Below are 215439 nucleotides of genomic sequence, written 5' to 3'. Positions count from 1 at the left end.
AATAGTGTACCACAACTCCAGTGTCTGCCAGATCTTTCTGGAGGGATCGTGCAGTCAAACGTGGGTTTTGAATTGTTTTTCTCACAATCCTGCGAGCTGTTCTGTCTGATATTTTTCTTGGTCTTCCAGATCTTGCTTTAACTTCCACAGTTCCTGATGACTGCCATTTCTTAATTACATTCCGAACAGAGGATATTGACATCTGAAAACGCTTTGCTATCTTCTTGTAGCCTTCTCCAGCTTTGTGAGCGTCAACTATTTTTAGTTTCAGTTTTCTAGACAACTGCTTAGAAGAACCCATGGTGCTGATTGTTGGGGCAAGGTCAGATGAGTCTGGGCATTTAAAACCTTTGAGATTGATATAACCTGGTCTTCCCAGACGATGATTGAGAACAATCCATGACACTGGCAGGTCTCAGCTTGGCAAAGGGGGCAGTGCATGCTATAAATTCTGCAGGGTGCCCAAACTTTTGCAGATGCCATTTTTTTGTTTTCTGTTATTTTGAAAGTGTAAATGATGGAAATAAAATCTAACTTTTGTTGACATATTATAAGAATGTCTAATCTGTAATTTGATGCCTTTTGGAGATTTTTCCATCTTTCCTTGGCTTCTTTATGCACATTAATACAAATTTTTAGCTGGGGTGCCCAAACTTTCGATCCCCACTGTATATACATATATTGTACATTCACATCAGTCCCTAACCTTTAAGGGGTGTACAATCTAAGGTCCCTAACTCACATTCATACACACACATACTAGGGCCAATTAACCTAACAGCATATCTTTGGATATTCGTTGTTCCGAATCGATTTGTATTTTCAGAAAGTTTTGTTATGCTTTTATTATCTCAGAGGATTGACCATCTAATGATTTGTTATTTCGGGAAATTACATATACACTCTGAGTCATCCCTGCTAGTCTACCACACAAAGAAAAATGGAATGAGGTGATTGGACAAAATTGACTGGAGTCACATGCATCCGAAAGTAACAAATGGAACAAAATTAATTTCAGATTCATTCATTTTGTTATGATTCAGAGATTCTGATGGATCTACCTCCATCCACCCCAAACAAGTAGGAAACATCTTATTTCACTTTTATACCTTACTGTATTTATTACAATGCAAAGAGAATCTGCTGATTATTAGAATATTTACACTACTTTCACTAGAATAAAAACGAATGGCTCTGAATCAGGTCAGATCATTTGTTATGTCGAACATCATTTCAGATGCTTTAAACATTAAAGTGTTACTAAACCCACAACAGTAAAATCAGTCTGTATATGCAGTAAAGCATGCTTGTTATACTCATTTAAGGGGTTGATGTTTTATCCTGATTTCTCTGATCTGATCCTCCCCTTCTTTCAGTGTCCTCCTCTTATCTCCTGATAAGACATGTGTAGAGTCACGCTCAGTTTGGTGTGTATTGCTAGAGGTTTTTTTTTTTCTTTGGAGAGTGCATGTGATCAGCACAGGGCCAATCAGCACTGTCCTGACAGAGGTCAGGGGTTCTGCATTCTCCTAGAGCAGAAAGAAACTCCTCCTACAAGCTTTAACCAGTGATCTGCTGAGCACTGATAGAAGTCACAAGACTGCTCTAACTGCTGATGAGAAAAGGTATTTAGCAGTTTATATTTATTAAAATAATTGCAATTCTATGTTCTGTATACTATGGGAGACCAGATATAGTGAATGCAGGGTCCTGGGTTTAGTAACACTTTAAAGTACTATAGGCCTGGTCATCAGAACTAGTGTCCCCATTGGAAGATTTCCTCTCTTTTACTTTTCTGGGGACAGCCCAAACTTATTTATTTTTAAGTTTCACTTTCGATAATAATGGTAAACAGGACAAATAGAGAGGTTGAATCTCCCTAGCGGAGGTACGAACTACTATAAATAACAGGTGTTGTAATCCATCTCCACTCTATCTAAAACAAAAAAAAAAAACGAATGATACATCCGAGTCTCCTAATCATGAGAATTTAGACCGTATTTCAATTCGGAACAAAACTAACACATATCTATTCATTTCTGTTGTGCTTAGAAAAGCTGTTATATGACTAATAGTGATGGTCTGCATGGTCGAGTCGAATGTAGGTTCAAGTCGAACATTGGTCGTTCGTGTGTTCAGTGAACAGACGAATGGTAAGGTCGTTCAGCGGCTTGTTCACCTGCCATGCCTCACAATGCTTTCACAATGCATTGTGACTGGCAAAGCAAAGCACCTGACCATGCTTTGGCCAATCACAGCACAACTGGGCAGAGCTAGTGGTGACGTCACTGCTTGCTCTGTCCAATTGTTTACATCTGACCTGCAAATGTCAGATTGCAGTGGGTGCAGACGGGTCGTGGTGAACTGACATTGTCGTGACAATGCTGAATGTCATGATTGATGATATATTACAACAATGGAACCATTTTTTTTTTGTATTTTTTTTTAAATCAAGGACTTATCAAAAACTTTTTTTTTGTTCAATAAAGGATTTTTTCAAAAGCTTGGTCTCTTTGTTTTTTTACTACATTTAACCCTTTAGTGAATAATTAGTACCCCTTACTCGTTCACAAGGGGGGGCAGCATCAGGGTACCACTTTATTTAAAGGTGTACCCTGATACTAATGAGCTCCTCTGCCCGCAGACCCCCACAACCACCAGGTCAGGGTTGTAAGGAAGAGGAAGACACTGTCCCAATGCTGAGGGCACATGGCCTGGTAAGGCTGAGGGAAGGGGGGGGGGAGTGTTCGTTCATCACCCCCCTTTCCTGTTCTGCCAGGCCTGTTCTCGGATCAAGGGTCTGGTAGGAATTTAGGGGGGACCCCACTCTTTTTTATCTCATTTTTTGGGGGGGGTGTTCCCTTTAAAAGACCTACCAGGCCTAATGGGCCTGGTATGGCTTTTAGGGGGAACACCACGCACTTTTAAAAAAACATTTTTTACTGTGGGGTCCCTCCGACCTTCCTAGGGGGGGTACCCCATGGTGTTTTTTTTTTGTTTTTTTAATAATGTCATCTTTTAAAAAAAAATTCAGTTCTGCTGCAGCAGGTTCTATACATTGTACAGATGTGTAACTTTGCAGGTAGTCTAAGGGGACCCCTCGAGCCATGATATTTAAAGGAATTTTTCTTTTTTTTTGTACTTTTAGCAATGAAAAATGACTGCCCCTTTAAAAACTGTACTTTTTGAAAACATTTTTTCACTGATTCGTGTCCCTCATAGCAGTACTTGAGTCCTCATACCCCTTTTATGGTCAATAACTTGCATATAAGCCTTCAAAATGGGCACTTTTGAATTTACATTAGACTTGCATTGAGTTCGAATGTTCAACCATGAACCGAGGAGGGGGTGTTCGGCCCATCACTAATGACTAAGTGGTGCTCCTTTTACCTTTGTAGATGAACGTATGTGGTATTCTTTTTGGATATGAAGCCTACTTCCTGACCCTCATCAAGGCCCTCTCCTCCAATCCTCGCCGACTCTTCTCCACCTTCAACTCTCTACTCTCTCCACCCCCACCTCCACCCAGCACCTCACTCACCGCCCTTGAGATTGCCAATCACTTCAAAAACAAGATTGACACAATTCGCAAGGACATCGCCGCAACTCACACGCCTTCTCAACCCGTCCCCGCTCACAGAGCTACCCCCTCATCCCCCCTCCCCCTCGACATAACCCACAGGGACTTCGTCACTGCTCAAACTCCCTCCAACCCCGTTCCCCCTCACTCAGCTACCCCCTCATCACCCCTCTCCCACGGCCCCACCACTGCTCTGACCTCCACTCCCACCCCACCCTACATTCCTCATACTGAAGCTCCCCCAACACTCCACACCTTTGACCTTACTACCATCGAGGAAGTCTCCAAGATCCTCTCTGATGCCCGACTCACCACCTGCCCCCTCGACCCTATCCCCTCACAATTCCTACGACCTCCCTCCCCCTCCATCCTACGCTACCTCACCCACATCTTTAATCTCTTCCTCTCCTCCGGCACTTTCCCCTCCCCACTGAAGCATGCACACATCACCCCCATACTTAAAAAGCCCTCCCTGGACCCCAATGACCCGAACAACCTCAGACCCATCTCCCTGCTCCCACTTACATCTAAACTCCTCGAGCACCTCGTCTACACCCGCCTATGCTCTCACCTCAACGACAACAACCTCCTCGATCCCCTACAGTCTGGCTTCCGCCCCCTACACTCCACCGAAACCGCCTTACTCAAACTCTCCAACGACCTTCTAACCGCCAAAGCTAATGGCCACTATTCAGTGCTCCTACTCCTTGACCTCTCTGCGGCCTTCGACACAGTTGACCACCCCCTCCTCCTCAAAATACTACACTCCCTCGGCCTCAGAGATTCTGCTCTCTCCTGGCTCTCATCCTACCTGTCACAACGCTCTTTCAGCGTTACCTATAATGCTACCACCTCCCCCTCACTCCCCCTCTCTGTTGGGGTCCCTCAAGGCTCTGTCCTTGGGCCCCTTCTCTTCTCCATCTACACCTCCTCCCTTGGCCAACTCATACACTCTCACGGCTTCAACTACCACCTCTATGCCGACGACACACAAATCTATCTCTCAACCCCCCACCTCACCCCCTCGGTCTCTGCCCAAATCACACACCTACTGAGCGACATATCAGATTGGATATCGCTCCACTTCCTTAAACTGAATCTCTCCAAATCCGAGCTCCTTGTCTTCCCCCCAGCCCGAACCCCACCCCCCATTGACTTCTACATCACATCCAACAACGCCAATATCAAACCCGCTCTGCAGGCCAGAGTACTTGGTGTCATTCTGGACTCCAACCTATCCTTCCAGCCCCAAGTCCAATCTTTAACAAACTCGTGCAGACTCCACCTCCGCAACATCGCCAAAATCCGCACGTTCCTAACCCCAGAAACCACTAAACAGCTCATCCACTCCCTCATCATATCACGACTCAACTACTGCAACTCCCTCCTCACTGGCCTGCCTCGCCGCTGGCTATCCCCGCTTCAGTCGATCCTGAATACGGCTGCCAGACTCATTCACCTTTCCAACCGCTCCATTTCCGCCACCCCCCTCTGCCAATCCCTCCACTGGCTTCCGATTGCGCAACGGATCAAATTCAAAATCCTAACAATGACATACAAAGCTGTCCACCATACTGCCCTGAACTACATCACTGACCTAATATCCAAGTACCGCCCAGCACGCACACTCCGCTCCTCACAAGACCTCCTTCTCTCTAGTTCCCTGGTCTCCTCCTCCCATGCCCGCCTCCAGGACTTCTCCAGGGTGTCACCCATCCTCTGGAACTCCCTGCCCCAACCCATCAGATTATCACCTACTCTCCCCTCCTTTAGGCGCACCCTGAAAACCCATCTCTTCAGGGAAGCCTACCTCACCCCCTGCTAACTTGCTGACCTCCTCCACTCTTCCTACCACTCAATCCCCCACAGCTATCTCCTCCTGTACCACTATCCCATCCCTTCTAGATTGTAAGCTCGAAAGAGCAGGGCCCTCGATCCCCTCATGTTTTGCATTGTATTGGTATTGTTCTGTCACATGTTCTGTCCCCCTTTGTAATGTACAGCGCTGAGTGAACTATTGGCGCTTTATAAATACTGTATAATAATAATAATAATAATAATAATATAGATTTGAATTAACAATGTAGCAAAAACGTTTGCTGTATTATGTATGCTTGATGTGAATTGACATACTTTGATATCTGTACCTATTGTGTAATTGTGCTTATACTCTGAATACAACTTTATTGCAAAATCATTCTTGCTATGTATGCTTATTCTGTATATGTATTTTTTTATTTATATATATATATATATATATATATATTTATTTATTTTTTTACATTTTCGCAGTGCCAGGAATGTCATCAATCAGCAGTGATGTGTAGGGAACAGAGTCACATGCAGTAGAACATCATGAATGATAAGGCTTATCATCATGAACAATCGCTGGACATCATGATTGTCTCTGAATTACAATGGGGGACATTATTGTTTTTATTTTTTTCCTCTTAACTAAAGGGCTTTCAAAAATGTCTATTTCTTTACACTGAACATCTTATTTTAAAGATTAATAAGGGGTACTTATGTACCCTGTACTCATTTCCCTAGGTGTATGGAGATATCAGTGCTCTTGTTCTGAAAAGGGTTGTCAGATCTCATCTGCAAGACCTCACATCCTTTTCTGGCTACAGGATGCGGGGATAAGGTCCTTTTTTTTTTCTTCCACCTAGGGACAAGGTGCCTATCACTCCTTGCAAGCCCCCACTCCCAGTGTTGACAGACATATGTCCTGTTTTTTCACAGGAGGGGGTGCACACTCACTACTCTCTGATTTATGGCCACCCAGGCTGAATGCATGTATACGTGCCTGGCTATAATTTTAAAGGAACACACATCTTTTGAGAAAATAATTTAAAAAAATGCCCCATCACCTCCACACAGTTGTAGAGGGTCTTGCTGTGCATTTGAAGGATAAGGGCAATATAAAGCAGAAATATAAACAATCTTGCCCGCTTATATAATTTAACAATGGACACCCACACAAAATGTAATACACTGTAAAGAAATAGTTAATATATATGTGTGAACAGTCCAAATAAATTCACTGGCTCTGCATAGGTCTGCAGAGTATAACAATTTAGAAAGCATATGGTATGCTTTTTGTTTTAGAAACCAAGTATTAAAAGTACAGGTATATACATTATTCATGTCAAAATAAAATAAATACAAACACCGTATAAGCATTTTATTAATTACAACGTAGGGGAAATTAAGATTAAAAGTATGTTGTTAGATCCCAAAAAGATTCCTGGAAAACTGTTGGGAGTTGAATAGTGTACCTAACCTTTCCAATATTTGAAACCTAAAAAGATAACAGTACAAATACTCTAACTATAACACTTTTAACTAAACCAACAAAATAGTTAAAAATACAATTCATCTTGTTTTGTATCTTAACATTAAATAATGCTCTTGAAGCAAAATTATAATCCATAAATACATTGTCAATAGTATTGTAACTTCAGCTTATAATTTTCAATAAGAAATTGCAAGTGAGAGGAGCAAAAACAATTGAATACTATTGTGACACTTTCTTTTGTTTGCATTACTGTTCAAATTTTAGGGTCAAACTTTTAAGGTGTAAACTCTTTTAAGGGTCACCAGTACCCATTACAAAGCTTTAGCAAATTGTTAAGTAGGACTGGTGAAAAACACACACACACACAGCAATGGTGATTAAACCATGATAGTTGGTGAGATAAGGAAAGGAGTGGGCTACAGAATGGGAGGAGGGGAGACTATCACAGATGTGAGAGTTGTCAGAAAACTGTTGGATAGTCATTAGAGCTGGGTATACACACTGAGTTTTTTTTTTTTTGTTCAATCAGCAGGTTGAACATAAAAAAAAAATTACAGATCCCTGCATCAACGCAAGCAATGTTGATGCAGGGATCTCTCCCACTGTGTCTTTGTATTCTGATGGTGAGGGAGGGACTTCCATTGGCTGCAAGTCCTTATTGAATGCCAGTTTTCCAGCATGACTGTTCGACAGAAGGTATTCATTAGACCGGCTTCTGTTTAACAGACAGCAGTGTACCCATATGAAAGTTGGCCGGTTCCTGCTGAACTGGCCGACTTTCTGCACATGTATATCTAGTTTTAGAAAATAGAGGGTCACATTTAGTCCATTATCTTTTATGTGAAATAGAATTGACCTTAGTTCAAATGTTTTCCTTCCCTGAGCAGTTTTAACATTCCCTTGAAGAACTAAAGCATTCATGTCTTCCGTGCAGTGGTCTGGTTGTGAGAGATGATGTCCCACAGGTGAGTAGTAATCATATTGCTTATCCTGTTTTGTAGTGTGTCTGCTTAAATTAATTCTTTCTTTGTCATTTCTGTCCTGCTTCGGCAATATAAGATCCTCATTCGTGGTCTTTTTGCATTGAATTACTGGAGGTACAGATGCATGATCCTCTAATATTGAAGATTCCTTTTGTGTGGGTGACACTTTTGAATAGATTTCCTGAATAAGCTCCACAATATACAGCAATCTATCTAGCAACATTTCTCAAAAGGATTGGAGTGTTGAATTATACAGATTCTTATCTTCCTCACCAAACCACAAAGAAAATGCTGAGAATTTTACAAGGCTCATTGAATTCATTTTAACACATAGCTTTTTCACTTAGGACATTAATCTTCAATGTATGGGTACTGCTATGGGAAGTAAAATGGCACCCCAATATGCAAACTTATTGATAGCAGATCTGGAGGACAAGTTCCTTAACAGTATACATGGATAAAAACTGAAGAAAATCTAAAAATAAATAATTAATTGCTTAATATGTTCCATCCATCAAACAGCTAAAATTAAATATCTAAGCACATATCTAAACTTTCTAGACACCACAGTATCTATTAGGGATGACAAAATGCACACCTAAAAATATAGGAAACCCACTGATAGATGCAACTGTCTCCATAGTGCCAGCTTCCACCTTCAACACACAAGCAATCATAGAAAAACAGACCACTAGATACCATCACATATGCTCTGACCCAGATGACAGAAAAAAAAATAGCAGAAGCCTTCCATAAGAAAGATTACAAAACCATAAGTACAAGCAAAAACACTGCCTTGAAAACCCAAAGATAAAATCTTCTACAGTATAGAAAGAAAAAAAAAAAACAAACTTAACTCTAGTAACCACATACAGTCCAGAAGTAGAAAGGATAAGAAAGATAATCAAACCCACAATCCCAACAACCCTCTAACAACACCAAATGCTGACCTACAAGCAACCACTCAAGCTTAGACTTAAAATTATTCAGTAGAAAACTTAATTCTGATTACTGAGACACAAATAAAGGAATCAAACCTTGCAGAAATAAACTCTGTAAACTGTACAGTAAACTGCACAAAAGGGACCTTCAGTATTATGTGATCATTGTTTTGTTAGGGTTTTGGTAGTATTCGATGTGTGCGAAGTATTCGAAGAGAGATCACACAAATATTATAAGTTTAACATTTATTACAAGTAATGACAGATTAAGATAAAGAAAATATAACAAGAATACTTAACTAAAGATGCTGTTTCAGCCACAGGTCCCTCCATTATATGGAGGGGCCAATGATCAGAACAGACTCATGCTTAACGCAAGCTCTGGGTCGAGACAAGTATTTCCAGTCTAGCTGTGTGTTATATACTAGAGTTGTGTGTCAGCAATCTGACAACCCACCCCCATGCAAACAAAAAGGAGAGTGGTCTGGCTTGGCTTGTCCAAATAGTCACATTCCTTTGTTATTTAAGGTAATCAGACCTTGTCTTTGTATAGCCCTTTAACCAAGGCTTGGATGCATTCTTAAACATTTGTGAGGCCAACATTAATAAGGAAGGAAATATAAAATATACAATTTTCCCATCAGTCATACAGCTGTATCTCCAGTAATCCAACCAAAGATCATATATTGCCGAAACAGGACAGAAATCACATAAAAGAATGCATTTATACAAACTTCATAAAAGACCATAAGCAAGACAAGTACTGCACTCCTGTGGGACATCATTTTTGACAACCAGACCACTGTATGGAAGACATGCATAGAATCCTATTGGTCAGTACAGTCAAATGGCTGTGCTGGCCAATAACCACTCCCCATTGCAAGCATTATGATGCTTACAGGCTCCGGGGCTCCTAGTACAGTGTATGGTGTATGGACTGTCTTCTCTAAAAGTAATTTAAACCTTTAAAAAGATTGAAAACAACTTTTGAAATTAAAAGAATATGTTGAAGTTTACATGAGATTTCTTCAGCTGGGTTTACTTCTGCTTTAAGAGTGAGAATCATCATAGGTTGTTTGACAACAAAGAAAGCCTTGGTGTAGATTTAGGGTTTGAGAGATGAATGAAGGAATTCAGTTTCTCTAATGACCTTCTAAAACACCAAGAACGATGGACAGTTTCCAGAAGCAAGTATTGTTTTTCTTCTCCATTATAGGAAAACACAACATTGAAGTGCATATGACCATGCAATTCAAATATAATGTTAGATGTTTATTTTGTTTTTGACATTTTATTTTTTTTAACATTTAATAAAACTAAACAAAACCTAATTTTTCTTTTGGAAAGTGTGAGATTATAGCAAATTGTGTGTAAACGTATTGCTTTGCTTTGCAGTCTAAATAAGATCCAATTCACTTAAGTTCCTCTATCCAAGAGCTAAGCCTAGGTTAAACAAAGTGAAGAGCAAAAAATGTATTTGTTAACCACATCACTTCAAAAAAGAGTCTTTATCCGTCTCCCTATTATCAATTATATTTTATATGACATTTAGAAAAGCTGCCTTGTCCAGGAAACTCATCCCAAAGCTCCCCTATCCTTGTTTCATTATTAAGTCTCTTGCTACCTGCATGATGCACTATTGATTATGATCCAAGTGGGACTGACTTACTATGCTGTAGTAAATCCGTCAGTGGCAAACTAACTAGCAAACACCAAAATAGATGTTGCCTGGGATTTTTGAAACTGTGGAAGACTGTCTCTAAACCACCAGAGAAGGTCGGAGTTGAACCACAAAATTCACAATGGCATGTGCCTGAAGTTTAGAAAGAACAAACAACTATGTAGTGGTAAGCTAAGGTTTAAAATTAATTTGTTTAAATACTGCTCCCAAGTACTGATAAATTTGCATATGTTATCTAATTCCTTTATCTTCAGAGAGTGTCATTTGAAGAGTATTCACTTTTTGGATATAAATAAATCTTTGGTTAGTACCTGTGTTTTTTTATTTTAAGTATATACTGTATTTTTAAAATGTCTTAATAGTTGTAGTTCAGTGCAATACTTGCCTCGAGGTTGTTTTTCATGGTACTTTTTGGAAGTTGAGTTGCTGTCATATCTTTATGCAGATTTCTAGGCTACGTGTTGACATTGCTTGTCTATATTCCTTGGTTTGTGCCCTTCAGCCTGAGATCAGGGGGCTGTCCAAGCCAATTTGTTCATGTGACGAAGCGTAGGCAGGACAGAACACACAGAGAAGATGACGAACACTCAAAGCTTTATTGAATTATGACAATCACTCAATTTGGGTCTGAGGGTAGCGTCCAAGTCTCTGGAGCAGGGGAGGAGCAGGGAAGGGCCAAGGTAATTGTAATCCAGGCAGGGAAGATTAAGGGGGGAAAGTTCACGGACAGTCTGTACAGAGGGAAAACAGGGGAAAATGACACTCACAGTTCTGGCAGGGGTTTTTCCTGGCTTACAGCAGCTGACAGCAGGTAGCGATACTTCTCAGCACACAGCAGAGGATCCACACAGCGGGTATTTCTAGCACACAGCAGCACGGGCAATCCTGGCCCCACAGTATTAGGCAGGGTAGCAGAGGGTACTCCTCCTGAGCCCCGAGTATTAGCAGCCTAAGCACACAGCAGCACGGGCAATCCTGGCCCCAAAGTATTAGGCAGGGTAGCAGAGGGTACTCCTCCTGAGCCCCGAGTATTAGCAGCCTAAGCACACAGCAGCACGGGAAATCCTGGCCCCACAGTATCCAGCAGTGTAGCAGCGGGTCAGGTCGGTCAAGGGTTGGGCCACGGAGCTGAAATTGGGGACAAATTTGCGGCAGTAACTGGCAGTACCAAGGAACGACATCACTTGTTTCTTAGTCTGGGGGGTTGGCCAGTCATGGATAATGCCAAGCGGGTAGTATTCCTACAATCTCCCAGAGTATTATGCAGAGTGCTCAGCGGGGTTGGCTATGGGAGTCTGGCCTCAGCGCAGACCTCCCAGCAGCTTCGGCAGCTGACAAACAACCCGGAGAGTCCTGCGCCAGCCTTCTTAAAGCCGGGCAGGATGCTTCCTGGTTGCCTTGGCAACGTCCGGCCCCTTGACACGGGCTGCGCTCTCGAGTGCGCGGCTTTTGTCTTCGGCGGGTGCAGGGCGCGGGAAGCCTCGTGCCCGTGCTGCTGAAATGTTTTGCAAAAAGCCACCTCTTCCTCAAAGACTGTGCAGGAAAAGGATAGTGTGGATAACTGTTGGGTATGGAAGAGTGAGTACTGTGGACCATAAACATGTAGCTGATGCTGCATAACCCTATAGTGTTCTTTCTGAGCTAGAATATGATACAAAGGTTGCAAACATAGCTGTTTGGAAGGATGACAGCCCTTCTTCTGTGCATAGGAAGGAGGTATCTGATGTTGCAAACCAGGCACGTGCTGTAGATAAGGCTCTTAAAAGAAGATGTCATCTTCTTGTTGGTGTTTCAATTGTAGGAGGTGTTTCTGTAGTAACTTATGTGGAAATGTCAAATGAAGTTAGGTGTTTACCTGGTGCTACTGTCAGAAGAGACAAAAGGCATATTTTAAATATTGTCAAGAAAGCTAGTGAAGAGTGTAATACTGATGTTGTTGTGCACCTTGACACCAGTGATTTGTCCCAGAATGATGTGTGTTCTGTAAGGACTTTCAGAATTTGGGTCAGGATCATGGGTGTAGCAATAGGGTCCGCAGGGGTCACAATGGCAACCCCGCCCATGCTCTGCTCCAGGGGGCCCATGAGGTCCCCTGTCACACCTGGACAGGAGGTTAGGCGGGGAAAGCATTTACTAGACCCGATCAGCTGTATTTTCCTTCAGCATCTGAAAGCCTACTTCTCCTCCTCCCCTGAACCCCCCCCCCCCTGCACTGGCATTCAGCTGCAGAAGAATGCAGCTGTTCAAGGCTAGTAAATGCTACCTCTCCTGTCCTTGTTCCTCTTGCTGCCTAGACCCCCTTCCCCCTGCAGTGCTGTGACTGCTCTTCTGCCGGCTGTTTCAGGATGGAGAGTGATGGAAGGTAAATATGTCATTTACCGGCCCCTTCGTTTTCTAAATGAACACAGTGAATCACTCATTGCGTCCATTCATACTGACACATAATAAACTGTGTTTACTATGCTTCCGTTTGTAAAAGAACAGGAAGCCCCTTGCACAGGGCACTTCCCATTCATTCACTGTCCAGTGCAGCTGAGGCTGCAGAGAAAGGGACTGAGGAATCTCTGTCTTCAGTCCCTTTCTCTGTTTCAAAAGTGAGAACTCAGAGGTCTATTTAGACCCCTGATATTTCACCAACCCCTCCCCCCCCCCAAACGGGCCTCCTAGGAAATTGTAAACAATAATATAAAAAAATTAAATTGCAAAAAAATAATAATAATAATGAAAAAAAACATTGACCTTGTTCACTGCCCTACTGACACCAACATTTGTTCTACTGACCCTGTCCTCTGCCCTATTAACAAAGTCCACTGCCCTACTGACCCTGTAGTCTGCCCTACTGACATGTCTATTACTCTACTGACAACACCACTCCATTACTGGCACCACACACTCCTCTACTGACACCGCCCATTGCCCTACTGACACCTTCCACTGCTCTACTGACACCATCCACTTCAATACTGACCAGTGGCAGAACTACCAGGGTCACAGAAGTCACACTTGCATCCAGGCCCTGGAATTCCGCCACTGTGGGGGGGCCCGCTGCCCGCCCGGAGTCTGCCACTGTGGGGGGGTCCAGCTCTAGTGGGAGTCAGGATTACACTGTGGCTGAGCAGTGTGAGCACTCAATGTCACTTCCATACCCATACAGCAAACCACCCACCCCCCAATGCTGCAGGCACATGCCATGTTGGATCAGGAGGTGGAACTGCAGGAGAAAGTTAGTTGACCAGCTGACGGACAATAGCATGAAGTGGAGGAGCTCTCTGCTGTGCGAGGAGACCCCATGTTGGGAGATGTATTACTGGAGACATGTGAAGACAGGCAGAGACTCAGAGATACAGATACACTGAGCAAGGAGGGGGAATTGACTGAGTCTGACACACTGAGAGCAAGTGAGTGCTATTGTCCCTGATCTCATTCCCCCCCCCATGTCAGAGCAGAGGGCCTCTGCTGGGGGTCAGGGGGGCCCTTCATAGTTTTTTGCACTGGGGCTCTGAATGTTCTAGTTACGCTTCTGCTACTTACACTATCCTCTGCTTTACTGACACCTTTGACTGCTCTACTGATACCATCCACTACCCTACTAACACCACCCTCTGCCCTACTGACACTGGCCACACACCATCCGCTGCCCTACTGACACTGTCCACTGCTCTACTTACTGACACTGTCCACTTTTATGGTAAGCTAAGTTCATATTTTTACAGTGACATTTGTTTTATTATATTTTTCTAAATTTTCCTTACTGTTTAGTTAGGTCTTGCTAGTTAAATTCTTTAAAAAAAAGTGTGCTGAACCCTGGAAATCTTTGATCTTTTTCATGTTCTTGTAGCTCTCCACCTCTCAAAGGTTGCCTATCCCTGTTTTATACTTTTGGACATGTATTTAAACTGAGAAAAGGGGGCAGATATTTAATTGACAAGGAGCATTCTGCCCCCAGCAGGTTAAAACAAATAAGAGAGTATGGGTTGCTAAGGACTTGACCGATAGGCAAGTTAATCCATGGTTCAAGGAAAGAAAATCGCATCATCTATGCTTGCCTAAGGTTAAGGATGGCAGTATTTTCAATAGGAAGTCAAGATCAAGGACACGGGGACTTGACCTCAAACTAGCAGGGGAAAAGGTCAAAACTAATCTTAGAAAGTATTATTTCATTGAATGATGCTTTGAATAGACTTCCAGCAAAGGTAGCGAGTCAGTCAACAGTAAAGGGATTCAAACATGCTTGGGCAAACATAGATATATACTCGGACAAAAAAGTTTCAAAAAATAAATATAAAAAAAACAAAACAATGAGGCAGATTCAATGGACCACTTAGTCCTTTTTATTTTATCACTCTTCTATGGTTCTATGTTTCGCTCTGTCTTGTTGCTTGGCATAAATGATTGTATCACATTAGTGTGTCAATATGACATCCTCAGAGGAAAAATAATCTGGACTGCTTCAGATTTCTCTGTCAGTATCGTGAATAGAAAATGGTGCCACGCTGATCACCTGTGGAATGTTCCCTAATCAATTTTAACATCAACAAATAATGATTGATTGTACATTATTATATTATTATTATACAGTATTTAAAAAAGCGCCAATGGTTCGCTCAGCGCTGTACATTACAAAGGGGGACAGAACATGTGACAGAACAATACCAATACAATGCGATACACGAGGGGATCGAGGGCCCTGCTCTTTCGAGCTTACAATCTAGGAGGGAGGCGATGGTGGCACAGGAGGAGATAGCTGTGGGGGATGGAGTGGTAGGAAGAGTGGAGGAGGTCGGCAGGTTAGCAGGGGGTGGGGTAGGCTTCCCTGAAGAGATGGGTTTTCAGGGTGCGCCTAAGGGAGAAGAGAGTAGGTGATAGTCTGATGCATTGGGGTAGGGAGTTCCAGAGGATGAGTGACACCCTGGAGAAGTCCTGGAGGCGGGCATGGGAGGAGGAGACCAGGGAACTAGAGAGAAGGAGGTCTTGTGAGGAGCGGAGTGTGCGTGTTGGGCAGTACTTGGATATTAGGTCAGTGATGTAGTTCGGGGCAGTATGGTGGACGGCTTTGTACGTCAGTGTTAGGATTTTGAATTTGATCCGTTGTGCAATCGGAAGCCAGTGGAGGGATTGGCAGAGGGGGGTGGCAGAGATGGAGCGGTTGGAAAGATGAATGAGTCTGGCAGCCGTATTCAGGATCAACTGAAGCGGGGATAGCCAGCGGCGAGGCAGGCCAGTGAGGAGGGAGTTGTAGTAGTCGAGTCGTGATATGATGAGGGAGTGGATGAGCTGTTTAGTGGTTTCTGGAGTTAGGAACGTGCGGATTTTGGTGATGTTGCGGAGGTGGAGTCTGCACGAGTTTGTTAAAGATTGGACTTGGGGCTGGAAGGATAGGTTGGAATCCAGAATGACACCAAGTACTCTGGCCTGCGGGGCGGGTTTGATGGTGGCGTTGTTGGATGTGATGGAGAAGTCAATGGGGGGTGGTGTCCGGGCTGGGGGGAAGACAAGAAACTCGGTTTTGGAGAGGTTCAGTTTAAGGAAGTGAAGCGACATCCAGTCTGATATGTCGCTCAGTAGGTGTGTGATTCGGGCGGAGACTGAGGGGGTGAGGTGGGGGGTTGAGAGATGGATTTGTGTGTCGTCGGCATAGAGATGGTAGTTGAAGCCGTGAGAGTGTATGAGTTGGCCAAGGGAGGAGGTGTAGATGTACTCTTCAGTGCCAAAAATAAACTAACACAGTGTACACTTGTAATTGGAATAAGGAGTGGGTACCTTTACCAACAATCCAAAATAATCACGCCTATATTGAAATCCAATAAATGGTGAAAAATGGCCCTCCTGTAGATCTCCACAAGGCCTATACAACCTCCATGGCACTACCTGGATTCATCAGCCATAGTACTCAATGTGTCCCCATACACCTTGCTCCATCCAGATATACATACGTGAATACCACCAAGATAAATGAAATAAGCTTTAATCAAACTGCTCACATTATTCCAGCCTTTAAAACCGCTTTGTATACAGAATAAATAACCTTTCTGCCATCCAGGAAACGTCCAGGCTCTAACAGGTGATCCTTTCCCTTTTCCAAAATGGCCGCCGGTCAACTTCCGGTTCTTGTGTGCATCTGACGTCACTTTCCTTTTTAGTTTGTGCTACATTACATTTAAATGGATGTCTAGCTACTGTATATCCATCTTTATTCGATTGATATAAACTTTGCATTCTAAAATGTACAAAACATATTTAATCGTCTGGTTTGTTTAATCAAGCAATTAAAGTGGAGTAGAATATATTGAAACACAAAATGCAACCAGGGGCGGACTGACCATTTGAAAACTCGGGCACTGCCCGAGGGCCCGGGGTCAGTAGGGGGCCCCATGAGATGCCCTTGCTACCTTTTTCATAGGCTTTTTTTAGTTTGGGCAAGGACACAGGGGCCCCATGATCCCCTATTGCCCGGGGGCCCCATGAGTTGTCAGTCGGCCCCTGAATGCAACCAATCAGTTTTCACCAGTGGGTCACTGAAAGACCTGGGCAGACTGATTGTGTGTAACTGCTTTTTACCATCTTCCTTTCTATTACAGTTGCTTTCTATGCTGACTCTGAGAGCAACTGTTACAATAATCTAGTCATTCCTCAGATCTCTACATGGGCCTCTTCACCATAAGCTAAACTTTCCCAGAGACTCGTTCCCTTGGGTTGGGGCTTGGACCAGTGCTTCTGCAAAGTGCACGCATCAGTGAAAGAAAACTTTTGTGCAGGCTTGTGTGACCCCCATTCTGTTTCCACAAGCAGCCTAAGACTCCATTCACACTTGTGCGACTCTAAAAGTCATGAGATAACCATTGCGACTTTGATTCAACTGTGGTGCAACTGAGATACAACTTCGGATGGGTGAGTCTTGGATGTAACTTTGGCTGTTAACTTTGGCTTTGACTGTTGCAAAACTGTTGCATTGATAACATTAAGATGCGACTTTCATGCAACTTTTCAGAGTTTGCTTTGCAGTCTATGGCACTCAAGTCGCATCAAAGTAGTGCAGGAACCTTTTTAAAGTTGCTGCAACTTTAAGTCGCATATATTTGAACGGCTTTCATTGGAATACATGGGCTGCAACTTGTTATGTGACTTTGTGTCCAAAGTTGCATGATAAGTCACACAAGTGTGAATGGAGCCTAATAGTTGATACCGTACAAGGAAAAAGATTAGAATGAAATATCAGCTTTTCTTTGAAATTTTAAATTTCTTGGAAATAACAAATGTATAGATAAAGTTCCATGACTTTCTTTGTGTTTCTATGGTTTTTTTTTAATCGTTAAAATGCTCTGTGCTACTCTATAGAACTCTGTTGGAGATGGTAGTGCTTCCCAAACCTATAGTAATTATTATAATAAAGAGTAGAAATGGGATTTTTAAACCTAGCAGGGAAGCTTTATACACAGCAGTATTTATCAAGCCTGGGTAACATCTATGTTAATGGAGGGTGTTGGAGGAATATGAGTGTTGTTTCCAAAGCTAATGCCATAGTTGATAGATAGGCAGCAGTGATATCTGTCCACCTGGTAAAACTAGTCAATCAAATTAAAATACAGCAATGAAGGTAACAGGAGGTAAATAAATTACAGAGCTACAAAAATCGTATTTATTCAGCATAAATGAAATAGACCATAAAGGATAATAACGTTTCAAAAACAGCTATCATCAGAGATTGCATTTTGGAGCTTAACATCTGTTTAAATACTTTCTCGCAGCACGCTAGAACCACAGGATGTTCCATTTAAAGTCCTCCCACTTTCCAATTATGTGTCAGGTCTTTGCAGGTGTCTTTATCTATTGCTGGCAGAATCTGACTTTTTTAAAACAAAAGCGTTATGTTAACCTTTTTAGTGCTGGAGGTTTTTGAAATTCAGTGGTTTTAGTTCTGTTTCCTTTAGTACTTTGCGCCAAAATTCTGTATTTTTTATTCATTCACTGTGACAAGGATAAAAAGCTGTTTAGCATAGGCATATAAAGCAGCCACATTGGTTATTTCTGTTTCCAAAACACACATTGCAAAATATCTTACTGTAAACTTTAGTAATTAGTGCCCTTTTCTATCTAAACCAGGGTTAGGCAACCCTGAAGAGGTGGAGATCTTTCTGAATAGAAGAGAGTTGCAGAGGTCAGTGGTACATAACGCACAGTGCAGAGGTTAGTGGTACATAACGCACAGTGCAGAGGTCAGTGGTACATAACGCACAGTGCAGAGGTCAGTGGTACATAACGCACAGTGCAGAGGTCAGTGGTACATAATGCACAGTGCAGAGGTCAGTGGTACATAACGCACAGTGCAGAGGTTAGTGGTACATAACGCACAGTGCAGAGGTCAGTGGTACATAACGCACAGTGCAGAGGTCAGTGGTACATAACGCACAGTGCAGAGGTTAGTGGTACATAACGCACAGTGCAGAGGTTAGTGGTACATAACGCACAGTGCAGAGGTTAGTGGTACATAACGCACAGTGCAGAGGTCAGTGGTACATAACGCACAGTGCAGAGGTCAGTGGTACATAACGCACAGTGCAGAGGTTAGTGGTACATAACGCACAGTGCAGAGGTCGGTGGTACATAACGCACAGTGCAGAGGTTAGTGGTACATAACGCACAGTGCAGAGGTCAGTGGTACATAACGCACAGTGCAGAGGTCAGTGGTACATAACGCACAGTGCAGAGGTCAGTGGTACATAACGCACAGTGCAGAGGTCAGTGGTACATAACGCACAGTGCAGAGGTCAGTGGTACATAACGCACAGTGCAGAGGTCAGTGGTACATAACGCACAGTGCAGAGGTCAGTGGTACATAACGCACAGTGCAGAGGTACATAACGCACAGTACAGAGGTCAGTGGTACATAACGCACAGTGCAGAGGTTAGTGGTACATAACGCACAGTGCAGAGGTCAGTGGTACATAACGCACAGTGCAGAGGTCAGTGGTACATAACGCACAGTGCAGAGGTCGGTGGTACATAACGCACAGTGCAGAGGTTAGTGGTACCTAACGCACAGTGCAGAGGTCGGTGGTACATAACGCACAGTGCAGAGGATAGTGGTACATAACGCACAGTGCAGAGGTCAGTGGTACATAACGCACAGTACAGAGGTCAGTGGTACATAACGCACAGTGCAGAGGTTAGTGGTACATAACGCACAGTGCAGAGGTTAGTGGTACATAACGCACAGTGCAGAGGTCAGTGGTACATAACGCACAGTGCAGAGGTTAGTGGTACATAACGCACAGTGCAGAGGTCAGTGGTACATAACGTACAGTGCAGAGGATAGTGGTACATAACGCACAGTGCAGAGGTCGGTGGTACATAACGCACAGTGCAGAGGATAGTGGTACATAACGCACAGTGCAGAGGTCGGTGGTACATAACGCACAGTGCAGAGGTCGGTGGTACATAACGCACAGTGCAGAGGTCAGTGGTACATAATGCACAGTGCAGAGGTCAGTGGTACATAACGCACAGTGCAGAGGTCAGTGGTACATAACGCACAGTGCAGAGGTCAGTGGTACATAACGCACAGTGCAGAGGTTAGTGGTACATAATGCACAGTGCAGAGGTTGCCCACAGCACAAATTCCCCTCCTCCCATTGTATAATTGACTCACCAGACCTAAGATGCGGTTGCACCTGGAAAAACGAGGGAAATCCTCCCAGGTCTCCCCCCAGTCATGCCATATGACACGTGATAGCCAAGAAGGAATCAAGGACTTCCCTTGGGTTTGCTTTAAAATGAGAGGAGGTGACCACTTCTGACAGAGAGGTGGCTATCTACTCGTTATATGGCCAAAATCGATGGGTAGACCTGTTGCCAAACCCCAATCTAAACCCACATTCCACTTTCAGTATCAACTCAACATTGGAGAGCACAGAGATTATATATTTCTTTGTGTGTCAAGTGGTAAAGCAGAGAAACATGAGACTATAACTCAAAACAGAGATATGCCTTCACTCTCATGGTTCCCAGGGGGTACATCATAGCAGGTTCAATCTCCTTTCGATGTGCACTTTGTTGTACATGTGCTTTGGAGGCTATGTTCATGGTGGAAACCTTGATAAGAACTGTATAGTAGTAACCCCTGACTCTGGGTCAAGCTGGAAAGTTCATGCACAACTATTTTCTCTGAGAATTTTGTTATTCAGCAATTTTTCTAGAACATTTTTTTCTTTTTCTAAGCTTCATCTTAAAAAAACACAACATATTGAAACAAATACACAAGTGTAAGTACATTGTGACAAGTACACAAGTGTAAGCTGCCATTGATGACCCCTTGTGAAAATGGTAGATGCCTAGCTCTTATGCTGATTCTTTGGTTTTACAGTCTTGTTGCTGCCAGTGCTGTAATTGGAGGGAACATAGTAGGTGTCAGGAGGGAGAGAGAGCAGGAGATCGGAAAACATCTGTTCACTGATCTCCTCTGTGAAGCTCAGCTTCTTTCACCTCAAAAATCAGAGCTGTCATACACCAGTGGCTTTGACTGTGCTTGATCAGCTTCAGCAGAGTGCAAAGGTGACATTGTGGATCTCATAAATCCCTGATGTCTCATTAAAGAGAACTGGTCACCTGCACTAAGCCATCAAATAGGGGCTTAAATAAAAAAAAAAAACCTTAAAAAATGTAAGTTTAACAAAATAAATAGGAAAAAATTGCAAAAAATATTTTAAAAACCCCTTTCGCCCATGTACATGCACATTTAATTGTGTGCATCTGGTGCACACCCATATGAAAACAATGATTGCGCCCCAATAATTATAGTGCAATCATTCATAGTTAACTTGATATTGATGGGCTGTAAAAGCTTTTAAAGAGTTGACCACAGATCATTTTGGGCACTGTAGTTTTCCACCACTTTGTGAGAGCAAAACATTTTAAGGCTTTAGGTTCATACACATGGGCCATGTCTTTAAGCAGTTGGAGCCGCAGCTCATTCATGTCTATGGGAATACAGAGGCTGCGTGGACACTGCCGCTATTCTCAATTTGACAGTCATGTGAATGTGGGTGAGCAGCCCTAAAAGTAGATAGTGTGAGCTCAAGGCCATACACCCACATGCCTGTCAATTTGGGATGAGCGGCTGTGTTCATGCAGCTGTTGCATTTCCATAGACAGGAATGGCCTGCTTACATGCAGCTCCAGCTGCCTAAAGAGATGGCCCATTCACAAACTATGGGTGTAAGCGCCCGGGTGATTGAGGTACACATGTTTGGTATATATTTACTCAACACAACTTCATTTTTTATATTTTTCCTAAAAAATTGGGAATTAATGTCTTTGCATGTACTAAAATTGATATGTATTTTTTTGCTGAAAATATAATTTTGATTAACAGTAGCACAAATATCATACCTTATTTTAAAGAGTCTCTGCTTTCAGAAAATATATATTTTGGTGATTAAGGTGCATTTTAAGGTAAAAAAAATGTGCATTTTAGTCTGCGTACACAACATTTAAAAACATGGCTTTAGCAGCAAAAAAGGTTAATACTCTAGGACTCACTAATTTAGAGCAAGTATGGATAGTTTTGATTTCACTGGCCGCATGCTTGCTCTAGGTCTGTGACAAAAGTATTGAGGCCAGAAACTGTCGAGCAACATGTATATTTAAAAAGAACTTCCCTCATATATACTTTTATTGTTGCTTAATGCTTCTTATTTAGAATCATCCAGATGTTATGTCAGAGGGTAGAAAATGTTTCCTTTTTTACAAGATTTGTCTTTCTTTTATAGCTTTTCTTTACTGAAGAGGAACTTCACTTGTTTTCTTAAAGTAGAACTATAGGCAAAACTTTTTTTCTTTTTTGCATACAGTGAGGGAGGGTTGTAACCATATTGGGACCAGGTATATATGCACAATATCACTTGTTTTTCACGTTTATAGATCCTTGAAGGATCCATCACATATTTATGTTTTATATGTTTTAACCGCTTGCCGCCCTGCCACTGTGTATATACGTGTGCAGGGCGGCAGTGGAGCGCAAAAGCACGTTTTAAAACGTGCTCCGCGCTCCCGACACATTCGCGGGTAGGGGGCGCGCGCGCGCGCTCCCGCCGACCCGCGGGTGATACGATTCGATCCAGGAGGGATCGATCATTAGATTTCAGCCAGTGATTCTGGCTGAAATCACATGATAGGTCCCTGTCCTATCCTGTCCTGTGTTGATATTTACACAGGGCAGGATATTATGTCATTCTTCTCTGCCTGGACACATTCCGTTCCAGACAGAAGAAGACATCCAAAAAGTGAGTACACAAGCAGTACACTACAGTTAGAACACTCTAGGACACATTTAACCCCCTGATCGCCCCCCCCCCAGTTAACCCCTTCACGGCCCTGTCACCAGTGTCACTGATCAGTGAAGCGATTTTTACTGATCAGTGTCGCTGGCGACTTCCGATAGAGTTAGCGCCCCTCCCAGATAGCGCCAGTTTGCCTGCTAATACACCAGTAGTCCCGTCTAACCCCTTGATCGCCCCCCCCCCCAGTTAACCCCTTCACTGCCCTGTCACCAGTGTCACTGATCAGTGAACCAATTTTTACTGATCACTGTATCAGTGTCGCTGGCGACTTCCGATAGTGTTAGCGCCCCTCCCAGATAGCGCCAGATTGCCCGCCAGTACACCAGTAATCCCGTTTAACCCCTTGATCGCCCCCCCAGTTAACCCCTTCACTGCCCTGTCACCAGTGTCACTGATCAGTGAACCAATTTTTACTGATCACTGTATCAGTGTCGCTGGCGACTTCCGATAGTGTTAGCGCCCCTCCCAGATAGCGCCAGATTGCCCGCCAGTACACCAGTAATCCTGTTTAACCCCTTGATTGCCTCCCCCCCCAGTTAACCCCTTCACTGCCCTGTCACCAGTGTCACTGATCAGTGAACTGATTTTTACTGATCACTGTATCAGTGTCGCTGGCGACTTCCGATAGTGTTAGCGCCCCTCCCAGATAGCGCCAGATTGCCCGCTAGTACACCAGTAATCCCATTTAACCCCTTAATCTCCCCCCCCCCACCAGTTAACCCCTTCACTGCCCTGTCAGCAGTGTCACTGATCAGTGAAGCGATTTTTACTGATCACTGTATCAGTGTCGCTGGCGACTTCCGATAGTGTTAGCGCCCCTCCCAGATAGCGCCAGATTGCCCGCCAGTACACCAGTAATCCCGTTTAACCCCTTGATCGCCCCCCCAGTTAACCCCTACACTGCCCTGTCAGCAGTGTCACTGATCAGTGAAGCGATTTTTACCGATCACTGTATCAGTGTCGCTGACGACTTCCGATAGTGTTAGCGCCCCTCCCAGATAGCGCCAGATTGCCCGCCAGTACACCAGTAATCCTGTTTAACCCCTTGATTGCCTCCCCCCCCAGTTAACCCCTTCACTGCCCTGTCACCAGTGTCACTGATCAGTGAACTGATTTTTACTGATCACTGTATCAGTGTCGCTGGCGACTTCCGATAGTGTTAGCGCCCCTCCCAGATAGCGCCAGATTGCCCGCTAATACACCAATAATCCCGTCTAACCCCTTGATCGCCCCCCCCCCCGAGTTGACCCCTTCACTGCCCTGTCACCAGTGTCATTGATCAGTGAACAGATTTTTACTGATCACTGTATCAGTGTCGCTGGCGACTTCCGATAGTGTTAGCGCCCCTCCCAGATAGTGCCAGTTTGCCCGCTAGTGCACCAGAAATCCCATTTAACCCCTTGATCGCCCCCCTCCCCCCCCAGTTAACCCCTTCACTGCCCTGTCACCAGTGTCATTGATTACAGTGAACAGATTTTTACTGATCACTGTATTAGTGTCACTGGTGACTTCCGATAGTGTTAGCGCCCCTCCTAGATAGCACCAGTTTGCCCGCTAATGCACGGGATTTTTTTTACCAAAAATATGCAGCAGAATACATTTTGGCTTAAATTTATGACTAACTTTGAGTTTACGATATATTTTTTATAGCTGAAAGTAGAAAATATTGTTTTTTTTCATAATTTTCGTGTTTTTTTTGATTAAGCGCAAAAAATAAAAAGCGCACAGGTGATCAAATACCACCAAAAGAAAGCTCTATTTGTGTGGAAAAAAAGGACGTAAATTTCGTTTGGGTACAGCATTGCATGACTGTGCAATTATCATTTGAGTTAGTGCAGCGCCAAACAGCAAAAAAAGGCATAAATTACAGTATCTATACCATAGTTTGTAGACGCTATAACTTTCACACAAAGCAATCAATTTACACTTATTGGGATTTTTTTTACCAAAAACATGTATCAGAATACATTTTGGCCTAAATTTATGACTAGCTTTGAGTTTATGATATATTTTTTATAGCTGAAAGTAGAAAATATAGTTTTTTTTTCAAAATTTTTGTGGTTTTTTTGTTTATAGCGCAAAAAATAAAAAGCGCACAGGTGATCAAATACCACCAAAAGAAAGCTCTATTTGTGTGAAAAAAAGGACGTAAATTTCGTTTAGGTACAGCATTGCATGACCGCGCAATTATCATTTGAATTAGTGTAGCGCTGTATAGCAAAAAAAGGCATAAATTACAGTATCTGTACCATAGTTTGTAGACGCTATAACTTTCATACAAAGCAATCAATATACACTTATTGGGATTTTATTTACCAAAAACATGTAGCAGAATACATTTTGGCTTAAATTTATGACTAACTTTGAGTTTACGATATATTTTTCATAGCTGAAAGTAGAAAATATTGTTTTTTTTCAAAAGTTTCATGTTTTTTTTGTTTATAGCGCAAAAAATAAAAAGCGCACAGGTGATAAAATACCACCAAAAGAGAGCTCTATTTGTGTGAAAAAAAGGACGTAAATTTCGTTTGGGTACAGCATTGCATGACTGCGCAATTATCATTTGAATTAGTGCAGCACCAAACAGCAAAAAAAGGCCTGGTCATTAAGGGGGGTAAATCCTCTGGGGCTCAAGTGGTTATTATATATTTATTATTTACTTTGTATAGCGCTACACCAATATTATTTAATATTTATTGCACCTTTGGTATAGGATAGGGTGTTAGTTGCTTGACATTTATTCATATTACTCTTGCTTAGCGCAGGGGGATTTCTTTCTTTACATACAAAACATAATACATTTCTTTAGGTGACAGTCAGTACATATGTCTTTTTTTCAAAAACGTGGAATTTCACCCACATTTTTTTTCTACATTTTGATAGAATGAGCAAGGGTTTTGAGGCTGCCGAAGTGTGTTAAAAGATAAATCAAGGTAGGTTCAAGCAACTCTTGGTTACTGTATTTAATTCATGGGGTCAGTTTAGTTACTTTTAATATAATTCAGTTCAGTGAAAAACTCCACTCTGCTATCTATTTTTTTTGTTTTATTTTTATTTGTTTTTTATTATAGTACAAGTAATTTAAAAATTGCCAGGAATGCTTTTCTAAAAGTGCAAAACAAAAAAATAAAATTGTTGCTTCCTTACAACTATGTAAACTGAGTGCCTTTAACAAACTGTATATATAGCTTTCTGCTGTTATTTTTTGTTATTACAAAACAGATTAAGTGCTTAAACTGAAAATATACACTTCAACCATGCAGTTAGTTTCATAAAAATGCTGGCAATGCTTATTTCAAGATTTTAAGAACATAAAATGTAAATTAGTGTATACAAAAAATATCTTCAAATGAACCATCTCTACAATCTAGCCTGTCAAGCATGACATGCTAGGGACTGGGCCGACAATACTTCTTTCTCTACTACTATGGCCTTTTGAGTCTTAGGTGGTGAACACTTATTATACCCAAGTCACACTTTCTGCAATATGCACAACTCAAAGGTTTCCTTAAAGTGGTATTAAACCCAAAAATGTAATATATTGCAGATTACCAGTCATTAGATGTGGTGGCTGCATTAGTTTTCTTTTTTTTTAGGCTTTTTTGCCCTGTTTTCATCTGGTGATTCGGCCAACAACACACCTCCTGTATTAGTGTGCCCCCATTTTGGATGAAGGAGCAGCACAAACAGCAGCAGTGTTGTTAATCTGGGGGAAGAGAGTTTTAGGTGTACTAGCAAATTTAGATGGACTTGGCTAACAAATTGAAGCCAAACTCAAGCTAACATTTTTATAAGCAGTTACAGCAGTTTTTTTCCTTTTGGGAAAAATGTTTACTTAAATAAAAATAAAATAAATCATAATAAATATAACTGACCATTGTAAGCATCCCTGTCAGCAGTAAATAGTTTGTGTGTTGAAAATCAACAGACTTACTGGCCATATCACCAGGTGAAAAGAAATCCTACATATAACAAAAACTGCAGCCACTACATCCAAGAATTGGTAAGCTGCAGTAAAATAAATGTTTGCTTTTGGGTTTAATACCACTTTAACTCTTATCTGAAAGCTGCATTTACATTGACACTATACAGGGGCCTGAAATACAATTACTGTAGAAACCTTCTGAAAAATGTAACTTGTCCTGATTTTATCAAACCTGACATCAGGGATCCTATTCAGATTCTACACTACCAACAAGTTTAATGGACAAAAATGGGACCCTTTAAAATCTGCTGCCAGAAGAAATCTGGCTGCACATCCAGCATGACTGTGTACAAATTCTATCAAAGTGATCTTGTGTGAAAATTAGAGGAAGATCCAATTTAAAGTAATTCACTGAGATCTCCGGGAATTATTATCACCCCTAAATCCCCCATGCATACATGGTTATCTTCATGCCAAAAATGCCATAGAGAATAACAGAATCTTTTTATTCCTCCCATCAATTCTTCCCTCACAGTTATTACCTTGTGTTCCACCAGCCCCTCCCTATTAGATTGTAAGCTCCTAGGAGCAGGGCCCTTTTAACCCTCTCCTATTGAATTTATTGTTGCCATATTGTCTCCCTTTATATTGTAAAGTGCTGAGCAAACTGTTGGCGCTATAAAAGTGCTATATAATAATAATAATATAGAAGGGCCCAATCTCACTCAACTGTGGTGATATCTGGTGTTCATCTATATCCACCTTTCTACTATATTACATCCCAAAGTGTTACTAAACCCACAACAGTAAAATCAGTCTGTATATGCAGTACAGCGTGCTTGTCATACTCATGGTGGAACCTAAGGGGTTAATCCTCTGCATTGTGTAAAAAGGATGTTTGATCCTGTCTTCTCTGATCCTCCCCTTCTACTGTCCCAAATCCATCTGCTTATGGAACAGAGCCTTGGGGGTAGTCTGAATGCTCAGTTTGGTGTGTATTGCTAGAGAGTTTTTTGTTTCTTGGGAGAGTGCATGTAATCAGCAAAGGACCAATCAGCACTGTCCAGACAGGGGGTCAGGGGTTATGCAGCCTCATAGGACAGTCAGAGGAGAATGAAAACTCCTCCTCCAAGCTTTAACCAGTGCACTTCTGGACACTGATGCTCTAACTGCTGATGAAAAAAGGTATTTAGCAGTTTATATTTACTAAAATAATTGCTTTTCCATGTTCTGCGTACTGTAGGAGACAAGATATAGTGAATGCAGGGTCATAGGTTTAGTAACACTTTAAATGGTGAGCAGGTAAAAAATGTGCATTTATTATTATATATTTTTTTTATTGGGTGCCTGTAAAGCATTGCATCTGCGATCAGCAGATGGGTGCAATACAAGGCTCCTTAGTTGTAGTTCTCCCATTCACAGAACTTTGTGAATGAATGACGCAGTTGGGTGGGCGGTGCCCTGCACAACTTTTTTTTTTTAAATTGTGATAGTGGGTACATGGAGAGGATCCCCGGCCTGCTGCCATGATGAGGGATAAGGGGGGGGGGGGGGTGTGGGGGCTGCTGCATCAGTAACATGTTACACTGTAAATACGGTTGGAACATGTAACATGTTACAAAAGGTGAACTTATCTTTTAAGCTTTGACATTAAAAAATAGAAGCTGGTTGGTTACTATGCACAGCTGCATCGGATTCAGTGTGCACCAGAATGAGTATACAGTATTTCCCCCATTTTTGGTGATTGCAAAATGAGTCCATATTCTGCCTAGTGAGACACTTACCCCCCCAATGGTTTGTCTGTCTAACGCATTAGGTAGGAAAATGTGCTGCCCATCGGTGATGGTTCTGTTAAGTTATATTTTTCGAAGGATGTTTTATTCACAGCAGCATATGACATCCGTAACGTACTGTGTTCTTAGGCTCTATTGTCAACATTCATTTCTACTACAACTAGGCAACAAAGTTTTATAGTTATACTGTTCTCACGAACTGAGACAAACTGCCTAGTGATGACAGACAGAGATAATGGCATTGTATTATGGTTCAGGTCTTTTTTACTTTTCTTTCGGCTATTGTTGACTCATCTCACTGTTATTTAAGGTAATACTCTGCAATTACACTATATGTAACAGTTATTTTTAATGTCATGTAAGCAGTCTCACTCATAAGTACATTTACAAAATTAAAATTGCTCTGTTGTGTAATTGCTCGACAAAATTAAAAAAAAAAATCTTCCAATGTACATGTGACGGCACGCCTGTCACCCCAATTGAGTGACTCCGTCTGAGAACCACTTCCTCGCCACTGGGACACAGAACCAAGGTATTATAGCCAGGCATTGCACCCAAGACTAGACGAGACTAGCTTAGATGCCAAACTGGAACTCTTTATTGAACAGGAAGCACAGGTTTTATTACAATCCAGAAATAGGGGTAGTGCCCCCACAAGAATAATAAAACAGACAGCTAATCAACAGCCAGGCATTCAGACAATGCTTTGATAAATCAGGGAGCCCACTTCAGACAGCCCAGCAACAACCCCAACCCTGAATATTGAAAAGTCCATTACACATGCTGTCTTTCAGATGTTTGGTTTCACTTGTATAATCTGTCCATCATAAGACAAAACTCATACAATATTCCAACAGTCTGAAAAGTGGAATTAGTTTACCTTCATAGATTTCTTGAGGGAGATTGTTGATAAATATTTCTGTCCCAAATAAAGGGACCCAGTCCTCATGAGGGGTACCATACTTCCTCTGACCAATAATCTGTACAAGATAAATATTACATCTTTCCATCCACTCCAGAAGGGAATATTTATTGTCTTTACGCACAGAATTAAACCAAGCCTCGCTCTCAGCGTTCATCATGTTGTTGTCCATCATTAGAAAATGATCTGCTCTCTCCAAGGGCCTTAATCAGTGGGCAGAAGGCTAGCCCCTAATCCCCTCCAAAAGCCCCTGTCCTGGTTGGGTCTGTCACAGTACATATACAGTATAACCTGGAGAAGATTTTTTTTTCCGTAACAAAACCGGAGCTTCCCTTTAACTATCTACTTGAACGGTTGACCTGTTCAAATAACATGTCTGTTTCTCTAGAGTGAATTGATATGCTGACTGCTTCCATACTAGTCAAAGTCAATCTTGAAATTTAAACATCTCCCAGATTATTTAGATTCAGGTGAGACAAGAGCACTGTTTTGTCAGGTACACAGCCAGCTGGGATTTAATGTTTTTGGTTTTTAGTACCTTCATTGTTACCATGATTTACATAAAAAGCAGATTAGATACAGATGTCCACCTATTTTTTTTTTTAGTTTTTTTTTTAAATATATATTCTCTTTGACAACTGAATGGAGTTATAGTTAAAAACACAAAAGGGACTATATCAACCTCATGCTGTGCTCAAATTGTAATATTTGAATACATGGTTTGCGCAAATGTACATGTGCAAACATCTACAGCAACCTTGTACATTCTGCTTCTGTATGGGAGGGTATCTATATAATGGGAATCAGTAAATATTGTTCTAGGTGAGAAAATCTGACTAAAATTACAGCTGATTCTGTAGATTGGCTACATTTATCCTACTCATAATTACATCTCACCGGACATTTACCACAGATGACAATAATTATTCATGTTTGGTGCGTCATTCAGGATCTATGTTTCTAGTTTGAATTAAACAGTGTGGTAGCAATTGCTGACTTTCTTTTCCTATGGCTGGAATTAAATTAGCTTTAACTAGCTGATTTTCTAGCTGAGAATGTGCGATTCAGACGGCAGGACTCATGTGAATTGGCATAATCTTTCTATTTGTCCCAGTAAGAATGTAATGGACTGCATGTCAGTTTAACTCATTGTGAAGTGGGGGGTCTTTCCTCTTCTCTTCCCCTACTCTTCATTTTAGACATTTAGCCACATTTTCCAAGGAACATTGTTATACTGTCATAAGTCATGCTGGTCCACCAGCACACTAAGGTCTGACAGCTATAATGGAAGATGATAAAATGAAATCTAGGAGAAAGAGTTCTGAAAGTAAAGTGGAAATTTGAAAAGGGATGTCACGAGTCCTTGTTATGATGGCTATAGTTTTGAGTGAAAGGTTTTGTATATTTTTAATATATATCTTAATTACCAGTTTTCTATGTACACATTTTTTGTAATGTACGTAGGTCAGTGCAGGTAACCAAAATTATAAATTAAGCGGTAGGGAATTCAGACAGTGCATACTGTTCTTGATACATTGGAAAAATAAAAAACATAGGAATCCATTCAGCTGTTTAAACTGAATCTGTCATAGAAAATAAGTTGATTAGTACCAGTGTGTATGGTGTAAGTATGGGAGAAATAAAAACTGACATATACTGTATGATGCAGCCTACCAATAACTGTCAATATAACGGTGACAGATAAACACAGGCAGAAATCCCTTAAACACACTTTGGCACTTCGATTACCTCTCTCTAAGCCATACGTTTGAAGCTGTCCTTTACAATTGTTGGAGGATGTAGACAAAAGTGGAACTCGCTCTGCTGATCCCTGCTGAAGAGTGAGTTTTTATGTCATGAACTGTGTATATTGTGCTAAAGTGCCACGGAAATTAAGAATTGGGAAAAAAGTTTATATGAGTAATATAAAGGGACAGTGTACGGTTTTGCAGAATCTGTAAAACTTCTTTCAATATTGCTGGGAAACCCAGTGTCCACCTTGATCCTGCTGACAGCAGATTAGGTTGCTTGAAAGTGCAACCGTTGTAAGCTATACCACTACAGGCAGTCCCCGGGTTATGAACACGATAGGGTCTGTAGGTTTGTTCTTACGTTGAATTTGTATGTAAATTGTATACCCAAAGGTGTGTTCCCCAACAGTTTGAACTGGGATGTTAAGGGCAACCCAAAACAGACAATAGATAATAATTAAATAGATCATTTATTCCAAAACTGTAAACGGAAATCATAATTTAACATATAACATACATGTTAAGAACCTACATACAGCATAGGAAATAAACTGTATATATTACTTGCTAAGAGCTGAGACGTAGTGTTGCACCTTCTCCTACAACTCAGAAGGCAGTGAAAGGTGAATGATCTTCAGTGGAAAATCTGACACATTTCAGAACATAAGTCTTTCCTCAGGGGTATGCTGAAGAGAAAGATGGCCAGAAAGACATTCTACAAATGTAGTGAATATGAATCAGAATCCACAGTAGCATAACAATAAAAGTACAATCAAGAACATATAAACATTTACAACCTACATACCATCTACTTTTCTTCTGAAATAACATAGTTGTGCAGAGAAAGGCATGAAGCAATCTTATTCTGATATGCTCACCGGTGGCACCATGTTGCGCCAAGGGCTACATGGTGAAACGGAACTTACAAGGAAGATGGAAGGAAAATAACCAATCCCCAAGGGGGGGCGATCCTCTCACACAGGGATCTCCTGGAAAGACAGTGGACTATTGTAATGTGGAAGCCAAAGTTCAAACACAAGCCTATAGAAAATACAATATAACACCATTACTTTGCTGTCGGTCCTATAGTGGCAGCAAAAAGGGAAAAATTGATAGGTAATACCCACACTGTCACAATAAATGTATAGAGTTGGTCTGCTAAAGACCAAAAGCCTATGACTATAGGAAGATATATGTATCACAATACTGTATATGTGCCATAATATCCTGGAACTGTCTCCAATACACCTTGAGCAGACCTTCAAGGTCCTCATGGGGGGCTATTAAGAATATTGAATGGACTTCCTGTTCTATGATATATATATATATATATATATATATATATATATATATATATATACATATATATATTATATACACTTGCGGTAAAGAGAGGCAAAACCTCCATTAGTGAATGCAAATATGCAGCACACTGGCTGCAGGTTTCCTACAATAGATATCACATCAATAGTGTGGATTCAATAAGGGTCCATGCAATTTAACTAAGGAGGTTAAATGTCACCTAACAGGTAGCCAACAAAATTAATAAAAAACAAAAAACACTCCCTGTTATTCAAAATCTCCCCTAAGGGTCAATAGTGCAGAGAATTATAGAGCCAACAAGAAATGAGTAAATAGTTCAGGTTTACCTGAATTCCCCAATGTTTTTCAGCACGTGAGCACCTCCAGTGCATGATAATGTGGCATGCAGAAGATCTCACATAAATTACATAGTGTGGAGTTTGTATATGGCATCTAAATGCAGGCATATGCACAGTACCAGCTAAGAACCGCGCATGTGCAAATCTGCCATCATGGCAAGCCCCTGGGGCGCCTGCGTACAGCACCGCCCCGCCTGTCGGGATGATGTCACACACGCTCTTGGCGCACTAGTCCAGCGACTGGCATGCCAGTAGCAGGGCGGGGTGGAACAAGCCCAAGTAAGGGGAAGAGTGGGCCGGAGGCCCTACAATGACCCTCTACACTGCTGGACTTAAGAACCAGGGCTAAAATGGATAAAACTGTCCGGCCCTGGTGCGCCAGGTGGAGAGGAAAGACCACATACAAGGGAGATATCTCCCCCCTTAGCCATGTCAAGGCATGCATAGTGAGTAGAGTAATCCCTGGATCGCACCAACGCGCCATCTATTGGGGAAAACCCAGTGTCCACCTTGATCCTGCTGACAGCAGATTGGGTTGCTTGAAAGTGCAACCACTGTGACCTATACCACTAAAGGCAGTCCCGGGGTTATGAACACGATAGGGTCTGTAGGTTTGTTCTTACGTTGAATTTGTATGTAAGTTGGAACAGGTGTAGCTCCAGCCCAAAAAAGTATTTTTAGATGTTTTTGGATACCGTAGAGAAGGGTTAACACCCCTGTAATGTTTGTTTTGCTGTCTGTGCCCCTGTTCAGAAGATTTCACCTCGCTTTCTATCCCTGTCACAATTGGATTTGGAAAATTTTGGGTTGTCCTGGAAACAAGGATTGGTAATAAACCTTCAGTGTAGACACCTTTTTTCCATGATAACTCTTACAGGAGTGAATTTCCCTTCCTAGGTATAAATCTCCTCTCACTCGAAACTCATGTAAGTTGTTCCAAACATCTTGGAGAACTAACCACAGATCTTCGGCTGCCTCAAATCATTTTGTCTCTTCATGTAATCCCAGACAAACTCCATGATGTTGAGATCAGGGCTCTGTGGGGGCCAAACCATCACTTCCAGGACTCCTTGTTCTTCTTTACACTGAAGATAGTTCTTAATGACATTGGCTGTATGTTTGGAGTTGTTGTCCTGCTGCAGAATAAATTTGGGGCCATCGAATGCCTCCCTGATGGTATGGCATGATGGATAAGTATCTTTAAGTATTTCTCAACATTGAGGACACCATTGAACCATACCAAATCTCCAACTCCATTTGCAGAAATGCAGCCCAAAACTTGCAAGGAACCTCCACCATGCTTCACTGTTGCCTACAGACACTCATTATTGTACCGCTCTCCAGCCCTTTGGCGAACACACTGCCTCCTGCTACAGCCAAATATTTCAAATTTTGGGACATCAGTCCAGAGCACCTACTGTAATTTTTATGCACCCCAGTTCCTCTATTTTCATGCATAGGACATAGAAACAAGGCTGAGCAACTCAACTCTGCACAAAAACATAGGAACTGGGGTGCAGGGAAATTGCAGCAGGTGCTCTGGACTGATGAGTCAAAAATCTGAAATATTTGGCTGTAGCAGGAGGCAGTTTGTTTGCCACTGTGCCACGTGTCTTTAGAACCTTTTGCATTTTCTTGCTCATTAAACTGCCTTGCCACTGTTAAATTTTTACACTACTTTATCATCTGCGTTCTCTTATTTCTTGGTGAGAGTTAATAGAAATTGGGCAGAGCAGGACAGTTTTGAATCAATGAGAACAGTTTCACTGAACCACCTGCCATCTTCTATCTGCAAGCCAACGCAGGTCACTTGATGACAAATAACTTGTCAGTGCTAAAACTATTTGAAAACAGGGTTTTTTTTAGTCGCTGTTGCTGTGTGGAAGCCAAGAAAAAAAACTTCCATAGCCAAATATGCGCTACCTGTCACTGAGGCTGTTTGTAAACAATCATACTGTTCTATAACACCATGTACAACTTTAACTACTTGCCCTCCAGAGGATTTACCCCCTTCCTGACAAAGCCATTTTTTGAGATACAACGCTGTGTTACATTAACTGACAATTGCGTGGTCATGAAATATTGTACATAAATGAAATGTATGTTCTTTTTTTCACACAAATAGAGCTTTCTTTCGGTGGTATTTGATGTCCTGTGCAGTTTTTATTTTTTGTGCTATAAACAAAAAAAGACCGACAATTTTGAAAAAAAAAACCCCAATATTTTTGACTTTTTGATATAAAACATATCCAGAAAAAATTAAAAAAATCAAATTTTTTCATAAATTTAGGCCAAAATGTATTCTGCTACATGTCTGCTAAAAAAAATCCAAATATGTGTAAATTAATTGGTTTATGTGAAAGTTATAGCGTCTACAAATGGCAGTATATATACTGGAATTTTTATTTATTTTTTTACTAGCAATGGCAGCGATCAGCGACTTATTGCGGGACTGCGGCGGGCATTCTGACACTGGGTGGGAACTGACTAACTGCCACTGACATCCCCAGTGACACTAATACCGTGATAACTGCTAATAAAAAGCACTGACACTGTACTAATGGCACTGGGCAGAAAGGGGTTAACATCTGGGGTGATCAAAGGGTTAACTGTGTGCTGTGTGTTTTACTATGTAGACAAGCTGCTTAATATTGTTCTGCTGAGCAGAGCAATACAAAGCAGCCTGTTCGTGCTGACAGGGGAGAGATCTGTGTTTACACACAGATCTCTACCTTGTCAGCTCCACCGACGATCACCAAGTCCCAGCCGAGATTCGGCGGCCGAAACCTGGTGATTGACGTGCCAAGGAGTCAATAGCGGCACACACCCCCTACACGGAAATGTAATTCACTTATATACAAGTGATTTTGCTCATCCCGGCCGCCCTGTAGCAGTACGTCTGCTATAGGGTGGTCAGGAAGCAGTTAAAGTGATTGTAAACCCTTTCCTTTATAAAACAACCGATTCAGTTTAATATACAAATTAAAGACATTATGGAGTTGATTTACTGAAACCGGAGAAAACTGCATAGAAACCAATCAGCTTACAGGTTTTTTTTTTTATCAAAGCTTATTTGAACAAGCTAAAGATAGATGCTGATTGGCTACCATACACAGCTGTACCAGATTTAGCAATGTCCTGTTTTACTAAATCACTCATATACAGGTGAAACTCGAAAAATTAGAATATCGTGCAAAAGTTCATTTATTTCAGTAATGCAACTTAAAAGGTGAAACTAATATATGAGATAGACTCATTACATGCAAAGCAAGATAGTTCAAGCCGTGATTTGTCATAATTGTGATGATTATGGCTTACAGCTCATGAAAACCCCAAATCCACAATCTCAGAAAATTTGAATATTACATGCAATCAATAAAACAAGGATTGTACATAGAACAATATCGGACCTCTGAAAAGTATAAGCATGCATATGTACTCGGTACTTGGTTTGGGCCCCTTTTGCAGCAATTACTGCCTCAATGCGGCGTGGCATGGAAGCTATCAGCCTGTGGCACTGCTGAGGTGTTATGGAAGACCAGGATGCTTCAATAGCGGTCTTCAGCTCTTCTGCATTGTTCGGTCTCATGTCTCTCATCTTTCTCTTGGCAATGCCCCATAGATTCTCTATGGGGTTCAGGTCAGGCGAGTTTGCTGGCCAATCAAGCACAGTAATCACACAGTCATTGAACCAGGTTTTGGTGCTTTTGGCAGTGTGGGCAGGTGCCAAGTCCTGCTGGAAAATGAAGTCAGCATCTCCATAAAGCTCGTCTGCGGAAGGAAGCATGAAGTGCTCCAAAATCTCCTGGTAGACGGCTGCGTTGACCCTGGACTTAATGAAGCACAGTGGACCAACACCAGCAGATGACATGGCTCCCCAAATCAACACAGACTGTGAAAACTTCACACTGGACTTCAAGCATCTTGCAGTGTGTGCCTCTCCATTCTTCCTCCATACTCTGGGTCCTTGGTTTCCAAATGAGATGCAAAAGTTGCTCTCATCAGAAAAGAGGACTTTGGACCACTGAGCAACAGACCAGGTCTGTTTTTCTTTAGCCCAGGTAAGACGCTTCTGACGTTGTTAGTTGTTCAGGAGCGGCTTGAAAAGAGGAATATGACATTTGAAGCCCATGTCCAGGATCCGTCTGTGTGTAGTGGCTCTTGATGCACTGACTCCAGCCTCAGTCCACTCCTTGCGAAAGTCCCCAACACTTTTGAATGGCCTTTTCCTGACAATCCTCTCCAGGCTGCAGTCATCCCTGCTGCTTGTGCACCTTCTTCTTCCACACTTTTCCCTTCCACATAACTTTCTATTAATGTACTTTGATACAGCACTTTGGGAACATCCAATGTCTTTTGCAATTACCTTTTGAGGCTTTCCCTCCTTATGGAGGGTGTCAATGATGGTTTTCTGCACAACTGTCAGGTCAGCAGTCTTTCCCATGATTGTGATTCCTACTGAACCAGACTGAGAGACCATTTAAAGGCTCAGGAACCCTTTGCAGGTATTATGGCTTAATTAGCTGATTAGAGTGGGACACTTTGAGCCGAGAATATTGCACCTTTTCACAATATTCTCATTTTCTGAGATTGTGGATTTGGGGTTTTCATGAGCTGTAAGCCATAATCATCACAAGTATGACAAATCACGGCTTGAACTATCTTGCTTTGCATGTAATGAGTCTATCTCATATATTAGTTTCACCTTTTAGGTTGCATTACTGAAATAAATGAACTTTTGCACGATATTCTAATTTTTCGAGTTTCACCTGTATATGTACTTTTTCCCCTTCTTTTTGTAAGTGATACATTCCCTTTGTTTTTAGCTGCATAAGAGCTAGGGGAGAAGAAACATCAGCACACCTCAACTTCAGTGGAAGGTTGTGCAGGGGGAAGGTTCTTAGCACAGCTAGAGAACTGACCATGCTGTGCTCTCCTGCCTAGTGTGGTCAGTCTTTAATATGAAAACAGAGGGACTGTCAGGAACACCAGTGATTTCAAACAGAGGAAGCAATACAAAGAGAACAGAATATTTTTTATACAAGTGCATGGTATCCCAGGCACATATCAGGAATATGAAGTGTTGGGTTTACATATTCTTTAATAAGGAATACCCTGAGCCTGTAATTGGATTTGTGTTTTTTTCAATGTTGCCTTTAAGCTGTATGAAAAAGGCCCTCCTCCCAATGTAGGTTTTTTTTTTCTTTAATTTGACATTAGAACATGTGCCCAATGGCTTTGGCAGCGTCTCTTGGCTTTTTTGGGGTTTTTTTTACAATAGCTTACTTATTAACCCTGAAAATGGTCAGAATATACTAACAGGATTCACCCCCATAGACTTAAATGTGATTTGCTACTAAAATGGAATTCACAAAATCCATTGAAAATTGAACCCTGCTGACCACTAATCCATGTATGCTTGATGCATGTTTAGACATGAATAGCCTCTTCAAACAATACTTCTGTCCAATGGTGAATCTGTTGCCCCTCCATAAATAGAGGAGCCATCCTAAAACAGTGCACTGGCCAGATCCTTATGTGACAATAAAGAAACAAAATGCTTAAAAAAAGAAAATTCAATCAGCCACTAGTTAACTGGAATATATTACATTTTTCTTTTTTTTTTTGGTTTAATACTGCTTTACGTAAGTATGAACAACTGCACTGGAATATTTCATATTATCATTTCCAGCCAGTATTGTTCTAGGCTCTTTTATATGCATTTGTTATAAAGCAAGAGAAACTGTAAGTAGAAAAGTTTAATTTCAGACACACATATGTTGCTGTCTGCAGCCTTGAATACATCACTTTCTGTCCTAGCTATAAAAAATGTTCTGACGCAATACAAATCACACATATTCTAAACTTGGCCATACACTAGTAAAATATTGTTCAAAAATGTTTGTTTCCGTAAAAGTCATTCGATTTTTTAATCATTACCATTTGAACGCCAGAAGATTTTAACCCCTTCATGACCAGGCCATTTAGTACTATTTATCACTTACATAGTTACATAGTTAGTCTGGCTGAAAAAAGACAAAAGTCCATCCAGTTCAACCATAGAAAAAAAAAAAGCATTGCGCTACTTTAACTGGTGATTACGCAGTCATGCAACTCTGTACCCAAACTAAATATGTATAATTTATTTCACACAAATAGAGATTTCATTTGGTTATATTTGATCACCACTGGGTTTTTTATTTTCTGATAAACAAAAAAAAGACCAAAAATTTTGAAAAAAAAAAAAAACATTTTTACTTTCTGCTACAGAACATATCAAATAAAAAAAATTGAAAACAAAATCAAATTTCTTTATAGATTTTGGCCAAAATGTATTCTGCTACAAGTCTTTGATTTAAAAAAAATCACAATAAGCATATATTGATTGGTTTGCATGAAAGTTATAGCCCATACAAACTATGGTATATATCCTGTAATTTCTTTTATACTACTAATGATGGTGATCAGTGACTTATAATGGGACTACGATCGTGCAGCAGGCAATCTGACACTAACCGATGCTGGAGGGAACTGACTATCTGCCACCGACATCACCAGTGACATTAACACAGTGATCAGTGATAATACTATACACTGTCCCTGTACTAATGACACTGGCTGGGAAGAGGTTAACATCTAGGGAGATCAAGGGGTTAAATGTGTGCTTAACAATGTGTAAAATGTGCACTGCTTTTTACTAATGACCTCATAGTTTTTTTATCCATGCAAAACAAGAAATGGAGAGACCGTTCCTTCTGTACAGAGCTCTGTTTTGATTGTCAACAAAGGGCTCTGGGCTGTGATTGGACACAGCCGATCAGCAGGTCCCGGCCATGAATCATAGGCCGGGACTTTCTAACAGGCAGCCGCTGTGTACCATGCACTAGCCCTAAACCCGGAAGCAAGCAGCAACATATAGGAATGTCACTTTGCTTGTGCGGGCCGCCCATCCGCAGTACATTGAGGGGGGGCGGTCTGCAACTGGTTAAATTGTTACAAAACCCACAACAGTAAAAACAGTCTGTATATGCAGTAAAACATGCTGGTTATACACACTGTGGAACCTAAGAAGGTAATCCTCCGCATTGTGTAAAACAGGCTGTTTGATCCTGTCTTCTCTGATCCTCCCCTTCTTCTACTGTCCCCAATCCATCTCCTGATAGTATAAAGCCTTGGTGGCAAGCTGCACATGCTCAGTTTGTTATGTATTGCTAAAGAGGTTGTTTTTTCAGCACAGGGCCAATCAGCACTGTCCAGACAGAGGGTTAAGGGTTTTGCAGCCTCATAGGACAATCAGGGGAGAATGAAAACTCCTTCTACATGCTTTATCCAGTGCTCTGATAGAATTCACAAGACTGCTATATCCTGCTGATGAGAAAAGGTATTTGGTAGTTTATAATTACTAAAATAATTGCATTTATATGTTCTGTGTACTGTGGGAGACCGGATATAGTGAATGCAGGGTCCTGGGTTTAGTAACACTTTAACGGGGTCAGATCATGTGAACGAACAGAATAGACAGTTTTTCCCAAACAAACACATTTCTAATAGGGAATTTGGTCTTCCTTCAGGACATCACATTCATTCCAAAATTGGTAGTTGAATGCAAACAAAATTTTGAAGTACTTCTGAATGACACTCATCAAATCTATCTGTAGGCATTATTGAATGTACTGACAAAAGATTTTTCATAGGAGTGTTTGTAAACAAAAAAAAACCTACCGGTGTATGGCCGGCTTAACGATTCTGATTTCTATATTGTGCATGGGTGATCACATCATAAGCAGTGACATGTTCCTGCTGGTGAACACTAGGAATCATGCCGCTCTGGTTGGGTTGCCCATCTACCAGGGGCGGACTGACCATTTGGAAACTCAGGCACTGCCCGAGGGCCCGGGGTCAGTAGGGGGCCCCATGAGATGCCCCTGGTACCTTTTTCATAGGCTTTTTTGAGTTTGGGCAAGGACACAGGGGCAGTCAGTCCCCCCCGCCATCTACCAATATGCATATAAAATAATTAAGAAGGGACTGGAGCGGGCTCAGATACAGTGAATGATCATGTGAAATGTTGTATGCTACAAGACATCACACTTATTATTAACAGGGTGATTGCATAAATGTAATGGTAAAGTAGAACACACTAGAATACAACAAACCTGTACTGACTACAAAATCACAAAGTAAAGGTAGAAATGCAGGAAAGATGCCAAAAAAAGATACTTCAACTTACCTTTCCTTTACCCCTTTACTAATATGGAGGGATGTGTGTGACGTCTTCAACAAGGCAGTGCTTGCGTGATCCCTGTGCAGCCAGTTACAAGGCTCTTGCACTGTCAGGTGGAGGAGAGAGGGATGGAGTGGTGTGTGTCTATGGACATACCAATTATCAGAAAGTCCACATTTGTATAGCATTTTCAGGCATTGCAGTGCTCCACTCTGCTTGAATCATTTAACAAAGTAAAGATAAGTTGAGATGCCTGTATTCTTATTCAGTTGACTTAAAGTGATTCTAAAGATCAACTATAAAAAAACACAAAAAAAACCCAAAATATGTTATACTTACCTTGCAACAGTTTTGCACAGAGCAGCCCCGATCCTCTTGTTTTTGGGTCCCCCACTGGTGGTCCTGGCTCCTCCCCCACCACGTGCCTCCAATAGCAAACCTCTTGCTATGAGGGCACTCTAGCAGGCTTACTCCCGAGCTGTACTCTTGTAAATGGACATAAAAGCAACCATTTCAGTTGTAAATGGTTTGACTTAAACCCAGTGGCGTCCGGAGCCAGGTGCGGGGGGGGGTGCGGCCCGCCCCGGGTGACACCGGACCCGCTCCACAAAAAGGTAAGTTGTAAAGCAAGCCGACGATCCCCGCAGGATGGATCTGATCCATCCTGCGTGGATCGTCCGCTTTCTTTGCAACTTACCTTTTCGTGGAGCGGGTCTGGTGTCACCCCATATAGGTTGCATGCCGACAATCCCTGCAGGATGAATCAGATCTGCGGATTGGAGAGCATAATGGATCAGATTCCGATCAATTATGCTCAATTCATCATTGGGGGAAAGAGGCGGCCGGCCGGCTTCCTGATGTGACAGGGAGCCGTTGGTCCACTGTTGCAAGCACCCCCTGGCTGACTGTCTGATCCTGGGTCAGGGAGACCCATGAATATCAAGAGATCCATCCTGCTTCCCTAGGACGAATCAAAATGAAATAAAGTACTGGAAACCCAGAGGAATCCCCCCTCCAGGACTGTGCAGCAGTGAAGGCCCTCCACATAAGCCTGGAGCCACAAACCTGGAGCCACCGACCTGGGAAGGGTGAGCGAGTGCTGCTGGGGGCTTATTGTGTTGTGGACCCTTGAGAGACACAGGAGACCAAGGGGTGAAAGAGGAGAGGGGAGGATTCCCAGGGGTTGGAAGAGAAGAAGAGAGGAGGCCCAGGTGTTTTAGGAGAGTAAAAACACATAGGAAAAACAGCAAGCCTGTCTGGTCCATAAATCATAAAGAAGCGGTAAAATCCCATCTTGAGAATATGAAGAATAAAGGTTCCAAGGGAGCAGGGCTCAAAGGGTCCCAAACAGGAACAATAAAGAAATTTACATCATATGGAAATATTACGCCAGAAAGGGCCCAAGGCGCAAGCGCAAAAGGGGAAATGGACATTAGTCTAGGAAGCAGTCCTAGATTATCATTGGGCATGAATAGCAGTTGTAGCCAACAAATAGTAGATGGCTCGGGAAAAAAAGAATCTGATGGTGAACTACAAGTACCAAATAAGAAGGAGATGATAGAAATGTTTCAAAATTTGGAAAAAATTATAAAACATGAATTGACAGCTATATGAAAGGATTTAGGGCATCTGCTAACAAGAATGGAAGAATCAGAGGAGAATGTCAAAATCCAGGCCCAAAACATAGATAATCTAAGTAAAAAAATAACCCATTTGGTAACCTCTCAGAAAAAATTGACCTATAGGATGGAAGCTCAAGAAAATAAAGAAAGAAGGTGTAATCTTAGAGTACGAGGAATCCCAGAGACTGCAAAAGGCGAAACGCTATATGATCTAGTTAAAAGAATTCTGAACTCCATAAGAGACAGACCTGATACAGATGGGATCAAGTTAGACGGAGTGTTCAGAATAGGAAAGTTCAAACAGGCTACTGAGAAGGACAGGCCGAGAGACATAATTGTCCAGTTCCAAAAAATTGGGGCCAAAGATGAGATTTGGAAGAAAACTAAGGGAAGATCATCAACTAAGTATGGAGATTGGACTATCCAAATTTATGCGGACTTAACAGCAGAGACCCTAAGGAGAAGGAGATCCCTGAGACCCCTGCTGGAGCAAATGAGAAAACAGAATGTGCAGTATAGATGGGGTACCTCAGTAACTCTAATTGGCTGGAAAAACGGGGTCACAGCTTATTTGAGATTCCCGGAGGAACTAAGGGATTTTTGTGATAGACTGGACTTGCAAAGAATGGAGATTGCTGGGTGGGAAGAAGAGGATAAAGGAGATACTGAGAACACAAGAAAAGAGGACTGGCAGCGGGTCAGGGGAAGGGGGGGGGGGGGGAGGCTCTGGGGCCGGGGAGGGAAGGGAGGGAGAATTAAGTAGAAAATATGTTTTGTTTTGTTTTTTTTTTTTTTCTCTCTCTCTCGCCCCTGGTCCCTCCCCCCCGAAAGTTGAGGTCCTCCGGGAAGCTCCGGTTAGAAGAGAAGTAATGATACTTCCTGAGCCTGGCTGATAGAGAGAGGGGACCTGGGGGGGTCGGAGGAGAGGTGAGCCGTACATGGGCGGAGCTTACGCCCTATATTTTAAATCAAAAGGTGGAATCAGATCCACAAATGATTTGTAGGCAGTTTATAAGCCTAAAAATGGGTAGGGGAAAAAGAAGAGAGGGTGGGGGGTGGGAGATGGGGGTTGGGCGGGAGGGAGCCGAGGGAGGGGAGGTTGGGTTGATATGCTGCAAGATAGTAGGGGGGCCTAATAGGAAGAGACGAATCAGAAGAGAGATAGACAGAATCAAGAAGGATGGAAGAAATACAGTTTATAACATATAATGTGAATGGGTTGAACTGTCCTGGGAAAAGATTTAAGTTGTTTAAAGAGTTACACCACAGGGCAACGTCTGTGGTATTTTTACAGGAGACACATTTTGAGATAGAATCAAATGTGAAATTAAAATCCAAATATTATCCAACATGGTATTATGCTGACTCTCCAATTAAAAGAGCAAAGGGGGTGGCAATAGGATTGGCAAAGAATATGAGATTTGAGTTGGAAGATAGAAAGACTGACCCGGAGGGGAGATTCCTGTTCTTGAAATGTAAACTACAGGGAATTGAGTGTACACTAGCCAATATATATTGCCCCAACAAGAAACCGGAGATCTTTTTGAAGGGTTTGTTGAAAAAATTGATAGATTTTAAAAAAGGGCGTTTGATAATAGCAGGAGATTTTAATTTTTGTATGGACCCACAAAAGGATGCAACCTCCCTTGTGCGGAGAGAGGGGGGTAGGTCTCTGAGAGCTTTGAAGAAGGTGATCCATGAGTACCAACTGGTGGACACCTGGAGAATGATGCATATGAAAGACAGAGACTATACCTTCTTCTCTAATGCACATGAGATATACTCGAGACTGGATTACATTCTAATAGATCATCAGCTCATTGAAATGCTGGTTAAAATAGAAATAGAGACAAGAACTTTCTCGGATCATGCCCCTGTCATAATGAAAATAGGATGGGGAAAAAGGTGGACGGGAGGTTTAGGATGGAGGTTAAACGAGGCTCTTCTCTTGGATGAAGATATTGTGCAGAAGATCAGGGAAGAGATTAAGGTATTTTTCAAGGAGAATGAGACAGAGGAAGTAACGACAGCTACAGTATGGGAAAGTCATAAGGTATATATAAGAGGAATTTTGATTGCGATGGGAGCAAGGAAGAAAAAAGAAAGAAGAGAGAGGGTTAGTGGACTCTTAAAGGAAATCCTGGATTTGGAGCAGATATATAAGAAGAAAATAACAATAGAAACAAGACAGAAGTTAATGGATAAAAAAGACGAATTAGAGAGATTGATGGAAGAGGAGAGGAGAAGGGTATATAACAAAGTATTAAGTGAAAGATATAGATGGGGAGATAGACCAGGAAAATATTTAATGAGAGCCCTGAATAAAAAGAAAAACAGGAATTATATAGAAAAGATAAGAAGCTCTAAGGGGGAGTTGGTCCACTCAACTAAAGAAATCATTAAAGTATTCATGGAGTATTATAGAAAGTTGTATAACATCAGTCATCAAGGTTCACCAAAAGAAACTAGAGAAGGTATTAACGAAAAAAGGAAGATATATTTAAAAAATGCTGGATTGCTAAAGCTTAGTGAAGCACAATTGAATTCCTTAGATGCGGAAATTTCCCAGGAAGAAATAGAAGTAGCATTAAGAAGTACAGGGGGAGGGAAAAGCCCAGGCCCGGATGGTTATACAGTTAAGTACTATAAAAAATTTTGTGAAGTACTGATACCAAAGTTAAAGAAGTATATGAATGACTTGGGAGGGGGGATGGAGGGGAGGAGGGAATCCCTTCAGGCCCATGTCGTTCTCATTCATAAGGAGGGAAAAGATCCCTCTCAGTGCTCTAGTTATAGACCAATTTCATTATTAAACACTGATACCAAGTTGTACGCAAAGGTCTTGGCAAACAGGCTAAAAGATCTAATGCCCGAATGGATCCATGGAGATCAGGTGGGGTTCGTCCCGGGGAGAGAGGGTAGAGACAATGGGTTGAGAACTTTGATGCTTATCCAGAAAAGTAGAAAAGGAAAAGCCCCGGTGGTGCTCTTGTCAATTGATGCCGAAAAGGCGTTTGATAGAGTGGACCGGGGCTTTATGATGGACAACTTGGAAGTGTTGGGGATTGGAGAGAGAATGCGTGAGTGGATAGGTAAATTATATAGGGAGCCCACTGCAATCATCACGGTAAATGGGGAGAGGTCGGAATCCATTGGGATGTCCAATGGAACAAGACAAGGCTGTCCATTGTCCCCCTTGCTGTACGTTTTGACATTGGAACCCCTGTTATCAATAATAAGGAATAGCGGAGAGGTAAAGGGAATCCAGATAGAAAATATAGAACATAAAGTAGCGGCCTTTGCGGACGATCTATTGTTTTATGTAGGCAACCCCCGAATAACACTACCAAGTATAATGAAGACCCTGAAGGAATATGGTGAACTATCAAATCTAAAAATTAACCCAACAAAAACAGAGATTTTGAACATCAATATACCAAAGAGCGAAAAAGAAAAGCTACAAAAAGAATTCCCCTTTATATGGAGAGAAAAAGATATAAAATACCTAGGAATAAAACTTGCTACCTCATATAAACAACTATATAGATTAAACTATATTTCCCTGATAAATGAGATTAAGGACGAACTAAAATGATTAGAAGGAGGAAATCCATCATGGTTAGGACGTATAAATCTAGTTAAAATGGTAATTATACCTAAAATACTCTATAGATTTCAAATGATTCCAATAAAACTCCCAGAGGCATTTTTTAAGATAATGAGAAGAATGATAACAAGATATATATGGAGGAATAAAAAACCAAGAATATCATATGAAACACTGAGTAGGACTAAAGAGAAAGGGGGGATGGGACTACCTGATGTCAAGAGATATTACAAAGCAGTAATTTTAGCAAGAATCTATGATTGGACTTTTAACCACAAGGGGAAAGGTTGGGTAAAAATAGAAAATGAACTGAGTGGAATTAATTTGAGTAAGATGATATGGGTTCCAGCACATTTTAGAAGAATTAAAGAAAGCACAAGCACCTTCACTTTAAACGTTTTAAGGACATGGGATAATTTACACAAACACATGAAATGGGAATTCAACTCTATATTAATGCCTCTTGCAAACACGGAGTTCTTCCCTCCAGGAAAAGATGAGATATCAGGGAGATGGTTTAAAAAGGAAGATATCCAACTGAGAGACGTATTGGTAGAGGGGGAATTGAGAACATTTAAAGAATTAAAAGAGAGGGGAGGAGATATGTTTACTAAAATAGATGAGTGGAAATATCACCAATTAAAATGTTTTATTGGAAATCTCCCAAAGCCCTTGAGATTAAAAAAGGAGTGGAATATGTTTGAAAGGCTATTAGAAACACGTAGAGATGGGAAACATGGTGTTACAAAAATTTATAGAATACTCACAGAATTAGACACAGACACAAAGTTAATTTTTATAACAAATTGGGAAAGAGATATGGAGGTGGTGATAGATGAAGATCAACAGAATAAGATATTTAGATTGGTTCATGAGAGTGTTAGTATGAGAGACGTTGAGATTAATTATAAATGTCTGACACGATGGCATATTACACCGAGCACTGAGCACAGGATGAGGGGGGAGAATTCAAAAATGTGTTGGAGAGGATGTGGGGAGGAGGGCACGGCGTTTCATATATGGTGGCAATGTCCAAAAATTCAGGTTTTCTAGAAGATAATAGTTAAATCAATAGAAATAATAACTGGAAATGACATAGGGCTTGACCCAACCATGTGTCTCCTACATAATGTTGAGACAACCGTAAATAAATATAAAGAATCAGGCGTATAGTACTACTTAAGTGCTGCAAAAGGGTTGATTCCCAAGTTTTGGTGGAAGACGGAGGTGCCGACGGAGGAGGATTGGATCAATAGGGTAAACCAGATTAGTAGAATGGAAAAATCTTATTATATTCAGGAAGACAGGTTGGATCTATACTATTCGCAATGGGAAAAATGGGAAAAATCAGGATTGAAAGAGAAATTTAGAAAACTTTAAACTAGGAAGTTATTTAAAGTTATTGGGCCTTGAGAGATTGGAGATCTTGCAGAGGGGAGGGAGGGGGGAAGGGGGGTAAAGGTGGGCTGGGAGGGTAGGGAAAGAAAAGAGGTAAAATAGAAGGGGCAAAGTAGAAATGTATGGATTATTTATATGTATTGTGTCTCTTCTTGTGGAATTTTTGTAATAACATGAAAAATTAATAAATATTTAAATTTAAAAAAAAATGGATCAGAGTCCGATCCATTATGCTCAATCCACAGATCCAATCCATTCTGCGGGGATCGTCGGAGGGGGTGTCACCAAGTGTTACCGTACCGGGTGACACCAACCCTAGGAACACCCGTGCTTAACTCTCTTAACTGATACATTTGCAGGAGAGCTGGTTCTGTTGAAAACACAACAGATCTACTTGCCAGGACACTAGGTGAAAATATAAGAGAGAAAGCCTAAAATGAAAATGAATGCAGCCATCATATCTAAGAATTGGTAAGCTGCAATTTAATAAATGTTTGCTTTTTGGGTTAATACTGCTTTAAAGGATAAGTTCACCTTTGGGAACACGTTACATGTTCCACCCAGTTTTGGGGTGGAACATTTAACCTGTTCCCACTGCTGCAGCGCCTCCTTATCTCGCCTTCTGTAGTGACAGTGAGTCGGGGATTTTCTTCCCTGATCTTGCTTTCACAATCTTTTAAAAAATGTGGCTGTGTGGGGCTCTGCCATCCCAGCTGTGTCATTCATTCACAGAGATCTGTGAATGGGAGAACTGCAAGTACCAACAGCCTTTGCAGCTGTTGGCTTGTAGTTCACAATGAACTACCATGGCGCTGTTGAGTGCTCCAGGTAGTTCATCGATGCTTCCAATCACTGTATTATTATTATACAGGATTTATATAGTGCCAACAGTTTGCTCAGCACTTTACAATATAATGGGAGACAATACAGCAACAATACAGTTCAATACAAGAGGGTTAGGAGGACCCTGCTCCTTGGAGCTTACAATCTAGGATAACTGCGTGCCTGTTCGAGGTATGAGCAGACAGCTTACACTGGCAGTCTGCAACAGCCCTGGATTGCACCTGTGATCTGCTGATTGTGGGTGCAATGCTTTAGGGCTCATGTACACTGCAGTTGATAAACTCACGTTCAGGAGCTTTTCTGCGTTTTTTTTCAGCGGCCCCTGAACTCTCCCTAATGTTTTCCTATGTGTCCATGTACACTATGTCGTTTACAGGTAGTTGAGTTTACAGTCATTTTGAATGCATTAAACTTGCGTTCAGGAGTAGATTTTACCGGCGTTTTCCACAGGATGGAGGGTGTGGGTCCTCGGGCCTGCCCTGAAGTCTAGGGGGAGGATGTGTGGCCTTTTGGTTCCTTCCTCCCCTGATCCCTAGGGGGTTTTCTCTTCGGGAGAGCCCCCTGACCAAGTACTGGGTGTCCGGCTTCGGCTGGACACAAGGAACGGTGGTCCACCAGGCCTTTTGGCCAGGAGGACCAAATGGGAACCTTGTCCCTGTCAGGAGCTTCGTGCCCCGGGGGATCAGGGTAGCGGTCCAGCCCCTTTAGGGGTAGGACAAAAGCACACCCCTAAGTGCACTTTTTCATGTGGTGATTTGCACTTGCACTTTTTTTGTGAACACTTACGGGTTTTTTCGTATAGTTGCACGTTTGCGGACTTAAAAAAAAAAAGTAGATTTTTCCGGCATTTCAAACGCCAAACGCGTGTAAACGTGGTTAACCGTGTTTTTTAAGCGTTTGTGTTTAGAAGCGTTTAACTGTTCCATGTCCAGAGCCTTTTTTCATCATCAGAAATGCATTCAAAGCGTTTTCCAGGTACTCAAATGGACCGAATACACCAGCGCAGTCAGTTTCAGGTTTTGCCTGAAGGAAAAAATGGTAGAACGTGCTGCTGCATTATGCTCATGATGGGATCCATAGTGAATACAACCAGAAAAGACAGGTCATCTCAACACATTTATTTATTTCAGATACTTATATAGCACTGTCAATTTACACAGCGCTTTACATATATATTGTACATTCACATCAGTCCCTAACCCTCAAGGGGCGTACAATCTAAAGTCCCTAACTCACATTCATACATATACTAGGATCAATTTATACAGGATCCAATTAACCTACCAGCATGTCTTTGGAGTGTGGGAGGAAACCAGAGTACCCAGAGGGAACACATGCAGGCACAGGGAGAACATGCAAACTCCAGGCAGGTGGTGCCGTGGCTGGGATTCAAACCAATGACTATAGCGCTGCCATTTAGCCACTGTGTTGCCCCATACACACATACTGCTCTACCTGCTTCTGCTCTCTCTATTTCTCTCAAAATGTCTTAAATAGTAAATTTTTTACTGTTTTTCAGTGCATTCTGGGTATTTGGGAAAGTCTCCTAAGGTTATCTTTTAAAAATGCTTCTAAACAGATGCTCATAAATGCACATGAACGCAGTGTGTAAACGCGGCTAAACTGACATTTTTTAACCTACGTTTTCCAGCAGTCAGTTTCCATTGTTCAGAAGAGTTTTCCAAATGCCCCGTGTACATGAGCCCTTAGAGGCTCCTTGAAAAAAAATAAATCAATGTACAATTTTTTTTTACCTGCAAAAAGAAGTGCATTTATTAATCCTCCCGCGCTGCTAATATAATAATAATTGTAAACCTGCTATCTAAGCTGCCAGCACTCCTCTGTGATTCACACACCCTTGATACAAGCACTTTCCTAATGAGTGCAGCGCTAATGTTAACTATATACACACATAACATACTAATACATATCTGGTGCAACAATACAAAGTGTTAATGTGCTACTAAAATACTAACATATACTGCGTAATGCATAATAAAGTGCTATAATGCTTGAAATGTAGGCAAATAATCACTCCATCCAAAGTGCTATAATGCAGTCAGTGGGAAAGCACACTGTAGCACTGTATAATTTACCAAATGAAAAATATATTTAAATTTTTGTTTTGCCATATAATCAGATCCAGAGAACATTTGGAGAAGGAAAATGTTATCTCTCAAATGATAATTTATTTAATTGTCTTGGAAATGATTCCTCAGAGAAAAAGTTAAATCATTAGCGTTAATATTTGTATGTCTGCTGCAATATTTTATTAAGCATTCAACTCTTTTTATCTTTTTTTGCAGCTGAAGTCTTGTGGAACATTCTGTAACAGTTTTGGAATAAACCTGAACTACAGACAAACCGGTAAATCCTCAGTGTAGATGTATACAGTATACAGTATGTGAACTGTTTTACCCTCCAAAGGACTTATTTTTCTATTTCATATCTGGCACCATTCTAGAAACATATCAATACAGTTTTTGGAAAGCTTAGCAAGTGCAGTCTGCACCATGAAAGTGTCACAGAGCATGCTCATCAATTCTCCAGCTTTTGTTAAAGTGTATGTAAATCCTAACACTTAAAAACGAACTCCACTTTTGGACAATGTTACAAGTTACACCCATATTAAGGGTACAGCATGATGCAAATTGGACAATTCCACTCCAAAACCACCTTGCCCCGTGATATTGTGCAGAGGTTCTTCTTACTATCACTTTGAAAATTTGCAGAGATCTATGAATGAATGCACTACAAGCCCCACCTGCCACTGTGGCAGCTGGACTGTAGCTCTCAATGGAACACAAGTGTTTTGATTACTGTACTCAGAATCCATTGACACTTCCTTCAGCTCTTTTTAAGTGATTTGCTGTGTGGTCACATCCATCACTTGTCACATTCAGCATATCCCCTATATACAGGGGTAATTGGATATATTTTAGGTATTCATATGAGTGATTTCACATATTTCGTTAGTATATTTTCACTTATATATTCTATTATTATATTTCACTGTTAATAGGGCACAAGGGTGACCATTGGTCACTTTTGTCTGGGCACTTGAAGCACTTTTATATATATATGTTTATTCAGTGTATTGGTCATTTTTATGATTTTGATGTTTATTTAGGTTAAGCGCTGCACTACTTTTAAGAGATTATTTACACTGTTGAGGTATCAGTTTTAAGTGTTGGCTGCTATCTTCTAGGCTACTTCCTTAAGTGCAGGAGGATTTTGTATATATCTATGATTTTCATTGTTGTATGCAATATATGCTAGTGTCGGTTCTGACACTTCAATGTGAGTGGATTTTAAGCTTTTTTATTGAATAAAATGCCTGGATGGTTTTACGCTATGTGGATTCCTCTTTCTCTATTTCTGATCCAATTTTGAGTGCATGAAGAGTCAATTGTCATTTCAAGGAGTTGCAACTAGCCAGCGTGTGCCTCTGCAGATCGTTTCTCCCAGAGCTAAAGCACTTGTAGCTGGTTTATAATTTTACCAGCATGGAGCTCTGGTAAGTGTATTTAATTAATTTGGTAGTGGATTCTCATGGTGGTGGTTCTCTTGGGGGCCATTCAATGGTATCAGTTCCTTTATCTTTTGGGAACTGCCTGCATGCTATTGTCTAGCCTGTAGAAGTCTGTGTGTCCCTCCATGGATATGCATCCTCAGACCATCACTGACCCACCATCAAAACGGTCATGCTGAATGATGTTACAGGCAGCATAACATTCTCCACGGCTTCTCCAGACCCTTTCACGTCTGTCACATGTGCTCAGCGTGAACCTGCTCTCCTAGAGTAACTGCCTGTCTCTTGGAATCTCCTCCATGCTCTTGAGACTGTGCTAGGAGACACAGCAAATCTTCTGGCAATGGCATGTATTGATGTGCCATTCTGGAAGAGTTGGACTGCCTGTGTTACCTCTTTAGGGTCCAGGTATTGCCTCATTCTACCAGTAGTGACACTGACTCTAGCCAAATGAAAAGCTAGTGAAAAACAGTCAGAAAAGATGAGTAGGGAAAAAAATGTCAGTGGCCTCCACCTGTAAAACCATTCCTGTTTTGGGGCCCGTCTCATTGTTGCCCATATAGTGCACCTGTTGTTAATTTAATTAACACGAAAGCAGCTGAAACTGATTAACAACCCCCTCTGCTACTTAACTGACCAGATCAATATCCCAGGAGTTTAATTGACTTGATGCTATACTCTGATTGAAAAGTGTTCCTTTAATTTTTTTAAGCAGTGTATGTTTCTGTATTTGCAGGTCATTTAAATGGATAAAACATGGGGAAATGTGCATTTATTGCAGAGATGTACTGCTCTTGTTTCTTGTTGCCCTGATACATGCTTTAAAGTCTGGAATTAAATTAATTTGTTCTGTACTTTGTGTTGTCACAGAATGATGAGCAGATGGGTACACCCTCTAGTGGCCAGAAATCTTTATACTATCATGAAAAACACTGAAATGTGCAAAAGTTAAAGCTGTATCATAATCTAGACTTACATGGACCTAATATTTAAAAAGTTTTTAGTTCGAATAAAAATGTATTACATTTCAAAGAAAATACAATATAGGAGGGAGAATTGAAGATAGTAATTGACAAATCCATATTAACAAAGGTGTACAGCAATACAATCATGCAAAAATAGGCATAGAATGTATACATACGCAAGGATCATGGAAAGGTGTAGTTAGGTCCCGGGGACCATGATCATGCAACAGGCAGGAGAAGACTGGCAAACAATAATTAACATTGGGTCCACGAGGGGCCTATCAGGGAGTCGAAGGGTAGCATAGCAAATCAAAAAGAAAAGGCTAAAAGAGAGGACTAAGAGAAAAAAAAATAAAAGAAAGAGAAAAACAGGCAAAGGGAATTTGACTGTTAACCAATGATCCATACAACAGCAAGCATCATCAAGGAAAATCAAAAAGGAGAATAAGTGATTAGAAGTGCCAAGATGGGCCCTCTCGGAAACAGCAGAGGGCCCTGAGCTATCAAAAATGGTGTCCATAATGCGGTGTCCTACTCTCAACACCAGGAATAGCTGGAGGAGGAGGGCCAGACACTAGCGGGCCCCGGGAAGATCACCGGGGAAGTATGTTTTTGAGCTTATCAGATGTGGAATAATGCATCCATATATGCAACAATAATGGTACATTTGTTCCATGAGTCTGTTTCCCGTGCCTGCATCTCAACCTAATGTTTATTTAACATATTTCATTTTTTTTAAATATTTATTTGTGAATGCTCACTGCAGAGATGTGGTCAGCATCCCTACTTTTATATGGAACCAAAATCTGGAATGTGAGCATCGTGTGCCAGTCCTTCAATGATGAGTACTTCATACCTCTTAACTTTTTGAAATGATAAAGAGGGACACCTTTTAGCACACAGTATGTAGGCAAAGGACACGTCTCTGCCACAGCCCCAGTTACACGGACCACAAAAATCTAATATGCAGAAAATGATTGCCTAAAACACACAAGTTCTTTTGGAACTCTAATTTTCTTTTATAATGGCTTGTCAAAATTACAAATGCAGATACTAGAAAAAATGTTTAGTGCAGTTCTCTTTTGATAGTAAAAATAGTACATTTTGTATTGAGGTGTACATATGAGACCAAAAAGAGGGAAAGCTGAGGCTGCACAAGGGACAGAGGGATCTGGCCTTGTACAGGACGCCAGGGATAGGTCCTGAATTGCAGGTAGCAGGTATATTTGGGTTGTAGTCCCTTTAAGGGGGACGGTTTGAAGGTAAGGTGGAGTACTTAGGGGTTTTCACCCATGCAGGGTGAGGGGTTCCGGGGTAGTCGGGTTGGAGAGGAGAGGACTGGCTTTCAGTAAAACTGTCTTACTTTGAAGTGACAGGCACTAGATCCCCTGCTTAGGGATTCACTCAAATCGGCTGAATTAAGAGAATCTAGGGTCTGAGGTGGTACAATCGGAGACATTGGCTAGCTCACCACGAAGAGGATTTTGCTGTAAAAAATTTGGATATGGTTCCAGGAAGTTGTCTTCGGTTTTACAGTTCCATTGGGCATCCTGTACACCCCTAACCCCATCCAAGTTCTAATTTACCTTAAAAAAAAAAAAAAAAAACAAATCTCAAGGACTGGTGACTGTCTCCTGGATGCAAGTTATTGGGGAAATGTGTATTGCCTGCCTCTGCAGGACTATAGGGGGATCCAAAACTTCAGCAACTCCTAAGGGGGTAGTGCTACACCACTAAAGACTGTCACTTTTACAAGTGGCTGGCGGCGATCCTGAGCTCCCATATAACAATCTCAAAAGAGGGACAGACCCTCCAAATTAGGGACAGTTGGTAGCTAGGGTAAGAAAACATCCATATTGCCCTTATCTTTGAGTTTTGTTTGTATTTAATGCTAGTGTTTAACAAGAAAGCTGGAAAACTTGAGCATGCTCAGTGACCATTTTATATTTAAAGTGATTCTAAAGGTGAAACATTATTCATCTTAATGCATTCCACATGCATTTTTGCAGCTACTTTTAGGGGCATCAGATATTTTCTTTTATACTGCTTGTAAACGCCCTTCCATGTTATCCTATTTGTCCATGCACTCATAGACTTTTAGAAGCATTTAGTGGCAGGGACATTTAGAGGCAGGAAAAAAACCCAGGGCCAGTGCATCTAGAATCAGCAACATTTTTGGCAAAAAAAAAGCTTGTTGTGTGCAACGTGTCTAAACACACATTAACGCTACGCCATTTAGCGCTTGAGCGTTAATTCATTTCAATGGCCAGAGTGGTCAGGCATTTTTTCTGCCAAAATGCTGCTGCCAAGAAATGGAGCATTTTTTAAAATGTCCTGTGTGCATGAGGGCTTAAGATAAAAAAAATGTTCTACTAGCTTTTCTGCCCACCAATCCACTTGCCCCATAACACTTACCTGCCTCCTCTCATGATCCAGTGCTTTCCCAGTCGGCAGCACTGCTCCACTGACTTCTTAGTCTCAAAGGAGAAACATACAGCAGTGGGAGCCATGAACTTCTCCTGCTATCTGTTAAATCCTATAAGTAGAAGTGGGGGTGTGGCTGAGCCATTCTGTGTATGTCTATGGATACACACAGGCCAGCTCAGGAGCACATCTAAATAAGTGTCTTTATAGCACGCAGCTTACTATGGTGGCACCTGCAGGAAAAAGAAGAAGACAGCACCAGTGGGGGACTGCCAAAGAAGAGGTAAGGGGCCAGCTCTGTGCAATATTGTTGCACAGAGCAGGTAAGGATAACCTATTTTTTATTTTAATAATTAAAAAAAAACTTTTGCCTTTAGAATCACTTTAAATGTTGTAGTCTTTCCATAGCTGCTGGTATATTTTAGCTTTTGGAGTTTGCAGTTTTATGATAGTACCAGAAGGATTAAAGGAAAGCTACGACCCCTCTCTCTTCTCATTGGCTGTGATTAAGAGCAGTGGGAGCCAATGGTTCCTGCTTCTGTCTCAGCCAATGAGAAGAAGGAGTCCTGGGATAGCTGAGTCTCCAGTGCACATAGCTGGATAGAGAAGGGGCTTAGGTGAGTATTAGGGGGGCTGGAGGTGATGCTGCACACAGAAGGTTTTTTCCCATTATGCATAGAATGCATGAAGATAAAAAACCTTGAGTCTTTAGCACCACTGTAAAAAAGGAAGCCATTCAACAAAAGACCAAGTTCATCAACTTTGCTCTCTCCCATTCATCTTTTCACTTTTGTTTGTCTTTTTTCGTTTCTGTATCGTCGCTCTATATTTTCTCAGCTTTTTCTTTTATTCTGACTTCTTACTTCTTCTGGCTTATTAAATGAATTGGAAATGTCAGTAGCAGTTATGAGAATAAACATGCTAGAAAACTGAAGGATGTCAAATTAACTGAAGTAGTACTGAGTAGTGAGGATCCTCTCAAGCCTTGCATGCAAGAACGAAAGTCTATTGAAGGCACAGCAAAGCACAACTCACTGCAAGTGGTGTACAAAGTAGAAATCAATATATAAACAAGCCTAACAAAAGTACAAGCAATATACGAAATTGTAGTCAGTGACTTTGGTGAAAGATATAGGAATGTTGTTCTGCTTTACATGCTTATTAGCAATCACATTAACCACTTCCTGTCCGGACACTTTTACCCCCTTCCTGTCCAGGGCAATTTTAAGCTTTCAGCGCTATCACACTTTGAATGACAATTGCGCGGTCATGCAATACTGTACCCATATGAATTTTTTACCATTTTTTTGAGACAGATAAAGCTTTATTTTGGTGGTATTTATTCACCGCTGGGATTTTAATTTTTTTTGCTATGTAAATGACAGTCCAAAAATTTTGAAAAAAAGTTTTTTTTTATAAAATTTTGCAAATAAATAATATTTCATCATAAATCTTGGCCAAAATTTATTCCGTTATTTTTTTAGTAAAAAAAAAAAATCCAAATTAGTTTATAACCAAAAATTATAATTTAAAAAAATTTTTTTTTACATTTTTATTTTATTTTTTTAAATATTTATTTTTTATTTTTTACTTACTGTCACCCTAGCAGTACAGTGTCACCATGGTGACACTGTACTACGTGTGGGGGGTGATGAAGATTTTTTTTTTACACTGATTGCTTTTACACCCATATAGGATGTAAAAGCAATCATTTCTCTTTCTCTCTGTCTGCATTCTTGCAGTCGTTGAGAAGTACTGAGTGAGCTGTGATTCGTCACAGCTTGTCACATGGTACAAGGCTGTTGTGAATAGCCTTGTACCATGTGACCTCTGTGATTATTCACAGATTTCACAGGTAGTAAGCAATGATGTCACAAGTGACATCTTGCTTACTACTTTGCATGTGATCACTGATTAACCAATCAGTGATCACATGATCGGGACCTCGTACAGAGGTCCCGTCCAACGATCGGTGTTTCACTGTGTTCGGAGGACACAGCGGGCACCGGATCGCGGTGCTGGGCGCTTCCAGGGAGCGCACACAGCTAGAAAAGGCGGGTGCCGTTTATGAACGGCAACCTGCCCCTGGACTGCCACCTCCCTGCTGTTTATAAACAGCAGGCGGACAGCAAGTGGTTAAAAAATGTTAGATAAATGGTGACATGTCTACTACCCTTGTCCATTTAAAAATGGTGTAGACCTTAAAGGACTTATATGGATGGATAAAAAAACCATTACACTGAGCAAGATAGGTAAAGCCCAATTCCAGCATGGACCAAACACATCAAAATGGAACCTGCAGCAGCTCATAAATATATGACCCCCCCCCCCTCCCTCCCCAGATTCAGAGATTTAGCGGCGCTGTACCTCTTCTTGCCTGAATGACACCCAGAAAAATGCTATAGAGCAGGAGTCTCCAAAACTTCAAAACAAAGAGCCAGTTTACTTCCCTTCAAACTTTAGGGGGACCGGACTGTGGCCAGAGGGAGTAAAAAATGCCCTGACACCGGTGGGTGTAAACAATGCCTTGGAGGTCAATGGGAGTAAAAAAAATGACATCATTGGTATTAGTGGGAGGAATAGTACCCCATAATTGGTGTCAGTGGGAGAATTAGTTCCCCATCTTTGATGTCAGTTGAAGGTATAGTGTCCCATCATTGGTGTCAGTGAGAGGAATACTGCCTCATGTCAGTGGAAGGAATAGTGCCCCAATGGCCAGCAAAGGACCACATCTGACCAATGGGCTGCAGTTTGGAGACCCCTGCTATAAAGAGTCATTGTGTTTTGTATGTCTCTTTCACAACAACAATAAGTATATGCAATGCTTTTTTTCTCAGAGAATAGGTGCAGAAACTCTCTTTTATGGGTTGCCCCTTATCTCCGCCCCCTACCCACCTGCAAGCACCATCCCTTGGTTCAACCCCCTGTCCACCTCCCAATAAGGCCTCTTTTAAAGAACACAAAACCAAGTATCATTTTTTGGTGCTAAGTAATTTGTATGGAATTTGTTTTTAATGATAAGGTGTAAAATTGATTCCCTGCAGCCAGTAACATTACACCCCACTTTCAACAATACATCACCCCCAGCATCAATAAACCCCATCCTGCAACAATTGAATACAAGCAATAACTTGCACCTCCAAGTAACAATAGATCCACCACATCAACAATAGACCCTCCAGCAGCCAACAACAATTGATCCCTACCTCAACAGTAGATCCCTTCCAGCACCAATTGACCTCTCCAGCACAACTCAGCACCCCTTGCAATTACATACATTCAGTGCTGGGGGTGCCAGAACTGCGTTCCCTCGTGTTCCCGCTGCAAAAAAGCCCTGATTATATGTGTATATGCTCCCTATGTATACTTCCAGGGAATTGATAGGATTGTAAATCAGTAATGCAGTGTGCATAACAGGCCACGGTGAACAGTGGGCTGAATTGCATTAATAGTGGATCAGCTTTAAGGGGCATGATTAAATAAAACAACAACCTTTTTGTATCCTTAAAATAGGCTATGATTTCTGTACCGCAAGCAGGAGTCTCACAGATGTGTAAACCTCAGAACAATTGAAAAAAAAAAAAACAGACTATATGACTGTGCACAGAGAGTTAACACTTTGTCTGAGGCTAACTTAAAGAAGAACTTCATTAAAATAGTCAATGACTTCTTAGCAACCAGCAAATGTTGAGGCAATAAGCACTTTGGTCAGAAGTAATATATACAGTGGGGCAAAAAAGTATTTAGTCAGCCACCAATTGTGCAAGTTCTCCCACTTAAAAAGATGAGAGAGGCCTGTAATTGGCATCATAGGTAGACCTCAACTATGAGAGACAAAATGAGAAAGAAAATCCAGACAAACACATTGGCTGATTTGGAAAGAATTTATTTGCAAATTATAGTGGAAAATAAGTATTTGGTCAATATCAAAAGTTCATCTCAATACTTTGTTATATATCCTTTGTTGGCAATGACAGAGGTCATACGGTTCCTGTAAGTCTTCACAAGGTTGGCACACACTGTTGCTGGTATGTTGGCCCATTCCCCCATGCAGATCTCCTCTAGAGCAGTGATGGTTTGGGGCTGTCGCTGGGTAACACGGACTTACAACTCCCTCCAAAGGTTTTAAATGGGGTTGAGATCTGGAGACTGGCTAGGCCACTCCAGGACCTTGAAATGCTTCTTATGAAGCCACTCCTTCATTGCCCGGGCGGTATGTTTGGGATCATTGTCATGTTGGAAGACCCAGCCATGTTTCATCTTCAATGCCCTTGCTGATGGAAGGAGGTTTGCACTCCAAATCTCACGATACATGGCCCCATTCATTCTGTCCTGTACATGGATCAGTCGTCCTGGTCCCTTTGTGGAGAAACAGCCCCAAAGCATGATGTTGCCACCCCCATGCTTCACAGTAGGTATGGTGTTCTTTGGATGCAACTCAGCATTCTCTCTCCTCCAAACACGATGAGTTGTGTTTCTACCAAACAGTTCTATTTTGGTTTCATCTGACCATATGACATTCTCCCAATCCTCTTCTGAATCATCCAAATGCTCTCTAGCAAACTTCAGACGGGCCCGGACATGTACTGGCTTAAGCAGGGGGACACGTCTGGCACTGCAGGATCTGAGTCCCTGGCGGCATAGTGTGTTACTGATGGTAGCCTTTGTTACGTTGGTCCCAGCTCTCTGCAGGTCATTCACTAGGCCCCCCGTGTGGTCCTGGGATTTTTGCTCACCGTTCTTGTGATCATTTTGACCCCACAGAGTGAGATCTTGCGTGGAGCCCCAGATCGAGGGAGATTATCAGTGGTCTTGTATGTCTTCCATTTTCTAATTATTGCTCCCACAATTGATTTGTTCACACCAAGCTGCTTGCCTATTGCAGATTCAGTCTTCCCAGCCTGGTGCAGGTCTACAATTTTGTTTCTGGTGTCCTTCGACAGCTCTTGATCTTCACCATAGTGGAGTTTGGAGTGTGACTGTTTGAGGTTGTGGACAGGTGTCTTTTATACTGATAACAAGTTCAAACAGGTGCCATTGATACAGGTAATGAGTGCAGGACAGAGGAACCTCTTAAAGAAGAAAGTACAGGTCTGTGAGAGCCAGAAATCTTACTTGTTTGTAGGTGACCAAATACTTATTTTCCACCATAATTTGCAAATAAATTCTTTCCAAATCAGCCAATGTGATTGTCTGGATTTGTTTTTTCATTTTGTCTCTCATAGTTGAGGTCTACCTATGATGCCAATTACAGGCCTCTCTCATCTTTTTAAGTGGGAGAACTTGCACAATTGGTGGCTGACTAAATACTTTTTTGCCCCACTGTATAATGTACAATATAGTGTATGTAGTCAGGGGCGTATCTGCTGCGAGGCAAACAAGGCACTTGCCTTGGGTGGCATTTTTCAGGGGGGCGGCATCACCACCAGGCAGAAGGGACCAGTGCCATCTCATGTGTGCTCGGGCAGAGGGGCGGGCTCGGCTGTGTTTGGGAAGGGGGTGTGGGCTGGGCTTGGATGTGCTCAGGCGGGGGGGGGGGGTGACTCGGTTGAGCTTGGACAGGGGGGGCGTTCTCATGTGTGCTCAGGCAGGGGGGGGGGCGTTCTTGGCTGTGCTCAGGCGGGGGGGGCGGCTCGGCTGTGCTCGGGAAGGCATGGCTGTGTTTGGGAGGGGGGGCAGACTTGTTTGTGCTCGGACTGGGTGGCATTCTCGTGTGTGTTCAGGCGGGGGGTGGCTTGCCACGCCACTGCCATGTGTTGTCACTGTCAGCTCCAATGGGGGCGTGGAAAGCACATGATTGGTTGCTAGGATATTGGCAGTCCTAACAACCAATCAGGTGCTTGCCCTGCCCCCAGGCCATGACATTAAGAGGAGGAGGAGGGCGGCAAGGACAGAACTTCTTCCAGCTCGTGTAGCTGCCTGGAGGAATGAATGGAATGGACCCTGAGATAAGGGGGGTTGGGGGGATACTGACCTTTTGGGATCCTAATGTAAGGAGGGAGGACTCTGGGAAACTTAATTTAAGGAGGGGGGCTGTGGGGGACCCTGATATAAGGGGATGGGCTATGGGGACTCTGTAGACCATGATGCACATAAAGTGGGGGGACTCTGGAGACCATGATTTTAAGGGGGATTCTGATTTATTGGGGGGGGGCTATTTGGACCCTAATGTTGAGGGGGGACTCCGGGGACTCTGATTTAAGGAGGGGGAACTTGCGGGCCCTGATGCAAGGGGAGGGGTTGTGGGGACCCTCTCCTGTATCCTGTCTGTAGTCTCTGACCTTCTCCTGGGGTGGAGCTCTAATAGGAAGAGGTGGTGCCTAAAGTGGAAGGGGTGGAGTTCACAGATGAAGGGGTGGGCCCTAAACAGGAAGGGGTGGGACAAATTTAGATGGGGGGTGTGATTTTAGTCTTGCCTAGGGCAGCACAAAACCAAAATACGCTACTATATGTAGTGCTGGAGCCTGTTAAGTTGGACATATACATTTTTTTTCAGCCAACAGATTGTCAGGAGTCTGTGGCCGAGATGACCAGATCTGTGTGCTACACAAGGATACTGGGACCAAATAATGTATAACAAAGTACCGTATTTTCCGGCGTATAAGACGACTTTTCAACACAAGAAAAACTTCTGAAAAGTCGGGGGTCGTCTTATACGCCGGTATACGGCGAGCCGGTGTCAGGGCGGCACTTTTTCGAGGGGCGGGGCGGCGCGGCGCTGCCCCCCCCTTCTCCTTCAACGGACACTAAGTACAGGGGTGGGCAGAGGGGCTGCTGTACCTTACCTGGCTCCAGTCCCGGTCCCACGACGATCCGGTCCAGGAAGCGCAGCTACTCCTTCTTTCAGTTCGGCTGCTCGATGGTCGCGCGGCCGCTCGGCTCCGCCTCCTCACCGGTGATTGGGCGCCAGCACTGGAAAGGCACACAGGCGACCAATCACCGGCCAGGAGGCGGAGCCGAGCGGCCCTCGTGAAAATCTGAAAGAAGGAGCAGCCGCTGCTCTCCCCCACTGACACTAACGATGGGGCACTATTCCTCCTCCACACTGACACCAACGATGAGGCACTGTTCCTCCCCCACTGACACCAACGATGGGGCACTATTCCTCCTCCCCACTGACACCAATGATGGGGCACTATTCCTCCTCCTCACTGACACCAACGATGGGGCACTATTCCTCCTCCCCACTGACACCAACGATGGGGCACTATTCCTCCTCCCCACTGACACCAATGATGGGGCACTATTCCTCCTCCCCACTGACACCAACGATGGGGCACTATTCCTCCTCCCCACTGACACCAACGATGGGGCACTATTCCTCCTCCCCACTGACACCAATGATGGGGCACTATTCTCCCCACTGATACCAATGCTGGGGCACTATTCCTTCCACTGATACCAATGATGGGGCACTATTCTCCCCACTGATACCAATGCTGGGGCACTATTCCTCCCACTGACACCAATGATGGGGCGCAATTCCTGTCACTGATACCAATGCTGGGGCACTATTCCTTCCACTGATACCAATGATGGGGTGCTATTCCTCCCACTGACACCAATGATGGGACACTATTCCTCCCACTGACACCAATGATGGGGCACTATTCCTCCCACTGACACCAATGATGGGACACTATTCCTCCCACTGACACCAATGATGGGGTGCTATTCCTCCCACTGATACCAATGATGGAGCACTATTCCTCCCACTGACACTAATGGGGCACTATTCCTCCCACTGACACCAATGATGGGGCACGATTCTTCCCGCTGACATCAATGATGGGGCACTATTCCTCCCGCTGACACCAATGATGGGGCACTATTCTTCCCACTGACTAATGATGGGGCACTATTCCTCCCACTGACACTAATGATGGGACACTATTCCTCACACACTGACACTAATGATGGGGCACCATCATTGGTGTCAGTGGGAGGAATAGTGCCCCATCATTAGTCAGTGGGAGGAATAGTGCCCCATCATTGGTGTCAGTGGATGAAATAGTGCCCCATCATTGGTGTCAGTAGGAGGAGTAGTGCCTCATCATTGGTATCAGTGGGAGGAATAGTGCCCCATCATTGGTATCAGTGGGAGGAATAGTGTCCCATCATTGGAATACCATACTGAAATAGCATACCATATTGAAATCAAATCTGATGTTTCTTCATTTTTATTTGGTGTGTGTTGGAAGAGGGGTAGTCTTATACGGCAAGTATAGCTCAAACCCTATATTTTAACAGGAAAAGTAGGGGGTCGTCTTATACGCCCAGTCGTCTTATACGCCGGAAAATACGGTAAATTAAATAACAGCAAAGCAAAAAGAGATGCACACACCAGCAAATAGGGAACATAAACAACAAGTGACCCATAACCAAAAATGCCTAAGTAACTGAAAACTAACAAACTAAATATGTACAAAATATATACAATATGGGAAGCAAGGGTAACAGGAGCAATGCAAGAAAAGGGGGGAATCGGGACTTGGTACAGGCACAAGGCAAGCAGCATTAGTGAATTAGTAGAGAGAGGTTTAAGTAGCCTTCCAGCAGCTGGGGGCAGGTGGAGCTGATTACAGGAACCTGTTGGCTGCTGGGAGACACCGCCTGGTGGACACTAAAATTACAGCTTTCTGCCCAGAGAACCACAGGGCCACCAACAGGTGAATCAGGTTCTGATACAGATTCTTCGATCCATACAAATGAGGTGGCTAAAGGAACACCAATTTCCCCCGGTACATTTTTTGTAACAGTGGCACTAGATACTATCAGTATATACTAATTAGTGATTGCAGCTGATTGGCTGCAGCCACTGATTAATGAACATTTTTTCCATCATCTCGACCAAACAATTGACTTCCTCTCTTCCCCCAAATCCCCCCAGCATTAATTCTCTTTCCCCCATATCCCTCTCCTCCTAGCACAAATTATCCCTCTCTCAAATCCCTTCAACCAAGACTTAAGTCATTTTGGAACAGGAAGTTGCCATCCCCAAACTGTTCCCACAAAGTTGGGAGCATGAAATTTTCCAAAATGTCTTGGTATGCTGACGCCTTAAGAGTTCCCTTCACTGGAACTAAGGGGCCAAGCCCAACCCCTGAAAAGCAACCCCACACCATAATCCCCCCTCCACCAAACTTTACACTTGGCACAATGCAGTCAGGCAAGTATCGATCTCCTTTCAAACCGCAAAACACAGACACGTCCATTGGATTGCCAGATAGAGAAGCGTGATTCGTCACTCCAGAGAACACGTCTCCACTGCTCTAGAGTCCAGTAGCGGCATGCTTTACACCACTGCATCTGATGCTTTGCATTGCACTTGGTGATGTAAGGCTTGGATGCAGCTGCTCGGCCATGGAAACCATGAATACCATGAAGCTCTCTGCGCACTGTTGTGCTAATCTGAAGGCCACACAAAGTTTGGAGGTCTTTAGCCATTGACTCTGCAGACAGTTGGTGACTTCTGCGCACTGTGTGCTTCAGCATGTGCTAACCCCTCTTTGTCATTTTATGTTGCTTACCACTTCATGGCTGAGTTGCTTCCACTTTGTTATAATACCACTAACAGTTGACTGTGGAATATTTAGTAGCAAGGAAATGTCATGGATGGACTTATTGCACAGGTGACAACCTATCACGGTACCACACTTGAATTCACTGAGCTCCTGAGAGCGACCCATTCTTTCACAAATGTTTGTAGAAGCAGTCTGCATGCATAGGTGCTTGATTTTATACACCTGTGGCCATGGAGGTGATTGGAACACCTGAATCCAATGATTAGGAGGGGTGTCCCAATACTTTTGGCAATATAGTGTATAACATACCTCTTTAAAGGGACCTGGTCCCCAGACCTAAGATTTAATCTTTTTCTCTTTACCATTTCCAGTGTTTAAAGTGTACATACATTTGACCAATTTGCTTTGTTACCACATTTATCAGTATACCACTGTAGTGAACACTTATTGAACCCACACTTCAATTTTTTATTGCAGTTTTTACCCTCAAGTAATTTTTAACCATGTGAATACCGTGCTATATCTGAAAGATGGCTACAGCGTGGTTGTGTAGTTCTGGGAGGGCATCCATGGACGTCCTCCCAGAAGCCCATCTTCTGCATGGCCCCGAGGCACACATCGGGCATTCTCTGTGACCATTGTGTCCTTTAGACACTGCTGATCACAGACTGAGGTAAAGGGCCAATCACAGTGGCCCTTTACCATGTCATCAGCTGTGTCCAGCAGTGTGGGGTTGAACAAAGCACTCCAAAACAATACAATATAAAGTTGCTTACATGTAAAGCTGCTGCCAACCCTGGATCTCGCAGCAACATGTAAGAAACTTTATATTGTATTGTTTCAGGGTGCTTTTAGCCTTAATATTAACCGCTTGAGCCCCAGCCACTGCATGAAAACGTTTGCAGGGCGGCACGGCTGCGCAAAACCACGTTTTAAAACGTAGTTTTGCAAAACAGGTAGGGGGCGCGCTCGAGGGTCGTGCCCGCCCTACCTGTCCCGCGGGTGTCAGCAGCGTGTCTCAGCCGCCGGGTCACGGCCGGTCATTACCGGCCATTTCCCCGCGATTAGCGGTAATCGCTGACAGAGAGCAGGGCTGCATTGTTTACACACAGCCCTGCTCTCTGTCAGTTGCCTGTCAGCTCCTGACAAGCTGAAGAGGGAGAGAAGAGTTTCCCTCTCTCGATCAGCCTGTCCCTGCCCAGCACACACCCCCGCCCCCTAGTAAAACACTCCCCTCACACAGTTAACCCTTTCAGTGAAAAAAAAAAAAATGTTAACCCCTTCCTCCCCAGTGCCATTAGTACAGTGTCTGTGGTTTTTTTTTTTCACTGATCACTGTATTGGTGTCACTGGGGATGTCAGTGACCCCAAGTCAGTTCCCCCCCAGAGTCAAAATGTCCGCCGCAGTCCCGCAGTCCTGCCATAAGTCGCTGATCGGCGGCATAAGTTGCTAATCGCCGCCATATGTCGCTGATCGCCGCCATTATTAGTATAAAAAAAATTAAAAATCCCAGTATCTTTCCCGCCATTTGTAAACGCTATAACTTTCATGTAAACCAATTAATTTACACGTATTGGGTTTTTTTTTAGCAGAGACATGTCACAGAATGCATTTTGGATGAAATTTGTGACAAAATTAGATTTTTTTTACTGGACATGTTTTATAGCAAAAAGTCCAAAATATTGTTTTTTTTTTTCTCAAAATTGTCAGTCTTTTTTTATAGCGCAAAAAATTAAAAAACGCACAGGCCATCAAATACCACCGAAAGAAAGCTCAATTTGTGAGAAAAAAAGGATGTAAATTTAATTTAGGTGCAGTGTTGCATGACCGCGCAATTGTCAGTTAAATTAACGCAGTGCCGTAACACAAACCTCTTCTGTAACCGCTTCCTGACCACCCTACAGCAGAAATACTGGTACAGGGCGGCATGGGTACGCAAAATCACATATATATATATATATATATATATATATATGTGATTCGCGCTCCCGTGGTTTTCACACCCCTCCCAAATAGCGTCAGATTGCCTGTCAGTACACCAGTCATCACATTTAACCCCTTGATTGCCAGGAGCATGCTCATGTACAATAAACCTCCATTGCTAGTATAGTGTCTGAACGGGTCAATATCTTTGATCAGGTCAGCACTATACTAGCGTTCACATTAGTAGAGCATCCCCAAAAACGCAGCGTTAGCGGGATCAGCCCCGGCACCTGCCAACACCTGTGTTTAGCCCCTACGCTTACCCCCCCTTCTCCCCCAGCAAGTGCAGTGTAAGTAGGTCACTGTCACTTGATACATTGCACACAAAACCGCAGTGTTCGCAGAATTAGGCCTGATCTGTTAGCACTTGCAGGTAAATTTTGATGACTCTCATATGCAGCAGAGTGCCAGTACTAGTGCCCCTCTACCTTTTGGTGAACTGGCGAGTACCAGCGGTCTAGTACATCCTGGTCTTTCACATACCTCCTTGATTTTTGGAGCTGTTTTTCACGGAATATCTGTATGCGTTGATTGTGGATCAAAGCAGTCTATATGCACAACAATTTATCGCCGCCAACTCAATTTTCAAACCTTGCCAGACCATTCGCATGGAAACTCATTACGGTTTTCAAATTTACATTTTTTTTGGGCCTAACCCTTAACATGGGCATTACTAAAAGAAATGAATTGCGGTTGTATTGGTCCGCAGACCCGATTCATCATGTGCCGTGTTCTCTGCTGCCATGGCCAGGCATAGATATGAGAGTATAATGTGTTTTATGCATTTCAGTGACAATACACTCTGTCATCCTCGGGGTAACCCTGAATTTGACTGGCTCCACAAAATTCAGCCCCTCGCAAATCACCTTAACCTAAAATTTGCAGATGTCTATACTCCCCAGCAAAACATCTGCGTTGAGGAGTCCCTTATTAAATTTTCTGGCCGCCTTGCAGTCAAACAATTTCTCCCCTGCAAGCGTGCCAGAGATGGGGTCAAGAAGTAGAAGACCTGCCGGGAGACAGGAGAGAGCTGGAGTCGGAGGAGGAGTGGGGCTGCCAGGGAGACACCAGTGAGTCGAATGAGACAGGGGAGAAGCGCCGACACGTGGGCAAAAGTGGAGGAGCTCTGGGAGATCCGGCTGTGGGAGAGATTGCCTGGCGTCTGAACAGGTGGAAGAGGCGGAGAAGGTAAAACAGCATGCTGTTTTTACATTCCAACATCTCCATACCATCTTCCTGAGCCCTCAATTCTCCCTACCTCCATACCATACCTGCATCAACCACCTCCTACAGCTTTACAGCCTTACACCACTGCTACAACACAGCTAATCCCCCAACATATATACCTCTCCCAATCTCTAATCTCCATCTACCAGCATACCACATACAATTTAGGAGCATTTGATGGGAAGACAAGTGACCTGAGTTATATGAGACCTATAGGAATCCCCTTAAGAGGATACAACGATAAAAGAGGACTGCTTCTGGAGTGATATGCCAATGTGAAGGGTGAGTGATTACCGTGGGTTTACCCTGCTGTTCTTCTTCTACACTCTTTATATTTTGGACCTGTATATTGGAGCTATATACATATTGAATCCTTGTATTAGATCTCCAGATATTTGTAGCAAGACATTGTATTAAATACTCAACCGGAGAATAAAAGAAATAGGGGATTCCTAGGGCGGGTCTGAAGATTGGGAGGAGTAAGAGTCCAGGAGTTCTGGAAATAAGAGTAATCATGAAAGGTAAAAATACCAAAGGGAGCGGGACTAAGACCTCCCAAACTGGTACGATTAAGAAGTATGTGTCACAAGGAAATGTTACCCCAGAAAGAACTCAGGGAATAACTGAAAAAAGTGAATTGGATTTAAGTTTGGACAATAGCCCGAGACTCTCCCTGGGCCCGGTATATAATAGTCAACAATTAACGGATGGCACTGACCCGAGAGATTTTGAAAGAGATATGCAAATACCAAATAAAAAAGATATGGCGGAGATGTTTAAAGGCCTGGAAAAATCAATGAAGCATGAAACGGGGATGATTCGGGAAGAACTGGGACGATTGTTAACTAGGGTGGAAGAAATGGAGGAAAAAGTTCAAATTTATACCCAAACCATCCCAAAACTAGAAAAATGGATATTAGAAGATAGAAAAGAACAAAAGAGATTGTGTTATATGATGGAAGATCAAAGAAATAGAGAAAGGAGAAATAATCTCAGAGTAAAAGGAGTCCCGGAACTGTTACAGGGGGGAGACTTAAAAGATTTAAAAGAATTAACTGGCAAAATTTTGAACTCCATAATGGATAAATCGGACGAGGAGATGTTTAAATTGGACGGAGTTTATAGGATTGGGAAGTATCAACAAGAAAAAGGGATGGAAAAACCAAGAGATATAATTGTTAAATTCCATAATTATGGAGATAGAGAAGATATATGGAAAAAGATTAAAGGAAAAACAAATATTACATATGGAGGAAAAAATATTCAAATTTTTGCAGACTTAACACCAGAGACTCTGAGAAGGAAGAGATCACTGAAACCCCTACTAGAAGTGATGAAAAAACAGAATGTGAAATATAGATGGGGCCGTGATATAAGTTTGATCGGGTGGAGAGATGGTATTACAGCGATCTTAAGATTTCCGGAAGATATGGAAGATTTCTGTGACAAACTTGGATTGCAGAGACAAATGATACCGGGTTGGGAAGTGGAGGAGGCGGAGTCGAACCCCTATAGAGGGATCAAAAGGTGGAATATGATCCAAAGGCAAAGGAGGCCTGGGGGGTGGGGGGAGTTGGGAGGGTGGGGGGAGAGGAGGGGTCAGGGGGGGAGGGTTAGGGAGGGATGGGTTTTGGGGTGGGAGAGGCAGATTTGGTGGGAGGGAGCGCGGGGTGGGAGGAGGTATTGGGTCAATACTCTGCATGACAGAAGGGATAAAGTGGAAGAGGCAATTTGGAAGAGAGATGGAGTTGATTGGGAAAGATGGAAGAAATACAGTTTATAACCTATAATGTGAACGGGCTGAGTAGTCCAGGGAAGAGATTTAGGTTGTTCAATGAGTTACATCATAGGGCTACGTCAGTGGTATTTTTACAGGAGACGCATTTTGTGATAGAGGCAAACGTGAAATTGAAATCCAAATACTACCCAACATGGTATTATGCAGATTCTCCAACTAAAAGAGCAAAAGGGGTTGCAATAGGTCTGGCAAAGAATATGAGATTTGAGCTGGAGGATAGAAGAACCGACCCGGAGGGGAGGTTTTTATTCTTAAAAGGTAGACTTCAGGGGATTGAGTGTACTTTAGCCAATATATACTGCCCTAATAAAAACCCGGAGATGTATATGAAGGGTCTGTTGAAAAAATTAATGGAATTTAAAAAAGTGCGCTTGATAGTAGCAGGAGATTTAAATTTCTGTATGGACCCACAAAAGGATAATACCTCTTCCGTGCAAAGAGAGGGGAGTAGGTCTCTGAGAGCTTTGAAAAAAGTGATGCATGAATATCAACTAGTGGACATTTGGAGAATAATGCATATGAAAAACAGAGACTATACCTTCTTCTCTAATGCACATGAGATATATTCGAGATTAGATTATATCTTAATAGACCATCAACTTATAGACCATCTGGTTAAAATTGACATAGAGACAAGGACGTTCTCGGATCACGCCCCGGTCATAATGAAAATGGGATGGGGAAGAAGGTGGACTGGAGGATTAGGGTGGAGGTTAAATGAGGCTCTTCTTCAGGATAGGGATTTAGCTCAGAAAATCGAGAAAGAGATTAAGGTATACTTTAAGGAGAACGAAACAGAGGAGGTATCGATAGCTACAGTCTGGGAAAGCCATAAGGTATTCATAAGAGGAATCTTGATTGCGGCAGGAGCAAGGAAGAAAATGGAAAGGAGAGAGAGGGTCAGTGGGCTTTTAAAAGAAATATTGGACTTGGAGCAGATCCATAAGAAGAAAATAACAAAAGACACGAGACAGAAGTTATGGGATAAAAAAGATGAGCTAGAGAGGTTGATGGATGAGGAGAAGAGAAGAGTATACAACAGGGTTTTGAACGAGAGATATAGATGGGGAGACAGACCAGGAAGATATCTAATGAGAGCTTTGAACAAAAAGAAAAATAGGAACTATATAGAAAAGATAAAAATTTCAAAGGGGGAGTTGGTCCACTCAACTAAAGAGATTGTTAAAGTGTTTACGGAGTATTACAAAAAGTTATATAATATTAGTCCCCAAGGTCCTTTAAAAGAAGCTCAAGAGGGAAGTAATGAAAAAAAGATGATATACTTAAAAAATGCGGGATTACCTAAACTAAGTGAAGCACAGTTGAACTCCTTAGACGCAGATATTTCCCAGGAAGAAATTAAAACAGCATTAACAAGCACGGGGGGGGGGGGGGAAAGCCCAGGCCCGGATGGTTATACAGCTAAGTATTATAAGAAATTTAGTGAAGTACTGTTACCCAAGTTGGAGAAATATATGAATGCTATGGGAGGTGGGATGGAAGTGAGGAGAGAATCCCTACAGGCCCATGTAGTACTTATTCACAAGGAGGGAAAAGATCGATCTCAGTGCTCCAGCTATAGACCTATTTCTTTATTGAACACAGATACTAAACTGTATGCAAAGGTGTTAGCAAACAGGTTAAAAGATCTAATGCCTGAATGGATCCATGGAGACCAGGTGGGCTTTGTTCCAGGGAGAGAAGGTAGAGATAACGGCTTGAGAACCCTGATGCTTATTCAGAAAAGTAGAAAAGGGAAAGCCCCGGTGGTGCTCTTGTCAATTGATGCAGAGAAGGCATTTGATAGAGTGGACTGGGGCTTTATGATGGACAACCCAAAGGTGCTGGGAATAGGTGATAGAATGCAAGAGTGGATAGGTAAATTATATAGGCAGCCTACTGCAATCATCACGGTAAATGGGGAGAGATCAGAACCCATTGGAATGTCTAATGGTACAAGACAGGGCTGCCCACTGCCCCCTTTACTATATGTGTTGTCACTCGAACCTCTGTTGTCAATAATAAGGAACAGTGGATCGGTAAAGGGAATTCAGATAGGAACCATAGAACATAGAGTAACGGCCTTTGCGGACGACTTATTGTTCTATATGGGGAACCCCCGAATAACCCTCCCAAATATAATGAAGATTCTGAAGGAGTACGGTGAACTATCAAATTTAAAAATTAATCCAACGAAAACAGAAATCCTGAATATTAATATATCAAAGAACGAAAAAGAAAAACTACAAAAAGAATTTCCCTTTATATGGAGAGAAGAAGAGATAAAATACCTAGGAATAAAACTCACTGCCTCATCTAAGCATTTGTATAGATTAAACTACATCTCTTTGATAAATGAGATCAGGGAAGATTTAAAAAGACTAGAAGGAGGAAACCTATCCTGGATAGGACGTATAAACCTAGTCAAAATGGTAATTATGCCTAAAATACTGTATAGATTTTAAATGGTACCAATTAAAATTCCAGAGGCCTTCTTTAAGATAATGAAAAAAATGTTAACAAGATACATATGGAAGAATAAAAAACCTAGAATAGCATATGAAACATTGAGTAGGGCTAAAGAGAAAGGGGGATTGGGTCTACCAGATGTCAAGAGATATTATAAAGCAGTGATCTTAGCAAGAATATATGACTGGACATTTAACCATGGGGCAAAAAGCTGGGTGACAATTGAAAACGATCTTAGTGGTATTAGACTGAGTCAGATGATATGGGTTCCACCACAGTTTAGAGGAATTAAAGAAAGCACAAGTATCTACACTTTGAATGTGTTAAGGGTATGGGACAATTTACACAAAAACATGAAATGGGAATTTAATTCTATATTAATGCCTCTCACAAACACTGAGTACTTTCCTCCGGGAAAGAATAAGATATCAGGGAGATGGTTTAGAAAGGAGGATACCCAACTGAGAGATGTTTTGGTGGAGGGGGAATTGAGATCACTTAAAGATTTAATAGAGAAGAAGGGAGATATTTTTATTAGAATAGATGAGTGGAAATATCATCAATTGAAATGTTTTATTGGAAATCTTCCGAAACCCCTGAGATTAAAACAAGAGTGGAATATGTTTGAAAGGTTGTTAGAAACAAGAAGGGATGGGAAGCACGGTATTTCAAAGGTGTATAGAATACTCACAGAATTAGACACAAACACAAAGTTAATTTTTGTAACAAAATGGGAAAGGGATATGGGAGTTGGGTTTGATGAGGATAAACAGAGAAAGATGTTTAGATTGATACACGATAATGTTAGTATGAGAGAGGTAGAGATTAATTACAAGTGTGTGACACGATGGCACATTACACCGAGTGTAGAGCACAAGATGAATGGGGAAAACTCAAATATGTGTTGGAGAGGATGTGGAGAGATAGGCACGGTGTTTCACGTTTGGTGGGAATGTCCAAAAATCCAGGGTTTCTGGAAGATAATAGTCAAATTGATTGAGGAAATAACTGAAATTGACATAGGGTTAGACCCAACGATGTGTCTCCTACACAATGTAGAGACATCTGTAAACAAATATAAAGACTCAGGTATATGGTACTTATTGAATGCGGCGAAGGGGTTGATACCCAAGTTTTGGCGGAGATCTGAGGTGCTGAAGGTGGAAGACTGGATCAATAGAGTAAACCAGATAGGCGGAATGGAAAGATCATACCATATGCAGGAAGATAGGATGAGAGTTTATTATAGGAGATGGGAATAGTGGGAAAGAGCTGGATTGAAAGAGAAATATAGGAAAATTATGAACTAGGATGTTAGCAAAAAATTAATAAGCCTTGAGAGATTAGAATGGACTAGAGTCTGCAGAGGGGGAGGAGGGGGGATGAGGGGCGGGAAGGGGGGGTTGTGGGATGGGAAAGAAAAGTGTTTTTAGTAGGGGAAAGATAGAAATATTATAAATGTCTATTTTTATGCAAATTATTCCCCTTTTTGGGTTTTTGTATTAACATGAAAAATTTAATAAATATTTAAATTAAAAAAAAAAAAAAGAAGTAGAAGACCTGTGAGAGGACAACAGGCTATACTTATAAGTTTCAGATTTACGAGGGAAAAGATAGTCACGGGGAGCCCGCCCGGATGCCCAGACTACATGGGGAGCAGTGGCAAGATAGTTTGGGACTTGGTGTCATCATTTCTCTATATGGGGTACCACTTATACGTGGACAATTTTTATTCAAGCGTGCCACTATTTAGACATTTATTCAATCTTGGAACTGGCACTTGTGGCAAAGTGTGACCTAATGTGTGCCCACCATTAGAAGTGGGTGGATGCAGGGCGGTATATTCTAATGGTGGGCATACCACACACTTTTTCTGGCAGAGATTTCTTTTCATTTTTTCATTCAGTCCACTGGCTGCATACAAAAAAAAAAAAGAAGATAGCATATACACCCAACAAGGACCAGCGATGGATGATGTACAAGGACTGGTACATCACTGGATTTGAATGGTTATACCAGGATGATGCCTACAGCTGCAGGCATCATCCTGGTATCGTTTTTTACAGCGGGTGATCGGCTTTCATGTAAAAGCAATCCTAGTGGCTATCTAGCTGCAAGATTGCTTTTACAAGCAGTGGGAGATGATGTCCCCCCTCCCCTGCTGCCTTCCACGGCCTTCTCGGGCAGTCCCGTGCCATCAGGGGAACCTGAGAATGCAGCCGGTGTTTCTGCCAGCTGACCATAGAGCTGATTGGAGACCAGAATGGTGCCAATCATCTCTATAGTCTAAGAATTCGGAAGCTACAAGCATTTCATCACTTCAGTTTCGCAGGATATAAACAGCGCCATTTGTAAATTGGGAAAGCATCTGATCACACCGATTTTGGTTTGATTAGATAATGTAAGGGCAGAGGAGATATCTAGAGTCTGATAGACCCCAGATTTCTCAAAAAAGAATATGACAATGCCCATTGAAGTTATAGGGGTTATTTGCATTCCCTGTTATAGCATTAAAAGTGATAAAAAAAAAAAAATGAAAAGTACAATGTAAAAATAATTTTAAAAAAATCAAAATAACTAAAAAAAAAAAAAAAAAATTGCCCCTCCCATGCGCGCACACCTGTGTGCACAAGCCTTGACCCTGTGCCGTTATGTATGTGAGGTATTGCCATGAATGTCAGATCAAGGGCAGTAATTCTAACACTAGACCTCCTCTGTAAATCTAAAATGGTGGCTTTTAAAGGCTTTTAAAGCGCTGCCTATGGATATTAAAAATGTTTGCAGTTTGTCGCCATTGCACGGGGCATGCGCAGTTTTAAAGCATGTCATGTTTGGTATCTATTTACTTGGCATACTGTTATCTTTTATATTTTACCAAACAATTGGCCAATATATTGTCTTTTTGTGCATTAAAAGTAAAAAAGTGTATTTTTTTTTTACAAAAATTGCTTTTGAAAAATCGCTGCGCGAGTATTATGTGCCATAAAAAATTGTAGTACCCACCATTTTATTCACTAGGGTGTCTGCTTTAAAAAAATATATAATGTTTGGGGGTTTAAATTAATTTCCTAGCAAAAAATACAGATTTTTTTCATGTGAACAAAAAGGCTTGGTCTTCAGGTGGTTAGAAGAATGAATAATGTGTGGCATAAACTTTTAATGCTGGGCATAAAACGCCCCCACCCCCCAAAACGACCCCTTTTCGGAAAGTAGTCACCCCAAACTATTTGCTATTTTGCTACTTCTCCCGAGTATGGGGGTACCACATGTGAGAGACTTTTCGGCAGTCTAGCCAAGTACAGGGCCCCATAATCCAATAAGCACCTTCAGGCTTTTAAAGGGCTTTATTTCCTCATTACACTTCCAGACTACCTATCACAGTTTCGAAGGCCCTGAAATACCAGGATAGCACCTAACCTAATTACCCCTTTTTGGAAAGTAGACGCCCCAAGGAATTTGATAAAAAAGCACGGTAAGTATTTTGCAGATCTCATTTGTTGCCACAAGTTTTTGGAAAATGAAGAAAAAAAACAAAAACATATTTTTTCTATTTTTTTTATATTTCAAAACCTTGTGAGAAAAAATGAGATCTGCAAAATACTCACCATGCCTCTTTTTAAATTCCTTGGGGTGTCTACTTTCCAGAAAGGGGTCATTTGGGGGGGTTTGGGGCTATCCTGGCATGTCAGGGCCTTCAAAACTGTGATAGGTAGTGAGGAAGTGTAATGAGGAAGTTACGCACCTTCAGGCTTTCAAAGTGGTCATTGGATTTCAGGCTCCTGTATGTGGCTAGGCTCCCAAAAAGTCTCACACATGTGGTATCCCCATACTCAGTAGAAGTAGCAGAATGTATTTTGAGGTGTAATTCCACATATACCCATGGCTTGTGCGAGAAATAAATCATTTATTTGACAACTTCATGTAAAAAAAAAAAGTTTTTGTCATTTTCCAGAAACTTGTGGAAAAAAAAATAAATCTTCCATGGACTCAATATGCCTCTCAGCAGATAGCTTAGGGTGTCTAATTTCCGAAAAGGGGTCATTTGAGGGTGTTTGTACTATCCTGGAATTTTAGCACCTCAAGAAATGTGATGGGCAGTCAGAAAGTAAAAGCTGTGTAAATTCCATTATCTATACCATAGTTTGTAGATGCTATAACTTTCACAAAAAGCAATCAATATAACTTATTGGGATTTTTTTTAACCAAAAACATGTAGAAGAATACATTTTGGCCTAAATGTATGACGAAATTTTAGTTTTTTTAGATATTTTTTATGATCAAAATGAGAAAATATTGTTTTTTTCAAAAAAAAATTTTTTCTTTAAAATTTTTTCTGGTTATAGCGCCAAAAATAAAAAGTGCACAGGTGATCAAATACCACCAAAAGAATGCTCTATTTTTGTTAAAAAAAGGACATAAATTTCATTTATCTACCGTATTGCATGACCGCGCAATTGTCCGTTAAACTAGCGCAGCACTGTATAGCAAAAAAATGTCGTAAATTACAGTCTCTATACCATAGTTTGTAGACGCTATAACTTTCACACAAAGCAATCAATATACACTTATTGGGATTTTTTTTTTACCAAAAACGTAGCAGAATACATTTTGGCCTAAATTTATAACTAACTTTGAGTTTACTATATATTTTTTATAGCTGAAAGTAAAAAATATTGTTTTTCTTCAAAATATTCGGTCTTTTTTTGTTTATAGCGTGAAAAATAAAAAGTGCACAGGTGATCAAATTACACCGAAAGAAAGCTCTATTTGTGTGAAAAAAAGGATGTAAATTTCGTTTGGGTACAGCATTGCATGACTGCACAATTATCAGTTGAATTAGTGCAGCGCCGAGTAGCAAAAAGAGGCCTGGTCATTAAGGGGGGTAAATCCTCAGGAGCTCAAGTGGTTAATAAATACTACACCGTGGGTGATTCCTTTGCTCCTGGTGAGCCCTATTTTGTCACAGCCCATTCTTAATAAGAGGCACTTGAGGACACAGTTTCTGGGCAGCATTGTATACACATTGGTGGCTTTTGCTATGACATATGGGCGTTTATGCTGTTGTAATGGCAGCCATCGATTCCGGTGAGTGTTGAATTCACAGGGAGGTGGTGGTGGACATCTGAACACTTTTATGAAGAAAAATTACACGTGTTATGGTGGTAGATTGATTTCTTCAAGTTTCTTATTTGGACTTTATTGTATGTGGACTGTGCTACTTACTCCATTTTGTTTTATTTTTGGAAAAAAAATTTTTGGATAACATCTCTGTTCATGTTTAATTATTTCAGTGGCACTGCACTTTTTGATTCTTGTACTATTTAATTCATTCGTAATATTCAAAGCAAACTTCCTCACCCATCCACGTCTTCATGCTTGCTGAGAAATTTTTGCTGAGAAATTTCTGGCTGTGGGTATCTTGAGAAAGGGCAGATGATTCATTTAGCATTTATTTCCTGGAATCCATCTGCCCTTAGCTTGGGCATGCATGCCAGAGGGTGTGCTTGGCTGAGAAAACCCCTCCTGCCTTCCTGAGAACTCCTGGGATGTATGACCTCATTTGCCTAGGCCTGGAAACCAGAAAGTAATTGAAGAAAGGTTAAAAGATTAAAACAAGAAAAAATGCTATAATTTGCTATCTATTGACTAATACAAGCAGCACAAGGATTAAAGATATTCAATGTTGATTGAGAGAGTGAAGTTCTGCTTTAAATTTAACTTTTTTAAATCCACATGAATGCACTTTTCCAAGACAGAGGAAAACAAAACTGGATTGTATGCTACAAGACAGATATCAATCAAATAAATAATTATATATCAATTAAAAAAAAAACTATATCGAATGTGCAGTTTAGGCTATATAATTATATATATATTTTATATTATTTTGGCAGACAACAGTGTGCCGTGACTCATATCTGTCACCACCTACTTTGAATTGTGTTTGTCTGTACAAAATGCCAAAACACTGTGTACTAAGTAGCATTCAAACATTAATCAGCTTCTCCCTTAATTCAAACCCTGTGCTGAGCTGATGGAACAGAATATACAGCAGTAATAAAGACTCCTATTTCTGTGAGTGCTGATGGGATGCAGCCTTGTAATGGAAACATTGCGGTGTGCAGCAGTGACTGTCAAAATAGTACTCAGGAATCCCATGGTACGGTTCCCAGGATTTCTGCTGTATCTTCTCCAGCCTGCAAATTCACGAACCCCTGGGATCCATGCCTCCAAACATGCTGCAAACACACATGGGTACAATGCTGGAATATGCCAGTGATGCCAAAACTGTAATAAAAACCTAACATAGGTGTAGGCCCTTTCCCTTTTCTATCTCAAAATTTAAAAAAAATGCTGGAGTTGAGTTTTAACACATCTCCATGACATAAACTGCATGGTGGATTAGTGGAATTGGATTAAGTATATTGCAGGTGGATTGTTTTACTCCTATCTGAATATACTTTTCTTAAGTATTCCACATTGCACATCTATTTAAAAAACGTGACTGCCAAAAATTATATAATGATCAATGTAAGCTAATCTTGTCTGTGACACCAAACAACTACAAACACAGCTGTCCTGATCAATGTGCCTATTTTTTTTTTACCCGTATTCTGCTGTTTCTGTATTGCTGTTTTGCTGTATTCTGATTTGCTGGTTCTCCTTAGTATACAAACAATGGCTGCTTATAAATTTTCTACCATGCTGATAAAAAAAACGACTTTCGTCTATATTCTGAACAGTTTTGTACAAAATAAAATCACACTTTTTGATTTTATTCATATAAACTGTACACGCATCTAATCAAAATACCAATATTAAGTGTATCCCTCTTTTGGGGGTGTCACGGTATAGGGGCCCGGCCAATTATCAATTCCTGCTTACTGATCCGGAGTGTCACGATATGAGTTCTCTGCCAGCCCATTTATTAATCCCCAGGTATTAATTCCTTGTTCCTAATCTCTCCTGGCAATAGGAAGAGCATCCTCCAATTAGTATTCACTCCTGTGTGCCAAATGCCCCTAGCTGTAATTAACTCGCCCCTCCACAAAAGGTCCCAAATTCAGTTAGTGTATACATCACTAATTAGTGCCTTACTTTTGTATTAATGTATTTCCCCCACTGTTACACTGTTTACAGCTGCAAATTCAATTATCCTGTTTCAGTGTCCAGCCTGTCCAGCCAGTCTTTTCTGTTTACAGCTACAAATTAAATTACTGTAGTTCCATTCCTGTCCATTCTCCATTGTCATCCAAAATGTCCCTAAACTCAGTTAAGCCAGTCCCTCCATTGCCATCCTGCTAATGACCCCCCTCCACCTCTCATCCTGCTCAGGGGGTTTAAGAGGTCAGTGCTGGTCTCTCCTGGGAGCCATTCTGCTGGGGTGCAACCACTGAGGGGTGCAGCTGGACTCTAGTGGCCCCCTGGCTCTGCCTGAGCCCCATTGGAGGAAGGGGCTACATCAGCCCTGCCTGAAACGCTATCAGCTCTGCCTGAGACCACCGCATCAGCTTTGCATGAGTGTATGCTTCCCTTATGCTATATGACTGCTTATGAACTGCCTCTTGGATTACAAATTGCTGTAGAGACTTTAACTTTGCCCACCGGGGCTGGATTACAAGTATTTTGGACTCTCTCTCCCTGCACTACTCCCCATTGAGTGACTGTTGTCTGTTTTAATAAAGCTTTAAGTGTTTGCCGTCTGCCTTGTGTGTTCTGTCCCGCTTACCCTCCGTCACAGGGGGGTTATGAGAAATGACTGTAGCCAAACGGGATACTGTGCTAAACCTGTTGGTAAATAAGAGATCCAGAACCTTCACTAAGAGTGGGGTCAATAATAAAATTGGCAGTGCCTCCACCCAGAACAGGACCTCTGTGAACAGAGGAGATCCCCTGCCTGGGAAATTAACCCATAATCTAATCAAAGCAATTGGGAGTAGAAGAACTACTGCAACCAGTGCACAACATTAACCATAACTATATGCAGTACATGTACATTATAGAAATTATACAAGTTTTGTAGAAGAAAAGATTAATAATAGAACATGCATTCAACGTAACAATAGATATTTTCAGCTAAGGGCCCAACAAGAGTTCTGATGCAGTTGTGCACATATACTTTGGTATATATAGTTAATAGAGATACCGCCAGATGAATGTTACAGCAAAATCCAATTGCAGGGGCCCCCGAGGATGATCGTGATGCAGCATTCACCTTGGTGTTAGAAACCTGAAGACAAGATCTGCAGTGATGGGTAGACCCTCCAGTTGTTGTCCAACCAGGAATGTAGTCTCACGCGCAGAAACTGTGATGTGCCAATGGAACTCAGAATCAGCCTATACATTCTGTATTTTAATCCCTACCGTTTTCCAGTCTGACATGCAACCAGACCCCTAACTACTATAAGTTGCAGTTAGATGCCTAACCTGGCTCTAGCCTCTGCTGGTTATTGAGCTTTAAGTTAAAACTAGCTATAGAATCTCAGACCAAAAGGGACAGGGTTAACTAAAATAACAGGAGCTACATATAAACTCCATTGCACTAAACAGGTTCACCTACTAATATACTGGAAGGTGACCACTGCATACATACAGTAGCTATCTGGGACTGTGCATGTGTCTGTTACTAATAGTCTCTGGTTCTGGTCTGGGTGAAAATACAGCCATGAGACTCAGTTCTGTATCTCTGTCTCTCCACTCCCTCCTTCTGTGGTTTCTGATTCAGAACCACAGAGACAGGAGGTAATGTACGTACATAATCTCTGTGAACATTAAGCAGCAAAGCCACTTACAGACAGTAGAAAGCAGCAGACTCCTACATAAGCATACGCTAATAGGCCAATTGTGCTTGTTCTATGCCCTATGTAATTAATTTTTTTCTATTCTTAGCTGGCTATATTGAAAATAGACATGGTCCTCTGCTCCTATGTACTCTGTGTTCAGAGATATTCTTCTGCACACCACAATTGTAAGTTTTTTGAGTAGTTCTGGGCTACCTGTCAGCTTAAACAGGTATGATCATCCTTGTCTAATGCCTCTGATCAACAAGGTGTTGCGACAATAAACAATAAAATACCAAGAACGCCTTCAACAGTTGCGCCATTATCTGTCTTCAGTCTCCAGATGGGATACCCCCACTAAACTTGGAATCGCCTTTTAGCCTCATACAAACTCCTGATTCAACTGGCAGACAATGTCACACTCCCATTCTTGCTTAAATGGGAGAAAGATCTTGGGACTACCTTCTGCCCTGACCAAAGGGATGATATCCTATTCTTCGCACAATAATCCTCAAACAGAATGCCAGGAATTGACTTATAAGGTTCTGACCAGATGGTATAAAGTCCTGACCTCTGTAAAATGCTCCCCAAGCTGCTGGCGCTGCAGAAAAGATGTGGGAATGTTTCTTCAAATATTCTGGACATGTGACAAACTCCAAGGCTTTTGGTCCCATGTGTGGACAATCATTAAACAACAGACAGACTTTGACCTGGGGGCTGATCCAGCAAAATACTTATTACATTCCTCACACTTACCTAGATACAAAGATAAGAAAACAATGCCAATTCATCTTGGGAATTGAGCTAATACACACATCCCTGCCCTCTGGAAACAGATGACCTCCCCATCATGTTGTGGTTCTCTAAGATCACCAAATTCACCACATGAAGAAAATCACTGCGACCCTTAAAAGAAAGGAAGTTCAGGTGCACATGGTTCTACTGGACGTAGCGTGCTGGCTACGAATAGCACAATTGGGCATACCTCTGTACAATCAAAACTGCAAAACAGTGATGCAACATGGGATATTTCTTCAACCCCTCCCCTCTTCCTTCTTGTTTCTCCTACCTCCTCTAACTCTTCTCTGTTCTTATCTTCCCACATGGAAGAAAAATATATTTGAAATATATTTTAAAATTATTCTTCCCAAATATATTGCCATATATTTGAAATGCTACAATTTTGGCCATATTCAATATATTTATACACACACACACAGCATGTTAAAATGCATTTTTATTACAAAATATGAAAAATATTTTTAAAAATACATTTCAAATATACTGTATTTCTTTAAAAATACAAATATATATTTTTACATATATTTGTAAATGCATTCCAAAAATGCAGGTTAAAATTACTTTTTTATATGTTAAAAAAATCTGAAGAATATATTTTAAAGAAATATATTTTTTAATATATATTTTTTAAAATATATTCTTCAAATTTTTTTTTTAACATATAAAAAAAGTCATTTTAACATATATTTTTACATATATTAAGCTCCAAGGAGCAGGGCCCTCCTAATCCTCTTGTATAAGAATTGTATTGTTGCGGCATTGTCTCCCATTATATTGTAAAGCGCTGAGCAAACTGTTGGCACTATATAAATCCTGTATAATAATAATAATATATTTGTAAATTCCAAAAATGTAGATATACTTTTAAACACATACAGTATATTTGAAATGTATTTTTAAAGATATTTTTCATAAATTTTGTAATAAAAAAGCATTTCAACATGCAATATATGTGTGTGTGTATGTGTGTGTGTGTGTGTGTGTGTATATATATATATATTTTTTTTATATATATATTGAATATGGCCAAGATTGTAGGATTTAAAATATATGGCAATGTTTATATGTATATATATATATATATATATATATATATATACACATATACACACACCTCACACAGTATATATATATATATATATATATTTTTTTTTTTTATTTTATTTTATTTTTTTTTAATATATTGAATATGACCAAAATTGTAGGATTTCAAAGATATGGCAATATATTTGGGGAAAATATTTTTAAAATATATTTTTCTTCCATATGGGTTACACTTCCTACATGCCTGTGATGCCCCCTTTTTTTAGTCCCCCTTTCTATGCTACTTTTGCACTGGGTGGGAGTCTAATCACCAACGTGCTGATTTGAGTTTGATGTTGAGGAACACTGGGATTGATATCTTGTGCCCTTAAACTGTGTGGCCTACACAAAATTTGTATATGCACTTGTAATTTGTTGGCGATTCTGGATTTTCCATTTTGTCATGTCGAAAAACTTTAAAAGAATACAGAAGTTAGAAGGTCCTGAAATGCTGCAACCACCACATATGACAAACAATTCCACAATTAAAGTTGCTTAAATTATACATGTTTACGATTGTAATGATTGGTTGAGTAACAGTTGAATTTCCTCAATAATGCATGCTTTGTGTATTAAATTGTTGCCAAAAGTTTGGCTTTTTGGGTTAAGATGCAGATTTATCAAATAATGTGGCCACTGAGGCTGCATATACAGCAAAACACTTTGGGGGTGATTTACTAAAACTGAAGTGTACAGAATCTGGTGCAGGTGTGCATAAAGCCAGTCAGCTTCCAGTTTATTTTCTCAAAGCTTAAGGCTAGGTTCACACTATTTCAGCTTTACGGGCCACGTTTGCGTGGGCACAGCAGCCCATTCATTTGATTGGCTGCTGTGCCTGCATTTCACGCAGGAGAAAAGGTTATTGTAGCATTTTAAAAATGCCGCAGCCAGAAAGTTGCACGGTGCTTTAGCACCATGTGATTTCCCTGTGGTTCCCGCACCCACGAATGTACTGTGTTTGTAGATCCATGGAGGTATTAGAATGAATGGCAGCCATGCATATTTTTAAAAAGCAGCATGTTTTGGCTGTGGGTGGTGGATGTTGCGGGAACAGGTGTGATCCCCGCAACCTCCCGCAATAGTGTGAACCTAGCCTAATTGAACAAGCTGAAGTTAGAAGCTGATTGGCTACCATGAGTGTGCTCCAGTTTTAGTAAATCAACCCTTTTGCCTCATCACAATGAAACCACAGGCAAAAAAACAATAAATGACTATATATTGTCCAACCTGCCCAATAAATAGAAGGGAGCATGTGCTTGTGTGGCAGTGGATTCTGACATTGAGGAAAAGCTGATGTTGATTAGACTGATGAGAAAAACAGCCATAAATTTACTTCCGAAGTCTAGCTGCATAAAAACTGCAAAAATACTATAAAAACGGAACAACTATCACAGAGAAAACCTCTTGTTTACATTTTTCCAAGGGAATATATTTCAAAACAGATTTCACAACCACTTATGTGCACACTCACTAAATTAAGGATTTGTAAAGGAATGTTACTTAGAGAACTAATTTTTTTTGCTGTATATAGTATCTTGTATACAGTGAATAAAGCTGTAGATTATGAAACAATAACAGACCCATAATGTTACAGAAAACAGCCACTGAATACATAAAATTTAAAGGTATGTTCATATTGTTACCAAGCTAGGGGTTTAATTTAACATCCGAAACATGCTTAAAAAGTCAATCGTGGAATTCATAAATAAAAGAACAATATCAGCGTATCCATCCCCACCTGGAGAGGAAGTATAAAGTAGAGCTTTTACTGTAACAACAGTGAGCATTGCATAAATAACTTAGCAGAACATTTATCGTTTATTATATACTACAAAAAAAAACTGTGTACATCAGTTAAAATAATGTTTTTACAGAAAACCATGTCATATACACTATATTGCCAAAAGTATTGGAACACCCCTCCTAATCATTGGATTCAGGTGTTCCAATCACCTCCATGGCCACAGATGTATACAATCAAGTACCTAGGAATGCAGACTGCTTCTACAAACATTTGTGAAAAAAATGGGTCACTCTCAGGAGCTCAGTGAATTCAGTCGTGGTACCGTGATAGGTTGCCACCTGTGCAATAAGTCCATCTGTGAAATTTCCTTGCTACTAAATATTCCACGGTCAACTGCTAGTGGTTACAGCAACTCAGCCACCAAGTGGGAGGCCATGTAAAATGACAGAGCGGGGTCAGCGCATGCTGAAGCACACAGTGAGCAGAAGTCACCAACTGTCTGCAGAGTCAATAGCTAAAGACCCCCAAACGTCATATGATCTTCAGATTAGCACAACAACAGTGCATAGAGAGCTTCATGGAATGGATTTCCATGGCCGAGCAGCTGCATCCAAAGCCTTACATCTCCAAGTGCAATGCAAAACGTCGGATGCATGGTGTAAAGCACGCCGCCACTGGACTCTAGAGTAGTAGAGATGTGTCCTCTGGAGTGATGAATCACGCTTATCTGGCAAACCAGTGGATGCGTCTGGGTTTGGCAGTTGCCAGGAGAGCGGTACTTGCCTGACTGCATTGTGAAAGATATAAAGTCAGTGAAGGAGAGATTATGGCGTGGGACTGTTTTTCAGGGATTTGGCTTGGCCCCTTAGTTCCAGTGAAGAGAACTCTTAAGGCATCAACATACCAAGACATTTTGGACAATTTCATGCTCCCAACTTTGTGGGAACAGTTTCGGGATGGCCCCTTCCTTTTCCAACATGACTGCGCACCAGTGCACAAAGCAAGAACCATAATGACATGGATGAGCGAGTTTGGAGTGGAAGAACTTGATTGCTCCTGACCTTAACCCTATAGAACACCTTGGGGATGAATTAGAGCGGAGACTGTGAGCCAGGCCTTCTCATCCAACATTGGGGCCTGACCTCACAAATGTGCTTCTGGAAGAATGGTCAGACATTCCCATAGACACACTCCTGGGAAGGCTGTTTAGAAGAGTTGTTATAGCTGCAAAGAGTGGGCCAATTCAATATTGAACCCTACGGACTAAGACTGTGATGCCATTAACATTCATGTGTGTGTAAAGGCCAGCATGCCAATACTTTTGGCAATATAATGTACATCCAGTTAAATTCAGGATCCAGAATCACATTCTTGATAACAGCAGACATTGACACGTTTCGTATTTCCACAACTGCTTCTTCAGGATAATTGCTGAGGTATGGATTAATGACAATATTTCAACCTATGAGTGAAAATACCAAAACATACAGAGGAAAATGTTTTTTTTAAATATCAAAAGTTTATACATACTAAAATTACATTTACATGCAAGAAACTGTGCAAATATGTGGATATGAAGAAAGATAAAACAAAAAAAACAAAATAGACAATGCACCAAGGCCACTGCCAGATGAGTCTACCCGACCTGTGGGGGGAGCCTAGGTACAAACAGCAGACAACTCACACATTGAAAAGTTTATTAAGTTGTATTTTATCTAACACTCTATGACATTTTTGAGAATTTTAACTTGCTTCCACATTACAATTTTTGATGCGGGCGATACATCCTTGTACCTGTTTCCATACTGAGAATGGAATGTAAATACAGAGCTCCCTACAGCCTCCTGCAGTTACACAGACAGTGGAGCAACCAAGGAATTTTAAAGCTAGGCAGGTGGGACATGACAGGAATTCACAGACACTGGATTTCCATCAGGTCCACTACCCTTGTGATTGACAGTGGGCAGATCCATACACTGCAGACAGCCTGCATTTGGGTATAGAATGCACCCCCCCCCCTCCACTGCCAGATGTCAACCACAAGGAGAGAGTGGACTTTAATGGGAACTAGTGCCTCACCTCAGGGTCTACCCACTGTCAGCATTGCTGGTTCCTAGGAGACTGTCAGCTGTAAAGCCAACAACATCCTTAACAACCAGTGATCGGTGGGGAGGGGAGGGGGCAGCAGCTGCAAATATGCTGTTCTTTTACACAGCATACAGAGACAGGCTCCCTGTGTCAGGACCTGGATCTGAACCTGGGACCTCTGCTGTGTCTGGCAGTAACTCTTCTTGCTGAGCCACCTGAGATGCTGGAAAGCTCCCTTTCAGATCTGTTAGACAATCTTGCTTTGTACCTTGTTTTTTTTGTGAACTTTGAACTCTTTGTTCCTTCCATGAACTTCTTGATTTAAAGTGTTACTAAACCCAGGACCCTGCATTCACTATATCTGGTCTCCCACAGTACACAGAACGTGGAAATCCAATTATTTTAGTAATTATAAACTGCTCAATACCCTTTTTCATCAGCAGTGCATAGCAGTCTCATGACTTCTATCAGTGTCCAGCTGAGCACTGGTTAATCTTCTAGGAGGCGTTTTCATTCTGTTCTGACTGTCCTTTGAGACTGCATGACCCTGAACCTCTGTCTGGACAGTGCTGATTTGTTCTGTGCTAATCACATGCACTCTCCCAAAGAGCAAAAAAACTCTCTAGCAATACACTCTAAACTGAGCATGTGCAGCTTGCCCTCAAGGCTCTGTACTATCAGCAGATGGATTGGGGACAGTAGAAGAAGGGGAGGATCAGAGAAGACAGGATCAAACAGCCTTTTTACACAATGCAGAGGATTAACCCCTTAGGTCCCACAGTGAGTATAACAAGCATGCTTTAATGAATATACAGACTGATTTTACTGTTGTGGGTTTAGTAACTTTAAGCCATGTCTCTGCACTTGCTGTTTGCCAGATTACTGTGCTCTCCTCAGCCAATATCTCGTTCGTATCACTCCTGCTTCCATCCGTATCTTCACTACAACTTATTACCAACAGTTGGCTTGTTCTTTGACTACGCTTCTGCATGATACCAACCTGCAACCACTTGTTACCGACCTTTGGCTTGTTTACTGACTACGCTTCTGCCAAATCCCGACCTGCCATATCTGCTACTGGACCCCGACTTGCTCACTTCCTGGTGGGGGCGATCCTGAGGACCGTGACATCTCCACCATCTGGAGCTCTGCTGATTACCGGTTATTATGTAGATCCCACACATCGGGTGAGCTCACGTCACCTGCCAGGGTGAGCTGCTTGTTTACCTGTCCTGCTGGTCAGTGGGAGCCTCTCTACTACTATAACCACTATAACTACTGGACTTCAAGCCTGACCCCAGACCATGACACTGTGCCCGTCTCTGTACGCCAAGTTAGAGTTGGTCTTAATTACTTCTTCCAGTCTCATTATTTATGAACTGGAAGTAATCATTTTGAATGGGGTGCACTCAGTAAAAGTGGCACTATTAAGAACTGTCTGAATCTTCTGCATGTATTGCTAAAACTACCAAAATGGCAGGCAGAGAGTTTTTATTCTGGCGAAGGGCCATACCCCCACAAAAGTGTCTCTAGAACTTTCTGAAGCATATATAAAGACATAGCTGGCAATACGATCACTTCTTCATAAACAGTCTTTATTAGTACTGTATATCACGGACATAATATGATCCATAAAACGAATGCGTTTCGGCTAAAACCTTCCTCAAAGCATACAGAAAACAAATAAAGTCCAAGTATACATAACAGCCTCCGAATATAGTGGGCGGTATCATCTTAACCACTTGCCCTCCGGAGGATTTACCCCCCTTCCTGACCAGGCCATTTTTTGCATTGCAGCGCTATGGTATTTTAACTGACAATTGTGCGGTCATGCAACGCTGCACCCAAATGAAATTTATGTCCTTTTTTCCCACGCATAGAGCTTTCTTTTGGTGGTATTTGATCACCTGTGTGTTTTTTATTTTTTGCACTATTAAAAAAAAAGACTGACAATTTTAAGAAAAAAACAATATTTTTTGCTATTAAACATGTCCAGTAAAAAATGTAAAGAATCTAATTTTGTCATAAATTTAGGCCAAAATGTATTCTGCAACATGTCTTTGCTAAAAAAAAATCCCAATACGTGTAAAATTAATTGGTTTACGTGAAAGTTATAGCATTTACAAATGGCGGTATATATACTGGAATTTATTTTTTATTTTTACTAGTAATGGCGGCGATCAGGGACTTATAGTGGGACTGCGGCAGCCATTCTGGCTGGAACTGACTTGGTGTCACTGACATCCCCAGTGACACCAATACAGTGATCAGTGCTAAAACAAAAGCACTGACACTGTGCTAATGGCACTGAGCAGGAAGGGTTTAACATGAGGGGCGATCAAAGGGTTAACTGTGTGCTGGGTGTGTTTTACTAGGGGGCAGTGTGTTAGTGCTTCACTGTAATCACACTGCTTTGCATGGTTGTGCTGTGCACAGCCATGCAAAGCAGTGTGCACGAGCTGACAGGGAGGAGAACTGTTTTATTTACAAACAGTTCTTCTCCCCGTCGGAGATGCTCAGCAATCAAAGGGTGCCATCGAATAATCACAGGCTGGGACCCGGTGATTGACAGCCGTGGCCGCAAATGTGTTGCGTGTGCCCCCTACCCGGAAATGCAAAATAACGTATATATACGTGATATCTGCTATAGGGCGGTTGGGAAGTGGTTAATTAAAAACATTCATTGGTTAATTAGTATCAGATGGAGATGAAACCAAAGAAAACCAAACAGGAATAGAAATCAATCTCACTAATACAGGAAGCAAATATTTAGAGTTATATAGAGTGTAGGCAGATATTTTAAATAAGGACAACTGAGATTTTGTTACACCTACCATGATCAAAAGGGAAAGTATAAGAAGCTCAGTTATCAACAAGGCATATGATTCTTCTCAAAAAATACATATTTATTTCAGAAAAAGATTGACGTCCATCCTGTTATTTAAGCAAGGTCGCTAGAACTTTATTGAATTCCCCTGAATATGATAAAGTTGAACTCTAGGCAGATAAAATCCCCAAATAATTCCTTGGCAAATAATTACATTTAATATATCTACTGTAAGTACCTGAATTTAACTTGATATCAGCTTCTGGTAGCCCCTGTAGAGGAAAACAACCTGTGAGAGGTGGTGACAGCAGTAGGGCTAATCATGTTCTGATCATGCGCTGATAGGAAACAAGCTGAGAAGGAGAAAGCAGAGTGATGAACTTGTGCATCTGCTGTCTCTCCTTCAGCCCGGGTTCACACACATGCGGTGTGGTAAATCGCATGTGATCCGCACAGGAACCGCATCGCATTTCTGTGCAAATCACATGCGATTGTGTGTGGTGCGATTGGAGCCATACATTTTGAATGGCTCTAATCGCACCGCACCCACACCAAAAATGTGCAGGACCCTTTTTTGGGTCCGCACTAGAATCAGATCGCATCGCAACGCGTTTTGCTGACTGCTTTCGGGTGTTGTTAACTTAACATACACACCCGCATCTGTTCACATGAATGGGGTGCGATTCTGATGTGGTGCGGATATTGCACTGAAAACGCTGAGAATTCTGCATCGCATCAGTGTAAACCAGGGCTCAATTTGAAATCATGGCCTGTGGAACAGAGGGGTGACCAAGCCCTATTTCTTTACTGTAGTAGTGGAAGGTCAGGTCATCAATATGGCCGTGCTCTGTGACAGGGCTGTGTAAGTTTCAGGAATGGCTGGAGAGAAATACAAATACTTTGGCTGAGAAACTCTGTATAATTCAGCTGTGTAGTGAGCTGTTTGCCTGGAGTTCAGCTAATTTTTGGCACAGGCATATATTAAGTTGATTAATTATTCACATATTTATTATTGTAAAACCTTTTAAATGACAGTACAAATAGAGCACATATTTGAGGAGGCCATTTAAAACTAATTCAGCCATAGGAAAGGTTAGAAAAATTGGATTTTCACCAGTTTACAGTGTTTGTTACTATTTTGTAGAATTAAATTGGATGTAAACCCTAATAATAAACTGAACTTATTTGGTTCCTTTTGGTCTATTAAAGTGTTACTAAACCCACAACAGTAATATCAGTCTGTATATGCAGTAAAGCGTGCTTGTTATACTCACTGTGGTATCTAAGGGATTAATCCTCTGATCCTTCTCTTCTTCCTGTGTTCCCCTCATCTCTTGATAAGATAAGACATATCAGGTGCAGTCACTCTGCACATGCTCAGTTTGGTGTGCATTGCTAGAGAGGTTTTTTTTTCTTGGGAGAGTGCATGTGATCAGCACAGGGCCAATCAGCACTGTCCAGACAGAAGTCAGGGGTTCTGCATTCTCCTAGAGCAAAATGAAAACTCCTTTAACCAGTGCTCGGCTGGACACTGATAGAAGACACAAGACTGCTCTAACTGCTGATAATAAAAGGTATTTAGCAGTTTATATTTACAAAAATAATTGCACTTCCATGTTCTGTGTACCGAGGGAGATCAGATGTAGTGAATGCAGGGTCCTGGGTTTAGTAGCACTTTAAGTATACCCTCAAAAGTGTTTTGTTATACATGTCATGCCAGAAATTGAGAGCTGTCTTGTGCACACTTCCTGTGTTATCTCAAGGAATCTAATTAGCTCTCCTAGTTCATGTCTTGGGCTACAGAGAGATTAGTGTTGTAGAGATGAGGAATGTGGGAGGATTTGACTAGTTTAGCAAAAGACAGCCAGGCAGTCCTGACACTGCAAAAATACTGTGCGTCATTAGCCCACAGCAGGATTAAGAGCTGAGTGCATTTCAAGCAGATTGACAGGTAATGTAATGTACTTGCAGGGCTTTAGGGATAGAGAGATAGCACATGGGGAAATGTACACATATTTTAGAGATGTCTTGCATATTAATTTTTTTTATTTTGCTTTAACGCACTTTAAGAAACAAAGAGTCATTTAAATTTATCTAGCTGGGAATTTTCACTGGTGTCCAATAAATAATATGAGGTTTAATGTTGATAAATGTAAGGTGATGCACTTGGGGGCTAAGAATATGCATGCATCATATATACTAGGGGGAGTACAACTGGGGGAATCAATGGTGGAGAAGGATCTGGGAGTTCTGGTAGATCACAAGCTTAATAATGGCATGCAATGCCAAGCTGCAGTTTCTAAAGCGAGCAAAATCCTCTCTGGTATTAAAAGAGGTATAGACTCCAGAGAGAGAGATATCATATTACCCCGGTACAAATCATTAGTAAGACCTCGTCTGGAATATGCAGTTCAGTTTTGGGCACCAATTCACAAAAAGAACATTGGGGAACTGGAGAAAGTACAGAGAAGGGCAACCAAACTGATACGAGGCATGGAGGAGATCAGCTATGAGGAAAGATTAGAGGAACTGAATTTATTCTCTCTTGAGAAGAGGAGATTAAGGGGGGATATGATCAACATGTATAAATACATCAGTGGTTCATATAGTGAACTCGGTGTAGAGTTATTCACCCTGAGGTCATCACAGAGGACAAGGGGGCACTCTTTACGTCTGGAAGAAAAGAAATTGAATCTCCAAACACGGAAAGGCTTCTTCACAGTGAAAGCTGTGAAAATGTGGAAATAGACTCCCTCAAGAGTTGGTTCTGGCCAGCTCAGAACCAACACAGAATATAACTGGATATTAACATTTATAGGTAAAGTTGATCCAGGAAACATCTGATTGCCCCTCGGGGGATCAGGAAGAAATTTTTCTCCCTGCAGGAGCAAATTGGATCATGCTTTGCTGGGTTTTTTTTGCCTTCCTCTGGATCAACTGTGGGTATAGGATTATAACTTTTTTTTTTTTTTTTTTAATGGCTGAACTGGATTGGACTTTTGTCTTTTTTCAGCCTGACTAACTATGTAACAAAAAAAATCATTATCTGGTGTAGCTGGTATATCAGCTAGTATTAACTTAATATATGTAATATTGTGGTCATCCAATATTTATAGCTAGATCTATCTAAGATGATGGCCAGTTTGACTGGTTAAGATATTAACACCCATGGCACATATCTGGATCATGCATCACATGGTTCTTTAATTTTGCCCATTTGGTTGACAGATCTCTTGACCTCAAATGTTGTAGGGAAACTATATATGGGTTGATTATTCCCAGACTTCCTAAAACAATTCTCTGTATGTAATCAATGACATAATGATATGATATAAGGAATAGCAGAGCATCAGACTATCACTGATGGTGTCTCCAAGGACATGTTTTCACCATCTAACAGAAAGGTGAACAGAAGAAGTATCAAATCATAATACGTAGACTTAGTTGGGTACAAGCCAGAGACGGGGAAGGTGACAGACATGAATAGTCACGTAGCAAACAAAAGGTCAGAATAAGCAGCAGGCAGACAGCAGTAAACAGGATCTATGCCAAGTCATGACCAGGAAAAAACAGAGGCAGATATCAGAAAAAAAACAAGAAATGCTATTGATAATATGTAAGGTAAGTCATACATTTTAAGGCAATAGTCTAAACAAAATGTATTCACTTAAGAAAAATAGTAGAAAGAACATTCAAATATCACCAGACAAGTATGTCAGTAGAGTTTACAGTGTTCTGTATACACTCACTGGCCACTTTATTAGATACACCTTGCTAGTGCCAAAAAATATCCCCCACACCAATACACCACCACGACCAGCCTGAACCATTGATACAAGGCAGGATGGATCCATGCTTTCATGTTTACACCAAATTTTGATCCTACCATCTGAATAGCATCAGCCAGTCTGCCCATTCTCCTCTGACCTCTGACATCAACAAGGCATTTTCATCCACACAACTGCCACTCACTGGATATTTTTTCGTTTTCCGACCATTCTCTGTAAACCATAGAGATGGTTGTGCATGAAAATCCCAGTAAATCAACAGTGTTTGAAATACTCAGACCAGCCCGTCTGGCACCACCAACCATGCCACGTTCAAAGTCACTTAAATTTCCTTTTTTCCACCATTCTGATGCTTGCTTTGAACTTCAGGAAGTCGCCTTCACCATGTCTAGATGCCTAAATGCATTGAGTTGCTGCCATGTGATTTGCTGATTAGTAATTTGTGTTACCAAGCAATTGAAAAGGAGTACCTAATAAAGTGGACGGTGAGTGTATATTGTTTTTATTATATTTAGGACGTAAAACAAATGTTTTTGGTAAGGTAAATATTAAATACTACAAATAAATATTTCATCCAATTTGAAGGTGAAGTGCTTGTCTTCATTTCACAAATTTACAAGGCAATTTACCAAGCAAATCTCAACGAGTACTGTTTTCAGTGCTGAAAAAGAGATTTCACATACTGTACAGCATAATGTGTCCAAGGAGTGACTTATCCCCCCTCCTTTTCCCAACACTTTTTTGTTTCATAAATATCTGTCCAGAGTTTCAATGTAGAAGAGACAGTCTGAAACAAAACTACTTCTGTTGTGCTCTCTTTTTATGAAACATGTAATGCTCTGTAAAAGCAGTGTCATGGATGTACTGTATTACATATCTATTTTATAATAATTGTAAAAAAGACATTAAGTAATTTGAAATATACACACATGCACATGCAGTATATATACTGTATGTATATACACACATATATATATATATATATATATATATATAAACTGGCAGAGACCTTAGCGATATTCCCCAACAATAAAGTGCCAGACAAGGATGGTTTTACTGTTGAAGTGATTAAATGTTATGCTGATATTTTGCTATGAGTGAGGAAATTGTTTTGTTACAACTGAAGGAGAGGAAAGACCCACCAGATCCAGTCTCCTCTCACTAGTGATACAAAAAGTCCTGTCTAACCATTTTTTTAAGCTAATTAGGGCTAACTCATGATGGCCAGGCTAGTTGTATGTAGAATAAATCAACTGACATGAATCTAAACTGGCTCTATCCTAAAATGCAAACTCCAGTTGATATCCCAGTGGAATAGGCCTTGCAGTTTGATGTAGAGTGGTCATATCTTTGGGAGGTATTACAATGCTTCGGTTTACTGCCTGGTTGTAGGTGCTCTATTCTTGTCCTTGGGCTAAAATTAAAGAGGGGGTTTGCTCTCAGACAGCTTGCGCATAGGGGGACTAGGCAGGGGTGCCTTTTGTCACTCCTTCTATTTACTTAGCTATCGAGCCCTTTTGCAGCCTTTATCAGGGGTGATCCAGCTATTACCAATTTTCGAAATGGCAACATTCACAAAAAAGATAATGTTCTATATAGATGACATACTATTGTTTTTAAATGACACTTTTCAGCAGTCTTGGATGCTCTTAAATTATTTGGATCGCACTCAAAACTGACTATAAACTGGACTAAGTCTGCCTTACTGCTCTTTAAGAGTTCCCCCACTCAGACTTAATTACCAGTCTGTGATATACCTGTTGAAGAAACCTTCAAATATTTGAGAATACGTGTTATTATGCACCTTAATATAGTACCATTGATTCAAAGATTCAGGGTTAAAGTTGAGACATGGAGTCAAAATCAAAATTATTAACATGATTATGATGCCACAACCTCTTTGCCTCCTTCACAATTTCCAGATTACATTACTTTTTGAACTTGTTAAAAAAATTAACACAATATTTGAAGAGCTACCCTGGAAAAAGAAGTGCCCTGGAGCACCAAAAAAGAGGGGGGAATTAAGCCACCAAATCCTTGGGTGTACTGCCTTTTGGCCCAGCTCCAGCATATTATAGACTTAGAGATAAAACAAAGTGAAACAATTTCACCTATACCCGCAAATTATAATTCACCAAACATAGTTAACTAATCTTTATGAGGACTTGGAGGTGAATAGCTATCCTCTTAACACTTTATCCTACCTATGCCCCCAAGCATAGAATTTGATGGAAGACCCACTGTAAAAAAAGGTAACTGTATATCATGTCTATTTGGAAGAACCCTAATTTTGTTAAACTTAATAAATTGATGATTGGGGATACAAACAAAACACTAAGAGAGCTCAAGTCCTTTGACCTGTATCAGCAGCAATATTAGGCACCACCAATTGGTCACTTTCAGACACACACTTTTAATATGGTGCAGAGTACAATTCTACCCAAGCCTTTATCTCAAACTGCTACTGGATATTGCTCAGAGGGAATTTGTGCTACTATCGCTGCAAGGCTTGATCTAAAGCTGGGTATACACTAGTAGAATTTCGTTCAACATTTTTTGATAGGGCAAACTCCAAAAACTGGAGGTAGACCCACTGCTTTTGTTATCCTAACATTTTAAACATGACTAGAGATCACATTTTTTTACTTCTAACTACAAGTATATGCATTACTATCTGTGTTTATATATATTTTCGATTTAAGGTGTCTAAATGTAGGACCAGCACTAACTGCTATCCTTCTATCTTTCTACTCCTCACCTCACCCCCTCAGTCTCCTCTCGCATTACTAACGTACTAAGTGACATATCGGCATGGATGTCACTCCACTTTCTCAAACTCAATCTTTCCAAAACTGAGCTCTTAGTATTCCCTCCAGCCCGTGCCGCCTCCCCTGACTTCTACATCAAGATCAATAACACAACCATCAGTCCCTCCCCTCATGCCAGGGAGCTAGGTGTAATCCTAGACTCCCATCTGTTCTTTCAGCCCCAAATCCAATCACTATCCAAATCTTGTAGCCTTCACCTCCACAACATCTCCAAGATACGCCCGTTCTTAACCTCGGAAACCACTAAGCAACTTATTCACTCCCTTGTTATCTCTCGCCTTGACTATTGTAACTCTCTCATCAATGGGCTACCTAATCGCAGGCTATCCCCTCTTCAGTCTATCATGAATGCTGCTGCCAGACTCATCCACCTTACTAACCGTTCCATATCTGCCTTCCCTCTCTGCCAATCCTTTCACTGGCTTCCCATTGCCAAACGAATAAAATTCAAAACATTAACAATAACATATAAAGCCATTTATATCTCTGCCTCAAATTACATCACCAATCTTGTCTCCAAATATCACCCAAACCGTCCTCTCTGCTCCTCGCACGACCTCCTGCTCTCTAGCTCCCTTGTCTCCTACTCCCATGCTAGTCTCCAGGACTTCTCCAGAGCCTCTCCCATCCTCTGGAACTCTCTATCCAAATCTATCCGACTATCGCCTACTCTGCTCACTTTTAGGCGCTCTCTGAAAATCTCTCTTCAGGGAAGCCTATGCCGCCTTCAGCTAATAACGGAATCTTCTATTCCTTTTATCAGTTCATCCCCCACAATTATTACCATTTGTACCACCAGCCCCTCCCTCTTAGATTGTAAGCTCCAAGGAACAGGGCCCTCCTAACCCTCTTGTATTGCACTGCATTGTTGCTGTATTGTCTCCCTTTATATTGTAAAGTGCTGAGCAAACTGTTGGCGCTATATAAATCCTGTATAATAATAATACAGTGATTGGAATAACTACTGATTTGTGCAAAAAGATAAATATAATATGTACAGTGAAACAGGCCTATTGCTAATTACATTGGTATTTGTTTCAGTTTATATGCAGAAAACCTGTACTGACAGATGTGTATGTTGCCATTCCAGACCTCTCCCGCTGAAAATTTGCTGGTAGTCATGCTGATCCACTTTTTTCAGTACTCTGGGTTACTGACCCAAAACAAATATCAAAATCATTAACTTCACTTCCTGCATATGTGTTCTAGGTCGAAGACTCTTAAGGTCATGCGGAATTGAATTCACATTCTTGTATGTGTTGTCACGGTTTAGCCTGCAGTTTCTTGATAGAAAAATTCTTACCTCTTTGCTGCAGTGGTTCTGCTAAACCTTTGATTCCATTCACATTACCTGCTCTCCTGTGGATATATATACACCTTTTCCTTCTATCACTTCCTGGCCTGTCTTCCAGTCTGTTTCCCTATCTAAGGCATGCTCAGTGCAGCCTGCGTTGCCTGAGCTACTTCCTAGTTTCTCTGTGCTCCTGGTCTGCCTTACATAATTACATAGTTACTGTACATATACATAGTTACATAGTTAGTCTGGCTAAAAAAACACAAAAGTCCATCTAGTTCAACCATATATATAAAAAAAAAAGTTATAATCCTATACCTATAGTTGATCCAGAGGAAGGCCAAAAAAACCAGCAAAGCATGATTTGCTCCTGCAGGGGAAAAAGTTTCTTCCTGATCCCCCAAGAGGCAATCGATATTCCCTGGATCAACTTTACCTATAAATGTTAGTATCCAGTTATATTCTGTGTATCCAAGAAGAAAGAATCCAGGACTTTTTTAAAGCAATCTACTAGGCAGAACCAACTCTAGAAGGAGACTATTCCACATTTTCGCGGCTCTCACTGTGAAGAAACCTTTCCATATTTGGAGATTAAATCTTTTTTTCTTTAGATGTAAACAGTGCTCCCTTGTCCTCTGTGATGACCTCAAGGTCAATAATGCTACACCGAGTTCACTATATGAACCACTGATGTATTCATACATATTGACCATATCCCCCCTTAATCTCCTCTTCTCAAGAGAGAATAAATTCAGTTCCTCTAATCTTTCCTCATAGCTGAGCTCCTCCATGCCTCTTATCAGTTTGGTTGCCCTTCTCTGCACTTTCTCCAGTTCCCCAATGTTCTTTTTGTGAATTGGTGCCCAAAACTGAACTGCATATTCCAGATGAGGTGTTACTAATGATTTGTACCGGGGTAATATGATATCTCTCTCTCTGGAGTCTATACCTCTTTTAATACAAGAGAGGATTTTGCTCGCTTTAGAAACTGCAGCTTGGCAAATGTATATATAAAACATTCATATATATTATTACTATTTATTAATAACAATAAAGTATGAATAAATGTGTTTTTTAAACCTGAACAAAAACATAGATGGAAACATTATACATTTCCTTATCTGATCTGAGGGTGCACAAGCAAATGTGACCAACATATCGGGGGGTGGAGGGATAAGTGAGATATTACTCCCCCTGACTGATTGCTTCCCCTTCCCAAGAAGTCATGTGGCGTTAAGGCAATCAAATCAATACAAGATTGCCACCTGATGCTGTCAAAATTAGTTGGATTGTAGAACTGCTTTATAATTAGTATGAGCAGATTTAACCCTATCAGAATAAATATATCTAACCCAATAAGCAAAAGTTAAAACTTTCAAGTAGAACTAAAGTATAAATTCTTTATTTCATTTTGAATAGATTAAAAGATAGTCATGGGCAGCACAGTGGCTAAATGATTAGCACTTCTGCCTGGCAGTACTAGGGTCGTTGGTTCAAATCCCAACCACAGCACCACCTGCATGGAGTTTGCATGTTCTGCCTGTGCCTGCGTGGGTTTCCTCCGGGTACTCCGGTTTCCTTCCACACTCCAAAGACATGCTGGTAGGTTAATTGGCTCCTGTCTAAATTGGCCCTAGTGTATGTATGAATGTAAGTTAGGGACCTTAGAGTGTACGCTCATTGAGGGTTAGGGACTGATGTGTATGTACAATATGTAAAGCACTGCGTAAATTGACGGCGCTATATAAGTACCTGTAATAAATAATAACCCGTCAGTTTTTTTTTTTTTATGTACCATTGGTGATATTTCCCTTTTCCTGTCATGTAGCCACAACAGGGGGAGAAAGGAAATCCCTGGTTATCAACAAGGTCACCAGAACAAGTATCTCCATTGAAACATTTCCTCTTTATTCTTGTTCTGGCGATAACTCAAAATTTGCGATTTTCTTTCTCTTTTAATCTAGGTGATAACAGTCAGTCAACACCACAAATAAAGAGGGTAACTCTCCCTATGGAGGCACAGACAGCAATAAAAACCTGACAAGTATTCTAATCCCTCTCCACTCTGTCTAAAACCTAAAACAAAAGGTTTGCCTTTAGCTAGTTGCCGACCACAGATAGCCGAATGATAGCTGCACTGCGGCCGGCCAGTTCTGGGTGGACGTCATATGACGTCCTCCCAGAACGCGCTCTCCTGTGCGCCCCAGGGGGCGCGCACCCGGCGATCTCCGTGATCGCTGTGTCCTATGGACACAGCTGATCACGTGATGTGGTAAAAGGCCAATCACAGCGACCTTTTACCACGTGATCAGCGGTGTCCAATGACACGCTGATCACAGGGAAATGCAAGTGCCGGTTCTCGGCTGCACTTTCCTCACGCTGTCAGATCGTGAGGAAAGTACTGCCGAGAACCGGCAGTTGTCAGAGCGAGGATCGGCACCGATCATCAGGGCACTGATGATCAGTGCCCTGATGATCGGTGCCCAGCAGTGCCACCCACAAGTTCCGCCCACCTGTGCCCAGCAGTGCGCCCACTAGCACCGCCCACCGGTGCCCAGCAGATCACCCACCTATGCCCAGCAGTGCACCCACCTGTGCCCAGCAGTGCCACCCACCTGTGCCCAGCAGTGCCACCCACCTGTGCCACTCTGCAGTGTCACACACCTGTGCCCAGAAGTGCCACCTACCTGTGCCCAGCAGTGCCACCCACCGGTGCCCACCCACCTGTGCCCACCAGTGCCACCCACCTGTGCCCACCCACCAGTGCTGCCCACCAGTGCCACCCACCAGTGCAGCCCAGCAGTGCTGCCAGTCAGTGCCACCAGTCAGTGCCCAGCGGTTGTGCCAGTCAGTGCTGCCAGTCAGTGCCCAACAGTGATGCCAGTCAGTGCCGTCTATCAGTACCCATCATCAGTGTCACCTATCAGTGCTGCCTATCAGTGCTGCATATTAGTGCTGCCTATCCGTGACACCTCATTAGTGCTGTCTATCAGTGCCGCCTATCCGTGCCACCTCAGTACTGCCTATCAGTGCCCTTTAGTGCCGCCCATCAGTGCCGCCTATCAGTGCCCATCAGTGCCGCCTATCAGTGCCCATCAGTGCTGCCTCATCAACGCACATCAGTAAAGGAGAAAAATTACCTGTTTGAAAAATTTTATAATGGAAACAAACTTTTTTTTTTTTTTTTAATTTTTTGCATTTTTTTATTTATAGCGCAAAAAGTAAAGCACCCAGTGGCGATTAAATACCACCAAAAGAAAGCTCTATTTGTGAGAAAAAAATGATCAAAATTTCATATGGGTACAATGTTGCATGACCGCGCAATTGTCAATCAAAGTGCGGCAGCGCTGAAAGCTGAAAATTGGCCTGGTAAATAAGGGGGTATAAGTGCCTGGTAGACAAGTGGTTAGTTATACTTTAAGTCTCAATGTTCATATAATATGCTTTCCCCAAGAATCCATAAAAGTTACGTCAAATCTAACTGGCTACTAATAATCCATTTTTAAAACTGTCTTTTTGAATCACTTTATTGATATTTACATTATATATATATTTTTTTTACTTTTACGCAAATTTGTATGCCTACTGAAACTGATAAATGCAATTGTTTACAAGGTAATGAGAGTTATTTTGAAGTTCAAATGCAAATGATGAAGCTTTTTTCTTCAGAACTTCCTGTTTCTTGTGTTTGAACCACAATACCACCACAACCATAACTGTAGAATGTTAAATATAGATCCAACCCAACTGCAATTAAAGTGGAATTAGAGTGGAGGAAATGCGTATTAGGCTACCTATGGGAATATGTCATGTTAAGCATAGCTGTATTTAAAATCGCGCGCTTTGTTTAAGATTTCAATGCATTTTCTGAAGATTTGTTTGCCAACGATTTCTTGCATTTTCCATTGTGTTTTGCAGTGCAATTTCTATTGTAGTCTATATATGTGAAATGGCAACAAACTGCAGAAAAAGTAATACAAGAACTACTTTTGAAATCACACTGCAGCAAATTGCGTATGTTAAGACACTCACATTCACATTCATCCGATTTCTGGTACGATTTAAATTCCCAAATCGCACCTGAAATCTTGGCGGTGTGAACCAGAGCTAAGCCACATCGGCTGCGATTTGGCATGCCATGCGACTTGCAAATTATATGCCAAGTCGCACCCTATTGTCCACAATTACAGCGGTCAAATCTGACTTGGTCGGAGCAGCACCAATTTCTAAAGAAGTACATGACTACTTTTCGTACAATTTGCATAGACATCTCTGTCAAATGTCTTGCAAATCGCACTTGAAATCAGCACGTTTCCCGACTTTGAATTCATGCGACTTCACTGAAGTTGCACGATTTCAAAGTCGGACTTGATGTGACCAGGGTGTTAGGCTTGTTTCACACTGGATGCAATTTAAAATCGCGCGTTTTGTTTGCAATTTCACCACATTCTCTGAAGATTTGTTTGCAACGTGTAAAGATTTCCCAATGATTTCTTGCATGTTCCATTGCGTTTTCTGGCGATTTCTTGCAATTTACATGTCCTGCTACTTGTCAGAGGGGACATCAGAGGAGATGTGGGGTGGGGCTGTACTAGTCACACGTAGGAACAATGTGAGAGTCAGGCATGAACAGGCAGAGGCAGCAGGAAAAAACTAGGAAAGGGTTAATAAAAATGATCACAAATTGCACATATTTAGACACACTTGTGTTTTGCAAATTCAATTTCTATTGTAGTCTGTGTATTTCAAATCACAACAAACTGCAGACAAAGTAATACAAGAACTACTTTTGAAATCGAGGCGCAGCAAATCGCGTATGTTAAGGCAATCACATTCACATTCATTAGATCTGATTTCAGGTACGATTTTAAATTCCCAACCTGAAATCGCAGCGGTGTGAACCAGGGCTAAAAATACTGTGAAATACAACCTTGTCTTCAGGTATCTAGATGTCATGACTCCCATCACAAATACAAAAATTAGCAAACGAGGAGTCATTTTAATGAAAACAATCCAGGATCTGTGCAAGTTTTGTAATTCTTGGGTGAAAGTATTTATTAGTAAACCCCTTAGTGTGGGTCACATAACATAAAGCACTCATTGACTTGGTCATATGTATACATATTACAGGCGTACATCGGTTGACGAATGCCTCAGTCAACGTCATTTTCGGTTTACAAATGAAAATCTATTGAAAATAATGCCACAGTTTACAATTTTTTTTTTGCAATACGAAGCGTTTATAGCGTTGGCTCTGTGCCTTTAAAGTGCACTTTATAAAGAGTTTTGAACAGATAAAACTTTTTTTTACTTTTTTCTGATTTTCTGACCTACGGAACGGATTAATTGATTTTCAATGCATTTACAAATTTTTTTTAATCATGTTTCTGTACAGTATTTATGCCTTTAAAGTGCACTTTATAAAGAGTTTTGAACAGATAAGACTTTTTTTTACTTTTTTCTGACCTCCAGAATGGATTAATTGGTTTTCAATGCATTTACGAATGTTTTTTTTAATCATGTCACTGTACAGTATTTATGCCTTTAAAGTGCACTTTATGAAGAGTTTGAAAGACTTTTTTTTTTACTTTTTTCTGACCTTGGGAACAAATTAATTGGTTTTCAATGCATTCCTATGGGAAACCGAATTTTGGTTTACGAATTTTTCACAATACAAATATCCCACAGAACACATTCAATTCATAAACTGAGGTACACCTGTATTGGTACACTCAGATTACATAGAAGTGCTGTTTACAAAGTTGTGTGTGAATTGAAGAAATTACCGAATTTCCCTATAGCTATCCATACATTGCTAAATTTCTCTTATTCAGCCTGCAAACTGAACAAGAGAAATATAATAGATTTCTGCTACATGCACCCGCCACATTCTTAGTGATGTCACACAGCCCCAGTAATTTACCCAAAATGCCCAACCATGTAAACAAAGGGGCAGGGATAGCGCTGATATCACTGATCACACTATTTGAGCATTAGCATTGTCCAAATACAGTTATTGCCATCACCCTACTCCTGGGTTTACAGTTAACAGTGGGGCCCAGAAAATGTATTCGGTGTGAGTGAGAGGTGGAAGTGCATAGTTTTCAGCAGGAATTTTTCTTTTGGCAGATCAAGAGGTGTGATTTATCATGATTGACAAGATTAATGATAGGTTTACATTGTGGGACATTTTTTTTTTTTTTTTTTTTTAAAAAAAGCTTGTCAAAAAGTGTGGTGTCAGCATTTACTGTTTTTCTGTGAATGAGTATGGGTACTATGTCCCACCCATTCACATGGGGGTAGTATCTTTGGTCCCGCGTATCATAGAGGTACTTCCAGATTCCGATACGCCCCCTTCCAGACTAGGGTTGCGGGGAAGAGCCTCCTCTCTGCATCAACATGGGAACAAGGTGCTTTTCCATGTTAAAATGTTACTAAACCTACAACAGTAAAATCAGTCTGTATATGCAGCAAAGCATGCTTGTTATACTCACAGTGGAACCTAAGGGGTTAATCCTCTGCATTGTGTAAAAAGGCTGTTTGATCCCCTCCTCTTGTTCAAATGTCCACCTGATAAGACAGACTGAACCCATAGCTCTTCTGCACATGCTCAGTGTAGTGTGTATTGCTAGAGAGGGTTTTTTTGATTGGGAGAGTGCATGTGATCAGCACAGGGCCAATCAGCACTGTCTAAACAGAGGTTAGCGGTTTTGCATCCTTTTAGAGCAGAAAGAAAACTCTTCCTACAAGCTTTAACCAGTGCTCTGCTGAAGTCACAAGACTGCTCTAACTGCTGATGAGAAAAGGTATTTAGCAGTTTATATTTACTAATTGCATTTTCATGTTCTATGTACTGTGTGAGACCAGATATAGTGAATGCAGGGTGCTGGGTTTAGTGGCTTTAAGGGCTTGTGATCTGGTATCTGTTTCAGGAGGGGGGATGCATGTTTGTCCCTCTCCTCCTCCTTATTTTCATCAAGAATAAGGGTCTGGTAAGTATTTTTGGGAGGTCACCTTTAACATTATACCAGACCCTCATCTAGGATAAATGCCTGATATAGACAAAGGGAATTCCTAGCTGCTTTGTATACAAACAGAAGTAAGTAACTGAAGCTGTTATTTACCTACAATTCAAAGGGTATATCTCTTCTTTGCATATGGCAGATTTTCTACAGTAGGTTGTATGCATTTTGTTTAAACGGATTTTGCAATTGTATTGTTTCTCTTTTTGTTTTCCCATGCAGTGGGGCAGTGCCTGCACTGCGTGGGTTAACTGCTCGTTTTGTCCAGGGGCACAAGGAAAAGCTATACTTACTTGATCCTTCGATCCTTTGGAAAAAAGCACTCCCCCATGTCCAGCGGTGGACTGTTCGTGCTGCCCTCACGTCCAGAGCTAGTTTATGGGCGTCATGATGTCTGGATGTCCATTTACAAAACTAATAATGTGCTGTTGGGGGTGTGGCAGGAGCGACAGGGACCTGGACTCGGAGGATTGGAGTATTAGGTAAGTATATCTCCACTCTGCAGCCCCCTTAACAAAAACAAGCAGTTCACCTATGCAGTGTGGACACTGCCCCACTGTATAGGAAAATACAATTTTTCATAAGTATTATTAAAATTACCGCTCCCCGGTAAATTACATTTTTAAAACATTTTTTTCTTTGGTATCTGTTGTCCAGGGCAGCTCTCCTTAGCCATTTGTTGTACAATCCCTTGCCTATTAGCCTAGAAAATGGCCATTATTGGTTTTTAACATTCAGCTCCCATTGACTAGAATGTGGACTATATGTGGTCATTAATATCCCTGACAGCTCTGTGTACATTACTACATCAGCTAAAGAACTGACCATATTTTATCAATTATGTCACCTAGCATCCCTGACTACTCTGTTTACATTACAGCAGTAGCTAAGGAGCTGTCATTTAGCAATGGGAGTGTGGTGGGGCATCATCTTTGTGGGAGGTCATCCTGCTGGCTGCTCGTCAGGCATCATTCATCATATACAACAAATGATGCTGGATCTTACCAATCTATATATATGGTGGCTGCATTTGTTTTTAATTTTTTAACTGTTATTTTGTCTGGCCATCTTGGTCTGTTAAAGTAATTTGAAAATAACAGACTTACTGGATGAATCACCAGGTGAAACTAAAGGAAAAAGCCTTTACAATATGCAGCCATCACATAGTTACATAGTTAGTCTGGCTGAAAAAAAGACAAAAGTCCATCCAGTTCAACCATTAAAGAAAAAAGTTATAATCCTATACCCACAGTTGATCCAGAGGAAGGCAGAAAACCCCAGCAAAACATGATCCAATTTGCTCCTGCAGGGAACAAAATTCCTCCCTGATCCCCCGAGAGGCAATCGGATATTCCCTGGATCAACTTTACCTATAATTGTTAGTATCCAGTTATATTCTGTGTATCTAAAAAAGAACCCAGGCTTTTATTTAAAGCAATCCACTGAGCTGGCCAGAGTCTATTCTACATTTTCACAGCTCTTACTGTGAAGAAACCTTTCCATGTTTGAAGATTAAATTTCTTTTCCTCCAGACGTAAAGAGTGCCCCCTTGTCCTCTGTGATGACTTCAGGGTGAAAATCTAAGACATCTAAGGCTCCATGTACAAGGGACACTTCTGAACGATGGAAACAGACTGCTGGAAAACATACAGGTGAAACTCGAAAAATTAGAATATTGTGCAAAAGTTCATTTATTTCAGTAATGCAACTTAAAAGGTGAAACTAATATATGAGATAGACTCATTACATGCAAAGCAAGATAGTTCAAGCCGTGATTTGTCATAACTGTGATGCTTATGGCTTACAGCTCATGAATACCCCAAATCCACAATCTCAGAAAATTAGAATATTACATGCAATCAATAAAACAAGGATTGTACATAGAACAATATCGGACCTCTGAAAAGTATAAGCATGCATATGAACTCAGTACTTGGTTTGGGACCCTTTTGCAGCAATTACTGCCTCAATGCGGTGTGGCATGGAAGCTATCAGCCTGTGGCACTGCTGAGGTGTTATGGAAGACCAGGATGCTTCAATAGCGGCCTTCAGCTATTCTGCATTGTTCGGTCTCATGTCTCTCATCTTTCTCTTGGCAATGCCCCATAGATTATCTATGGGGTTCAGGTCAGGCAAGTTTGCTGGCCAATCAAGCACAGTAATCCCACGGTCATTGAACCAGGTTTTGGTGCTTTTGGCAGTGTGGGCAGGTGCCAAGTCCTGCTGGAAAATGAAGTCAGCATCCCCATAAAGCTCGTCTGCGGAAGGAAGCATGAAGTGCTCCAAAATCTTCTGGTAGACGGCTGCGTTGACCCTGGACTTAGTGAAGCACAGTGGACCAACACCAGCAGATGACATGGCTCCCCAAATCAACACAGACTGTGGAAACTTCACACTGGACTTCAATCATCTTGCAGTGTGTGCCTCTCCATTCTTCCTCCATACTCTGGGTCCTTGGTTTCCAAATGAGATGCAAAAGTTGCTCTCATCAGAAAAGAGGACTTTAGACCACTGAGCAACAGACCAGGTCTGTTTTTCTGTAGCCCAGGTAAGACGCTTCTGACATTGTTTGTTGTTCAGGAGCGGCTTGACAAGAGGAATATGACATTTGGAGCCCATGTCCAGGATCCGTCTGTGTGTGGTGGCTCTTGATGCACTGACTCCAGCCTCAGTCCACTCCTTGTGAAAGTCCCCAACACTTTTGAATGGCCTTTTCCTGACAATCCTCTCCAGGCTGCGGTCATCCCTGCTGCTTGTGCACCTTTTTCTTTCACACTTTTCCCTTCGACATAACTTTCTATTAATGTGCTTTGATACAGCACTTTGGGAACATCCAACTTCTTTTGCAATTACCTTTTGAGGCTTTCACTCCTTATGGAGGGTGTCAGTGATGGTTTTTTGCACAACTGTCAGGTCAGCAGTCTTTCCCATGATTGTGATTCCTACTGAACCAGACTGAGAGACCATTTAAAGGCTCAGGAACCCTTTGCAGGTGTTATGGCTTAATTAGCTGATTAGAGTGGGACACTTTGAGCCGAGAATATTGCAGCTTTTCACAATATTCTCATTTTCTGAGATTGTGGATTTGGGGATTTCATGAGCTGTAAGCCATAATCATCACAATTCTGACAAATCACAGCTTGAACTATCTTGCTTTGCATGTAATGAGTCTATCTCATATATTAGTTTCACCTTTTAAGTTGCATTACTGAAATGAATGAACTTTTGCACGATATTCTAATTTTTCGAGTTTCACCTGTAGGTTAAAAAACATCTGTTTAGCAGCGTTTGCATACTGTGTCTATGTGCGTTTATGAATGTTTACATTTAGAAGCGTTTTTTAAAGATAAACTCAGGAAACCTTCCAAAATGCCCAGAATGCACTGAAAAACAGTAAAAAATTAACTAATTCAGATATTTTGAGAGAAATAGAGCAGAAGCAGAGAGAGCAGTATTTGTTAAGATTAGCTGTCTTTTTTTGTGGTGTTTGGATGTGTTCTATTATTATTATTATTATTATTATACAGTATTTATAAAGCGCCAATAGTTCGCTCAGCGCTGTACATTACAAAGGGGACAGAACATGTGACAGAACAATACCAATACAATGCAAAACATGAGGGGATCGAGGGCCCTGCTCTTTCAAGCTTACAATCTAGGAAGAGTTTCTAGCTCATTTCTGTGCAGAAATTATTGCAGCAGTGTCTAATATATTTTCTTTTATCCGAAACCTCAAAGTATAGTGTACTAGGTCCATTTGAGTACCGGGAAAACGCTTTGCATGCATTTGTCATGATGAACAAAGACTCTGGACAGCATCTGGAAATGGAAGAGTTAAAAAATTTGAAAAGCTGATAAAATCTACTCCTGAACGCAAGTTTGGTGTGTTCAAAAAAACGACTGTAAACTCAACTGCCTGTAAATGACATAGTGTATATGGACACATAAGAAAACATTAGGGAAAGTTCAGGGGCTGCTGAAAAAAACGCAGAAAAACTCCTGAACGTGCGTTTATCAGCTGCAGTGTACATGGAGCGTAAGGCTCCATGCACACTGGGTGTTTTAATAACACTGGTAATGTTTGCTGTGTAAAGTCACGTTAAAAACTTGAGTTTTACAGCATTTTTAGCATTTTTGCATTAGCGTTTAGTGGCGTTTTGCCGTTTTTTTTGCGTTTTTTAGCGTTTTTTGACCCCAAAAATATTTTTTTGTAAAGAAAAAGTCCAAAAATGTCGGTTTGCCGCAATTTACCATGGGTTACAGCGTTTTGCAGCATTAGATCGTTTTTTACAGCTAAACTCCTCTAGAAACCCAGTAGTCCTGGGTTTTTTTCCAGCCAAAAAACGCCCCTGCCAAAAAATGTTGATTACAGTCTATGCGTGCATGAACACATAGGATAGATTGTAAGCTCCAAGGAGCAGGGCCCTCCTAACCCTCTTGTATTGAACTGTATTGTTGCTGTATTGTCTCCTGTTATATTGTAAAGCGCTGAGCAAACTGTTGGCGCTATATAAATCCTGTATAATAATAATAATAATAATAACATGCTGGGGGTTTACTGGCTGTAGACAAACGTCAAAGCCAAAAACAGCCACTGTAAAAACGTCCAGTGTGCATGAAGACTAAGAACTAGAGAGCTGCAATTCAATACAGTCTTGTTTTTACAAATCGTAACTTGGTATGATAAAATACCACTTTACGATTTGTTTAACCCCTTTACGCCGGCCGCACACAAATATACGGCCTCCCGGTGTCTGGGCCTAGACGCCGAGCGGCTGCACATTTGCGTTCATGTAACAAAAAACATATGTGCTGAGAGCACGCGCCCTGCACGCTCCCAGCACACATGTGCGGTACTCACGGAAAGGTCCTGGTCTGCTCTTTTGATTGGGACCTTTCCCGATCATGTGACCGCCATGACAACGCGTCACGGCGGTCACATGATCCCTAAACCACACCCCACCCGCCCTGCCTCCCGGCATCTGAAACTCTTTAAGGGCTGGGAGGCGCCGGCGGGAAGGGGTTAAACTTCATCATGAAGGGGTTAAAGAATAGTAGGATTTATTTTTCAAAACCACATGCTGCAGAGCAGCAGTGTTCTCCAGACACAGTTATACCTGAGATACTATTTGTAAAATTTAGTAACTTACAGTATTTTTTAAATTAGGTTCTAAAATGTCTGTTCGATGACCAGAACTTGATCTTGAAGTTTTTTTGAAGACAACATACCTAGGTCAAGAATACTTCAGCTGAGTTTTATGTACTGGCTCATTTCACAAAGTGCATGTTTTTTTCTGCCAGTAGCCACAAAACAGCCTTTGTAGTTTGAATAAACAGTAAGTTGGTGTCCCTTGAGGGTCCCATAAGTGAAGTGGTAATCTCCTGAGCATTGTGTTCTGTTTCCTGCTCTTGTTACGTACTCCGAGCTTGAGTCACACATTGTACTTGGAACTGTGAATCATTATTGTGTTCATTTTGGAAAATTTGCATGATGCCCCAGAATTCTGAAAATAATAATGCAATAACAGTTTAGGTATTTCACTTGTTTTCTGCTAGGTCAACAAACAAGAGAGGTTTGGCTGTACATCTGTAGGTCTGAGCAGCTTAGGAAGTCTTCATAATATTGTTTTCACTGATCCGGTGGGCTACACAGTCTGGAGAATGGGTCACATTACTCAAGAGAAGTTCATCTACAATTATGGAGAACGTCTAGAAACCTTTACCTTTTTGATTACATGTGATTTGCACCAGATAATGTATAGGGGTAGCTAGTTTTTGATAATAAATTGATATATCCGATAGTTTGCTAAAAGTTGTTGGAATTTGCATATTGATTTTTTTACATTCAATCAGAACTAAAGGTAGAACTTTTTTTCATTTCGGATAAGGTGAGGGGGTTATAATTCCTGTCAAGCTTTTTTTTTTTTGCTATCTGTGTCCCAATGAGAGATCTTCCTTCATGTCCTGAAAAAGGAAGTGAGAGGAAGTCCCTCCAAAGTGAACAAATCCCCGGTTGTCACCAGAGTCCTCATTGGTGGAAGATTTGCTCTCTATTCTTGTTCTGGTGACAATCCAAAATTTGAGATTTTCTTTTGCTTTCTCTCATTGATAGCAGAGAAGAGTTCTACAGAACTAGATCTAGCAGCCTGCATATTGAAGGGTATACTTCCTTTTGGGTAATTAATTAAAGCTGTGGAGAAAAATTGTTTGTTTGTTTTTTTTAAATAAACTTCAGCTTTAACCACTTCAAGTCCAGACACTATTAACCCCTTCCTGTCCAGGCCAATTTTCAGCTTTCAGTGCTATCACACTTTGAATGACAATTGAGCGGTCATGCAACACTGTACCCATATGAATTTTTCAGCATTTTTTGAGATAGATGGTGGTATTTATTCACCTCTTGGATTTTATTTTTTTGCTATAACAATAAAAGTCCAAACATTTTGAAAAAAAATGTTTTTCTTATAAAATTTGCAAATAAATATTTCTTCATAAATCTTGGCCAAAATGTATTCAGCTATCTTTTTATTACAAAAAAAAAAAAAAAAAAACCAAATTAGTTTATAACCAAAAATTATAATTTTTAAAAACTTTTTTTACATTTTTATAAAAAAATGTTATATTATTTATGGGTTTTTTTTTTAACATACTGTCACCCTAGCAGTACAGTGTCACCATACTTGTGGGGGGTGATGAAGATTTTATTTTTTTTTCTACACTAATTGCTTTTACACCCATATAGAATGTAGAAGCAATCAGTTCTCCTCTCTGGCTGCATTCTTGTATCCATTGAGAAATACTGTGCGAGCTGTGATTGGTCACAGCTTGTCACATGGCACGAGGCTGTTGTGAATAGCCTTGTACCATGTGATCATTCACAGATTTCACAAGTAGTAAGCAATGATGTCAGGAAGTGACATCTTGTTTACTGCTATTCATGTGATCACTGATTGGCCAATCAGTGATCACATGATCGGGACCTCACACAGAGGTCCCGTACAGCGATTGGTGTTCCCAGGGAGTGCGCACAGGCAGGGAAGCGGGAGGATGTTTATAAACGGCCACCCGCTCCTGCACTGCTGCCGTTTATGTACATGGGCCTGACGGGAAGTGGTTAAAGCATATGTGAACACACTGCAACAAAAACATATTTTAACCACTTTAATTCTGGGCATTTTTAACCCCTTCCTTCCCAGGCCAATTTTCAGCTTTCAGTACTCTTACAGACAATTGTGCAGTAACTCAACACTGTATTTGAACACAATTTTTATCATTTTGTTTTCTTTTGTTGGTATTTAACCACTAGCCTACAGGGCACTTATACCCCCTTCCTGCCCAGGCCAATTTCCAGCTTTCAGCACTGTCGCACTTTGAATGACAATTGCGTGGTCAAACAACACTGTACCCATATGAAATTTTTATAATTTTTTTGAGAAAGATAGAGCTTTATTTTGGTGGTATTTAATCACCTCTGGGTTTTTTATTTTTTCTTAAAGAAACCAAAAACCACTGAAAATTTTGAAAAAAAAGTTTTTTCTTAGTTTTTGTTATAAAATTTTGTAAATAAGTGATTTTTCTCCTTCACTGATGTGCACTAATGAGGCTGCACTGATGGGCACTGATAGACTGCACTGATGGACACTGATAGGTGACACTGATGGGCACTGATGAGGAGGCACTGGTAGGTGGCACTGATGGGCATTGACAGGCATCACTGATGGGCACTGAAAGGCAGCACTGATACATGGCACTGATAGGCAGCACTGATAGGCGGCACTGACTGGCACTGTTAGGCGGCACTGACTGGCACTGTTAGGCGGCACTGATAGGCGCACTGATGCGCGCTGATAGGCAGCACTGACTGGCACTGATAGGCGGCACTGACTGGCACTGATATGTGGCACTGGTTGGCAGCACTGATAGGTGGCACTGATTGGCATTAATATGTGGCACTGACTGACACTGATGGGTGACACTGAAAGGCAGCTCAGATGGGCACTGATATGTGGCATTGATGTGCACTGGTAGGCACTGATATGTGGCACTGATGTGGCACTGATGGGCACTGACGTAAGGCACTGATGTACACTGACATGTGGCACTGCTGGGACTACACAGATCATCAGGGCACACTGATCATCAGTGCCCTGATGATCAGTGTACATGTCCCCTCTGCGGAAAGCCGATTACCGGCTCTCCTCTCGAGCTGTCAGCGTGACAGCTCGAGAGGAGAGAAATGATGATAACTGGCATTTCTCTGTTTACATGTGATCAGCTGATGTGATTGGACACAGCTGATCACATGACCGAGCCGACATCTTCGGCTCTTTCCGTGATCGGTGATCCGCTGTGTCCGAGGGACACAGCGCACCGCCCGATCGCCGCACTGCGCGCTCCCTGAGCCACGCATGCGCAGTGAGAGTGGGAGGACGTCATATGACATATGGACGTCATTGTTTCTGTTATAAAATGTTGGAAATAAATAATTGTTCTTCATATATTTAGGCCAGAATGTACACTGCTACATTTCTTTGGTGAAAATAACCAAAAGCAATGTTTATTAATTAGGAAAGGTTAAAGTAGGAAAGTTATAGAGTCCACAAGCTATGGTATATATCTGAAAATCGATCAATCCTGATGTGCTGAAGGCCTATCTCATTTCTTGAGGCCCAAAAATGTCAGGACAGTACAGATATTCCCCTAACTTACTCCTTTTTGGAAAGTAGACAGTCTGCGGTATTTAGTAAGAGGCATGGCAAGGTTTTTTTTTTTTTTTTAAAAATGAAGAAATTAAAAGATACAATGTCACCATTTTTTTTCACGTACTGTCATCAGTGCAGTGCAGCATCATATAACTGGTGTGGTGGTGATCAGGGACACTGACTAGTGACCATGTGGGAAGAAAAATATATATATATATATTTAACATTTTTTTAAATTTGTATTACTTTTTTAAGTTTTTTTATTATTTTTTTTTAAATAAAACACTGTCACCAGAGTAATATAATGTTACCATAGTAACATTGAACTACGGGCAGCACAGTGAATAAATGGTTAGCACTGCCATGTGACAGTACTAAGGTTGTTGGTTTGAATCCCAACCACCGCACCACCTGCCTGGAGTTTGCATGTTCTCCCTGTGCCTGCATGGGTTTCCTACAGCTACTCCATTCTCCTCCCACACTCTAAAGACATGCTGGTAGGTTAATTGGATCCTGTCTAAATTGGCCCTAGTATGTGTATGTATGAATGTGAGTTAGGGGCTTTAGTTTGTACGCCCCTTGAGGGTTAGGAACTAATGTGAATGTACAATATATATGTAAAGCGCTGTGTAAATTGATGGTACCTGTAATAAAAACTCTAGGGAAGTGATCAGCATTTTTTTTTTTTTTTTTAGACATTATGATTGCCTGAAATTCACTGCTATAGGCAAGCATTTAAATGAATGAAATAGATTAATTCAGTGTTTTTTGTTGTGATTATCTGTGATTGGCCACAGCCAATGATTGGGCAGTGATTGGCCCAATCTGTACCATGTGAGTACTGTGACCAATCACAGCTATCAACACAATTGTATACAATGGATGACATGAAAGGGAAGCCATCCATTGTTTACAATTGTCACGTGATCTACTGTGATTGGTCACAGCAGTCATATGGTACCAGCAATGGGACGGTACACAGATCGGTTATCATATGAGGCCCACCCGGATTGACAAAAGTCCTGCTTGGCTGTCATTACGTTATTGGCCGGGCAGGAACTGGTTAATACAGGAAGTATTTATTAGCCATAATCACATTTTGATTTGTGAAAAATACGTTTAATACCCTTCTGTGATGTTTGATTCTGCAGGCACGTAACTGAAAGGCTTTCCTTGGCATCCCTTTCCCTAATAGTGGGGGCTTGACCAGTGGTGTAGTGTGGAGGGGGGGGCAGCCGGTGCTGTTGCCCCAGGTGCAACATTTAGAGGGGGCGTACGGCATAGAAATTAGCACAACATCCCGAATGTGCTGGGTGACCAGGTTTCAGTCCTCCTGAAACCTGGACATAAATATCATCATTCCAACCATCCTGGCCCAGTGCTGAAGCAAATGCCGGGTGGTCTGCTCTCAGTGCACCTCAGCACCAGTGTGAATTTCAATCCTGTGTGGGTCCTGCTTGTGCTATCTTTGCATTCTCCCTGACTCCCCTGCCTCTTCCCCTGCACAGTGGGAGGAAAATAATGTTACAGTAGAGCTGCTGCACCTCCCAGCTCCACCCCCAAACCCCGGTTCCCACACTTCCTGGGTTGCAGGCAGGCTAATTGGGGCAAGGGGCACTGATACAAGGGGACTCAACCTAATTGTTTCTGTAAGTGGGATCTAATGGAGGTCTCTAAGGAGGGGGGGTGCTGACTGCTGATCTAATGGTTGGTGACCAACCATTAAATCAGCAGTCAGCACCCCCCCCCCCCCCCCCCCCGAGAGCCCCCATTAGATCAGAGTCCCTTTATAGTAGCACTCCTCCTTGGAGATCCCCCCCATTAGATCATAGTCCCCTTATATCAGCACCCCCCAATTCCCTTAGAGACCCCGTAAGAAGTACAGGGCTGCTATAAGGGGACTCTGATCTAATGTTACATAGTTAGTCTGGCTGAAAAAAGACAAAAGTCCATCCAGTTCAACCATCTTCTAGACTAGTGATATTTGGCTATAGTCCAGAAGTCCACAAAAAATCTAATTAGACCTCCTAGGAGAATTATAGATAACCACTTCAATACTGGGCACTTTTACCCCCTTCCTGCCCAGGCCAATTTTCAGCTTTCAGTGTTGTTGTACTTTGAATGACAAATGTGCTGTCATGCAACACTGTACCCATATGAATTTTTTAGCATTTTTGAGATAGATAGTGGTATTTATTCACCTCTGGGATTTTTATTTTTTTGCTATAACAATGAAAGTCCAAACATTTTGAAAAAAAATGTTTTTCTTATAAAATTTTCATTTTAGCATTTTTTTCACACAAATAGAGCTTTCTTTTGGTGGTATTAAATCACCACTGAGTTTTTTATTTTTTTGCTAAATAAACAAAAAAAAGCTGAAACTTTTGAAAAAAAGTCGTTTTTCTTCGTTTTTGTTATACAATTTTGCAAATAAATAACATTTCTTCATACATTTAGGTCAAAATGTATTCTCCTACATTTCTTTGGTGAAAATACCCCAAATTAGTATATATTACTTAGTCTGTAGGAAAGTTATAGAGTCCACAAACCATGGTATATATATCTGACAATTGATCAATCAATGCACTGACAGCCAATCTAATTTCTTGAGGCCCTAAAATGCCAGCATAATACAAATACCCCCCAAATTACCCATTTTTGGAAAATAGACAGTCCAAGGTATTTAGTAAGAGGCATGGTGAGTTTTTTGGAGGTGTAAGTTTTTGTTACAATTTTTTGGAAAATATAGACATTAAAAAATTTATTTTTTTTTTTATACATATTGTCTGTCACCAGTTCAGTACAGCGTGATTATATAACTGGTGTGGCAGTGATCAGGGGCACTGACTTGTGGGAGTATGCAGAAAAAAATAAAAATGATAATTTAATATTTGTTTTTTTTTAATTTTTCTATTTTTTTATTACATTATTTTTTCTTTTTTTACTGCTATTTATTTATTTATTATTTTTTCTTTTTTTTTTCAACACACATTTTTTTTTTTACACATTATGATTTCTACTACCAATGTATGTCATCGATATTTGCAATCATTGTTACTGAATGAAACTGATTCATTCAGTCTTTTGTTGTTATTAGCTGTGATTGGGCAAAGCTTACACATGATACAGATGGGCTGTGATTGGCCCTGTCTGTACCATGTGACTGCTTTGCTCAATCACAGCTAACAACACAATTGTATACAATGGATGGCATGACAGGAAGCCATTAATTGTATACAATCTACATATGATCTGCTGTGATTGGTCACAGCGGTCACACGACACTAGCAATGGGCCGGTGTAGTGATATGTCATCGGCTGTGTCCCATGGATAATAAAACCTGAAAGCTGATTGGATTCTGTGCAGAGTTACACCAGATTTTGCATTCTCCAGCTTTAGTAAATAACCTTCACAATCTGATTCTGATTGATCTGACAGACTGTGGATTGTGAAGCATTGTTCTATGGAAATATGGACTTACGTAGGATAAATAGCATTATAAAACAGTCCTGCACGCCAAAACTCAAAAAATCTAAACTTTTTGATTGGGTGCGGAATCTGCATTGCTTGTCCAGGGAACAAGAAAAGGTAGCTGAACAAGCAGCTGGAAGCTCTTGATTTACCAACAGGAACCATTAAGAATGCGAAGTCACTTTATTAAGGCCAATAACACTTCCTACATTGAGCTGGTCTTAATCCTCAAGTAATCACAACTGTGCCTGTGCACCGTCTCAAGACAACACTTTTCTTTTAGTTTTAGGCAGAGATATTAGAACACCTGTCAGGATTTTGTTAATGTGTGTATGCCTCTGTTAGGGAAATTCACCCTATTTGTCATGTTTACAATTACCACCGAAAGTGAAAGTCATAGGAAATCAAAAATTTTGGGTTGGCCCAGAATAGAAGTAGACAGGAAATCTTCAGTGAGGACACTAATTCTGGGGACCATGGTGACAACCAAGTATTCCTGGCACTTTAGAGGGATTTCCTCTAACCTCTTGTTATGGCTATAGGACAGCAAGTGAAGGGAAATCTCTGCAATGGGGCAAGGATGACAAAAAGAAAACCTGACAGCAGTTTTAACCTTCCCTTACTCTGTCCAAAATGAGAAAAAAAAGTTTTGCCTTTGGTTCTGCTTTAAGTATTTTAAACGTTTTGTTTGTACTGTTTCTTATGTCTGTTTTGTGGTACCCTTTCTACTATTTTATTTTTTCACCTTTTTTTTTTCTTTCCATTAAAACAATATTTAAAGAAGAATTCCAGATTCTGATTTAGGTATAGTTTTTGCATAGTTACATTGGTTCAGCTTGGACCAATGTAAATATGTGTATACAGGGCTTTTTTCTCAGAGAAAAGGTGCAGAAACTCAACCATGCCCTAAAGCGCCCTCCCCCCCAAAAACACACACACACACACACAATGGCAAAACCACATCAATTGGTAGGTGAGGCCAAATTCCACTAACAGTGTGTGCTAGACGCAGAGTTCAGGGGTTTGCTATGTACAGAGTGCAGAGTCCATGAGTGCACTACACACAGAGTGATGAGTTCATCTGCATCTCCCATCCATATCTAACTTTTAATCCTCTTCAGCTCTGACCTCTGCACACAACCGCCCTCCACTGCCCTCACCTTCTTCCACCACTTTAAAAGCTCCACCATCTTCCATGTGCTTTACTTTTGTTGCTGTATTAAGCTGAAGTACCCAGGCAACTCTAGTACCTCCCCAAACACAGAAGATGGCTCTGCTTCTCTAACTTGCAGGAAGATCATCTAGTAGGGAACATTATCCGGGCATCAGGGAAAAAGATGGAAATCACAGATAGTGCAACTTACCATGTTATGCCCCTTTCCCACCCATTACTGCACTGCACCCTGAGCACCTGCATCTCATTTGTCCCTGTCCTACATTCAGTGGGAGCCACTCAGGAGATCAGATCTGTGGGGGCCACTGGAAGACATGCTGTCACTCATGAACACAGAAGCTACACTTCTATGTTTACAGGTGATAGTGGTGAACAGGGAGCAGAAGGCCTGAACTGGAGGTGGCAGAACTGAGTTCCACCAAGTTCCAGCTGAAAAAATGCCCTGTGTTAATACCATACCTGGCCGATGCCCCTGGAAGCTGGAAATCACCGAAGTAGACACCACTACTTCAGTCATGTACACTGGCTTCCAGGTCCCATACTGAGCAGATCTCAAATAAAAATTTCCTAGCACACTTACCAACTAGCCTACAAAAAATACATAGAGCCTGTCTTACTATTCACGTTAAAACAGAGTGTTTAGTTTGCACATATTTGCGTGTGTGTGTTTATATAAATATATATATATATATATTTATTTATTTCAGGTACGTATATAGCGCCGTCAATTTGCGCAGCGCTTTACATATATATTGTACATTCACATCAGTCCCTAACCCTCAAGAGGCATACAATCTAAGGTCCCTAACTCACATTCATACATACACATACTAAGGACAATTCACCTACCAGCATGTCTTTGGAGTCATATATATGCAACTGTGCCTACAAGGCACCTCTGTGATCTGCAATCCTAACTATATAATTTTAAGAGTCTCCAAGTTAGAGCACATATAGCAGTGGATAGATTATGGGCATGTTTGCCTGGAGAGAGCCCACTCCTAGGGATGCACGGAATGCCCAGCAAGAGCACAATGGCAGCTGAAGGTATCCCCACATCAAATTCAATTCCAATTCATCTGAATCCATACTGAGCAGCCATCCTAATGCACTGTGAATAAAGAAGGTCAGCCGCTCAGCACAGGTCCCATTCAGAGAATGCTTTGCACTTTTTGGAATAAATGAGAAGCGTTTGAGGTGGAGAGGCAGGGTGTTGACATTATGCTCTCCACTTTCTCCAATCAGAGAATGTTTTGCAATGTATCAGGCTGGCTACTCAGCACAGGACTTGAAAGCCACTGCAGAACACTGGCAGTGGTGTTTACTTCAATGATTTCCAGCTTCCAGGAGCATCAGCCATTAATAGTATACCAAGCTGGACTAATGTAACTATGTGAACATATACCATGCCTAGAATTCTTTAAATTTCTGAATGATCTTAGAATTGGAGGAGCTCTGCCTCTCTGAGAAAGCTACAGTAGTGTAACATTTTTTACATTCCTTTCTGGAAGTGGTAGTGAGTGATACAGACATTTTCTGAAGTCAGAATATAAACAATACATGCTGCGCCGTGTGTTTCTGTGTGTGTAAAGTGTTAACAGCTCAGTTGACCTGTCTCAGTGATAGTCACACTCATGCTTAGACTACGGTTTCTCAACTAGGGTTCCTCCAGAGGTTGCTAGGGGTTTCTTGAGCAAGGAGCAATTTCTGCCTCTCAGATGAGTAACCACCAGCACAATTGACCTTTTTAGATATCTGTAAGGGGGTAATTCTTCCCAATGACCACAAGTGTATGGAACATTCTTCCCACTAACCATCAAGCTAGTGTATCATGAGTTGTAGATATAGTACGTTTTAGCAAGGGTTCCCTTTTAGCTTTCCCGGAAAGTTATTTCAAGGGTTCCACTGTGTTGAAAAGGTTGAGACTGATGCACCATAAGCTGGAAAATCTCTGTACAGGGTGAGGCTGAGAGTGTTTACGTCACAGCCTCCATCACCTAGCACTGCACCACCAAGCCAATGACATGACTGTAAACCTTAGTGCTTATGGTCAGCTCATTGTTCAGAAACAAAGAGAAGAAAAAGTATTTATGTTCATTTGTTGTGCGCACATAGGAAATAACAATGTGTACATAATGACTATTTTAATGGAACGTTTGGGTGTGGGAAAAGGCATGGTAGCAAGCTGAAAAGAAAAAAAAAATACTAGGTTGAAGTGTTTGACAGATTGGATAGTTGCAGATTTTTTTCTTTTGTTTGTTTTTAAACATTGCTTCTTTGTGAGCAAAAATTCATTGACTATTAGTATGAAATATTCTGATTGCCAAGACCTTTATTTCTCTAAAGCAGCCACAATTTACCCTGACAGAGCCTTCTTAGGTCATAAGCCTTATATCTGACGTGAACAAAATAATAATATGAAACTTCCAATGGCTATTCTCCATTTTCTGATCATATAAGTTTGGTAGCAGTGAGGCTGGACTTGATCTGTTTAAATTTGATGTTTGATGAGACCTCCCCAGAATTATTATATAGCCTAGGGATTAGAAAATGTTGCTATATTTGGAAACCTCTAAGAAATGTATTTACAGTCAGGTCCATAAATATTGGGACATTGACACAATTCTAAAAGTTTTGGCTCTATACACCACCACAATGGATTTGAAATGAAACAAACAAGATGTGCTTTAACTGCAGACTGTCAGCTTTAATTTGAGGATAATTACATCCAAATCAGGTGAACGGTGTAGGAATTACAACAGTTTGCATATGTGCCTCCCATTTGTTAAGGGACCAAAAGTAATGGGACAATTGGCTTCTCAGCTGTTTCATGGCCAGGTGTGTGTTATTCCCTCATTATTCCAATTACAATGAGCAGATAAAAGGTCATTTCAAGTGTGCTATTTGCATTTGGAATCTGTTGCTGTCAACTCTCAAGATGAGATCCAAAGAGCTGTCACTATCAGTGAAGCAAGCCATCATTAGGCTGAAAAAACAAAACAAACCCATCAGAGAGATAGCAAAAACATTAGGCGTGGCCAAAACAACTGTTTGGAACATTCTTAAAAAGAAGGAACGCACCGGTGAGCTCAGCAACACCAAAAGACCCGGAAGACCACGGAAAACAACTGTGGTGGATGACCGAAGAATTCTTTCCCTGGTGAAGAAAACACCCTTCACAACAGTTGGCTAGATCAAGAACACTCTCCAGGAGGTAGGTGTATAGGTGTCAGTGGGCCCTTAAAAAGTATACAGATCTCCATGTGAAACAGAGGAAATTCATTATACAGCTATTGGATTTCTGTATGGGAAAAAATTATTTTTGGTATGGAGGCAATTTTTATGAACAAAGGAAGGGCGTAGCGATGGGCGAACATTTTCTTAAGTAAGTGGGAGGAGAAGGTGATTTTTAACAATAGATGGTCCGGCCTTACCCTGTGGAAAAGATATATAGATTACATTTTGGTTATCTGGGAAGGTCCGATGGAGACATTGAAAGTTTTTTTTACATGTTATTAAGAATAATGAGCATTATTTGGGTTTCTCGATTAATATGGATATGGCACCAGTCAATTTTTTTAATTTAAGCATTTTTATAGAAAATGGGATTCTACTCAGGAAAACGTACTTCAAAGAGACTGATAGAAATGGGTATATTCCCACTAGCAGCTGTCATCACCCTTCTTGGATCAATAGTATCCCTAAGGGACAATTTATCAGAATTCTGAGAAATTGTTCCAGGCTGGCAGAATTTATAGAACAAACAGAGATTATCAAAAATAGGTTTGTTGAAAAGGGATATGATCCCGATATACTGGAACGAACTAGATTTGAGGTCAGTAAAACTATATAGGAGATAAGAAAATTAGAAGGGTAGTAAAGAAAAAAGACAAGCTTGATAAAGCCCAATATGCCTTCATTTCCGGTTTCAACTGTCAGTATAAAGAGATGGAATCTGTCTTTCATAAATATTGGCCCATACTGAAGAAGGACACAGTATTGCGTCCTAGTCTGCCAAAAAAGCCCTCTTTTATCTATAGGAAGAATACGAATTTAAGGAATATTTTAGTTAAAAGCATTATTTCTCCCCCAAAACGCAGCAAAACACATATGTTTGATTTTAAAGGATTTTATCTTTGCAAAATATGTACTACATGTAAGGCTAATAATATGACAAGAAGATCTATATCTGAATTTATATCTAACAACACAGGGGCAAATTTTAAAATTAAAAAATGTATTACATGTTCAACCAAATATATGACGTATTTAATGGAATGTTCCTGCAAACTTCAGTATGTAGGAAGAACTTCTAGGTCTCTACATATCAGATTAGGGGAACATATAACCAATATAAAGAAAGGGAAAAAGGAACACTGCCTCTCAATGCATTTTAGGGATCGCCATAATTGCGACCCGAGTATGCTGAAGTTTTGTGGAACAGACAGGATGGATACGCATTGGAGGGGTGGTGACAAATTAAAAGCCCTTTCCCAAAACGAGACCTCCTGGATATTTGAACTTAAGACCTTGAGACCCTATGGGTTGAATGTGGATCTGGATCTTAATTCTTTTATCTGTAATTTTTAAATTTTCTTTTTGGAGTTTTTATACTATTTTTGATCTATTTATGAGAGGATCTATGATAATTTATAATTTTATAATTACTAGTATTTAGCTGTAGTTTTATAAGATGAAGTATATATATTTTATATATATTAATCTTTTTATATTTTATATTTTTTATATAATTTTAAATGGTATATCCATTACCCGAACAGTATATTTGGCTTAGTATTTACTATGAAATTGTGTATTGTCCTGATAGGTTGATATTGGGAATATGTATAGGTTACATGTTCATTCAGTTATGCTATTTCCATTGGCAGTTCATCCCTTGCCCTCAAGGTGGAGTAGCAAGATCGTTATTATTATAAATTATACTGTATATTTTATTTTTATGCTATTTCCATTGGCAATTTATCCCTTGCCCTCTAGGGGGAGTAGCAAGATCGTTATTATTATATTATATTATATTGCATATTTTTTTTAATTATCATGGATTTCTGTATTTTGTTTATTATTTGTTATTTAATGAAGCTCTGAGAACATTTAGCCAAGTAATGAGGTGTATTTGCTGCAAATATCGGGACCACAATAGTGATGCGCTGTATGGGCAGCGGTCCCTTCAGTAATATGGCGGTGTTGACCTCAGTGCCTATGTCCGAGAGGAGTATAAATAAGACCTTCCTGTTAGACGTCCTTACCCTTTATGAATAAGTCAGGTGACGAAATGCGTCAAAGGGAAGTGACGTCAAGACACACAGCATAGCCGGAAGTTACCGGACGGCCATCTTGGATCCTGGAATCCTCATTCAGAGATGCAGAAGGAGCGCTCCTAAGGATCTGCAGAGGGTCTGGCTGTTTTATTGTTGTTTATGACTTTTGTTATTCATTAAAGTTTATCTGGTTATCAATGAGCCTATCATTGCTGGGTTTTGGTGGCAATATCCAGAGTCAATTGCTTACAGAGAAGTAGTATTGGATGAGTTTTTTTGAAGTGCACCATTATAGCCTGTTCAGTGGCATTGAGTGAACCTATGTATGGATGGAGGATTTGTGTTCTATTTGCTGAATCCACAAGGCGGTCTCTTGATTGGGATTTTACATGCTGGTTTAAATCCACGCTCTGGTAAGGGTGTTCAATCCTTATACTTAGAAGTGGACACATCTTTCACAGTGTGAACACTGCATGCAAGTGTCACTAGCGTTTTCCCGCACAAGTTCACACTAATACTCACCTTTTTTAGTGATCACTTGTGGTTTAGTGTGATTCACATGCGTTTGCAGTGATGTTCGTTTGATCCCATGTATATTTATGGTATTACAATATGTGAGTTCTCTTTCCTTTGAGGTCTGATCTCCAGAAACAATTGGGAATATCACTTTGCTGGAAGTCACTCTGTGGATTGTTTCTTTGGAGGACTATTTAATACATTTTTTTGGACATTATATAACAATTTATTTTTTTTTTGGACATCATTTATCAAGGATTCTTATCGGATTATTATATGTATTATGATATATTGTTATTTATAGCAATCAGCACTTTATACTTTGTATGTGTGTCAAAGTCAACAATGAAGAGAAGACTTCACACTCTAAAAAATAACTCAAGCGACCTGTTACCACCACTTAATTAAATGTGTATTTCCAAGATAAAAATCCTAATTTATTGGTTTAAATAAACTTTTTCATTTAAAAACCTACTTTCATGAGTTGTGTTGAAATGATAATGTTGGAAATTACATCAACTTAATATTGTGTGTCATGTACAGTTACATTTCTGCATTCATTGTTGTACAATGAAATTTAAGTTAAGGTACCTTAATAAATTTGACTTGGTAACTTAATATTGCTCTACATTGAGAGCTGCATTGCAAGTCTCCACCCCCATTCACTTAACACAAATCAAGTCTCAGTTGTTTCAAAAACTGTTCTTTGAACTTGATGGACTGAAAGCCAGTGCTAAAGTAATGGGTCTCAAGTACAGTATTCTCTGAAGAACGTATGTGTTCGATAGCACAGTCATACTCAGATGACATTTTTCACTTTTATTTCAGTTCACAAAATGGTTGTCGCAGGGTAATGCGGAAAGAATATAGCAAATTGTAAGAAAGCTCTCAAAATATCAACTTTCAATATCCTCCAATAGCTTCACTATATTGCCACAATTTGTTGCACAATATAGCAAAGGTCTTGTAGAGAAACAGTTTCTGCACCAGACAGACAATATTAAAAAATTCTTAATGCAAAGTGCTTACTCATTCATCAGTACAACTTTAAGGATTTGATTTTGGTGTGCAAAAAATGTCAATTGTTTAACAATTGGATTGTTGGGCCTTGGTTCACACAATGAAGTGCATGTGAATCACAAAGGAACTGCAACACATTCCTGTGCAATTCACATGTGGTTCAGTGTAATGCAATTTGAGCCCATTCATTTTGAATGAGCTCAAATCACACCACATCGCACCAAAGACATGCATGCACCAATTTTTGAACCACAGTGCAACCAGATTGCATGTTTTGTTTTGTACCATGCAATCTGGTGCCGGCAAATGCACTGTGTTTGCAACACTGACATCCACTGCAGACTGCAAGGGTAGTGCGATTTGAATGCGGTGCGCGAAATGCACACAGATTGCGGGGTTTCTGCAACACATTCTAGTGTAAGCTTAAACTGATTAATTCATTTTTGAAAGCTAGTATAAAAAACAAAGCTAAAAACTAATACAGAAAATCAATTTGGATCAACTTGATTTTTAACTGCTTTTTAACTTTAAAAAACTTGCTCATAATTGTAGCAATTAAGTACATGTGACTTGAAGGTTTCTTATAAAAACTGGAAAAACTATTTGAATTAACTTAATATGTTTAAGTACTCAACTTAAAAACATGTGTTTATAATTAGAGATGAGCGAATCGAACCAGGCGAACCGGAATTCGAGTCGAATTTCAGGAAATATTCGATTCGCGGCGAAACCGAAATTTTGCCTACTTCGGGTGCGCGAATCGAACATTTCCCGATCAGCCGGCAAAAGTGTCCCTGCAGTGAGCTCCGCTATTTCTGACAGTTCTCTGACAGAAGGAACACATGTTTAGCGGTTGAAACATTGTATCTATTAGTTTACATTTAGGATACAGATGTTTCAACCACTGTACATGTGAAGAAGCTGTGAGAGAACTGTCAGAAATAGAGGAACTCTGCACATACACTTTTTGCCGGCTTGGAATTATTCTTCCTTTCATCCTACTTCTTCTTCTTCTTCTTCTTCATCCTCATCCTCATCCTCTTCTTCTGAGGATGAGGATGAGGATGAAGAAGAAGAAGAAGAAGTAGGATGAAAATAAGAATAATTCCAAGCCGGCAAAAAGTGTATGTGCAGAGTTCCTCTATTCTGCAGATACACTTAGAGGAGCTCTGCAGATACACTTAGAGGAGCTCTGCACATACACTTTTTGCCTGTTTGGAATTAATCTTATTTTCATCCTACTTCTGCTTCTTCTTCTTCTTTATCCTCATCCTCAGAAGAAGAAGAAGAGGATGAAGAAGAAGAAGAAGAAGAAGAAGTAGGATGAAAATAAGAATAATTGCAAGCTGGCAAAAAGTGTATGTGCAGAGTTCCTCTATTCTGCAGATACACTTAGAGGAGCTCTGCAGATACACTTAGAGGAGCTCTGCACATACACTTTTTGCCGGCTTGGAACTAATCTTATTTTCATCCTACTTCTTCTTCTTCTTCTTCTTCTTCATCCTCATCCTCATCCTCAGAAGAAGAAGAAGAGGATGAGGATGAAGAAGAAGAAGAAGTAGGATGAAAATAAGAATAATTCCAAGCCGGCAAAAAGTGTATGTGCAGAGCTCCTCTAAGTGTATCTGCAGAGCTCCTCTAAGTGTATCTGCAGAATAGAGGAACTCTGCACATACACTTTTTGCCGGAAACCGCTGTATGGAGGGAATGTCCCAGAACTGTCATAAATAGTCTATTTCTGACAGTTCTGGGACATTCACTCCATACAGCTGTTTCAACCGCTGTATGGAGGGAATGTCATAGAACTGTCAGAAATAGACTATTAATGACAGTTCTGGGACTGTCCTTCCATACAGCGGTTGAAACATTGTATCTATTTGTTTCCATAAATGGATCCATTTATGGAAACAAATAGATACAATGTTTCAACCGCTGTATGGAAGGACAGTCCCAGAACTGTCATTAATAGTCTATTTCTGACAGTTCTATGACATTCCCTCCATACAGCGGTTGAAACAGCTGTATGGAGTGAATGTCCCAGAACTGTCAGAAATAGACTATTTATGACAGTTCTGGGACATTCACTCCATACAGCGGTTGAAACATTGTATCTATTTTTTTCCATAAATGACATTCTGCAGATACACTTAGAGGAGCGCTGCAGATACACTTTTTGCCGGCTTGGAATTATTCTTATTTTCATCCTACTTCTTCTTTTTCTTCTTATGAGGATGAGGATGAAGAAGAAGAAGTAGGATGAAAATAAGATTAATTCCAAGCCGGCAAAAAGTGTATCTGCAGCGCTCCTCTAAGTGTATTTGCAGAATGTCATTTATGGAAAAAAATAGATACAATGTTTCAACCGCTGTATGGAAGGACAGTCCCAGAACTGTCATAAATAGTCTATTTCTGACAGTTCTGGGACATTCACTCCATACAGCTGTTTCAACCGCTGTATGGAGGGAATGTCATAGAACTGTCAGAAATAGACTATTAATGACAGTTCTGGGACTGTCCTTCCATACAGCGGTTGAAACATTGTATGTATTTGTTTCCATAAATGGATCCATTTATGGAAACAAATACATACAATGTTTCAACCGCTGTATGGAAGGACAGTCCCAGAACTGTCATTAATAGTCTATTTCTGACAGTTCTATGACATTCCCTCCATACAGCGGTTGAAACAGCTGTATGGAGTGAATGTCCCAGAACTGTCAGAAATAGACTATTTATGGCAGTTCTGGCACATTCACTCCATACTGCGGTTGAATCATTGTATCTATTTTTTTCCATAAATGACATTCTGCAAATACACTTAGAGGAGCGCTGCAGATACTCTTTTTGCCGGCTTGGAATTAATCTTATTTTCATCCTACTTCTTCTTCTTCATCCTCATCCTCATAAGAAGAAAAAGAAGAAGTAGGATGAAAATAAGAATAATTCCAAGCCGGCAAAAAGTGTATCTGCAGCGCTCCTCTAAGTGTATCTGCAGAATGTCATTTATGGAAAAAAATAGATACAATGTTTCAACCGCTGTATGGAGTGAATGTCCCAGAACTGTCATAAATAGTCTATTTCTGACAGTTCTGGGACATTCACTCCATACAGCTGTTTCAACCGCTGTATGGAGGGAATGTCATGGAACTGTCAGAAATAGACTATTAATGACAGTTCTGGGACTCTGACAGTTCCATGACATTCCCTCCATACAGCGGTTGAAACAGCTGTATGGAGTGAATGTCCCAGAACTGTCAGAAATAGACTATTTCTGACAGTTCTGGGACAATCACTCCATACAGCTGTTTCAACCGCTGTATGGAGGGAATGTCATGGAACTGTCAGAAATAGACTATTAATGACAGTTCTGGGACTGTCCTTCCATACAGCGGTTGAAACATTGTATGTATTTGTTTCCATAAATGGATCCATTTATGGAAACAAATACATACAATGTTTCAACCGCTGTATGGAAGGACAGTCCCAGAACTGTCATAAATAGTCTATTTCTGACAGTTCTGGGACATTCACTCCATACAGCTGTTTCAACCGCTGTATGGAGGGAATGTCATAGAACTGTCAGAAATAGACTATTAATGACAGTTCTGGGACTGTCCTTCCATACAGCGGTTGAAACATTGTATGTATTTGTTTCCATAAATGGATCCATTTATGGAAACAAATACATACAATGTTTCAACCGCTGCATGGAAGGACAGTCCCAGAACTGTCATTAATAGTCTATTTCTGACAGTTCCATGACATTCCCTCCATACAGCGGTTGAAACAGCTGTATGGAGTGAATGTCCCAGAACTGTCAGAAATAGACAGAAACTGTCACAGAACTGTCCTTCTTCTCATCCTTCTCCTTCTTCTCATCCTTCTTCTCATCCTTCTTCTCATCCTTCTTCTCATCCTTCTCCTTCTTCTCATCCTTCTCCTTCTTCTCATCCTTCTCCTTCTCCTTCTTCTCATCCTTCTCCTTCTTCTCATCCTTCTTCTCATCGTTCTCCTTCTTCTCATCCTTCTCCTTCTCCTTCTTCTCATCCTTCTCCTTCTCCTTCTTCTCATCCTTCTCCTTCTCCTTCTTCTCATCCTTCTCCTTCTCCATCTTCTCATCCTTCTCCTTCTTCTCATCCTTCTCCTTCTCCTTCTTCTCATCCTTCTCCTTCTCCATCTTCTCATCCTTCTCCTTTTCCTTCTTCTCATCCTTCTCCTTCTGCTTCTCCTTCTCCTTCTCCTTCTTCTCATCCTTCTCCTTCTTCTCATCCTTCTCCTTCTGCTTCTCCTTCTCCTTCTCCTTCTTCTCATCCTTCTCCTTCTTCTCATCCTTCTCCTTCTTCTCATCCTTCTCCTTCTCCTTCTTCTCATCCTTCTCCTTCTTCTCATCCTTCTCCTTCTTCTCATCCTTCTCCTTCTTCTCATCCTTCTCCTTCTTCTCATCCTTCTCCTTCTCCTCATCCTTCTCCTTCTTCTCATCCTTCACCTTCTCCTTCTTCTCATCCTTCTCCTTCTCCTTCTTCTCATCCTTCTCCTTCTCCATCTTCTCATCCTTCTCCTTCTCCTTCTTCTCATCCTTCTCCTTCTTCTCATCCTTCTCCTTCTCCTTCTTCTCATCCTTCTCCTTCTTCTCATCCTTCTGCTTCTCCTCATCCTTCTCCTTCTCCTTCTTCTCATCCTTCTCCTTCTCCTTCTTCTCATCCTTCTCCTTCTTCTCATCCTTCTCCTTCTTCTCATCCTTCTCCTTCTTCTCATCCTTCTCCTTCTCCTTCTTCTCATCCTTCTCCTTCTTCTCATCCTTCTCCTTCTTCTCATCCTTCTCCTTCTTCTTCTCATCCTTCTCCTTCTTCTCATCCTTCTCCTTCTTCTCATCCTTCTTCTCATCCTTCTCCTTCTTCTCATCCTTCTCCTTCTCCTTCTTCTCATCCTTCTCCTTCTCCTTCTTCTCATCCTTCTCCTTCTCCTTCTTCTCATCCTTCTCCATCTTCTCATCCTTCTCCTTTTCCTTCTTCTCATCCTTCTCCTTCTGCTTCTCCTTCTCCTTCTTCTCATCCTTCTCCTTCTCATCCTTCTCCTTCTTCTCATCCTTCTCATCCTTCTTCTCATCCTTCTCCTTCTTCTCATCCTTCTCCTTCTTCTCATCCTTCTCCTTCTCCTTCTTCTCATCCTTCTCCTTCTTCTCATCCTTCTTCTCATCCTTCTCCTTCTTCTCATCCTTCTCCTTCTTCTCATCCTTCTCCTTCTCCTTCTTCTCATCTTTCTCCTTCTTCTCATCCTTCTTCTCCTCATCCTTCTCCTTCTCCTTCTTCTCATCCTTCTCCTTCTCCTTCTTCTCATCCTTCTCCTTCTTCTCATCCTTCTCCTTCTTCTCATCCTTCTCCTTCTCCTCATCCTTCTCCTTCTTCTCATCCTTCTCCTTCTCCCTCTTCTCATCCTTCTCCTTCTCCTTCTTCTCATCCTTCTCCTTCTCCATCTTCTCATCCTTCTCCTTTTCCTTCTTCTCATCCTTCTCCTTCTGCTTCTCCTTCTCCTTCTCCTCATCCTTCTCCTTCTTCTCATCCTTTTCCTTCTGCTTCTCCTTCTCCTTCTGCTTCTCCTTCTTCTCATCCTTCTCCTTCTTCTCATCCTTCTCCTTCTTCTCATCCTTCTCCTTCTTCTCATCCTTCTCCTTCTCCTTCTTCTCATCCTTCTCCTTCTTCTCATCCTTCTCCTTCTTCTCATCCTTCTCCTTCTTCTTCTCATCCTTCTCCTTCTTCTCATCCTTCTCCTTCTTCTCATCCTTCTTCTCATCCTTCTCCTTCTTCTCATCCTTCTCCTTCTCCTTCTTCTCATCCTTCTCCTTCTCCTTCTTCTCATCCTTCTCCTTCTCCTTCTTCTCATCCTTCTCCATCTTCTCATCCTTCTCCTTTTCCTTCTTCTCATCCTTCTCCTTCTGCTTCTCCTTCTCCTTCTTCTCATCCTTCTCCTTCTCATCCTTCTCCTTCTTCTCATCCTTCTCATCCTTCTTCTCATCCTTCTCCTTCTTCTCATCCTTCTCCTTCTTCTCATCCTTCTCCTTCTCCTTCTTCTCATCCTTCTCCTTCTTCTCATCCTTCTTCTCATCCTTCTCCTTCTTCTCATCCTTCTCCTTCTCCTTCTTCTCATCCTTCTCCTTCTCCTTCTTCTCATCTTTCTCCTTCTTCTCATCCTTCTTCTCCTCATCCTTCTCCTTCTCCTTCTTCTCATCCTTCTCCTTCTTCTCATCCTTCTCCTTCTTCTCATCCTTCTCCTTCTCCTCATCCTTCTCCTTCTTCTCATCCTTCTCCTTCTCCCTCTTCTCATCCTTCTCCTTCTCCTTCTTCTCATCCTTCTCCTTCTCCATCTTCTCATCCTTCTCCTTTTCCTTCTTCTCATCCTTCTCCTTCTGCTTCTCCTTCTCCTTCTCCTCATCCTTCTCCTTCTTCTCATCCTTTTCCTTCTGCTTCTCCTTCTCCTTCTGCTTCTCCTTCTTCTCATCCTTCTCCTTCTTCTCATCCTTCTCCTTCTTCTCATCCTTCTCCTTCTTCTCATCCTTCTCCTTCTCCTTCTTCTCATCCTTCTCCTTCTTCTCATCCTTCTCCTTCTTCTCATCCTTCTCCTTCTTCTCATCCTTCTCCTTCTCCTCATCCTTCTCCTTCTTCTCATCCTTCTCCTTCTCCTTCTTCTCATCCTTCTCCTTCTCCTTCTTCTCATCCTTCTCCTTCTCCATCTTCTCATCCTTCTCCTTCTTCTCATCCTTCTCCTTCTTCTCATCCTTCTCCTTCTCCTTCTTCTCATCCTTCTCCTTCTTCTCATCCTTCTCCTTCTCCTCATCCTTCTCCTTCTCCTTCTTCTCATCCTTCTCCTTCTTCTCATCCTTCTCCTTCTCCTCATCCTTCTCCTTCTTCTCATCCTTCTCCTTCTCCTTCTTCTCATCCTTCTCCTTCTCCTTCTTCTCATCCTTCTCCTTCTTCTCATCCTTCTCCTTCTTCTCATCCTTCTCCTTCTTCTCATCCTTCTCCTTCTTCTTCTCATCCTTCTCCTTCTTCTCATCCTTCTCCTTCTTCTCATCCTTCTTCTCATCCTTCTCCTTCTCCTTCTTCTCATCCTTCTCCTTCTCCTTCTTCTCATCCTTCTCCTTCTCCATCTTCTCATCCTTCTCCTTTTCCTTCTTCTCATCCTTCTCCTTCTGCTTCTCCTTCTCCTTCTTCTCATCCTTCTCCTTCTCATCCTTCTCCTTCTTCTCATCCTTCTCCTTCTTCTCATCCTTCTCATCCTTCTTCTCATCCTTCTCCTTCTTCTCATCCTTCTCCTTCTTCTCATCCTTCTCCTTCTCCTTCTTCTCATCCTTCTCCTTCTTCTCATCCTTCTTCTCATCCTTCTCCTTCTTCTCATCCTTCTCCTTCTCCTTCTGCTCATCCTTCTCCTCCTTCTCCTTCTTCTCATCCTTCTCCTTCTCCTTCTTCTCATCCTTCTCCTTCTTCTCATCCTTCTTCTCCTCATCCTTCTCCTTCTTCTCATCCTTCTCCTTCTTCTCATCCTTCTCCTTCTCCTTCTTCTCATCCTTCTCCTTCTCATCCTTCTCTTTCTTCTCATCCTTCTCCTTCTTCTCATCCTTCTCCTTCTCCTTCTTCTCATCCTTCTTCTCCTCATCCTTCTCCTTCTTCTCATCCTTCTCCTTCTCATCCTTCTCCTTCTCCTTCTTCTCATCCTTCTCCTTCTCCTTCTTCTCATCCTTCTCCTTCTTCTCATCCTTCTCCTTCTCCTTCTCTTTCCTCATCTCCAAGGGCATTTAAATTAAAGGTACAGTGTTCTGCACTAATTTAAAGGCTCTCTGAAGCCTAGAAACCCTTTTTATAAGTCATCTTCGTAGCGAAGAAATTCGCATCGAATCGAATTTCACACTGGAATTCGCCGAATCAGCCGAATCGAATTTTTGAGAAATTCGCTCATCTCTATTTATAATGCCAGTAATTAAGTTGGCGGTAAATAAAAATGCATTCATTTCTATCAGAAAAGCATTACCTCAATGCAATGTAGTTTGTTGCTTCAACTTAATTTCACCAGACATTTGTCATAACTTAAAAAGCTTGATGCAAACTGTTGCGTTAATTTTTTTTGTTGAGCCAAAACATTATTTTTTAGAGTGCACCAGAGTGAATACAGAGGGTTCACCACAAGATGTAAACCATTGGTGAGCCTCAAAAACAGGAAGGCCAGATTAGAGTTTGCCAAACGACATCTAAAAAAGCCTTCACAGTTCTGGAACAACATCCTATGGACAGATGAGACCAAGATCAACTTGTACCAGAGTGATGGGAAGAGAAGAGTATGGAGAAGGAAAGGAACTGCTCATGATCCTAAGCATACCACCTCATCAGTGAAGCATGGTGGTGGTAGTGTCATGGCGTGGGCATGTATGGCTGCCAATGGAACTGGTTCTCTTGTATTTATTGATGATGTGACTGCTGACAAAAGCAGCAGGATGAATTCTGAAGTGTTTCGGGCAATATTATCTGCTCATATTCAGCCAAATGCTTCAGAACTCATTGGACGCCGCTTCACAGTGCAGATGGACAATGACCCAAAGCATACTGCAAAAGCAACCAAAGAGTTTTTTAAGAGAAAGAAGTGGAATGTTATGCAATGGCCAAGTCAATCACCTGACCTGAATCCAATTGAGCATGCATTTCACTTGCTGAAGACAAAACTGAAGGGAAAATGCCCCAAGAACAAGCAAGAATTGAAGACAGTTGCAGTAGAGGCCTTGCAGAGCATCACCGGGGATGAAACCCAGCGTCTGGTGATGTCTATGCGTTCCAGACTTCAGGCTGTAATTGACTGCAAATGATTTGCAACCAAGTATTAAAAAGTGAAAGTTTGATTTATGATTATTATTCTGTCCCATTACTTTTGGTCCCTTAACAAGTGGGAGGCACATATGCAAACTGTTGTAATTCCTACACCGTTCACCTGATTTGGATGTAAATACCCTCAAATTAAAGCTGACAGTCTGCAGTTAAAGTGCATCTTGTTTGTTTCATTTCAAATCCATTGTGGTGGTGTATAGAGCCAAAAATGTTAGAATTGTGTCGATGTCCCAATATTTATGGACCTGACTGTACCTTTAGGACACATTCTTTTTATTAATTGTCATTAAATCCACATCATTAAACACTATTAATAAATGCTGTATTATATGCTGTTTATGTTCACTATGAAATTTGCTTTCTGTATTCTGCAAAAAACCAGGCAGATCCTGCTGTTCTCTATCTCCCCCTCCTGTCCATGTTCCCAGGGCAGCTGGGGATTTTGCAGAGCAGTGTTGGCAGCTAGTGTACATGCTCAGTTTTCAGTGTACTTCTACCCTCAGTATTTCCTCCCCATCACATCTGAGCAACCCATGTGACTACAGAGTCATGCATGTGGGCATATACACAGTGGGAAATGACAGCCCACATTCTCTCTCCTCCTCCATGCCCACTAACCAGCTAATCACAATCGGGCAGAATATTACATGTTGTTTGATGGAGGCTTTACCTCCTTGTTATTCTCAGACACAGCCTCTGACTCTCAGAAATCCGCCAACACCAAGTTACTGACAAAAAATAATAAAGATCTGATTTCAAATATATATTTGTATGGTAATTTAAAACCGTTTATTGATAATAATTCTTGATTTTTGCTCTGTATCCCTAAGGCTGTTTTTTTTTTATTTTGAACATGTGACCAGCAGCAGAGAACTAGATGCTCCTCCTGCCACTGTTTCCCTGCATACAGGCTGGGAAGGAGCTGGGTCATGTGACAGCTGTATATTAATTTGGAAAAAAGGTACGTAGATGTGTTTTTTTATTAAAAACATTACAGAGCCATCATCCACATACAGAAAGAGAAGGGATAATGTAAATGAAACATTATGTGTGTTTTGTATCATATTAAGGTACTACTGTTTTTTTCTCTTTTAAAATGACGATGTCAGTCAGAAGTGAAATCCTAATGATAGTCTAGAATAAAATAAGTATTATAGTCACCATTTCATCAGACTTTGCCATTTTCAAGAATGCTGGATGCCTGTGTTCACCACGTGTTCTGTCCTCTGACCCCTATGTCACTGTTGTGCCATGTCCCTCTGAAGTACCTCTTATGCAGGAAACCATAATTAGAATCTTTCAAGCTACTGACAGGGTCACTTTAAGCTAAATGTGTCTGTAAATACATTAGTATAATTGAAATAAAAAGACAAAAGAGTGATTTGCTGCCTCTATCATTGAAGCCTCTTTCCTCCTAGCTGTCCTTCCTTCTAATTCATATCATTGCCTTCTCCTTTTCTCTTTCACTCCTTCTCCCTCTTTCCATTACCTATTTTTTTTCTTTACTGGCTTTTTTTTTCCAGAATAATATAGATTAGACCCACTGAAGTCTACTTGGTATGTAGTCCATAATTTTTCCTGGTTGTCATAATTGTTTTTAGCAGCAATAAAGTGGATCTATAATCAAACAGTTAAGATTTGCTGCCCTAAAGAAAAAATCTAGTATGGTTAATTGTGGCTTATCAGAAGCTTAAAAATCTACACTTTGCCTCACAATTCTCATGAAGAAAAAGCAGTGCACTTCATGACATGTAACATTGCCTAGGCACCCCTGCACTTGAAGCCTCATAGCTACATCTGAGGGATATCTGGCCCACTCCTGCCTCTGCTGACTTCAAATTTACAGAGAATAGGAGATCCTTCCTGAGCACAGTAGAGACCAATTTTGATATTGCTCCTGTGCTGCTCATTGTTAGTCTGAAGGCCTGTTGGACAGAAAGATTCTTTCAACTTAAAGCGGAGTTCAACTCAAAAGCGGAAGCTCTGCTTATTTTCCTCCTCCCCCCCTCCACTACCATATTTGGCACCTTTTGGGGGAGATGGGGGAGAGGATATCTGTTTTTGACAGGTACCCACTCCCACTTCCTGCTCAGTTCACAGTGGCGAAGTAAGCCAGAATTTCGGCCCCCTTCTCCCTCCCGCAGTCTCCTGAGAACTTTCAAAGGGAAGACCGCTGGACCAATTAGGAGGCACAGTGTGACTGTCACAGCCTGGTACCCACAGCTGAGATGCCGGCGCCGTGGAGAATAGAAGGGGAGAAGGGATGTCACGGGTGAGTACATCGCTGGACTCTGCAACAGGTAAGTGTGTGTTTATTAAAAGTCAGCAGCTACAGTTTTTTTAGCTACTGACTTTTAATAAACACAAAAACGTCTGGAACCCCGCTTTAAGACAGTAACTTCTTAAATTGATAGAGGGATACTTGAATTAAACAATTTTCTATAGGCATTATATATGTCCACCTAAAAATTGTGAAACTAAGTAAAAGAATAAAAAAGGAGAGTAGAAAGAGGTGAGCTGACATGGAAGGGAGTGGTAGGGGTATAGGCATGTATAGATTTGGTTGCCTGGGGTGATCTTTTATCTCATTGTGGTTTGGAAAATATGCTGTGGGGTTGATTTACTAAAACTGGAGAGTGCAAAATCTGGTGCAGCTCTGCACAGAAATCAGTCAGCTTCCAGTTCTTCTTTCTTCTTTCAAAGCTTAATTTAACAATTTTTTGTACTGTTGACATGCTGGTGAGGAGGTGCACTGGACACCCTGGCTGCCAATGTGGTATATGCTGGGTGTCCAGTGCACCCCTGTACCTTTAGGAAGGGGTGGGCTCCCTCAGGCGCACCTGCACTTAGTCTATCCATTTTATACATATACATGTGAGTTAGGAACTGCAGAATATTGGGGTGCCTTGAAGAGGCTCTGCAGCTTACGCATGTATTTGAAAATGTGTGCTAACTAAACCCCTGTTTTTAGCGCAAACTATTAGACAGGACAATTCGGTTTGTTCACAAGCTGGTTGGTAAGTTGAGCTGGGAATTTTTCTCTTTTATTGTTTGACATGTATCGCATTTCCATGTGCTCCTTGCAGTGAAGGCCAATTATAGATTGGAGCAGTGGCCATTTTTTGTACTGCTGAAGTAAGAAGCTGATTGGCTACCATGCACAGCTGCACCAAATTTTGCACTCTCTAGTTTTAGTAAATCAACCCCATTGTGTCCAGACATCCTGGATTCATATCATATATATCAATATACAGTAGCTGACAATTTTTCGTTAGTATTTATCCAATTTCAAATGAATCCACCTATAATCCAAGGATTGGGATTTCCATGATCCGGCTATAGTTATTCTGGATGCTAGAAAGATATAAGAAATGTATTTACTGGAATATCTAGGGATATTTGGAATAGTTTGATCTAGAAAAATGACGGAATCTGATTTAGGTAAGTTAATATGAGGGAGAGAATAGATAAATTGGAAATTTTATGCCCAAACGGTTAGAACCTTGGACATGTCCACCATGGCCTGTATATAGAACCACAGCCCCTGAAGCATAAAGCAGAAGACTGAAGGACATACTGGGCTATGTATAGGAAGCTCATTAGCTTCAATGAGATGGTATTGATGGAAACTGTTGAGGTTCTCTTGGCTCATTTATGCTGCACTTCTAATTGGAAGGTTTCCCAAAAGCTAAAATAAGTAAATTAATTGGTGGATAAAGACAAAATTCAAAGGATAAAAGACATTTTTCCAGGCATCTAATAAAATGTTCAGCATGATTGATGAAACAGGTAATGATCATTGAATGTAAGGGTTTCTAAGAAATGAAAAATGCAAACTTTCTGTCTGGGGGTGATTGTATTCGTCCTGTAGGACATCTTTTGAAGGTGCCCACTTGGTCATAAAAAGTAAAGATTGTGTAAGTATGACGGTAATTAGATCCCCAAATTGGAGAACAAGGATGTTTGAGTTAGGGCTTGTGATTTAGTGTTAATTTTTAGGTCACCCCTGCATTTCTGTCAGATAATGCACCACTTTGTCCAGAAAATTGTTGCAATTACAAATGTTTAGGCATTCTCTTGTGTACTTCTTTTGTTTGTATTGGTATGAAACAAAAAAAGTGGAGAAACGAAAGCCAAATCTGATACATTCTATGCGAAACTCCAAAAATGGACTGGACAAAATTATTGGCACCCTCTCAAAATTGTAAGAAATAATTGCATCTAAGTTTGTGATGCTCCTGTAATTTGTAATTAAACTCACCTATATCAATTAACAGGTGCTGACCTTATAGAAATCACCCAGCAACCAGTTAAAATGGTGAAAAATTGACTCAACCTTTCTGTTGTGTATCTGTGTGCCACATGGAGCATGGAAAAGAGAAAGAGCAGCAAATAACTGTCTGAGAATTTGAGAACAAAAATAGTGGAAAAGCATGGACAATCTCAGGGTCTCAGCAATCTCAGGGTTACAAGTCCGTCTCCAGAGATCTTAATGCTCCTGTGTCCACTGTGCGCAACATTATCAAGACGTGTACAGAAAATAATGCACATTTACTGTATGTTATTGTTCCCCTGTCAATATTTCTTTTATATCTCAACTTTCTCATATGACTATTGCTAATAGCACTAAAACCTAAACAGCCCTGACTTGTACTTCTATAGATGGCTATTGTTTGGAATTTGTATTCTTTAATAGACAGGGTTACTGAGGGACAGCCATATAAGGATTTCTAAATAATAGGAAATTTGGGGCCAATGTCAAATTGTTGAAGAGAAAAAAAGAGTGATAGATAAATTGTGAAATGCCTTGTAAAGTTCCTAATAACTAAACATACCTATCTATTAACTCTTTTTTTCCCAATTGAATTAAACCCCAGATATGAGATCTAAAAATGTTCTACTTTGATGCAAGACTTTTCTTTGGGGTATCTTTTTCTGGGTGTATGTATTTTGGTAGAAATGTGGTAATTCTATTATCTAAGACATTGGTCATTAGTTTAATATTATTAATGATGATTAATAGGAGGGGGATGGGCTCAAGCAATCCTTATTTCAAAACAATATGTTTGTAGGCCATGTTTTCTATTAAAGGTTTAGAATGGCTGTTCCTGGTGCTGTTATTGGATCACATAAATATGAAGTTGGAATAATTGCAAATTTCTTTTAGGGCGATTTTACACTGACTTGTACTGAAATACATGGAAAATGCATGTACATTTCCAAGCATTTTAGTTGTATTTTAATTCTTGTTGACTTGCGTTGATGAGCGTTTTCACACACTTTAAAATGCATTGCACTTTGCAGGATTTCTTGTGACATCATATCCTGTGGGTCACAAAATAAATTACAAAGCAAACTTTTTTTTCTTTACTTGCATTGCATTGACCTGCATGTTACATGTGTTGACCTGCGGTGCATTATATACATATGTTGCATTTTAATGCAACACAATGCAACACATGTCAATGCAGCATGGTAGTGTGAACAGGACACATTAAAAATAATTGTTTTTCAAGTGTTCTTCCGTTGACCTGTGTTATACAGTTACTCTAAAAGGCAGATCAACGCACTAGTGTGAATTAGCCTTAAAATAAACCTGAAACTCCAACAGTGCCAGGCGCTTTGGAGGGTTTAATGCTCGGTCCACACCTATGCGTGTTTGCGGGCTGCATTTGCTCGGGCATGGCGGGTCATTTATTTGAATAGGCTGCCGTGCCTGTGTTTCCCACAGAAAAAGGTGTATGCACCTTTTTAAAAATGTGGCTTGCAGGGAAATCGCATGTGTGATGGGAGCGACTTTTGGGGGTGGGGGGAAATCATTATGTTTAACCCACCCTGTGCCTGTTAAGGGGTACAGGGTGTGTATGTGAATGTCTGAGTCTTGTGTATAGTGTGTGTTCCTTTGTTCTCGGCCACATGGCTGTCCATTGTCTGTTTGCCATGTGCTACCCCCCATTGTGCTGTGTCTTCGTGTCCAGCCAACTATTATGGGATGTACTGTTTGTGTATTGGTGTGGGGGTTGGTCAATGTCCTTTACCATGTGTTTCATCCCATTGTTCTGTGTCTTGGTGGGATGGGGCGGGCTGATGATGTATTCCTGTTCCTGGTTGTCTTTCCCCGCCCTCTGTATATATCCTGTGTTTTGTGTACAATAAAAAGAGTTGGCTTCCTGTTTTAGGAAGAGCTGGGTGCTGTCTATTTCCTGAGGGATTTCAAGGGTGTGGTCTGTGGATGGTGTTCGGACAGGGGAAGCTGTGGTATAACGGAAAAACTCAGTGCGGTCTGGGTTCTGGTTCCGTTACATTGGTGGCAGCAGTGGGATTGTGCTTCCAACTGTAAACACATCCAAACCACCACCGGGATTCAAGAGCAGGAAAAGATGTCAGTCACCCCAGTGAAGATATGGACCTGGCATCAGAGTTCCCAGGGCTGCTACAGACTGTTCTTGCAACATACCCCAGGACTGTGTCTACGGATCAGTACCTGGAGCTCAGGCAGGGGATTTGGGAGGTGCTTTGGAGAGGAGCCGTCCAGGCTGCTGGTATGGACAAAGGCAAGTGGTATCCAACCCCAGAAGAGAGGGCCAGGGACCATCGGAATTTACGGATGCCATTCCTGGGAGAGCAACCCCAGGAGCAATGGGTGACTGAGTTGGACAGGCTGGTCCAGCAGGAAATACAACTGGACAATAGATATCGGGCTCTGCGGTGGTACGCAGAGCAGGAGTATTTAGGGGAGGCAACAGAATGGTTTCCTGAGGGACATGACTTTGGCGGGCCTGGATTGCTGTAGGAGAGCCTTACAAATCTTTTTGTGTTTGGCGATAGAGGAGAACCTACTCTGGAGGAGTTGCGGGAAGGCAGAGAGGCTATGTTTGGTCTCAGAGGGGTCTCAGAGCTTGAGCCAGTTCTGCAATACCTGCTGATGAAAGAACTGCACCTGGAAAGGGCATACAGGCAGCTGCTAGGACATGTTCGGCAGCATGCCCAAGAGTCATCAGTGGAAATTCCAGAGACTGGGGATCTGATAGACCTCTCAGCTGAGGAGGAACCAGCAGTAGACCTGGCAACAGGGCCAAACAGTACTGAACTCTGCCCAGCAGTGGTAATGTCTCCTGAGTTCCACGGACAGGAGATGGTGAGCCCCGATCCCCAAACCCCAGTTCCAGAGGCTGGGGATTTGATTGATTTTTTTTCTGAGGAGGAACCAGCCGGGGAGCCACCAGCTGAAGCGCTGACAACCGGACAGAGGGTCCAGGACCTCTGCCCCACACCTGTGGTAGTTTCAGAGGCCCAGGGTGAGAAGGGAGAGGAGGTTGTTGTCCTCTCTACCCCACAGTCAGCCAGAGTGGAGGAAACTGTTTTCCCTCCCAAGCCAGGATCTGTGCACCAGGGGGACAGTGACAGAGGAATGCCATCCCAGCAGCAGATCCACAATCTGGGAGTGGAGGAAGCCAGCCTCCCTCCCCTATGGTTACCTGGAGCAGATGTGGGGTCCCCAGCAGAAGTGCTGGCACCAGGGCAGAGCGCCGCTGGCCTCTGCCTAGCAACTACAGTCACCACCTGGATACCTCAGGGATGCTGGGCAGTCGGCCCATATCCCCCACAGCATGATGGAGCTGGACCAGCGACCCTGTCTTCTCCCCAGCGGCTGAGAGGACTTCAGGGAGAAGGACCAGTCCGTACTTCTCCCCAGCGGCGGGTATGTTCTACGGGAGAGGCAGAGGTTGGCTGGGTGAGTAACGCTTGGTGTGGGACAATTTGCATGGGGTACTGTGTGGGTGCTGGCATTGGGGGACTGGAGGTGCAGACTAACTTCAGAGTACATCCGTCTGGGATCTACTCCTGTGTTAGTCTCCTGCCGAAAGGGGAGATATGTGACGGGAGCGACTTTTGGGGGTGGGGGGACCCCTGTATCATCTCCCCAAATCATTATGTTTAACCCACCCTGTGCCTGTTAAGGGGTACAGGGTGTGTATGTGAATGTCTGAGTCTTGTGTATAGTGTGTGTTCCTTTGTTCTTGGCCACATGGCTGTCCATTGTCTGTTTGCCATGTGCTACCCCCCATTGTGCTGTGTCTTCCTGTCCAGCCAACTATTATGGGATGTACTGTTTGTGTATTGGTGTGGGGGTTGGTCAATGTCCTTTACCATGTGTTTCATCCCATTGTTCTGTGTCTTGGTGGGATGGGGCGGGCTGATGATGTATTTCCTGTTCCTGGTTGTCTTTCCCCGCCCTCTGTATATATCCTGTGTTTTGTGTACAATAAAAAGAGTTGGCTTCGTGTATTAAGAAGAGCTCAGTGCTGTCTGTTTCCTGAGGGATTTCAAGGGTGTGGTCCGTGGATGGTGTTCAGACAGGGGAAGCTGTGGAATAACGGAAAAACTCAGTGCGGTCTGGGTTCCGGTTCCGTTACAGCATGGTCATTTTAACCATGTGAATTCCCTATGGTTTCGGCACCTGCAAACATGTTGCATTTTTACATGCGTGGGGGTGCCATTCAAAATGATGCCTTTTCTCATAACAGCGTGCTTTCACTATGGGTGGCTGTAGGTGCGGGAATCGCTGCGATTCCGCACCTGCAGCCACCCGCATAGGTGTGAACTGAGCGTAAGACTTTTAATAGCTAATTGTATTTTATCTACATTTTTCAGCTATCTGTTAGAAGGTTTTAAATTAAGGAATTGATAAGTTGCACCCTGTTATTTCAGGTCATGAAGAAAGTAGGATATCTGCCTAAGATTAATAACTGAATAATATTCCATTTGAACTGAGCAAACGTCTATGCAAAACTGAATAAATTCTCAAACAGGAGGACAATCTTAAAGCGGAACTACACTGCATTTGATCACCAGAAAGCAAAAATGCTATTTAATTCATTTTTAATAATCAAGCAAACTCCCCCATCCATCCATGTCTCCATGCTTTATTTTGCTGAGAAATCACTTTGAAAAACACCCCCTAGCATGGCCATTTTAAATAAGGGCATATGATTCATGTAGCATTAACTACTTGGAATCCATTTGCCCTTAGTTCAGGCATACTAGCAGGAGGACGTTCTTAGCTAAAACAACTCCTCCCCTCTAGAAGACTCATGGGAGGACATCATTTGCATAGGCAAGAAACTAGGAAGTAACTGGAGAAACATAAAAAATAGTTTAAAACAAGTAAATATAATATACATTCCTATGTATCTACTAATGCTAGCAGCATAAGGATTTAAAAAATCAATGTTAATCTGTATAGGAGTGGTTTTATAATTATCAATCAGCTGCTGCACCTGCAGGGCTCTGATGAGGAAAATTGCAGGGCAGTTGTAGCATCCCTTTAGATGTGATTTCTCTTTAGGAATATATCACCAAAAATTAAATTTTTGTTGCAGGGGATGTTCAAAATCTGACTTGTATCTTAGTGCTGACTTCTGAGAAAGTCAAGAAGCCAATCATACAAGCAGGAAATGACATTGCTGGGGGGGATTCTGTACACCATCTGTGTACAGAACACCTCCAGGTAACCATATTGCATGTTACAGGATATTACAATGTCTGCAAATTGAGAAGGAAAGGTAATTTTTAATAACATCCAATTACAATGTGACTTGTGTAGCAATTGTATATGCTATTTTATTTGCTATTTTTTGCCCACATAAATGGAGTTACCCTTTACGCTAAACTGGAGGAAGATACTTACTATTTTCCTTTTATTAAAATGTTCAGGAAACTGGAATAGAGATTTTTAAACCCCCCCCATAAAAAGTGCACCTGTGCCTAGACGATGGACATTAAACTATGTGCAAATTCTTAACAAGCAGTAAAAGGGCTTCGAAACAAATCCTCCCTGACCTCTATAGCTGCTTTAAATATAAAATTATTGAAGCTCAAAGATCACAACAAAGACTGTCAGGTGTCAGACAGTTTAGAGGGCCTCATTTACACAAGCAGCAAAGGAGCAGTAAAAACAGGTGGTTGACTTGCATTTTTACTGTTCCTTGACCGACCACCTAAAACCTAACATGGTGACAGCTCGAGTACATACACATGGCGAAGCCGTGGTACGTTTTATACAGCATGTCACATTTGACAGGGGGTGCCACTTGCCAAATGTGTCCATTGACGTCAATTAGACCACTTAGCAACCATGTGCCTTCTGCAGCACTATCGCCTCCTGGATGCCTGTGATCAACCACACTTTTAAAAGAGATCCGTTTCAGAGAGCTGAGTTGGTGTCAATGAGGCCTAACAGTTAATTGGAACTGCACTGCATCTGAGCACTACAAGCCAAAAATGTTATTTAATTCATTGTTATTATTCAAAGCAAACTCCCCCATCCATCCATGTCTCCATGCTTTATTTTCCTGAGAATTACTTTTGAAAAACACCCTCTAGCGTTTCTGGCAGTAGCCATCTTGAGTAAGGGCAGATGATTCATGTTGCATTTACTTCCATGAATCCATCTGCCCCTAACTCAGGCATTGGCTGAGCTGAGAACCCTCCCTCCCCTCCTGAAGGCTCCTGGGATATGTGACATCATTTGCCTAGGCATGGGAACCAGGAAGAAACTGAAGATATGTAAAAAAAAAGTTTAAAACAAATATAATATACTTTATTATCCATTTACTAATGCTAGCAGCATAGGAATTGAAATAGTCCGTGTTGATTGAGAGAGTGAAGTTTCACGTACTGTTGGCTGTTTACATTAGAGGGTTGGTAGCCTGCCAAAATTTATGTTCTCACAGAAAAACAAAATAGGCTTGATTTACTAAAGGCAAACAGACTGTGAAGTTGCACTTTGCAAAGGAATTGGCCCCAGAGCTTAATTATTGTGATGAAGTCTCATTTTGCTAAGAATACCCAATCAGGTGCTGGGAAATGTTTTACAAAATTACAAGTTTGCTTTTACACAATTGGATGATAGAGGTCAGCAGAGCTACATCTCAATCACTAAGTTCTGGGGCAATTTCCCTTGCATAGTGCAACTTCCCTTGCAAAGTGAACATCCTATATGCCTTTAGCAAATCAATCATTGCCTCTGTGGTAAACTGTGAAAATTAACGTGTTACTAAACCCAGGACCCTGCATTCACTATAACTGGTCTCCCACAGTACACAGAACATGGAAAAGCAATTATTATAGTAAATATAAAATGCTAAATACCTTTTCTCATCAGCAGTATATAGCAGTCTTGTGACTTCTATCAGTATCCAGCAGAGCACTGGTTAAAGCTTGTAGGAGGAGTTTTCATTCACCCCTATGAGGCTACAAGACCCCTGACCCTCTGTCTGGACAGTGCTGATTGGCCCTGTGCTGATCACATGCACTCTCCCAAGAAAAAAAAAACTCTCTAGCAATATACACCAAACTGAGCATGTGCAATTTGTCCCCAAATTTCTGTTCTATCAGGAGATATATTGGGGACTGTGGGAGAAGAGGAGGATCAGCGAAGACACGATCAAACAGCCTTTTTACACAATGCGGAGGATTAACCTCTTAGCTTCCACAGTGAGTCATGCTTTGCTGCATATACAGACTGATTTTACTGTTGTGGGTTTAGTAACATTTTAATTTCTTCACAAGGCTTATAGATGCAGAGATGAATGAGAGTTTGTTTTAAAGTGCTTTTACTGCAAATAATTCAGTGTGCATGTGGGCACAGGTGCTTTTTAAAGTTAAATTTTCTTTTTGTAGAGTGCACCAGGTAAACCTGTATTTGATGGATTTAATGTACATATTAGGTGTTTAAATTCCTAGCTGTTAAAGAGAACTGAGTGGTGAAAGCTATTCCCAAATAGATAAGCAGAGTGCAAAGGACTAGTCACCAGCATTGCCTGTAGGCAACCTGCAGCTGATCATTTCCCGCTTGCCAGGTATTATGCCTTGTTCTTCGCTGCGTCTATATGTAGAGACAGCCATGTTGGTAGACGCAGAGCTTTGCTTTCTTATGTCTGAGCTGTCCACCTGATGACTGGTGGAGTAATATATAAGAAACAGAAGGAGGTAAATCAGCACAGATCTACAGTAAGAGCAAAGCATTCTGGTTGGAGGTTGGAATTTTTAGAGAAAGGCATCTGATTGGCCTGCACCAATCTAAGCTGAGAGCTACGAATGTATCTAATCTTCCTGCCGGAGGTTCCCAGTATGCATGGAGTGGCTCTCTCCCTCCTGACTAAGGGGGTTTTAAGGCCCAACTCTGGTAACTAAAGAAAAAAAACAAAACAACCCCCCTCCCCCCCCGTGCACTGCAAGGGTAAAATGCTCATTAACTCTAGGGGATGGGGAAAAAGTATATGGCTTACTCTACTCCATGATACAGCAGGATCCAGTGATCTCCTCCACTGCAGCTTGTGGGTGGTTCCCAGGCCTTGCACTGTACTTGACAATGTCATTATGTGGTAGCACCCAATATTGCAGAGTTCCCCTTTAAACTTTAACATTTCTAACAGTATCTGCTTGCAAAGCAAGGTTTTCAGCTCACTTTCCCCCTCCCTTATTTCCTGGAAAGTAATGTGTACCAGCCTGTAGCTAGCACCCTTATCTGTAGCTGGAATTCAAGGCTATATTCTGCAGAGTTTAGAAAGTCTTTTGAATGTATAGAAAGTGAAAAAGGAAAAATATGCATTGTGATGTAATTATTGGTATATATGCTTGTAAGAAGTGGATACAACTCACTTGGCTTTGCAGGCATGAGCCCGGCTGGGTCAAACAGCACTGTTTTAAATAAATCACTTGTTTTCCTCAAGGTCTGTGTCCGGAGTTTCCTGGTTTTCCAAAATTGCTACTACAATTATGCATCTGCATCTTGGATTACCTTATAGAAGAGGCTTTGGGGGACTGATTGCACAGATGAAGGGAACCTGAGAGAGTAAGCCAAGCATTACAGCTTATTCCTCATCCCCCAAAGGTAACAAGGATTTGATCCTTGCACTGCAAGGGTAGTGGTTTTATAATTCGTGGAGTTGGGCTTCAGGCTCCATTCACACTTGTGCGACTTCAAAATCATGCAATTTTTCATTGCGATTTTACAGTGCATGTTGATGCAACTTTAACAAGACTTTAGATGAGTGCGACTTTGGCTTTGACCAAGGATGATTTTTTGTGCTTTAGAAAGTCGCACACAAGTCACATGTATATCATTCAGGTGCGATTTTCATGCGACTTTGGAGGATTTACATTACCGTCTATGTCACATGAAAGTCAGATCAAAGTAGTGCAGGAACTACTTTCAAGTCACTGCGTCTTGAAGTCGCACAGATATGAATGGTACTCATTGGGAAACATAAGGTGCGGTTTGCCATTCGACATTGGACCTAAGTGTGAATGGACTCTCAATGGTGATCAAAGCAGAGCTTACACTCTGACAATCCAACTGGTGGTGTTCCCTGTGTGCTTTTTTTTTTTCATCAAATGCTTATTTTCATTTACCTGTGACAGCTTAATTTTGGGGGGAAAAAAAGTAGTTTTGAGATTTATATTTTTGTTGTGCAAATAGCATTTTGACATTATTACACATACTTTTGTACCTTTTATAAATAAAGTTTTTCATTAAAAAATAATATAGTAGACAATGAAAAATGAGATTAATGCATCATCATATAGCCAGTCATAGTAAAAATTAAACATTTTTAGGATTTTATAACAAAAAATGTAAATAAAACGTGTTAAGACTGGCTCACACATCCTTCTTAGTCATTTTTACCATATTCCACAATGAAAATATTTTGCATTCTTACAAAGAATCACTAAAAAGCTGTGATCTCTTGTGAATATGTTTCCATATTTACCACCTAAGGAAACTTAGCTTAGCTCTTCCACCAGCTTGCTTGAATTAGTGCACTCCATGGAGAAGATATTAATTATCGGAGCTAGCAGTCCCATGGGACCTAGTCGCTGACTCTGCAGTTTAAGACAAACAGAAATATTCTTCCCCTACATTTTCCGATGGCTCTGTGGTTTAATCATGTGTGTGCTCACAAATGAACTATTTCTCCTCCATTCTATTCTGACAGGTGCTGGAAGTATCCAAAATTAATTGAGCTTTATTTTCAAAAACTTTGTAGCATGATACACTGAAGTCTGTGTTATAATGAAAAAAAATCTCATACAAGATAACTTGCCTAAAATGAATTCCTCTGAGCATGCAAACCATGACACTAAACCATTTTCTGTACGTAGGGCAGGCCAACAAAGTCAAAATATCTGGTAATCCTGCCAGCCTCCTTGTTTCCTGTCCTTTCCTGTCAAGGTTAACCTCAGATTCAGACCTGTGATAACAAACATGCACACTTCCTACTATACAGTATATACAGTGCTCAGCATAAATGAGTACACCCTAACCAGGGGCGGACTGACAAACCATGGGGCCCCCTGGCAATAGGGGATCATGGGGCCCCTGTGTCCTTGCCCAAACACAAAAAAGCCTATGAAAAAGGTACCAGGGGCATCTCATGGGGCCCCCTACTGACCCCAGGCCCTCGGGCAGTGCCTGAGTTTCCAAATGGTCAGTCCGCCCCTGACCCCAACACATTTGTCAGAAAACCTTACCTTTCAGAATCAACATTGTCTATTGGACATGATACTACAAAATATTCCCACAAATGCGGGTCATTGATTGCAAACAAGATTTGTTAACTTGCACACCCAAAAAAGTATTTTTCCTAACAAATTCATTCAAGACCATGTTGTAAAAATGAATACACCCCATGAAAGTTACATAGTTACATAGTTAGTCTGGCTGAAAAAAGACAAGTCCATCCAGTTCAACCATAAAAAAAAGTTATAATCCTATACCCACAATTGATCCAGAGGAAGGCAAAAAAAACCAGCAAAGCACGATCCAATTTGATCCTGCAGGGAAAAAATTCCTTCCCGATTCCTCGCGAGGCAATCGGATATTCCCTGGATCAACTTTACCTATAAATGTTAGTATCCAGTTATATTCTGTGTATCTAAGAAATAATCCAGGCCTTTTTTTAAAGTAATCCACTGAGCTGGCCAGAACCAACTCTTAAGGGAGTCTATTCCATATTTCACAGCTTTCACTGTGAAGAAACCTTTCCATATTTGGAGATTAAATTTATTTTCCGCCAGATGTAAACAGCGCCCCTTGTCCTCTGTGATGACCTCAGGGGGAATAGCTCTACACCAAGTTCACTATATGAACCACTGATGTATTTATACATGTTGATCATATCCCCCCTTAATCTCCTCTTCTCAAGAGAGAATAAATTCAGTTCCTCTAATCTTTCCTCATAGCTGAGCTCCTCCATGCCTCTTATCAGTTTGGTTGCCCTTCTCTGTACTTTCTCCAGTTCCCCAATGTTCTTTTTTGTGAATTGGTGCTCAAAATTGAACTGCATATTCCAGATGAGGTCTCACTAATGATTTGTATCAGGGTAATATGATATCTCTCTGGAGTCTATACCTCTTTTAATACCAGAGAGGATTTTGCTCGCTTTAGAAACCGCAGCTTGGCATTGGATGTCATTATTAAGCTTGTGATATACCAGAACTCCCAGATCCTTCTCCACCATTGATTCCCCCAGTTGTACCCCCCCTAGTATGTATGATGCATGCATATGCTTAGCCCCCAAGTGCATAACCTTACATTTATCAACATTAAACCTCATTTGCCACATAGTTGCCCAATTACACAGAGCATTGAGGTCGGCTTGTAAATTGAAGACATCCTGTAAGAACGTTATTCCACTGCACAGCTTGGTGTCATCTGCAAAGACTGAAATGGTATTTATAATCCCAGACCCTATATCGTTTATAAATATATTAAAAAGTAAGGGTCCCAACACTGAACCTTGGGGTACACCACTGATGACCCCAGACCATTCAGAGTATAAATCATTAACCACTACTCTCTGAATATGATAATTTAGTCAGTTTTCTATCCATTTACATACAGATTTTTCCAAGCCTGTAGACTTTACCTTACACATTAGCTGTGTGTGGGGAACTGTGTCAAACGCTTTTGCAAAATCCAAGTATACCACGTCCACCGCCACCCCTCTGTCCAAGGTTTTGCTCATCCCCTCATAAAAAGAAATCAGATTTGTTTGACAACTTCTGTCTTTCATGAATCCATGCTGTGTGTTGCTTTAAATATTTTTTCCCAGCAAGAACTCATCTATGTGGTCTTTTATTGAACTCTCCAGTATCTTCCCAACTACAGAAGTTAAACTAACAGGTCTGCAATTACTTGGTAAAGATTTTGATTATTTTTTTAAATATTGGCACCACATTGGCCTTACGCCAATCCATTGGTACTATGCCAGTCATTAAAGAATCCCTACAAATTAGAAACAATGGCTTTGAAATGACAGAGCTCAATTCTTTAAGGACCCGTGGGTGTATGCCAGGTGCTTTATTCACCTTTATTCTGTCTAAATATTTCTGGATCATATCAATTGTGAGCCAATGTGGATCATCTGGAGCTGTGTCAATACCATGTTCATTATGGACAAGAGATCCCTCATGCTCCTTTGTATACACAGAGCTGAAGAAGGTATTTAATAAACTTGCCTTCTCTTTGTCCCCAGTCACCCACTCTAGATTATTGTGTAAAGGGTCTACATGCTCGGACTGGACCTTTTTACTATTAATATATTTCAAGAATTTTTTGGGGTTGGTCCTGCTATCTTTTTCAATCTGTCGTTCATTTTTAAATTTTGCGGCCTTTATTTCCTTTTTACATATTCTAATACATTCTTTGTAATGTTTAAACGATGATATCGTTCCTTCATTGTTATATTTAATAAAAGCTCTTTTCGTATTATCTATAGCTTTTTTAACTTTGGCTGTATTTTTATTTTTCCTGTATATGCTTGTTGTTTACAGCTAACAATAAATTAAATCATGTTATGGTCACTGCTACCCAGATGTTCTTTTATATGGACATTCGTAATAAGCTCTGCATGGTTTGAGATTTCCAGGTCCAGCAGAGCATCATTCCTAGTTGGGGCCTCTATGAACTGTACCATAAAATTGTCCTGTAGTAGGTTTATAAATTTTTGCCCTTTAACTGTTCCTGCAGTACCATTACTCCAGTCAATTTCTGGGTAGTTAAAATCCCCCATTATTATCACTGTCCCAGCCCTTGCAACCCTTTCAATCTGTGCAAGGAGCCAAGTCTTGTCATAGCCCTCCCTCCATCTTTCCCCATTCCCCCCACCAATAAGGACTGACCCCTGTCTGATCTTTCTGCCCCATTATAATATAATTCTTCCTCCCCCCTTGATCCTAGTTTAAATACTCCTCCAGCCTCCCCATAAACCTCTCCCCCAGCACAGCAGACCCCCTTCCATTTAGTTACAAACCATCTCTAGCATATAGGTTGTCCAGTGCTCTAGAACCCAAATCATTCCCCATTCACCAGGTCTTTAGCCATGCATTGAGTTCTCTATTCTCCACCTGTCTTTCCTGAGTTGCGCATGGCACAGGTAATATTTCAAAGAATATCACCTTGGAGGTCCTTCCCCTCAACTTGCAGCCTAGTTCTTTAAATTGATTTTTAAGGAGCCTCCACCTTCCATGTATTCTGTAATTGGTTACAACATGGACCAAGACAGGTGGGTCATGCCCAGCCCGTCCCAGTAATTTATAAACCCGGTCCACCACATGCTGAACCCTGGCACCAGGGAGACTGCAAACCATTCGGTTGAGGTGATCCTGGCGACAAATTATTGTATCAGTCCTTCTGATTATAGAATCCCCTACTACCACCAACTGTCTAGACCAGGGGTGGGCAAACTTTTTGACTTGAGGGCCGCAATGGGTTCATATATTGGACCCGGGGGCCGGACCAAGAGTAGATGAATGATGTGTATGTGTCATCCATAGTAAGTATAGTAATATTCCCCCATAGTAAGCATAGTAATTAATCCCCCATAGTAATTAATCCCCCATATAGTAATTCATCCCCCATATAGTAATTCATCCCCCATATAGTAATTCATCCCCCATAGTAATTCATCCCCCATATAGTAATTCGTCCCCCATATAGTAATTCGTCCCCCATATAGTAATTCGTCCCCCATAGTAATTCATCCCCCCTATAGTAATTCATCCCCCATAGTAATTCATCCCCCATATAGTAATTCATCCCCCATAGTAATTCATCCCCCACATAGTAATTCATCCCCTACATAGTAATTCATCCCCCATATTAATTCATCCCCCATATAGTAATTCATCCCCCATATAGTAAGTCCTCCATATAGTAATTCATTCCCCATATAGTAAGTCCTCCATATAGTAATTCATTCCCCATATAGTAAGTCCCCCATATAGTAATTCATTCCCCATATAGTAAGTCCTCCATATAGTAATTCATTCCCCATATAGTAAGTCCCCCATATAGTAATTCATTCCCCATATAGTAAGTCCTCCATATAGTAATTAATTCCCCATATAGTAAGTCCCCCATATAGTAATTCATCCCCCATATAGTAAGTCCTCCATATAGTAATTCATTCCCCATATAGTAAGTCCTCCATATAGTAATTCATTCCCCATATAGTAAGTCCCCCATATAGTAATTCATTCCCCATATAGTAAGTCCTCCATATAGTAATTAATTCCCCATATAGTAAGTCCCCCATATAGTAATTCATCCCCCATATAGTAAGTCCCCCATATAGTAAGTCCCCCCCCTGTGTCAATTCACTTACCTTTGGTCCGCGCGTTCCTCTCGTATTCCCGCGCCGTTCTGGTCTTCAGGGAGGACTGTGAGAGGAGTTCGTCACGCTGCCCCGCCTACATCCTGGCTGCCCCGCCTACATCCTGACAGCTGCAGAGTCCTGACGTCCGAGAGGAGGGAGGGGGGCGGCCATCCGAGAGGGGGGGCGGCCATCCGAGAGGAGAGGAGGGGAGAGGAGGGAGGGGAGCGGGCGCCCGGCACACAGGAGAGCCGCATCTAAATTTGTAAAGAGCCGCGGCTTGCCGACCACTGGCCTTGCGGGAGCCTAGCTCCGCGGGCCGGATTAAAAGGTCCGCCGGGCCGTATACGGCCCGCGGGCCGTAGTTTGCCCATTGCTGGTCTAGACCTTCCTGCACTACCCTCACCACCCCTCCCAGATGGTCTGCCATCCCGGCTGTTAGGGATAACAGTGGCATCAACCCTGCTAGCACTCATATCCCATTTACAATATTAATATTACTAATAGGAAATATCAGTTGTCACTTACAGGTTAGTAGACCCCTGTTATAATCTCTTCTTTCCAACTCTGTTTTTTTAACTCCACTTAATCAAAGGTCCAGCAAGCAAAATACAGGCAAGCTCAAGGATGAGCAAGCTCATAGTGAGCTCTACAGAACGTTATATGGTACCTGGAGCACCTGTGACCAATTATCCCCTCCCCTTAATTAGCAGACTGAAGGAAGGCAAGGAAAGGAAGAAAAAAAATGCTATTTAAAAAGTGAAAGAAAAAGTGATTTAAAAAAGTAAAAGCTCCTAGCAGGACCCAAAGAAGAAAACAAAACAACTACAAGCACCTGCAATCACCAACAGTCAAAAGTAAAACTGCTTTCACTCTCCACTCAAATTTCCCATTATTGTTAGTTATCAGCCAGCAAAATGTGCATAAAGTCTTAGGAGCAAAGCTAAATTTTAGACAACAAAATTCTAATTGACATGAATTCAACTACAGGTGAGTCTAATTATTCATTACACAAGTGTCCAGCGGACAGTTGATTATAAAAGATTACTTAACAAAGAAAACCCCTTCCCATTTCTTGCTGTCAGCAATGGCACCACATGGAAGAGAAAAATCACCTGAGAAAGAGAATAATTTCTTTACACAAGAAAGGTGAAGGCTACAAGAAGATCAGAAAAACTTTACTTATCACTCAGAATACTGTAGCAAAAGTGATACAAAAATTTAACAAAGATGGCACTGCAGCCATCTCACAGAGAAGTCTAGGCCGTCCAAAGAAATTAGCACCTCGACAGAAGCATCTTCTGATGATACCATCATGCCTAGAAGACTTGCTGCTGTCCTTACAAATCATGGAGATCATACAAAATACTAGATGGAGCAGATTTTGTTGTGCGGTGTATTCATTTTTGCATCAACTAATATGAGTAAAACTGAAGATTTGTAATCTAAGTCATATTATTAACCTTACTTTCATGTAAGGAACGAATGTTCTATAAAAAAAGTTTTGTAAACATTTTGGAAATTGTTCTTGTGTTCATTGAGATATTGGAAAATATTACTTTCAAAAGGGGTGTACTCATTTATGCTGAGTACTGTATATATGTAATCCCATTGCAAATTTTAATAGCCTTTTTAATGGAGAAGATGGTTTTGTGACTATGTGATCAATAAGGTGGCTAATTGTTTGTGTGGTTTTTACTTTGCAAATGTTTCAGACCCTGTAAGGCCCCACATCTGAGCCTTTTTGGAGCGTGAAGCTCGAAACTCCAGAACGCTCCGAGGGAAAAAAAAATTCATATTACTCTATGGAGAGGATTTACATCTCCACTCCAAGTCACCTGAAACAGAATGCCTGAAGCTCAAAAAGCTTTGGAGCTACCTTTGTAGATCAAATTGGGCTGATTTGCAAGTTTTTGGCATGTTTTTATTCACATAGAAAATAATAGAAACTCGTGATAGGCATGTTTTTGTGCGCTTTTGCACATTTTGTGCGATTTTCTACTCACAAGAAAAGAATGTAAAAATTTTTTTTAATAATATATGAATAAATAAATGTAAAATAAATAAAATAAATACACGTATGAATAAAAAATCACGATAAAAAAATAATAATTAACCCCTAACCTTAAAAAATATATAAAATTAATTATTATTATTAATAATAATAATAATAATAATAATACAAATAAATGGACACCTTAACTCTAACCCCTTACTCTAAAAAAAAATAAAATAATAATAAATTAAGACTTATAATAAAAAAATAAAGGCTGATGGAAAATCTGAAGCAGAAAAACTAGCAACAAATGATCAACAGCAACAGATGACATTTGCTAATAAAAAAACCACCAAAGCTCAAAAACAGCTAAAAACGCTGTATGAAAATGCGCAAAAATCGCAGTAAAATATGCACGAAAAATAGTGCAAAAACTGCTGAAAACCGCCATGTTCAGATGTGAATGGAGCCTGAGGGCTTGTGTCGATGGGCTTTGCTCTGCTCCTGACGCATTCTCCCGGGCATCTGACTGTTCCGCTGGCTTGACAGTTCTTAAATATGTAAGGGGCTAGGCCACCCGGGGATATCATGTGTGTGACCCCGCCCTTTGTGGCGCCATCAACCAGGGCATGCTGGTTCAATGATGTCACAAGGAGGTGGGGCCACATGCGTGATGTCACTGAGTGGCCTCGCCCCTTACATATTGAAGAACTGTCAAGCCAGCGGAGCAGTCAGACAGCCGGGAGCCAGGATTTGGGAGCGGAGCCTTTTTTTTCCTTTTTCCAGGAGGCGGCGGCAGCGGCGAGCAACGTGATTGACATTGGATCTATTTCAGGGACATTCTTTTATTTTTCTTATTTTAATAAAGAACTTGTCACAAACTGTCTCCTTTTTTCACACTACACTTTTTTTTTGTGAATGGGTAGCGGTACCATGTACCCCATACTCATTCACGTGGGGGGGCGGGATCTGGGGGTCCCCTTGCTAAAGGAGTCTTCCAGATTCCGATAAGTCCCCTACCCACAGACCCCCACAACCACAGCCCAGGGTTGCCCATCAACATGGGGACAAGGTGCTTTGGGGGGGTACCCCCCTATGTTGAGGGCATGTGGCCTGGTATGGTTCAGGGGGGGCACTCGCTCGTCCCCCCCTTTCCTGACTTGCCAGGCTGCATGCTCAAATAAGGGTCTGGTATGGATCTTGGGGGGAACCCCATGCCATTTTCTTTTTAATTTTGGCATGGGGGTTCCCCTCAAAACCCATACCAGACCCAAAGGGCTTGGTATGGATAGAGGAGGGACGCCACAACATTGTTTTATTATTTTTTTAAATGATTTTGAATGCCCTTTCTATGCAGCTAAGCTGCAATATGTAGGTGAGATGTTGTGTGGGTGTAGCTTTGGCTTGAGTGTAGGTGGAGACACAGGGGGCCCCCTTATCTCTTATTTCCCAAGGGCCCCATGAGTTTTCAGTTGGCCCCTGCACATATAGCCACTTGCTGACTGCCTAACTGGGAAAAATATGTCATTGCTCTGACATTTAATACCGGGTTATGGCTGCAGCTAGATGCCATAACCCTGGTATTAAAATTTCTTCAGGCACCGATCTTTCCAATAAAAGTGATCCAGCACCTGCTTTCTGGGGGTTCTCAGGCTTACCTGCATGATTGGTGGGCCCGGGAACTAATCCGACGGCTGGTCACAGAGATGAGGGGAGGAAAGATGGCCTCTGCTCAGCTCTATGGTCTAGGAGGACCTGAGTGACATCATGACGTTACTTCTGGTTCTGGCCCGATGTAAACAGGACCATTTTAAAGCATTAAATCAATGTTTTCTTTTTTATCCAATGCTTTCCATTACAGAGGGGAGATGTATGGTCTTGTTGACCCCCTACATTCCTTGTGTTAGGAATAAAAGTGATCCAAAATTTTTTTAAAAGGACAGTGTAAAAAAAAAAAAAAAAAAAAGCGCCCCCGTCCCCCGTGATCAGGCGCAGTGATGAACCCATATGTAGGTCTTGCCCACATATCACCGCAAATAATTCTAGCACTAGACCTCCTCTGTAACTCTAAACTGGAAACCTGTAAACATTTTTAAAGCGGCATTTATGAAGAATTTTAAGTACAGTAGTTTGACCCTATTCCAAGAGTTCGCTCAATTTGAAAGCATGATATGTTAGGCATCTATTTACTCGGCGTACCATCATCTTTCATATTTTACAAACCATTGGGTTATATTTTGTTTCTTAACTCATTTAAGTGTATTTTATTGCATTTGAAAAATGCTGTGCAAATAAAGTGTACACATAAATAATTGCCGTAATAACTGTAATACATAAAAAATTTCAATGACCACCATTTTATTCTCTAGGGCCTCTGCTGAAAAACATATATATAATGTTTGGGGATTCTAAGTAATCTTCTGGCAAAAAAACACTGATTTTCACATGTAGGAGAGAAGTGTTAGAATAGGTCTGGTCCTTAAAATGTTACTAAACCCACAACAGTAAAATCAGCCTGTATATGCAGTAAAGCATGCTTGTTATACTCACCGTGGAATCTAAGGGGTTAATCCTCTGCATCGTGTAAAAAGGTTGTTTGATCCTTCCTTTTCTTCCCCTCCTCTTGTTGAAATGCCCACCTGATACAGACTGAGCCCATGGTCACACGCACATGGTCAATTTGGTGTGTACTGCTAGAGAGGTTTTTTTGTTTTTTGGGAGGGTGCATGTGATCAGCACAGGGTCAATCAGCACTGTCCAGACAGAGGTCAGAGGTTTCACATCCTCCTAGAGCAGAAAGAAAACTCCTCCTACAAGCTTTAACCAGTGTTCTGCTGAAGTCATAAGACTGCTCTAACTGCTGATGTGAAAAGGTATTTAGCAGTTTATATTTACTAAAATAATTGCATTTCCATGTTGTGTGTACTGTGGGAGACCAGATATAGTGAATGCAGGGTCCTGGGTTTAGTATCACTTTAAGTGTATAGAATATGTCTTATGTGGACAAGTATGGGCAAACTGCTGCAACATGTTATTTACTGCTGGTCACTGGACAAATCAGGCAAATGGTCAAACAAGTCTGCAATGTATCAAAGGAGCCAGTATCTAAAACATAAAGTGCACATGTCATTATAAGATCAAACTGTAATATAACCTGTACACCTCTGGAACCTATCTGTGCGTGAGGTTATTTGAGTTATTGCCGTTGTTTTTAAGGTTGCAGGATTTATTGTTATGAATGGTGACTATAATGAATGCTATGATGAAATGATAGCATAAGCAGTTGCTTTTGGCTTTGATCTTAAAATGAAATTATATGTTTGCTGAGCCTCTGGTGAATTCATAAAAAAAAAAATCAGGATTGAAATACACTGGAGCTTCTCATTTCAGTTGTCACAGCACACAGACACTACATTTTAATTAGGCTATATAATTATATAGCCACTGGATTGTCAGATGATGCAGTCAGAGGGCTGCATTTCATAAGCTATTTCCTACGGCAAAAAATACAATGTCATCTATATGAATCCACAAAAGAGACACATGCCATCAGCATGGCTTAATAGAATTATTTTGCCATGCAAGTTCTAATAATGTTTCCTCCAGTTGGAAATGATACTTACCCTTTTATTTTAAACTTCCCAATTATTTGCTAATTTTTTCTAAAGCACAGAGTTAACCTATGGCTCCCTGTCAAAGGACTAACACTCTTGCTAGGCTTTATATTGTTTCTGCTTTCCAGCACACTTTTTGGCTAGGTTCACACTGTGTGTTGCAATTGATGCATTTTCCAGCACATTTTGTGGTGTGTTTTGCATTTCTGAACATACATTTTGATGCATCTTGCTGCTTTTTGTTTTACAGTAGGAAAGTATTGACATTGATGCCACTTTGATGTGACATTGGAAAGGTGCAGCTTTGATTTGACTTTGGTGCGACTTGGATGCAAGTTTTGATGGGTGTGACTTGGATACAACTTTGAAGCTACTTTGATGCTACTTGAGTGTCAGAGAGTGTAAAGTCGCAACAAATGTATATCAAACTCCTGTGTTGTGATTGATGCATTTTTCTACGCATTTTGTGGAGCGTTTTGCATTTTTTAACACACGTGATTTGATGCATTTCTATGTATTTTGTGTATGTGTGTGTGGGGGGGACAATAAGAAAGTATTGACTTTAATGCGACTTTGATGTGACTTTGGATGGGTGTGACTTTAATTTGACTTTGGTGCAACTTTGGATGTGTGTGACATTGGATTGGTGCAATATGGATGCAACTTTGGATGGGTGCTGCTTGGATACAACCTTGAGGCTACTTTGATACTACTTGAGTGGCCAGAGAGTGTAACGTTGCATCAAACTTACATCAAACTCCTGTTTTGCGATTGATGCACCTTTCTACGCATTTTGTGGTATTTTGCATATTTGAACATGTGTGATTTGACGCATTTTTTATGTATTTTGCGGGGGGGGGGGGGGTTCAATAAGAAAGTATTGACTTTAATGCGACTTTGATCTGACTTTGGATGGGTGTGACTTTGATTAGACCTTGGTGCAAATTTGGATGGGTGTGACTTTGGATTGGTGCGACATGGATGTGACTTGCTAGTGGGAGGGGTGTTAGTGGAAGGCTCTCTCAGGTGGAGGTTGGGCAGGGGTGTTGTTGGTCAATGTGGGGCTCTCTCCGTGGGGGGCGCCAGATTTTTGTGTTGCCTAGTGCAGCACAAATCCTAAATACGCCACTGAAACAAGAACACTAACCTCAAAAGCTCATTAGCTTTTGAGGTTAGGGTTCTTGTTTCAATTATTTTATTAGGGGTGTTACAGAAGGGTTGGGAGAGCTATTTTCTCTCCACCTCCCACCTTCCCCTTATCCTAAATACACCACTGCCTATAGGTACAAGGAATATGTTCTGAACAGGCAGTGTTTACAAGATATTCAGTGTTTCTTCAGCCAGTGATGGCACCAGAGCATGTGCCCTGAATGGCCAGCATACTCGAGTTGTTCACTCAGAGCTTTATGCCACGGCCCTGACTCCCGCACGCATGAGTGTGAGTGACTTCATCACGGCTTAGCCATTTAAGAGGCTAGAGCCTGTGAACCCGGAAGGGAGACCGGTTAAGGATGGAAGCTCTGTCAGTGGTGACAGTGCGCCTCCGGGGGGCTTCTTTATAAGGGAAGTTTTTCATAATGTGCTAGTATGTGATGCATATTAGATGCTATGCTCATAGGAAAAGATCTCAACCAAATGTGCGAGAAGGAAATCACAACCCATAATAAGCATTAATTATCGCCAGTACCCAAAAGATTATGAGTTCACAGATGAATCAGAGGCCATAATCTCTGCGTAGTGGGGAGTGGTCTTAAATACTAGCCAAAATGGCCAAATATTAGCAAAAGAGGATTGTGAGTTATGTAACGTGTATGTGAGGTCTTTCACAAATACGGTCTATAGTGGGACACCAGAGTTTTAGGGGTGGCAAATGTTGTTTCCAATATAAGGGTATCAAAGGTTTTGTGGCTTTAAATAAGTGAGGAGTGGTAGAGCGTGTGTACGGGTCTATAGGTTCAGAGGAACAGAACTGCCCATTGGTCATCAGGCACTGAGTAGCCCCCATAATTCTACTTTAACCTAATATTATGTATGGCTTAGCAATATTTATAATAATTACATTTTATATTTACACTGTGATGACAGATGTTTTGAGATGAATACTGTGCTTGGAGAATCATATACATTATAGGTCAGAAATATCTTATTTAGAAAGCTAGTAAACTACTACAGTCAAATTGCCCTTACAGGGACTTGATGTCTGCACTCATTTTTTTTATTTTATTTCATTATTACTAAAGAAACTAATTTAAGTGTATAGAGGAAGGGAAGTAAAAAAAATAATTCACCCCATGTGTCAAACATACTAGGTACAACAAATTAGTAACAATGCTTCCACATGATTGTGCATATAGGAGTATACTGTGTGCCACAACAATGTGGCTTAGCAAAGTTTATAATAATTAAATTTTAGTAATTGAGCTGAAATAGGAAAATATTTTTACAGATTCACATGTTCATCCTAGTTGCTGAGTCACTTGCTGTGGCTTGTTGGCTTCTGTCTGGCACTATCACACAGAAATCTCCATGGATACTAATCAGTCATAATGACTAATGTACCATGTGCTTCTGTTATACACCACCCATATTGCTGAGTCTGAGAAGATCTGCTGTCACAGAACATTATTTTGCATCCTAAAGCGTGGAAACCAAAGTGATCCATGAGTGACAATCACTTATTGTTCTTTTTCTTTGAAGCTAGTCTGGCAGATATTCTTTATTTTTTTCACTGTCATCTAATTATATTTTATCACATACGCCTACAACCCAAAGTGGAACTAAACTTTCTCAATCAACATTAACTATTTGTAATCCTTACGGTGCTAACCTTAGTAAATAGATAGGAAGATATATTATATTTATGTGTTTTAAAACTTTTTTTTTACATTTCTTCATTTGCTTTCTGGTTTCTGGTTCCTCTTTAAGTTCTGCTTTAACTTAAAGTGTATGTCCAGCCACAACTTTTTTATTAGCTTTGGAAGGAATAGAACCCTGTCTGGTTTTTCAATAAAGAGGATTCCAATAAAGATATACTTTCATCCAGCTCTTCAATGGCCAAATATGCCTTAGATTCACACAGCCTCCAAGAAGTAATGGCAGTAGATGTACTGGCCCTTGGATACCATTTGTCTGAGGTCCGTGTCTGTTTCTCTTGCTTCACCAGATCTCTTGCCTTTTAACACATTCCAATGTTCTCCAGTCCCCTGTTTTATATACCGTATTTTCCGGCGTATAAGATGACTTTTTACCCCTTGAAAATCTTCTCAAAAGTCGGGGGTTGTCTTATATGCCGGTATACGGCATGCTGACACTTTTTAGGGAGACGGCGCGGTGCGGCCACCACCCCCCCGTCCAATGGAAGGGACACTAAGTACAGGGGTGGGCAGGGGCTGCTGTCTCTTACCTGGCTCCGGTCCCGCGACGATCCGGTCCAGGAAGCACAGCTACTCCTTCATTCGGTTCGAGCACTGGATGTTCGTGCGGCTGCTCGGCTCCGCCTCCTCACCGGTGATCGGCCGCCAGAAATGTAGCTCAGGAAAGGCACACAGGCGGCCAATCACCAGCGAGGAGGCGGAGCCGAGTGGCCCCGCAAAAATCGAGTGAAGGAGCGGCCGGTAAGTGTGCAGTGCAGAGGTGCTGCTGCAACCACATATGCTGGCTGCAGCAGCACCATACTAGAACAGGTGTAATTGGTGTCAGTGGGAGGAATAGTGCCCCATCATTGGTGTCACTGATACCAATGATGGGGCATTATTCCTCCCACTGACACCAATGATGGGATACTATTCCTCCCACTGACACCAATGTTGGGACACTATTCCTCCCACTGATACCAATGTTGGGACACTATTCCTCCCACTGACACCAATGTTGGGACACTATTCCTCCCACTGACACCAATGATGGGGCACTATTCCTCTCACTGACACCAATGTTGGGACACTATTCCTCCCACTGACACCAATGAGGGGGCATGATTCCTCCCACTGACACCAAAGATGGGGCACTATTCCCCCCACTGATACCAATGATGGGGCACGATTCTTCCCACTGACACCAATGATGGGGCACGATTCTTCCCACTGACACCAATGATGGGGCACTATTCCTGCCACTGATACCAATGATGGGGCGCTATTCCTCCCACTGACACCAATGATGGGGTGCTATTCCTCCCACTAACACCAATGATGGGGCACGATTCGTTGCTCTGACACCAATGATGGGGCACTATTCCTCCCACTAATACCAATGATGGGGCACTATTCCTGCCACTAATACCAATGATGGGACACTATTCCTCCCACTGACACCAATGATGAGGCACTATTCTTCCCACTGGTGTGCATTGGAAGAGGGGTAGTCTTATACAGAGAGTATAGCCCAAACACTACATTTTAACAGGAAAAGTAGGGGGTCGTCTTATACGCCGGAAAATACGGTATATATATATATATATATATATATATCGCCGTCAATTTATACAGCGCTTTACATATATATTGTAAATTCACATCATTCCCAAGGCTGGCTATACATTATGCAATTTTCTGTTCAATTTCTGCCCAATTTCCTTTAGATTTACCTTCAACTATGTAGAGCAAGGGCCCGCCTAATTGGATACAATTGAAAGTGTTGTTTAGGTTTGACCTCATATTATATGGTTTTTGGTAAATCTAAAGCAAAATTCTCAAGAAACTCACATTCATACATACACATACTAGGGCCAATTTAGACAGGATCCAATTCACCTACCAGCATGTCTTTGGAGTGTGGAAGGAAACTGGAGTTCCTGGAGGAAACCCATGCAGGCACAGGGAGAACATGCAAACTTCAGGCAGGTAGTGCTGTGGTTGGGAATCAAACCAACAACCCTATTACTGCCAGGCGGATGTACTAACCATTTAACCACTGCGCTGCCCACTTCCATAGACTTCTGTATCTCCAACTCAGGATGAATGTGATGCAGCCTCTGGCATGTAATAAGTTGTAGCTGTATGTCTTGATATTATCTGCAATATATTAGGCCCATCACCAAGTTTCCCCTTAGAAACATGAAGGAGACTGAGCAAAGCCCATTGGAATCTTTTAAAATACACCATTGCCCTGGGGTGATATGACGCAGTCTGAAACGTCTTTATCCTATGCAGTTTTACACAAATCTGGAATCACTTGGTCTGACAATAATCTCTTCTAAAAGCCATTAAGGTAGAAGCTAAAAGATTAAAAAAAAAACATGGGCTATGGTTCTTATAAATGAGTCAAAAATTGATATTATTGTTGCACAGTTTGTCTGATGGTTTGTAAACGGCAGAGTATGACAATTACCACATGACACTTAGTTTAATTGTTGGAAACGCAGAGTGCAAGTGTTCCAGAGATTCATCCACAGACACTATACGTTTACTGTATACAGATAGGTACGTTGTGAAAAGTGACATCATCATGACTGTTTTAACAGGCCTTTTGCTCATCTTCTGGAAATTAAAGTCGGTATTTATTTGTCTATCCAGCCATTGTCATATACTGTTCAGTGAGTTAAGCATACATATTTCATACAGTAGATTAAAGAGACCCAGATACAAACCTAAAAAATCAAGTATTTTAAATGTTTACTTGCAGTGTTTTCATTTCTATACATTTTTTTTATTCCTTTCGAATGAGTCTTTGAGCTTTCTAAAAAAAAAAAAAAAAATAGGTTGCTCCAGGAGAGTCAATTTCCTAGCAAATGTATGGATGGGGGAATCAGATCATTTTTGTTTTTTGCTCCACCTGCCGGTGGTGGAGTGCCACCTTACACCAGAATCCAGCGGAGTGTCACCTTACATCAGAGCCTGGCAGAGTGCTCCCTTACATCAGACCCTGTTGGAGTGCCCCCTTACATCAGAGTTAAGTCATCTCTAAGCTCTAACTGTACATGGAATCCACTTGGCAACTCCTGGAAGAATGGGGGGGGGATGACGAAGATGGGGGCTCACCACAGGCTGGTTTCTGGCTCACACATCAGGCAGCCATAATGTATCTTCTGGCTGCTGTACCTTAAATCTCCTGCCCACACATCCCCTTTCTCAGGCAGGACACAGGCTGCAGACACAGGGGATAGGGGCGGGAGGAGGCGGAGCAGATGGAGTCCTCTCTCCTCTTCTGTTAGTGGGGGAGTATGTTGGTTGGACATTGTGTCACAGATGCCTTGACAGGTGTAGCCAGCCGTTCCAGTTTCTTTTGAACGATTGGCAACCCTGCTGGGCACAAAACCATGGAGGGAGAAAATTGCCTGGGGCACAGCCCACCCCAGCACCCTCCTAGATCTGGCCATGTATGGACTACCCAAGAAAAATAAGAAGCCATCATAAGATTCACTTTACCAGCAAGTGTAGAGAGTTAAAATATCTATTCTGCATGAAGTGTAAATACTATCAGTATTCTGCACATGTAAAGTTTGTGACCTGTTCATGAAGAACACCGCCTGCCTCTGCATGTCCTCTCATTGCCTTTTAGTCAGAATTATAACATTGATGTAGGCCCTACAAGGTTATGGAGAGAACAGCTTAGAAGGTGGCAAGTGAGCAGCTCAGCTTATAAAAATTCAAAGCGGTTATTTATGGAAGAAAAGAAGGAAATAAAGCAATAACAAACAGTTTATCCTAATTTCTTATGCAGTGAAGATTTGTTAAATCATACAATAAATAAAAATTTCAGTTCATTTTTCTTCAATTATAACATCCACACGTGTCTATAAAATAATCCTTAAGATGGCTTTGCCATTACAGTAAGTACTGCTCTGAAAAGTCTGAGACATCATATATGAATGTTGCCATTGTGTACATTTGCATTTCATGACATTGTGGTTAAAGATTGTATAGAGGCTTGTAGAGAATACGGATGAGTATGTTGCCTTAAAACAGCCGCATTCCAAAGTTTATTTTTAAGTAGCTCCTCTAATCAAAATGGATTTGAACATTGTGAACAAAATGGGGCAGGGATTTATCCTCTGATGAGTCCTAAAGGAAACCCATGGTGACAGAAATAGATGGAACAATGCTTTCCTCTTCTTCTGAGGATGCTACTTTCTTGACTGTCATTTTGATCCAATGGCATTGGTACTCTATGAATCACAAATAATCCAATCAGGAGCTCTGACATCACTCTAATTGTTATGGTTGAATCAGGTTGCAGGACCCTGGCTCAGAGTACTAAAGTCAGGGACAGCCAGACAACTAGCATTGTTGGGAACAGGGGAGAGTTGCCTGGGGGGAGGGCACAATCACAATAGTAGCCTGCATATTTTTCTCAGTATAGGTATGCTTTCAAGGGAATATATGTTGGCTTTATATAAATGTGTTTCTCTAAATGTATTATCTTTGGGATAGAAAACAATAAAAATTTTTCTTTTATACGGTTAAAGAGTAACTCCGCTTTCATGGGAAATAGATAGGAAATTAAAAAAATAATATAGCAAATACAATTGCTACACAAGTGATATTGTAAATGAATGTTATTAAAAATGACCTTTTCTATTTATTCTGCAACGTTGTGGTTTTCTGAAAATTTGGATGCAATTTGGCCACCTAGAGGCCTTCTCTATACAGTTATTGTACAGAACTTCCCCAGAAATGTGAGTTCCTGCTTGTCTGATTGGTCTACTGATTTTCTCAGATGTCTTCACTAAGATACAAGTGAGATTTAAGGCATTCTTTGCAACAAAAACATCATTTTTGGTGAGATACTCTGAAAGGCTTAATTACTTCTACAAGCCTGCAACATTCCTCATTAGAACACTGCAAGTGCATCAGCTCATTAATAAGGAAAAAGTCACTTCCATTCAGATTCACTCTGCACATTGACAAGTCAAACATATTTTTTTCACAGCAGAAACAGGTAGGAATCTATTAAAATCCTTGCAACATACATTAATCATCCCAAGGGGAATTTTTTTTATCATCTCTTTCAGCATGAAAAATAGCACAGGAATGTTATGTAACTTTTCCCTCCAGCCAGTAGGTGTTCCTCATCTTTCCTTGCTCTCTCCACCTGTTTACAAAGATAGGTAGATCAAGGTGAAAATTACATACAGAATTAGATACATTAGAACAATGGCTCATTCCCAGTCTGAGGCTTAAAAGAGAAATTCACGAATGTATTATTATTATTATTATTATTATTAATATTAATATTATACAGGATTTATATAGCTCCAACAGTTTGCTCAGCACTTTACAATATAATGGGAGACAATACAGCAACAATACAGTTCAATACAAGAGGGTTAGGAGGGCCCTGCTCCTTGGAGCTTACAATCTAGGAGGGAGGGGCTAGTGGTACAAAAGGTAGTAACTGTGGGGGATGGACTGATAGGATGAGTAGAAGAGTCCATTATTAGCTGAGGGCACTATAGGCTTCCCTGAAGAGATACGTTTTCAGAGATTGCCTAAAAGTGAGCATAGTAGGTGATAGTCTGTTAAATTGGGGTACAGAGTTCCAGAGGATGGGGGAAGCATGTAAAAAAATAAACAATCATATTCACCTAGGTGGATGCAGCATTGATCCATGCTGCATCTGTTCCCTGCTGGCTCCAAGACCAAGAAATGAGTGATCAAAGACTGCTGATCACTCAGCTCTCGGTCTTCAGTCTGCAGGAGCCAGTGACTCACTGAAATGCCAGGCTGTGAAGGGGGTGGGAGGGGCTGGCTCAGGCTCTCATCAGCTCACTGAGCGACTGAGCCATCTGCTGGTCCAAGCATCTGGGTTGATCCCAACTGTAAAGCTTTAGCCCGCTGTTGGCTGATAACAGGTCACAGGGGTGCAAAATGAAGTACAATCCTGTTACCCATTGGAGAAGTATAGCCAAAAGAGCTTTGGCCATACTTCCCCTTTAAGCCTGGTACTCATGTACTGAAATTCGGCTGGTTCAGCAGGGACCAGATGAATTTCAATCCATGTGTAGCCCTCTCTGTTCAACAAAACTGGCTTCTGATGAACAATCCTGAGGAAAAAACAGCATTTGCAGTACCTGCAGCACTGATCAGTGTATTCTGGAGATAAGGACTTTGTGCAAGTACAGCAACCTATTCATTTGAATAAGCTGCTGTATCTGCAGGGAAAAGGTCCCTGCACCTGTTCAAAATTGCACCATGCAGATTCATGCAACCAAAAATGGTCTGCATTTTCAGTTGCTTGGGGGTGCTATAAATTCTCAATGGCAGCCCAATGCATCTGCAAAAGAGCGGTGCGTTTTGGCTGTGGCTGTGGGAACACATGCACCGGCAACAGTGTGAACCTAAACTCAGAAAATATTGAAGCCAGAGGGTAGGAAATATGGTCATGCAACTAGCATTTTGAAATAAGGGCAGCAGTGGGAGCTTTTTGTATTTGTATAGGGCAAGTTTTACTTCAAATCCTTTGAAGCTGTCTTCCTCCAGACTAAGGTTTGGTTTTCAGAAATGTTTTACTCATCTGTTCAAGTAATTTATCCATCTGTTTCCTTAAACAACCATTGAAGTAAAAAGGACACACATTGCTGTATCTATCTAATTTTTCTGTAAAAACATGCAGGGTAATCATTGGTTGGTGATTATAGTAGCTTAGCTGAAAGGCCAAACTTTTATTATATTCCCACTGGGTTTGAAAATGGCAGCCAAGGCTGAATTGTAGTCCACTCTATCAAAAAATACCATTTTATATCCATTTTCATTTTCTAAAGTAGTAAGAGCTACTTTTTTCAATGCAGTTTCTCTTTAACTCAGTTTTATTATAGGCAGACTCAATTCCTCCAATATAATTAAAAAGGGAAAACTTAAGTTAGCTGGCCAGGTGTACACACAAAGGGCATGTGCAGTGTTGTACTTAAGCTCGTAAATATAATGCAGCACTGTGAGAAGGCTTCTGGGGAGCAGGTGTATAAGACGGCACTGAAGTACAAAGACTAAGCACATGAACACAAAGAAACACTTCAGCCTGGTTGAAGAAATGAAAATAAAGAGGAAAAAATCCACTGCCTTCAAATTTTTTTCTAATATACAAATATGTCTGCATTATTACTTTTGGAAGAAGTCCAAAAATATTGATATCATTTACTCAATGAAGAAAACTTTGGGTATAATTTCATACTTTCAGCCAATATTAATATTCTGTTTCATTTGGGCAATCTGAAAGTATGTACGTTGCTACTAAAAAGATGTTACAGATAAATCGCTAACATGTTTGCTGTGGGGTGGACAATGATGGCTTTTGTGTTTGACCAACTTGAAGGGGGAAGACAGGGGACTGAGGAGGGCATGTGGTGTCAGTTCATCTTTACATTTTTTCAGATGTGCGAGCCTGCTGATCTACTGTGAAATTAGAGCTGGGGAAGTGGTATGCACCCATTGGCTGGATTGACTGTAGTTGGATCTAGAAGAGCTTGGTGTGGTTTCTTCAGCACTGAGCTGTTTTTTTTCTTAAATGGCAGCCCTTTTTGTTCAGTCACTGAACCAGTTATTATGAACACTGATGACTAGTGGTATGGCAGGGTGCCATGGCGATTTCTTTAAATGATTAATGCGTTCACCAATCTAAGGTGTCCTCCTCCATTGATCACAAATGGAAGACAGCATCTCAATGACCACAAATGTAAGGTGGCAATACAATGAGTACTACTGTACCACCTCACTTACCACTAAAGTTAGGGGGTGCTTTTGAACTAGCCATCACAGAAAGTAGGGTTTCTCCAATGACAACCAATGTGAGGGAACACTGCAGTTTTCAGTGTCTCCATTTATTTTCGGCCATAATTATTATTATTATTTATTTAATTTCATTATATATATATATATATATATATAAAAAGGGTGAATATTCGCACAAAAGCTACTGCTAGGACCTAAGTTCCTTAGGACCCAAGGATTGTAATAGTGTTCAAAAACAAACACAAATAACAATCTTGCCATTTACTAAAATCCTAATAAATGTTATTTCCTTGGGTCTTCCCTGTGGCTTTTGGTGCGTGGGAATACGCACCCTTGTTTCTTGTTTTAGTGCATGTACTTGCCATGTTAAGGGAGTTTTGAATTTTAGAAACACAGTAGGCAGTAGTGTAAGTAATCTTAATTTCATTATTGTTACTGAAATTAATACCACTGTTTGTAGCAGTCTTGGAACTGAAATATGCTAAGTATGACATACAGTATTCCTTATTAAATGTATTCTTATATTGCAACTTACTGTTCGTGTTACATGAGGAAGTACCCAATGCATCCCCAATGTGCTTCCATGGCTGTAGGGAATGATGTACTCTACTCCACATCTGGTGGACTTGTCCTAAAGTGACCTGCTTCTGGACTCAAGTGTACATTGTGATTATAGCTGTCTTGAATGTTACTCTACATCACAACCTCTGGAAGGCCCAATTGTATAAACCTGTCCTGACACTCACCAAGACCAAGTGGAGGCTGTAACGATTGTGCGCAACAGAGACAGGGAGCTGTATGCGACATGCCATCTTGTTAAGGTCTCAGCATTTTTGTTTTTCATTAGCAATGATCTTTCTCCCCTCCCTCCTCTTGAAAGCTATGGAATTTGTAGCTGTACCTTTTTTAACAAACTTCAAAAGAACCTCTTATCTTAATTAAAACACAAATAGACGCCAGCATCCAGACCTGTCCAGGGCTGTAAAGAGCTAATTAGTCTTGGCAGGATGTCTGTTTCCACAAACCATGGAAAACACTTTTTCCTCTGCCCTATCGTAAAATAATAATAACTCAGTCAAGCAGTCACACATGACCTGTAAGGCTATTAAGGCTCTAGGAATGCAGAGCGTGCCATAACACGCCTATTCCACATGTAACAAGTCCACATACAATTCATAGAATTCAACTGGAACAGGGCACATTAATATTAGGTATATATTTGAATAGGGAATATCATACCGAACAAATCAAGGTCATATATGACTATGATAGCACATAGGAAAGGGGAGAAAGCAGTCTCTTCCCTCCTCTGTGACAAAGGTATGCTGTGTTTGGTATCCCTGGGTTTGAAATATAATTCTGAATATTAATCTGCCAGTGCTAGATTACCACCTGCACATACTGGAGGTTATTAATATTAGTGTAAAACTGTAGTTGAGACTTGGTCATAAATTTGGTGACCTGGCACCCATCCCATAAACCAGATTATTGGTCAGTTGGTATCTGGTGACACCCCTTTGATATTATAGAAAAGGGACTGACTGGACCTAGTAAACAAGCTCTCGGAACAGTAAATGTGTTATTATTGCACCATTTGACCTTTTCAAAAGTGTTAAAATAATCTCTAAGGCTTTTAATGCAAACTAAAAAATCTCTCTCTCTCGAAGAGTGCTACTGTATATAATATTTCTCCAAATACACTTGTCTGTGGTGACAGTGTGTGTTACAGATATTTGTTGTTCACATTTGTTCTTGCTAACATTGTGAAGGGTTGATAGTCACAAAAAGCTATCTGATGGCAGTTTGGAGTCTGAAGGGTTAATTGCGTAATTAATTAACCCAGTGACAATTGCTCTCAGGCTGCTGGCAGATAGATTGTGGTCCCACGAGCTGGAAATTTTCTGTGCAGGGTGCAGCTGAGAGTGGCATTGTTACGCGAGTGACAGCGCAGTGTGAGATTGGCTGGTCCTTTGTCAAGCGTTGGTGAGAAGGGCAGGGGACGGGCACCGCGTTCTTCACAGAAGCTACTGGGATTTGTGATGCTGGCAGTCCATCAGATGACAGCCAGAGGCTGGCGACAACCATTCCTTAACATTGCCAAAGTAAAACAGCTCATGGGGTCAATGGTACATGAGAAGTTCACCTCCATATTAACTGACACTCATGCCAAATTCTTGAAGGCCTTGGACCTGTGAATAACGTATAATAGCCACCTGAATTTGGACCACACTTTGCTCATGGTGTGACAAGCCCTTCTGCTGGTGACTGACACGTCCATTGGGGCTGGTCCTACGAGAACTATTTCTCCACCCCTCAAACTTTTTTCCTCTCCCTCTTCAGGCAAGCTTTACCTCCATCTTCCCTCCTTCCTTTTCCATTATTGCTCTTCTTCTGCCCTTAGACTTCACTGACTTTTCCTTCTTTTTTTGATCGATAGCCCTATAGTACATGGACTACCCATCTCTCCGCTTTCCATATAGAAAACCTCTAATACCAGTGAGAAGCAAATCCTGTGGCCAGTGTTTCTTATCCTACCCTCTGCAACGAATGTGGACCTGCTGTATTATGTTAATGTAAGTGATCTGCCTCTGTAATGATCTTTAGGTGCAATATTTGCATACTTTGCATCCACCCTGTTTGTTTGTCTGTTGTTTCATTCATTGTTCATTGATTTGTATCCTGTTATTGTGATACTGTATGCTGTAAAAAAAAATTATTTGTGAAATAAAAGGTTGAGAAAGTCTGTCATGGGTGATAGTATTGCTGTTCAAGATTTTAGAGCTCACTAAAAAAAAAATCTCAGAGAGACCCAACTGCACATGAGCTACTTTATGCCACCATCACCCATGAATAAGCCCGGATAAAACAAACAAGGAACTGAGAAGCCAATGCCACTGAGGACCGGTAAAAGTATCCCTATTTTTGCATGGCTAGTCTTACCATCCTGTAATGATTTTATTTTTAAAATCTTTTGAAAATTTCTATTTTTATTTTTTTTAAATTAATTTTCAAATAAGTATTTAATGCAGGATGCACTTGTTAGACTGATAATACAGTGCCTTGAAAAAGTATTCATACCCCTTGAAATTTTCCACATTTTATCATGTTACAGCCAAAAACGTGTTTTATTTGGATTTTATGTGATAGACCGGGTGTCGGCAACCCGCGGCTCCGGAGCCGCATGCGGCTCTTTTTCACCTTTCCTGCGGCTCCGGAGCACACTGCCCACCAGGTGACAGGCAATAGGGTCGGCAAGCCGCGGCTCTTTTAATGCAGCTCTTCTGTGTGCCGGGCGCCCGCTGGCAAACATTGGCTGTCAGGATGTAGGCGGGGCAGCCCGGATGTAGGCGGGGCAGCGTGACGAACTCCTCTCCTCTCACAGTCCGCCCTGAAGACCAGAACGGCGCGGGAACCCAGCGAGAGGAACGCGCGGAGCAAAGGTAAGTGAATTCACACAATATGGGGAATGAATTACTATAGGGGGGATAAATTACTATATGGGGGATGAATTACTATAGGGGGGATGAATTACTATATGGGGGATGAATTACTATAGGGGGGATGAATTACTATGGGGGATGAATTACTACGGGGGATGAATTACTATATGGGGGATGAATTACTATATGGGGGATGAATTACTATAGGGGGGATGAATTACTATGGGGGATGAATTACTATATGGGGGATGAATTACTATGGGGGATGAATTACTATATGGGGGATGAATTACTATATGGGGGATGTATTTTCAGTTTTAAAAATGTTTCTCTCAAAATAAATTTCAATCGTGGTTTTGGCGAGATTTGGCTCAGTCGAAAAAAAAGGTTGCCCACCACTGACCTAAGGCTATGATTGTGATTATGACGATACACTGTGGCCCTGATTAACCCTTTGCTTACTGGGCCCTTAAACCCCCTTCATGACCAGAGCGTTTTTTGCAATATATGCAGTGTCGGATTTGTTTTAAATGTTGCAATGGTTTTGCGGCTCCCAGTCTTTTTTTCCCTCTCGGAAACGGGTCCAAGTGGCTCTTTATGTCTTAAAGGTTGCAGACCCCTGTGATAGACCAACACAAAGTAGCACATAATTGTGAAGTGGAAGGAAAATGATAAATGGTTTTCAAAATTTTTTACAAACAAATATGTGAAAAGTGTGGTGTGCATTTGTAATCAGCCCCCCTGAGTCAGTACTTTGTAGAACCACCTTTCACTGCAATTACAGCTGCAAGACGTTTTAGGGGATGTCTCTACCAGCTTTGCCCATTCTTCTTTGCAAAATAGCTCAAGCTCTGTGAGTTCTGATGAAGAGTGTCTGTGAACAGCAATTTTCAAGGGCTTCACAGAACAGCTGTATTTGTACTGAGATTAAATTACACACAGGTGGACTCTATTAACTAATTAGGTGACTTCTGAAGGCAATTAGTTCCACTAGATTTTAGTTAGGGGTATAAGATTACGGGCCAGTTCACATTACATGCATTTCAGTTTCTTTTTTTCTGCATTAAAAATGCACAGAAAGTAGGTTATATGTTTGTCAATGTCATAGTTCACATAAGTGCTTGCAGTTCCAGTGCGTTCTGGTTTCAGAAAAAAAAGTAGAACATGCTGTAATTTTTCTGCACAGAACTGTACTGGAACGCGGTAAAACACATTAAAAACGCATTGGAACACACCAAAACTCATAAAAATGCACCGGAACGCACATTTCCCTATTTGAATTGAAGCAAAAGAGAGGGGAAAAAATGAAATGGAATACATAAAAAACGCACTGGAACACATAAAAGAGTATAAAAAAAACGCACCAGAGTGCATCAAAAACACGTAAAAAAAGCACATGCAAAAATGCATCCAGAATGCATCTGGACTGTATTTCTATAGTGTGAACCGGCTCTAAAGGGGGCTGAATACAAATGCATGCCACACTTTTCAGATATTTATTTGTACCAACTTTTGAGAACCATTTATCATTTTCCTTCCACTTCACAATTATGTGCCATTCAAAATCCTAGTAAAATACATTTATGTTTTTGGTTGTAACATGACAAAATGTGGAAAATTTTAAGGGGTATGAATACTTTTTCAAGGCACTGTATATACAAAAACACAAAAAAATCCCATTACGCAGGAAGGCTTAAAGTAAATGCATACAGATATACCTCTAGATATTAATGAACAATTGTCTATATTCAATTTCAAGTAATATCACTACACTGTGCAATGGTCAGTGAGTCTTTTGTATTTCCCAAACTAAAAGTGGTATTAAAGCGTTAGTAAACCGCACTTAAAAAAAAACAGTTTTCCCCTGAAAGGTAATGTCATAATGTGCTAGTATGCATCGAATACTAGCACATTATGAAGGACTTACCTTAAAGCTAAGCCCTCCAGTGACACGCCATCTCTGCTGCAAAGATCTCCATTTTCACCCGTCTTCCTTACGGGTTGACGAGCTCCGGCCGAATTGCACGGCTATACCGTTTCTTAAGCATGCATGTGCTGGCTGTAAGAAGAACTGAATATCTCCTAAACGGTGCACGTTTAGGAGATATTAATTTTACCTACAGGTAAGCTTTATTATAAGCTTACATGTAGAAAAAAATAAAAATCCAGAGTTTTCTACCACTTTAAACCCAAAAGCAAACATGTTATATGCAGCTTACCAATGCTTGGATATGGTGGCTACATTTCAACAGAACAAGCTGTCCTGCAGATGCAGCAGTTAGATAGCTGAGACATTTACCACTGACAATGGTGCTTATAAGGATCAGCTTTTATTTATTTTTTTAATTTTGGGGGGGATTTTGCAATAGCTTACTTAAAGTATATATGAAATCAACCTTTTGTTTAGCTATAGAATAGAATAGAAAACATTTAAAACTCCTTCAGAGTTTTTTTTTACTGTCCTTACCATTTTTCCCCTTGTCTTCCTGTCCTGTAGAGAAAGCATGAAGTAAGAGGAAATCCATCCAAAATTCCATTCAGTTTGATTCTTGCTTTGGTGACAGCTCAAAATTTTAGAGTTTCTCTCATTTTCAGTCCCAATGTCAGTGGTCATCAGGACTAGAGATGAGCGAATCGAAGTATCCGAAGTGGAATTCGAGTCGAATATCGGAAAAATTTCGATTCGTGCCGAATCCGAAAAACAGCCTAATTCGGACGCGCGAATCGAAATTTTTCCGAAAATGGCGGCTGACATGTGCGGCGACGGAGCGGGGATGTCGGGGAAGGCGCGCAGACAAGGCGCGCTGCCCCATAATGCATTCCTCAACGACATGTGATCGCATCAGCCAATCAGCAGCCAGCCAGCCAGCACTGTGTAATGGTCGAGGTATATATAGCGGCCATTTTGGAAATCTTCATTTGCCTGCAGTCATTGAACAGAGGCAGACCGCTCTGTACTAGGGACAGGGACAGAGTTAGGGCCACAGAAACGAGAATTGGGGACAGAGAGAAGTTACTTAGGGACAGAGAACCATTACTCAGGGACACAGACTTGTTAATGAGGGCCACAGAATCGTTATTTAGGGACAAAGAAACGCTAGTTAGGGCCACAGAATTCATACTCAGGGACAGACAGAATTTTCACTCAGTGCCAGAGAATTGTTACTTAGGGCCACAGAAACGTTATTAGGGCCACAGAATTTTTACTCAGGGACAGACAGAATTGTTACTGAGTGCCAGAGAATTGTTACTCAGGGACAGACAGAATTGTTACTGAGTGCCAGAGAATTCTTACTCAGGGCCACAGAATTCATTCTCAGGGACAGACAGAATTGTTACTCAGGGACAGACAGAATTGTTACTGAGTGCCAGAGAATTGTTACTCAGGGACAGACAGAATTGTTACTGAGTGCCAGAGAATTGTTACTCAGGGACAGACAGAATTGTTACTGAGTGCCAGAGAATTGTTACTCGCACAGACACAAAATTGTTACTTGCACAGACACAGAATTGTTACTCGCACAGACACAGAATTGTTACTCGCACAGACACAGAATTGTTACTGAGTGCCAGAGAATTGTTACTCAGGGACAGACAGAATTGTTACTGAGTGCCAGAGAATTGTTACTCAGGGACAGACAGAATTGTTACTGAGTGCCAGAGAATTGTTACTCAGGGACAGACAGAATTGTTACTGAGTGCCAGAGAATTGTTACTCAGGGACAGACAGAATTGTTACTGAGTGCCAGAGAATTGTTACTCGCACAGACACAAAATTGTTACTTGCACAGACACAGAATTGTTACTCGCACAGACACAGAATTGTTACTCAGGGCCACAGAATTCATACTCAGGGACAGACAGAATTGTTACTGAGTGCCAGAGAATTGTTACTCAGGGACAGACAGAATTGTTACTGAGTGCCAGAGAATTGTTACTCAGGGACAGACAGAATTGTTACTGAGTGCCAGAGAATTGTTACTCGCACAGACACAAAATTGTTACTTGCACAGACACAGAATTGTTACTCGCACAGACACAGAATTGTTACTCAGGGCCACAGAATTCATACTCAGGGACAGACAGAATTGTTACTGAGTGCCAGAGAATTGTTACTCAGGGACAGACAGAATTGTTACTGAGTGCCAGAGAATTGTTACTCAGGGACAGACAGAATTGTTACTGAGTGCCAGAGAATTGTTACTCGCACAGACACAAAATTGTTACTTGCACAGACACAGAATTGTTACTCGCACAGACACAGAATTGTTACTGAGTGCCAGTGAATTGTTACTCAGGGACAGACAGAATTGTTACTGAGTGCCAGAGAATTGTTACTCAGGGACAGACAGAATTGTTACTGAGTGCCAGAGAATTGTTACTCAGGGACAGACAGAATTGTTACTGAGTGCCAGAGAATTGTTACTCGCACAGACACAAAATTGTTACTTGCACAGACACAGAATTGTTACTCGCACAGACACAGAATTGTTACTCAGGGCCACAGAATTCATACTCAGGGACAGACAGAATTGTTACTGAGTGCCAGAGAATTGTTACTCAGGGACAGACAGAATTGTTACTGAGTGCCAGAGAATTGTTACTCAGGGACAGACAGAATTGTTACTGAGTGCCAGAGAATTGTTACTCAGGGACAGACAGAATTGTTACTGAGTGCCAGAGAATTGTTACTCGCACAGACACAAAATTGTTACTTGCACAGACACAGAATTGTTACTCGCACAGACACAGAATTGTTACTCAGGGCCACAGAATTCATACTCAGGGACAGATAGAATTGTTACTGAGTGCCAGAGAATTGTTACTCAGGGACAGACAGAATTGTTACTGAGTGCCAGAGAATTGTTACTCAGGGACAGACAGAATTGTTACTGAGTGCCAGAGAATTGTTACTCGCACAGACACAAAATTGTTACTTGCACAGACACAGAATTGTTACTCGCACAGACACAGAATTGTTACTGAGTGCCAGAGAATTGTTACTCAGGGACAGACAGAATTGTTACTGAGTGCCAGAGAATTGTTACTCAGGGACAGACAGAATTGTTACTGAGTGCCAGAGAATTGTTACTCAGGGACAGACAGAATTGTTACTGAGTGCCAGAGAATTGTTACTCAGGGACAGACAGAATTGTTACTGAGTGCCAGAGAATTGTTACTCGCACAGACACAAAATTGTTACTTGCACAGACACAGAATTGTTACTCGCACAGACACAGAATTGTTACTCAGGGCCACAGAATTCATACTCAGGGACAGACAGAATTGTTACTGAGTGCCAGAGAATTGTTACTCAGGGACAGACAGAATTGTTACTGAGTGCCAGAGAATTGTTACTCAGGGACAGACAGAATTGTTACTGAGTGCCAGAGAATTGTTACTCGCACAGACACAAAATTGTTACTTGCACAGACACAGAATTGTTACTCGCACAGACACAGAATTGTTACTGAGTGCCAGAGAATTGTTACTCAGGGACAGACAGAATTGTTACTGAGTGCCAGAGAATTGTTACTCAGGGACAGACAGAATTGTTACTGAGTGCCAGAGAATTGTTACTCAGGGACAGACAGAATTGTTACTGAGTGCCAGAGAATTGTTACTCGCACAGACACAAAATTGTTACTTGCACAGACACAGAATTGTTACTCGCACAGACACAGAATTGTTACTCAGGGCCACAGAATTCATACTCAGGGACAGACAGAATTGTTACTGAGTGCCAGAGAATTGTTACTCAGGGACAGACAGAATTGTTACTGAGTGCCAGAGAATTGTTACTCGCACAGACACAAAATTGTTACTTGCACAGACACAGAATTGTTACTCGCACAGACACAGAATTGTTACTCAGGGCCACAGAATTCATACTCAGGGACAGACAGAATTGTTACTGAGTGCCAGAGAATTGTTACTCAGGGACAGACAGAATTGTTACTGAGTGCCAGAGAATTGTTACTCAGGGACAGACAGAATTGTTACTGAGTGCCAGAGAATTGTTACTCGCACAGACACAAAATTGTTACTTGCACAGACACAGAATTGTTACTCGCACAGACACAGAATTGTTACTGAGTGCCAGAGAATTGTTACTCAGGGACAGACAGAATTGTTACTGAGTGCCAGAGAATTGTTACTCAGGGACAGACAGAATTGTTACTGAGTGCCAGAGAATTGTTACTCAGGGACAGACAGAATTGTTACTGAGTGCCAGAGAATTGTTACTCAGGGACAGACAGAATTGTTACTGAGTGCCAGAGAATTGTTACTCGCACAGACACAAAATTGTTACTTGCACAGACACAGAATTGTTACTCGCACAGACACAGAATTGTTACTCAGGGCCACAGAATTCATACTCAGGGACAGACAGAATTGTTACTGAGTGCCAGAGAATTGTTACTCAGGGACAGACAGAATTGTTACTGAGTGCCAGAGAATTGTTACTCAGGGACAGACAGAATTGTTACTGAGTGCCAGAGAATTGTTACTCGCACAGACACAAAATTGTTACTTGCACAGACACAGAATTGTTACTCGCACAGACACAGAATTGTTACTCGCACAGACACAGAATTGTTACTCAGGGCCACAGAATTCATACTCAGGGACAGACAGAATTGTTACTGAGTGCCAGAGAATTGTTACTCAGGGACACCTAATCGTTGAATTAAATAGTATGTCAGACAACATGCAGAGGAGTGGCAGAGGAGGCAATGTTTTAGGAGCGAGCAGACGTGGCAGCAGAGGAAGGGGTCGAGGCAGCAGTATTCGCAGCCAGAGGCCAGTGCTCCCGGTGTCATCCAGCGGTCGTGTCTCCACCGACAACCCTGCCGTCATTGATTGGTTGGCTCGGTCGTCTTCCTCTTCCCAGGTCACCTCTGACACCTACAGCCAACGGTCGGTGGGTACGTCAGACACAACCGTTAGTTGGCATGGCCCGGGAGCAAGCCCACTGAAATCACGTGTCCTCTACCTGCCCCTGTCCTTTGCTGTTCCCTCACCAAGCGAAGTATCGCATGCTGTGGGCTCAGCCCCACTGTACAGTGAGGAAGAGCTAACAGAGGGCGGTCAGGAACGGGGGGAGACATCGGCCTTTTCAGCAGCCAAGCGAACAAGTACTGGCGAGGAGAGTGGCTCGGTAGCCGGTCTAGAGACAGGTCTGTCTCCTGACCCAGACGCAGCCGAGGGGGCTAGTAGTGAGGCGGAGACCCTACTTGATGATGAGGAGGTTGATCGCACTTGGCAGCCTCGTCGTCATCAGGCAATTTCTTCCGCATCATCAGGAGAAGAGGGTGGCAGCTTGGCAGCGAGCAAAACAGTCGGTGGGTTGCCCAGGAGACAGCAGCAGGGTCGCATCAGTGTCAGTGGAGCCAAACGTCCACGGAGTAGAGCACCAGCTCCACTGCAGCCTACCACCACGGCCAGTAGTGGTGCCGGTGCGCACGGAGGAAGTAGCAGTCAGCCAGTGAAGAGTAGCGGGGGCAAAGTTTCCTACTCGGTGGTGTGGCAATTTTTCCTCAAGCCGCCCGAGGAAGTAAACGTAGCCGTATGTCGACTATGTGGCCAGAAATGCAAGCGTGGCCAGGGGGCCCATGTTGGGACTACAGCGTTGCGTCAGCATATGCAGCGTCACCATTCGGTGGCCTGGGAAAACCGTGATAAACATACGGCGGATCTGCCTGCCCCAGCCCCCGCTCCATCACCCGCTCCGTTACTTGCTCCGTCACCCGACGTCGTCAATCGCCCTCTATCAGCCAGTCAAGACTCCAACACCTCTGCTGAGGGGAGTTGTCGCTCGTTGGCATCTTCCGCTCGTTCAGATGCTCCTTCTCCTGCTACTCCTCTTCTCGGATTCCGTCAACAGTCTTTCTTGGAATCCGTATCCAAGAGACAACAGTTTGCGAGCACGCACCCGACGGTGCAAAAGCTGAACGTCCTCCTGTCCAAGTTGCTGGTGCTGCAGTCCCTCCCTTTCCAACTGGTGGACTCAGCACCTTTCCGAGAAATGATGGCTTGTGCCGCGCCGCGGTGGAGAGTGCCAAGCCGTCATTTCTTTGCCCAAAAGGCAGTGCCAGCCCTGCATTCACATGTAGAAGAGATGGTGGGCCAGTCTTTGAGCATGTCGGTCTCTGCCAAAGTGCACGGCAGCGCCGACGTGTGGAGCTGTAACTACGGTCAGGGACAGTACATGTCATTTACGGCCCACTGGGTGAACGTGGTGCCGGCACAGCCGCACCAGCAACTTGGACAGGTCACAACGCTTTTGCCTCCACGTTTGCACGTCCTTGGTCCAGCAAGCATGTCCGCCTCTACCACCTCTTTTTCCGCCGTGTCCTCAGCCGCCACCCCCGTGCCAAGTCCCATTACCCGACCGGCATATCACATGTGCAGGGCGCAACGGTGTCACGCTGTGCTGCACCTGGTATGCCTTGGCGAACGTAGTCACACAGGGGAGGAACTGCTGAGTGTAATGAACAGAGAAATCGACAGATGGCTGTCTCCGCGCAAACTAAAAATCGGAACCATGTTGACTGACAACGGAAAGAACATGGTGTCTGCTCTGCGTCAAGGAAGGTTGTGCCATGCGCCATGCATGGCTCACGTGTTCAATCTGGTTGTCAAGCGGTTCCTAAAATCCACCATCCCACTGCAAGACATCCTTAAAATGTCACGTAAACTGTGCATGCATTTCAGCCATTCCTACACCGCAAAGAACACCCTCATTGAGCTGCAGCGGCAGAACGGAATTCCACAGCATCGCCTGATCTGCGACGTTGCAACAAGGTGGAATTCAACCCTACACATGTTAGACCGCCTTTACGAGCAGCGAAAGGCCATCACCGATTTCCTGATGTTACAAGCGGATAAAGGTACTCCCCTGTGTAACTTAGATGTCAGCCATTGGCAGCTCATGCGTGACACCTGCCGCTTGCTCAGGCCCTTTGAGGAGGCCACGCTATTCGTGAGTCGGCAGGACTATGGGATGAACGACGTCATTCCTCTGTTGCACGTCCTGGAACAAATGCTGTTAACAATGGCTGGTCAGGGTGCGGTAGACGTGGCGCACAGATCTCAACGCCACATGACCCCTGTGGGGGCAGGACAGGAAGAAGAGGAGGAGGTAGAGGAGGACATTTGTGCTCAGGAATTATTGAGTGAAATGGGTGGTTTTTCCACTCAGCGGACAGGAGTGGAGGAGCAGGAGCATCTGGTAGAGGAGGAGGAGGAGGAGACAGAGGACCCAGACGCACCGTGGCAGTATGCTGTGGAGATGGAGGCAGGGAGTCCCTCGCATTCCTTGGCACAAATGGCCCATAGCATGCTCGGTTGCTTGCGTAGCGACAGCCGAATAATAACCATCAGACAGAGGGATGACTTTTGGCTGTCCACCTTGTTGGACCCTCGCTACCGGTCCAAAATGGTGGCCTTTTTCACACCTGCTGAGAGGGAGGCCAAAATTACGTACTATAAAAACCACCTATGTAGTCAGTTGGTCTCTGCCTTTGTGCGCCAACGTCCATCCTCAGACACTGTGGGCCCTGTGCGCTCGCGTTCCGCTGGCATGGCAGCAGGGGAGGGGTGGGGTGGTAGGAGCAGTGGCAGCTCCACCAGCAGTGGCTGCCTCAGTCTGCAGTCGATGATGAGTAGCTTTCTTCACCAGCGCAGTGAGGAAACTACTAACCAGCCGCAGCAGCAGCAGCAGCATCAGGTGGACCTGGAGCAGGAGCTCAAACAACAGGCTTGGGCCTACTTGGACAGCACCCTGCCAACCGAGGTAGACAATCCCCTTGACTACTGGGCAACGAAACTTGACCTTTGGCCCCAACTAGCTGAATTTGCCCTTGAAAGGCTGTCATGCCCGGCCAGTAGCGTGGCATCGGAGCGCGTGTTTAGTGCGGCAGGAGGTATTGTAACTCCGCGGAGGACACGACTGTCCACCCAAAGTGTGGAGAGACTCACGTTTGTGAAAATGAATCAGGCGTGGATTAGTCTGGATTTCAAACCACCAGTTCCTGACACAACTGACTAAATCCGCCATGAATCATGCCTCAAACATGTGCCACTTTCAGGTCTCCTCACACTGCTGGTGTGTTTAATTTTTTGACATAGGGTGCTGGCAGATTACGGGCCTCCTATAGCTGCTGCCAGGCCCCTAATCTGCCATAGGCCCCTATATACCGCCTCCTCATGCTGCTGCTAGGTCCAGAGTCTCTCATGGGTCCCTGTACGGCCTCCCATTGCTGCTGTCTCCATCGCCACACTCTGCTGCCATGTGCCACTTTCAGGTCTCTTCACACTGCTGGTGTGCTAAATTTTTTGACATAGGGTGCAGGCAGATTACGGGCCTCACATAGCTGCTGCCAGGCCCCTAATCTGCCATGGGCCCCTATATACCGCCTCCTCATGCTGCTGCCAAGTCTAGAGTCTGTCATGGGTCCCTGTACGGCCTCCCATTGCTGCTGTCTCCATCGCCACACTCTGCTGCCATGTGCCACTTTCAGGTCTCTTCACACTGTTGGTGTGTTAAATTTTTTGACATAGGGTGCAGGCAGATTACGGGCCTCACATAGCTGCTGCCAGGCCCCTAATCTGCCATGGGCCCCTATAAACCGCCTCCTCATGCTGCTGCCAAGTCTAGAGTCTCTCATGGGTCCCTGTACGGCCTCCCATTGCTGCTGTCTCCATCGCCACACTCTGCCATGTGCCACTTTCAGGTCTCTTCACACTGCTGGTGTGTTAAATTTTTTGACATAGGGTGCAGGCAGATTACGGGCCTCACATAGCTGCTGCCAGGCCCCTAATCTGCCATGGGCCCCTATATACCGCCTCCTCATGCTGCTGCCAAGTCCAGAGTCTCTCATGGGTCCCTGTACGGCCTCCCATTGCTGCTGTCTCCATCGCCACACTCTGCTGCCATGTGCCACTTTCAGGTCTCTTCACACTGCTGGTGTGTTTAATTTTTTGACATAGGGTGCTGCAAGATAACGGGCCTCACATAGCTGCTGCCAGGCCCCTAATCTGCCATGGGCCCCTATATACCGCCTCCTCATGCTGCTGCCAAGTCCAGAGTCTCTCATGGGTCCCTGTACGGCCTCCCATTGCTGCTGTCTCCATCGCCACACTCTGCTGCCATGTGCCACTTTCAGGTCTCTTCACACTGCTGGTGTGTTTAATTTTTTGACATAGGGTGCAGGCAGATTACGGGCCTCACATAGCTGCTGCCAGGCCCCTAATCTGCCATGGGCCACTATAAACCGCCTCCTCATGCTGCTGCCAAGTCTAGAGTCTCTCATGGGTCCCTGTACGGCCTCCCATTGCTGCTGTCTCCATCGCCACACTCTGCTGCCATGTGCCACTTTCAGGTCTCTTCACACTGCTGGTGTGTTTAATTTTTTGACATAGGGTGCTGCAAGATAACGGGCCTCACATAGCTGCTGCCAGGCCCCTAATCTGCCATGGGCCCCTATATACCGCCTCCTCATGCTGCTGCCAAGTCCAGAGTCTCTCATGGGTCCCTGTACGGCCTCCCATTGCTGCTGTCTCCATCGCCACACTCTGCTGCCATGTGCCACTTTCAGGTCTCTTCACACTGCTGGTGTGTTTAATTTTTTGACATAGGGTGCTGCAAGATAACGGGCCTCACATAGCTGCTGCCAGGCCCCTAATCTGCCATGGGCCCCTATATACCGCCTCCTCATGCTGCTGCCAAGTCCAGAGTCTCTCATGGGTCCCTGTACGGCCTCCCATTGCTGCTGTCTCCATCGCCACACTCTGCTGCCATGTGCCACTTTCAGGTCTCTTCACACTGCTGGTGTGTTTAATTTTTTGACATAGGGTGCTGCAAGATAACGGGCCTCACATAGCTGCTGCCAGGCCCCTAATCTGCCATGGGCCCCTATAAACCGCCTCCTCATGCTGCTGCCAAGTCTAAAGTCTCTCATGGGTCCCTGTACGGCCTCCCATTGCTGCTGTCTCCATCGCCACACTCTGCTGCCATGTGCCACTTTCAGGTCTCTTCACACTGCTGGTGTGTTTAATTTTTTGACATAGGGTGCTGCAAGATAACGGGCCTCACATAGCTGCTGCCAGGCCCCTAATCTGCCATGGGCCCCTATATACCGCCTCCTCATGCTGCTGCCAAGTCCAGAGTCTCTCATGGGTCCCTGTACGGCCTCCCATTGCTGCTGTCTCCATCGCCACACTCTGCTGCCATGTGCCACTTTCAGGTCTCTTCACACTGCTGGTGTGTTTAATTTTTTGACATAGGGTGCTGCAAGATAACGGGCCTCACATAGCTGCTGCCAGGCCCCTAATCTGCCATGGGCCCCTATATACCGCCTCCTCATGCTGCTGCCAAGTCTAGAGTCTCTCATGGGTCCCTGTACGGCCTCCCATTGCTGCTGTCTCCATCGCCACACTCTGCTGCCATGTGCCACTTTCAGGTCTCTTCACACTGCTGGTGTGTTAAATTTTTTGACATAGGGTGCAGGCAGATTACGGGCCTCACATAGCTGCTGCCAGGCCCCTAATCTGCCATGGGCCCCTATAAACCGCCTCCTCATGCTGCTGCCAAGTCTAGAGTCTCTCATGGGTCCCTGTACGGCCTCCCATTGCTGCTGTCTCCATCGCCACACTCTGCTGCCATGTGCCACTTTCAGGTCTCTTCACACTGCTGGTGTGTTTAATTTTTTGACATAGGGTGCAGGCAGATTACGGGCCTCACATAGCTGCTGCCAGGCCCCTAATCTGCCATGGGCCCCTATAAACCGCCTCCTCATGCTGCTGCCAAGTCTAGAGTCTCTCATGGGTCCCTGTACGGCCTCCCATTGCTGCTGTCTCCATCGCCACACTCTGCTGCCATGTGCCACTTTCAGGTCTCTTCACACTGCTGGTGTGTTTAATTTTTTGACATAGGGTGCTGCAAGATAACGGGCCTCACATAGCTGCTGCCAGGCCCCTAATCTGCCATGGGCCCCTATATACCGCCTCCTCATGCTGCTGCCAAGTCCAGAGTCTCTCATGGGTCCCTGTACGGCCTCCCATTGCTGCTGTCTCCATCGCCACACTCTGCTGCCATGTGCCACTTTCAGGTCTCTTCACACTGCTGGTGTGTTAAATTTTTTGACATAGGGTGCAGGCAGATTACGGGCCTCACATAGCTGCTGCCAGGCCCCTAATCTGCCATGGGCCCCTATAAACCGCCTCCTCATGCTGCTGCCAAGTCTAGAGTCTCTCATGGGTCCCTGTACGGCCTCCCATTGCTGCTGTCTCCATCGCCACACTCTGCTGCCATGTGCCACTTTCAGGTCTCTTCACACTGCTGGTGTGTTTAATTTTTTGACATAGGGTGCAGGCAGATTACGGGCCTCACATAGCTGCTGCCAGGCCCCTAATCTGCCATGGGCCCCTATAAACCGCCTCCTCATGCTGCTGCCAAGTCTAGAGTCTCTCATGGGTCCCTGTACGGCCTCCCATTGCTGCTGTCTCCATCGCCACACTCTGCTGCCATGTGCCACTTTCAGGTCTCTTCACACTGCTGGTGTGTTTAATTTTTTGACATAGGGTGCTGCAAGATAACGGGCCTCACATAGCTGCTGCCAGGCCCCTAATCTGCCATGGGCCCCTATATACCGCCTCCTCATGCTGCTGCCAAGTCCAGAGTCTCTCATGGGTCCCTGTACGGCCTCCCATTGCTGCTGTCTCCATCGCCACACTCTGCTGCCATGTGCCACTTTCAGGTCTCTTCACACTGCTGGTGTGTTTAATTTTTTGACATAGGGTGCTGCAAGATAACGGGCCTCACATAGCTGCTGCCAGGCCCCTAATCTGCCATGGGCCCCTATATACCGCCTCCTCATGCTGCTGCCAAGTCCAGAGTCTCTCATGGGTCCCTGTACGGCCTCCCATTGCTGCTGTCTCCATCGCCACACTCTGCTGCCATGTGCCACTTTCAGGTCTCTTCACACTGCTGGTGTGTTAAATTTTTTGACATAGGGTGCAGGCAGATTACGGGCCTCACATAGCTGCTGCCAGGCCCCTAATCTGCCATGGGCCCCTATATACCGCCTCCTCATGCTGCTGCCAAGTCCAGAGTCTCTCATGGGTCCCTGTACGGCCTCCCATTGCTGCTGTCTCCATCGCCACACTCTGCTGCCATGTGCCACTTTCAGGTCTCCTTCACACTGCTGGTGTGTTAAATTTTTTGACATAGGGTGCAGGCAGATTACGGGCCTCACATAGCTGCTGCCAGGCCCCTAATCTGCCATGGGCCCCTATAAACCGCCTCCTCATGCTGCTGCCAAGTCTAGAGTCTCTCATGGGTCCCTGTACGGCCTCCCATTGCTGCTGTCTCCATCGCCACACTCTGCTGCCATGTGCCACTTTCAGGTCTCTTCACACTGCTGGTGTGTTAAATTTTTTGACATAGGGTGCAGGCAGATTACGGGCCTCACATAGCTGCTGCCAGGCCCCTAATCTGCCATGGGCCCCTATATACCGCCTCCTCATGCTGCTGCCAAGTCTAGAGTCTCTCATGGGTCCCTGTACGGCCTCCCATTGCTGCTGTCTCCATCGCCACACTCTGCTGCCATGTGCCACTTTCAGGTCTCTTCACACTGCTGGTGTGTTAAATTTTTTGACATAGGGTGCTGGCAGATTACGGGCCTCCCATTGCTGCTGCCAGACATGTAATCTGCCATGGGCCCCCGTACCGACTCCTCATGCTGTGACGTTGCAACAAGGTGTAATTCAACCCTACATATGTTAGACCGCCTTTACGAACAGCTAAAGGCCATCACAGATTTCCTGATGTTAAAAGCGGATAAAGGTACTCCCTGTGTAACTTAGATGTCAGCCATTGTCAGCTCATGTGTGACACCTGCGCTTGCTCAGGCCCTTTGAGGAGGCCACGCTATTCGTGAGTCGGCAGGACTATGGGATGAATGAGGTCAAATCGGCCATGGGCCCCCGTACCTCCTGTTCACGCTGATGCTGGTCCCACAGTGTGACCTGGGTCCCTGTACGGCCTCCCATTGCTTCCACTCTGCCATGTACCTCTTTGAAATCTCCTCACACTCCTGCGGTTGTCCATTTTGTCATAGGTTGCTGGCAGATTAGCGGCCTTCCATAGGTGCCGCCAGGCCCCATATCGACCATGGGCCCCCGTACCTCCTGGTCACGCTGCTGCTGAGCCCACAGTGTGACCTGGGTCCCTGTACGGCCTCCCATTGCTTCCACTCTGCCATGTGCCACTTTGAAATCTCCTCACACTCCTGCGGTTGTCCATTTTGTCATAGGTTGCTGGCAGATTACAGGCCTTCCATAGGTGCCACCAAGCCCCATATCGGCCATGGGCCCCCGTACCGCCTGGTCACGCTGCTGCTGGGCCCACAGTGTGACCTGGGTCCCTGTACCGCCTCCCATTGCTCCCACTCTGCCATGTGCCACTTTCAGGTCTCCTCACGCTCCTGCTGGTTTCCATTTTGTCATAGGTTGCTGTATGGCCTCCCATTGCTGCTGCCTCCACCGCCACACTGTGGCTCCAAACACTGGTTTTGGCCCCGTGACTGGCCAAAGGAGTGAAGTGTGCAGTGATTCTAAGATCGACGGCACTCATCTGCATGTCATACTGACAGACAGTATTATTTCTCTTCCCCAGCAGACTCCAAGGGCATTTAAATTAAAGGTACAGTGTTCTGCACTAATATTAAGTCTCTCTGAAGCCTAGAAACACCCTTTTTTAAGTTAAATTCACAGCGAATTTATTCGACTCGAATCGAATATTGTCCACGAATTCGCCGAATCAGTCGAATCGAATTTTTCATTTCTTCGCTCATCTCTAATCAGGACCAATGGAAAGACTCCCCTGTGGGGACTTAGACAACAATAAAAACCTGGCAGGGTTGCTACACCTTGTCTACTCAAATCAAAACTGAATAGAAAAAGGGTTTGGCTGTAATTCATTTTAATAACCACAAAAGTTCAGGCAGAGGGTTGAGATGAAAAATGGGATAGCAAACAAAACAGTAATATATGACTAGTTCACATGAGAATGACTGAACATTTGAAGGCAGAAAAGTGTTTTGCTCCATTTTATGTGGTTTCTAACTGGTTTATGTGCATTTGCAGTATGTGTTTATATGCAGATACATGCATTTTCATGCATGTTCCTGATTTTGACTGTAAAACATTTGAAGCGAAAATGCACATTATGGACAGCACAGGTGAACATGTTGAACTGACACATAATAGGGCACAACAAAACACTCATCTAAACGAGGCCAAAGTGAGAGAGAAAAACAAAGAGAGATATGTAGTGTAATACAAAGACCAGAAATAGGTGCATATGGAAATTAGCACTTCAGTTATAGGCAGACTTTTTGCTGGGGGCCACCATCACTATCAGATCTCCTATTCTTTGATGTCTTGATGAAGTAGTTCTTTACAATATATATAGAAATAACAAGACAATGCCTGCAGTCCTTCAGCTTGTCACAATACATCCATAAAGAAATGCCTACGTTTAGTTTAACCAACCATTGCTCAGGGCCAAGAATCAACTGTATGAGGGCAACAATTTCAAGATCCTATTTCCCGGCTGCAATTAATATACTGTTAGATTTTATATATATATATATATATATATATATATATATACGCCCCTTGAGGGTTAGGGACTGATGTGAATGTACAATATATATGTAAAGTGCTGCATAAATTGACGGCGCTATATAAGTACCTGAAATAAATAAATATATATATATATATATAGAGATAGATAGATAGATATAGATAAAGAAACACAAGTTCAAAGTAATGATTTGTCATTCATAATACCTCACATGCTTTAAGGTAAAGAAGCACAATTATAATTATATTAAACATATACAAAAACATGCACTGGATTCAACCATCCACAGGAATCCTTTTATTTTCTGAATGAATAGAAGGCTTACTCTAATTGGCTGAGGCAATAAGTTGGGCAAATGATTTCATGATCAACTTAGCCAATCAGGTGATGTATTAAAAAATATTTTTTTTATATTACTTTATTCTACCAAAATCTTTTACACATGTCTTTAAAGTCTCTTTTGTCATTAATATAATTATTTTTGCATTACTATTAAATATTTCTACCATTTTTCCAATATGTGTAAAATTGTATACATTGTATATTTCATAAGTGATGCACTATCTTTAAAACAAAACGCCGTGGCTTTGAATGTTTTCTTTATATATTCCGGGCTAACAAAAATGTTACATTTTTTGTATATATATTTTTAGGTAACTATAAAATGATGCATATGAATATTTAATATTTACCACTTGCAGCCAGCAGGAGGAGATCTAAAATACTTTCAGTTTTTTAGCTGCCTCAGTTTACTACTTTGCTATGAATTTGTACTGTAATTGTACTTTTTGCCCTCACGTTGTAAAGCGCTGTGCAAACTGGTAGCACTATATAAGTCCTGTATAATAATAATAATAGCAGGAGCTCAAATTACACATAGTTGAATTGGAGGGTTTAGTCACGGGTTGCAATTAGAGATGAGCGAATCGAACATGGCGAAGTGGAATTCGTTTTGAATATTGGGAAATATTCGATTCGCGCCGAATCCGAAAATTAGCCAACTTCGGATGCACGAATCGAATTTTCCCAAAAATGGCGGCGACATGTGTGGCGACGGAGCGGGGATCTCTGGGAAGGCGCGCAGACAAGGCGCGCTGACCCATAATGCATTCATTCATGACATGTGATTACATTAGCCAATCAGCAGCCAGCCAGCCAGCACTGTGTAATGGTGGAGCTATAAATTGCGGCCATCTTACAATTCTCCATTAGCCTCCGGTCATTCAAGAGAGACAGACCTGTCTGTATTAGGGACAGAGTTAGGGCCAGAGAGACTTTAGGGCCACAGAATCGTTACTTAGGGACACAGAATCGTTACTTAGGGACACAGAATCGTTACTCAGGGACACAGAATTGTTACTCAGGGACACAGAATTGTTACTCAGGGACACAGAATTGTTACTCAGGGACAGACACAGAATTGTTACTGAGGGACACAGAATTGTTACTGAGGGACACAGAATTGTTACTGAGGGACACAGAATTGTTACTCAGGGACACAGAATTGTTACTCAGGGACACAGAATTGTTACTCAGGGACAGACACAGAATTGTTACTGAGGGACACAGAATTGTTACTGAGGGACACAGAATTGTTACTCAGGGACACAGAATTGTTACTCAGGGACACAGAATTGTTACTCAGGGACAGACACAGAATTGTTACTGAGGGACACAGAATTGTTACTGAGGGACACAGAATTGTTACTGAGGGACACAGAATTGTTACTCAGGGACACAGAATTGTTACTGAGGGACACAGAATTGTTACTCAGGGACACAGAAATGTTACTCAGGGACAGACACAGAATTGTTACTCAGGGACAGACACAGAATTGTTACTCAGGGACACAGAATTGTTACTGAGGGACACAAAATTGTTACTCAGGGACACAGAATTGTTACTCAGGGACAGACACAGAATTGTTACTCAGGGACACAGAATTGTTACTCAGGGACACAGAATTGTTACTGAGGGACACAAAATTGTTACTCAGGGACAGACACAGAATTGTTACTCAGGGACACAGAATTGTTACTCAGGGACACAGAATTGTTACTCAGGGACAGACACAGAATTGTTACTGAGGGACACAGAATTGTTACTCAGGGACACAAAATTGTTACTCAGGGACACAGAATTGTTACTCAGGGACAGACACAGAATTGTTACTGAGGGACACAGAATTGTTACTGAGGGACACAGAATTGTTACTGAGGGACACAAAATTGTTACTGAGGGACACAGAATTGTTACTCAGGGACACAGAATTGTTACTCAGGGACAGACACAGAATTGTTACTGAGGGACACAGAATTGTTACTGAGGGACACAGAATTGTTACTCAGGGACACAGAATTGTTACTCAGGGACACAGAATTGTTACTGAGGGACACAGAATTGTTACTCAGGGACACAGAATTGTTACTCAGGGACAGACACAGAATTGTTACTCAGGGACACAGAATTGTTACTCAGGGACACAGAATTGTTACTGAGGGACACAGAATTGTTACTCAGGGACAGACACAGAATTGTTACTCAGGGACACAGAATTGTTACTCAGGGACACAGAATTGTTACTGAGGGACACAAAATTGTTACTCAGGGACACAGAATTGTTACTCAGGGACAGACACAGAATTGTTACTCAGGGACACAGAATTGTTACTCAGGGACACAGAATTGTTACTCAGGGACAGACACAGAATTGTTACTGAGGGACACAGAATTGTTACTGAGGGACACAGAATTGTTACTCAGGGACACAGAATTGTTACTCAGGGACAGACACAGAATTGTTACTGAGGGACACAGAATTGTTACTGAGGGACACAGAATTGTTACTCAGGGACACAGAATTGTTACTCAGGGACAGACACAGAATTGTTACTGAGGGACACAGAATTGTTACTGAGGGACACAGAATTGTTACTCAGGGACACAGAATTGTTACTCAGGGACACAGAATTGTTACTCAGAGACAGACACAGAATTGTTACTGAGGGACACAGAATTGTTACTGAGGGACACAGAATTGTTACTGAGGGACACAGAATTGTTACTCAGGGACAGACACAGAATTGTTACTCAGGGACACAGAAATGTTACTCAGGGACAGACACAGAATTGATACTCAGGGACAGACACAGAATTGTTACTCAGGGACACAGAATTGTTACTGAGGGACACAAAATTGTTACTCAGGGACACAGAATTGTTACTCAGGGACAGACACAGAATTGTTACTCAGGGACACAGAATTGTTACTCAGGGACACAGAATTGTTACTGAGGGACACAAAATTGTTACTCAGGGACAGACACAGAATTGTTACTCAGGGACACAGAATTGTTACTCAGGGACACAGAATTGTTACTCAGGGACAGACACAGAATTGTTACTGAGGGACACAGAATTGTTACTCAGGGACACAGAATTGTTACTCAGGGACACAGAATTGTTACTCAGGGACAGACACAGAATTGTTACTGAGGGACACAGAATTGTTACTGAGGGACACAGAATTGTTACTGAGGGACACAGAATTGTTACTCAGGGACACAGAATTGTTACTCAGGGACAGACACAGAATTGTTACTGAGGGACACAGAATTGTTACTGAGGGACACAGAATTGTTACTCAGGGACACAGAATTGTTACTCAGGGACACAGAATTGTTACTGAGGGACACAGAATTGTTACTCAGGGACACAGAATTGTTACTCAGGGACAGACACAGAATTGTTACTCAGGGACACAGAATTGTTACTCAGGGACACAGAATTGTTACTGAGGGACACAGAATTGTTACTCAGGGACAGACACAGAATTGTTACTCAGGGACACAGAATTGTTACTCAGGGACACAGAATTGTTACTGAGGGACACAGAATTGTTACTCAGGGACACAGAATTGTTACTCAGGGACAGACACAGAATTGTTACTTAGGGACACAGAATTGTTACTCAGGGACACAGAATTGTTACTCAGGGACAGACACAGAATTGTTACTCAGGGACACAGAATTGTTACTCAGGGACACAGAATTGTTACTCAGGGACACAGAATTGTTACTGAGGGACACAGAATTGTTACTGAGGGACACAGAATTGTTACTCAGGGACACAGAATTGTTACTCAGGGACACAGAATTGTTACTGAGGGACACAGAATCGTTACTGAGGGACACAGAATTGTTACTCAGGGACACAGAATTGTTACTCAGGGACACAGAATCATTGAATTAAAGAGTATGTCAGACAACACGCAGAGGAGTGGCAGAGGAGGCAATGTTTCAGGAGCGAGCAGACGTGGCAGCAGAGGAAGGGGTCGAGGCAGCACTAGTCGCAGCCAGAGGCCAGTGCTCCCGGTGTCATCCAGCGGTCGTGTCTCCACTGACAACCCTGCCGTCATCGATTGGTTGGCTCGGTCGTCTTCCTCTTCCCAGGTCACCTCTGACACCTACAGCCAACGGTCGGTGGGTACGTCAGACACAACCATTAGTTGGCATGGCCCGGGAGCAAGCCCACTGAAATCACGTGTCCTCTACCTGCCCCTGTCCTTTGGTGTTCCCTCACCAAGCGAAGTATCGCATGCTGTGGGCTCAGCCCCACTGTACAGTGAGGAAGAGCTAACAGAGGGCGGTCAGGAATGGGGGGAGACATTCGCCTCTTCAGCAGCCAGGCGAAGAAGTACTGGCGAGGAGAGTGGCTCGGTAGCCGGTCTAGAGACAGGTCTGTCTCCTGACCCACACGCAGCCGAGGGGGCTAGTAGTGAGGCGGAGACCCTAATTGATGATGATGAGGCTGATCGCACTTGGCAGCCTCGCCGTCATCTGCCAGGCCCGTAATCTGCCATGGGCCCCCGTACCGACTCCTCATGCTGCTGCCAGGCCCGTAATCTGTCATGGGCCCCTGTACCGCCTCCTCATGCTGCTGCCAGGTCCAGAGTGTGTCATGGGTCCCTGTACGGCCTCCCATTGCTGCTGTCTCCATCGCCACACTCTGCCATGTGCCACTTTCAGGTCTCCTCACACTGCTGGTGGGTTCCATTTTGTCATAGGGTGCTGGCAGATTACGGGCCTCCCATTGCTGCTGCCAGGCCCGTAATCTGTCATGGGCCCCTGTACCGCCTCCTCATGCTGCTGCCAGGTCCAGAGTGTGTCATGGGTCCCTGTACGGCCTCCCATTGCTGCTGTCTCCATCGCCACACTCTGCCATGTGCCACTTTCAGGTCTCCTCACACTGCTGGTGGGTTCCATTTTGTCATAGGGTGCTGGCAGATTACGGGCCTCCCATTGCTGCTGCCAGGCCCGTAATCTGCCATGGGCCCCCGTACCGCCTCCTCATGCTGCTGCCAGGTCCAGAGTGTCTCATGGGTCCCTGTACGGCCTCCCATTGCTGCTGTCTCCATCGCCACACTCTGCCATGTGCCACTTTCAGGTCTCCTCACACTGCTGGTGGGTTCCATTTTGTCATAGGGTGCTGGCAGATTACGGGCCTCCCATTGCTGCTGCCAGGCCCGTAATCTGCCATGGGCCCCCGTACCGCCTCCTCATGCGGCTGCCAGGTCCAGAGTGTCTCATGGGTCCCTGTATGGCCTCACATTGCTGCTGTCTCCATCACCACACTCTGCCATGTGCCACTTTCAGGTCTCCTCACACTGCTGGTGGGTTCCATTTTGTCATAGGGTGCTGGCAGATTACGGGCCTCCCATTGCTGCTGCCAGGTCCGTAATCTGCCATGGGCCCCCGTACCGCCTCCTCATGCTGCTGCCAGGTCCAGAGTGTGTCATGGGTCCCTGTACGGCCTCCCATTGCTGCTGTCTCCATCGCCACACTCTGCCATGTGCCACTTTCAGGTCTCCTCACACTGCTGGTGGGTTCCATTTTGTCATAGGGTGCTGTATGGCCTCCCATTGCTGCTGCCTCCACCGCCACACTGTGGCTCCACACTCTGGTTTTGGCCCCGTGACTGCCCAATTGAGTGAAGTGTGCGGTGATTCTAAGATCGACGGCACTCATCTGCATGTCATACTGACTGACAGTATTATTTCTCTTCCCCAGCAGACTCCAAGGGCATTTAAATTAAAGGTACAGTGTTTTGCACTAATATAAAGGCTCTCTGAAGCCTAGAAACACCCTTTTTATAAGTTAAATTCGCAGCGAATATATTCGACTCGAATCGAATTTATTCTGCGAATTCGCCGAATCAGCCGAATCGAATTTTTGAATACTTCGCTCATCTCTAGTTGTAATCAGACAAACAGAGCATGCAAAGCTAATCTTTAGTGCTTCTTTGTCATGTATTAAAGTGGTTGTAAAGGTAGAAGGCTTTTTCTATCTTATTACATTCTCTGAATTAAGGTAAAAACCTTCTGTGTGCAGCCCCTCCTCCCCCTCCTCCCCAGCCCCCTTTCTATTTATCTGAGTCCAATCTCAATCCAGAGCTGTGCCCAAGAGCAGCAGCTCTCTTGGCTCTTTCTTTCCTCACAGTTCAGATTGATAGCAGTGGGAGCCATTGGCTCCTGCTACTGTCAATTAAATCCTGGGCTGAGCCACGCTGCCTTTGTCAATGGACGCAAACAGCATGGCGCGGGATGGAGCCTGCAGGTGTGCCACCATAGGAAGTGTCTTCCTATGGTGGCACACCGAGAAAAGGAGGAGTCAGAAGCGGGGCAGGCAACCCGAGAAAAGGAGGATCGGGGCTTTTCTGTGCATGTTTGTCATTTAAAAAAATATACAGTATATAATTTTACAATCACTTTAAATATGCGTATGAATATATATGTATTAAGGATGCACCAATACCATTTTTGAACGGCTAGTACGAGTACTGATACTTTCGGTCAAGTACTTGCCAATACCGAGTACCGATACTTTGCAGTGTGATTTGCCCATATACAAAATGTATGGATGCAAACTGCACCGCAAAGAATAGCATGTGATTTGAACAGGAATGCTAATCCTGTCCAAATCACGTACACTTTCCCTGCTGCTCCTGTGTGAACCCAGCCTTGTCATATCATGAGTTCACACAAGAGTGGTGTGGGAAACCTCTCTACACAGATCCCATGCTGAGCCTAGAGTTGGGAGAGAAGGGTGTGCAAGGATGTATACCTCGGCCATTGGAGGATGGAGGCAAATACTCCAGATTCTCAACTGTAGGGCTCACACAGGAGTAGTGGGGAAACCGTCTGCGATTTGCACAGGAATAACATTCCTGTTCAAATCACATGCTATTCTTTGCGATACAATTTTGCATCCATACATTTTGTATGGCCACAAATCGCATGGCAAAGTCTCGGTTTGGGTATTGGGAGCATTTTCACGAGTACAAGTACTCGTGAAAATACTTGGTATCAGCACCAATACCATCATTGGTATTGCTGCATCCCTAATACTGTATGTACATCCGCTTGAAGACCAAGCCTTTTCTAGCATTTTTTTTTTTAAGAGTAACAATCAGTGTTTCTTGATAGAAAATTTCTTAGAACCCCCAAACATTATATTGTTTTGAAAGCAGAGGCCCTAGAGAATAAATTGGCTGGTTTTTATTTTTTTATGTCTCACGGTATTTGTGCAGCAGTTTTTCCAACTCAATTTTCGGGGATCTAATGTTCATGGTGATACCTCACATGTGTGGGACATTCGATGTTTGAATGCGTGCAGGACCGATCCGTGCGTTCACCGCAAGCATGGGGGGGAGGGGCACCTTTTTTATTTTAACACTGTTGCTTTAAAAAAATATAGTTTTTTAAATTACTTTTATTGCTGTCGCAATAGGCATATGACAGGTACTGTTTATGGAGAGATCTGACCCCAAATCCCTCCTCTGCCCTTAAAAGCATTTAAGCACACCAAGATCGCTGTGATCAAATGCTTTTCTTTATTAAAAATGGTGCTGTTTACTGCTGTGTAAACTGGAAGCAATGTTAGGGCATCACTTCCAGGTTTCTACATCAAAGAGCCAAACAGAGATCTGTTTTTTGTTCAGCTCTGTGATCAGGAAGCTGGTCGATCAGGACTCCTGGTGGGACTGAAGATCCTGGTAAAGCAGCTGAAACTGGTGAGGTGTGGGGGAAGGGGGGGTGTCCCTTCCCACTGCTTGTAATAGCAATCAAGAAGCTAGTTAGCCACTCCGATCGCTATTACAACAGAGCCAACCGTCGGCTTTAAAAAATGGTATTGGGATGATGCCTACAGCTACAGGCATTATCCTGGTATAGCTACTCAAACTCCAGAGATATTTGGGTACCTCTCTGCAGCTCGTGGAAATATAAATATTTGGCTTTTAATTACAGCTGAACTAAACTCACAGAAATACTTACCTCCTCATTTCAGCGATGTGGCGGTGAATCCCTTGCCGGTGGCTGATATCTTCTGCCCAGCTATTTCTGTGTGCTGGGTTTTTGGCCTTTTAATTGGCTAGTCAAGGAATAATGTCATCCTGACCATGTGCATGGGAGTCCGTCATTTCAGCACAGCCGGAGTGTGCCAGGAATGCACATTGAGGTGCGCATGCTCACCTTAGTGTGCATTCAGTAGAATACTGTATGGGGCAGGTAAGGGTTTGGTATTGGAGAAGAGATTGCCTGCTCACAGATTGTTAGTAGTCAAGCAGGGGCGAACTGACAACTCATGGGGCCCCCGGGCAATAGGGGATCATGGGGCCCCTGTGTCCTTGTCCAAACTCAAAAAAGCCTATGAAAAAGGTACGAGGGGCATCTCATGGGGCCCCCTACTGACCCTGGGCCCTCGGGCGGTGCCCGAGTTTCCAAATGGTCAGTCCGCCCTCAAGTTTAGTTCCACTTTAAAGTCCTTGCATGCATATAAGGTTGCTTGTATAATTATTTTTATAACTTGCATTCTGCAGTACAGAAAACGTATGCTTGTATTCTTCCTATGTAATCTGCTATTTGTATTTGTAAAGTAATCAACACGTGACAAAGACCATTTGCCTAGCAGAAGCTGCCATATACTAATGGAGTTATCTAATAATAGTAACAATGGCACTCAAATTGTTTTTGTAATATAAAACAGAGCACATGACTGGATAGCATGATTACATAATTTACCTAAACACACCATGTTTTCAGTTCTCCCATTCTGGGTTTCAGACGGACATTAATCAAAGTGAGCTGCTTTGTTTTGTATGGGAGAGATCGGGCTGGGGTCTTGTTACTGTTGGGGGCTGGGGGTTTTGTAGCTGCTACAAAGACAGCAGAGGAAATTTAACAAAATATTAACTCTTACATGGCTCCTTTAAAAACTTAGTAAGATTTGTAGGCTGTTTTAAAGGTTTTCTGTTAGTCATCATCTTGACCAATCCACCCCCACCTATGACATGAAAAAGACTGGATCTGGTTTTGGTGTCTGGATCTGGAAAAGGCGGGGTGGCAGGGTGACTGTTAGCCTGATTCCAGACATTTTTTTGTATTGAGGAAGAATTAGAATTTCTATCAGGTTTTTATGTCTGTGACTCCATTTTGGAGCTTTTCCCATAGAAGAACTAGGAATTGAGAATGACAATCATATGCATCAGGGGACCACAGGTGGAGACAAACAAAGGTTGCATAGTATCCTTGCTATTAATTTTTCCATCATGAGGTGTTGGAGATGCTGAGCGGGTACACGGTGACAGCTGTATGATACAGCCCATGACACAGCCCATGCATCTAGCGTGATCAATTCATGTAGCGCTTTACACATGTATTGTACATTCACATCAGTCCCTGCCCTTAAGGAGCTTACAATCTAAGGTCCCTAGCTCATATTCATACATACGCTGAAAGGGGAACCACTCCCCCCCATCCCATCCAGGACATACTGATCAGTGCTCGCAGCTGTTGGCTGCAAGCGCTGATTGGATGCCAGTCAACTGCTAGTTTTCCATCATGCTCGTTCATCAGAAACGTGAGATCAGCTTCTGTCAAACAGGCAGTTGTGCACACAGGCTGAGAGTAGGCCGGTTTCTATTGTGCCAGTTGATTTCAGCCAATATCTGGCTCATGTGTACCCTGCCCTAAAGTCTAAGTTTAGTCAAAACAGATTATAAAGAATCAGCACAAGGGACATTACTTACAGTCAATATTATGTGTCCTTGTGCTGATGACTGCAGAATTAGTTGAATCTTACATCCTCCGCCCTCCCTATCTTTCAGTTCTGCAAAGGTTATGCAGCACTACCCCCTTAGGAGTTGTAAGAAGAAGATTTGGGTCCCCCTATAGTCCTGCACATCCAAGCATCACACAACTTCATAAAAGCTTGCATACAGAGTTATAAATCAGTCCTTAAGCTTTGGTTTTGTTTTTTTTTTAGGGGATTTGAACTGGGATAGGAACTATTTACAAGCCTTCTCTGCAGCACAGTGTTTGTTGGAGAACTAGCCAGTATCTCCTTAGTGTTCCACCCCAGACCCTAGATGAACTTCTCCTCTTCACCCAGCAATCTGGAGGTATCCCTGAACAGAGGATCCGGTCACTTTAAGAGATAGACAGTCACTGATAGGTGGCTAATCTGGTTATCCACTTCTTCCCCTGCCCAGGGGGTGCAGGTGTACTCCCTCAGATCCTTTCCTGTACCGCTTGTGGGTTGGTGACTGCTACCAGGCCTAACAGCTGGGCCACTCCTTCCCTGACATACAGGTGGTCCTCTCTCAGGGGGCCGGTGAGCTCTGAGTTTTCCTCCTTTCCAGCTCCAGTCTGCAGGTAGGCCCAATTCCACTGGGCCTCCTCACAGCCTCTGAACAGGCTTCACCACTTTTAAGGGTGACCCAGCCCCTTGCCAACCTCCTGTTGGGAATTAGCTAGGATCCCTCAAGAGTGCAGCTAGTCACTTCTCAGATCCACCCATTGCTTCTAGGGCCTTCCTCTAAAGCCCTAGAGCAGGGGGAAATTCCAGAGGGGCTGGCCTGCAGAACCTCTCAGTCCTGACCACACTTTGACCCTACTATGGCTATTACACCTGGGCTGCTACTTAGCCCCTGTATAACCATTAGAGTCTAGCTCCCCCTAGCAAATCTAGGAGGGCGCTACAGTTAACAGAGCCAACAGACCTGTCATATGCAGCCATCAGAAGTGCCAATTATGCCCTTTCTTCCCCCTTATCCATTTATAGAAGCTATGAATGGAGGAGGTGCATCTTTCATTCATCCATCTGTTCTCCATTAATAGATTTTGCTTCATTCATAGAAGCTGTAGTGCAGGTCAGGCATAGCTGGAACTTTTGATGAGTTTATGTAACAGGTCCCTCATCTCTATTAACCCCCTGGGGCAATGGGAGTTTGCAGCAGCAGGGTTGGAGGGGGGGCGAAGGATGGGAGAGTCCATCTGCACAAAGGACACATCACATTCACTTTAAGTAATGTCCCTTATGCTGATTTTTTAAAATTTAGGCTTTAATGATTTTTAATGAACACATGTCTGTGTGAATTGGTGTTTTTATCTGTCTGAAGTTCAGCTAAATTGTCGCTAATGCTGTAGCATAGATGTAGAAAGCAGCAATATTTATTACTGCTCTAGGTAATGGCAGAACCTGGCCCCAAGGTGTTGTACTTGTTTTATATTACTTGACTTTGCACCTTGCACATTGATACTGTTAAGCTAACTACACGAGGTGTGATTTATATTCGACCAGATTATGAATTAAAGAATAAATGATTCCTTAAGGCAATGCAAAATAATTCCTCTCTGCTGCTTGCCTGCTCCCATCATTAAAAGTTCACACCATTGCTAAGATTTCTGTACACCAAGAAACAAAAATCGAAATAAGTAGTGAAAACAGAGCAGATGGCGTCAGATTATTGAGAAGATCAACCTGCTATTGTTATTCCTCTTTCTAACTTGCAATGAAAATGCCTGAGGGATTAAACACATAAAACCACAATGCAACTAACTCTGGTCCTTATGTGCTTGCTGCATTGTCATGTGACTATTAGTCAGGTCTTATGTTCTTTAACTCCCATTTCATTGTTAGTAAACTGATGGCTGGATGACAGCAATGTACCTGCGTCTATGGCAATAAATAATACATTCGAATTGTAATTAGATTTATTTTGCCTGTAGCTTGGGTATGAATTTACCCATAAATAATAGAGGGTCACTGACCAGTTTCGACTTTTGGTCATCTAACCTCTTCAACATCACTCTTCCATGGGGTGATCCAAGTGTGTGTGAATTAATGGAAAACAAAACAACTGTGTGTGATCTGTAGCAATAGAAAAAGTGCATATTCCATAGCAGTAGATTTCCCAATCCCCATTTGTAGGCTATACAGGCATACCTCGTTTTAGGAATTTAATGCGTTCTGTGAAACCTTTCGTATTGTGAAAAATTCGTAAACCGAGACGCGGTTTCCCATAGGAATGCACTGAAAACCAATTAATCCGTTCCGGATGTCAGAAACAAGTAAAAAAAAGTATTTTATCTGTTCAAAACTCTTTATAAAATGCACTTTAAAGGCATAAATACTGTACAGGGACATGATTAAAAATTAATTTGTAAATGCATTGAAAACCAATTAATCCATTCGTATTGCGAAAAAAATTTGTAAATGCATTGAAAACCAATTAATCCGTTCCAGAGGTCAGAAAAAAGTAAAAAAAAAGTCTTATCTGTTCAAAACTCTTTAAAAAGTGCACTTTAAAGGCATAGTACTGTACAGGGAGATGATTAAAAAAATTTGTAAACGCATTGAAAACCAATTAAGCTGTTTGTATTGCAAAATAAATTTGTAATCTGAGGCATTATTTTCAATGGATTTTCATTCATAAACCGAAAATTACGTTAATCGAGGTGTTTGTAAACCTAGGTACGCCTGTAGTAGCTTTTAAATGTGGAACATGAAACCTAATCAGGAAGATAGTGATTACCACATAGTGCGGGTCCTGCACTTTTCTGTTGCTACATTTCTAATGTGTTAACTCCATCCTTGACCTCACTGCATATAGGCAGGTGTAGGTATTCTTCCTACTGTTACAATGCTACAGGGGAAGAGGAGTCTTATATAGGCAATTGTTTCCCTTTCCTCGTCCTTTCTGGGAAGGCAGAAATCTGGTTGGATATTCAATGGATGGATGGACTTTTGTATTTTTTCAGCCAGGCTAACTATGTAACTAATTCTTGTGAGAATTCGGGTGGCCATCTTAACAGGAGAGCCTTTAATTAGGGGGCCCCACACCATTCAGGCATTCCCTGACTAAATGGCAAGTTAAAGAAAGGAAGCAGCTGGTTAGAGGAAAGGTTCCTGGTAAGGACACTGTCTGGTGCCGTGGAACGTCCCAAAGATCCACTTCTATGGTCTAGTGCAGCCTGGTTATACAGTATACCACCACCCTTCCAGTGTCCTGTTCTGCAGTGTGCCAATGTTTATTTATTGAGACTGCTGAAATAGATTTACTTTGCCAAGGCCTAAGGGTCCTTTCACACTGATCAGCTTTTGATGCGCTTTTGGTGTTTAAAAAGTGAAACAAAAATGCATGAAAAATGTATCCCTTTAAATCCTATGGAACTCTTTACACCAATGCGATGTGGGTGGGGTCCTGCATGCTGCATTTTTGGCACATGTTTAAAAACTCCCCTCCCAATGAATAGAAAATGCATACAAAATGCACCCCAGTTGTGTGTTTTTGTGCTCTTTTTGAGTCACATGTCCATGTTTCACAGGTGAATGTTGGGAGTTAAACCAAAATAATGCATCAAAAATGCATACAAAATGCGTTAAAAATGCATAGGCGTGTTATCTTCGACAAAGCACTGTGAAATGGCCCTTAATGTGTGAGGGGTCCCTTGCATGTGGGTACCTTGTCTAGGCCCTACCAACACGCAAATCTCCTAAACTGCTCGAAAATGGTCAGTGAATATGGCTTTTTTTAAAATAAAGATATAACTGTTGCAAATGGCTTAAAATCTTTGGTCAAAAGTAGAAATAAAGTCTCTATGTTTCCTGTTCACGCTGCACCACTGGTATTTTTTCTGCACAGGAATCTGCAACGTATATGCAGTTTTCTGCGCAGAAAATAAACTGATGTGACATCAACACTATGGTGTAAACAGGGCACATAACTGACGCACATGAAAATTTATGTCATTGTGCATAAAAATACAGTTTTCATGCATGTATGGTGTGAATGAGCCCTTAGTTTCAAAAACTGCAAGCAGGCAGGCTCACAAACCTGCCTGCCTGGTTGAAGTGTTCCATAGAATGTAGACTAGGCAACTCAAGTGCAGTGCAGCTCAGTTTATATTTCACCACGCATACTTTGTACCGGGACGACTGAACCTGTGCATGTGCAGGAGTGATATTATCCTGCGCCAACCAATGAAAACAGCTGCAGCCCTACACCAGCGAGTAAAGTTGGACTATTGAAGAAGAGGTAGGTATTGTGGATTTTAGTTCCTCTTTAAAGTGGAATTAAAGCAGAGTTCCACTCACCCTGTCAAAAAATAAAAGTTAGCAGCTACAAAAACTGTAGCTGCTGACATTTAAAAAAAACAGCCACTTACCTGTCCCTCGGTCCCACGGTGTGACCCTGCAGCTCATTTCACCGGCCGTCCTGTATTCCAGGAGGCCTGCATCTTCAGCTTGTGGCTTCACAGCCAGGTACCCACTGCGCATGGGCGAGTAGTGCTGCGCTTCATGACTGGTCCTGTAGTCTTCTGGGACCTGCCACGTGTCCCAAAAGACTACAGGGAGGGAGGACACATTCCGCCTGGGTGATCGGACTGGAAGTGGGATAGGGTACCTATGAAATTTGGGTACCCGCTCCCCCCAGCCCCCCAAAGGTGCCAATCCTTAATGGGGAGTTGGGGAGCAGGCCTTAAAGCGGAACTTCCCCTTATGGGTGGAGCACCGTTTTAAACCCATTGATTTACAGTTTCCCTAAGCAATTACATTCAGCCAGGGGCGGACTGACAACTCATGGGGCCCCTGGGCAATAGGGGATCATGGGGCCCCTGTGTGTTTGCCCAAACTCAAAAAAGCCTATGAAAAAGGTACCAGGGGCATCTCATGGGACCCCCTACTGACCCCGGGCCCTCGGGCAGTGCCCGAGTTTCCAAATGGTCAGTCTGCTCCTGCGTTCAGCATTTACAATGATAACTGCCATAGTTGCTTATATTCTCAACCAAACTGTCAAGCTATTGGCTGATATCATAACTGATCACATGTGCAGTAAAATGGCAACTGCACATCAAACAGAGGCTAAGATGGCAGCTTCCTTGGCTGTAAAGGATTGAAGGGGTTCGTTCCGCTTTAAAGGAGAACTGTATTTTCATCTGGTAAATTATGGAGTAGAAATGTCCACAAATTCTTCACCATATAAAGGCATACAAACTTAACCAGACCCTTAAAATAAGTACAAAAATAACATTATTATGTACTTTTTTACTTTCTAAAGAAAATTCAGACTTGCTTTCTGCTTATCAAATCCAGTAATGACTTTCAGTTTTGAATGACCCTGTAAGAGCAACAGATGCTGAAGTGGAAAGCAAACAATTTCACAGTGATAGACTCAATTCCATGTATTCCATCACAGAGAGATGCTTTGAGGAAATTCTATTTGCACAGTCACTGACATCATTCTAGAAACATTCTCTTAATGGGAATTTCATGGTATGGTACAAACATCTGTGAGCTGTAACCAGACAGCATGATAAAGGAGCAACAACTCAATAACAAGCAGGGCCAGGTTAGAAAAGATGTCCATAAATAATTAAGTGGTATACACAAGCAAAGCACAATACAATTAAATACCTAGATTGAAAACAGGAAAGACGTTTTAAACATTTAAGGTGCACGCTTAGCCAAAACTTTTTTTTAGTTTTGGATAGAGTGAGAAATGATTAGAATCCATATCTGGTATTTATTGCTATTCAAGGATCTGTTAGGCCTCATTTATACCTGAGTGCTTTGAAGCCAGAAGCTCTGATACATCCAACACCTAAAAACCAATATTTTTCAGTTGTGCCTGTTCACACCTGAGCATAGTTACAAAGCCATCCACAACTCAGCCCCTACATACATCACTAAGCTGGTCTCAAAATACCAACCAAATCATTCTTTTCATTCCTCCCAAGACCTTCTGCTCTCTTGCTCCCTTGTCCCCTTCTCCCATGCTCGCCTCCAGGATTTCTCCAGAGCCGCTCCCATCCTCTGGAACTCCCTTCCCTAATGTGTCCGACTATCTCCATCTCTGTCCACTTTTGGATGATCCCTGAAAACTCATCTTGTTAGACAGGCCTATCCTAACCCCACCTAACAACTGTATTTTGTCCATTAGCCCATTGCCCACAATTATTACCTTTTGTATCTCTTGACCCTCCCTCTTAGATTGTAAGCTCTAACGAGCAGGGCCATCTGAATCCTCCTGTATTCATTTGTATTGTAATTGTACTGTCTGCCCTTATGTTGTAAAGCACTGCGTAAACTGTTGCAGAACTATAAATCCTGTATAATAATAATAATTCAGACGGTCTACTGCAGTATACACCTGTGCGAAGGCTGTGTTTCCTGCACTGGGATACACACATGTTCCATGTATCCTCCATGCATGTCAATTGGGACACAGCAAATGCACAGACACAGATGCTGCTCCCAATTTAATATCTGTGCCCTGAATGCATGCTGGCTGTGTCTGTGCAGCTGCTGCCTCACAATTACATAGTTAAATAATTAGTCTGATTGAAAAAAGACAAAAGTCCATTCAGTGCAACCAAAACAAAAAAAAGGTTATAATCCTACACCCACAATTGATCCAGAAGAAGGCAAAAAAACCCCAGCAAAGCATGATCTAATTTGCTCCTGCAGGGGATAAAATTCCTTCCTGATCCCCCGCTGGGCAATCAGATATTCCCCGGATCAACTTTACCTATAAATGTTAGTATCCAGTTATATTCTGTGTATCTAATAAACAATCCAGGCCTTTTTTAAAGCACTGAGCTGGCCAGAACCAACTCTTGAGGGAGTCTATTCCACTTTTTCACAGCTCTCACTGTGAAGAAACCTTTCCGTGTTTGGAGATTAAATCTCTTTTCCTCTAGATGTAAAGAGTGCCCACTTGTCTTCTGTGATGGCCTCAGGGTGAATAACTCTACACCGAGTACACTATATGAACCACTGATGTATTTATACATGTTGATCATATCCCCCCTTAATCTCCTCTTCTCAAGAGAGAATAAATTCAGTTCCTCTAATCTTTCCTCATAGCTGAGCTCCTCCATGCCTCTTATCAGTTTGGTTGCCCTTCTCTGTACTTTCTCCAGTTCCCCAATGTTCTTTTTGTGAATTGGTGCCCAAAACTGAACTGCATATTCCAGATGAGGTCTTACTAATGATTTGTACCGGGGTAATATGATATCTCTCTCTCTGGAGTCTATACCTCTTTTAATACCAGAGAGGATTTTGCTCGCTTTAGAAGCCGCAGCTTGGCATTGCATGCCATTATTAAGCTTGTGATCCACCAGAACTTCCAGATCCATTTCCACCATTGATTCCCCCATTTGTACCCCCCCTAGTATGTATGATGCATGCATATTCTTAGCCCCCAAGTGCATCACCTTACATTTATCAACATTAAACCTCATTTGCGGCATAGTTACCCAATTAAACAGTGCATTGAGGTTGGCCTGTAAGTTGAAGACATCCTGTAAGGACGTTATTCCACTGCACAGCTTGGTGTCATCTGCATAGACTGAAACTGTACCAATTGACTTAAGTGGGACTGGCTATATAGGATGCATGGAACTCCTGTGCATTCCTTTGCATGTAAACACGGCCCTTGCACTAATGTACACTGTAGAACATCCAAGTGAATGAGGCCTTAATGCAGTTGTAAAGGCTGAAGGTTGTTTATGCAAAATACCCTAAAATACCCTTTGTGCAAGAGCTCCCCCAGCTCCCTCAATACCTAACTGAGCCTCACCGCGATCCAGTGATGCGAATGACAGACTTGGCTGTCCAGGGTCTTTGCTTCCTCATTGGCTGAGACAACAAGCGGAAGCCATTGGCCCTTGCTGCTGTCAATCACAGCCAGTCAGCCAATGAGGAGAGAAAGGGGGCTGGGCCAAGCCACAGTTCTGTGTGTGAATGGACACACGGAGCAGCGGGTGCCCCCATAGCAAGCTGCTTGCTGTGGGGGCACCCGACAAACAGGAGGAGCCAGGACAGCCTGCGGGGACCCGAGAAGAGGAAGATCCAGACTGCTTTGTGCAAAACCCCTGCACACAGTAGGTAAGTATAGACATGTTTGTTATTTAAAAAAAACACGAACCTTTAGAATTGCTTTAAGTCTTAAGTGTTCTTGACCCAATAGACTTCAATATAAGCATTTGAAAAAAAAATTCTTTCTCTAGTATTTAGCTTTCCATTCCCTAAAAATAATTTTTAAAAATGCTCAAGCCTCAGAAAATGCCTGCACAAAGCCTGCAGAATAAGCACAGAGGTTTGGCTCATGTGAGAATGCAGCCTAAGGGCTGTTCACACCAGTCCGGATGAGTTCCGGATGCGTTTCTGCATTTTTGTGGTTTTAAAGCATTTTTGATATGTTCCCGTGCATCTTTGATACATTACGGTGAATTTTTCCCCCTCTTTTTTTCTTCACTTTAAAGTGATTGTAAAGGCTTACATTAAAAAACAAACAAAAAACAAACATGTCTATACTTACCTGCTGTGTGCAATGGTTTTGCAAAGAGCAGCCCAGATCCACCTCTTCTCGGGTCCCACAGCCAGCGCTCCTGGCCTCTTCCTCCTGTCGGGTGCCCCCATAGCAAGCAGCTTGCTATGGGGGCACCCAAGTATTCACACATGGAGCCGCAGTTCCTCCTCACCCCATCTCTCTTCTCACTGGCTGTGATTGACAGCAGCGGGAGCCATTGACAAGAGGGAGTCCCAGATAGCCGAGACTCCACTGGACATCGCTGCATTGAGAAGGCTTAGGTGAGCTTTAAGGGGGGGTCTTGGGAGGATGCTGCACAGAAAAGGTTTTTACCTTCATGGATAAAATGCATGAAGGTAAAAAACCTTGAGCCTTTAGAACCACTTTAAATAATGATATGTGCGTTCTGGTGCATTTTTGATGCATTTTACCCCATTCATACAGTTCAGTGCAGAAAAAATGCAGCGGGTTTTACTTTTTTTTCTGGAACTGGAACGCACTGGAACACACTGGAACTGACTGCACTGGTGTGAACTATGCCATTGGAAACCATATAATCTACTATCCATGCATTTTTGTTGCAGAAAAAAAAGCAATGGACTGCATGTGGTGTGAACTAGCCCTTAGAGAGAGTTCCTGTTACGCACCATCCCAGTGAACAATTTTACTAGACAAACAGTGAGAGAAATCTGCAAAAGGCACACAGACGGCAATAAAGAGCTGACTTGAGTCTAGCCTTCGCCTGTTCTGCTAAATATGTTCATATCTGTCTGTGTTCCTTTTGAGGATAATATTTCACTGTATGGTGAAACCATTGTCACCATGACAGTTGATGTGGGGAAATCTCTCTGTAGAATGTTTTGCGACATTTATATATATATATATATATATATATATATATATATATATATCAATCATGCATGATCCTAAGGTAACTCTCTGAAGAGCAGGCAACTTGAGGTGCCTCACTGGCTAGTGATGCAATTTATCTTACCTGTCCAAACTGCCATACATTGCCCTTCAGGAGAAGTGTCATAACACAGGACCAGGTCCCACATTTATTTTCAGGCACAGAATTCACTAAAAACGGCTTCACCAAATACATACATCCACATAGCGGATATTTTCTCAGCATGGCCAACTTTATGGCTAGAGATGTCTCTACCCCTCTGCTCTCTCCATCAGTCTCTACATGCATAACTAGTTTACTAACAGACGTATCAGACTGGATGTCACACCACTTCCTCAAACTCAATTTAACCAAAACCGAGCTCATAATATTTCCTCCCCTACGTGCTTCTTCCCCTTCTCTGTCAAGATTGATGGCTCAACTATCAAACCATCCCTGAATGTCAAGGTGCTAGGTCTTGGCATAAGGGGACTCTGAGCTATCCTTTAGGGCCCACATCCAATTACTATCCAAAATTTGCTGCCGCAACCTATGCAACATCTCCAAAATCGCCACTTCTTAACCAATGATACCACAAAGCTTCTAATTCCCTCCCTGGTCTTCTCTCATCTTAACTACTGCAACTCCCTCCTCATTGGCTTATGTCTACATAGGCTATCCCCCCTCCAGTCCATCATGAATGCTGTTTCCAGAGTCATACACCTTACCATCCATCCAGTGTCTGCTACCTCTCTCTGCCAATCCTTTCACTGGCTTCCACTCACCAATCAATTCAATTGAAAATACTAACAACAACTTACAAAGCCATCCATAACTTGTCCCCCAGCTACATCACTAACCTAGTTTCAAAATACCAACAAAATTGTTCTCTTCATTCCTCCCAAGACCTCCTGCACTCTAGCCCCCCCTGTCACCTTCTCCCATGCTCACCTCTAGGACTTCTCCCAAGCCTCTCCTATCATATGGAACTCCCTACCCCAATTTGTCAGACTACCTCCTAATTTGTCCACTTATAGACTTCTCTTCATTGAGGCCTATCCTGACCCCACCTAACAGCTGTACTTTTTCTTCATCAGCTCATCCCCCACAGTTATTACCTTTTGTATCACTTGTATGACTCTACTTCTTAGATTGTAGTCTCTAATGAGTAGGGCGCTCCAATTCCTACTGTATTAAATTGCATTGTAAGTGTGCTGTGTGCGCTCATGTTGTAAAGCACTACATAAACTGTTGGCACTAAATAAATCCCGTATAATAATTTTAATAGAGAGGTGAAACCTCTACATGTCACACAAAAAGCAGCCTGTCTGTTCACCATCCACAATTTTTTAATGTCTATACCACAGTCTCTTCCTGTGTTGTTTCCAGCCCTTCTAGAATAAGCCAGGTCTGCTGGCAGTTGGACTTGTGGATTGAGGCAGTCGGGTTGTGAACCACCCAATTATTTCTGCAGCCCAAACTCCAGACCCAACAAGGAAATTAATGAACAGCCTTTTATAGGAAGACTTACCTATTTTCCTCAGCAGGCTTCCCTGGAGCCCACAACTGCCCCAATCCACCACCTTATCTGCCATTTTATCCCAGACTCTGGCACAGTGTGCTGAAAAATATCTAGACTTTGTCAAGCCTTGATTGAGGTCAGTTACTATACTTCATTGCTTTTTTATACTAAATCTGTACTAGGGAAAATTGGATAGAATGGCAATTTGTAGAAACTGAAATGTAAAATGGCAGCATGACTAAACACACAAATACACGCAGGACTAAGTAGAAGAAAAATGGTCTGACTTGTGGCCAGTTACCAAGATTTGACACTGCTGTGAGTCTATAATATGTATACTTTGTATTCTAGTCAGTAAAGTGACTAAAGCAAGCAATGTGTCACTGAAAAGCCTGGTGGGAATATTTATTGACTGTGGCACTCCAGTTGCGAAAAATACCATTATGTCATACTGGCAATGATTTTCCTTCTCAGTTTACCTATTTTAGAAATGGTGTACTGAGGCATTTTTGGACCTTAGTACAAACTGTGATTTTATGAGGTAAAATATTTTCTCAGGTTTATGACTTTATCCTAGTAATGTGCCAATTTATTTGAGTTGGCATTTATTCCACATTGTTTAAAATGCTTAAAACATTGTCTGAAATTAAACAGCAGGAACAAATGCAACAGCTCAGAACACTGGAAGAATTGGTTAGAGAAAAGCAAGATGAGACAAGTATAACCAAAAAAAGAAGACTTGAGGTCTTCTTCAGAGGATGGCAGTATAGAAGGTTTCCTGTAATTAATGTTAATTTCTTTTTATTTTAAAACTATGGTGGGATAAAATAAAACAGCGTCTGTTACTTTAAGAAAAAGTTAAAAATGGTTTAAGCTATAGTTAGTTAAAAAATATGGTAAACTGTATTATTCAAGCATTTGGACATTTTAACTTTTTACCCCACCCATAATTTACATACATTATTTAATACACTATAAATAAATGGTGTTCCTGCTAGTTCCCTTTTCTTTCTGTAGTATTCGGACTAAACTCTGTCAAGACCTTTGGGCCCTCCTTTCTGGAGGTTTTTAATGTGCACGCTTTAGTGGGATAACATTGAACTAAGTTGTGTGCACGTCGGCTGCTAGATGGAGATAACCATCACTACTTTACATTACACGTATGTAGGTTGCACCAACATTTTTTGCAAACTGCTGAAAGAAGATGAACTTTTAGAAGACAAACTGTAATGTGAGCCCGATGGCTATGGTTTATGTAATTTACAGGAAGTTGTTATTGGGTACATTACATTAATACAGTATTTTCTCTCTAGTCTTTAAAGTGATATTAAAAGCTGACTTTAAAAAATAAAAAAATAACAAACATGTCATACTTACCTGTTCTTACCACACTCCTGGTCCCTCTCTCCTGCCGAGTGCCCCCAGAGCAAGCAGCTTTCTGTGGGGGCACCCAAGTAGGCTCGCTCCCGAGCTGCTGCTCTCTGTGTCCATTCACACACAGAAACAATAAAGATACTATAAGGTGCAGTGTTCAGAGAGTGACGCAAAGTACATAGTCTGTCAGGGTATCATCCCAAAATGTAAACAGGAAGGATATGTAAATGCATAGGACTTTAGTTATACCACAGGCAACCACAATATACAATGATAACCACCAAATATAAAAACATCAATTTTATTAAAATATATATCCTTAAAATCTAGACATAATGTCAGGTTATACTTAAAATGAAACTGCCACAATTCTTCCAATGCATTACTGCATGCCCTTGAACATTGGTCTACGGTTTCAACCGCTTCTTAAGGACCAACAAGAAGTATTAACAGTTGGAAGGTTTGGAAAATTATACAATAAAATCTAAAATCAATTTGAATTTGGGGCTACAAGGAAAATTTAGACTCCAGGATTACACCTACCACCCTGGCATGTGGGGACGAGTTAATAGTTGAGTCATTGATTTTGACAGAGAAGTCAGGGAAAAGTGCACATGGGGGAGAAAATATTATGATCTGGGTTTTGGACAGGTTGGGTTTGAGGGAGTGGTGCGACATCCAGACTGATATGTAGGTCAGTAAATTAGTGATGCATGGGGGGACAGATGTTGGGAGCTGAGGTGTAGAGAGATAGATTTGGGTGTTGTCAGCATAGAAATGATATTGAAAGCCATGGGAGGCTATAAGCTGACCCAGGGAGGAAGTGTACTTCGAGAATAGGAGAAGTCCAAGAACAGAATCTTGGGGGGATCCCAAGAAAGGAAGAGGAGAAGAGGAAGTAGAATTGTAAGTGATCAACAAAGCGCACAGTCACGGAGATCAAAGGAGTAACGTTTTTTGAGGAGGAGGGGGTGGTCAACTGTACCAAAGGCAGAGGAAAGGTCTAGAAGTAGGAGTAAGAGTGTCCATTGGTTTTAGCTGTTAGTAAATAGTTTGAGAGTTTTAGGAGAGCAGTTTCTATGGAGTGTTGAGGGCTAAATCCAGACTGAAAGGGATCAATAAAGTTATTTTTAATGAGGTGGTCGCTCTTTCAGTTTTAGACCAGGCATTCAAAGAGGTTGGAGGAAAAAGGGAGCAAGGAGATGGAGCGTAGGTTGTTAAGATTGATGGGGTCCAAGGAAGACTTTTTAAGTATGTAGGTGAATAGTGCATGTTTGAGAGAGTTGGAGAAGATGCCAGAAGGGAGGGAGAGGGTGACCACAGTATTTGATAGGGAATAGGGTCCAGGGGGCAGGTGGTTAGGTGGGCTTTATATAAATATTTAGCAACCTCATCTATAGTAGAAGGGTTGAATAAGGGAAGTGTTGACTGTACCTGTGGACATCGGGTATCATGTAAGGGGGAAATCTGTAGATTGGAGATTTCATCACAAATTATCGATCTTATTTTTTAAGTGATTGCCAATCTCCTGGGCAGTGAGTGAGTTAGTGGGTGGAGGCAGTGGAGGACAAAGTAGAGCGTAAAGGTAGAGAAGAGTTGAGGGGGACTGGATGAGAAGGTGTTGATGAGAGTGATAAAATAAGTCTGTACGGCAGTGTGAAGGCAAGAATTGTATTTTCGGAAGGCATATTTATATTGGTTGAAGTCATTGTGAGACCTAGTCTTACACCACAAACTCTCAAGTTCACAACTACATTTTTTGAGACTTCTGGTGTCATCTGTTTGCCAGGGTTGTAGGGGTCAGGCCTGATTTTGTGTGTAGTGAGGAGGGCAAGCTTGTCCAGGGCAGAGGACAGCAATCTATTGTCGACAGAAGTGGCTAGATTGGGGCAGAACAGGGGTTAAATAATTTATTGATTGGTCATGTGAATTTGATCTTCTTAACAGGAGTTTGTAATATTATATATACAGTAGTACCAGGGGCGGACTGACCATTTGGAAACTCGGGCACTGCCCGAGGGCCCGGGGTCAGTAGGGGCCCCATGAGATGCCCCTGGTACTTTTTTCATAGGCTTTTTTGAGTTTGGGCAAGGACACAGGGGCCCCATGATCCCCTATTGCCCGGGCGCCCCATGAGTTGTCAGTCCGCCCCTGAGTAGTACAGTAGTATATGTACAGTATAATTTACTATATATATATATATATATATATTTGGGTTTTTTTGTTTTTGTTTTCAGGAAGAGCAAAAATGAGGAAATACAAAGATAGCTGCAGCCTGCAACAAACCTCATATGATCACCACATCATAGCTGCCATGGGTACCGCAGGAACATGCTGACTGATTCCTGATTGTTAGTTTGCTGGATTGTATAACCTTGCTGATGCTCTTCAGACCAGCATTTAGAAGATTAGTAAATAAAATAAAATATGTCTGGTTGCATTTGGAAATTGTGTAATCATTTTCAGAAGTCATTATGAACTGCATGAGGGTTGATTTACTAAATGCAAAAAAAAGACTACACTTTGCAATGGATTTTTCCCCAGAGCTTAGTTACAGAGGTGAACCTCCACTGATATCAATCATCCAATCATGTGCAAGCAAAAATTTTTGTATTTTCCTGACACATGATCAGGGGTGGACTGACAACTCATGGGGCCCCCGCTCGATAGGGGATCATGGGGTCCCTGTGTCCTTGCTTAAACTCAAAAAAGCCTATGAAAAAGGTACCAGGGGCATCTCATGGGGCCCCCTACTGACCCCGGGTCCTCGGGCAGTGGCCGAGTTTCCAAATGGTCAGTCCGCCCCTGCCATGATTGGGTATTCTTTGCTAAGTGAGATTATACTCACTAAGCTCTGAGAAAAAAAATGCTATGCAAAGTGCAAAATTCCTTACAAAGTGAACAACCTATCTGAACAAGCTGAAGTTAGAAGCTGATTGGTTATCATGCACAGCTGAACCAGATTCAGTGCGCACCAGTTTCCTCCATGTGTCTTTAGTAAATCAACCCTTGTGTCACCAGAGGTAATTGTGGGCTCCCTTAACAAGAGAAACTAATTGTTACCATATACAGGTGTCTTACCAAAAAACAAGTCATGCATACTGTGTTTGAGATAAGTCTATATATCTATAAGGAATATTGCAATCTGTAGTTATACTGTGCATTTATTTAGTTTTGTTGGTTTAGTTTATGTATTGACTACATTTGCTATTTTTATTTCTGTATTATTACTTTATGTTCTACTTAACATTTTGAAAGCTAAAAACAAGAAAAATTATATTTGCAACAAAGACAATACACTATATTTTAATGCTGTATTATGAGAGTAACGTGTAGTTCTGATAAAATAGCAGCATTGGGGAAAATAAGAAAATTTAAGTGTGTTAAAGGTCTAATATGGATTGAGAAAGAATGGAAATTACTTTGATGAAAAAATATTTCATATGAAAGCATTACCTCTCGCTGACTAATGTATGGACTTCAGAAGAAAACCGAGAAACAAAAGTGCACTCTCAGAACTATGTATATATCAGCAGGTGCACACAGGCTTTCAAGTGTGCATATTACATATTCTCAACAAAAAAGTGGAAGTGCAGCATTCCAAAGCAACCAATAGGACATCTGCTTTCATTGTCTAAATTGAAACACATCAGCCAAAGATAACTGGTGTTTGCTTGCTATAGTACAGCAAATTTCAAAGATAATACAAATTGTTTTGTTGTTTATTCTATAAGTTACCTTTTCCAGATCTATAATGCTAGTATATGCCAATGTATCTTGCAGAACAGCAACTTTGATTCAGTTGCAGAAGCACAGTTATAGAAGCAAGATGCATAATTTGCAATAGAGATACATGCTCTGTATTGTGTCATACATTTTCAGCTCTACTCTAGTGTAATTATAATTGTATATGATATATATATATCTATATATATATATATATATATTGATGTATATTATAATACTAACTTAACTTGTGTGAATGCTCTTAGACAGATGTACAGCATGCATTAAAGTTCCATACTGAATTGTGAATAACTAGAAAATAATGAGTGTCAACTGTCATTTGTGAGGATGAGACTTTTTTTTCTTTATAATTATAGTTTTTTTTTTAAATACAGTTGCAAGAAAAAGTATGTGAACCCCTTGGGATTACGTGGAGTTTTGCATGGATTGGGCATAAAATGTGCGCT

General features: G+C 42.0%; 1 long non-coding RNA gene across 1 annotated transcript; it reads left to right on the top strand.

Moving 5' to 3' along the window:
• Positions 1 to 93326: 93326 nt before the first annotated feature.
• Positions 93327 to 213682, top strand: LOC149470041 (uncharacterized). Its single transcript, XR_016311289.1, has 3 exons — positions 93327 to 93434; positions 134642 to 134736; positions 213484 to 213682. It is a non-coding gene; the product is annotated as an uncharacterized LOC149470041 (long non-coding RNA).
• Positions 213683 to 215439: the final 1757 nt, after the last annotated feature.

Source organism: Staurois parvus, unplaced genomic scaffold (genome assembly GCF_062004578.1).
Source record: "Staurois parvus isolate SC_StPar_1 unplaced genomic scaffold, SC_StPar_1.0 ptg000054l, whole genome shotgun sequence".
NCBI classification, from domain to species: domain Eukaryota; kingdom Metazoa; phylum Chordata; class Amphibia; order Anura; family Ranidae; genus Staurois; species Staurois parvus.
Note: the sequence above shows the minus strand (reverse complement) of the source record. Positions and strands in the feature narration are given on the sequence as shown.